The sequence below is a fragment of the Squalius cephalus genome, assembly GCF_949319135.1.
Source record: "Squalius cephalus genome assembly, chromosome: 2".
In the NCBI taxonomy this organism is placed as follows: domain Eukaryota; kingdom Metazoa; phylum Chordata; class Actinopteri; order Cypriniformes; family Leuciscidae; genus Squalius; species Squalius cephalus.
The window spans coordinates 53351164-53605224 of NC_137123.1; the positions used below are offsets into that span (position 1 = coordinate 53351164).

Below are 254061 nucleotides of genomic sequence, written 5' to 3' on the forward strand. Positions count from 1 at the left end.
CATGCTAGAACATTGTAAAACGTTTTCAAACTTTCTTTTTCAAGCCAACTTAGTTTTTTATGAACTTTAACATCTAGTTCAGAATTGTTGTTCATTCCGATTTCAGAACAACAAATATCAAGCCTGTTTTCAAAGTTACAGCTGTTTTATAAAACAAAGACAAGATGTCCTATTGAAATACTACAAATGTAAAACTGAACTTAAATGATAGAAAAATGATTTTTAAATAAAGGTCATTGAGAAAATGTTTTTTTTTCTTCTTTTAGACATGACTTTCATTATTTGTTTAATGAATGTTTATGTACGTTTAATAAATATACAATATTATTATATAGGCATTAATTTATGTATATATTTCATTTTTTGACAAACATGTACACAAATTATATTTATACACGTACAAATTCATAATTTCAAGTGTAGTTTAATGTTTGTTTTTTGTACTATGTCTATGATCTTCGTTACTTAATTTATATTTGATAAACCTTTTTAAACCAATTACAAAATAATTACAAATTTAAGTAATTTATTTAAATAAGTACTAAAATTATATATATACATTGATATAATAATTTATTTGCCTTGCAAAAAGTGGCATCCACCTCCGACTTCCGGTTATTAGCGGCAGCTGACGTCACTTGCCAGTGGCAGCTACTTCCTGCTGCCAGCTGCCGATTTTTCGCTGAACCCCTACTGTCAAATCGTTTTGTCATATTATGAGCTCCATATTTTGTTCGTTTATTTAAAGCTACACTGTGTGATTTTTACCCCCATCTAGCGGTGAAATTGTATATGACTACCCAGTGAAAATTAGTTTCTGTTCCTCTCAATTCCGAGAGCGTTTTAACTCCTACGGTGGCCGTATTATTCCAAGATTAACATGGCTTCCAGTTATCGACTTCGTCCATGACAATAATAAACAATATGTCTAAAATGAATAAAACTACAGGACAGATGTCAGGAGGTAAACGTCACCCTTGGAATCGGCTATCCCAGCATAATCAGATTAGGCTAATGTTACAATGTGTACAAAGTAAAAGCAATTAAAAATAACTAAAATTTACAGTGTCCTTTTTTTATATAGCTTAAAAAATTGCACCTTTAAAACTATTCATTACCTGTGATCTGTCGCAGCACAGATTTATGTTACAAGGTAAACAATACTTTTTCACCATTGACGCGAGGATGAAGTTATACTAGAGGTCGTTCTGGCGTTATGCACAACCATGCTATGGTTAGACAAGCAAATATAAAACTTCGAATTTACACAAATGAATTACAACAGGCTGAATTACCTGTCGAGAAGAAAGCAGGCAACCTCGGCGTCCGTTTTAAAATATTTTCTCCTCATGAGCTCTTTCCATCTGGGAAAAGTTACTCCAATATTGACTATGGTCTTGCTGATTTGTCTGTCGCGTTGACGTTTTAATTTTCTCTTTCAAATGTGAGTACGCACACACACACACACACACACACACCACACTATCTTTCAAATCTGCCGGCACTCGCGAGCTCGCGAGTAATCTCCCCCTCGCATTCGTCAGGTGTCACTGAGTGAAAAACGCAAAAGGCGAAGCTTGAATTTACAGGCATGTCCCTCTTTGGCTAATGTAGTTTCAAGATGGAGGGGCAACATGGCGGCCGGCATACGAACACCTCACCCGTATGTACTTTCAATGGCAGATTATAAACTTAAGAGAATACTTTATTACTTGAAAGAAGTAAATATACATTAATGAGCACATATATTTTTGAAAGAACTAAGTGTTTTTTGCTAAGAATCAACTAAAAAAGTTACACAGTGTAGCTTTAAAGTGTGGTTTATGTCAGCTGAATGTGCGGAACGCTTTTCAGAGAAGATAAGGCAACGTTATTTTAGTACAATTCACACCCAGCGGTAACTCAGAGAAAAAAATCTCTGAATGCTTCATGTGAAACTTCGGTCTTCCGACCTATTACCATCGTGTCAATTCTCTATTGATTTTGATGGTAATATCAAAGCCCGTCTACGGAAAGCCTGTTCACTCCAACGCCCTATTAAGTCCTATTGGTTGTAGTTCCAATCAGAGTTCCACTGGGGGCACTCGCCATGAGTGCAGAATGAATGGGAGTCAATGGGGCTAGACGGCTAAATTTGTCTCCCTCACCCGATTGCCGTTGATAAATCTCAGATTTGCTTGTAGGTTTTGCAAGTTCAACATGGGTTATAGATCGAAAGTTGAATGAACGAGTAGGCTACTTATTTCTTTTCGATTTCTTACAGGTTGAGTTGTTGTTGCCCATAACACGCTAGCATTCTGCTAATGACGTCAGCATTCTGACGTCATTGACATTTTGAAAGACTTTTTAAAGCAAATAAGTGACTCTAAAAAATCTAACACCCAGCAATGTGTAATTTATTTGCATCCCCTTTCGAAAACAACATTCAAATTACTAGACAAAAAATTATATCCTAAGAAAAGTGGATTTTGAGCGGTATAGCTCCATAGACCTCCATTCATCCTGCACTCGTCATGTGAGCGCCCTCATATGGAACAAGAGTGGAACTGCAACCGGAAGTTTATTGAGTGGCACTTCTCCCCTCATTAGACTTTCTCTGGTAATATCAATTTTGATTAACGTTAATATGCGCGAGGGAGGGAGGGAGAGAAAGACAGTTTGAAGACTGTGAGAATGCGCGCGCGCGGCCGGAGGAGGGTCTCTCTCTCTCTCTCTCTCTCTCTCTCTCTCTCTCTCTCTCTCTCTCTCTCTCTCTCTCTCTCTCTCTCTCTCTGCTCGTTCGCTCAGTAACATGCGCGGGCGCCTGTCACAATTGTAAACAATAAAAACGAAATTTGGAAAACTAAAACGGAATTCATAGGGTCCTACATAACTCCGACTGGTTTTGAGCAAAGTATCTGAACAAATAGTGTAGCTACTCAATCAGTGACTAGTCTCAGCCTCAGACGTCACGCCCACGGAACGTTGGCTAAACGTCTGATGCATATGGCACACTTTTCTGGAAACACTTCAGGAGTTTCGAAGTCGCGACCTGATTGGTTGAATTCTACAGGATGTCCGCGAGACGTGTGTGTCGCGTTCTTTAACGGTCCGTCTGGAAACAAATGCCGTGACGCCAAAACCCCTCGTGGAAGAAGAAAGCCGTTGTGTTTACAACTGAGACAAATGAGCGCTTACCAGGATCAACTAAACGCTGGATTTTCAAAATATGTGAAGTTTGCGGCTCCATTGTTGCAGTAAACTTGCACAACGTTCTTGAATGAATAATTTATTAAATGCTCGCCGGTCTGTTATTGTAGGGACATCGACATTATATTGGCACGCCCCTAAACATGACGCGGAACAAAACGAACTGTGATTGGTTGCGTTATATGTCAGTCAAACGTCCTCTTGGCCAAGAAAAGCTGCGATAGAGTCCAGACCTTCTGCCGTCAGTCTGAAGGTCTGGCTACGCAAGACTAATCAGTGACAGGCTACATCTACTAGCTAACTTTACCTCGGCACACGACTAACGTATACTATCAACACTGCTCAAATTTCAGAGTAAGGACTTCCTGGTGGGGCCAGGACATGGGGACATGGTGATGAAAACAAATATGAGATGTGAGGAAACAATATATTTCAACTCAAATGTTTTCCATTCACTTGAAAAACATTGCGTTCACTCACAAAGCTTTTGAGTTGTTTACCGTTTTTCTCAATTGCTAAAACAGTGATTAAAATACACTATCAAGCAGTCAGTAAACAATACACCAAAAAATAGAAAACACATTGTTCGAAACATATAGTTCTCAGGGAGAAGTACATTTTTAATCTCAAAACAAATTTCATATTTTTCCATCGTCTTTTGATGAACGGAAACATGTTCTATCATAATAGCGCAAAATTGATCGGAAATTACTACTATGCTTTACTTTTTGCAATTTTTTTTGTTCTTCCTCCTCCTTTTACCCCTATTTTTACAGTACTGTACCCTGCATCTCACAAACTTGTCCTTTGTCTCTGTGATACTGTAATTCTTGTTCTTTGTTGATATGAACCTGCAACCATTGAGCAGTCAGTACTGTTACAGTTTTTGCCCCTTGCTTGAACACGTTTTGCAAAACTTGGCTCATTGTGTCAAAAATCAGTTAGTTCAGGCAGGCCACGTCAGCCAAGCCCGCATCAGCTGTTAGCCAGCTGTTCATGACGTGGTCCAATCCAGTGTCGACATCTATCTCAGCGGCACACATAAATCTCACACTCCTTCAGCATTTCCCACATAGCTTGCTGCTCGCATCTAAACTCCCTCCTCCAACCCCAACTCCTCCTAACCAAACCTTCATATTTCTGATCACTTGTTTTCTTTACAGTGTAATCTTGGCAAATTTTCTATTATGTATTGTATTTCACATGTAATTGCTCATTTCAACTCATGTAATTGAGAATTGTAATCATGCATATACTGGTTCTGTTCTGTACCCCATGGGGGGTTTGCTTTGCTTCTCTCCCACTCTGTCCAGGCATAGCTGCATGGACAGGCGTGGGAGTTTTGCCAGAACAGATCCATACCACCAACACTAACTGTATGCTATATTATCGCAATAAATCTATTTATCCATACTTGGCGAAGTGGTCCTGACTGAACTCTACACACAAGCAAATAAGACACAACAATGAGAAATAATCCATTCACATCTATGTCAAATTGAAACTCTGCTATCAAAACCTAACAGAGTCCTTTGTCAAAATGTCACTCTGATGACAAAATGATACCCACTTGCATCATATGAATACACTTTCAGATCAGCAGCAACACACTAGTCTACTTTATATAAAAAACTGCAGTCTTTTGTTTTCAATGCTTTTATTCAGTTCCACAGAGGGCATGTTTTCACAACAACCAAAAAATTAAAAATACTGAATTCAAAATCATTACATTACAGTAGTATATTTTACAGTACAGTAAATTCAGTTAAATCAAAAATAAAACAGACAATACACTACTGTAAACACAGAAAAACACAATTGTGTGCAAGTGGGCTTATGGATCCTGCCGTCTGTTGGGGTCTGGCCACAGGATCTCATCAACATCACAAGCAATGTCTTCTCTCGCTAAGCATCGGGGAAAATATCCCCTTGTGTGCCGAATCCTTCCCTGGATTGACCTCACCTCAATGTCTCCGCAGGCCTGTTCCATTGACTGCAGAAGAGGCACACGGGCATGTGGTTGGCGGTCATATACACGCCATCTCCAAGCGGAAAAAAATTCCTCTATAGTATTAAGAAATGGCGAGTAAGGGGGCAAGTACATAATGATCAATGTGCTTCTTCTTGTTCTTCTTGGGCTGGGTCAGGCCAGGCCAGAGCACTTCGTCGACATCACAAGCAATATTGTCCCTCCTCCTCCTGTCCCAAACATTCAACACAACTGGTGTTCACACAACAAAACACCTGCAAAAGCAAATATACAAATAAAAGATTATCAATCAAATCAATACTATGTTGTAAAGAATGCAACATAACATTTCAAAAACAAACAAATGGACTTACACACAAATATGACGACTGTAACTCTTGCTCGCTCTATCTCAGTGACTGATAGGTTTGAGGGTATTCAGTGAGAATGGCCTGGTTCATTGTGGTGGGAGGTATTTCTGCTAAAGCACTTTAAATCGCAATTTTTTTAAAAAATTTTTTACTTTTTTAAGTTAATATTATTCCTGCTCCACTCATTTCTTGAATTACTACACATTTTTTGTCTGAATCATTGACAGTGTGTAAACTTTTCAATATGGTAAAGTGATCCTCTTTACAACATGCGTTCATGACCTCAAGGCTAGATTATTGTAATGCTCTTATTGGTGGTTGCCCTGCACGCTTAATAAACAAACTACAGCTGATCCAAAACGCAGCAGCTCACCAGGAAGTATGACCATATTAGCTCCGTTCTGTCAACACTGCATTGGCTCACTATTAAACATCCTATACATTTTTAAATATTGCTGATTACTTACAAAGCACTAAATGGTTTAGCTCCCCAGTACTTGAGCGAGCTCTTAATGCATTATAGTCATTCATGTCTATTGTGATCTCAAAATTCCGGCCAGTTGATAATACCTAGAATATCAAAATCGACTGCTGGCGGTAGATCATTTTCCTATTCAGCACCAAAACTCTGGAACAGTCTTCCTAACATTGTCCTGGAAGCCGACACACTCTGTCAGTTCAAATCTAGACTAAAAACACATCTCTTTGACCTACCATATACATAACACATTATAAACTTCTATAATTCAATGTTAGGCTGCATAGATTAGGTCAGCAGGAACCGGGAACACTTCCTATAAATCCTGATGTACTGGATGCATCAAGAAGAATGGCGTGTACGCTAATATTAGTCTCTCTGTTTATCCCGAGGTTTACCGCAGTCCGCCGGATCCAGGCCGTATCCAGATCTGATGAAGGACCTGCGCCTGGAAACGACGACAACGCAGTCCTGAAGTGTCAACTAGTTTCTCCCCTGTGAAGGCCTCCTTCCCTTCCCTTTACCTCTGTGCAGATAAAACGTTGTCGGGATAATTCCGGTTCATGTGGCTACGTGGGAGCAATAAAAATTCTGTATTATAAATTAAGGTCAGACAAGTAGTTTGTTGAGGGTTGGTTTGTAAAGAAAGACTACACGCCTGCGCACATATATCTTCAAACGCGCATATCTATAGACTAAACACGTAATACGCATGTGCACGCCATCAGCGTTCTCACAGGTTCGCGTTTTTAAAGTTTGCGCAGAGAGAACTTAAGAGTTTTCTGTTAGAACGGTGTCGTGTTAGCGGCCCCTAAGTTAATAACAAATGATCGTTGCGACGGAAGTGAATCGATCAAAACTAACTTTAGCTGGACAATAACTTTATTGTAGAGCTGCTGTAAAACCTAAACAATTTCTGTTACTTTAATTTCCTATTATCACTGTAAAGCTGCTTTGGAACAATCTATATTGTTAAAAGCCCTATATAAAAAATAAAATAAACACTGTAAATATGTAAGACCCTAAAAGAGGCTCAGAGGCCATCAATTAAAATATGTTATCACAATAATATTGGTATTATTATTATTATTATTTTTATTTTATACAATGTAGTGATGTTTATCATGACAAAGGAGATGACCAAAAGTGCTGAGCATCATTATGAGTTTCCTGTTTTGCATCTTTCAACTACATGGCTATTGTTTTTATTTTTGTTTGTTTCTGGCTGTAACCACAAATTGTTCCATTACATTTGTGCTCTCTATGCAAGCACTAGCTCCAACACTTACTAGTGCACTTAAGCTTGTGGTTTCCTGTTCTAGGATGTCTAAATTGGGTTTCAGAATTGGGAGGAGAACTTACTTTACTTCTTTGAAAACTTGTGAATTGAAGTGAATATTGAAACAATATTCAAAAGAGTTTCATCACCACATACAGTGAACAGCTCAGTAATAACCACATCTAAACATACTACTAATACTTTGTTTACCATATTTGAGAATAATTACTTGGTGATACAAGGACTTTAGGTGAACTGGACACACATTGGAAATAGATCATTTGATAAAAAGATCAACTTTAACTTACAAAAAAACTGCTAAATTAACAGGTTAAAAAGGGAGTAAGCATTCACAAAAAGAGAAGACCGTCACAAAGACCACTGGAAACATTTGTGGTTTTAACACATACCTCAGAAAAACAAACAGAAGGCCGGACTCTTTATTACCACGACAACTTAAATAGCACTGAATTCACACACGAAAACCACTTCTTACATCCTGTGGCATCAAAACACCTGCATTTTGCATTTTGTAATAGGCCTATAAGACTTGCATGCAACAAGTATAATCCTGTATCAATCTACTCAAGCAAATATGTCTCTACCCTGCCACTGAAGACCAATGACTATTCAACACTATTCAAGTAAGAATAAATGGCTTAATTCAGCATTGTTTTTATATCTTGAGCATTGCATAACATGAACAGTTACATTCAATTATGAGGTGAAAAACTAATTTGAGCACACATTTCATTTTATTACAGTCTATCTCTCATAAAAGCATTTCCTGACTTATGTGCCCTTATCAAGATTTGGTCCTGATCAAATGGTTTGTGGGTTTTGTGCTTTAGCTTTTGTGCTTTTGACGTCATTCTCTGCTATTATTAGGAGGACAAGACCAGTTTGAGCTATTAGCCACTAGATAGAGCCATTGAGTGTTCATCATTTCCTTTTTTTTAAACATTTATTCATATTCACAGACACTCTCATAACAAGCATATTAGACAATTCTGTCTAAACATTTGACAAACTTGTGCTTTTTATACTGACTGAACTTTATTTTACAATTTACCCCTGAAATGTATTTTTAGATAAATTTTATATGATATACATATAATCTACTGATAAAAACGGAGACACAAACTTTTTTTTTTTTGTTACGTTCTGTTTAATCTTAACACAGATCGAAAATAATTAATGTTAATATTATCAAGAAAATAAAATGTTAACCCATTAAAGTAGCATTGGATAAAATAGGGGTTTATAAGCATTTTCTATTTTTAAAAAACTGAAGGTATCTCTATCTGGAGGTTAGATGTAAAACATAACACAGGTTGCAAAAAAATGTGCCATGTGCTTATTGAAGGCATGCTTGAACTATACTTTTGTAACAGTTATGCTGCATATAAAGGCATGAAGATAAAGGTTCAAACAGTATTTAATAATATCCACAGGGTAATTTTCACTCGAAGAACAACAACCATACGTAAACGAGACTAGACAAGGATGAACTGAAAACACAGGACTAAACGCACAGACAGATGAGGTGATTAACAATGACACAGCTGACAGTGATGACAAATCACATTAGAAACCATCATGACAAACTAGTGGCGGGAAAAGGTGCAACTGAGTCCAGACAGGGTGATATTGTGACAACTTTATTGTGATTAATGCAAAAAAATTTAATTACAAAAATAATGTACATAAAAAGAATGCCATAAACAGCTACAGGCCCTATAGCAACAGCTGAGAGTGTTTGAATGAGAAGAATTTTATATAAAAATAAAAAAATGACTACAAGTCTGTTGCATGTGTGTGCATGTGTACTTAATGCGGTGAAAGCATGCTTGAGAAAAAGCAAGTTCAGAAATCATAGCTGACGTTGCGGAGTACAAAAAGAGCGAGCAATAGAAAGCAGCAAGATTTCAGTAAGTTGTTTAAACTGAGCAAAGAGAATCACATCTTGGCATAGGGATATGAAGATGTCAGCAGTCTATAAGAGACTTCAGTGTGGAGGCAGATCTTTCCAGTTTTACTCGTCTCACACTGATGTTTCTCTGGATCCCCCTGAAATGAATTGGAAATGCACATGAAACAATATAAACTATTGTCTTAAAGCTTAAATAACTGAAACAATATAGATACCTTAATAAAGTTCTCAGTGAGTATCTCTGCACTCTGCTCAGAACCTAAAGATCGTGTGAAAATATGCCAGCCCAGTAGTGAGAAAATAATGCAAGTCTGAACATAGTAACTTTAAGCACATATGTGCTCTTAAATACATAAAAATGTCAGTCACATGTAAACACATAAATGCTACTGTATAACTGTAACCGTTTTCTTTCTAATTTGTCATTTTAATTATAAACAACATTAAATATGTGAAATTCTTCTTTCATATCAGAATCAGCTTCATATGCTTTGTCAAAAAAACTCACATTATGATTACTACAAAAACAATCTTAACTAAATTTTTACACATTTAACATTTGTTTACAGCTTTTATCACTGATCAAAGACATTAGGTTTTATATTGGAAAAATCATAATAAATGTGTCAAGGAAATGAACAGTGATCGAGATACCTGCAGTTTGAGCCCGACAGAGGCAGTACACACAGATGGAGGACAGGAGTGAGGAGAGGAGAACACACACCGGACACACACTGAACAGCAGCGTCCAGCAGAGAACACAGTCTAGAGGAAGTGTGGAGGTGATGTTCGAGGGTCCAGAACACAAAGTTACTTTCTCTATATACAATAAACATAAATAAATCAATGAATGTTGACTTTATATACAGTCATGAAGTGAAAAGGGTTCAGAACAAGTAGCCACTTGCTAAATATGAAATAAACACAAATGTATCAATGAATGTTAGTAAAAATGTATTTTTGTCCTCTTCATCTTGCTTCTTCAGTGAGAAAGTTCTCCAGAATCACACAAGCAATGAAACTAGCAGAAAGGTTTTCTTACCAGCAAAAGAAAGACGAGTTGTTCGGTTTCCATAATGGTATACTTCAGATGAGGAGAGGATGCCTTTTTCATCTTTATTTACCTTATTCTCTATTTCTGCACAGTAATACAGTCCCAGATCAGAGGCACTGGTGTTAGTAATATGTAGATCATGAGAATTACTGGAGAGGTTGTTGATAAAGTTGAAATGCTGAAATATCTCTAGATTCCATTTCTCCCTAAAATCTATTATGAGAGAGGGTTGATCTTCATGAGAGCAGTTTCTTATCCATACAAAGCGGAAACCAATAGTTACAGAGCGATCACAGTAGAGAGTGATGTTGTCTCCTGGTGTGACTTTCATCTCCACTTCTGCTCCATAGATTCTGTTCTGACTGAACACCAAAAAACCTGTAAAAGTCCAAAATAACTTAATAAAGCATTTGAAATGTACTACCATACAAAAATATTCACAGTAATATAAGCATTTACATTCGAAAAACTCTACAAACACCTGAAAACTTTCTCAAAAACATTTTTTTCTTACACATAAACACGATGAAAGCATTTCTTGGCCTCTCCATCTCTGTGAGTGACTGTGAATAACTGACACTATGAGGGTCTTACAGATGGCAGCTCTCATCTGATTGGTTCACGTCAATGGAAAATCTTTTCTAAAATGTCTCACGTCACAGGGGGTTGTCATTAAATTAGGTTATCATGTGTATGTACAAAGAGTAAGAACGGTATTAACCAAACATCAACCAAACATCAGCCTAGTTACCCTATAGAGAGTTTTTTTGCTCTGATTGGTTCACAAAAATAGAAATAAGCAAACAGATATGAAGAGAGGGTAAAACTTTTGTTTGTCTGAGATAGAAATGTTTAGCATTAAATAATTTTGATTCAGACATGCAGATAATCATCTTCACCTGAGAAATGTTGTGCTTTACATTTCAATTGGTCAAGTTTTTTTTTTTTTATTAAAGTTCAGATATAAAATTTGATGTTCTCTGTCGTATTGTAGTGGATTCAAACCAGCAACATGTAAAAATGTCAAAACAGGAAACCACAGCTCTTATATTCAGACCACTTACAGCATACGCCTCACATTTGCTGCAGTGACATGTCATCAAACTCAAACTTCACACCTCTTACTTGATCACTGGTCACCACACTATAAAAAAATATTGTTGGTTTAACTTAAACAAATAAGTTACCTGGTTGCCTTAACATTTTGAGTTAATTGAGTGAGTTAATACACCAAAGGAGATTGATTTAATAAATAGAAACTTATATTATTATGCTATCTGAATCACATTCATTAACTAAGTTGATTTGACAGAAGATAAAAAGTTGTGATAACAAATCAAGAAAATGAGTTTTTACAGTGCAGGCACAAATGTTTCCGATAGCCTTTCTGTCGTTTTGTGTGTTTGTTAGAGTGCACACATTTGTAAAGAAGTTTGCTTAGCTTGTCTATACTGTGGTCAAGGCCGCATTAATGCACGGGATTACCTGGGCTGAAGCCCAGGGGCCTCCCAAGTTCAGGGGCCTCCCATGTTCAGGTTCATGATGAGCTGAAAAGGTCATATTGTTTTGTAACTTGTCAGGTTTTCTGTCAATCACTCTAATCGCACGTTACATGTCTGCTGATTGAGTGACCCACGTGGCCCCATAAGCCCCGTTCACACAGCCAGTGATGTTGCTGTCGCTGTATGTCGCTAGTCTCTATACTGTGAAGTCGCTTGTGGGCGTTGGTAGTGCTGTCGCTCTATTGTTATTGGTAGACTGCTCGTCTGGCCACATCTATACAAAACACATCACAAGTGATACAACTATATTATTTTAATATGACGAGGAATTAGGCTCAAAAGAAACAGTATGCTGTTGGGAGAGTGTTTTTATATTACCACACAGCAGTGTTAAGTGGATTAAATAATTTACTAGATTAACAATCGATCAATCTACAAATTAAACTCACTCACACTGTCATAAATTACTAAAACGTCATCCGAATTTGACAAATAATCAATTTTCTTGTCCCTAATAGTCAACATAATGCAGGGGAAACTGTAAAATGAACTGCAGCAGTGCTAAACTTGCATCATAAAACTACAACACTCGAACTATAAATGTATGAATTAAACTCACTGAGACTGTCGACAGTTTCTTTTCCATGCATCATTTTATTATATCCATGTTTGTAGTTAGTTACAGTCAAATCATATAAAACAGTGAAATCTCCCTCGAACTCTTCTGTCTTGCCTGCACTGCACTCGAGACGGTGACGGGAGCTGAGCTCCACTGAAAGGCTTCTTTCCTATTGGTTGTCACTCTTGAAAATTGCTTCTCATTTGCATAAAGTTGAAATTTATCAACTGTGATGTAGATTACCTAGATATTACACTTTTTTAAAATGAGACTCTATAAATCGAGGGGATGGGGGGCCTACCTCTCAGCCCCGGGGCCTAACATTAGGTTAAGGCGGCTCTGACAGCCTTACAAAAGCTACAGTAAACACTATATCAACTTTACTTAGACTTTACCTGCAAGGCGGGAACTTCCAGGTTGTAAAACCTAACAAATGTAGAGGGGGAGGCCCAGCCTGCTGCCATACAAATGTCATGAATAGAAATCCCACTGGACCAAGCCCACGAAGACGCCATGCCTCTAGTGGAATGAGCCCTGATGCCCAGAGGGCACTGCAGGTGTTTCGACACATAAGCTGCTGTGATAGCATCCACTATCCATCTGGACAGGCTATGTTTCGAGGCGGCAAGACCCTTGGTGCGCCCACCAAACGAAACAAAGAGCTGCTCCGAGCACCTGAAGCCGGCGGAGTGCGTAATGTAAACTCTCTGCTGGCAGAGCTGATAGAGAGATGACCTGCGCTCTGAAGGGAGTGCCAATCACCTTGGGGACATAACCATGTCTTGGTTTGAGGATGACTTTAGAGTCATTCGGTCCAAAATCGAGACACCCAGCGCTAACAGACAGCGCATGTAAATCCCCACACGTTTGACTGATGACAAGGCTATCAGAAAAACGGTTTTGAGCGAAAGGTATTTTAGATCCACAGAATCTAAGGGTTCAAAGGGATGTGTTTTCAGAACCTCTAGGACCAGAGAAAGATCCCAAATAGGAAACTGATGGGGGCCGTGGGGGATTCATCCTCCTGGCTCCTCAGAGGAAGCGGATGATGAGCTCGTTCCTTCCTATTGACTGGCCGTGCGTTGGCACTGCGAACGCTGCAATAGCCTCCACATACACTTTGAGCGTGGAGGGGGACCTGCCCTCGTCCAACAGCTCCTGAAGGAAGTAAAGTACCCACGAGACCCCACAAGTACGTGGGTCTAGATTTTTGTCTGCGCACCATGCGGAGAACACAGACCATTTAGACGCGTATAGCCTTCTCGTAGAAGGAGCTCTAGACTGCGCAATCGTGTTCACGACCCCTTCTGGCAGGACAGCGGGTATCCGTTGATTATCCATGCATGCAGAGACCAGCGCTCTGGATGGGGATGCCAAATCGAGCCGCCGGCTTGAGAGAGAAGATCTCTGCTGCCATACAAATGTCATGAATAGAAATCCCGCTGGACCAAGCCCACGAAGAGGCCATGCCTCTAGTGGAATGAGCCCTGATGCCCAGAGGGCACTGCAGGTGTTTCGACGCATAAGCTGCTGTGATAGCGTCCACTATCCATCTGGACAGGCTATGTTTCGAGGCGGCAAGACCCTTGGTGCGCCCACCAAACGAAACAAAGAGCTGCTCCGAGCACCTGAAGCCGGCGGAGTGCGTAATGTAAACTCTCTGCTGGCAGAGCTGATAGAGAGTTGACCTGCGCTCTGAAGGGAGTGCCAATCACCTTGGGGACATAACCATGTCTTGGTTTGAGGATGACTTTAGAGTCATTTGGTCCAAAATCGAGACACGCAGCGCTAACAGACAGCGCGTGTAAATCCCCCACACGTTTGACTGATGACAAGGCTATCAGAAAAACGGTTTTGAGCGAAAGGTATTTTAGATCCACAGAATCTAAGGGTTCAAAGGGATGTGTTTTCAGGACCTCTAGGACCAGAGAAAGATCCCAAATAGGAAACTGATGGGGGCCGTGGGGGATTCATCCTCCTGACTCCTCAGAGGAAGCGGATGATGAGCTCGTTCCCTCCTATTGACTGGCCGCGTGTTGGCACTGCGAACGCTGCAATAGCCTCCACATACACTTTGAGCGTGGAGGGGGACCTGCCCTCGTCCAACAGCTCCTGAAGGAAGCAAAGTACCCACGAGACCCCACAAGTACGTGGGTCTAGATTTTTGTTGGCGCACCATGTGGAGAACACAGACCATTTAGACGCGTATAGCCTTCTCGTAGAAGGAGCTCTAGACTGCGTGATCGTGTTCACGACCCCTTCTGGCAGGACAACGGGTATCCGTTGATTATCCATGCATGCAGAGACCAGCGCTCTGGATGGGGATGCCAAATCGAGCCGCCGGCTTGAGAGAGAAGATCTCTACTCACCGGAATCGGCCATGGGGCCACATGTGACAGCCGCATTAGCTCTGGGAACCAGGTCTGGTTTTCCCATCGCGGGGCTATAAGGAGCACCGAGTGGCATGCTTCGCTGATTCTCCTGATTACCTGTGGTAACAGGGAGATCGGAGGGAAAGCATACAGTGGGCGGCTGGGCCAGGTTTGGGTCAGCGCGTCCTCGTTCTTTGAAAAGAACCTTGGGCAATGAGCGTTGTCTTTTGACGCGAAAAGGTCGACTTCCGCTTTGCCGAAGAGGCGCCACAGTAGCTGGACTGTCTGAGGATGCAGGGACCAGTCTCCCGGGGGAATGTTGTCCCTGGACAGTCTGTCTGGGCCGTCGTTCAGGTGGCCCGGCACATGCACGGCTCTCAGGGAGCGTAGCGAGTGCTGAGCCCAAACGAGGAGGCATTCCGTTAGATCGCAGAGGTTCCTGGATCTGACACCGCCCTGGCGGTTCACGTAGGACACCACAGACATGTTGTCCGAACGGACTAGAACGTGGTGGCCCCGTATGTATGGGAGAAAGCGCTTCAGCGCGTTCTCGACTGCTATCATCTCTAGACAGTTTATATGAAGGCGTTTCTCTCGGTCTGACCACAGGCCAAAGACCGGTCTGCCCTCGAGGAGAGCGCCCCAACCTGAGTTGGTGGCATCCGTCGAGATGACCTTTCGGTACGAGACAGCTCCCATCGTCACTCCTCGCTGGTACCAGTCGGCCTCTAAGCAGGGCTGCAGGGCTGAAACGCAGCTCTGAGTCACTCTGATTCGTCTGCCGCCGGAAGCCCAAGCTCGGTGAGGCACTTGAGCGTTCAGCCAGCGCTGCAGCGGGCGCATACGCAATAAGCCCAGCTGAAGCACTGCTGCAGCTGACGCCATACAGCCCAGCATTCTCTGAAATGTTTTCAGAGGAGCGGTGGTGCCCTTCTGGAAAGACGCGGCCAGGTGTCGAACACGACGCTCACTGTGTCGACAAGCGGGCCGTCATAGCCACAGAGTCCAGTTCTATTCCCAGAAAAGAGACTGACTGACTGGGCAGTAATGAGCTCTTGGTCCAGTTGACCGTAAGACCCAGGCTTTCCAGATGGCTGAGAAGCATTGTCCTGTGAGATATGAGTTCTATCTCTGATTGTGCCAAAATCAGCCAATCGTCCAGATAGTTAAAAATTCGCATACCTCGATTTCTCAGGGGAGCGAGAGCCGCGTCCATGCACTTCGTGAATGTACGGTGTGCTAAAGACAGGCCGAACGGAAGGACGGTGTATTGATACACTTGACCCTCGAAGGTGAATCTCAAGAATGGCCTGTGATGGGGTATTATCTGAATCTGAAAGTACGTGTCTTTCAGATCGAGTGAAATAAACCAGTCCCTTGGGCGAACTTGCGCGAATATCTGTCTGGTTGTGAGCATTTTGAATGGTCTTCTCATGAGAGCTTTGTTCAAATATCTCAGATCTAAGATAGGTCTTAGAGCTCCGTTCTTCTTGGGTACGAGGAAGTAACGGCTGTAAAAGCCTGACTCGCTCAGAGAAGGAGGTACCAGTTCAATGGCCCCTTTGCACAGCAGTTTCGCTATTTCTGCGTGAAGTATGTGTGCTACTTCCGTATTCACTGTCGTCTCGGTCTGTGCTCGAAAGCGCGGGGGACGGAGAGCGAACTGCAGCGAATAGCCCTGTTTTACTGTGCTCAGCACCCATTCTGACACACCTGGAATAGCTTCCCATGCTTCTGCATGTACAGCTAAGGGCAGAATGGCCTCCGGGTTTTGATTGCCGCACTTCGCGGGATCGAGAACCTGAGTCAGAGGTATGAGCGCGGAGCGCGAGCTCTTGGTGCTTGAATACGGCGGCTCGCTGACAGCGATGGCTGGTCGTTTTACACACGATGTCCCGGTTGCTTTGGACGGGGAACATTTTGTGGGAAAACCGGGTCGCGCGAGCAGCGCCGGGGGTAAAATGTTTGTCAGTAAGTGTGAGCGCTCGTGAGCGGGCACAGGGCTTACATTCATAACATGACCAGTAAGAGATAACTCTGGCCGTGTGACAGAACGGGCAGTGAGCAGATGTGGGCACAGGTTCGTGGGCACATTTCCTACTTTTAACACTCGAGCGGCATTCGCCGGCTTTATGAGAGTGGGCTCTGTGAGAGACACGGGGGTTATCGTGCTTGTGTGTAGGGGTGAACACTGAGATGTGGGCACATTTTCTACACTTAAAACGCCAGCGGCTTGAGCCGGATAACCAGACATTACACTCTTTTTGAGATTTTTCTGGGTCGCCGTAAAAACGGCGGTGGCGTGCAGTCGAGCGGGTAGTTTTACCGGCTCGTTGGCTGCCAAATACACTTCTGCAGTAGCCTTTCTTAAGGGGACTGACAAAGCGGGGTATTTTGACGGTGGTCCGGCCGCAGCGGGACTTAACCATCTCTTCCTCCTTGCGGCCGCTAGGAGGACTTCGCCTGCTAGGGCTTCAGCGCGATCTTAGGCCGGGGTCCCCGCGGGGGGAGGCCTGTGACGGCTGGCTGAACGCGATCTAGGGCAGTCGCCCTGTCGTCGCTGCGAAGACGGAGGCTGGGCTGGACGCTGGTTAGAGCTTCGCGCAGGAGGCTGATCTCGAGAGCGGCCTGCAGCTGAGCTAGAGCGTCGAGGCAGGAAAAGGTTCATGGCCTGCGTGGTCTTTTGCACCTCCGAGAAGCGGTCGAAGATCCCGTTTACCGCTGGGCCGGTATAGGCACAGGCAGAGTGACAGCTTCAGCGTCGAACATTGACCCCGCAGGGTCGACATTGAAAGCTCTTCGCAGTGGATGCAGCCTCCCGAAGAGAGAACGAGGGCTGCATGTTCCCGACCCAGGCAGAGAGCACAGATCAGCCTATGAGCACGCTAGACAGCCCGCTCTAGGTCTGCTAGCTGCTGCACTGCATTGACAATAAATACAAAAATTAAGGATAAGGCTTCATATCTCGAGAAAAGATGACTTTACCCGTAGCGCAATACGAGAGAACCTCTTGTAAGAGAACAGCTTTGCCCTTTGTTTATATCGTACCAACAACATAATACTCATAATTGGAACTGTTAATAGAAAACGCAACTACAAATAATAAGACATGGATTTGCCCTCTGTAAAATTGGGGTTATAATGTTCAGGAACAGTTTTTAAAATAAAAACTAAGTTTGTCAGCCTTAGGAAGGTCAAACAAATTAGTTTTGGAAACGTGGTGGAAAAAACAGCATCTCTTCAACATAGCGACAACACTGTCTTCTTCTCTAATGAAGCTCGACCAGGCCTTGTCCCCTTTTTTGTGTATTCCATGGGCGGAGATTATTTAAATGAGGAACATTATGACTTCATAAAGCCTGGAAAAAACTTGTTGTAGTCCAAACGAGTCGTTCCTTGTAGTTCTTGGAAAGTTAAATAAAATATATCCATTTGGAGTGGACTTTGAGCTTTGTAACCTTGCAGATCTTTTTTTATGTTCAAACAGCAACATTACACACTAACTAAAGTTGAAAAAATCACCCCTTTAAATGTAAATGTATTAAGAGCTGTCCTTTAGGTTCAACAACAGATTATCTACCCAACGTCAAAGTTGTTCCTTTTTTAGTGCATTCAAGTGCATTTAATCCATTAATTGAGTAAGATATTAATGGATTATTAATTAATTAATATAATTAATTAAAATTAATACCCCCCCCCCCCAATTAAAGTGTCAAAATTGTTCTCTCAACTTATGATTGAAATGTGTGAAGTCCATCTCCTTAACCTCATAGGCTAAAACCTGCAGTCTGTGCTTCATTCTGAGAGATGCAGTAAATGTGAAACTTCCTCATCCATCAGAGAGTCTAAAGAAAGACTGCCGCTGTCAATCAAGCTTGATGCAGACATTGCATGCAAATAAACTAATTTCACCACAAACTCACCACATGAACATTTACACTCACAAACCAACCTCTGTCTTCTTACTTCTGTCTCATATGCACACAAGCACTGAACTGAATGGAAACATTTGTGGTTAAGATGATTGTCTTTTTAACTGAGAGTAAGGTAAGACCCTTCCTTGAGAAAAAGAGAACAGGGCATTAAAGCTCCTTTGAAGAACAACTCTGGCGGTTCAAAAGAAACACTTCAAATAACTTCTTTCAATTTCATTTTAAATGTAATAAAATAATTAAATGCACAAATAGTAAAAAGCCCCAGTCTGAAGGAAAACAAAAAAGATAAACAAAAATTCTACAGATGAGCAACTAAAGTGGGCATGGATGTAGGTATTCTATTTTACGTTGCAATTGTAAGACACACTAAAAGTTTTAGATTAACACTTGGATTACGTTTTACAACCCACTTCACATGTTGCCTGTTTGCTTGTCACCAGCTGTTTTCCAAACAAACTAGCTCAGCAGGCGTTTCAGGTGTTTTTCAGAGTGTGTTTCAGGGAAATTTGATGATGCTTATTGTAACAATGAGGGCCTGTTTACACCTGGTCACTTCATGCGTTTTTACTGATCAGATAGCTGATTTATCTGATTTATCAAAACGTTTGGTCACAAAAATGTGTCTCCGCCGAACGGATATAAATCCGATCCTCAATTCCCATGCTATATGCAGATTTAACAGAGTTCACATCAACGAAAGCAACAAATAGGCTATGAGCTGCATTTTAATTGAGTTGACTACAGTGTGTGCAGAATTATTAGGCACGTTGATTTTCTGATCATATTTTATTTCCAGGAACATTTTGCCAATTCCAAACCATATTAATCTTAATAACTACTATTAATTTTGTATTTAATCATGTATAAGTGATATATAATTGTTCATGAAGGCTGGAAATGAAAAATGTCTTATTTTCAGGTGTGCAGAATTATTAGGCAAGTTTTCTTTTACAGATAAAATAAGCCAAAAAAGAGATTTAACAAAGACTGAAAAGTCAAAAATATTAAATCCCCATGAGAAGAATGCAATACTAATGCAATACTAGAGATTGCAGTTAAAGCATGACCATTGGACAGTGAAATGCTCATTGGGTCAGCAGGGTCAGACAAAAACAGGTGGAGAAGAAAAAACACATGTTAACTGCAAAAGAATGAAGAATTAAGGTGAAGAATTAAGTGTGAAACCATCAGGAACCCTTTAGTCTCCAGCCCCACCATTTTCCAGAACTGCAACCTACCTGGAGTCTCCAGAAGAGCAAGGTGTCAGGATCTCAGAGACTTGGGTTAGGCAAAGAATCCTAAAAAATGACCCCCTCTTAATAAGAATCACAAGCTGAAGAGTAGTAAAATACATGAAGACTGTTTTTTTATAGGCTTTATAGACAGACAGATTGAGAGTGACTCTTGAAGGACCAGCACCACATCCTCTTCTACCACTGTTTGAAGAATTCATCTTCCAGAATACATTTTAATACGTTTTGGGAGTTAATTTTTAGTCCATCTCTGCAAAACGGACTTCAGGGTAGGAGATGGACTAAAAATAAACTCACAAAACGTATTAAAATGTATTCTGGAAGATGAATTCTTCAAACAGTGGTAGAAGAGGATGTGGTGCTGGTCCTTCAAGAGTCACTCTCAATCTGTCTGTCTATAAAGCCTATAAAAAAACAGTCTTCATGTATTTTACTACTCTTCAGCTTGTGATTCTTATTAAGAGGGGGTCATTTTTTAGGATTCTTTGCCTAACCCAAGTCTCTGAGATCCTGACACCTTGCTCTTCTGGAGACTCCAGGTAGGTTGCAGTTCTGGAAAATGGTGGGGCTGGAGACTAAAGGGTTCCTGATGGTTTCACACTTAATTCTTCACCTTAATTCTTCATTCTTTTGCAGTTAACATGTGTTTTTTCTTCTCCACCTGTTTTTGTCTGACCCTGCTGACCCAATGAGCATTTCACTGTCCAATGGTCATGCTTTAACTGCAATCTCTAGTATTGCATTAGTATTGCATTCTTCTCATGGGGATTTAATATTTTTGACTTTTCAGTCTTTGTTAAATCTCTTTTTTGGCTTATTTTATCTGTAAAAGAAAACTTGCCTAATAATTCTGCACACCTGAAAATAAGACATTTTTCATTTCCAGCCATCATGAACAATTATATATCACTTATACATGATTAAATACAAAATTAATAGTAGTTATTAAGATTAATATGGTTTGGAATTGGCAAAATGTTCCTGGAAATAAAATATGATCAGAAAATCAACGTGCCTAATAATTCTGCACACACTGTAGTTAACTGAGGTTCTGGAGCGGGGCCACGCCTCAGCCAGTCACCTGACTTCTCAAAACCTTCTTATATCGGGCCGCCCCTAACAGTACTGTTTGTCTCGTTCTCTCAAACCCTCCCTTCCCATCCCTCTCTCATACATTTAACCACCCATATCATCCTCGCTTCTCTTCCCTTCCAGGTCGTATCGGGGGTCCTAATCACTCAATCTACATTTAACTGAGATGATGCCCCCACTCTGAGTCTCCTGGCCGCCAACACCAGATGCCCAGATCAACCTGACTACCATCCCTTTTCCCCTTCCACTTCGTCTTTTCCCTATTCATCCAGTTTAGTCATTTTAAGCCAAAATGGGGGTCAACCTAAAAATTGCAACAGAAGCAAACTCAATTGAGTAAGGAAAAAAAAGACCTAAATAGCCTATGCATACGCCTGTTAATTTTTTTTCTCATGTGAATAGGCAATAAAATGTAACCTTTAGATATCACCATGAAAATTACTGAGTTGATTACTTACATTAAGACAAACAAACAAAAAATGTATTACAAGTTTTTTGACATTTTTTGGTAACATGAGCAAATGGTGCATAAATTTGCATAAATAACACAACATATCTAAACATTGGATATAGCCAGGTGAAAATGTCTTGTAGAATCTTGGTGACATCTTACAGTAAAAGACAATAGAGGCTAACAAATGACACCATAAGGGTTAGAGATTCAGTCATTCATTCAAGGTCCATCAACTGTCAATCAACTGTCACTAAGCTGTCACTCAGGTAAGAAAGATTTCCTTTTGTTTCTTGAACATGGTATGACGAAGTTAGGCTACAGATTACAAGTATGTCCACACCAATTTCAAAATCAAACCTACGCCCTTGCAAGTAATAATATAGAATATTTACCTTAAGAACATTAGCCTGATAACACAGATGTGCACATGCACATTCAAAAGTGGTCAGTGACAAAGTCCACTGGAAACATTTGTGGTTTAAACTTCTAGAAAAACAAAGAGCAGACGAGACTCTTTACCAGAAAATAAACTGTAAATAGCACTGAATTCACACATAAACAGCAAACCACTTACATCCTGTGGTACCTAATGTCTCACTGACATAATCAACAACAAACAGGACCTGACAAAGTCTGTAGCAACATGAAAGACACCAACTCACCAAAACATTTCTGCCCCCATGCGGTGACCCGCTACATGTAAAATAAAACGGCTATAATGTTTATTAGGCTATTGATATGACTGGCAATGGCATCTCATGTTTAAGCATATTTTGTACTTCTGAAAGTACTATTCGTTTTATGTGGGTTTCTTTATTTCTTAAACTTCAAGAGGAGAAAATATTGACTGCACCTCAAATGTTCCGAATATTAGCCACTAGATAAGTTTTGCTTTCCTTTTATATTTCTTATTCAAATGACTGTTTTTAAAATAATCCCTACGAAACAATGTATTTATTGTTTAAATCTGCACAGAAATCTAAACTGGATTTATATGAAATCTGTTCAAAATATGGAATATTATAAATAAAATAAGGAAATAATAAATTGTAATGTAAACACTGTCACAACAACAGCAACCATCTCTTCACTTATTTATTTATTTATTTATTTTTAATCTATTTATCATTGCAAAGCAACAAAACTTATTTGGTCCAAATACTGTCAGGGTTCTCTGACAGTTCTGTCAGTCTTTGTCTTTGTTTGTGTCGTGGCACATGGCACTGTTTTTCTTTGTGTTGGCCATGTGCTCCTCTGTTCCTGCCTCCTTGTTTTCAATTACCACTCCCTCTTGTTTAGTCATTGATTAGTCTTCGTTTGTCTGAGTGTGCTCACCTGTTCCTCTTTGTGTGAGTGTGTTCACCTGTTCCTTGTTTGAGTGTGCTCAAACTCCTCGTTTGTGTGAGTGTGTTCACCTGTTCTTTTTCTGAGTATTGTCACCTGTTCCTCGTGCCTAAGGAGGTCAAAGACAGCCCGCACTCTTGCCGCAATGGCTGAGGCTGACTCCATTGGGGTAGGACGGGCGCCTGAAATTGAACAGCGGGTTGCAGCTTTGGTGGTATCACCAGATGAGGCTCTAAGAGGCAATGTACGCTGCCCGAGTGCACAATGTGTTCATACTGACACTACCCCCCCCCCCCCCCCCCCCAGGTCCTAAAGGCAGATGCCAAAAACCCTGAAACTATGGGGCCAGTGGTTGGTCGTGTGCAGCATCTACATTACTGGAGAAATTCAGTGTCCAACCCCTGGGTTCTGGTGACTTGGAGCATGGGATACACTCTGCAATTCCGACGCCAGCCTCCCAAGTTTTCAGGCCCTTTCCTTAGAAATTAATTTACTGTTACTGAAAGGAGCCATAGAAAAAGTTCTTCCCCACATGTGAGGGACGGGTTTTACTCCACGTACTTCCTTGTTCCACAGAAAGATGGCAGTTTTCGCCCAGTTCTGGACCTGAGACGCCTAAACGTGTTCTTAAAGTCTCTTCCTTTCCGAATGTTATGCACAGTCGACGTTCTTCGATCTGTGACGAAAGGAGACTGGTTTGTGAGTGTGGACTTGAAGGACGCTTACTTCTATGTTCCCATTGCTCCCCACCACAGGAAGTTCTTAAGATTCAGGTTTCAGAATCACTGTTACACTATGTGAATTCACTCAGGCCCAGACAGAAGGAAATGAACAGTTGAATAAAGTCGTTATTTTTGTTTGTTTTTTGCACACAAAAAGTATTCTCATCGTTTGATAAACTTATGGTTGAGCCACTGTAGTCACTTGGACTATTTTAAGGATGTTGATGTCTTTAATAATGTTTCTGGGCCAGCAAGTTTTGATCCCATAGAAGCCTATGGAGGAGTGAAAGCACTCAGATTTCATCAAAAATATCTTAATTTGTGTTCGAAGATGAACGAAAGTCTTACGGGGTTCTGGAACAACATTAGGGTGAGTAATTACTGACAGAATTTTCATTTTTGGGTGAACTAACCCTTTAAGACCAAATGGCCAAGAAACCCTGTGGTGACCAAAATGCATAAATCCACAGCCTTGAAATGAAGGGTGCTAAGACATTCCCATGGCCCAGAATCACCACAGAACTTAAACCAGGGACACCTCTTTTCTGTAGCTGTAAATTTCAGAGACTTTTGTCTCCAAAACCAAGAGACTGAAATTAACCTATACTCGTTGTTTCTAACAAACAACGGTCTCAAAATTTCTTCCAATAAGCTGAATTTATCACCAGTATTTACCTCACATATATCTTAAGTATCATGTAGCCTATATGTTTAATATAACCTGTGGAGTTTTTTCTGTGTCTTTAACCGTTATTACAGTATATTCGTAGGGTTTTCTACCTCAGTTATAGGAATTAATCACCAGAAGTTGCCTCATATGTATATCCTCTGTATTATGTATGCTTTATATTACCCAAGTTAATTGTGTGTGTTAAACATTTATCACAGGTAAATCCTTAGTAACTTCCTTAGTAAACTTAGTACATTCTTTAGGGAAATGTTATTTTGGTACCTACTTGATGGGTAAATGATTTATAGAATTTTGATATAAAGATGTTTGTAGGATGCACCATATTTAAACTATAAAGTTTCAACTAAACTCTCATGAGTTTGGGCACAAGCGATCATGTGGACATTATGCTAATTACATGCAATAACTGGAGAACGGGGCGTAGGTCCCACCCAAGACAATATCCGATTGGCTGACACACTAGGAAGGACGGGTCGGATGGACACGCTTAAAACCCAATGACAAGCAGCTCTGCGTTGCTTTTTGCCTTGCTCTTGCAGTGACTTTTGCTCTTGCTTTGATTTGTGTGGACCTTTCCATCGTCCAGCGTGTACGCTTACATACTCTTCAAATCACCAAGAGCTCACTCAAAACTAATCAACTCTTCGTTGAACTTCGTCAAAGAAAACCCTCTCAGAGTCGCTTCAGCAGCTCCTCCAGACTCAGAGGAAACTCCGTTGCATAGCAACCCGCAAGAACGCATCATCGACCGACTGCCAGAGATTCCCTCCAGCTACTTCGTCACGGAAGGGAACGCACAAGTACACAATCTCCTAATTCTTGCTGAACTGGTGTAAATCTTATTAAGCAAACGTACTAAGATTAAAGTGTTAGTAGATTGATTATCTCAGGTTACGGTCAAGAAATAGTGTCTAACGCTAGACATTTGGGACTCCATTCACACTCCGTTAATAACATCACTTTTCTCTGTCACTGTTTGAATGATTGAATGTTTGTGTGTGTGTTTTCGTTAGATTAGTTTGTGTGTATTAGAGTAGTTCAATAAAGTATTGGTTGATTTTACATAAGTGTCTTGAGCTGTGAGCTTACAAGTTAGGCTAGTGCCTTAAACTGTAGATCTAGTTACCTTGCTCATAATCATTGATCATAATTGTATTATATTTTTACCGTAGGCCACGGGATAATATTCTGTCCAGAATTGATCAAATACCCTAATCTCAATTTACCGGTGGATGAATAGTTGATAAAGTGTTAAATATTAATTCTGAATCATTTGCATATTAATTAGGTTCTTATTCACTGTAATTCAATCACCCTTTGAGTTATATTGATCCTAGTTCCCTTACAGACAATAGGTTTATATTGGAAAAATCATAATAAATGTGTCAAGGAAACAGTGAACAAGATACCTGCAGTTTGAGCCCGACAGAGGTAGTACACACACATGGAGGACAGGAGTGAGGAGAGGAGAACACACACCGGACACACTGAACAGAAGCGTCCAGCAGAGAACACAGTCTGATAGAGGAAGTGTGGAGGTGATGTTCAAGAGTCCAGAACAGGAAGTCACTTGCTCTATATACAATAAACATAGTAATAATGCTGATAAAAATATTTCTGTTCTGATCATCTTGCTTCTTCACAGAGAAAGGTAAAGTTTTCCAGAATTAATCAAGCAATGACATAATAAGAACTAGCAGAAATGTGTCTTACCTGCAAAAGGGAGACGAGTTGTTCGGTTTCCAAAATAGTACACTTCAGATGAGAAGCGGGAGCCTTTTTTATCTTCATCTTACGCTCTATTTCTGCACAGTAATACAGTCCCAGATCAGAGGCACTGATGTTAGTAATATGTACAGTAGATCATGAGAATTACTGGAGCGGTTGTAGACAGCTGAAATGCTGAAATATCTCTAGATACCATTTCTGTAAATCTATTACGAAAGAGGGTTGATTTTCATGAGAGCAGTTTCTTATCCATATGATAAAACACCTGTACAAGTGCAAAATAACTTTATAAAACATTTAAAATTACATTATGTACTTCCATACAAAAAATACTGACATTGGCTTTTAAAAAAGGAAATCTAAAAAATAGCAGTCTAAATAAAATATTTAAATAGTATCATTTTTCTTACATATAAGCACGATGAAAGCAAGTCTTGACCTTTCCATCGGTGAGGTTATACAGACATCAGCTCTTATCTGATTGGTTAACGTCAATGGAAAGTTTTAATGCCTTGAGATGAAGGGGTTTGGAATTATATATTTTTTTTTTTAAAGAGCTGTGTCAACCAGTCACCAGTTTCCTTTAATTTGAGTTTATTAAGCAACTGCTCATATTTATTCCAAAAGATCATTTATTGAGGAAAACGTTAACTGACCTTGCAAATCAAAATGCTGGGCCAGAGTCAAATTCATGAGTTTCTTTGATTAGTTCTTTGATTAGTTTTCTAAAGAGAATCTGAGCATGACAAAACAGGAAACCCACAACCTTTTCATTCAGACCACTCTGAATGCACATGAGTGCCTGAATGTATTTTCTGTTTATCACTCACCAAGACAAATGTTTCCATAGCATATAGGCCTATGTGGTTTTGTATATTTTTCAAGAGAGGTTGCTAAGAGCAGAACATGCTCTATTGTGATCAAACAGTTTTATATTTTTTATTGTTATTTTGTTATTTTAACCTCCGCTATAACATCAGTTAATATACATATACAAGTACAATTTTACAATACATTTTTATTAATTTTTTTGCATTCTAACATTACAACAAGGGGTTGAGGATTAAAGTGCAGCTTATAACAAGGTGAAACTAAAATAAATGTGAAGTCTTGAACAACTAGACGTGACAAAGACTATGGCTGCATCAGAAATCACTTACTTCCCTACTATAATAGGCACACACAAAAAAAACAAAAAAAAAACCTTTGTGACAAAAGTAGTATGTCCGAATTCATAGTACTCATAAAAGAGATGACCTGTTTTTTCAGGTGAGATTCTGAAGTGTGCTGCTGCGTCTCAATTCAGAGGCTGCATCCTGCGTCCAAATAATAATAAAAACTTTAAAGCGGTTCAAATGTTGATTTATTTCTTACCAAGATGTGATTATATGTAGTTTATAATCTTTATTATATACAGAAATGGACCATGGTGAACATATTTAGAAAGTTTTTTAACCCTGTTTTGTTTTCAGACAGTTTAATATTTAACTTTTTAAAAAGTCTAACACAAACGTTACTGTGACTCATCAACGGCAGCTGGCAGTTTCTAGGCGACAAGAACAATCCTCAGTAACAGCTGGACCGACACAAAAACTATTCATTAAACTGAATGAACCTTCTCTCCCCAATTTCCATATATGACCTGAAACTTGTAGAATAAAAACTGCTTTTATTAGGCTATTGACATGACTGAAGTCATATTGAGTGTTTAAGCATATTTTGTCATTTTGAAAGCATTTTTTTATCATTATTTCTTTGTGGATTCTTTATTTATTAAAACATTTTAATGAGGAGAAATAAATGGGTGCACCTGAAAGACCAGATTATGTTAGATGGAGACACTAGATGGAGCCTGTGAGTCTTGGTATATCCTTTTATAATTATTTCATCTTCTATTGACTTATTTGTATCTATCGAAATATGTTGCATTTATTGTTTATTGTGTATACAACATGAAATAATTAATATAGAAACAAAAAATTATAAATGAAAATATGAAGGAATAAATTACAAAATAATCAGTCACAACAATATCAACCATCTCTTCGCTTACTTATTTAAAAAAAATATATTGTTGCAGTTCACTAAAATGATTTAGTTCAAATAATAATATATCACATTTTCAGCCTACAGAAAAAATATATGTGGTTATTATGCACTGAACAGAAACATATAACTGACAGACAACAACACTAAGGCATGGCTGCTTAAAGGGTCAAGTGGAAACATTTGTGGTTGGTACTACAATAAGAGAGAAAGAGTGAGATGCACACAGGAAACAAATGCACACACGATTTGAGCATCCTGTTGATCTACATTTTGTTGCACAAAAGATGGCCATTTTACCCAAGTTAATGTAGCCTATATATATTTTTTTTTTCATAGGTGTGAGGACAATGGATGTGGAGTTGAGTGCTACTTTTGAGGTCCCTTCTATGACAAACAAAGTACGCTAATTATGATTCTGATCTTAAAGGCAAATTGAGATCTGCATTAAGTTGCTGTTACTCACTTTAAAAGTTAGCATTTTTTTTAATGGCACAGAAGGACATTTTGACAAAAACATTTAAAAAAAAAATTGAAGCCTGTTTTATTATTATTATTATTTTGTACATTCCAATATAATAAATAAAATTAATGAAGTTTTTAATGGCAAATAAGTATTTTTTTTTCATTATTGTGAATGTGTTGTGTATCATGCATAATTGTGTTTGTATATAAAAATGTGCTGTACGTTTGTTGCATGTGTGTGCATGTAAATGCGGTGAAAGCATGCTTGAGAAAAAGCAAGTTCAGAAATCATAGCTGACGTTGCGGAGTACAAAAAGAGTGAGTAATAGAAAACAGCAAGATTTCAGTAAGTTGTTTAAACTGAGCAAAGAGAATCACATCTTGGCATAGGGATATGAAGATGTCAGCAGTCTATAAGAGACTTCAGTGTGGAGGCAGATCTTTCCAGTTTTACTCGTCTCACACTGATGTTTCTCTGGATCCCCCTGAAATGAATTGGAGATGCACATGAAACTAAACTATTGTCTTTGAAATGGCAAAGCTAAAACGAATTACTGAAACAATATAGATACCTTAATAAAATTTGCTGTGAGTATCTCTGCACTCTGCTCAGAACCTAAAGATCGTGTGAAAATATAGTAGTTAGAAAATATTATAAACATAAATAAATAAAAACGTGCTATACATAAAAATGTATGTAAAGCTGTATGCAGCTTTCTTTATAATTAGTCATTTCTGATTATATAAATATTATATTAACCTATATTATCATTACATATGTGACACAGAACTTTCATATCAGAATCAGCTTCATGTTCCTTCCCCAAAAAGCTCACATTAAGCCAGTAACAAACTTTAAATCTTAAAATTGAAGAAGCTCAACAACATAAAGTGAAAAAAAAAACTTTAGAACTTTGATAACTGGGAACATACATTATTTTCTGACAGAATGCAAAATCAAAATACTTTGATAGAATATTTACTGTTGTATACCACACAAGAGTCATAGCCTTTTTTTAAAATGACTTCCTTTAAATTTTGTTTTCAGCTTTGAATTCTGACCAAAGAAATTAGGTTTTATATTGGAAAAATCATAAAAAAAGTGTTAAATGATACCTGCAGTTTGAGCCCGACAGAGGCAGTACACAAACATGGAGGACAGGAGTGAGGAGAGGAGAACACACACCGGACACACACTGAACAGCAGCGTCCAGCAGAGAACACAGTCTAGAGGAAGTGTGGAGGTGATGTTGAACTGCTCAGCATGAGGAGACACTGACTCTTAAAGAAACATAAGCATATCATTTTTACAGGAAACTCTAAACTCATACTCATATACTCTTAAAGTGAAAGTTCTACAGACTTACATAATAATAATAATAATAAATTAAAAGTGAACAGATATGGGTTTTTTTTTTTACCTGCAAGAGAGAGACGAGTTGTTCGGTTTCCATAATAGTACACTTTAGATGAGGAGATGAAACCTTTTTCATAATTTACCTTATTCTCTACTTCTGCACAGTAATACAGTCCCAGATCAGAGACACTGATGTTAGTAATATGTAGATCATGAGAATTACTGGAGCGGTTGTGGACAGAGCTGAAATGCTGAAATATCTCCAGGCCCCATTTTGTAAAATCTATTACGAGAGAGGGTTGATTTTCATGAGAGCAGTTTCTTTTCCATACAATAATGTAACCACGAGTTAGAGAGCGATCACAGTAGAGAGTGATGTTGTCTCCTGGTGTGACTTTCATCTCCACTTCTGCTCCATAGATTCTGTTCTGAATGAACAGAACAACACCTGTAAAACAGCAAAATAACTCTTTAAAGCATTTAAAATTGCATTATGTGCTTCCAAACATAAGTACTGACATTGACTTGCTTTGGGAAAAAAAGCAATCTAAATAAAATATAATCTTTCTTACATAAAAGCACGATGAAAGCATTTCTTGACCTCTCCATCTCAGAGAGAGATTGCGAATAACTGACACTGCGAGGGTCTTACAGACATCAGCTCTTATCTGATTTATTCACGTCAATGGAAAGTTTTAATACCTTGAGACGAAGAGGTTTGGATTGAAATTAGAACAGTCACCAGTTTCCTAATTTGGCTGAATCAAGCAATAATTTTCATACATTTATTCCAGAAGAGCATTTGTTGTGAAAATGTAAACTGACCTTGCAAATCAAAATTCTCATTCACAATTCAGGCCATGTAGTTCCAGTTGTTGAATCAGGTATAGGACACAGAGAGATTGTGAACAGATTGAGAATCACTGTCTGGGCCAGAGTCAAATTCATGAGATTCTTTGATTAATAGTTGTGTGTCTAATAAAGAAAATAATGAAAAACTTAACAAAACAGGAAACACACAACCTTTTCGTTCAGAACGACCACTCTGCATGCATTATCTGAGATAAACAGTTCATTATCTTCTAGTTCATCTCTCACCAAGCATAAATGTTTCCATTGCAGGCCTATGTGGTTTTGTGTAGCTTGCAGTTTATGCTCTACTGCCGTAAAACAGTTTTTAAATGTTTTCATTGCTATAAAAATGCACTCTCTGCTATAAAAGAAATAATTAATGTCAGTTAATATACAGTATTTATTCCTCGAATTTGATTGGCATGAGCACAGTTCAAGGCTATTATCAAGTCCAAACGGGACTTCACTGTTTTCGTCACTCTGCTTGTCTTTGCGCGTTCTAGACTTCAGCCTGTGCATTAGTGGTGGGTCTTTTCAAAGACCCCAACCCACACATTTTCTTTGTCATAGCTGTGAATGCATAGTGAAGATTGTGTAATTTCATATTAACTGGCTTTGGTTTCCACAAATGTTTCATTTTAATAGATGCACAATAATAGTTCGATCACTGTGCATCTATGTGCAATATCTATTTTTCTTTCAGACTAATACAATTGGAGTTATTTTCAAAAAATGTCCTGGCTAATCCAAGCGGCAGTGAATGGGAGCCCAAAACTTGAAGCCTATAAGTGCATCCATCCATTATAAAAGTAACCCACGTGGCTCCGGGGGTTAATAAGGGCCTTCTGAAGCGGAGTGAAGCGTTTGTGTAAGAAAAAAATCCATATTTAAACAGTTATTAGCTATAATAACTAGCTTCCAGCAGATGACCGTACACATAGTGCGCAAGTCGACTTGCGCCAGAGTAACCCCTGACGTGATGTATGACACAGGATGTAGGAGTATCGTAAACGTAGACGCCTCTTGTGGTTTAAACAAATAGGGCTGTCCAACAAACTCAAACGCCGTAAATTGTTGCGTACGGCCGTCTGCCGGAAGCTAGTTATTATAGCTTATAAAAAATTAAAATATGGATATTTTTCTTACAAAAACCCATCGCTTCGCTTCAGAAAGCCTTTATTAACCCACTGAAATATGGATTATTTTTTATTATGCATGGATGCATTTTTTTGCTTGGAAGCTTTAAATATAACTCTCAGATTGTGTTAGTCTGAAAGAAGATAGTCATATACACCTTGAATGGCTTGAGGGAACTATCCCTTTAAGTTTTTATCTTAAACTGTAGAAGCTACTAATGTATTCAGCCAACACAGACTTATTTTTTTTATTCCTTCACATCTATGTTGCAGTTGCAGGTCTGTTAGTCTGCATTTACACTACAAATAAGATAGTCTCAGACTGAAATGCATGTTTGAGCTGTTTTAACTGAACATATCTTAAAATATGCCAGTGCCATTGTATTGTCTCAAGATGCACACCCGTAATGTTTTCTAATGCACATTTATAAAAGCCACTTAAATGCCCTAATTGAACTAAGGCCTAATCCTGAAACTGGGCCTTTATGCACATCAGTGCTTAATTTGACATCAGTTATCATATCACTGTCAATCATAGCAATTTCAGGAGTGACTCGCGGAACAATTTAGCGGCTTCACTCGCATAATTAAATGTGTTTGCACTATATGTGAACGTTGGTCCTCTTGAAAGAATGACAAACAAAACTTATCTTCAAATTGTGAATGGATTGTATACAGAAAGCGAGCAAAGAACGCTCAAACTCCTGTTATAATCAATGCATCTAACCAGGGGCGTAGTTTGTGGGGGGGTTGGGGGGGAGATAACCCCTCCAATATTTATATCTATGCATTACAACCCCCCCAATATTTATACCATGATCACATGAAAAATATGCAGACCCAAACTTCAACCCCCCCAATGTTTAAACCAAATCTACGCCCTTGCATCTAACTATACACTGCACAATGAATTTCTTATTTACATTGTGTATACGCTTTGGTGTTATAATGAAAGGATTTGCAAGCATGTAGAATGCAGTCAGTGAACTTGGGTAACTTAAACAAAAACTAGTTCAGAGTGGATTCTGATTTACCTACAGTAAACACCTCTGATTGGCCATTGCTTTCAACAGAGATGCCAGTGATTGGCAGTCCTCAACGCTGCAAAAACAAATTGGAAATAGAAACCCTTGCCTTTGTGCCACACACACAAATGCGAAGTGTTTGAAAGCAGTCGCACACACAGAATCCTCCCCCTACACTAATCACACAAATGACCTATTTTGGATTCAAAATGGCGAATTTCACAGAAAGATGACAAGTTTGCATCCCTGGTTCATAGAATGTGTCTAGGCTATATATCAGGGGCTTTTCCTCCCAAGTAAGCAAGGGAGGCAGTGCCTCCTCAAAAAATATGATGAGAAAATAATATTACAAAAATAAAACAACACAAATATTACAAAATGTGACATTAAAAACTATATGAATCACTCGTTTTTCCAAAGTAACACTGTCCAACAATGACACCAGCAGGTAAAATTACTGCCTTGTCTTGTGCCTCCCCTGAGCCCATTGACTTTTAACAGACCCCCTAAAACCTGCGGTGGGGGGGACAGTCACATGAGGGGAGGCAATGTGATTGGTTATGATTGCCTGTGATTGTTTTTGCTTTATTCTCTTTTATACTTTATTTTTTTGGATTGTTTTAATTGGTAACACTTTAGAATAACGTTTCATTAGTTAACATGAACTAATAATGAACTGCACATATACAGCCTTTATTAATTTTTGTTAATGTTATTTCAACATTTACTAATACTTCATTAAAATCTTGTTAACATAAGTTAATGCACTGTGAACTAACAATGAACAGCTGTATTTTTAACTAACATTAACAAAGGTTAACAAACACAGCAACAAATGTATTGGTCATGGTTAGTTAATACATTAATTAATGTTAAATAATGAACCTTTTTGTAAAATGTTACCAATATATTCAACATTCATTTCCATATGTTTTGTGCTGTATTGTCATCTCAAGGTTTTTAGTGTCACAGTTGTGAACTGTGTTGTGAAGCATTCATTTTACTTTTCCTAGTAAAATAGGCAAATCTGATTTTATGCTGATCAGACAAACGTATACTTATCATAGAGAGGCAATTAAGATTATGCAACTAAGATTACTCCGTAAACTCTATATACAAAATACCATCACTTTATCTCCCACGTCCTCTGTCTGCACCTCTTGTACTATAGGTGTTTACTGTTTTAAATATCAGACCAAAATCTGATATGTCCTAACAGAGAGGTCTAGATGATTGGATTGAACACAATTCATTTGTTAACTTTTCACTTGATGTATTGCACTTATATTTATATACTTTAAAAGCAAAGAAGACTGACTGGATCTCACAACTCTGGAAGAGACGTATATTTCTCTGTACTGAATGTTGTGCTTCATACTTAAGATTGTCAGTTCATGATCTTCATATATAACAAGAACATTAATCATGATCAAGTAATTTTATATAGGCTATATTTTATTCCCAAAGGATTCGGGAACATTCAAATGGATAAAACGTGTACATCAAATGTAACTATGTCTTTGAATCTTTTAATTCTGACAAGAACATTTAATAATGCATGCATAGCAGGGCTTTATTCCTAGAGCGTGTACATATAGTCCGCAGGAGACAAATTCATACAGTAACAATGCATCACTTTCAACCTCTTCTTGAAACAACTGTCAAAATGGATGGCTTGCAACATGACTGTTTTGAAAGAATTACAGTAGGAATTGTAAGATCACAGTACTGGTTGTCTGCAGCTTCATACATCATCTGTCTCGGAAATCTGAAATAATAAAACTACATAATATATGCAGCTTAAAAAAAACAGATGTCTCATATATGCACGTCATTACATTATCATCAGTTGAATGTGTGGTGGACAGGACATGAAAATCCATTAATACTAAAAATAAATGTTTATGTTCAACGGCTCTGGACTGCTCTGTGTAGGAGAGCCCTGCCAGGAAAGTCTCAAACACACACACACACACACACACACACACACAAGGCGATTCACACGTGAATGACATTCACATTCAAGGATAAACTCGTACATTTTAAACATTCAAAGTTTTTTGTCTACAGTTGTATATCTACGAATTGTGTTTTGCATTTGTGAAATGTATTTTATGAATACATAATTGTATTTTGCGCATGTGAATTGCTTTTTGTGAGTAGGCCTATATTTTTTTTTTCACGCACGTGATTTTGTTTTTTTTTGTGTGTGTGTGTGTACGTGAATTAGGTTTCATGCATGTAAAATTGTCTACGCATGTGTATATCATGTTTTTTTGCGTGAATTATAATTGAGACTAATCTGCCTCCATAGATCTCTGATCAGTTTTATACATTTGTATTTTGTCATTTTTTTAATTAGCCATTAGTATAATTAAAGGTCCCATGACATGAAAATTTCACTTTATGAGATTTTTTAACATTTCTATGAGTTCCCCTAGCCTGCTTATGGTCCCCCAGTGGCTAGAAATGGCGATAGGTATAAATCAAGCCCTGGGTATCCTGCTCCGCCTTTGAGAAAATGAAAGCTCAGATGGGCCAATCTGGAATCTTCCCTATATGTCGTCATGCGGGGAAAGGTTACCTCCCCTTTCTCTGCTTTGCCCGCCCATGAGAAAATATTGTTTTTTCCTCGAGAGAGGCATCATGGCTTGCAAACGAGCGAAGCACTGCAGTTGCTCAGTGTTTGGATGTAGGCCTACAAATGAACACAAAAGTCTTTTTTTAGCTCCTTCATCTGAGCCTCTGAAGAGCCAGTGGGTAAATTATATTTTCTCTGGAAATGCACCGACACAACTTCCCAAGATTTTGTATGTCTGCGCCAAACATTTCACCAATGACTGTTTCCTCAACTTGGGCCAATACAAAGCTGGCTTTGCTGAACGTCTGAAAATAAAGTCTGGATCAGTACCAACTCTCCTTGGCTCAGCTACAAACCTCGGACAAGTAAGTCAACTAACACTATATAATTTTGTTGCTTTACTGTATATGGTTACCTAGCTTGTTACCCTTAGAATGTGGCTGTAACATTAGCTCTGCAGCTAACAGCCCAGTTGCTGTTGCTAATGTAAAGGTAGATAGCATCAAGTGTGTGTGTGAATACACACACTGTAATGCGAGTGTTGTACACTTCTTTGTTATTTGGATAACCGTTCTGCTGTTGGTGATATGGCGCGCGCGATGTCCGCATTTCCCCTCATTGAAATGACTATGAGTGTGCCTCTGCAAACCAGGGTATAGATTTAGATATAGATGCTAATACAGCTTTAGAACGATAGCAAATCAGAGCAACATGAAAAGCCAACAATGTAGGCTAGCATTAGCTACATGATAATAACAACTGTAACATCATACATAAACAAACCAACTAAAGTACATATCCAGACACAATATTTTAAACTAACCATTCGAAGACGTCCTGCTGTAGCCGCTGAGTTGAAACTTCTTCAGGTGCTTCTGTATCCAGATCAGATTCTGGTTCAAACTGGAAAGCTTGAACGACTGCATATCTATGAGCCTTTGCAATACATCCAATGTAAACATTAGCGCATGGTACCGACGCCGCAAGCTGGTCAAGGCCACACCCCCACCCTCCACCTTGCCCCGCCTCTCTCCTCCTCATTAGCATTTAAAGCTACAGACACAGAAATGGCAGGTCCTAAGGAAAGCTCATTGTGGAACTGGCTCGTAGTGGCTGTAATTCTGCACCAAGGCTGAATTTCGGGAAAGAGACTTCAGATACAGTATTAGGGGACCATTAAGGCATATAAGCATCCAAAAAGCAGCATGTCATAGGACCTTTAAAATGAATAATACTAGTTGAGTATGAATACATTTTTGGCCTATTTAGCTGAGCCATCCATGGAACAAACAAAACAAAAAAAAATTGCTAAAAGACGCATGCAGATATTAAATCTTATTAAATGATTAGTTAATTGCATTGGTTGGATTTTACTTTCAATAAAACATTTGCAATGTTTTTTTTTTTTTTTTTTTTGCTTCAAGTCGCTTCAAGTCGAACAATCCTCTTTATTAGCTGATTCTCGTGTTTAATTAGGGGTTGGCGCTAAACTCTACAGGCAAATCATAAACACAACTCAAAATTGCTCTGCTGCGTCCGAATCCTTAATGTGAACGATAAGTATTTGAAGAATAAATGTCCATGAGGTTTACAAACATGCTGTTGCTGTCGAAAAACTGACTTGCTGCAAGTCTTTCGATTTCAGTCCGGCATCCTGTAAGTAATGTAATTCTGATATGCCATATCAAAGTCCCTTGGCCATATATGCATATGCGATATTTATTTGCAGTGATGGGAGAAACGAAGCTTTTCGGAGCTTTGAATCAATTTGAACCAATTGCTTCGCAAAATGATTCTCTGTTTCGAAGTGTTTGAACCACCACAAGCTGGTGACCCATGCTGATCAAAACGAGGTGAAAATTCAGCCAAACATGCATAAAACACCTTTGACAAACCAATCGTACGTTTTATTGAAGGTTTAATCTATTAAGTGAAATAAACAAATAATTTGATTATACCATTAAATATAATATTTTTTTACGATTAGCCTACTTAAGCAACACTTTTAAAAACAAGGTTTATTTTGTCAAAACATGGCACACATTTCAAACATCCACACACAAGCAGAACACAGATCTTTTGCAAAACACTTCATTCTAAACTTTACATTAATTTAACAAAACCATTTTGACACCGGCAAACACATGGTTCATACAATCTGATTGTTTTAACCATTTACACACTGCTGTGCTCGATCTTTAACACATGTAACATTTATACTTTTCTAATTATATAGTGAGGCTTTGATTTTGATTTTTTTAAAGACATAGAGTAAAATATATGAATATATTGACCAAACAACACACAAGAACAGTATTGAACAGTGATGCAAAAAAAATATATACTAAAAATTCACAGACAACATATGTTCACATTCATGGCAAAATTCAAACGGGACCAGAAAATAATTATTTTCTCACATTCACTTGCATTGACGATTTTTCAACCTAGAGGTCCAGTGGGGTTAGCGGAAGGGGCGGGACTTACCAGCTCTATACATGTATTTACTTCCTGTTCGAAGTCCACAGTAGTCGATTGTCGAGTTCACGCGCGTGAACATAGGTAAGGTAACTAAGCAACAGTGGAGACTCGGACTGTCAGCCGATGACGGTGCTGTGTGGTGTTCTGAGAATATCAGCTCTGATGGATGCATTTTGTAGTTAGATTAGGAGGAATATGAGAAAATGGTTCGAGTTTGTGCCTTTCCAAATTGCAGTAATCGAATGAAGAGATATTTGTGCTTGAGCTTTCACCGTCTACCCCTCCGCAACCGGGAGATTCTAAAGTTGTGGCTGGTTGCACTTCATCTTGATGTGCAAACTCCCTTGAAAACAATACGTGAAAGAGATTACCGTGTTTGCAGCGAACATTTTGATGAGGACGACTTCACCGAAAAGAGCGTCAAGTCCCGGTATCTGAAGGCAAATGCTATTCCAAAAGCTAAAAAACCAGCGGCAGACAAATTGGAGGTAAAGGCTTTATGATTTTTACTTTATACGGCTGAAATTTTACTCTCAGCTTTTTTTCATTTCCTGTGAAGAAATGTTTCGCGGTGTTGGTGACAAACAAAACACCTCAAAATGTTGTAACTCTATGATAGACAAGTGCATCCTCAATGTTTTTGTTTTGGCCATTGAGTCTGACAAAAATGTTATTTTTCCTTCTTACTTATTTAGGGGAAAACATCCAGTGATATAGAGAAAGAATTAGCTGCAGTGCCACAGTCAACTCCCAAAATAGTTCTTTCAAGTCCACAGACAACAATCCAACAACGACATACAAAGCCTTCATTATCTGGCATATATCTTGTACGAACTCCTTTATGGCAACAAACAGTAAGTTGTTTAATTTTTAATTTTTTTTACTTTGTAAAATGAGAATTTGCTTTTACAAACATTTTCCTATATTGTTAATATAATGTTATTTATATTATTTTATGTTGTGAATAAAAGGATCATCCTGCCACTGCATTTAGCACATCTGTCAATGTTTTTCTAAATAGAACGGTGCAATTGCTTTGTTTATGCCTAGTAATGACAATACGAAGTATTACTAGAAATCATAATATTAGACTCAGAAGATTTCCTCTGCCTCTTTGAATCCCGTGTAAATTCCAGTGGGGGAGTGGTACTCGCGCTCTCCTCTCAGAACCCGCTCTAGAATCTCCCGGTAGGGCCACGAGTCTGCATTGGCTGGAGGTGAGGAAGGGCGAAATTTGGTCAGTTTACTGACGAAGTGGCGCGTCTATTTATCAAAAAAAAAAAGCACATGTACCAAAGCTAGGACAGACTCAGGAAAGTTGTACTCACTCATTAGCCTGTTGTACTCACTCATTAGACAGCTGGCCATCATCAGGTCCGTCCGGTTTAGGTTGCTTCTTCCAATTTACTTTCGGGGCAAAAAAAAAAAAGATTCAAGAACATCCTTGTAGATCAGATGGGGAAACCTCTCTGTATGGGCGAAACAATGTCCGTTATCTGGGGACCCATCCAGACCAGGCTGTATGAGATCCCATTCCTTACAGCACAGGCTTTCTTCCTCGGTGGTCATTGCGATACAGTATCCACAGGAGCACCACCATGTCCCCGCACACCGTGCCCTTGAAGCAGCATCCTCTGCCTGCTACTCTGTTTGTGCCGTTCTCTCGACATCTTGTGCCAATATCTCTTCGTCCGTATATTCAGGTTCGAACACATAACCACGATCATCAAACTCAAAAAACTCCTCCGTGTGTTCAACATCTGATTCGGATGAACTATCCATCAGATCTGATATTCTCAGAACACCACACAGCACCGTCATTGGCTGACAGCTGACAGTCCGAGTCTCCACTGTTGCTTATTTACATATGATCACGCGCGTGAACTCGACAATCGACTACTGTAGACTTAGACCGAAAACAGGAAGAAAATACAGGTATGTGCGCTGGCTGAATTAACATCACTTTTATTCATATCTTTCACATCTACTGCAGTCAGATTCACCGTGTTCACTCTGCAGGAATCACTCACATGGCTGGGCACTTGCAATGACACATCAAGGATGTTAAGAGGCTAAAAGCAGGTTTAAAACTTGCCCCATTTAAGTCAACAGGGTGCAAATTTTAAAAGGAGGATAACACGGTGTAGGCAACACCGAATTTTGTTGTTGTTCTCTGTACAAAAAAATTAGCTCAATGTTAAAATTGACCGGAGTTCTCCTTTAAAGATCAGAAGTCAGACACAAGACAGGAGGACATGATAATAGAGATTATTCAGGGATTAAATTCATTACAACACAGTAATATAAAGGTACAGTTTGTGGTTGCAAATGACACACACACAAAATGTAATAAATGATTAAATCCAGACAGTCTCACTTCCGTGACCTGCATGAGTAATGTGGTAACACATTTGCATAATGCCCACCTATGATTTTTATTGGCTGCTCGGGAACAACGCACACTTTTGACTGGCCCTCAAACACTGCAGCTGCCTGTGTGTTTTACATAATGTCAAGAAGACGCTGTGTTGTGTGAAAAAGTGTTTTGTAAAAGTGCAATGTCTCCCAAAAGAAGGAGCCTATTGCGAACTGCTTGTAGTTGTAGCTGAGGTGTGGAAGAGTTGTTGGTTCGTGTTGTCCACATGTCGAGAAGACGCTGTTTTCTGCGCTGCGAAAGCAAATCCACTTTGCATGGACTTCCAAAGGATGAGGGTGTGAAGAATCAGTGGTTAGAATTCATTTTTAAAACTATACCACAGCAGTATAGTCCCAACCATGTGTTGTGTTCCCGACATTTTACTGACGACTGCTTCCTAAATCTCGGCGAGTTTAACGCGGGATTTATGAAACGCTTGTCCATTAAAGATGGGGCAGTACCTAGTTTATTTGGACCAACTTGCTTCTCTGAATCACAACCTGTAAGTATGATTAATAAGTGTTCAAAATACATTTTGTGTTTTAATATTTCAGAATGGATCTTATAACTGCTTCGAACGAATAATTTGAGAATCTTTGCGAAATTAGATATTAAATCTTGCACAAGGACTTGAGTGTTATGGTCCAGTCGAGCGATAGGTGGCGGCAATGTACTTGGTGTTGTTGCGAAGCGCCACAAATCAAGAAGAAAAAGCGCACTTCTTGTTATATATCTAAAGTTTTTGCCCCTACACATATGCCCCATGTTTATCTCCTCGCTAGAGCAGGTAATGCTAACACAAAAATGTCCCAGCAACGTGGTAGATGTTCAGTAGTTGACTGTAGGAATGAGCACAAGAGTGTTCATTTACTTCCGGCATCTGTGCCACTGAAGATGCGGTGGGTTAGTTTTATTTTTAAAGGGAATGCGCCCGAAAAAGTAGGTAAATACGTATATGTTTGTGCTAACCATTTTACATCAGACTGCTTTGTAAACGAGGGTCAGTACAAGGCAGGATTTGCTTTAAAGTTATTAATTAAGGATGGCTCAATACCAACCGTCCGTTATCCAACTGCACGTCCAGAATATGTAAGTATCGAGATTTTGTTTACCTGTCCACGTCGTCTTTCAGATTGCAATAATTAATAAATGAGCATGATGCAATATAACCTCCCCAAAAGTAATACTACATGATCATGTCTCGTTATAGCATGTCATGTGTTAGCTGGGATTGCAGTTTTTAGTGTGTGTTGCGAAACGGCTGTGGGAAAAACTGTACAATAACTACATAAATTCGTCAACTAAGCATGCAGAAACGTTTTTGTGTAGCATTAGTTTTCCTTCTCCAGTGTCCGACTCTTGTTCATAGAGCTGCTGCTGAACTCCAGTGTTAACAGTGAGTGAAAGGGGGTGGGGAGCAGCAGCAGCTCATTTGCATTTGACGTGCCTCTCTAAGGTCTGCTATGTTTAAAAGTGCACGGCAAATGTCTCCCAAAAGAAGGAAGCTATCGTGAACTGCTTGTAGTTGTGGCTGAAAGAGTTGTTGGTTCGTGTTGTCGACATGTCGAGAAGACGCTGTTTCCTGCGCTGCGAAAGCAAATCCACGTTGCATGGACTTCCAAAGGATGAGGATGTGAAGAATCAGTGGTTGAAATTCATTTTTACAATGATACCACAGCAGTTTAACTCCAACCTTTTGTTGTGTTCCCGACATTTTACTAACGACTGCTTTTCAAATCTTGCCGAGGTCAATGCGGGATTTGCAAAACGTTTATTCATTAAAGATGGGACAGTACCCACATTATTTGGGCCTTCTTGCGCCTCAACATGTAAAGGATCACAACCTGTAAGTATGATTCAGTAGCCTATATATTACGGAGTGCTTTAGGATGCGAGGTTTTGCGTTTTATACACCCAGTGCACAGTTGTAGGCCTCTGCTAACCTGCTATCTCACATATTGTCATGAAATAGTTCTTCTAAATCAGTGATTCGTACAGTAACGATGGGGACGCCTCCGGAACTGAAATTCAAAAGACTATATTGGCTATCTGACCAACCCGAGCAGAAAAGGAGGGGAAGACCGTGTAGGGGTGCATGGTTGCCAGGTTCGCAAAAACTAGCCATTTGCTATTCAAAACCCCTACTGAAAAACACTGTAGGGATGTGATGCCTTTTGTTTTCCTTTCGATCGTTTGACATATAAGAGGACATTGCACTATTAAAACATCCTGTAAATTGCAGAATTCAAACTTTCTTGTTAATCTGAAAGCATTATTATAATATTGAAACCAAGCTGCTAAAAGAAAGACCGCCTCGGCAGAAGATCAACGCCTACTTCTACATCGCTGCCTCTTTAGCCCCGCCCACCGATTCACGCATGTAGGAGGAGGAGAATGCGAATGCAAACACAGCAACAAAAACGATCGAGATGCCTCTGAGGATTACAAGACGTTGTGCAGTGCTGAGTTGTGGAAAAGCGCAATCTTTGCATGTCCTTCCGCGTGATCCTAACGTTAGTAAAGCGTGGATGAACTTTATTTTTAACGAGGTTCCAGATCGCGTCAATAAGACACTGTTTGTCTGTTCGCTTCATTTTACTGCGGATTCGTTTACAAACAAGACGCAGTTCGACGCAGGCTTTTCCGAGAGACTGAAAATAAAAGATGATGCAGTGCCGACTATACTGAAGCCGACCGTAATCTCGCAACACACACGTGTGAGTAACAATGTTTTTTTGTTACGTTTTTTACCAAGCGTCACTATTGCGTTCTGTCACAGATCGTTTGATATAAGTAGTTGTTTTTCACCAATGGCCTAGCATATTGATAGAAATTAGTCTTTCATTATATTTAAATGCGTAATAGACAAGGGTAATGTTATACGTTTTTTCACTTTACTAAAAACGATGAGCGATAAATATAAGAGCAACCGCGCGACAAACGATATTACATTCATTCATAATTCGTAAACACGAAACACCGGAATCGCTTTGTGAACTGTGGTAACTCAAAACGTGGTTCTCAATTAGCGTTCTTATGCATTAGTCTATGTTTTATAGTATATAGGGAATAGTGTTCACACTGATAACTCCAAACAGAAAAAGTACACTTTAAATACCCGGATTATGCATTTAATTAACCGGGGGAAAAAACGAATAAATGTGGAATGTTTGGAGTGCATTCATCTGTCGCAGCTTTAATTACGTAGAAGAGGGGGAGGAGCTAGTATCATACTCAATGCAGAATGTCAAAATCTTAAAGGGGTCATGAATTGAGAAATCAACTTTTCCTTGAGCTTTTGACATATAAAAGGTGATCGTAATATAAGAATATCCTGTAAGTTTCAGAGCTGAAAACTTCCTTGTTAGTCAAATAAAAGCTTTTACAGCTGCTCATCAAACGAGGGATCTGCGAATTGGCCTACCTGTGACGTCAGAGAGCAGCGAACAGAAGACCAACGCCTAATTCTGTAGCCCCGCCCACCGATTTGCTCATGACATGTAATGGGTACTAGTTAATAATAAAACTTACCGTAAATAACATAGGCTTATGTGGCGCTAAACCAGATCGATCGAGCTAGCTACCAAGCAATAAAAATGCCGCTGAAGATTACGAAATATTGTGCAGTGTCTGGTTGTGGAAGAACACAGTCGATGCATAAGCTTCCTTCGGATTCCAATTTTAGAAATGCATGGTTGAACTTTATTTTTAATGAAGTTCCAGCTCACGTGGGTAAGACATTGCGCATTTGTTCGCGTCATTTCACAGCGGATTCTTTTGTAAACAAGACACAGGTCGAGGCTGGATTTGCAGACAGAATGAGATTAAAAAATGATGCTGTGCCTTCTATATTGGATCCGACAAGAATGGCGCAACACTCTTATGTGAGTAAAAATGTTTGTTTTTTTTATATGTACTAGTATTGCATTGTAACAGATCGTTTGATATCTACTGATTATGTGTACGTGTCGAACATGTATAGGTGAATCATTCCGTTTGCCATTTTTCCACATTGGAAGTTTTCAAAACAATTCACACGTGAACTGACAGAAGAGTCGAAACTCATTATAATATGCAAAACTGTTATCCAATCATAGCAGTGGGTGTTTACTTCCAAGTCTTAAATGCGGCACGCCCATAAAACTGAGCGTTTCAGGAGCTAGGTGCAAAACCAGGGTAGAAAATTGTCTATTACTTATTCATTATTATGTTTTTGAATGTAAAAACCATGTGAACGTCATAAGTTCACCTCAGACAACAGTATAAAATTTTTTAAAAAGCCAGTTCATGACCCCTTTAAAATTCATCCATGGTTGGTTGATTGCATAATGTGTATGAAGGTAATGTGATGCCATAAAATAGCAAACGCCGGGTAAGATTTGTGAAAGTGCACGCAAGTTTGCAAGCGTAAATTAAATTTGCATGCATGTGCAAGAGAAGATTTGTAAAGGTGTAAATCGCCTTTCAAGTGTAAGAAAAAAATATTTGCAGCATTTTACTGTTATGCGTACGTGTAATTCATGTATTGTGAAGCTGCAGCTTCATGCTAACGCAAAAGAAATAGGATCTGTATTCCTCTGACTTCCATTTTTCTGCGCTTACACTTTTGGCTCGTTTTTTGCCCACAAATACGGCCAAAAGCATTGCCGGCCTGTGAACAGCAATTTGCAAGTGAAAACAACAGAGTCAGGAACTGCAAAACAGATTGATCACGTAAAACCTTTGTGTAAAAAAAATAAACTGTTGCAAACGTCTGAATGACTTGTGTTGTGCATGGGGTAAAAAAGTTCCCGAAATAACACGATTTGTACAGTTGCGTCTTTCTTTTAGCTGCGTTTACTGTTTTGGCATGATTTTCTCACAAGAGCGAAGAGGAGGAGGGCGGGTCCACCTTCATGTAGCCAATCAAATGAGCTTCTAGCTGACTCTCGATTTACTCTCGACACGCCAGTCGCCAGAACACATCTTTATCTTCATTTGGCCTAGAAATGTTCTCGTTGCCGAAATGGTACTTTCAATGCACACATACATGTTAAATAAATAAATAAATCATGATTGCTTAATAAGGTACTTTTTTTTTCTTACTTTTGATAGGCAATTTACACCTTTACAAATCTTCTCTTGTGCATGCATGCAAATTTAATTTATGCTTGCAAACTTATTTACACTTTCACAAATCTTACTCTGCGCATGTGATTCTTTATGGTATCATATTACCTTCATAAATGTGTGTATAGTGTCATTTGGAACACAACTATAGAACTACATCAACTTTATTTGCTCCAATAGACCTTATTCAGAGCAGAGCCATGACAGAACGGAAGTGAGGGGCGGAGGTTACATGCAATTTGCTTTAGATATAGGCTATATTCACATGGATTTTGATGTTTAGCAATCATTTTAAATAGTCACTATACAATGAGCAATATTTTAAATCATGTTTAAAGTTAATGGATACAAACATATTTCATTGTTAGGTTAACAATATACAACTATATTTTAATTTTAAAAAATATAGTAATAAATGTGTAACCAACCATATTGTGAAAGTGTTTTCAATTTGACTATTTTGTGGTGATATGTTCATGTCATTACAAATAATACTTAAAGGGGACCTATTATGCAAAATTCACTTTTATAAGGTGTTTGCAGACCAAATGTGTGTTCATTGTGTTAGAACAACCAGCCTATAATGGTAAAAATCCACTCACTCTTTTTTTTCCCATAAATCAAAAGCAGTCTCTTCAAATGAGCTGATTCAGATTCCCCCCCTACAGTGACGTCATCGTAGAGAGAAGACCCACCCACAGCCGGTGACGATCTGCCCTATTAGCATAGACACAGCGCTGAGTGAGAAGCACAGAGGCAACTGGAGTTGTACAATGTCTGCGCCAAAGAGGCATTACAAGTGTTGTGTTTTGGGATGTACCAATGAACATAAGAGTCTCCATAGACTACCGCAATCTGAGTCACTGAGGCTATTGTGGTTAAATTTCATTTTCAAAGGAAAAATCCCGAAGAACATTGCTAAAATCTTATACATTTGCGCCAATCATTTTGCACCCGACTGCTTCGCAAACAAGGGTTTTGTCAACGCTGGATTTTCAAAAAGGTTGATTCTGAAAGATGGGTCAATACCAACGCTTCGTGCGCAAACTTCAGATCCAGACAAAGTAAGTATCACACGTCATATGTTGTGAGTTGTCCAAATTGCCTTTCTGAAAGAGCTTGTTGGCACTCTGTACAACTAACTTTGCAAAAAATTTACAAATTGTCTCTGCCTGTTTTCACTGATGCTGCCCCTGTTGCCGGTATGCCGGAGCATGAGCTCTTGAAGCGCCGCCCTCTTCTTGAAAGGGGGCTGGGAGTACCAGCTCACTTGCATTTAAAGGGACGTTTTTGCTTTCACGTAAAAAGTTGCAGTTTTAACATGCTGTAAATGATCTGTGGGGTATTTTGTGCTAAAACTTCACATAAACCCTCTTGGGTTATTCGAGACACATTTTACATCTTGTAAAAAGAGGCATAATAGGTCCCACATTATGGATACACATCGGGTTCAAACACCTTATAAAAGTGAATTTTGCATAATAGGTCTTCTTGGAAAATGTGTAACCATGTTGTAAATTTTTTCATTTGACTATTTTGTGATATTTATGTTCATGTCATTACAAATGATACTTAGACACAGAGTGTGACATATTTCATGTCATTACAAATGATACTTAGACACAGAGTGTGACATTTCATGTCAAATATATTGTATTTAAATTTAAAATAAACATTTATTGTAAAGCTCCTTGAACAAGTGAAACTGGCATTTTTCTATATGAAAACCAATACTATATTTTAAATATAGCCTAAATAATAATAAATAAATAAACATATGAAAGGCTCATATTAAAAAAAAGTTAATACAAATAAACTTAAAATACAAATATCCAGTTTCACATACAAGGCTTAAGTCTAGTCTCAGACTAAAATGCATGTTTGAGCTGTTTTAACTGAACGCAACTTGCACTAACATATATTAAAATATGTCAGTGCCATTGTTTTGTCTCAAGGTTCGCTTATAAAAGCTATTTCAATGCCCTAATTGAACTAAGGCCTAATTCTGACTTAATCTAAGCCTTTTCTGTGCAACTGGGCCAAAAACTGTTGACATTAGCCCATTGTATCATGGCATTTATCCAGTAAGACCTCGGTCATCCCTGAAAGCAAAATTAATGATTAATTTTAATTAGGGCTGTCAAACGATTAATCGCATCCAAAATAAAAGTTTGTTTTTACATAATACATGTGTGTGTACGGTGTATAATTATTTTCTATATATAAATACACACACATGCATGTATATATTTAAGAAATATTTGCATGTATATACTGTGTATATATATTTATATTATATATAAATATTTTATATATAAATAACACATTTTCTTAAATATATATATGCATGTGTGTGTATTTATATATAGAAAATAATTATACTCCGTACACAGAAATTATGTAAACACAAACTGGTTCGATGCAACAGAATCAGATATAACATTTAATTTTTTGACCAATTATCAATATAATGTATCTACAAAGCTATTAATATCAGAGCATGTGAGCTGATAGCAGGGAGCGGATCAGTGAATGAGAGGGTAGTGTCATTTTACCAGCGTTGTACAACGCAGCTATCCCACACAATGTTACAGCACAGTAGGGCTATTAGAAACAATTATGCTACTACATAGAAATTTAATGTCAGTGCATCATTTGAGCTGACTTTTTCAATGAGCATGAGCGGTACATGAGTGGAGCATTCACATGGGCTGTGAGCAACTGAGTGCATGTGTATAGAGCGGAATATTGAGCGCAAGCGTCAAGAGTGAAACCTGAGCGCTGAACACTGAGGTGCGGGGCAAGGTGGAATCCGTTTTTCTTTTTCGGCCAAAAACCAAAAATGCCATTTTCAACCAATCATTTTATGTATTTTGGTTTGTTGTTTATTTTATAATTGGTTATAGATGCATGTGATAATCTTGCAACAGACATTCCACTAACTCTTTGTTTTCCCTGTTAAAATCCAACAGCAAACATCTGCAGCGCCTTCTCTTTCGATCCTCACTTATGCTGTGGATGCCAAGAAAATCACTACGAATGATGTGGTGGACATTACAGCCAGTAGTGATGAAGATCTTGATATTTTTGACCAGGACAGTGTGGCCAGCAGTGTGGATAGCACAGCAGAGGAAATGTTTATTGATGGTCTTGACCCTGTTCTAGATCGGTGAGTTTTTTTGTATAACATATTTGTATTTGGTACTTAAGAACTAGGGCTTGGCATTGACACACATTTCATGTTTCAATTTTGCGATTCACAAGCTTGTAATTTCACTATTCATTCATTTGGGTAGTACAGTAGGCGCATGTCAATTTTTCTTAAAGGGTAACTCTCGCCAAAATTAAACCTAGACTCTTTTTTTTTTTTTTATCTACTCGAGTCAAACTTTTTTGTAAAAGCATAATTAGAATGGAAATGCCACTCTAAGATTGACCTATTTACTGTAACTACAACAGTGAATTCCACTCGCTTAGCTGAAGGGCTTCTAAAGTCACACAAATACATAAACTACATAGTTTTGCCTGACTTGAGGTGGGACAGACCAAAATGACAATTTTACTCACCAAGTAGTACATTGCTAATCCTATTGTTTTCTTCTTGTGTCATGCAATAGACCTTCATCTGACCTTTACCCCCCAGAGGAGGACTGTGACTCAGAGGACAACCCACAACAGAGAAAGAGACCCCGTCTGTCTTCCAATGCTGATGGAGGTGGCAGGGAGAGTGAAAATAATTTATCTGGTGTATCAACAGAAAGGTGGCACAGCTCAGATGAAGCAGATGTTAAGCCGCCACATATAGACTTCAAACCGGCCCAAGAACCTGGACCTCAGATTTTGCAGAATAGGTGCAGCAGTCCTATGCAGTTTTTTCATCTGTTGTTCCCAAAAACAACATTGCAGACCATTGTAGGGCACACAAATGACTATGGAGCCAAGCGCCAAAAGAGAAAGGGCAAGGTGTGGGAAAATATTTATCTAAACGACTTGAAGTCGTACATGGCACTGGTCATTTACATGGGTATGTTCAAGTGCTCTTCGCTGGCTGACTATTGGAGTGTTTCCCAGCACTTCAGTCTGTCCTTTCCTGCAAAAGTCATGTCTTACCAGAAATTTCTGTCAATCTCTAAAGCTCTTCATCTAAGCGACAGCAGGGAGGATGAGAAGAACCGCATTAGGAGGGGAACAGCAGCCTTTGAACGGCTGGGTAAAATTCAACCCCTGTATCAGGTCATTAGGGAGGCTTGCAAGACGTTTTTTCATCCTTTTCAGAGCATCACAATTGTTGAAAGAATGGTGACACCGCAGGCTAGCACTGGACTCAGGCAATGCATGAAAAACGAATCTCCAAACATGGGGTACAAACTCTTTGCACTGACAGACTGCACCTCTGGCTATACGTGGGACTTCTTTATTTACGAGGGGAAGTCATGTTCTTCACAGAGCGAGGGCTTGAGTTATGAGTCCGTTATGGCATTGGTGGATGAAAATATGTTGGGCTCTGGGTACAAACTGTTCGTAGACAAATTTTACACCAGCCCCACACTCTTCAGTGACCTCTTGTGTAAAAAGGTCTGGGCTTGTGGCCCTGTATGGCCAAACAGGGCAGGTTTCCCAAAAACAACTGTGAACAGACTGTCAAGGAACGCTCCGCGCGGCACCATGCGTTGGATTAGGGAGGACGAGCTGCTGTTTGTCGAGTGGAAAGACTCAAAGGAAGTGCAGATGTGCTCCACCTTCCATAAAGCCTATGAAGGTGATACTGTGCAGAGGAAGGTGAAGGGTGACGCTCAACCGACCCATGTGCAGGTCCCCATTCCAGCTGCAGTGTTGGACTACAAGAAGTAAGTAAAATTTATTCAGAGTTGTTCCTTGTCCATTTTATTTTGCCTATGCATTTAGTCTTCAATGCGTTTGCTATGGAAGCTTGTTTTTGCCTCAGAGAAAAAAAAGTTAATTGCGACTCTATCACAATCCTGAATTCTTATTTTTTTGCAATTCCAAGTTCTCTCAATTTGGCCTTTTCTGCAATTCTGAGAAAAAAGTCTGAATTGTGAGATATAAACTCGAATTTACTTTTTTTTGTATTCTGTGGTGGAAACAAACACAAAAAAAGAATTGCGAAATGTAAACTCGCACTTACGATTTTGTAACTTGGAATTGCGAGAGATAAATTGTGTGGCAAAAAAGTCTTAATTGTGAGATAAAACAAGCAGAAACAAGCTTCCATAATTTACTCTATCTGTATAGAGTTTGAAATATGCATTTTATATTTCCACTTAGAAACATGGAGGCAGTGGATCCATCTAATTGCATTACTGGACATTACAGAGCTCTACATAAACCGAAGAAGTGGTATCAATGTGTTTTTAATCACTTTTTGGACATCACTGTAGAGAATGCATTCATCATGCAGGAACTAATGGCCAAGGGAAAGAACAAGAGGCCTATGACCCGAAAGGCATTCTTGGAGGTGCTTATTTTAGAGCTTGCAGAGATCAGTCCTCAGGATTCAGCACCAGTTTTCTCAGCTCGCTCTTCCTCAGCTGTTCCTGCTTTCCACAAGCCGAAGCACATCACACCGGACAACATTGGTGGAAGGAAGTGCAGGCTCTGCAACCAGACAACTCCAGTCATGTGTGTGACTTGTGATATGTTGTTGTGCTTTCAGCCTGAGAGGGACTGTTTCAATGATTGGCATGAAAAACAAGGCTTTTGATTTATGGCTTCAGTGAATGTTACCATGTTAAGGGTCGTGGTGCTTTGCTTGATTTCAATTATCAGAATATTTAAATTGGCCTAAATGTTTTTTTTTTGTTGGGTTTTTTTTTTTGTTTTTTTTTTGTTACATTTGTAAAGGAGTTGGAAGGTTTGACTTTTCACACATGACCAAATCATCATCCACAGAAATTGATGGCTGCTGATGCTGAAATATTACAAATAAAACATACTGGAAATGGATTTACGACTTTGTTTCATGAGTTTTATCAACATGCATATTAAACGGGCTATAACCATACTTGTGAACTAGTGTTTTAACACCATATGAGAACTATTGTTGAAGATTTTGAAAGAACACATATTGTAACAATGAGCAATGCAATCAGAATGTAGATAAAGATGATATTAGTGGGTGTTTGTGTACTTGCTGGTTTTGATAAATTACGATTGTGTGGATCTAATAGTAAGGCGTGTGTGCTGCTTTATATTCACTCATTTCACATTCACTGTTTTTCCACACGCACAAAAAAACTGAATGTTTATGGTCACAACATTGAATACAAAATCATTAATCATAAACAACGTCTATAAAATATTAACATTAGAATTTGTAACTGTTATAGTTTTGAAATTCAATCTAAGATACAAACTTCGATTGTGTCGGTTGATACGATCTAAGTTGCTCCTCTGAAGTGTATGAATGAATGAAATCTTAATTTCGAACAATTAAAAAATGAATTAAACAAAAGACAGCTACACATGAAATATCCATCAATAAAATAAAATAATTTTCATAATATTTCCATAATATATGAGAAAATTATCTAAAGTATTCTAATGCCGATGATTAAATAATGAACATCTGAAATATTCAATGATAATACCTAAAATACATCATGTGAAAGAATTTTTACGAATAAGATTTAATGTTGGGGTTTCAAATTTATGTGAAAAATGCAAGTTAGAGATAGAAATGGTTGAACACTTGTTTTTTTTTTGTTTTTTTTTCGGTGTAAATTGGTGCACGCGTTCTGGAATGATGCGTTCAGCTGGATGCAACAAAGAATAGATAGTTTTTTGTTAAGGATAAGAAGGTATGGTATAATTTGTTACTTTTGTTGAAATTTTACGTACACAAATCCTCGGAGATTAATGGTTTTTAAATATATATATATATATATATATATATACAGTATAGGGATGAAAAGTCACAAAGCAAAGTATTATAATTTTTTTGGATGATTTTGGTTTTATAATATACAACCTTCTACTCCCCTCCTTCTCTCTCTCTCTCTCTCTCTCTCTCTCTCTCTCTCTCTCTCTCTCTCTCTCTCGTGTAATCTCGGTCCTTACATGTATATCTTTTCGTTATGACTGCCTTTCTGTTGATGTTCAACAACTATATGAATAAAAAAAAAGAAAAGATATGACTTCCGCAAACGTATACGTTACAGCTTGAAAGGACCCAAATGCATGCGCAGAAAGGAGGCTTGGCACTGGCTCATTGGCAGACTTCAGTCAGTCCCCATCATGTCTTGGGGACGCTGTGAGTTCCGATGCGAAAACAAAACCCATTTGTTTGGCCTTCCGAAGACGGATGGAATTAGGAATCAATGGTTACAATTTATTTACAACACTGTTCCTGAGCGCTACAGCCCCAAGGTTCGCTTGTGTGCTGCGCATTTTACAAAGGACAGCTTCCTAAACCTGGGAGAATACAACGCTGGCTATACACAAAGGCTACTCCTGAAAAATGGAGCGGTTCCCACTTTGGTCAGACAGTCTGGCGCCTCTTCATCAAAACTTGTAAGTATATGTTTGATTATTTGTTGAAGTGTTTGCTATTGACTGTTCAAAACGTAAAATACCTTGTGTGCCCATTTGTTCGTGGCACTTGTATGACAGGCTACGTTGGGGCTGTATTACAGAAACGTCCCATCTTAACATTTGACTTAAGATTTTAAAAAGTTCTGTTTTAAGTGAATTAGCCATGGTTACGAAACAGGATAGGATGTTTGATTTTTAACGTTTCTGTCCTACAGCCTGTGCTCTTTTAAAGGTCCCATATTGTAAAAAACTGAAATTTCCTGGCTTTTTTCATGATAGCAGAGGTCTAGGGGCTATGAAACTACCATATAAGTTTCAAAACACTCAATCCACAAACAAATGCACACAGCCTGCATAAAGTGCCTTTTCAGGAGCCGTTGTGACTTCCGTATTTTGTGATGTCAGCACCCCGAGCACTGCCCACCGTCAGGACAACATAATATAAGAGAACAGTCAGTGGCTAATGTTTATTTATTCAGAAATACCACAGCAGTTAGTTCGACCTCTACCGTCTGTTCAAGTGACTGCTTCGTCAATCAGGAACAGCTCAATGCCGGTTTTTCGAAGAAGCTCCTATTTGCACATTTACCACAAGTACACCTTTTTATAGTTTATCTATATGGGTTATTAAATGTTTGTTTTAAGTTATCATTTTCAAAAGTATATAACTTACACAGCATATATTTATAACTGAAAACACACACACAACTTTATTCACCTTCACATAATAATGTTTTTGTAATTTGGTGTTCAACCCAAAACCTTTTATTATCATACTGTTTTTGTCAGAGCTGTTGTGTAAACAAATTAAAATAAAAGTCAAAAGTTAGCAGGTTAAACTATGTCCTCAGAACAAGAGTAAAGTGTTTGTTTTATCGGTAAAAGCCAATAGCCAACTGGATAGAAACAAACTTCTTAAAATTAATTTTCACTTTGTGAATCACAAGTGGTGATAAATGTTTAAAAACTTTAAAAAAAAATAATAAACTGTTGATAAAGTCTAAAAACTAACTATTTTAAACACAAATGGAGACAGGATTTCTGCTATGACCCTATAGTTTGTTTGCTGTTCTGTCTCTGTGTTGTTTACAGTAAACATCGTCTTGGATGCTGCAGTGCTAAAGTGAAATTAGTATAGTACAGTGCGTGCAGAATTATTAGGCACGTTGATTTTCTGAACATTTTTTTTTCCAGGCACATTTTACCAATTCCAAACCACATTAATCGTAATAACTACAATTGATTTTGTATTTAATCATATATAAGCGATAATTGTTCATGAAGCCTGGAAATGAAAAACGCCTTATATTCAGGTGCGCATAATTATTAGGCACTTTTTCTTTTACAGATAAAATAAGCCAAAAAAGAGATTTAACTCAGACTGAAAAGTCAAAAATTAGGAAATGCCCATGAGAAGAATGCAATACTAGAAATTGCAGTTAAGGCATGACTATTGGACAGTGAAATACTCATTAGGTCTGCAGGGTCAGACAAAAACAGCTGGAGAAGAAAAGACACATGTTAACTTTAAAAGAATGAAGAATTAAGTGTGAAAACATCAGGAACCCTTTAAGGTGATGATACACAGGGCAACTTTTTGAGCAATTTTGATGGGCAATCTTGCCGAGCGATTGTTGCTTCGGCACTTTCACATTGAAAAGAGGTGTAGTAAAATACATGAAGAATTCATCTTCCAGAATACGTTTTAATAAGTTTTGGGAGTTTATTTTTAGTCCATCTCCTACCCTGAAGTCCGTTTTGCAGAGATGGACTAAAAATGAACTCCCAAAACTTACTGTCAGATTCTGGAAGATGAGTTCTTCAAATAGTGGTAGAAGAGGATGTGGTGCTGGTCCTTCAAGAGTCACTCTCCATCTGTCTGTCTATAAAGCCTATAAAAAAAAATAAAAAAAAGTCTTCATGTATGATTTTACTACACTGTCAAATTTCACGCGTTTCGTTTAAAGAGAATTGTCCCCGTTCGCTTTCCATAGTAGAGTACTTTGATGACTCATCGGTGTCTGTTTTCTTATCCAATGAGAAGACACTGTCTCTTCTTAATTATTCATGACACCACTTGGATCTTTCCAATGACTGATATGTAATATCCTTACTGTCTATGGTAATATCGCGTTGTAAATGAGAGAGGCAATCATGGGACGCAAGTGTTTGTTTTCGTGGTGCAAAGGTTCCAGTGCGTTGCATATCTTTCCCCGCGATGCTACCAGGGCTAGACTCTGGCTGCGGGCGGTCGGTTGGCCATCAACCGCGGACACATCTAAACTATGTGTGTGTAGCAAGCATTTTTGTCGAGAGAGCTTCGAGAACTGGAGAATGGTGGACTTCGGCCTTGTTCACAAATGCAGGTTGCGACTTGCGAGTGATGCGGTACCAAGTCCCGTGGACTTTTCTATCCCTTCAGAGGTGTGTGTGTGTGTGTGTGTGTGTGTGTGTGTGTACTTGTACAACTATCTTTGTGAGGACCAGTTTGAGTTTTAGACCATTGGAGTGAGGACAAAGAGAATAAAGTGAGGACATTTTGGCCGGTCCTCACTTTCTGAGACCCCTTTAAAGGCCTGTTTGAGGGTCAAGACTTGGTTTTAGGGATAAGGTTATAATTAGGTTAAGGGTAGGTTTAGGGTAAGGGTTCGGGTCAGGCACTTAGTTGTGATGAGTAAGGTTAGGGTAAGCGGCTAGAGATTGCATTGTGTCAATGAATGTCCTCATAAAGATAGATGTACAAGAATGTGTGTGTGTCTAAAATGTAACCCTGACCGTTTTACTTGCCTTTTGTTAAATAAGCACTCGTTGTTAAAATTTAGATACTTCGATAATACCTCAATTGTAGGCTACGGAACGTATGCTTAATTCGTGCAAATTTCTCTGTTACTGACTGTCCATCTTTATTATGGGGGTTCAGGGGGCGCGTAGATCTAGGCTATGTATGGAACGGTGTTTTGTTTTTTTAAGCGGAAAATTAATTATTTTTAAATATGCATTTAAAGTGTGTATATAAACAAATATTTTATAGTGACATTATTATTATACATGTACATGAATATGTTTAAATGCAATTGCGATTACTGTAGGCTAATATATATATATATATATATATATATATATATATATATATATATATATATATATATATATATATATATATATATATATAGCAGGGCATTCAGTTACTTTTGAAAGGACAAAAATAAGGTGTCAGTGCATTTCATTAAACTTTTAACTTTGCCAGCTTCTCACAGCCATCCACACCCAATTAAGTTGCATTTTTCAAAAATATTGTGAGCTAGAATTGAGCTGAAAGAGGGGGGTTTCATGACTCTTTAATGTGTCTTGTCTTTATTAATATTAATGAAACATGAAATCATTCAAAACTTGAAAATCATAATATTTAGCCAGTAACAATAAAACTGTAAAAAAGGTCTTTACAGACTATAAATGTTTTTCTTTTATTTATTTATTTATTTTTTATATAGTTTTATTCATGTATACATTGAATAGACATTACAGAAAACTGAAATACAACCAAAAATCATTTTATTTATCATTTACTAAATGAAAAATAACTTTTTTTCTTTTTTTTTTTAATTGTCACTAATGTTTAAAGCAGATTTTCATTAAATGTCATGAAATCACATTGAAGTGAACAAAGTGTGCGTCATTAACCATAATGTAGCGTCATTGTGTTTCGGGAGACCCAAGTTTGAGTCCCGGGTCGTGGACCTGACTGCAAATATACTTAGCATATTATTTTTTCACCAGGGACAACAGAACGGAAGTGAGGGGTGCAGCTTATACAGTTAATAGTGTTGCACTACCTTAAAAAATATAGCTCATTGTACATATCTTATGCATGTATTAACATAAAAAGTGACTTTATTTTAAAGTATTTTTGTTAAATATTGCAGATATCGATCTGGTTAAAATCCATGTGAAAATAGCTCATATTTTGTAAAAGAAAATGACATGTATGGGTAATGCTACTCTATGGAGTATATAAGCCCTGCCCCTCATTTCCATTGTGTGGCTGCTGGTCTGAAACTGCTGGCTCTGCAGCTGGATACTATTTCTAGCCACTGAATCAGTTTACTTCCCTAATATTCAGCAGCAAAAATCCGCACGGATTGATCTTCAGTACTCTCCGCTGGCTCCAAAGAAAAGTACTAAGAAGGGTGTGAAGGACAGTTCAGGAAGTAGTGATGAAGATAGTTGTGACCTGGACAGTGTGGCCAGCAGTGTGGACAGCACAGCAGAGGAAATGTTTATGGATGGCCTTGACTCTGTTTTAGATCGGTGAGTTTTTCTACACATTTTCTTGATAGGTTTTAATATATTTTATCACTTATGATGTGTGGTTTTTTTTTTATTATTATTTATTTATTTATTTTTTTACTTATTTCAAATGTGCTTTGCTATCATAACAGTAATTGTAGTAAGTGTGGGGGTTTGATGGAAAATTGTATATTCATAGTAAATAATCCTGTAGCAAAGTTCCTAGTTCTGGTAAGGAGGCGGCGGGATGTGTTGATGGAGACGGAAGGATGAGACAGAATCCTTCCTCCCCGATTTCTGCACCAATGTAGCAAAGTTCAGGGAAGGAGGAGGCAGGAACTGGCGAATGTTCAACATACCTGGAACACCTGCAGCATAGCCATGGATTGAAGAGCAGATGCTGCTTCGCCTGCAGATGCGTAGGCCTTGTCAGCCAGGTGGACCGTGAATCTGCACGGCTTGGACGGCAGGCTGAGGTCCATGCCCAGTGAAGAAGAGGAAGAGGGGCGAAAGCTCGCATCCATATAAAGGACAGGCGAGCGTGGTGACGACGGCCCCGGGTCTTGTCGTTGCCATCATCGCTTTCAGGCGGGGGGAGGGCCCACCAGCGGCTCGCTGGCGGCAGTGGGCCTTGTCCCCGTTGTCGCTCGAGCCAGTTCCCTTCATTTCTGCTTGCATGTTCATTCATCCTTTCTTCCAGTTTTTGCACATTGGTCTGAAAAGTCAAATTGAATACAAAAATCAAACCAAATATTTGTGTTGGTGTGAACTGGCCTTTAGTCAACAGAGTTGAGAAGTACATTGCTAATTCCTTTTTTTTTCTTCTTGTATCATGCAATAGGCCTTCATGTGACATTTACCCCCCAGAGGAGGACTGTGATTCAGAGGACAGCCTACAGCAGAGAAAGAGACCCCGTCTGTCTTCCAATGCTGATGGAGGTGGCAGGGAGAGTAAAAATGATGGTTTCTCTGCTGTATCAACAGAACGGTGGCACAACTCAGATGAAGCAGATGTTGAACCACTTCAGCTGAATTTCTTTCCTCTCCAAGAACCTGGGCCAAAGTTTTTACCAAGTTGGTGCAGCAGTCCTATGCAGTTTTTTCAACTGTTGTTTTCAAAAACAATGTTGCAGACCATTGTAGGGCACACAAATGACTATGGAGCCAAGCGCCAAGAGAGAAAGGGCAAGGTGTGGGAAAATATTTTTCAAAAGGACTTGAAGTCGTACATGGCACTGGTCATTTACATGGGTATGTTCAAGTGTTCTTCGCTGGCTGACTATTGGAGTGTTTCCCAGCACTTCAGTCTGTCCTTTCCTGCAAAAGTCATGTCTTACCAGAAATTTCGGTCAATCTCTAAAGCTCTTCATCTAAGCGACAGCAGGGAGGATGAGAAGAACCGCATTAGGAGGGGAACAGCAGCCTTTGAACGGCTGGGTAAAATTCAACCCCTGTATCAGGTCATTAGGGAGGCTTGCAAGACGTTTTTTCATCCTTTTCAGAGCATCACAATTGTTGAAAGAATGGTGACACTGCAGGCTAGCACTGGACTCAAGCGATGCATGAAAATCGAATCTCCAAACATGGGGTACAAACTCTTTGCACTGACAGACTGCACCTCTGGCTATACGTGGGACTTCTTTATTTACGAGGGGAAGTCATGTTCTTCACAGAGCGAGGGCTTGAGTTATGAGTCCGTTATGGCATTGGTGGATGAAAATATGTTGGGCTCTGGGTACAAACTGTTCGTAGACAAATTTTACACCAGCCCCACACTCTTCAGTGACCTCTTGTGTAAAAAGGTCTGGGCTTGTGGCCCTGTATGGGCAAACAGGGCAGGTTTCCCAAAAACAACTGTGAACAGACTGTCAAGGAACGCTCCGCGCGGCACCATGCGTTGGATTAGGAATGATAAGCTGCTGTTTGTCGAGTGGAAAGACTCAAAGGAAGTGCAGATGTGCTCCACCTTCCATAAAGCCTATGAAGGTGATACTGTGCAGAGGAAGGTGAAGGGTGACGCTCAACCGACCTATGTGCAGGTCCCCATTCCAGCTGCAGTGTTGGACTACAAGAAGTAAGTAAAATTTATTCTTCTTATTCTTATTAAAATGTATAAACGTGCAATTGTGAGAAATAAGCTTCCATAATTTACTCTATGTAACTGTTTAAAGTTTGAAATATGCATTTTATATTTCCACATAGGAACATGGAGGCAGTGGATCTATCTAATTGCATTACTGGACATTACAGAGCTCTACATAAACCAAAGAAGTGGTATCAATGTGTTTTTTATCACTTTTTGGACATCACTGTAGAGAATGCATTCATCATGCAGGAACTAATGACTAAGAGAAAGAACATGAGGCCTTTGACTCGAAAGGCATTCTTGGAGACGCTTATTTTAGAGCTTACAGAAATTGGTCCTTAGGATTCAGCACCAGTTTCCTCAGCTTCCTCTTTAGCAGTTCCTCCTCAGTGGTTCCCTCTTCTTTCCACAAGCCAAGGAACATCATATCAGACAACACGGGTAGAAGGAAGTGTAAGCTCTGCAACCAGACAACTCTTGTGATGATGTGCTTTCAGCCTGAGAGGGACTGTTTCAATGATAGGCTTTTGATTTATGGCTTCAGTGAATGTTACCATATTAAGGGTCGTTATTGTACAAAAATTGTAAACTGGAATAAATATGTTTTGAATCGTATTAAATTATCTACATTTTATGTATGTTTTATGTATAATATTATTAACTGGCTGAAAAACAACAGCAGAACCGCATGGCCAGCAGTTGCGATAAATATGATGGTTCCCTATTTCCACATGGATTTGGATCGGATCGGATCAATATCTACAATATTTAACAACAATACTTTTAATAGTCACTTTTCTGGTTATACATGCATAAGATATCATGATGTAAAATAAGCAATCTAGCCTATTAATCATTGTTAATGTTAAAGGATACAAAAACAATAGTTTTTTTGTTAATTCAATGATATATGCTACAAGACAACTATTTTTATTTTAAAACTATATTAATAAATGTGTAACAGGTTGTAAAGTGTTTCCCATTTGATTGTATGTGATCGTATTATTTCCTTCATGCTCATGTTGTTACAAATAATACTACTTAAAGACACAGCATGTGACATAGGCCTATTTAATGTAAAATATTCTGTAATATGAAATTCAATATGAAAGCCAAATACAAAGCCTTGAGTAAAACGTGCATTTCTCAGTATGAAACCAATAGGGCATTTATGAAAAATATATAGCTAAATTAATAAGAAGAATGTATTTACTTTGACATGCAAAAAAAAAAAGCCTTTAGTTATTATTCTGGAAATAAATGTAAGAATGCTTAAATTAACTTGAGATTTATACTTGGTTTTAATTCATATAAATTTAATTACGTTACGTAAAATACAATATAGAATTGTATTTGGTTTCTCTATTTTATGTAATGTTTATTTAACCAGGAAGATGTTACAACATTCCTGGTTAGTGTAAATGTGACATGAATTTATATTGTGTATATATATATATATATATATATATACACACATACATATATGTCTTATTAGCTTATTAACAAAGTATATTTGAGATTGAATGCCTAAACTCTGTGTCTTTAAGTAGCTAGTATTTGTTACAACATGAACATGAAGTAAATAATTGTATCACATAATAGGCATAAATGTAGTCAAATGGGAAACATTTTATTATACGTTTTCAAAATTAAAAAACTAAAAGTATTTGTAAAATTATTAAGTGAAATGATTGACCAATGTTTGAGAGGCTGCTCGCTGCAGAGCAAATGGGCGGAGCTTACGTCTTGGAATGTACCTGTCAGTCATACACCACCTGAACCGATTCGCGGGAAATACTTCCTTTCACTCATCACGCCACTTCCTGGGACTCTCGCGCGGAGAACAAATGAACACCGTTGTTGCTGATATCCCTCTAACCCTAGCACGTGAGTTATGTCAGTTTTATGGCTGATATTCGAAACGTTTGTGTATTGTTTTTTTATTTCATTTATTTATTTATTTATTTTTGTGGTGCTTTTAGATTACATACAGGCTTTAAGATAAAGCTTTACTGTAAGCGTTCGTTAAAGACACTGACAGACTGGGGCGTGAGTTTGTCTGTAGTCAACAATGTCAACTATGCCTTGTGGTTTGTTTGTTTACCTAACACATAACGTTACACTGGCCACTGATTATTCAGCAGCAAACATCCGTAAGGATTGATCTTCAGTACTCTCAGATGGATCCAAAGAAAAGTACTGAGAATAGTATGGAGGACCGTTCAGAAAGTAGTGATGAAGACACTGATATTTGTGACCGGGACAGTGTGGCCAGCAGTGTGGACAGCACAGCAGAGGAAATGTTTATGGATGGCCTTGACTCTGTTTTAGATCGGTGAGTTTTTCTACACATTTTCTTGATATATTTTTGAAATGTATTTTATCGATTTTATGATGTGGGGTAAATATTATGATTGATGCAAATAAATCTAATTGTATGGACATCCTTTACAAAAAAATTATATTGCTTTGCTATAGTAACAGCAACTGTAATGTATGAAACATTGTAGATCCATAGTAAATAATCCAATTTCTATAGTCATAATAGTTATAGACTAGAGCATGTTTTCAACAAGAACAAAAACTACAGAAACAACATGCCACACTGGGCCTTCTGCCATAATTCTTAATGGGATTAGTTTTTGATATGTCATCAGAATTTAGGCTACTCACCCTCATGTCATTCCAAACCCATAAAGCTTTATATTCAGAACACTATTTCATATATTCTTTTTACCTGAGAGGTTTCAGGCCCTCCATTTAAAGTCCAGGTAACCAAAAATAAATAAAAAAATATCCAAAAATGTCATGAAGGCATTATTAAACAAAGCCATATGTTCAATCCTAGTCTTGTGAAGAGGTACAATCCCTTTACTCTACAGAGTAAGACAGTTATACATTTGACTAAATAGTAAATAAATAAAAATGTTGGGTTATTACATAAAAAACAAGTCTTAACAGATTAACAGATTACTATTTGGTGTGATTAAAATGTTATTTTGACTGAACAGCTGTTAATGCATCTTTTCAGACTGACATGAACATTTGCATCATGCCATCAATGCAACAGATTTTTTACGGAGAAGTGTTCTTATCACTTTTCCATTAGCCTAGAAATCTAGACGCACCCTAGCGGCAGCAAATTTTATTTTGCAGCCAGGGTAGTCTAGCAACTCTCCGTTGGCTTTCGAGCTGGAAAAAGCTTTTCTTTGAGAAAAGAACAAAGAACGGCACTTAAGTCATTCTTAAAAAAGGAAGATGTGTTCGTAGTTTTGCCGACCGGCTACGGCAAAAGTTTAGTCTATCAACTAGCTCCGCTATTGGGAAAACACTCTGGTTGGTTGTAGCGCTATCCTATTGCGTGCAGAGGGAATTTGAAAGACAGCCGTTTATCCCGCCCTGCCAATGGTGTGTTCCCAGACCCAACATCTTGATGTGGGGTCTGGCTTGCCAGGCTACTTTTCCATTGCACTGTAAAGAAAATTATGAATATCATCAATGAACAATGAATAGCAAAGAAAGAATCCAGAACAAACTCTTGTCCTTGTTTGAAGCCAATAAAAAAACCTGAAGGGCTGTTTGAAGTGAACGGGGTGGGGTAACCGCTGTGTATCTGCTTTTCTATAAGCGGTACCGGCTGTCAGAGAGTGAATTTTTTTATGCATTGGTCTAAGCAGATAAATCAAATGCAAAAATCAATTTACGTAAATCAATCAACAGCTAATCCTGTTTTGTATTTCTTCTTGTATCATATAATAGGCCTTCATGTGACATTTACACAGCAGAGGAGGACTGTGATTTAGAGGAAAACCTACAGCAGAGAAAGAGATCCCGTCTGTCCTTCACATCATCTACTGTTGATAGGGATGGCATGGAGAGTGATGGTTTCTCTGCTGTATCAACAGAACGGTGGCACAGCTCAGATGAAGCAGATGTTGAACCGCTTCAGCTGAAATTCACTCCTCTCCAAGAACCTGGGCCACAGACTTTACCAAATAGGTTTAAAAGTCCTCTGCAGTTTTTTCAACTGTTGTTTCCAAGGACAATGATGCAATCTATTGTAGGGCACACAAACGACTATGGGACCAAGTGCAAAGATGTGCGTGATCGTTGGCTCGACATTTCTCTGAAAGACTTGAAGTCGTACATGGCACTGGTCATTTATACATATCTCGTGAAGTGCTCTTCGCTGACAGAGTATTGGAATGAATCACAGTACTTCAGTCCATCCTTTCCTGCACAAGTCATGTCTTATCAAAAATTTGTGACAATCGCCAATGCTCTTCATTTCAGTAATACCAAGGAGGATGAGAAAAATGACTCGAAGAAGGGAACAGCGGCCTATGAACGGTTGGGTAAAATTATCCATCTATATCAAGTCATTAGGGAGGCTTGCAAGACGTTTTTTCATCCCTTTCAGAACATCACCATTGATGAAAGAATAGTAGCAGCACAGCCTAAAACTGGACTCAAACGACGCATCGAAAACCAATCTGCAGATAGAGGATACAAACTCTTTGCACTGACAGACTGCACCTCTGGCTATACGTGGGACTTCTTTATTTACGAGGGGAAGTCATGCTCTTCACAGAGCGAGGGCTTGAGTTATGAGTCCGTTATGGCATTGGTGGATGAAAATATGTTGGGCTCTGGGTACAAACTGTTTCTAGACAAATTTTACACCAGCCCCACACTCTTCAGGAACCTTCTAGGTAAAAAGGTCTGGGCTTGTGGCCCTGTTTTGCCGACCAGGAAAGGTTTCCCTAAAAATTCTGTGAACAGACTGAGACGGAACGCTCCGCGCGGCACCATGCGTTGGATTAGGGAGGACGAGCTGCTGTTTGTCGAGTGGAAAGACTCAAAGGAAGTGCAGATGTGCTCCACCTTCCATAAAGCCTATGAAGGTGATACTGTGCAGAGGAAGGTGAAGGGTGACGTATATCAGACCCTTGTGCAGGTCCCCATTCCAGCTGCGGTGTTGGACTACAACAGGTTAGTAGAATTTCAGTGATGTTCCTTTGCCTATTTCTTGAAGTCGGTATCAGAGGCTACCCAGGTAAGTTTAGTTTAAGCAAACTCTACATCAGCTGAACTGCTCTAGAGCAGGTTTTATTCTGGGTTGGAGATTGCAAACTTAACCTGGGCAAATCAGCTGTGAGCGAAGTGACACATCTGCAAATGAAAGCAGTTCAAAATGAAGTAAATTTCCTTATTATTTAATATATTTATTTTATATATTATATCTTTAATGCATAACCAAAGATTGGCAATTATATTTTGACAATTAATATCCAACTTTTAATTTCAATTAATATAAATACATACATATAATTAGAATCTTAAAGCTTAAATCACTGAATGTATTTTTTTTTTCCTTTTTAAGCTCTTTGTAATTCTAAATAAATTAAATATACTCAGTTGATTCACTTCCAATAGTAGAGTATTATTAATTAATATATTCTCTCAGCTACCTTCTCAAGCTTTGTAAATGCGTTTAAATTCACGATTTTTTTCATACTGATCTCTTAATCTTCTGTAGAAAAGTGAATGTAGATTGTTTCAAAGCAGCTTTACAGAGATAAACGTATAATTTAAGGTAACAGAGATTGTTTTGGCTTTATAGCGGTTCTTTAATAAAGTTATTTTACAGCTAAAGTTAGTTTTGATTGATTCGCTTCCGTCGCAACGATCATTTGTTATTAAATTAGGGGCCGCCAAGAAGACACCATTCTCTCTACACAAACTTTAAACGCGATCCTGTAAGAAACGCTGATGGCGTTCAGATGCGCATTAAGAATGGGTTCAATAGTTATGTGCGTTTGAATATATGTGTGCAGGTTTGTTATTCCCTACAAACCAAGCCTAAACAAATTACTGGTGTTTCCTTATAGTTTTGATTCAGAATTTTATTTTATTTTATCAATTCGGGGTAGATACGCAAATTGAGTTTTCCCGACGACGCTTTATCTGCAGAGTGGGAAAGGGATCCTCCATAGGGAGAGACTAGTTGGCACTTCAGCACTGCGTTGTCATCGGGTCCAGACGAAGGGCCTTCGTCAGATCTGGATACGGCCTGGATCCGGCAGGCTGCGGGAAAACCTCGGGATAAACACAGACACTAAAATTAGCGTAGATGCCATTCTTCTCATGATGTAACAAGTACATCAGGATTTATGGGAAGTGTTCCCGGTTCCAGCTGACCTAATCTATGCAGCCTAACATTGAATTATAGAAGTCTATAATGTATTATGTGAATGCTATGTCAAAGAGATGTGTTTTTAGTCTAGATATGAACTGACAGAGTGTGTCTGCTTCCTGGACAATGTTAGGAAGACTGTTCCAAAGTTTTGGTGCTGAATAGGAAAAGGATCTACCGCCAGCAGTCGATTTTGATATTCTAGGTATTATTAACTGGCCGGAATTTTGAGATCGCAATAGACGTGAAGGACTATAATGCATTAAGAGCTCGCTCAAGTACTGCGGAGCTAAACCATTTAGTGCTTTGTAAGTGATCAGCAATATTTTAAAATTGATGCGATGGTGATAGTGAAAGTTGTGAACCTAAACTGGCTTGAATTTGTTTGGTTTTGTCTACTTTAACCTACTCTGAAACTCAGAGTTTGCTCAACTAGGTTTGTGTTAACGGCCATTTGTGTTGTTTTATTGTGCATATGCATTTATTCACAGAAATTGTTATCTTTTGAGTTTAAAACAGTAGCTTTTTTTCTTTCCACCCAGGAACGTGGGGACAATGGATCCAGCCAGTTTAGTTACTGGGCATTATTACAGAGTGCTACATAAACCAAAAAAGTGGTATCAATGTATTTTTTATCACCTTTTGGACATTGCCGTAGAGAATGCATTCATTTTGTATGAACTGGTTGGGAAGATAAAAAAACAAAAAGCACTGACGCGAAAGGCATTCCTAGAGAAGCTTGTTTTAGAGCTAACTGAAATGGATGATGATGAGGACAGGTCTGGCTCTGCACCAGCTCCTTCCTCGTCTTCTTCTCCTGCGACTTCCTCAGCTTCTCCTGAATCATCAGTTACTGAAGGATCCCACAATCCCAAGTACTTCATGTCGGACAGTACTACTGGTAGACGTAAGTGCAGGCTCTGCAGCCAGAAAACTCCCATCATGTGTGCGACTTGCGAAGTGCCATTGTGCTTTCAGCCCAAGCGTGACTGCTTTAATTGCTGGCATGAACAAGGTGTTTGATTCATGACTGTGTTCATTTTAAAGGTATGTAAATGATAGTTTATCCTACTTTTTCATGATGCTCACTTGAATATTTAAATAAAACTCCTTTGTTCTAAAATTGAAGTAAATATGGGTAGTAGTTTTTTTTTATCTATTTTTACAGTCAGTACTGCAAACTCGTCTACTTCTGCTACATACTAAGTGGAACCGTCCATGGAGGACATAAATGTGTCGTGGTATGTCAGGAGGCACTACCATTCAAAAGTTTGGGGTCAGTAAGATTTTTGATGCATATGAAAGGTGTTTCAAAAACGGTAATATTGTGCAATATTTTTACATATTTTTTAAAATATATTTAAAAATGTAATTTTACAGTTTTAAAGCGAAATGTTCAGCATCATTACTCCTGATGCTTCAGAAATCACTCTAATATGCTAATTTGGTGCTCAAGAAACATTATTAGTGTTGATAATGGTTGTGCTGCTTTATTCTTTCTTCGTTCTTTTGAAAAATGAAAAAGAGCAGCATTTACTTGTATCTTTTGTAACATTTTAATGCGTCCTTGCTGAATAAAAGTATTTATTTATTTCAAATGTTTCTCTTTATGCTAAATATAATATTGTAGCCTATGCATTAATACTGTGTGACTCTCATATCATTTTTCTTTTTTTTATTATTATTTAGGGCAGTGTGAATCTCAATAATAGATTGAGATTCACACTGAGATAGATTGAGAATAGAGAACAATCAACAAAATTAAACGAGTACAGATTATTTGTCCCACCAGTTTTCACATTTGTTAAATTACATTCATCAACTAACCATTCAGAAACGTCCTGTTGTATTCTACATTGTCACTTCTTCTTGAGTCTCTCCATCATTGTCCAACAGTTTAAACATAAAAGGCAGAATAGTTTCTGACATTTTAGTGCTTGTCTGCGTGAGTGCTTTTTTTTTTAATGACCACAGACAATCAGGTCCTAGTGGAGATCCTCCACTATACGTTTTACAGTATAGTGTCCCCGTCACTTTACTGGGGCATTAGGAACCACACAGACATGAGTTTTCCCAGGAAGTTTCCCATCCAGATACTGACCAGGCTCAACCCTGCTTAGCTTCAGTGGGCCTGGGCAACCAGTCTTGGGCAGGGGTGCCCAATCCTGCTCCTGTCGATCGACTGTCCTGCACAGTTCATCTCCAACCCTAATCAACCCTAATTTGATTTAGGGTTAGAGATGAACTGTGCAGGACAGTCGATCGGCAGGAGCAGGATTGGGCACCCCTGGGCTACAGGGTAATATGACTGAGCATGAAAAAATATTTTAATAAAATCATTGTCATCAAAATTAAAAAAGACAACATGCAGGTCTATGCGTTTCTGTGTGAGAGAGGAGACAGCATGTGCATGATCTTTTTCCTTAGCATATATTTTCCTTTTCACTAACCGGCGTGACTTTTATTTAGTTTGAAGACCAAATGGTTTGTAATGGCACTCTTTTCATCCATTGTAAAAACAAGCAAGCTCAAACAGTAGACAGCGCATCAAAACAATATGAATATTAATTTTAACAATAATCATGATTACAGAATTGTTTCATGTCAAAAAAAAAATCCCGAGTACATTCTGATCATTACTTTACCCTCCCTAAAGTAAAATAACACTAGATCTACCAGTCTAACAAGACAGTGATTCTTAACCCTAATGTGCGCACAAGATGGCTACATTTACACAAGTCAGGATTGGCTCTCAGACTGAACTGTACATACAACAGCAGACAGAAGCGCGTCAAATAATAATAATAATAATAACAACAGGTAACCAAAACCCTTTCAATTTGCAATAGCCCTGAGTAATGCCTGTTATATGATAGTAAATAGCAAGACTTTATATTGCATCTTTGAGGATTACAACAGAATCCTCTTTGGCAGTTTATGTTCTGACTTCGGTGTAAGTACTAAAGTCTGAACTCTGCGATCTCTTTTTCTTCAGCAGGGACAGCGTGTTCAATGATGCGTAACAAACTTCATCTTCTCGCTGGAAAATATCAACATCATTATTATACAAAATACAAATTGTAGATGAAGAGTATTTCATTTGTTCAAAATGAGAAATGTTTGATATGGGTTGTCAAGGATGTGCACGAGTAATGCAGTACCTCAAAAAAGCTATTCTCAGTCTGTGTTGCTGCAGAAACTACAAAATATTAAAATAAGAGAACTTGATTTAGAAAATATAATCAGCATGACATTTAAAATACATTTCATTGTTCACAAAGCTCAAAACTCAGCTGGAGAGCCAAAGGCATAACTGATTGTAATATTATACATGGTCCATTTTGTAACACAGATGATTTAAAGCAAATCTTGTGATATCAAAAAAATCAAACATAGCTCTGGTGAAGGAAATGGGTTCAGGAGTGAATGATCACCTGTAGTTTTCCTCTGACAGAGGCAGTACACACTGATGGAGAAGAGAAGAACACACACAGGACACAGACTGAACAGCAGCGTCCAGCAGGGGTCTGATACAGGAAATGTGGAGGTGATGTTGAACGTCTTAGTGGGTGAAGACTTTGACTCTAAATGAAATTAAAGCAAAAGTAACTGCCAAAGTCATCACCTGCACATTTTTTAATACACATATACTTGGAAAATATCTAATAATATTATTTAAGGGTGTTGACACCTTGTTCTGGGTTGCTGTTGCTACCAAAAAATGTACATTCATTGATCTTGTGTATATATAACTAGTTCAGTCACCCTGATGGGGTCAGCCCTGTGTTCCCACAGCCCTATGTTCCCACATTTCTAAAAAAAAAAATTTTTTTACGATTTGTCTAAACCCCAGTTACGGGTAGGTTTAGGGGTGGGGTCAGGGGTAGGCCATTTGTGGGAACATTGGGCTGTGGGAACATAGGCATGCTCCCATGCTGATTGCATCTGCAAGCAATCACACCATTACCACATGGCACAAGCTGACTGGCCTCTGCTGATCCTGCAGCCAATGAGATTGCTCGCTCAACATTTAAATAGTCTGGTTCATTGTTTGCTGTAAGCTAGTCCTGCAGCGCGTTATCAGAGTTCCTATGAAACCCTCCACCTCCCCCAGCTCCACCTGCCTAGATCTGTTTATTCATGCAGAAGCATATCTTACACGCTCACGGCAATGTTTTTGTATCTATTGGCAGTGGTGACGTTCGGTTCAAAGAATCAAACTAAATCAAATTTTAGTTCAGGGTTGATGATGCAAGACGCCATCCGAAGTAGCACGCACACTCCTTGCGCAGCACCAAATGAGCCAATAAGCATGTCCAGATGGGTTATTGTACCAAAGAACCGGTTCAAAATTAATGTATAATAAAAGAACCGACTCAAAAAGAACCAAATGAGCTGATTATAACTGTCAGAGTTATTTTTAAGTCTGAAAACATGACCGAAAAGCTGACTTCGTAACTCAGCCTGTAGGTTTGATTTGAACCAGTTCATTGGTTCAATAAATGGACTGGACATGCTTATTGGCTGTGAACCGACTTGTCCGGTTACCCGCTAAAAAGAATGATTCGTCCAAGAATCGAACATCATTAATTACCAGTTGATATAGTCAATTAAATTATTTTTTTATTTGGATGAAACCAGTTAATTTAGATGTTGCCACATAAAGCACACACACAAAAAAACATATTTCCTGTGATTGTTCCTAAGTACATTTGTACTGCCTCACATTAATATACTAATTAATTATACCACCGTGCATTAAATGGATAGCTCACCCAAAAATTAAAATTCTGTTATCATTTACTCACCCTCAAGTTGTTCCAAACCTGTATGAATTTCTTTCTTCTGCTGAACACAAAAGAAGATATTTTGAAGAATATGGTTAAACCAAACAGTTTATGGCAGGGTTCACCAATCTCGGTCCTGGAGGGCCGCTGTCCTGCAGAGTTTAGCTCCAACCCCAATTAAACACACCTGAACCAGCTAATCAGGGTCTCACTAGGCATACTAGAAACTTTCAAACAGGTGTGTTGGAGCTGGTTGGAGATAAACTCTGCAGGACAGCGGCCCTCCAGGACCGAGATTGGTGAACCCTGGTTTATGGTCTCTATTGACTTCCATAGTATGGGGTGGAAATACTATGGAAGTCAACTGTTTAGTTACTGACATTCTTCAAAATATCTTCTTTTGTGTTCAGCAGAATAAAGAAATTCATAGAGGTTTGGAACAACTTGAGGGTGAGTAAATGATAACAGAATTTAAATTTTTGGGTGAACTATCCCTTTAACTGTTCTGTGAAATGTGTCTTTTGATTTGAAACCATATCCAGATAATCCATTCCTCTGTGTGGTGAAAAGCGAATCTTATTTTTTAATTAAATTTATTCGCTGTGTATGGTCAAAATCATTCAGGAGCAAATGGGAAACTATCATTCTTAATTCATTTAAAAAATAAAGTATATTATGTGGAACATAGCATACACTTCGTAAAACATCAGATTACAGTTATAGAAAGTTAACCCATTTGAGAAGGAAATTCTAAATAACCAAATGTTCGTTGCTATTGAATTTTGATGTAAAATATTTAATCCACATTTTTGGTTTTCTGTGATATATTCTACATTGTTGTTGTTTCAACTTCTGCTGATATAATTTTTTTTATAATTTTTTTTTTATTGCATTGACATATAGAGATTTTCATAAGTGATTTAAGTGATTTTTCTTCTATTTTGCATGTTTCCAATTCCATGCAAAAATGTCCATTACAAATGATATTATCAGCATAACAATTTGACGAGTATAGAAAAATATGGCCTACAGTTTCGGCAAAGTTTACCAAAATTGACATTACCATAAAAGTATAAATATTTTCTTACCCAAGACAGATAGATGAGTTCTTCTGTTTCCATACTGGTACTGTAAGCCTACACCATGTACATGGTTTACTTTTCTTTCATCTATTGCACAGTAATACATTCCCTCATCAGAGACACTGACATTCTCTATATGTAGATCATAGGAGTTTCTGGAGCTGTTTTGCACAAAACTGAAACGTGGAAACGTCCTCTCGAAAAAATTTAAAGAGTCTATTATCAGAGATGGTTGATGCTCATGTGAGCAGTTTCTCAACCAAACAATGTGAGATCCAAGAGGAATGACACAGTCAGAGTAGAGAGTGATGCTGTCTCCTGCTTTAACTCTCATGTCCACTTCTGTCCCAAACACTCTCTGGTGTTCACACAACAACACACCTGCAAAAGCACATATATACGAATAAAAGATTATCGATCAAATCAATACGACGTTATAAAAAGTGCAAAATAACATTTCAAAAACACTCAAATGGACTCACACACAAATATGACTGTAACTCTTGCTCGCTCCATCTCAGTGACTGATAAGATGAGAACGAGGGTCTTCAATGCGGATGTAGCCTGGCTGACAGTGATGGGAGGGATTTCTTTAAAAAGCTTTCATACACGTGTAGGTTGGGGACTTTTTCTTTTGGATTGAGGGTTTTATTAAATTCATTAATATTTAAATTATAGCATGCATTATGTTTCTAATCTGGTTGTAAACTCAAAGAAAGTTTGATATTGTAAAATTGTCAAAGTGCACCATCATTCTGATATAAAGTGATCATGTTTACCAAGTATGTGGTGTTATTTTCAGCACATCACAGATCAATTGTGCCATACAGTTCATGTCTAACCGGTGAATTGATATGATTAACTGGCGACAAAATGTTGCGTTTTAACTGTCATTATAAAAGCCTTTAGAAGAAAATCAGAGGTATCACATTCAAGCAGGCCATAACAGGAAACCTATTGTCACATCCTGTCACATCAGTCACATCTAACACCCTTTGTACTTTATTCATACCTCTTTCTTCAAAAAAGGTCATGTTTGTTTTTGGCCAGTAAATGCCTCTAAATATTTTGTGTTGTGTATTTTATAGGAATATATTTGCTTGTGATGTGTACTGCTGTGACAAAGCCTAATAAGATGTAATTTTTCCCCTGACAGCATCTAACCACATATATTTCCTTTCTGGTTTGTCATCTAAACAAATAAACACAGTCACTGGTACAATTTGATCATCTAAAGGTTATGGTTTTCCTGTTTCCACCTGTGAACAGTACTAAATCATCAAAACATACTGGAAACCCCCTTTTTGATAGCATCAAACATTTCTAAAATTAGAGAAAATTAGTGCTATTTCAGAGAAGTAACCATTATAAAACTGATTGTTATTCCTTGTGAGGTGCAAATTGTTGTAATTTCCTTCTGACTTTAGAATGTAATGGTTACTTTACTGAAATGAGGCAGCCTTTATGCATATGCGACCGACAAACGCAACCTTCGATATGAGACGCGGCTTACGAGTTTAAATCACACTGAAGATCAATGTGACCTAGAGAACTAGATTAGTCAGAATCATCTGACCAATATATAAACAACAAACCATAGTTTGTTTTTGTATACATGACATTTAGGTAAAGGTTCATGGCACTGAAAAAACCTACTGAAATATGGTTTCATAACACTTAAAAAAAACCACAAAAAAACAATGCTACTTAAGTGGTTTCTCATTCAAAACAATACAGCAGTCATTAGACAACTAAGAAATGCATTTAAAATGTAGATGTAGTAGATGTTGTCAAAAATTTCACACCCAAATTAGACCATAATTAACATATTTGGAAACAAAAATAGGTCTTTGTGAATATCTTGTTTATTTTCTATTGTTTCGGATCTAATTGTTCAGTAATATTCATTGTCTAATCTATTCACATGCATTTGCTGTAATGAATCATGCAAATTTGGGCAAATCCAGACACCAATTTAGCTTCTGAAGCGTTTATTGTAGCAATCGGGTAATTTATGACTGTTTATAAATATCTGTACACTCCTGACTGCTGAAATGTACATTTCCAGCAAGGTTAAACATTTTGATTTACATTCATTTTAAATGTGGTTTATACTTTATATTTGCACAACAACATATAGAATGAAAAAGGACAGGATCCCACATATATTTGAAAGTCAAATCTATGAAAGCTTGGTTCCGCCACAGAATAAACATTTTAAAAGATAATTGCGACTTTTTATCTCACAATTGCGAGTTTAATTAGCAATTCTGAGAATTGTGAGAAAACTCGAAATTGCGTGTTATAAAGTCCGAATTGCGAGATATAAACTCAAAATTGTGAGAAATAGGCTAAACTCGCAATTCAGACTTTTTTTCTCGCAATTGCGACTTTATATCTCTCAATTCGGACTTTATAACTCGCAATTGCGACTTTATATCACGCAATTCTCACAATTATGCAAGATGTAAACTCAAAATTGTGAGGGAAAAAAAGGCAGAATTGTGATATGAAAAGTCGCAATTACCGTTTTTATTTTTTATTCTGTGGCGGAAACAAGCTTCCATTAAAATGAGACGAAACTTAAGAAAAATTTAAATACATAGATCATAAAATCTGTGTACGGCCAAGGTCAAAAGTGTCAGTAAATTCTGGAAAAGAACTGTCAGCGTTTGACAACAAATATAAATACAAATATCATCCTCCTTCAACAAAATGCAACTTTTTATCTTGAGTGATGAGAACTAGGAAAAATATTTTAAAATCGAATACAATTCTATTTGATACCTAACTCCAAATTAAGTTGGATTAAGTATGTCTGTATTAAATAGTTAAAGCTTCATTGGTATTAAATACAACACATTGGCACACACGTCAATTAATAATAGGCTCATCCTGTAGTAAATACAGTATATTAACCTTTAGTAATTACTTGGGTTTGTTTTGTCTTCTGTTGTCTACCTTAATTTTTTCCCTGAATTTCTGTGCAAACAAGTAAATCAAATAAATAAGAATTAAGTTAACCGTATTGCGAATGTCTTTTCAATGCTACAATGATCTGTCGATATGCAAAAGTCTCATCAGTTCATCAGAGCAAGAATTATGCACCTCCATGTCAATGCAAGTTATTTCAAATGATGAACACAACCGCATGAAGAAAGAAAGAAAGAATTAAAGCTGCAAGCAGCGATGAAAAGGGCCCTCGCACCCCTGCCACCGCCAACCGGCGTCTTTAGTAAAGGCCTTAAGATTACACTCACCAAATTTGAAGAGGATCAGATCAAAACTGTAGGAGGAGTTTGTTAAAGTACAACATCAGGAAATGGCAAAAACTGCCCAAAATCTGAGAGGAAGTTCAAAATAGCTGACTTCCTGTTGTGTTTAGGGCTATGCTCCAAGAGACTTTTTTGTAGGTATTGGGTCATTACATGTATGTACCAAATTTCATACCTGTAAGTGAAACCAGGAGCCGGGGCAAAATGTGGGGGCAATAATTTACCGAATTTGCCCCACCTAATTTTGAAAACCATATCACACATAAATTTTCACCACTTCTGAAGCGTGTGCAAAGTTTCATGAGTTTTCGAGCATGTTTAGGCCCTCTAAAAAGCGATTCACTTTGGAGAATAATAATAATAATAAACGGAGCAAAAACAATAGGGTCCTCTCACCATCGGTGCTCGGGCCCTAAAAATGTTCAATTATTATCTCATTCACACAGCTTCTGTAATATAGTATCACTGAATCCAAGCTGGAAAAGTGCAATTCTGCTCCTTTGTTTCACAAGATTGTATCCATTTAGCTGAGGGTCCATTAAAAATGCTAGGATTCAGTTTCATCCTGCATGCCAAATCTAAGAAAAATCCAAGGCCACTCCATTCAGCATGTTTAGCTTTGCTTATGTTATAGTCTCTAAGGCAGATTTAGAAGAACCTCGGGCCTTTTAAAAGTGTCTAAACTGTCGACATTTACGAGTCTTTATCTTTATCCTTTTTCTTCTTGAACAAATTCTTGAGCTTAGAAGACTTCTTGCCCTTGTCTTTACGCCCAGATTCCAAAGAAGACGAATTTGCCGATTGACCTTCATTTCCCAGAAGGCTTTGATAAGAGCTAGACATCGAAGTTGCGTGACTGAGATCGCAAGAACTAGCCTCGAGAGGATTTTCGTAGGACATTTCTAGAATGCCGTCGTACACTAGCGTGTTAAGCGAATCCGAGCCTGGTTTCCAGAGCATCAAGGAGCTCGCGGTGAGGTCAGGTGGACCAAACTGTCCTGGGTTTGTAACCACAAATTCCTCCTGTGATATCTTGCGCCTTGGAGACTCCACAGATAGACCCGCAGTCTCTCTCTGTATTTTACCAATGGGAGTTTCCACAGGGCCGTCTAACTTGCGCTGTATCCGTTGTGTATCCATCACAAACTCTTGCTCATCTCGAGAGAGTTTTTTTGAGGGAATTCCCATGCGGATATCCCTGTTCTCTTTAAAGGACCTGCTTCTCTCAAACTCTTCTCTTATCATGTTCCTTGAAGCAGTGTCCATGGCAATGTCTCTTATATGTAGTCTTTCGAAATCCGTGGTCACATCATATTCATCTTGCGGCATTATTCGTGAAAGGATGTCTTTGGATAAATCGGTTTTGCCAAACATCTTAGATTTTTTTGAGCTTTCCACTGAACTATCAAAAGTGGCATCAAAGGAATTTTCCCTAATTATTCTTCCTTGTTGGATGTTGGGTGGAAAGTCCAGGTTTTCTTTGTGTTTAATGGAAGTGTTGGTTAAGGCATCTGAATATCTAGTTCCACTTGTGGTATCTAAATCAAGCTCTGATTTTGGTATACCTCTAGAAATGCTGTCCATATGATCTTTTCTGTCTCTGAGTGATCGCTGTCTTTGACTGTCCATGCCGATCGCTGCTGGGGACATCTTTTCTGTAGAATAGTACCTCATTGTGGAATCTAAAGGCAGATCCCGGGGTAATTTCCTTGAATCAAAACCAGCTTCAGTTTCTCCTCTAGTCATTTGTCTAGGAGTGTCCATGGAGGCCTCTAATTCATCTATAGATGTCTTTCTTGACAGAGTATTGATGTCCAATTCCTCTCGCGATACTTTCCTTGAGGTGTTCACCATCAAAGACTCATCCATCTCGTCCTGTGAGAACTTGCGTGAGGGACTGTCCTCTTGTTCATCCAAAGAGATCTTTCGGGGCATTTTATCAGAGAAAATGTATTTTCTCCGAGAAGGGACATCAAGGCTGCTGTACATTCTGCTAATGGATGACCCCATTGGCTCTGTAGACTCTGAGGATGTTTCCATGGACTCCCTGTCAGAGAGAGGGACACTTAGCAAATGTCCTCCAAAAAAATATCTATTTTGTCATCATTTATAAAGTGACAGTAAATACTTTTAAATGCTTTTAAAAACTTCCTCATGAAATAAAGAATCCTGATTTTTTATTTTTTTTTTACACAGTTTCCACAAAAATATTAAGCAGCACAACTGTTGTCAACATTGTCCATAAGAAATGCTTCTTGAGCACCAAATCATCAAATTAAAATGATTTCTGATGGATCATGTGACACTGAAGACTGGAGTAATGCTGAATATTCAGCTTTGCCATCACAGGAATAAATGACATTTTATCAAAACTGTTATTTTAAATTGTAATAATATTTTTACAATATTACAGTTTACTGTATTTTATTCAAATGCAGCCTTGGTGAGAATAAGAGCCTTCTTTCAAAAACATAAAAAATCTTACAAACCCCAAACTTTTAAATACTAAATGATTTTTTAACATTGTATAAATTAACACGAATGCATTATGGTTAATTAACATTAAACTAGAGCAATAAACTCTTTAACATTTGTTTTGCATTGTTAGTTCACGATACCTTAATGCATTAGCTAATGTTAATGAATTGAAGCTTATTGCAATGTGTTACTAATATTTTTAAGTATCTTTGAGCTGCTTATATCTATACAATGCAAAACCAAAAGACAAAATGCCAGGCTGACATACTGTTTTACTAGTGTGGAGAATTTGATGTGCTCTTCTTCCTCATCTACATATCGGTGTAGTGGAGTTCGAATGGGAATCAGGAGGTCTGGGTCAGGTGATACGATGACCGGTGATGGCCCAATATGCCCAGATCGGCGAGAGCGAACCAGAGACCGTGGAGAACATTTCAGAGGTGAAACTGTGACTGAAAAGTATAACATGTGAATAATTAATGCCGGTTTAAAAAAAAATCGAACACTTACTGAAATTACTTAAATGTGTTTGTTTTTTCAATACCATGCATAAAATGTCCCTACTCCACATTTTGTTAATCAAGATAATCTTCATAAATTAACACAACTTTTATGAATTTTGAAGTCTATATACAATCAGCAGAAGTAAAAAGCTATAGTTAGGTTATAAACAAATGATATCACAGCCGCAAGACTTCAACATCACCACTACTAAGTTTATGACAACTCTTTTAATCTATTTAAAATCTACAAGTTGGAAAGTTTGAGTTAAAGTAGTTTGCAAGTATTAACACAATGAGACTATAAAAGTCGTTATTAGAATGTTATTTAAAGGTTACAATGTAATTAGTACAACATTCTCCTAACCTTATTTGTGCTCAAAACATTTATTTGTAATATTCTAAAAAGGTTCAAAAGTTTTCTTGTTGTTATTACAACAATGTCATTAAAAGGTTACAATATTGTCAGCACTATATTCTCCTAACCTTATATTTACTCAAAAAATATCATTCTCTGAGTCTGAACGTTTATTTGTAATATTCTAAAAACGTTCAAATGGCCAGTTTTCTTATCACTATTAGAACGTTATTTAAAGGTTACAATAATATTATTAAAAAATTCCTTCCTCACAAAATAATGTTCTTTAATGTTTATTTGTAACATTTTATAACATGAACAGAACTTTTGAAGCATAACAAACAAGAGTTAACATACAATTTCTGTCAGCTCAATTTTATCGGTAAATAAACTAAGGGGAATTAATACAATTGTACAGTTAATTAATAACACTTACATTTATGCATTAATCCAAAGCCAGTTACAATAGAGGTACAAAAGCAATTCGTCACAGCCAACAATATTCATAGTGTACAAATACAATGGCAGGTTTATTAGAAAGCTAGACTAGAAAAAAATCTAGACCAGAGGTGAAATGCAAAGAAAAATTCTGTGTGTGTGTACCTACTTAACTATATTTTGGGGACAAATTTGTACCCAGAAGTGACCAAAACCTGACAAAATCTCCAAAAACCACCCTTTAGGGACATCCTTATTTGTAAACCTTGTATCAAAATAAAGTAAGTAAAGGTTTTTTGCAGAAAGTTTTGTCTGATGGGTAGGTTAAGGTTTGGGGTCGGGTTAGGGTTAGTGTAAGAGGATTCAATATACAATTTGCACTGTATAACAGATAGCTAAGTAAACGTGTGTGTGTGTGTGTGTGTGTGTGTGTGTGTGTGTGTGTGATGTGGGATAGTTCACACAAACATTTAAATTCTATCATCATTTACTCATTCTCATGTCAATGCAAACTCAGAAGACTTTTGTCTCATCTTTTTTCATCTTTGAAACATAAATGAAAATATTTTTAATGAAATGAGAGATTTCTGTACCTCCATTGCCAGTCCAGGCCCATTCAAAAAATATGGTAAACAGAAACTCAATAGAAATGTGCCTGCATGATGAGCGAGAACCTATGAGATTTGCTCTGCCGTGTCAAGCAAGCGTGTTTCAGCTTCCGTTTACCATATTTGAAGCACTCTATGTGTGTGTGTCAATTACCTCTTCACAAGACTTGGATTAAACCACTTGATTCATTTTGGATACGTTTTACAGTGGCTTTATCACTCTTTTGAACCTAAAGATAAAATTGAATTAAGAAATGTACTGAAATTAACTTAATTTTTGTTTCGACATGAGGGTGAGTGATTTTTGAGTGAATTATCCCTTTTACTGCTTGTAAAAGAGATGTATCTTCAGTTGCTTCTTGAAGGATGTGATGGTCTCAAAAGATGTTGGCAGCTCATTCCACCAGAGAGGGGCAAAGAAGGTGAATGCTCCGCCTGTAAAGTTAAAAGACCAGTTCACTGTTATTATAAGATGAGCATGAGAGATTTTTAGTTTGGCTACTTCAGACAACTGGACTTGAATCATATAAGGCACAAGAACACAAGAAAATATCAGGCTCAATGGAGTAATCAAAGTTCTTATAAAGGCTTACACAGAATATTTACTGGTGATGGTGATGCATGAAAATGTTACACAGCAGACCATGTTGTATAAACTGTATCACTTTCCTCTCAGGTAAGGTTAATGTATTCAACCATGAAGGAAGCCATCTTCTCTAAGTTATTTGGATTAATTGAAACATTAATAAAATGTTCTAACAGAGCTACTAGTCATGGGCAGTTTTACATATTTTTTTAATTTCCTTTTGAAAAAAATAACACTGCAAGTTATCAATAATTCATCATCATCAATGTAATTATTTCAAATAGCCCCACTCATAGTAAATAATGTCTGGTGTTGCGTTTAAGCTGAAGCTAAAAAATAAACATTAAACCGAGGCAATGTACAGAATATCGAATGCACATAATAAACACACATGATGGACAAAGACAGATTACGCATAAACATAATTTAAATCATTAAAATATACATTAAGACAACAAAATACTAGGTATGCACGATATATCGGGCACCATATCGGTATCGGCCGATATATGTTCATTTTTAATGTTATTGTTATCGGCCCGATAAGAAAATTTGGCCGATATATTAAGGTAGATAAACAATGGATTATTTCCTTCAGTTGATACACTTCAGATTCACCATGATGGTTTTAAATTGCTTGAAATATGACTGAAATCACTATACGGTTAAGTGCAACATGTAAATGCAGAGCAAATCTGTCATATAGGCTCCATAAAATTATAATGAGAACAGAACTTTATAATTGAGTGCTTGGGACATGGCTTTTAATGGTCATGTTCTTGTAATCAGGCTCTCAAAAAAAATATAATTTTTTTATCAGCCAATATAACGGTTATCGGCCTTCAAATATAAAGAATTATCGGTATCGGCCAAAATTTTCACATCGGTGCATCCCTACAAAACACATAAACCTAATTTGATAATAATCCAGAAAATAGTTAACTAAATAAATAATTTACTAAATAAAAATTTAACCAATTAATTTACACACTTACCTCAAGTGATTTCTGAGGCGAGGTTCAACCGTTCTTCCCGACTGATCTTCACACGCATGCGCGCAAAAGTGGCTTGGCTTTTAAAGGGGTAGTTCTGAATAAACCACATTTGAAATACTCCATACTCATATTCCATCATGAGTGAATACGCCCCTTACGGCTGATTGGCTACAAGTGTTTTTTGGTGCTCGGTCCGATCTACTATCAACAGTGTTTACTGTTTACTGCACCTTTAAGAAACCCAACCCTATGCCCTTTAATATATTAGTTATCTTTCTAATGTATTTTGAGAATGATTTACATCATTCATACATTAACACAAATTACATTATGTATGCAAGTTATTATGGGAGTGTATTATGGGAGCGCACAGAACCTTAGTGATTTCATCATCATTCTAATGGGTAAAGGATGCTCCAAGAATGTTTGTTGTTCTAAGAACATTTTCTCTTAATGTTACAAGAACATTCATCAAGTTCAAATAAAATCATAAAGAAGTTCCATGAACTTTATTCTAACAATGTTTTATGTTAACATTCTGAAAACATCCAGCAAATATTAATAACATCATAGAGATGTTCCAAGAACGTTTTCTATAAAGATTATGAGAACGTTCATCAAGTACAAATAAAATTGTTAGGATGTTTTAAGAACTTTGTTCTTTTTATGCTAACATTCTGAAAACATTGAGCAAAAAGACGTTCCGAGAATGCTTTCTCAACATTATGAGAACGTTCATCAAATAACATTGAAAGGACATTGCATGAACTTTGTAATAAAAACGTTTTATGATAACATTATGAAAACATTCAGCAAATATGAATAACATTACAATTTTGTTCCAAAAATTTTGTTATTCTCTCAATATTATATGAACGTTCATCAAGTACAAATATTGTAAGGATGTTCCATAAACTATGTTCTCACAATGTTTTAATATAACATTATGAAAACATTCATCAAGTAAAAATAACATCATTAGGACGTTCCATGAACGTTGTTCTAGTAACGTTTTCTCTCAGCATTACAAAAATGTATATAATGTTATAAAAATATTGTTAAAGAACTTTTGTTCTAACATTAACACAACCTTAACAAAACGTTAAGGGAACGTGTGGGAATGTTCCCTGTTACTGATGTATTTTATGTTGTAGAATAAAATGTGAAAATATCTAGCTTATGGTACCCACAGACATTCAACCAAAATCTCATTTGATGACGGGACGATGGAACAGTGTGCCTTTTTTACCCAGTCAGAAAAGTCAATACTTTTTATTAGTGCTGCAAATCGCTAAAATTCACATTTAAAATTCAGAAATACACATTTTTCTGTAATTAACTGCGATTAATCGCACCTAACTTTAACGGTTTTTTTATATATTTTTATACTGTAATAATTTCACATTTAATCTCCAAATTAAAGGTATAGCGGAGGATTTTTTACTTCCGGGTGGATCACCTATACTATTGGTCCTCCTAATTGTCAATCATTCTGGTGAATCAATCAAACTTTTCAAAAAGTGGAGAGGGCAGGTCTTATCTAAAATTCGGAAAGATCCTCCACTATACCTTTAATGTAGAAACAACAAAGACAGTAGCCTATATTTTAAATATTTGTTTAATGGCATCTTTATGAAAGAAGGCCAGTATCAACAATACCAATACAGCTACTGATGTCTCTATGAAATCGATTGTTTTTTTTTCTCTCAATTTTAGCCATTAATTATAAAAAATATAACAACTTTTAATTTGTGAGCTTAAAACAATCTTTACATAAACCCATTACAATAAATGTCACTTTTACCTGTGCCCTTCAATATACAGCATCAGGGCTCAATTATTTCCATTGGCCAAGTCAAACCAGTTCAGATTTTACTTGCCCTGTCAAAATCCTTGTTAAAGCTACAAAAGATATTCAGTCAAGAGCAGTGAGTGCTTTTCTCTGTTTCTTTTTTTCTTTGATATCCTTAATGACAAACAGCGGCAGGTTTATTAGGCTGGTGTCACTTTAAGATCTGGCACACATGACGTAGATCTGACATGCATCCCAACTCTTAACATTCATTTAAGACTACATTTAACTTATTTAAGACTGTGCTTGCGAGGATACTTGACAAAACTTTCATTTTGCCATAATTTTTTGTGTTTCTGTCCGTTCAAGCACTGTCTGTGCTCATGAGTCGTGTGTGTGTCACAGACAGGAGATTACTGGAGCCAGTACTGCACTGTACTGCGTTCTCTTTTGTGTATTATTGCGTTTGAATGGATTAAAAGAATTTACGTGAATAAGAGGATGATCATATAATGTAACGCTAACCAAATGATAAAGGAAAAAACGTGCATTAACGAGTTAATTTTGACAGCCCTACTTTTTATATGTTTGATTGGCTCTGCTTAATGGATAAAAAAACAGAAGAACGAAAACACATTTAACTAAGAAAGAAGAACAGAAAAGTACCAACCAGGAATCTGTGGTATAATCTGTGGCATTTCTTCCTCCATGTCCTCCACTGAAACAGGCACTTGATAGGACTGTATTGCAGCCCGGGGCATTAGCATCCAGTTGGGGTCTGGGTAGAGTGTAGCGGTGAGATTGGATAGGCCCGGATTTTTCATCAAAGGAAAACCACACAAGCTCTCAATCTGCTGCCACCGGTGCAGACGCTCCCGAAGACAAGCGGTGACGTCTGCTAGTGCGTTCCTTTAACAAAATACAAATGCAGGTCAATGTAAGTACTCATGATTTAAACATTAGCCCCAAAACTGTTTGGATCCACATTGAAAACAGTATGAATTTCATTGTATTATTTATTCAGTTTTACAACTGAGAATAAACAAATTACTTGGCCTCAAGAATTCTCTGATCCACTTGATCCAGAGAGGAGCTGTGTGCAACATGTAGTGTACCCAACAACGAACTCCTTTTTTTCTTGATCTTCTCAGCCTGTGCCAAAATACAGAGTGATTAAATAAGTTCATGCAAGACACTCCACAGCCCTCTCATTAGTTATACAGATTCTATACATTAACTCAAAAGGCAAAACAATTGAAACCTGAAAACATGATTCACACTGTATTTGATTCCAAGCATGGGAATGGGTTTGAAACGGGTGACTCATTCATCTCTAAAATACCTCATCTTTAGCCGTGACTAGTTGTTGTTCTGCACTTTGCTTCTTGATGTTGTAGTACTGGACCTCCACCTCATAGGTGAGCTGAAGCCACAGCTGCAAATTTTCAGGAACTGCCCAGAGGGACTGCATGTCTTTCTCTGCCCTCTTCAATGCATCACGTACCTGTACCAAGAGCACAGAGAACCATGGTGTAGTGGAGTCTTGTTGGGAGATGTTTTACAGGGAGAACCGCAGATGTTTACCTGTTCAAGCTCTTCCTCTGCATACCGAAGACGGCTGAGTTCACTCACTGCTCCATCTCGGAGTCTGTGCAGGCGGTTGGCCTCATCCTGAGCACCTTGAATCTCGTCCCTCATCTTTTCTTCTAAATTCTTTTTCTCCACCGCCACAGTGCGCTTCTCTTCCTGGGCCTTTTCCAACCTTTCAAAAACATTAAAAAAAAGCAGTTTTTGTTCTATAAGATGCTGAAAAAAATGCTCTCCAATGTCTCTCCCCTCTTGTATGTTTTGATGGGAAGTCTAATTTTAGTGACTTGGTTACTTCTGATGTAAATAGCCTGGTTTAAAAAGTAATTATATAAAAATTAATGATTATATTTTTATTTAGGATATTTATGTATATGTTAAAGTTTAATGAGGTCATACAATTGAGACCCTCATTGGTTTAGTGCCACTTAAGTTTTACTATTCCTATAATGTTGTCAAATCGATTAAAAAAATTTAACAAATCAATCACACATTTTTCTGTAATTAATTGCGACTAATCGCACCTAACTTTAAAGTTTTTTATATATTTTTATACTGTAATAATTTCACATTTAATCTCCAAATTTATGTAGAAACAACATAAAGACAGTAGCCTATATTTTAAATATTTGTTTAGTGGCATCTTTTTATGAAAGAAGGCCAACATCACCGATACCAATTGATTTTTTTTCTTCTCAATTTTAGCCATTAATTATAAAAAATATAACAACTTTTAATCTGTGAACTTAAAACAATCTTTACATAAACCCATTACAATAAATGGGTTTTATTGTCCAATCATTGTCACCTCTTGTATGTTTTGATGGGAAGTCTAATTTTAGTGACTTGGTTACTTCTGATGTAAATAGCCTGGTTTAAAAAGTAATTATATAAAAACTAATGATTTTATTATTATTTAGGATATTTATGTATATGTTAAAGCTTAATGAGGTCACACAATTGAGACCCTCATTGTTTTAGTGCCAGTTAAGTTTTACTATTCCTATAATGTTGTCAGCTGTCTAAAGTTTGTTGATCACATATACATTCATTTTTATGCCTTGCAAACTTTTGGCTTGTTGTGATGTATTGAACATTGTTGTTGCAAATTTTGCTGATTTAAATATTGTGAAAATGTTATATTTAAATTAATTATTTTTAGGTAATTATTAATATATAATTGTATTTATAGCTTATCATTATTATTATTTTTTTAGAACACAATGTTTATTGAACAGTATAAATATATTTCCGACATTTAAATTGATAGTTCACTCAAAAATGAAGATTCTGTCATCATTTACTCACCCTCAAGTTGTTACAAACCTGTATGAATTTATTTCTTCTGCTGAACATAAAAGAAGATATTTTGAAGAATATGGGTAACAAAACAGTTGATGGACCCCAATGACTTCAATAGTATTTTTTTTCTATACAATGGAAGTCAATAGGGCCCATCAACTACTTGGTTACCAATATTCTTCAAAATATGTTCTTTTGTGTTCAGCAGAAGACAGAAATTCATACAGGTTTGTAACATCTTGAGGGTGAGTAAATTATGACAGACTTTTCATTTTTGGGTGAACTATCCCTTTAAATATTGCTTATATTATATAGATTGTTGGATCAGATGCGAATCAAACAAGTTAATTTATTTTGGTGAATAAACCTGATTGAAATTGATGTTGAATATGGAGGTTGTGAAGGTGGTGTACTCACTGCCCCTGTAAGTCTCTGAGGCTTTGCTCAGCTCTCTGCAAGCTATCCAGGTCCTTCATCATCTTTGAAATATGAACCTTAGATATCTTATTCTGTACTCGTGCAAACCAGCATCCACCAATCCCCATCACTATTGACACTATCAGAAGCAGGTCTTTCAACCAGTTGTGTGGAGGTCCTGGAGCAAATGTACACAGGGATATTAGTCAGAGCACCAATGAAACATTATGTGACGTGACATCTGAGTGTTTATTTTGCATGCAGACTTGATATCTGCTGAATATATTTTATAGTGTGAGAGAGTAATTTGTTGTGTTCTTAACAGGCGTGCATGGATATTTGATTTCGCATTAGAATTCATTATAGTTATTTAATGATCTTATTTGCAATTAAATCACTGCCACTTGACTGCAACTGTTTCGTACAATAGCTTAAGTTTTTCAGAGACTGAAAGTTTGATACAAAAATCATTACATTAATATATATGAAGTGTATACATACGTGTAGGTGGGCCAAACAGCACTACATCCAGGGCTTTGAGCTTGAGTTTTTGTTTGTGTTGCTGGTCCTGGATCTTCAGAAAAACGCTCATAAAGGATGGCTCATTGGAAGCAATCCTGTTAATCAATAAGATTAACTAAATACACAACCGGTCAAAAGTCTGGGGTCAGTAAGATTTTTAGAAATAAATGAATACTTTAATTCAGCAAGGATGCAACACTAGTGACAGTAAAGACATCTATAATGTTACAAAAGGTTTTTATTTCAAATAAATGAGAAGGTTCTTTTGAATTTTATAATCTTGGGGAAATATGAAGCAGCACAAATGTTTTCAGCATCGATAATAATATGAAATGCTTCTTGAGCACCAGATCAGCATATTAGAATGATTTCTGAAGGATCATGTGATTTTTGATCAAATAATTGCAGCCTAAGGAGCATAAGAGACTTCTTTCAAAAGCATTAACAAATATTACCAGCCCAAACTTTTGAACGATAGTGTATTTTCAATGCAATCACATTTATTTAACACATTTACAAAATTTTACTTTACAAGTTTCATTCTGTCCTGTGTGACTTTTGGTGCTGTTAAAAATATCTATATTTTAGTTTTTTGTAACTAAAATCATCATCACTGTCAATTTATAATGCCTTTTACGTTTTTAATGTTGAGTGCTTTGGTTTAGGGTAAAGGTGGGATTAGAGCCTCTAAATGATCTATATATGTAATTTATTTGTATTCTATTGATAATATAAATAGAATAAAAAAGGATTAGTAAAGATTTTTACATTTCTAAAGCTGTGCATTTACATTTTAGATGCAATCAGAACATCATCAGTCATATAGTTTCAATATATATCCAAACTTTTTTTTGAAAACATTACAGGTGAAACTCGAAAAATTAGAATATCGTACAAAAGTTTGTGTATTTCAGTAACTCCAATTAAAAGGTGAAACTAATATATTTAGTATATATAACTATAAACATATGCATGATAATACTTTTCAGAGGGCCGACATTTCTGTATTTAAAATCCTTTTTTTTTTTATTGATTTCATGTAATATTCTAATTTTCTGAGATTTTGAATTTGGGTTTTTCATAAGCTGTAAGCTATAATCATCAAAATTATAACTTTTGCATGATATTCTAATTTGTCGAGTTTCACCTGTATGTCCAAATACCTATGATAACTTCTGAAATCAGGCTGATATGAGAGGGCACTTGCCAAAATAGACGAACAAATAGACGAAATTATTCTAAAGTGTTTTTTTTTTTTTTTTTTTTTGTCTCACCTGGGCAAGGTGTTTCCACTGACACGCAGCTCTCTGAAACCCTTTTCATACTGAGGCAACTCAACAAACTCTCTTAGCCACCTCAAGACATCCTCCTGAGTCCAGTTATGAACTGATAGAAAGAAAGAAAGCAGTAAAAAAAGAGCCAAAAGAGGAACACACAATCATGGATGGAGACCATCTTACCCTCAGAAGATTTCCAGCCCTTCCAAAGCTCCTCCAACGTTATATGCTGGTCCTCTTGATGGAGTTTACTGTGCTTGTTTGCCTGTTGTTGCTGCTGCATATCTTCTATGATAAACTACAATAAGAAGAGATGCAGATGCAAAAGAGTAGCCGATTTAAACACCAGAAAACCACTCTACACAAATACTACAAATGCAGTCTCACCACACATAAAACAACAGCTGAGTAAACATTCAAGATCAAAAGAGCTCAAGTGTCTGTGAATGTGTCTTGGAATCTGTCTCAGATGCACCACGTGATCCCAGGCTTCTTCGCTGCTTCGATCCACCTAAACCTTTTCTATAGCAACAAGGAAAAGAAACCCAATGCCAGAGACATGGACACACTTCAGGACATTACTTAGTAACTCATCCTCCTCTGCTATGTTCTCCCAATGCCAAGCCTGAACAGTTTGTCTTAGGTGTTGGATGGAAACATGTGTTTCTAAATTGACCAACAGGCTTGGGGGAGGAACTCAAGGCCGGGTGCTTTGGAATAACACTCTAGCACTTACGCAAACATCACACAAACATACCAAAATTTAAAGCTGATCTTGTTAGTCTGAGTGTGAGTTTAGAATGTTCACATCCTCAGACTTGACAACTACTACATTTGCGCCACTCGACCATCTGTTCGAATGAGCAGCAAAACATTTGATGAAAGAGAAAAAAAATTAAGTGCTCAGTTGTGGAATATCTAAAATATATATTTAAGGGAAATTTTAAAAGTGTGGCTTCGACAAGGGCTGCATGATTTGGGGAAAAAATTTAATCGCGATTTTGCTGATAAAAATTGAGATTATGACGGAAAAAAATTACAGGTTTTGCTGTGCTTGTTTGTAAGGCTGATCAAAACTTTTGATTATTAAATCAAATATTTTATTATTTTATCATTAAATATATATAAATTCCTAAATTAAAGCAAAATAAGAAACAGTACTCTTGCAATATTTCACTGTAAAATAAAAAAATTGAGTAGTTAAGAAACATAATGTGATAATTATGATAATTTTATTTTGTATAACACACTCTAAAAATGCTGGGTTGTTTCAACCCATGTTTATGTCAAATATGGACAAACCCAATCATTGAGTTTAAAAAATTAATAAAAAACAATGTAAACCAACGGTTGGTTTTGTTCATATGTGACCCAAACACGGGTTGAAACAACCCAGAATTCTTTAGAGTGCACCTGTAAAATTAAAATACTAATGTTCATGACTGTCTTAGTTTTTCAAATCACACTTCAATTAAACATGCAGCAGATATATTTATTTAATTTAGTAGCTCATTTGATAAACGCACTAAACCATATTGTGATTTCAGTTTTATTTCAATTTAATCTTGTTTAAAGGCTTGAAAAAGTCTTGGAACTTCTATAGATTTTTACAATTATTTTAAATTCTTCTTATGATCGGCTATAGAACATTTCATCTGCTAGAAACTGCTCTTTCGTTATCCACTTGACTGCAAATTTCAGGGAAATTGATTGGCCAGAAGTTGTGGAAACCCTGCAGGATTTACATTAGGGTGTGAGGAAACTTGTGATTGTGACATCTGTGACTGTTGATTACCTCGACGCTCTCCTCCACCTCAATGCCTCCATCCTGATCGTCATCCATCTCTCTGTGGATGTGTTGAAGAGCCTCCAGACTGAAGCGGTCAGCCTCCGTCACACATGGAGGGCTCACTTGCAGACATGGATCTGTGGTCAAAGGAGGACAGAGGAGTTAAGCAATCCAATAAACACTTGCAATGTCAACATGTTATTAAGAGGCATCATTATCTTTTCCCACAGGAAAGAAACATCAACAATGACAACAACATCTCTTTCATATCTCTGTTGTTTCCCCAAAACAGTAATGAGATTAAACAGAGAGCAAATTTTTTAGAAATCTTTACCATGTCCCAAATGGGTTCAAATTTGCCAAATCAGATTTCAGTATGACTTCTGTCAACAACGTCTTCCATTACAAAATTATCTGACCACACCTTAATTTTTTAGTTCAATACTTTGACTGTGTAAATTGTCTAATGTGCCCTATCCCCCTATGAATTAAGAATACTCAAATGATTGTCATTATGGTAACATTTGAAAAAACAAAAACATTTTTTTTTTTTACCATAGCAATAATACCAAGTGAAGCATCATAAAATAGTTACATTATTTAATGTTAATATTCTATTACTCAGTGAAATCTCCCAAAAGAGACTTAGAACATAAAGGCCCGGTTTCACAGACAGGGCTTAGATTAAACCAGGATTAGGCATTTTTAGTAGCTTTCATATACATGCCCTAGAAAAAAAACATTACTGGTGTGCATCTTGAGACAAAACTATGGCACTGGCATATTTTAAGATATGTCAGTGCAAGTAGCTTTCATTTAAAACAGGTCAAACATGCATTTTAGTCTAAGACTAGCTTAAGCCTTGTCTGTGAAACCAGATATGCGATTATTTTGTATACCTGAACTTTTGATATTATTTCTGCTGTAAATAATCACATAATGCAGGGAGCATTCTGAGGCTTAGCAAAAAATGAACTTTATGAATATTAACATCATCTGGTCGTGCACACGTGCCTGTTGAGGTCACAGTTGTGTCCCTGTACAGTCCAGTGTGCTGCTGCTGCTGCTCATCGCTGGAACAGACGCAGATGATCAGCCCGCGCAGCACGAGCAGGACGGTGAGGCAGAACTTCTGCATCGCAGGCTTCAAGTGCCACTTACTGTCTGTGATTTAAAAAACACATGTGCGTCCAAATGTAACGTTACGTGATAGTGATGCTATAAACAGCTCCAGCTCCAGCTCCAAGAGAAGGTATCGTCCGCCGGTTAGAAAAGCGACAGTGCGGGCATTCAAAAAATAAAAAAAAATAACCACACACAAAAAAACGAAAAACTGTTCGAAATGTTTGTTTACAACTCCAAAGAATAAGTCACAACGTTTAAAAAGGTAGATACATCCCAACATCTGTTTTTGCCAATGGCGTTTTGTTGTTACATTCCAAAGAAATGGCGGAACAAAGTAAACAGATTAATATAGCATGCCTTTGAAAAACGGATTCTAAAGAAAGAACGTTCCACTTTTAAAATACGGCGTTGGAATGAAAATACGGTGACCAAGAATAGAAGTCCTTCTGAAAGTCAGGTTCCTGAATATGAATAAAGTTCCGAAAGTACTTGTCTATGGAAACGTTTGGAGATAATGCGTGTCCATAAAAGTGTTCCAGTTACTAAATGTCACAAACTTTGTAAGCTCGTATTTAGCATGCGTCTGCTCTTCCAAAGCCAAACGCGAATTTACTGATCCTTAAACGGCGTCTGACTCATGAATATTAATTAGATTGCGTGGCGCGTGCCAAGTAAACTGGTTTGCTGAGGTAGACGTTGACTTGGAATATGAATATGAATTGGTTTACGTAACCGGGCGCTCCAAGAACATTACCAAGAAACTTGAGCATTACTCTAACTATTGGTGTTATTCTATAACTATAACTATTGTGATGTTAACTGAAACTGAATGTTCAAATAAAGCATAAAAAGAAAGAAACTTGTGCATTAACATTAAATAAAAATGAAATTCACAACAACAAAAAATGTGCTTGAATACACTGAACATATAATGGACCGTGTAATTTGTGAATAATTTCATAATAAATCATTTGTTGGAATTAAAATAAAAAAGACGTTGTGACTACTTTGCTATATTTAATTGTAATTTATATACCATTTATTTATTTATGGTCCAATGTTGTTTTGGACCCTACTGACTCCCATTTGAATTAACAAAAACAGATGAAATATTTCAACTTTTTGACCAATTAACCATCTCTTTAAAGAAATCACTTGGAAAAAAATGTCATTACTGCAATAGCAACTCTACACCCAACTCTAGAATTATGAAATTACAGTTAGACAATATTAACCAATCTTTATTAATAACCACTCATCAAGAGCATTACATTTTGAGGGATTGAATAAAACAAACCCTACACATTTACTCTCTCATATAGGTCCAGTACACACTTAATATTGGTCTCTGAATTAAAATTAGAGCCCTATCAGATGGTTGAAGACTCATACACTCAGAAACAGCAACAGAGAGAAAGCTTCAGGTTACATCTCAACAACCCCATATGGTCTAAAAATAAAACTGGGGCATGAGCGGGTGGATGCCAAGCAGTGGGGGAAACATTTGGCACTTAAAGCATGCACAAGTGACAGGTGTCTCTCATTGTAATTCAGTGCAAACTCACTTCAAAGTGAATGAGAGAGACATCATCTCATTTCTGCCCCTGGTGGCCAGCATAGATGTCATCAATCTATTATGTAAAGAAAAAAAAACATATTGTAGGCTCTGATTCTCATATGCTGTACCATTTGGCACACAATTGTCCTGTTACTTTTAAAATATGGGTTTGATTGTATGCGTGTAATAAGCTAACAATTTTTGTTGAGGAGAACAGTTTGAGTAGCGTCCAGTTTCTTGAAACCTCTGAGCTGCTGTGCGTCCTTTATGGTGCTGATGTTTCTGTCCCAACGGTTAGTGTCTGGAGATGAATAAATGGGATTGAGATTCCATTACTGCAGAATCCCTGATAACCAGTTAAGAGAGTTCAGAGGTACTTTAATTATCATTTTAAGAGTCTTAGCAGTAATGAGGGCCAATTTGTTGTTGGCACACCACAATGAAAGTCAATCCACTTCCCTACTGTAAAGACTTGCATCTCAATTTATATTGCGACCAATGAGAATGGTAAACAGTGGGTATGTTCGGAATGGTATACCACCATACTACTATTACAGTGTTTCCAGCGCTGCTGCTAAGCAGCACTGCATGACTAAACCAAGGTTTCTCCCCACAGCAAAAAGCAATTCTGTAGGACAGTGGTACCTATCCCTGGTCCCGCAGTACCCCACATTTCGGATATCTCTCTTATCTGACACACGAATCTAAGGTCTTAAGTCCACTTTTTTATGCCCTTCCCTTGCTACCTTCCCTCCATCTTGATCACTCGGATGTACGTCATTGCTTATGTTGTGTCCACTACTGGCAGAACCCTTGCAATGGGATACCCAAAGCCCTTGATCAGTTGAATCTGCTATGTTGCTATGCTGTAGTGATTTATCTCAGTATAACTCTTCTAAACTGCTGAATTGGCCTAACTTAACTTACAGCTGTAAACAACTTTTCCCTCCATTGTTTGAATTATGTAAAGTGTGTGGGTAAATTAAGTGTAGTTTTGCATTGTTGTCTATGGATCTGCTTGAAGTGTAAACCCGCTCCCTCGATCAAAATAAACTTCCCTTGTCCACTTGAAGTTGAACGCACTTCAAAATGGAAGTGCTTAGGGAAGTTCGTGAGCGGAGTGGAGTTAAATGCAGCCTTGGAATCTTTACTAACAAGCTGATGAGCTGCATCAGTTATGTTTGATTAGGGCGATGTTTAAACTGTGCAGTGCGTGTAATGGCATGAGTGTGAGGAAACTGTCCGATTTTTGACAGTGGAAACACAGTGGTCAGTCACATGACAGTATTGCAATCTTCGTACCACACTTCCTTGATGGTTTTGTATTATACACTCAATTTAGCGCAGTAAACACAAAAATAAATGAACAACTTGACACTTTTTGAATCTATTACAGTGTTTAGTGATCCATTCCAAAAGCAATAGATACACTGGCCCTTTAGGAGTTAGACAGCACCAATACAGTTCAAATCTGCTAGAGAGCATGCACTCAAAACCAGAATGGCTGGTAGCCATTTGGCAAAGGCTGGTAACTTTCAAAATGTAAAACAATCCATTGAAATGGTTGAGAAGAAAAATTCTCAACCTTTTTTTTTTTTTTACAGACAAAACCGACAAAGATAACAGTGATCTAATACACTAGTTTCTGCTCAATGTAAGCACAGTGGCACATGTGACAGGCAACTAACTTATGTGATAGTGATAATGAAAGTCAACATGGTTAGTCTTGAAATTAACCATTCAGATCCTCTGATTCGAACACTCTGGAAGACAGCGGGATACAAGACAAAAAAATAACACTGAAGACATACATGGAAAGGTTGTGGTACTTTCACAATTTGACCTTTAGATTTGGCAGTTTCCGTTTCGGCACTTCCACGTGATGATATGGTTTAACATTCTTCCCTGATTGAGGAATTGAATGAAATAGCTCACAATAGATACAAGTTAATGGCTTTGCAAGAACTACTGGGTTTTGGCTTTTATTTCTCAAGGCCTGACAGTTTAAAAACCAGGCCTGAAAAAAAGAGATGTTAAAAAAAAAAAAAAGTGACACACAAAAGACTTTTCATAGTAATTTTCCCTCAATCATGGAAGAAATTTTGAAATTTTAACATAACCATTATTATAATTTCATACCATTATACAATAAAAAATTATATAAAATGATCAATATAATTTTTAGACAAACTCATATATTAATATTAGCCATGGAAGAAACTGATAAATTAAAAACCAAAACCATTGAGGAACTACTTCTGTTCCTATATAAATCCCAAACAGTAACAAAATGCAGTCCATACCGACTGAAAGCAAATTCCAGACCACACTTTTTCTTGGGTGTCTCTTCCTCTCTGTTGAAACGATGCACATAGACTTGGGGTGGGTATTTAAACAGGACAACAAAACAAGAAACAAAAGATGCACAGAAAGCAGACTTGAGATGACTTTTTTCTGTGACATTGAAAAAGGTGTAAAAAAAAAAAACAATCATGCCCTTTTTACAAAAGAGCATAATTTGTAGTGTAATATCTTACCACCAGATCCAGTAATTAAGCAGTAGTGGTTTAAGGCCTCATTTTTAGACAACTACTACAGAAGAGAACATTTGGTACTAAACATTTAAAAAAAAAAAAAAAAATTTAAAATGATGTGGCATTGTCAATTTAATAGGAGTCATTTTTTATGTACATTAAGGCCGTGTCACTTCTGCGGTTTCATAAATCGAAACATATGAAAGGTAGGATGAGATTCTGCTGTCTGTACCCTACAAACCAAACATCTTCACGCAGCAATGCGATAAGTGCTTTTTACGGTTATTTCCATTCAGCTTCACACCGATACGCTAGTTGACTACAAGCAAAGACAAACTAGTCAATTAGTGAGGATGACTAGTTTATCTAGATTTTTAGTACAACCACCATACACATTTAAAAAATCCATTTGAGCATCCCAGAAGGAGTGTTGTTTTTAACTAAATGTCACATTTAATTAAAAAGTGTTTAACTACATAAATTAAAAACTGTTCCGATTGTGCTCCATCTAGCCGTTTTCAAACACAAGAGTGCACCTTATGTATACTCCCAAGAAAAACGTTGTTTCAGGGTAAGGTGAACGAGAAACCACAATTACAAGGCTTCTACAAGACCAATTAGTCAACTAGTCAGTCAGGTAAACCACTAATTGGCTGGTTCTGAAAAGAAGTCATTTTGCACATGCCTTTCTAGAAGCACCGAGAGAGTCCAAATTTTCATTCATTCCTAGACAAAAACAGACAGGGCTACTTGTAACTGTACTTAAAGAATCCCCACAATCCCTTCTCTATATGGTTTAACCACATGACAACAAAGCAGCAATTTTCCTACACACTGATTTTAGTATGATACTAACAATAATCATGACACTGAAAGCATGAATCATATGCAAACGAGACCGGTACAGTCCTTCCCTACCACAGGATTTGAATAAACCAATTAATTCGAATTGCTGACCCCCAAACAAAGCAACAAAAGGATTTTGTGCGCTTATGTTCAACTAAAGATAATCCATTTGGTGTGGGATATTTTTATGTTGGCAGTTTGAACATCTATAGCCAATGAAAAAGGGCCAGATCAATGGCTGTGTGTATTTGTTGAGTATGATATGGCACATAAGGCCTACCAGCAAAATCGGTTAAAGCTTTTGTGTTAAAGACGTCATATGAGAAAAGTTTAACAAAGCAGAAGAGTCACCTTCTCCCAAATACGCAAAAAATGGCATCAATATTACACCTCAGTTTAGTGGAGAAGAAAAAAAAAAACACTAATTTACATGACAAAATATTACAAAAGAGACAAGGGTCTGGTGAAACTCCAGAAGACTTAAGGCATTTGCCAAGACGAGTAAAGGCAGCTATAAGTTCAGGCTTTCAAAACACATGAACCTCTTCCTTCTGAGCCCAAATGCTCATAAGAAATATACAAAACTATTTGGTAACAAAAGTTTACTATATGTTATAAAACTTAAAAAGGTGAAAAATGTACCTTAGCTAAAGCTTATAAAATTATATATCAATAAAAATAATAATAATAATAATAATAATATTCCTTGGTCCGTAAAAACTATATTACTATGATAACTTTTCTTCCAAGCCTGGCGAAACAGTGCATTAAGCCCTTTAGTAGAAAACAACATCTCGCAAAGCCATTTCCGTCCTGCACTTACTTAGAAAAGGCTTTGTTTTGAAGAGGTGTTTTTTTTGTTTGTTTGTGTTGTTTTTTTTTTGACTGATTGTTTTTTTGTTTTCATGTAAGGCTATGCATTGATCCTGTGGCATCTTGATCCACGGCACACATCACTTCTGTTGCCACTTCCTCTGACATGAGGAAACAGATTTAACAAGAACCACAACAAAGAGAGAGAAAAGAAAAGAGATGCCTTCATTTGTTTTGTCCAGTCTTTGAGTGAAGTCTTGTCTCTCCTTTGCTTCTCTCTCTGTGGCACCATTATCCGTTTTTGTGATCAGTATCCCATGAATCTACGCAGGAAGTCTACAAACTGATGAATCAACATCTCTCACAAAGGTTCACTTACTCGCACACGCAAACGCGCACCAAGATTCCCAGGTTAGGAGACGGACATAGCCGAGGAAGAGGAAGATGAAGACACACTCCCTGCAGCGTATCCGGCCTGGCTGTCGACAGCTGACTGCAGCAGTAGGCTGGAGGATGAAGAGGATGAAGATGGTGAGGTGGAGGAGATGCTGTTGGCCCGCAGTATGGCTCCCGCGGCGCTGCAGTGAGGACGCGGTCCCGGCTCCGGCGTGTAGGTAAATGTCAAAGCCGTGGAGTAGATGATGCCGTCATTACGGACCAAAGTCACAGGAACCTGCACCGGCTGCCGAACCCAACGCCACCCCTCACGGAAAGCAGAGATGTCAGGAACCACGCAGAGCACACTTTCGCCACACCTGCAGGAAACGGGACATGTACGTATGAATTACTGACAATTATGTACAGTATTCTTAATATATTTGCCAATATGCACCACGCAGTCTCACAGGAAAACAAAAGGAGATGTATATTACAGGGTATCTGTAAAGTTTTTAAAATCAAATTTAAGACCTAAATATTGACCTAAATTAATACCTTATGCATCAGATTATTTTACGTAATTAAACTGGCTGAGGCTCACATTCAATGAGGACAGTATTATACTGCTTATCAGTGAAACAGACTAACTGCAAGTTTATGTATATGTTAAGTATATGTTTTATTCAATATGTACAGACGTATTGAAATTTGTTTATGTATGTGGATCAATACTTATGAATTAAAGGTCAAACGATATTTGCTGATACAATAATAATGGGTTTAAAGAAATAAACAGATTATTGTGCTGATACTAGTAAAACCTACACATTGAATATGTTCTTAAGGCCCTGATATACTCGGAGCAAAGCTCATTTTCATTCTTTGCTTAGAGGTGAACAGAAGTGCTATTATAATGCTAATCCTCCTATTACACCTCAAGGACAGCATGAATCCAACTCAATTATGGCAGTCCTGATTTAACGGTAAATAGTTTGTTATTTGCTGAACTGTACAGCACTGTGATTGGTGTGTTGGTTTCACCTGTACATAGTGTCTGCCTCCACATCTCCGAACCAGACTCTGAGGTTAGGTGTGAAGTTCTGTCCTGTCAGTTCCAGCATGGCAACATCTCCTCCTCCATTCAGCTAGAACATTCAGGGTTCAAGGTTACTAGATAACATGACAGATTTGCCATGCTCTTTTAATATAAAACAACTAATGTAATGAAGCCATTAAGGTTACCGGTACGTGTTGATATTATAAAAACATCTGGAATTGCTCATAGCACCTTTAAAGCACTGATTGTGACTGTGTATTACCTGTAAACTCTCAACAACAGGCACTGGTGTGACAGGTGAGGGTACAGGGCCCATGCCCTCATAGAAAGTGTACTCTGCTTTGTCTGTGCTGATGATTGTCCATGACGCCCCATCGTTGATCATTTCTTTGTTTGTTTCTTTGGGACAGGGTGTGGCCTGTGATTAGTTCAGTGAAAAGAAAAATATTTTAATTGTTTACCATAAAAAAAAGGATCATAGAGCCTCAAAACGTTTAGACGGATCATAGAGCCTCAAAACGTTTAGACTAATGTTGAGAAGAGGAAGTTTTATTTAGATTGCAATTCTAAAACAGATGTAATGTTTTCGATTATAGTGCATTATTTCACATCCAAGCAACAAAAACATTATTAAAAAAAAAAAAAAAAAATCATCAAGCAAGTCTAAAAAGATTGAGTTAAAGATTTTGAAACTATATGAATCTAATAAAGTTTCTGTAACAATGGACTGACCTGGAACTGAATTATCCTCTCCTGTGACAGGCAGAGGTACATCCTCTCTGTATCTTTAAGGTAGAAGGCACATTTATGTAGTTGGGACACAGGATCGTCGGCATCCATTAGTGCTGTCTGCTTGTCCACTTTACGAATAACCTACACACAAACACGCAACATTTCACCTTCTAAAAAATACTTGCAATGTACACAGCATTACACAAACATATTTGCACAAAGAAATTATATGACATCAATTCAGTGACACAACTATACATAATTCCATGATTGAATAGGACACACTTTCTTGGCCCAGCCCTTTTAATCATTAATGATCATGAACAATAAAGTGGATAACAGCTCACCAATCGTGGTAGAGCCATGCCTGTCACAGAGCACACCAGCTTCACCGTCTGACCGTAATGGATGTAACCGTCTCTGACTGTAAACTCTTCTCCCTCTGACTCATCATCATCCACTGAAATTAAAAATTACACATTACCAATTCATAATTAACAAACAAGAAAAACTGCAGGTCTTAAAATTAAAAGACAGATAACTTTCACACATTCTTTCACTAGACATAATGAACTTTGCAACTAGGGCTCAATATCAAGCCTTGTTGCCATTTTTAATATAGTATATTGTGTTTAATAGACACTTGTGGTGAATGACTCACATAGGTGAATGTAGAAGGCTCCCCACTGTTGTGAACTAGCATGAAAGTTTCCCCCTTCCACGTGAAGGTACCGCGTACTGACAGTCTGAGACCGCAAGCGGTTGAAGAGAGCCACCTTCGTCCCAGAAGCTATGCATACTAGGAGCAATTAAAAAAAATGAGCTGAGTAAAAATTATGATCAAATCTCATTTAGTGACATAAATGAGAAATTCTGTTGACTCACGGTCTGCATTCTTCAATGACTGCTTCTTTTTGGAAGGTTTGGAGATGACCTTGATTCGTTTGCTGAGGAAGACACCGATATCTGCGCTATTCCCGTAAAACATTTTCACTGACAGCATGAAGTGCTTCCGTTTGTCCGAGTCAGAAATGTACAAAGTTTTTGCTGTGCAAAAATTCTGCAGAAGAAAAGCACAAGGATAATGACGACAGGATGAAATTATTTTAAAGAGCAGTTACAATATATGCATTGCAATAATAAAATCCATAAAGCACCTTGCCCTCCAAGTTGAGCTGCTGCATTTCTTGTTCACTGTTTCCAATGCCGATGAAAGCACAAGGCTGAGACTCTTGCTCCGAGCAGCCCTCTCTCTCCATCTGTTCCTTCTTTTTCTTCCAGCCACAACCCATAAGGTACACGCATGGTGGAGGACAGAAGAATCTAACAGAATCCAAGAGAGTTTGAACTGATTAAAGAACAATTCACTTCTCATAAGAAATCTGATTTTACATAACTCTCCCTACCTTACTTTACATTTAATGTGCAGACGTTATGCATTAAAGGTGCCGTAAGTGACTGTTGAAAAGTGGATCGGACCGAGCACCAAAACACGCTTGTAGCCAATCAGCAATAAGTGGCGTATGCACTCGTGATGGGGGAGGAGAGAGAGCTCAGTGCACAAGACAGACATTAGCAGAACCTTCGCTTGTTTGTTCATTTGCATTATTATTATTAAAAGCCTGTATCGTCTAAACCTCCTCCACCGCCCGTTTCAAGCATCGGTCTCCCAAAGTGTGCCTGAAAAGTGAGAAAACATATTCCGAATATATGTTTTTTCTTTTGGTTTCCCTTTTAGTGATAGCTATAACCCTTAAGGCCCGTTCACACCAAGGACGATAACTATAAAGATAACGATAAAGATATAATTCTAAAAATCGTTCTCCATATTAAAGAATAACAGAGTTCACACCACAACTATAACGATAAAGATATGAGGAATGATATCATTGGGATCACTTTCAGAAAGATTTTTTTCCAGCTGTCGAACGATAAAACACTGACAGCCAATCAGAATCCACTCTAATTTAAAGGTCTCGCGCATTTAAAATGGATCTGGATCATCCGCGCCCGCGCGTGCTTAGAATAAAAAGACCGTTATCGGTCATTGGTGTAGACGCATATATAGTTATCTTTATCGTTATCTTTATAGTTATCGTGCTTGGTGTGAACGGGCCTTTAGTCTTGTCACATTTGTAATATTTAAGTTACTTGGACTATCGTGTTATGTGGAGAGCTGTTCATGACAAGTGGATTTGTTTTTTGGGATGGAAGGTATGACTTAGAGTAGAGGAGATAAATAACAATTAGACACTCAACCTGCATTATACTAGTAACACAAATTGCTTTTACTTATTGATGACATCATATTCCTCGGGCATAGTGTGTACGTGAATGTGGGGACAGAGGCATTGAGATAGGGGTGTGATATACCCAAAGGGATCACACCCCTATATCGATGGGTGTGTTTGTTTTGGTCATTTCAAATATCAACAGGGTTTACCAGAAATTGCTTACTGCACCTTTAACTGGACCTGACCAAAACTTAATTTAGTCAACATGAATAATGGGCACTGATTTATCACTCACAATAAGACCAGAAATGTGTATTAAACTTAATGTTTACTTACTTTACAGTCTAAGACGCAACAGCTAATCATATATATGTTTACAGCTGCAACTTATCACTCACCTTTTTTCATTGCCATAGGATTTCTGTGCGACTTTTGCATGCAATATGAGCACTGTCTGATCTCCTCTCTCCTTCAAGTAGTTACGCATCGCCTCTCTGAAAAACCACACAATACAATAGAAAAGTGTATTTAAGTTGTAGTTTCCTAATGCATTTGATAAACTTAACACATGGACTTCACGGTGCATTTACCTTGTTAAACGCTTTGGCTGAGGGAGCTCCCCAAACTTCCTACAAAACAAAATACAACACAGTTAAGACACAATTCAAACATCACTTATTATTTAACGTGACTCTACCAAACAATGTTGGCAAACAAAGCTGCCATAGCCTAGTGATCTGCCTACCAAGACAGCATCTTTGGCAAGATAAACAAGTTTAAACGTGTAAAAGATGCCCACTAGGTTTTGAGAGACAGACAAAATAAAACTAAAAATTAAAAGAAACACTAGCATTTTAAATATCAGTGACGGGATACTACAAATACACACTTTTTAAGCTAAAAGTAGTTTAACTGAAAAGTCTGACATGAATCAAAGACAAAAATTGTGAATCCCCCTGAAAGCTCCAAATCTCTGTTATGGACTTACTAGACTGGCTAACATCTGCTAACCTCTCTCTCTCTGTGTCTCTCTCTCTCTCTCTCTCTCTTGTAGACCAACTCACAAGTTGGCTCAATTTGTATACATGTATTTTTTAAGCTTAAACTATGTTAAAGTTCCAAAAGACGCAGTCAATACAACCTTACTGTGTTTACAGTTACATATTAGCTCTCCGTAACATTCAGTGTTTACGGAAAACTGCCGCAAATCTATCAGCTAACTAAAAGCTAAGCGGCTAACTGAATAAAAGAGACCATCGTTGAAAACCTCAAAAATCAGACAAAAGTACGCTGAACCGGGGAACCAGCGCAGAAACACACGACCAGGGGTGTAGATAAATAAACCAAAGCAAGTTATCTTGACTAGACGGGCAAAACTTATTTTAGCTGTTACTTTTCCATGCCCCGTCCGTTAATAATTTCGCTGCTTACCCTGTCACAACAGGCGCCATCTTCACCAACTCTCTCTAATAACGCCAACAATCGCGAGATTTCCCCCGCTCCGCACCACATTGCAACAGACTGCTTTTAGACGAGGGGGGAGGGGCACTGTGAGAAATAAAGCAGGAAGGTGGGGGGGGGGGGTCTCACAGGCGTGGGAAAGTTCTGAAGTCACGCGAGATTTCCAGGTCGCTTATTATGGGAGCGGATGAGAGAGCGATCCTTGTCATCGCGAGAGTAAGTTGCGGACGGCTGCCAGCCAAACGCGTGTGAAAGTTCTCACGATGGGAAGACAGACCGCACCTTTTAAGCGCGGGCCGTGAGAAAAAGATTTCTGGAAGGAAGGAAGCCCGGGGACTGGTGCACCGACACCAGGAAATAATGAGTTGACGTGGATCAGTTAAAAAGGATGTTGTTAGTAAAAAAATAAGAGAATAATAGTTTAAGAATAGTTCAATTGCATACGTTCCAGGAATTATTATGAAAACACACTTATACATTACAAACCAACACATTATATGTGGTGAAATGAATACAATGGATCTGCAAAACCCACTTAACTGTTTTCATATCACCAGATGGCAGTATTGCTTCAATGTGGGAATGCTGCTGCTATGCTATACACGTGTTAAAATGAGCATAAGTCGATGGCTGAGAAAAGATCAAACAATGTTTAAACAACAGGACAACATATTCCAAATACTAGAGCACACAACAATAAAAGTGCCAGAAGTAGGTAGGTTCATATTTAAGTGGCTTTAATTTGTAATACTATACACACTCGCAAAAATGAACGAAATAATAAAGTGTTTTATTAATTTCCCTTTCACATAACCCCCTTTCATTACTTAACAAACTGAGATTTTTTTAAATATCTTTATATGTAATTTTTTTTTTTTTTTTTTTTTTTTTTTTTTGTATCAATAACATGGTTTGAAATCAGAAGGTATTTGATCTACACATGGAGCAAGCCATGATCATCTTTGGCCCTTGTACAAGGCACTTAACCTCATCTTGATTTAGGACACTATTGCTAATGTTCTTCATTAAATGAACAACAATAAATTTTAGAGTTCATGAAGTCTTGGGGTACATTTTAATCAAGCGTGTGGGTATTAAATTTTATAGAAAAATTTGATCAAGATAATAACAATGGCACTACCTGGTACCAGTGTGCCGGAATACAATTCAGAGAACTGCCCCTTAATAGCATTATATAGGTATTTAACCCTTAAGTTGTGAAATTGCTATTACACTAAAAGATCAAAGGTTTAAGGACAGATAGTCCTAGTTTAGTAACACGATCTCTTGGATCATTTGACATTAAGATTACTCGCTTGCCTTGCCTTTTTATCGTTTCATTCTCTCAAATACTGATGGTTCAGATATATATATATATATATATATATATATATATCTATATATATATATATATATATATATATATATATATATATATATATATATATATATAAACATTTTAATAATATATTTGAGGTTCCTGGATTAAAAAAAAGTATCAGGACACTTAACTCACATTTAAAATGATAAAAATGATATATGTATATATATATATATATATATATTGCTTTATAAACTGGTTACGATAAGTATCCATAGTTTGAGACGTATTAAGAGATTCTGGTTTACGCTGATACTGTAATTGTACAATGCAGATTCGGATTTGAATGTTTTAAGAAATAACAAGCTCTCTGTTTATCTTAATTTTTTCATGATGTCAATCGAGGTTCCCAAGGAGTACAAGTGAACAGGCAGCAACAAAAATGGCTGAGATCGAAATCTCGTACATTACTAATTGTCCTTAAAGGCTTTACTCTCAGGGAAGGCCCTGCAATTGTTTTATTGTCTAAATCTCTTTAGGTATTAGTCAACAAATTGGCAATTTATCAAATTTTGAGGTCAAAAGGTATGTTTACTGTTAGCTAAACATGCAGTAGGTTGAATATTGTTTTATGTAGATTAAAAGTAAATTGATTTAAATAAAATGTGATTGTTAAAATAAATTAAAGATTACTATATGAATACTATATAAGAATACTATATGAATAAAAGAATAATAAAGATTTTAAAATTGTTAAACAACAGTCAATTAAAATTCCAAGAAGTTATCATATTTAATCATTAGTGAACTTTTATTATTGAGGAAAGCACAAATGACACAGCAGGGTAGTACTTGGTAATCTCTATAAATATTGCTGATAGACACCAATGCTGGATAACATGTCCAACCATAAAGATAATACGGCCAAAAAGGGCAAAGCAGCTCCCCCTCACCTAGCATCTTCCTTCTTCTCTGACTTTACTTTACTCCAGTTATTATCAATTTATTCCCAACTTTAACAACCTCCTTCACCTTCTACAATTTCATTTCATTCTATAGAAGGTCCTTAAATAGCAGTGTGCCATAAACGCCTTGATAAAGGATGAAACGGGCAACAGACAAAGCTTGAGTTGATGACCTCAAATCCATCCCCTGGTCATAAAAATACTGGTACATCATGAGTTTTTCCGATAGAAGCAGCTGAGAAGCGACTGATAATGAGACTCCGAGAAGAAGAATCATTAACTATGATAGAGGAAGCGATAATATTGAGGGGAATGTAATCAGGAACACAAATCAGCAAACGAGGGATGACGAGGACAATAGGATTTGCTGAGGTTAAAAAAAGGATGATATTTATTTTATAGACCAAAAAAATCACATCTGATCAGTTTTTATTAATCAACTTTAATTTGAAAAGTAGTTCATTATTATTAATTATTAGTATGTAATTTAGTTCAAAAAGCAGAATTCTGTTTTCTAGCTTCCAGCACATAAATCTTGCTTTCAAGAGGTGATGATAATGCTAACTTTCATTATATCAGAGATGTCGGTTCAGTAATCGCTATGACGGAGTTCATTCAGTGAAGTTAAGTCTTTTTGAATGATTCCAGCTTGGGCTGGGAAAAGATTAATCGTGATTAATCACATCCAAAATAAAAGTTTGTGTTTACATAATATATGTGTGTATGTGTAATTATATAGCCTAAATACATACACATGCATGTATATATTTAATATATTTAAAAATGTGTTATTTATATAAAATATATTCATAAAGTCTTTGGGTACATTTTAATCAAGCGTGTGGGTATTACATTTTATAGAAAAATTTGATTATATGGAAATATACTTGATCAAAATTTGATCAAGATAATAACAATGGCACTACCTGGTACCAGTATGTGCCGGAATACAATTCAGAGAACTGCCCCTTAATAGCATTATATAGGCATTTAACCCTTAAGTTGTGAAATTGCTATTACACTAAAAGATCAAAGGTTTAAGGACAGATAGTCCTAGTTTAGTAACACGATCTCTTGGATCATTTGACATTAAGATTACTCGCTTACCTGCCTTTTAATCGTTTCATTCTCTCAAATACTGATGGTTCATATATATATATATATATATATATATATATATATATATATATATATATATATATATATATATATATATATATATATTTGAGGTTCCTGGATCAAAAAAATTTATCAGGACACTTAACTCACATTTAAAATAATAAAAATTATTAGGGCTGTCAAACGATTAATCGCGATTAATCGCATCCAAAATAAAAGTTTGTTTTGACATAATATATGTGTGTGTACGGTATATAATTATTTTCTATATATACTGTAAATACACACACATGCATGTATATATTTAAGAAATATTTGCATGTATATACTGTGTATATATATTTATATTATATATAATTTATATTATATATAAATATTTTATATATAAATAACACATTTTTCTTAAATATATATGCATGTGTGTGTATTTATATATAGAAAATAATTATACTCCATACACACACATATATTATGTAAACACAAACTTTTATTTTGGATGCGATTAATCGCGATTAATCGTTTGACAGCCCTAAAAATTATATATATATATATTGCTTTATATACTGGTTACGATAAGTATCCATAGTTTGAGACGTATTAAGAGATTCTGGTTTACGCTGATACTGTAATTGTACAATGCAGATTCGGATTTTAATGTTTTAAGAAATAACAAGCTCTCTGTTTATCTTAATTTTTTCATGATGTCAATCGAGGTTCCCAAGGAGTACAAGTGAACAAGCAGCAACAAAAATGGCTGAGATCGAAATCTCGTACATTACTAATTGTCCTTAAAGGCTTTACTCTCAGGGAAGGCCCTGCAATTGTTTTATTGTCTAAATCTCTTTAGGTATTAGTCAACAAATTGGCAATTTATCAAATTTTGAGGTCAAAAGGTATGTTTACTGTTTTTCTAAACATACATTAGGTTGAATATTGTTTTATGTACAGTGGGGAGAACAAGTATTTGATACACTGCCGATTTTGCAGGTTTTCCTACTTACAAAGGATGTAGAGGTCTGTAATTTTTATCATAGGTACTCTTCAACTGTGAGAGACAGAATCTAAAACAAAAATCCAGAAAATCACATTGTATGATTTTTAAATAATTAATAGAATAAGAATTAAGAATACTATATGAAAAGAATATCTATAAAAGAATAATAAAGATTTTTAAATTGTTAAACAACAATACATATATATATATATACAGTATATACATGCAAATATTTCTTAATTATGTACACTGCATGTGTGTGTATTTATATATACAAAATAACTATACACAGAACACACACATATAATGTAAACACAAACTTTCATTTTGGATGCGATTAATCGCGATTAATCTTTTCACTGTTTGTAAAACAGACCACACATGGTTTAATAGTATATGTTTGTGACTCACTACCATCATGCAGTCTAAAAAATACAAGTTTATTGGCATTTATAGTACCATGAAGAACCTTTAACATCCATGGAACCTTTACATTGCACAAAAGGTTCTTTACAGTTTAAAAATGTTCTTTAGATTTTTAAGCTGTGTTTCACACTAAGACAAACACGGTTCTTTTAAGGATGGTTCACTGAAAGGTTCTTTGGGGAACTAAAAATTGCATCGCTTTGAAAATTCCCTTTTGGAACTGGCTGTGGTGTATTTATGTTTGTTTTTGTGAACAAGAGAGCAAGAGAACAAGTATGCATTGTGACTTTGTGTAGTGTTCAGAAAAAGACTCAATTCATAGATAAAGTTTCTTCCTGTGACGTTGGTTGAATGATAGGAGGAAGCAGGATCCACATGCAGCAAACTTTATTTAATAAACCTAAAACTAGACAAACTCAGACTCGGGAAACAGGACACAGGAACCAAACAGCCAACATACAATAACAAGAACTCACAAAGACTGAGACTAGACACAGGGCTTAAATACATAGGCAAACAAGCTAACAAGGGGGCGTGGTTAATCAGAAACACCTGGGGAGACTAATCAACATAACGGGGAACTGCTAAACACAGGACAAGACAGAGGAACACAGACATGAATCATTACACTTCCACATATACATAATTTTTTGATCAATGAGAGAAGTAATCACAGTTGTATAAATCAACTGTAATCTGAACATGGGTGCTTGAAACCATTTGGAGGGATGAACTCAGTTAATTTTTAGATTCTGAATACTTAATGTTATTACACTGTAAAAAAAAAAAAAAAAATATATATATATATATATATATATATATATATATATGATTTGTTATCACGTTTTTTCTTTTGTCAAATTAACTTAGATCATTTATGTGGTTCAGATAACATAATATTTTGTTAATTCATTTCTGTATTAACAAAAATTTTTAATTCCATTAACTTAAAATTGTAAGGCAACCAGGTCACTTCCTTTTTTTTTAAGTTAAACCAACAATATTTTTTTTACAGTGTACATGGCAGGTCCAGACAAGACTAATGTTTGAGCCCTGATTATTTGACCCTGAAACCCCCAAGAAACTAAACTATAAAATCCAAATATACAGGTCACATATTTCAGAAATATACATATTTTTTAAATTGTGTTGTGTACATTGTAAAAGTTTAGTGTGAATTTACAGTATTTTTCTAGCTATTAGATACTTTCAAAGAAAAAAATATTTGATGTTGTGTACACTTTTAAAATGTTAGTGTGGTTTGCAGTATATTCATTTCTTCTAGTATACTTTCACAGTAAGTTTTTACAATAGTAGTTCTACAATTCATCACAGTTAAATTACAGTAGTTAAACCGGCTTCAAAGCGAAGGAGCAGAAAATGATAAAGACATTGTCCTGTAGAATCATAATGAATGAGCTGTCAACAATAACAACATTAATTCCTCCTTGTTTATAAAATATTATATTATTCATGTACTGTACAGTTAAAATTTGCACTTTGCAGTACTGTTCAGTAACTTATAGACTACATTATGATCAGACTTAAAAGTCAATCTTTTCCTATGTAACACAGTGAAAAGTTATGTTTTGTTACACTAATACAATTATGAATACAGTAATTTACTGCAAAATATTGTAAATATTGTTTACTGTTTAATATTGTAAAATCATGGCAATATTTTACAGTATACAAAGGCCCATGTTAAATAAAGTTTACATAAATAAAAGGAAAAGGAAATGGAGAATAATGCAGAGTTGAACTCTGATTTAAAACAGATTTTACAGTAGACTTTGTTTGTGTGAAAGCTGGCATTTATTTCCAACTAGAGGTATTAAAAATAAATGTATGCATTTTATGCTGACACAAGTAAAATAACAATCACAAAATCTCACAGTGTAACATAAGATTATTTAACAATAGCATTTACAATTTCCTGTACAAAATAGCATCTTTGTATAAAAATGTCAATATAAGAAGTAAAATAAATGGTGAAATTAAATATACTGGTTTTCTCTTTATCCTTGCTGTTCATCAAGTCCACTGATTTAACCTACTGTCAACTGTCCAGTTTGAGTTGGATATGTTTAGTAATGATAACCCATAATGCTCTGTTAAACTCTATAAAGAGGTTGCCTTGAGGATTTCACAATTGTCTGATGTTTTCTTGGCCTCCTTGATCGCATCAGTCATTGTCGGATTATCATACAATTCTATTCCATGATCCATATTGTCATGATTTGCCTTCTCTTCATCTTCCTCCGTAACATTGCAGCACTTGCAGCAACAGCAGCAGCGAGCGGCAATTACGGAAACCACTCTATCCCATGGTTCAAGAGAGTGGGCCCATAGAGGGAGGAAGTTCCACGACCGGAGAGCGGAAGGAAGCCACTGAGGTTTGTGGTTCTGTAGAATATTAACAATGATAGCGAAGATCAGAACGGCCACTATGGGAACGAGAACCCCCACAAGGACCTGCCAACCAGCCAAAGAAAGGCCGAAGACAGATAGAGGTAAAGCGAAGAAGCAGAAGATGATGTAAAAGCCCGAAAACCAACGGTACTCGGCTGATATTTCACCGAGAGCCTTTGCCATTCGAATGGGGAAACGTGTGAAAGGGATTGGATACCACAGCAAAATCCCGGAGATGTTGAAGAAGAGATGAACCAAGGCGATCTAATGGAGAGAAGAATTACACCATGAAGTTATGGACTGGGTGTATGAGTGATTGTGATTATGCTTGAATATATTTGCATGTCATGCTAACCTGTAATGCATTTTCAAGTGTTTCCCCTGGACTAGCCATGGCGGCTAATATTGCAGTAGTAGTGGTTCCAATATTGGATCCCAGGGAAAGAGGATATACCCTTTCAATTTTTATAACACCAATACCTGAAATAAATAAAAAACTTTTAAGTGTCACTTTACACACACGTCAACTTCCAACAGCTAGGCTTTACTAGTTCTGGTTGTTAAATAGTAAAATATGCTCAAATGTTCTTTGAAAAAAGCAAGCAAATTGATTTCGCATTAATTTACAGCAAGATAAGTAAACAAAAAGAGGGAATACAGAACAGAACATATACTGTCTTAAAGCTAAAAATTAGGGCATTGTGTATTCACCCTCATGTCATTCCAAATCGTTATGACTTACTTTTCATGCAATTGTAATAAACTTTTAGGACATTTGCAGCTTAAAAGCTTCAAAACATTTATGCAAAACTAAAAGCAGCCCTTATGACTTATATATTTATAGTCTTCTGAAGGGGAGGAACAGACTAATATTTAAGTTATGTTCTCTTTGGCACATTCATGAGAGTTGCAACGCCCAGTTCATGAACATGAATGAATAACTCTTATAAATCATTCTCTCAAATCTTTTCATTGAATCAGTTGATCTGGTTTACAAAACAAATTTGAGTGATTCGTTCACCAATTAGACTGATTCAGTCAGGTATGGGTGAGTGAGTAAATAATGCCAGACTTTGAACAACATTGCATCACTGACTAAATAGATCATAATACCTTAATAAAAGATTAAGAATAGATAGATGGCTGTACTGACCGACAAGAGGAGTTATAGCCGAGGTAAAGACAGAACTGCTCTGGACAATAAAGGTCATTCCTGCTCCAACCAGAATTGCAATATATCCAGTCAGCCATGCAAATGGAAATGGAAAATCTGTGCATAGAAACAATAAATAAAATATATCAGTTGATTCTTTTTTTCTTTTTGTCTTATTTTAACAGGAGTTAACTTCTAAATCTGCTCTCTGGTTCTTATGTATCTCAAGGACACTGACCAGTGTTCATTATCTTCTTGATGACAACAGCAACCTGGCCCTTGAGCATCGAGTTGAGCAGTTTCACAATCAAAATGAGACAAGTGCACAGGATGAGCAGAGAACAAGCCAGTAGAATCAGACCCGCCGCCAGGTCAGAGAGGTTTGTGTTCACAAAGATGTGATTGCCTGTTTGAATAGAGAGAGAGACCACAGATGAGCGAGTGTCTGCTTGTTTCTGTATAGCGCTGTAGTCTGTATTTGTCTTGTGACAATGGGTGTCAATTTCAAACTCACATTTTTTTATGTTTATAATTTCTGTAACATTTTTTAATTCCCAACAAGGATAGTCACTGCAATTTGATGCTGTCACATTCTGGAGAGTCTAGAAACAAACAACATCAGACAAATCAGAAAACCCCAGTCTTATGTCAAAATAATTTGGCTTTTTTTTTTTTATCTGGCACATTGCATCGGATAGAAAAATTACCATGTTTGAGGCTGTCTGGCACCAGACCTTGATGAGAGATTTGTTTTTGGCTTCAGGGTCTCCAGTGGCAATGCCGCTTATCACAGACTCATCCAGCTGAAAATGAAAATCATTAATTATTATTGATTATGCTTCTAATCTCCTGTATATTTAAGATGACTGTCTCTCTCTCTCTCTTAGTGAACAACAACCCTTGTAACTTTGTACTGTACATAAGGGCAATATAAGGTGTGCGTGGGGTAATTCACTCTCTTCTTGTCCTCATTAATGTTAGCTTCTTTCAACATACCGACAGAACTCATCCCACACACACTCTTACATACCTCAATGATAGACTGGGTGAGAGGGTCAGTGATAACATTCAGAAGGGCTGGTGCATTTTCTCCACTCTGGATATTAAATGAGCTCACAATAAGGCTTGTGAGTCTCACCAGGTAACCTGAGGCAATTTCCAATGGCAACAGCACCAGGACAGAAAGCCAGTTAAAGAAGTCGTGCACGGTGGCTCCCGCAAATGCCCTGGACACAGAAAAGGGTCACATATCATTAATACCTTTCTGTCAATGACAGAAGTTTCATTTTTGGGTGAACTGTTCCTTTAAGTGAATTTCTCTCTGAAAAATGAAATCAGTTCCTGCTTCATGTAATGTTCTATCCAGTCATGATACAATAAGTCAAGTCAAGTCACCTTTAGCGCTTTATACAATAGATTGTTTCAAAGCAGCGTCACAATAAAAATAACAGAATCAATCATGCAAACGTCATCAAATATGAGACTAATTCTGCTTGTAAAGCAGCTCTGAAAAGACAACAGTGTCGTCACTGATTTCAAGTCAGTTCACTGTTGATTTAGTTCAGTTCATTAACTGTGTAAAGATCATCAGAAATGTGTTAAATTCAACTATAGGCAGTCAGTTTAATTCATTTTAATAACAGTGCCAATGTTATAAAATGAATCAATTATGAAACCAAGTCAATTCAGCTATAAACCAGCTCTGCAGAAGACAATAGTGTCATCATCCAGCTCAATTCAGTTCAAGTTTTTATTCCCCATCCAATAGTGTAACTGGAGTCAAATCGATAATGCAATATTACTAAATATTAAGTGTCTTTTAAACCCCAACTAAGCAAGCCAAAGCAACAGACAGTGGCAAAGAACCCCAACTCTAAAAAGACTCAGCTCAGGTCAGTTCAGGGTTGATTCAGTTCAGTTCAATAACTGTGTGAAGGCCATCAATTATTAAACAATTATGAACTTTACATTAATGCCTTATTCTTACCTGCGGAACATGTTCCTGTCGCCAACTTGTGTCATGGCTACAACAGTGTTTGTGACTGATGTGCCAATGTTGGTCCCCATAATAATAGGAACAGCAGTTGAGACCTCCAGCACTGTTGAAAAGTAGTTTATATGTATTTATTTAAAGTGGGATTTACTTACATCAAGATTTGAAAATCTGAAATCCTGATTCAGGTCAATTCGATTCAATTCTGTTCAAAGATTTTGCATTTATGGACTAAAAGAAAGGACCATTTAAAATTTGAATGGTTTCTACTGACAATATACAGTAAGTAACTGTGAAAATCTCTATACGCAATGAAATCAATTATGAAGTTGCAATGAACTTTCATTTTTTAGACTGATGCATTCATTTTTTACATTCCTTATCAGTGATGTCAAGTCATCAGTATTAGTATGATGTGATACTCACATCCAGAAGAGACCATGCTGACCACAATAGATGAGGAGGTGCTGGAGCTCTGGACTAGGAGAGTTACTAGCATCCCAATTACCAGGCCTGCCAAAGGGTTTGAGAGCACTTTATTCTCCTGGAAGATGTCCCCTGCTGCTTTTCCTGAGAAAACACACATCCTTGTTATGCATAACAAGTTTGGTAACTTTGTAGTCTTAAAAAATTGTCCACTTAAAACCAGTAAGGTTGACTTAGCCTGATGCCATGGTTTAAGAAACCTTTTTTTTTTTTTTTTTAGAAAGCCACCTGTGTGCTCATTTAAAGGGTTAGTCCACCCAAAAATGCAGACTGTCATCATTTCAACCTCATGTCGTTCCAAACCTTTATGAATCTTTCTTCTGTGGAACATAAAAGAAGATATTTTGAAGAATGTTGCTAGTGTAACGGACGTAGGCCAGTAAGATCTGTGCGTGTAAACCTCACTTCCCTGGCCTCAAGCGACTGATGCTAGCATCTGAGGCGTCCTTCTCAGGGTGTCCGCCTCCCATGCCGACAACCCCGGTTCAAATCCTGCTCTGAGCGGGACTGGTTACACTAACCCAACAGTTTTGGTTCCCATTGACCCCTGATGTATTTTTGTCCACACAATGTCAATGAGATTAAAATTGTTTGGTTACCAACACATCAAGTCCCACAGAAGAAAGAAAAATTTGGAACAACAGGAGGTGAGATAATGATGCCAGAATTCTCATTTTTGGATGGACTTTGTCCTTTAGAGAACCACGAAACCAGTGCACTGTTATGAATAAAATGCATCATCAATATGAAACCTATAGACAGCAATAAAGAGCATTCTTCACTTAATCTAAGAACCATTGAAAACTGTATTGTGTATTTCTGTTGAGTTTACCTCCAACAAGCTGGAAAGCTGAGCTGAGGACGTCCAGCGAGCAAACAAACATGTAGAGCAAACCAAGCAACACAATAAATTTTGCTACTGTGGTTAGAACTCTCAGGATCTTCCTTTTAGTGTCCAGATCTAGACAATTTACAGACAGAAAACATTATGTAAAGCCTGATATATCAAATAATAGTCGGTAAAATCAAATTTTTTTTAACAAAATGTTTTTTAAAAATCTAAAAATAAAAAGGTTATGGCTCATAGTGATAATATATTCGAGAGAAAAAAACGTGAAATGTCCAGTGGGTGGCGCTAAAAGCGTATAGTAGATGAACGTGAATATGGCAACGTTTTATTACGCCTCTAGTGTTCATTTCTGTTAGAAACTGCAGTGATACGTATTGGTACGTATTTTTGCGTTTTGCAAAAAATGAATTTGGTGCAGTTGCTGATATATTATATGGCCACAAATTAATATGGAATTCTGATGTAAATGAATGGATTTTTGTATAACAGACTGCTTAAATACACATTGTTCCTCAAAGGCCTGATGTATCATATTTGACACTCATATTTTAACATGCTTTTTAATGACGTATGGATAATAAAGACAACCTAAGTCGCTTCAGTCCAGTCAGTGTGTATCTTGAAATATTAATAACAATATAAAAGTTTACATAAAAATCAGTAACGATTTCACAGGAAAAAGACGTGTAGCCTACCACTACTGAAGGTTGACATTTTTATAATTATGCTAAAATGCCTTTTTTGCTAGCATGCAGAAGATTTTACAACAGGTTTTGACCATGTTGATAGTTTAAAGGCCTTAAAAATGATATACGATGCAGTATAGGCTTCATAAAAAAAAAATAAAAAAAATGTGTATAGTAGCTTTTGGTAAGGTCAGTGAAAATCAACCTAACATTCAGCATACCTGCCCATTTAACCCCTGTGTCCTGCAACTCTGCCATGTCCCAGGGATCATCCTCAATCAGAGCTGCTGTGGAGAGAGCAGGGGCCATGGAGAGAGACTTCTTTCGGGGAACTAAGGGAACATGTGAAGGAAAGAGAGAGAAACTTTTTAAAATGAGGTTTGTTTAGATTTACGATTTATATTCAGATGTTCACTGTTCATACCGTCAAGTGTTTCTGTTGGCTTCCCCTCAGATTCATCCTCTTGCTTTGGTAGCGGTGCCATTGTCTGTGAAATATAAATATCAATTCCGTCGCTGTTTTATTGATGCCTTTTCAGTTTTATGAACTAAATATAGTTTGCAATCGCTTGCGGCATCTTCTCTGTAAAAGTTAATGTTATCTAAGAATGCCATTTTCACAATGCTCACAGTGATACTCCAGTCAGGATCTATAAAGATAAAAGGGTGTTTTACTGTGTTTATGAAATTGTTTTATTGGTGTGGAAAAAATAAGATATGATATGAAAGATAAAAATGTACTATTTATTAAGATTTCTGTCATTGATTTCTATCGTATTTCTATAAATTATTCATTATAAGAATCAAGGACAAAAAATGATCTGACTGTCAAAATTCAAGCTTCACATTTCAGGTTGGACACTTTTTGCCAGTGAGATGACTGGGAAAAGGTGTCCCAATCATCCTGAATTCACCCTATTTGGTTTTTGTAAGTAAATGGACACAACAACACACAGGGCTTCTCAATAATCAGAGCTTCCTCGATTGATCAAACTCACATGGTTTTATATTGATTTCTGTACTGTGCCAAACAATTTCCGCACTGGCTTCAGCACTGACAATGAACAGAATGTGAATGACTATGTGCATGGCTCATCTTATGTTATTGGCTATATGCAAAAATTAAAAGAATGTTAAAATATTAGTGTAAATGGTACAACATCTTTTGGATGTTGTTGTTTTAAAGCTTTTAAAGAATGGTACAACTATTTGGCTGGAATAATAGAAAGTGTTAGATTAAATAATGCAGTGTCACAAAAGGTAAGTGTGTTAACATAGAATCAATAATAAGAGCTATGATATAATTCAATGACAATAGATGATTTGAATTAATAGATCATTTATGTATTATAAAGCATTTATTAATCTTAGTTAATTTCAACATTTACTAAAACATTATTAAAATCAAAAGTTGTATCTATTAATTTTTGTAATGGAGTTAACTTGAACTAACAATGAAAGTCATATTTTTATGAACTATTAACTATCACATTAAAACATATTGTTAGTTAATATCATTAAGTTAATGCATTAACCAACGTTAACTAATGCGACCTTATTGTAAAGTGTCACCACATATATATTACTTGAAATGTTTTTAAAAATATCATTTAATATCGGCATTTTCACAAAGCACTCACCTGATGGTGTAGTTTCTCAAAGCTAAAGCTGTCCAAACACTTCCGAATCTTTCAGCCGCGTGCGTGGTTATGTTCAGCCCACTTCACCTGCCTGAGTTCAATACGTGACTTATCTATGGTCTGAACCGTGTTCCTTCTCTACCTGTCTCACCTGAAGCCAGTGCACAGGTAGTTACTTGTAGACCATAACTGACAAAACTATAGCCATGAACACAAGCACTTGAAGGAGACCACTCGATGAGACACACGTGTCCAGGTGATCTGTTTCAGTTCTGCTGTTGTTCAGAGTGGCTCTGTCCAACAACCTCTCATTTATAAATGCCCAGCAGAGCCTTTAGGATTCCCCTGTACAAGGTTTACCACGTCAGTGATAACACTCTGGGTAGGGGGGTCTGTGTGTGTGTGTGTGTGTGTGTGTGTGTGTGTGTGTGTGTGTGTGTGTGTGTGTGTGTGTGTGTGTGTGTGTGTGTGTCCATTTATGCACATGGTTCAAAGTGTCCACATGTGGCATCAGCTAATGACTGCGAAGGAGTCATTATGCGAAATGTTTGGGATATGAAACAGAAAACATTCTGCATTTTCAAAAAACATCACACACACACACACACGCACACACACACATAGCTATCCCTTTAAAACTAAAATCATTCAAAAAACATTTTTGTTACTGAAATAAAATAAAATATAAAGAAAATACATTTCATTTAAAAATATATTTCTCATTTTCATTTATGTTACTGAAATAAAATTAAATATAAAAAAACTACATTTCATACAACAAAAAACAACACTTCTCATTTGTATTTAGTTTGACATGCACTAAACTAAAATTAAAACTGAAAAATAAAATGAATAAATAAAATGACAAAAACACAACACAATGACTAAAACTTTAACTTAAATTAAAATGAAAATAGAAAACATAAAAATATATGAATGATACTAAAATAACACTTAAAACTTTGTCGTAACATGTTTCTTTCTCTATTTCAATTTAAAATATATTACATTTATATAATACAAAAAAGTTACAAAAGAATTTAAAAGTTGCCAAAATAACTTACCTAATTGTATTCTTCCATAAAATGAGCTGATCTGTGAATGGTCAGACATTTTTAAAGAACTATGAGAGGCTGTATCCCCAAAAATGGGAATCACTGAACAGCCCATTCCCTCTTTGACATATACCAGATTTACAACTGTGACATGTATGGTTTCCGAGAAATAAAAAAGCAAAATGTCCTCTACTGAGGACAAAAAACGAATGTGTGTGTGTGTGTGTGTGTGTGTGTGTGTGTGTGCGTGAACCCTGAATCTAGGGCACTGATCAATACATGAACATTCCTGTTGACCCTGCATCCGCACTGGATCACATGACAATCAGTTTCTGAATGAATGAGATCTTTATTATGACAATGGGGGAAACATCCATTCATCCATCCATCCATCCATTTTCCAAACATGTGGATGCAAGGATGCTGGAGCCTATTCCAGAATGTCGGCCTGTACGCAAGGAAACTGCCTGGACAAATGGCCAGTCCTCACAGGGCTCTGGGGGAAACAATCGTCCCTAATATAGATGTCATATTAGGACTTATATTAGTCTAGCAATGCACTTACACCAAATCTCTCTTTGAAGAGGAAGTTGTGACTTCAGAGTGAAATTGCAGTGCTCTCTGCTGGTTTAAAAGCACTCATTAAGTGTCAACTACTGTAACTGAAAATCATAGCTATCAATTATATTAGATCATATGAAACCAGTTTTCACACTTTGTGCATCAAAATGATACTTTAAAAAGACTGAATGTGAATATTATGACAGCATCCCCCAATAGAGCATATGGAGCAATTTGTCACAATGGAAACCATGGTTTCACCTATTATAAATGTCAAATCTAGAGAGACAAAATACTGACGTTTTGATATATTTTGCAAAGTTTATTTAAAGTACAATTAGTGTATCCACAGATATGAAGAATATAATTTAGAATTGTAAATGAACACAGATTAATCTAAAGGTTTGTATTAAATGTTTGATATCAAAATAAATATTTCCTTATCATGAAGTAATATTGTTTATTATTCTTATCATGCATTAGATAAACTGATAAACAGTCTACACTAAAAATGAAAGTAAAAATAGAATGTAGGCTAAAAATAGTATAACAAACAGACAGACCCTGTGACCTGAAAAGGAGAGGAGCAATACAATTCTGTTTGGAGCTGATCGATAACTGATTTCCCAGTTTAGACTAATGGAGCCACCAGCTGTTTTCACTTCTAAAACCACCAGAGCACTGATAAAGAATGTCAGAATAGCATACAATATATATATATATCTTAATACATAGTGACATTCAGTAGCCTACCATTTAAATGTTTGGGGTCAGTGAGATTTTCTAATGTGTTTTGAAAGAAGACTCTTCTGCTCATCAAGCCTGCACTGTAAAAAATAAAAACAAATCCTGCCAGCTAAGGTTGCCAGATTAACTCTATAAAAATACAGTACTAATTCATATTTACAGAACAATGTTTAAATTTTACAGCAAATTTTAAAAACAAGAAAATTGCAATTTAACCCGGTAAATCTAACAACGCACACTGCTACAACAATCCATATGGTAGCCTACTTACTGCTAACCTATTAACAGTTTTTCTCCCATAGTGTCCAAGAACTTGGTGAGATACTTTATTACACCCCTCATTAAAAGTAAACAGTTAAAAAAAAAAAAAAAACAGTGTTGGAGACTCTGCGGGGATGTCAATGTCAATCATTCTCATGTATTTTGGTCATGTATAAAAATTCGCCCCTACTGGGAATCTATTGTAACAGAAATGGAAAAAAAAATTGGGTTACAAAATACCGAATGACCCACTGACTCTGTATTTAGGCCTGTTAACTAAAGATGTTGTTAAAGGGGAAGACATTTATCTAATCAAAGTGATGCTGATATCAAGTAAGAAAGTTATAACGAGGAATTGGTTGAAAAGTGAACCTTTGAGTCTGGACCAATGGAGGAATATCATGGAGGAAATATTTGCAATGGAAAAAATGACCCATGACCAGAGACTGGAAGCACATAAATGTAAAATAGGATGGTGGAAATGGACTTGTTATGTAACTCACTCAAATGTATGAAACAAATGGAAGACCTGTATTTGTAGCATCCTTCTAGTTGTTATTTTGTTCATTGTGAAAATTAAAAAATGCAAAAAAACAAAAACAAAAAAAACCCATACATTTAGACAAGAAACATTTACTACTCGACCCCATATCAGCATTCCCGTCAGGCATCATTGAGGCATTCACACTACAAGGTTGTACGTTACCTGACGACCTGAAGTTCGTCGATGATGACCCAATATGTTATTTTACTTGAAAAACGCGTTCGTATAGTTTGGTGTAAAATTGTGTATTAATGTTTTACGACCATTTTGAGATTAGGCAAAAATTACAACAAAGTTGTAGACGCTATTCCATGTCAAACCGCATGATGGCACTGACAGCTGGTCACCATGAACTCCTACCGCACAGTCGAGGAAGAAGGTTCCCGTAGATTTGACATTAACAACTGGAGAGAGAGCAACAGCCAAAGACATAGGATGCACAATGTCCCAGCAGTCTCCAGCGGACCCTGAACGCCCAAGGAATGCAGCCTTGGTGTGTTTGGTAACAGAATATCACTTAAAAATACAGAAAAGGATAGATTATTTGCCAGGTTATGCATTGTAATGCTGAATGCTGTTGGTCTCCACTGTTGCGTCACATAATCAGTAGACCTCATCATAATGCATGCTAGATATCATCTGTCTTACCATTATACAATTTTCTGGATATTATTATTACTGTAATATTATTATTATAGTACTATTATACTATGTTATTATTGATATTATTTAATAAATAAATAAATGTTACATATGCTGTAAAAAATTTTAAAATATTAATCACATTTAGATAGCTGTAGAAAACTTGATATTCATATGTGTGTGTGTGTGTATATATATATATATATATATATATATATTGTATATATAATACAGTAAATAAAATATAATAAAATAAATAAATGAACCGCACAGTCATAAATAAAATAAAATATATATATAGTAAATAAAATATATAAATGAACATGATATGTTTCAATATGTGTATATAGGGTCCCATTGGAATTGACTACAACCCCACTGAGGAAGAGAGGAAGGTGTTCAGGGAATGCAATCAGGAAAGCTTCTGGTACAGATGTGAGTAGATGTTCAGTGTTTTTATCCATTATTATGCTTGTGGCTTTATTGATATCATAACTGATAAATGTTTCTGCCTTTACATACAGCTCTCCCTATATCTGCCACCAGCATGGCCTTCACTCAGTTCCTTATTTCTAGAGGTGGGTTTGTTAAAAATCTTACCCGAAAGTAAACCTTTAAACAATAATGTAAATGTTTTGATTTCATTTTTATAGGAGCTCTTACGTCCTCTGGCAGATTTGGATCATTGCCTAAAGTAGCTTGTGAGTAAAATTTACTGTCGCTGTAACTGTGAGATGGTTTATTGTTAGACTGAATGTTAAAAATATGTATGTACATCATGTATGTGTTAGTTGCTGGTGTTTGTGGGTACCTCGGAGGGAAGATATCATACATGAAGACATGCCAGGAGAAGTTTATGAGCTTGGAGAATTCACCACTAGGGGAGGCACTGAGACAGAAACAGCACCACCGACCACCAAAGTAAGCACATAATGTTTAATCTAAATGTCATAACTGGACCTTCTGGTGAAAATGACTGTTGACGTATGCCGGACTTTTTATATACCTTTTGTACACCTCCATTTTTGAGTGTAATGCCTACATCTCAGGCCCTGGTAATAAGATGCGTTTTGGTCGATCGGATCACAAGTGGACGACGCTATGCAGGTGCAAATGAGGTCTAAAACATTTGGAGCTTGTCCACTTTCGACCACTTCCAGAGGTAGTCGAAAACGCATTCAACTGGATTGCTTTCATAGTGTAAACGCTCATGTGGTCGAATGTGTTTGAATAGCCACACAAGACTGCCTACTCTCCTCCTACTGACCTAACGCTTAAACATTATGGGAAGCGCACTAGCCAGACGGGATTTAAACTTTGTCAGCTGGAGACCCAAGTTTGGTTTGAAGACGAAAAACATACCAAGCACAATGTTCTCTCACCATTCCTGATTTCTAACACGCATTTACAGCGTTTGACATGGTCTTGCGGCTATCAGAGCAGAAACAAAAAGCTATTGCTCTCCGTGTGTTTTCAGTCCTCTCTGGGCGCATTCATATGTAAATCACGTGAGCTTATTTTGTCCATTAGATCGAAAGATCTGAAAAAAACTATACATTTACCCACCCGTAGAGCCTTCATTTAAATAAATTAGGACAGAAGTGGTTGAAAGTGGACAAAAGAGACGGATTAAAACACCAGGTGTAAACGGGAATGGGTCTCCCTCGACTACTTGTGATCCGATCGAACAAAACGCATCTTAATACCAGGTGTAAACAGGGCCTAACAATGCAGAACAAAAGATCAGTTGCTCCTTCCATTTTATCGTAATTTTAAATAAAAGGAGTGATGTTTTGGAAACCTTTTTTTTTTCCAGGTTTACTAGTGAGCAGCCAGGGTTGAGTGATCCAAACAAAGCCGATTTTGAGCCAGTGTTTCAGCTTGATGATCAGAGGGATCAGTCGGCCTCCTATGCTAGTGATTTCACTCACACTAACCCCATGCATTCAGCAAACCACTCTGGCACCCAAATTACAGGCAAGTTAAAGTGCCATCATTTATTTGAATTAAAAACTGCTCTAGGTCTTATTACCCTTAACATTTGCTGCAGATCTTAGTTATTACTTAGGCTGTTTTTCCTCAAACTATTCTGGAGGGTCACTGTACCGCAAAGTTCAGCTCCAACCCTAATCAAACACACCTGAACCAATCAAAGTCTTCAGGATTACTAGAAAGCTACAGACAGGTGAGTTTTTAACAGGGTTGGAGCTAAACTCTACAGGACAGTTGCGGCGTTCACACCATGTCGTAATTACCGTAAATTATGTTTTATTAAAGGAGAACTGCGGTCAATTTTAACATTGAGCTCATTTTTTTGTACATTTGGAGTGCTGTCAATACAGAGAACAACGATAAAAATCGGTGTTGCCTACACCGTGTTATCCTCTTTTTAAAATTTGCACCCTGTTGACTTCAATTGGGCAAGTTTTAAACCTGCTTTTAGCCTCTTAACATCCTTGATGTGTCATTACAAGTGCACAGGTCATGTGAGTGATTCCTTCGGAGTGAACGCGGGTCAATCTGACTGCAGTAGATGTGAAAGATATGAATAAAAATGTTGTTTATTCAGCCAGCGCAAATACCTGTATTTACATCCTGTTTTCGGTCGAAGTCCATAGTAATCGATTGTCGAGTTCACGCGCATGATCATAGGTACTAAACCAATGCGCATGAACTCGACAATCGATTACTATGGACTTTGACCGAAAACAGGATGTAAATACAGGTATGAGCGCTGGCTAAATAAATATCATTTTTATTCATATCTTTCACATCTACTGCAGTCAGATTGACCCGCGTTCACTCCGAAGGAATCACTCACATGACCTGTGCACTTGTAATGACACATCAAGGATGTTAAGAGGCTAAAAGCAGGTTTAAAACTTGCCCCATTGAAGTCAACAGGGTGCAAATTTTAAAAAGAGGATAACACGGTGTAGGCAACACCGATTTTTGTCGTTGTTCTCTGTACTGACAGCACTCCAAATGTACAAAAAAATGAGCTCAATGTTAAAATTGACCGGAGTTCTCCTTAAACAAAGTTCGGGAGGAGCACGTTCAGATAATCTACCCAATCAGCACGAGGGGAGGCTTATATATAGAGCCGACTTACTTCTGTTGTACAAAAATTCCCAGCTTCCTAGTTGAAATTATGAGCTTTACGAGGATGTGAATGCATTTTACAAGTTGAAATCTGGTAATTACATGTTGTGAATGCACCTAGTGTTTGCCCATCCCTGCCATAAAGTGTGTGGTATTTAAAACCTTCCCTCGAATCCAGCAGAATCATCTTACATTGAGGAGGATGCACAGAAGAAACATGTTCTATATAAGGACTTACAGAGTAAGAACAGGGAAAACTATGAAGTCACAATGACTCAGAAACCAGACGCACTGCCGAAGTCTTCGGCGGATTCCACCCCAGCCAAGAGAGGTGAGACCTGCCAATATACTATCCAACGTCCTAACTATAGCTGTGTTCGAAATCGCCACCAGTAGTTCACTAATAATAGTTTACTTGAAGGAGTGAATGAAAACGAGTGAATTCGGACACTGAGTTCACCGGACGGGCTGCCGCTTTTGCATAGTTTGTGTTTGCTGTTTAATAATCATTTGAAACTTAGCAAACCGCTCCAGTAGAAATGAAAAGATTTATCTTGAACTCTGTCATGAAAACTATGTATAAACCTTAATTAAACATTTAATAACAAATTAAAGAGGAATTTTTACCTGTGTGATATTACACTGTACCCACATTTGACAAGTGGAAAATTAATGCATTTTTGGAAAATTAATGGATGGATGATTCATTCAGTACTACCCTCACAGTGCATTATGGGTATTCTCTAGCAGTTGAGGGTACATCAGTTGTACTCTCGTTATTGCGGTGCATTCTGGGATTGAATGAATGCACTCAATAACGTCCACTATGATTTCGGACACCACTACAAATGTCTGTCCCCTCAAATAGTGCCCTATTTAAGGGTATAGGGGGCGATTTCAGACACAGCCCATGTGTGTTTTGTCCACTAAACTAAAAACTCAAATTTACATGGAGAATATAGAATTTAATACTTCTGACTTTTGACATCAGAGTGGTTAGAGAGAACACCGGTTACACAGCACACATGCTCACCAAAACCACATTTAATTGATCAAAAATACAGTAAAAACAGTAACATTGTGAAATATTATTACAATTTAAAGTAACTGTTTTTAACTGAATTTATTCCTGGCAAAGCTGAAATTTTTGCAGCCATTACTCCATGATCCTTCAGAAATCATTCTAATATTCTGATTTGGTTCTCAGAAAACATTTCTTATTATCAATGTTGAAAAAAGTTGTGCTGCTTAATATTTTTGTGGAAACTGAATACTTTTTCAGGGTTCTTTGATGAATAGAAAGTACAAAAGAACAGAATTTATTAAAAAAAAAAAAAAATTGTGTTACAATTTAATGCATCCTTGCTGAATAAAAATATTAATTCTGTACTGACCCTAAAATTATTGTTAAAAATTATATATATATATATATATATATATATATATATATATATATATATGTATATGTATGTATGTATGCATGTATATATATATATATATATATATATATATATATATATATATATATATATATATATATATATATATATATATATATATATATATATATGTATGTATGTATATATATATATATATATATATATATATATATATATATATATAAGAATAGTGTTTTGTACTTGTATTAGTAAAAAAAAAAAAATCAATCCTTTTTTGCTTACATGATGTGTATATATATATATATTTCTTTTTTTGTAAACAGGGAAGAAGAATATATATGGAGACACATGGGAGGAGTGAGAGCTGCTTCAATGCACTGTCTTCACTGTCTAAATTCGCTGTCTGTATCTGATGTCTTTTACAATATAGATGTTTAACTGTGTCTGAGAGATGACTGTCATTGACTTTGTACCTATTTAAAGTTAAAGACGCAACTATTGGTTTTTAAATTGTGCACAGCTCACTGCATTATCTAATAATAGCAGCATAATTTTGAAATTGTGAGGATACAGTTAGGTGTTTTCATTCTCAGAAGACATTTTAATGATGCTTTCCCACTAAAAAACTAAACCTATGGTATTTATTTACTCAATTTAAAGCTATGGTATTTACATTTATGTTTATACTATATAGACGTAAAAATATAGGCATGAATTCAGAAGTAAATGGAAAAAACAAAAATCAAGTTGGGCATGTTTTATTTCTGTACACACATTGTACATAAATACACTGAAATATTTTTTGAAAAATAAAGACGGATGTCCCTGGGATTTAGGATGACATCAGACGAGATAGGGCCATTGTAATTTCAGTAATAATATCAGTATTCACACACACACACAGACATTTCATAAATTTCAGGTTTTGAGACCTAATAGGACCAATTGTCTTATTGAGTATTGGGACATAACGGTTTTATTAACCTACAATTGGATACATTTACACAAGTATAGTTCACTAAGAGAAAATGCCTGCATAGGACTTGCTTAGTCTTCACACCTGACCCAGGATTGAAACAAAGATGAAAAAAATAAAGTGAAAATAGAAAGAATGTCTTTCTGCCCTGGAGAAAATCCTACGTTTGTGGGTTCATATTTTATTATTATTTAGTATTTTATTTTATTATTTAGTTTGACTCTCAATAATTCGTTCAAATAAATTGTTTAATTTTTCCAATGACCCAACAAACCTATAAATGTTTTGATTTGTCTCACTTGTGAACAAAATGAAAAACAAAATATCTCAGGGACAGACGGAAACAATCACCATCAAGAGACGAACATTCGCTGCTCGTCTTTTTAAACTGAGCAAGTAAACAAAGATAAAAAAATGCTCCAAAAAAAAACCCAGCAAAAGAAATCTAATCTATGCTGCGTCACTACCCATCGGTGCACTTGGACCGCATCAGATCCATGACTTCCACTAGACTCAAAAGTCCCGTCAAGAGTCTAGATGGTGCGTGGCACAGTCAGTGTTTGATTGTCTTTGTATATAGATGATGATTTGTGATAAGGAGAGATGGAGAACTATGTATTGTGCATTGACCATATCCATTTGGCTTTCCGCTAACTGAAAATCCGCATTAATCGTTCCTACCATCCATCTTTTTTTTTTTTTTAATTAACAGGAAAGGTTTAATTCTACAGCCGCCACTCCCTCAAGCCATTCTTCACTGATTCGCTCCACAGTGATGTTGTCGGCAAACAGGAAGTCGCTTAGCTAGTGTGCAGACTGTGATGTGATTAAGGTATAGTAGACGTTTCCAGCTTCAGACGTTACTTTCCGTGGCCTCCTCGCAGGCTCCGTGTAGTCATGTGACAGTAAAGGTCCCTCTGTGTGTATTCATGCACTCGCGAAACCAAAACGGCACAGACGTGTGCCTCAGTATGTGTGTTTGTGGGTTGTAAACAGTGCTTTCTCGGTGAGGAGTGCTGTGAGTGGCGCTCAGACGTGAGGCGAGTCTCTTGCTCAAGAGTGTGGAGGGAAAAGAGACGAGGCCACATGATAGAACCATGACAGTACCGGAGAAAGGCACCTCAGGAAGACCACGCCGGAGGGATGAGCTCTGGCCCGCCACTGCTAATCCGGCCGGAAGATGGGAATCTTGGGAAGGAACTCTATTTGGATGACCTATAAATAGGATGGAGAGAAACGGTGGAGGTGAATTTACACTTTTCAGTTTGGAAGAGCTCAAATAGTTTGGGGTGCGTGTTTGTAGTTGGCTTACATATTCCATCATGTTGTTGGTTTCACACTTCCTTTTGCTGAGCCTCCAATGCAAACACAGCTAAATGAACAGAGGGCATGTCGTAAAATTAGCACCTGACGGTAATATACAAACTGCAAACAAACGCACGACCTTCTACGTACCTTATGATACAATCTGCTGTTTTCCCACTCCAATAGCTTCTCTAAGGATCTGCGTGTCTATTGGTGAAAAAAACACTATTCAGCACAACTCAAGACAGGAGAAGTTATGTTCTATAATGTATCCTTACCTTTTAAAAGTTTGGGGTTGGTAAGATTTTTTAAAATGTTTTTGAAAGTCATCTCACCTAGGCTACATTTATTTGATCAAAAATACAAGTAAAAACAGTAATATTGTTATAATATTTAATATGTTAACAATTTTTATTATATTTTAAATTTTAATTTATTCCTGTGACGTCAAAGCTGAATTTTCAGCAGTCTTCAGTGTCACATGATCCTTTAGAAATCATTCTAATATGCTGATTTGGTGCTCAATTAAAATTTAGTTTTATTATCAATGCATTAGTTTATTCAATTTATTAAATCACAGTTGTGCTACTTAATATTTCTGGTGGAAACTGTGATAATATAGAAATCTTTTTTTTTTTTTTTTTTTTTTAAATCTTACTGACCCCATCTACTGCAGTCAATTATCAAAGAAAATATTGTCCCTCACTTTGTAGAAAAAAATAAAATGTAAAGCTTATTTACAAAATGGTCCCATTAGATAATTAGTTATATTTGTTAACGTTAGTTAATAAAAATACAAATGTTCATTGTTAGTTCATGTTAGCTCAGTCTGGTCCAGTAAATAATATTAACAGATATAACTTTTAATTTTATCAATGTATTGGCAAATGTTGAAATGAACATTAACTATGATTTACAAATGTTTTAAAAGTATTTTTAATTGTTAATGTTAACTAATGTTAACAAACTTAACATTGTTGTAAAGTGTAACTATTAATTCTATTGAATTAAAACTTGTCTGACCTGCAAAACTGTCAATATCGAATGCAAAAAATTACACCACATTCCTAACCTATAGATTTCCATTGTAAATTCATTTCTGTAAATCCAATATTTGCGCTTTTCCAAACTGAAGAATGGGTTTAACTCATTTTCCCAGGAAATTGACAGCATACCACAAATGCTTTTGATAAAGCTAAGCTTCTTTTAAACCTGGAACATCCCTCGAGGTGACTCTGAACAAACTCACCCTCTTGCTAAGGCAGATGACCGGCCACAGACTAAAGCCCAGAGTACAGCAACAGCAGAGACAGCCGCACAGCAGCCAGCGCACATTCACCGGGAGAGCCTTCCTCAGACAGCCGTTCACCCGGTTTATGCTGGCTTTGAACTCTTCCGGTGCAACCTGTAAATCAACAAACGAAGCAGTCAAGTAGAACTCACGTCAGACCTCAGAATTGTGTGTGTCACCACATTGTAAAATACACACTTTCGAGCTTAACAACTAGTTACGTGGAAAAGCGCAGCTTGAACATTCTACTAAACATCTTGTTTTTGCTCGACAAAAATGTTGGGGTAGTTATTTCAAACATTCTATAACGTAACAGTCATGAATGCCAGTAATGACAGACTTCTCTGGGGCTTTTCACTTCTCACTGGGATTAGAAGTGAATAATTCTACATTTAATTGTAGTTCCTTGAGATGAAAAAGCCACTGAAATCACACTTACCTTTCCCGTAAGGGCTGAGGGAAACTCAGACTCAAATTTATTGCTCAGTCCAAACCTACAGGAAAGAAAAAAAATATTTAAAATATTGTGATTTTAATTTCTCAAACTTGAGTTTCGACAAAGGCACAAGTAGACTTACTGTAATATGCTATATTTTTGTAATAGACTATATAATATAAAGTTTATTTTACTAGACCAGGTAGCAAAAAAAAGAGAAAGGTTTAGAGAAAAACGGTGTACAACATGTAAAAATAATAATAATAAAAGGATTAAAATAAATAAAAATATATGTAATAATATATAAATTAATAAGTGAATATTTAATAATGATATGTAAATAATGAATAAACAAATAATCAATCCAACAGTACAGTACTATAATGTGTAGAAACGTAATAATGTAGCTTAACAGAAAACATTCGCCCAAAAATATTTTAGATTCACAGTGTAAATTAGGACTTTATCCAAGGTCCCTCGCACGAGAACTGTCATATTTGGGTGTCTGTGGCATCTAAAAGATAGAAAATCCTTGTAATAGACGTAGTTCACTAAAAATGAAAGTTTAATCGTTTACTTACTCTTGCGTAATGCCAAACCCGTATAACTTAACGTTACTTTTGCTAATGAACACAAAATAATAGTCAGTTGTCAATTTCTTAGGGGAATTGTATGCACATCCGAACATTCAAAATATTTTTTTAGGTTGTTAAACCGTTTTGGGACTTGTCATTAAAACTACTACCATTTGTCTTAAGCGGTTGTATTGATACTTAGCATGTCTTATGAGTCTCTAAATGAGCACTGAGTTCCTAATAGCTCAGGTGTGATCAGTGTAGATTAATCATCTATATATGAATAGATCCAGGGCTGACGGGAGTCTTACACAGTGACGTGCCCGGATCCGCGCACTACCACCGGGTCCGGAGCGTATTTGAGCAGCTGCTCCTCCGCGGCCCTGTCCTCGTCCTCTTCTTCCTCTTCCTCCTCCTCGTATATCTCATCAAAGTCCTCCATCATCGCCCTCCGCCTCGGCCTCTTTGCTTCCCGAAAGAAGCGCCGAGAAAGACCGCGTTTCGCACACGTTACTCAAATATATGCAATAACGCAGATCGTACGGCCTCGGTGAGAAACGACTGTACAGAAATCCGGATCAAAATATCAACATCCGCCGAAAATCTCGTGTGGATTGATCTCAGGATACATCGCGAGAGTATGTAAATCACATGCTCACTGCTTGAGGCTTCCTTATGTCAAAATAAATGGGTGTACTGTATAATAATAATCGGGGTGCAGAGATGGGCATACATACATGGAAATGTATTTAAAATACAAATACAAAATACTGCGTGAAAAATGTATTTAAATACAAATACAAAATGCTGTGTGAAAAAAAATTATTTAAATACAAATACAGTATTTTGTATTTTGAAAATACGCAAAATACATGTGACATTGGCCATCCAGTGCAGGGATAGGCCACAGTGAATGAAGAAACTACATAGGCCTACTGACTTTTCATTCTTAACCACATCTCTGCCCTTTCTTTCTTTCTTTCTTTCTTTCTTTCTTTCTGGCAATTACAAATAAATTTATGCAAAATAGCAGCCATTTATATACTTATTTCTGGTTACAATGTAGTCTATTACTTGTGGTGAACACTATTAAAAAATTCATACTGTATGTAAAACTGTGGGAACCTTTTCTACTAGCAAAGAATAAGGATGGGCGATATGACCAAAATCTCATGGTTATCATGGTGTCACAATTCTCAATATTAGGTTTGATTCCACAGCATAAACTGGATTTCAAACACTTTTGAGGTTTTTTTTTTTTTTTTTTTTTTTTTTTGCAGGTAGTCCAATGCTTTTTAAGTAATTTTATGTTTATTTTATGTAAAGTTGATTTGTTTCCATAAGTTTATTAAAATTAGAAAGTGTATCTAAAATTTAAAATTAGAATTAATTTAGATACATTTGACACTATTTACCCCTTTTTGATTATTATTTTTTATGTACAATAAAACTAAAAGCTGAAGATTTTTGTGGAGTATCATTCATCAGTGCTTCTTTTTCCACGCCAACGTTCCAGTAATTCCTGCCCACTAAAAGCTGCACGAATAAATTTGCTTACCACAAATAGGCCCATCTATGTAAACTATTTAGAAAAAGTTCCATCAATTCAAACTTTATATCATCTCTATGATACGTAGTGTCATATCACCCAGCCCTAACATGCAGTAATGCTTTAAACACCTTTGACAAAAATTAACTAGTCTTTCTTTTATTCTTTCATGTTAACTGAAGTAAATAATGCACTATTTTAACTTTAATCAACAAGTAGAATTGATCATGACATTCTCAAAAGAAAAGAAAAAAATTGCTGATCCAATGTTGAGCAAGTGAATGTCTGAACTAGTTGATGCACAAAATCAGTACCCTGATAGAGGTTGACTGGCAAAAAGTATTTTATGTATTTTGAAAATACAAAAATACTCATCTTAAATGTATTTAAATACAAATTACATTTGATTTTTTCCAAAGGCTTTAAAATACAAAATAGTATTTTGTATTTCAAATACGTATTTTAAATACATGTATCTGAAATACTGCCCATCCCTGTGTATATACATGTATGTGTGTATATATATATATATTACTCATCTTTGTGTGTATGTAGTTGTGTTTGTTAAGGCCAGCATCACTGTTGGGTTCATGAATGAATCTGTGTGTTGAAATTCATCTTTAAAGTGAACATACCATTCTTGCATTGACTCATTTCTTTTGTTCACTAAAGTGTCTTATTTTGTTCAGTGCTCAACTGCTCTGGTGGCTTCTCCTGCCTCCACAGACTAGAACACAAGCCGCTTTTATTGGAGTACGGCCTGTGAAGAAGCATTTGGTTGGTTGTGGATATTTCCCGTCCCTGGCTTTTCTCCTATTTCACCCTATAGCTGCTTGGCTTGGCTGAGGAGGACACACTCAAAGATGTGCTGGGATTCTTTTGGGTTCATGCAGTAACCCTCACCACACCAGCGCTTACAGCTAGTATTTCAAGTTATGTGCAGTTTTCTCTAATAGGTGAACAATCTGCCACATGTGGAAATCTGCTGGATTGCTCTCATCATTTCAGATGTCATATGACTTATATCAGCACTTTTGAAAGGCAACAGCAACCACTTGTTACAACCAAGGTCTGCAGTAGTGCATCTCTGAATGCATGTAATGGTGTGAGGGTATTTTCTTTGCACACTTTGGGTCCCTTAGTACCAAGTGTGCATTGTTTAAATGCCACAGCCTACCTGAGTATTGTTGCTGACCATGTCCATCCCTTACAGTGCACCCATCTTCCGTTGGATACTTCCAGCAGGATAATGCACAATGTCATAAAGCTCAAATCATCTCAGATCATCAGTTCACTACACTCAAATGTCCTCTAATAAAGTGGCTGGTGAGTGTGTGTGTATGTGTAGTAGTTAACATCTAATAATGAAGAAATGAAATAGAACTAATAAAATAAACAAAAAATGAAAAGAACAATGAAGGAAATTGGCTGCTGTCCGGTTCTGCCATTTCTTTCTGTTCTGTTAAATAGGAATCTTTGTGGAGAAAAGACAGCAGTCAATCATCACATCCACAAAAGATGATGGCACCCATAGTTTATCTGCACTATTGTGTTTGTTGCTTTTTATTACCATTTTTCTTTATTATAAACTACATGCTTTTTTTTTTTTTTTTTTTTGGAACAGCCGATTTGTTTTAAATGTTGAAAAACACTTATTTGAACACAGATTTTACAAGTCTTGCGCAAATATGGAGCTAAATGGAGCTGGAAAATATGTACTGGATTAGTAAAAAGCATTCATATGCATATGGAATGGGTTGACAAACAAACTACCCAATTAAACTCCTGTTCTGGCTCAATTTATCCCTTGCTTGAACAACAAGAAAACTGCTTCAGGCCATGCCCCATTCCTGGAGTTTAAGTGTATCTTAAATTATTGACAGTTTTATTGAAATGTTTTCCCATTTCTTTCAGTTCTCCTGATGTATTTGAACCCCCAGTGAAGCCATTACCACCAGGGGCACCAAACTGGGCTCTAAGACTGCGTGGGTGTGAGGTTTGTCCAGTAGAAAATGGATAAAAATTATTATTTTATTTTTTTTGGACAAAACTTTCACTTATAAAAATTTAAAAAACAGACCAAATCATTATGGAATAAAACAATTTAAGAGATGATTGCGACTTTTTATCTCACAGTTATAAACTTGCAATTATGAGAAATAAAGTCAGAATTGCAAGATATAAACTTGCAATTCTGAGAAAAGTCTGACTTTTATTTATTTTTTAACTTTTTTTACATTTCTGACATTATATTTTGCAAATGCGAGTTTATATCACACAGTTCTGAGAAAAAAAGTCAGAATTGCGAGATGTCAACTCGCAATTGCATGAAAAAAAGTCTGAATTGTGAGATAATTACCCTAGTCACAATTACCCTTTTTTATTTTTTATTCTATGGCGTAAACAAGCTTCCATACTAATTTGTCCAGATTTTTGTTCAATCAAATTGTTTCTAGAATGAGAATGCTTGCAATAGCAAGTTGCATGTCAAGGCGGAACATGCCTTGTTCTTAAGCCTTGATTGAATGCTGTTGTTGCAGAAAAAGTAATGGTTTTACAATATGCACACAAAGTCATTTTATCTTGATCTTTAATATGGTTTTAAGGGAGCAGAGCCATTGTGATGGAATGCCAGTTTGGTCCACGGAGGAAGGGCGTTCAACCTAAAAAAGGGTCAGAGCAAGAAACGAATCAAAACATACTCTACAAAGCCAAGACTGGTATTACACCCAGCTCCCTACAGAGAAAGCCCACCTGTACCATGACGTGGACACTGCAAACCCGCCTCCACTTCCAGAGCAGATCTGCTTTGCAGAGGAAGAACAAAATGAAGATGAAGAGACAGAGGAGCTGGACAGTGAAGCCATGCAGGATGTCACGATGGAGGATGGGGCGTCCCTACCCTCTCTACTACACCCGCTCGTGCAAGAGAAGATCTGTGAGTTGGTAGCACAAGGTCATAACCAAGTTTACACTGTCTGCAAGCAGCTCAGGTATGACTCAGATGGTTTCAAATCTCCTTGGTTTTCTTTGCTGGAAGAATATTTACCATTGCTTTGTGAACGCCCTGGCAGGAGGTTTGTGGAACATGAGATGTTCAAGTCAGAGGAAGTGCCTGTGTTACTTTCCCACTGTCAATGACATCAAGAACCATATCCATGAGGCTCAGAAAGCTCTTCAGCTGACGGCGGGACCACTGGCTGCCTCAGATACAGAGGTGTGAACAGAAAACATGTTTGTAAAGCATTAGATTGGCCAACCATTTTCTGTAGTAAGCATTTATTTTTATGTTTTTGTTGTTGCTGCAGTGGAAAGCAGAGGCTAATAACCTGCTTCCAGAGACTTTGACCCTGACTCCTGCTACTGTGGATGGTAAAATACTGTTGAAATATTGTTTGAAAACCGACATTATTAAAACTATAATCTTGGAATCATTCAACACAATTTAGAGTAGAGGAAAGGTCCTGCCTCAAAAAGAAAGCACATACCTGTAGTCCAAGTATAAGCATAGTTTACCCTGCCACAGAATCTAGTGTACTGCTGTTATATTGACAGTATCCAAGGACTCTTGGAAGAGAGTGACACTCTTTCTCCAGAGGCTGTGCAGCTCTTCAGCTCTCTCACCTCACTGCAGCCCAAGATCTTTGCACATCTCCAGGTGACCCTGTCCTGAAATGATAATTTTTTATATGGATCATTAAATTAAATTCATTAAATTAATGCATTCTTTTTTTAAGTTTTTAATTTCTGTATAAATGTAAAAAGTTTCAGGGTGATCAACTGTTCTGATAGTATAATTGAAGAAATAAATAAACCATTAAAATTAAATGCTTGAAAACCTGATTATGTAATAATTTTTTATACATTTTTGTTTTGAACTTTTTGTTAATGTTCCCATTAACTAATGAAAACGTTATTTCATGGCTTTCAAAACATAATTTTAAAAAACTTTTGTTGGTTAATGCAAACGTTAAGGGAACATTTAATTTTATAATTTTGCAAACATTATGTGAAGGTTACTTTTGAATGTTCTCTGAACATTCTGAAACAAGTTGTAACATTTAAAAAAATGTTAGATAAACATCCAACTAAAATATTTCAGAAAAAAATCATCGTTTTTTTGTGCTAAAGTTTTGAGAACATTATTTAAAAACATTAAAGGACAAGTTCGGTATTTTACACTTAAAGCCCTGTTTACAGATCGTTTCTGATGAAATATAACGGTTAAGATTAAATTTTGGACAAATGCTGCTGTCCCGAGAATTTTAGGTTTCTTTCGCTTTCCCCCCCACCAGTAGACTGGGTGTATAGGTGCACTGGAACACTCCTTCCTAAAACGCATTAAACTTTCGTTTACAAAGACGTGAAACTCACCGAGTGGTCAGGGGTGTTCACTGATATGCTCACACAAAAATCGCTGCAAAAGATGCTTTCCAACAGGTTTTATCGTAGTTTTTGTCCAACTCCATTGACTTGCATTGGATGTGCTGTGAGGTACGGTATTACTCCGCGCCGGAAACTGAAATGGGGTTCAGGGGTTGTTTTCTTCTTCTTCCTCTTGTTGTTTTTTTTTTTTTTTTACGGCGGATCGCAAACAATGAAATGCCAGTGGTTTGCTTGCAAAGGTGCATTATCGCCACCAACTGGGCTGGAGTGTCTATTATTCAAGCTCTCAACGGAAGAAGTACGGGTGTGAGACGTTTGGAAAAATAGGTCCACAGTTTTACAACGAATGGTAAAACACCTGTTGGAAAGCATCTTTTGCAGCGATTTTTGTGTGAGCATATCAGTGAACACCCCTGACCACTCGGTGAGTTTCACGGAAGGAGTGTTCCAGTGCACCTATACACCCAGTCTACTGGTGGGGGGGAAAGCGAAAGAAACCTAAAATTCTCGGGACAGCAGCATTTGTCCAACATTTAATCTTAACCGTTCTATTTCATCAGAAACGATCTGTAAACAGGGCTTTAAGTGTAAAATACCGAATTTGTCCTTTAACTTTGAACAAATGTTCTATTAACGTTAATGGAAGAATGTTTGTTCATAAAAACTTGCCTGGCTTCATTTGTAAAAATGTTCCCTGTTGCCTGGGACAAAGCTGGTTGGCAAACTTATCCTTTAAGAGTGCTCTCCTCTTGTCTGATAGGCCATCCAGATACAGCCTACCTCAGGGTTCACCAATCTCGGTCCTGGAGGGCCGCTGTCCTGCAGAGTTTATCTCCAACCAGCTCCAACACACCTGTTTGAAAGTTTCTAGTATGCCTAGTGAGACCCTGATTAGCTGGTTCAGGTGTGTTTAATTGGGGTTGGAGCTAAACTCTGCAGGACAGCGGCCCTCCAGGACCGAGATTGGTGAACCCTGGCCTACCTTGTGTCCAGTTGAAGACACTGCCCAACCTACACCCCCACCACCACCAGAAGCCCCAGAGCTGTCCAGCCCTGCACCTCCACAGCCTGTTCTGCTGAGTCCGTCCCAGTTCCTCCAGTCAAGTGGCAGTGCTGGTGAAAGCATATCTCTGTGTGACCCCCCGACCCTGCTCAGCATGAGCCAGCTGGTGAGTGTGACCTCAGTGACTGAAGGTGGCATCACACAGATCTTGTTAGAGGACGGACAGGCCATTCCAGTCCAGATTGTGGACCCTGCAAGCATAGGTAAGTACATGGCACCACATTAAAAAAAAAATCTAAATTTAACCAATTAGAATCATGAAAATAACATATAAACCTTTTGTTTGTTCTTATTGTTCAGCTTTGACTCCCTCAGCAGACGACACTTCAGTTAAATAGGAGAGTGGGAAATCTATGGATGTGTCGGCAGTCAGAAATACAACAACGAGAAAAGAAAACAAATGTCCATTTCTGTGACAACAGCGATTGACGATTGAGCTCTTTGACCAATGGAGGACTGATTCATTGTTTCAGGTACAGTATTATGATAACATGAACTCATGCAATATTGATTTGTATTATTATTTGTTTCCATTTCCCATTATTGCTATTTTAATTTATTACAGTGGTGACTGGAGAAAAAAAAAACAATTTCTCAAAAGTATGAATGAGATCAAAATTAAATATTTAAAGCTAAATGTTTTCTGTTGCATTCTATTCACACATAAGAAAATATCTTATGAGTATTTCTGCAGGTATTTCTACCCTTTGATAGAATCCTAATGGATCCTTGCGGTGGACTTTTTAAAGTCCCCCTGTGGTGAAATTCAAGATTTTAATGTTGTTTATGTCTATGTGGTGATTTTAATATGCTTTAAGACAAACCATGTGCAAATTCATAAGTCAGCAACACTGCTGAGTATTTTCTCCTTAAAACTGCAGTGAAACAAAGACACGGTTTGAAATCGCTGGTGTTTATGATGTCACAAACTACCTTGTAACCAATCAGATCAACATGTGATTGTCAATGAGTGGATCTCTGAGCTGGTTAGTTTGCATATTCATAGAACTAGTATACTAAATGAGGCAAGGGTGTAGAGTTACATTCAAGCTATGTTAAGGCATGATGATTTTTTTCAAGGACAAAACAGAAGAACAGTAGAAGAAGAACAGTGTCTGTTTATGAAGTTCAGATTACTGTGATAGTGTTTACCTGTGAATAGTAGCCTAATTGTTGTATTTTAATAATTTTCTCTGCTTGCCTGTATTTACATGATCGTGTGCCTGAATTTAGAAGAGAATTATTTCATATTTATCATTCATATACAAGAATGTAAGAAATTATATTATTATGATTCCTCTGATTTAAATGGCCGAATGCTTTTACAAAAATGCTGAAGAAAGAATGCAACCTTTGCTAATATTAAACTGTTTTACCTTGTTCTGTTCGATCGGTTGCTTCAATTGATCCATTGATGACTTCCACAAATAATCTGTTTTACCTTGTTCTGTTCGATCGGTTGCTTCCATTGATGTCTTCCACAAATAATGAGTTTTACCTTGTTCTGTTCGATCGGTTGCTTCCATTGATCCATTTATGACTTCCACAAATAATCAGTTTTTCTTGAATCATGAATTTTCCATTGATCCATTGATGACTTCCACAAATAATCAGTTTTTCTTGAATCATGAATTTTCTTCCATCCAGGTGCCGCTGATGTTGTTGTCGTTGTAACAAGACAGTGATCTTCTGCCAGGAACATCAGGTCAATCTTCTGCTGTCCAGGTTTGTCTTCGTCTGGCATCTCAGCTGAGACCTGTCCACTATGGGTGACCCTAGCAGTAGTTGTGAAGTACCAGTGGCGTAGCTCTCAGCATCACTGATGCACACAAGCCCTCACAGCACGTCAAGCTGCAAACCGTGTGAGGGACCCTAACCTTCCCTAACCTGCAGTAACTGCTTAAAAGCAACCGCATATCAACCAACTAACGTTAGGCTACTCTAAACATCCTGACAACCACATAGCAACGCATGAAAAAACACTCAGAAGAGTCCAGCAACCACAAAGCAACACGCTAACAACCGCGCAAAAACACACATAACATAGCCAATGCATGAAAAACCACTCAGAAGAGTCCAGCAACACGCTAACAACCGCGCAAAAACCCTTGGCAAACGCATGTCAACACACAGGAAACCATCCAAAACATCCCAACAACCGTGTAGCAAAACGCTAAAAACCACTTAGAACAACCTATGAACAGCATATCAATGCTTTGACAATCACCAAAAACATCCTGACAACCTCACAACAATGTGCAAAACACCTCTAGAAAATAAAACTTAACGTTACTCATAACTCATAAAATAAAACTTACTCATAAAACTACAAACTTACTCTGTAAGTTAACTATATACAGTATTTACATACAGGTCCCGCTGTGTGATACTCCGGGCTCCATGTGACACAGTGATGACTCAATGTCTGGGCTTCTTTCTTCGGGGTTCCTCAGGCAGGGGCTCTTCACTGATGTCCACGTCGATTCGAGGAGCTAAGCTTCTGCTGGTTGTGGAGAAGCTCTCAGTGATCCGGACACGTCCATCAGGATGCTCCGTCTCCTCCAGTGAAGGGCGGTTGAGTGCCTCCCACAGTCGCTGCTTGATCTTCCGTCCAAGTTTAAGGCTGTAGGGACGCTGCCGACCACTGGGCGTCTTCATCATGGGCTCCACCACAGAGCGGTAGATGTCCTGGTAGGCCTCTACGCTGTAGCCGTGGATGGAGATAGGCTCATCCTGCTGACGCACGTCCACTGAAGGGACTGAGACTGCTGGACGGATGTCAGGAAGGACAGCAGCGTTCTTCAAGTAGCGTTCTTCCAAACCCGTGGGTCTTCGAGCTTTGGCAGAGATGCAGCTGTAAGTGTGATCTGACCTGACCAACGTTACACCTGCCAGCTGTGGAAGCTCACAAGGTTCCGGACTGGAAGAGACGCCCTCCTCCACCAATCCCCTCAGGCGTGTGGGAAGAGCCCTGGTTCTTCGTGACCGACGCTGCTCCATGAGAATGAATCAAGAAGAACTTCAAAGACTGTGGAAAAATCACTAAGACTTACCAAATTGTAGAGTTGTGAAGAGCTTGCAGCAAGTGCGTTCAGGCTTCAAGGCTTCAGAAACAGTTGTGTTGATTTTTAATCTACTGGACTGACATATAATGTTTAGGATCATTTAAATGTAAACACTTGAAATCAGCAGTAAGTCTATTAGAGCAGCGTGAGCTCTTACATGTATTATATGCTTCTCCAATTACCATTATCATCTTCATTTATTCCTCTATGTACAGAGATGGGCATAAATGCATGGAAATGTAGGCCTATTTAAAATACAAATACAAAATACTGTGTGAAAAAAAATTATTTAAATATAAATACAAAATACTGCGTGAAAAAAATGTTTTTAAATACAAATACAGTATTTTGTATTTTGAAAATACACAAAATACATGTGACATTGGCCATCCAGTGCAGGGATAGGCCACAGAGAAACTACACACTTTTCATTCCTAACCACATCTCTGCCCTTTCTTTCTTTCTTTCTTTCTTTCTTTCTTTCTTTCTTTCTTTCTTTCTTTCTTTCTTTCTTTCTTTCTTTCTTTCTTTCTTTCTTTCTTTCTTTCTTTCTTTCGCAAAATAGCAGCCATTTATATACTTATTTCTGGTTACAATGTAGTCTATTACTTGTGGTGAACACTATTAAAAAATTAATTCTGTATGTAAAACTGTGGGAACCTTTTCTGCTATCTAGCAAAGAATATGGATGGGCGATATGACCAAAATCTCAATTTTACTTCACAGTAACAATATCATGGTTTCACAATTCTCATTCTCAATATCAGGTTTGATTCCACAGCATAAACTGAATTTCAAACACTTTTGAGTTTTATTTATTTATTTATTTTTGCAGGTAGTCCAATGCTTTTTAAGTAATTTTATAAAGTTTATTTGTTTCCATAAGTTTATTAAAATTAGAAAGTGCATCTAAAATTTAAAATTAGAATTAATTTAGATTCATTATTTTGACACTATTTACCCCTTTTTGATTATTATTTTTTTATGTACAATAAAACTAAAAGCTGAAGATGTTTGTGGAGTATCATTCATCAGTGCTTCTTTTTCCACTCCAACGTTCCAATAATTCCTGCCCACTAAAAGCTGCATATTTGCTTACCCCACAAATAGGCCCATCTATGTAAACGATTTAGAAAAAGTGCATCAATTCAAACTTAATATCATCGCTATGATATGTAGTGTTGTAGTGTAGCGATCGTGACATTGTAGTGATCATGACATTCTCACCTTATAAAAAAAAGAAGAAAAAAGAAAATAACAAATCGCTGATCCAATGCTGAGCAAGTGAATGTCTGAACCAGTTGATGCACAAAATCATTACCCTGATAGAGGTTGACTGGCAAAAAGTATTTTATGTATTTTGAAAATACAAAAATACTCATCTTAAATGCATTTAAATACAAATTACATTAGATTTTTTCCAAAGGCTTTAAAATACAAAATAGTATTTTGAATTTCAAATACGTATTTTAAATACATGTATCTGAAATACTGCCCATCCCTGTCGGGGTGTGACCTGCATTCTTTATAACTAGTAAAATTAATAGCTTTATTATCTTTCATTTTCATAAGACACCTATAACTTCACATATTTCTTAATTTTCATATTCTAACTAGCACGATGAAAGGATCAAATTTAGTAACGTAATTAAAAACGTGTGCCTTAGTTTGCATTTGCTGTTTTCAAAAGCACAACAGAAAATACACATATACATAGATCATAAGAAATATAAAATAATTTGCTATGTTGTTTAATTAAAGAATAGATATTGCCCACTGTATCTTGCTTGCAAATTTATTATTCAATAATATTTATAATTGTTTAGGTAGAGAAATTACAGTATACTCTACTGTTCAAAAGTTTGGGGTTAGTACGTTTTTTAAAAGAAATAAAACACTTTTGTTCAGCAATAATGCATTGATCAAAAGTGACAGTAAAGACAAAAATGCTGTTTTTTTCGCACGTTGTATTAATCAAATCATTAAAAAAAAAAAAAAAAAAAGAGATGAGTTTCCACAAAAATATGAAGCAGCACTGTTTTCAACATAGATAAGAAATGTTTCTTGAGCACCAAATCATCATATTAGAGTGATTTTTTTAAGCATCATGTGACACTAAAGACTGGAGTAATGATGCTAGAAATTTAGCTTTGCCATCACAGGAATAAAATACAAAATAGTCATTTTAATTTGTAATATATTTCACAATTTTACTGTATTTTTTGATCAAATAAATGCAGCCTTGGTGAGATAATCAACAATAGTGTCCAGTAACCATAAATTAAAAATCCCAGAAATAATAATTGTTAATCTTTGATAAATCAAGCTGGATACCATGATCAACTGTGAACGTTGATTGCCATTTGCTCTAGTCACAATATATGAAAGACACAACAAATATTAACAAATGCTCTTTTTTTAATCCAACAAATCAACATCTACATGGTACAACTGCACTGGAAAAAAACAACTAAACGGGAAAAAAAAAGAAGGAAAACATGAAAACAAAAGGAAGGTAAACTGGATTCTTGTTTCATTTAGCATGATCTGGTTGACAACCAGCGCTCTAATAAGAAGGAAGGAGAGCGGAGAAGACAGACAGGAGTTACTCCATGGCCTCCTGGTTCTCCTGGTCAACAGAATGCTCCTCGCTGGGCTCCTTGCCCTCTTTGCTCCTCTTGGACTTCTTGTGCTTGTGGCGCCGGTGACTGTCACCCTCCTCGCTGTCATGTCTTCGTCTGCTACTACTGTGATGGAAGAGAGAAAAGAATAAGGATCTTGAAGGGAATGCAGAGCACTGTATGAGACTGTTACAATAATGGAAATTACCTTTCCTATTACAAGGCATTATTTGCCCTCTTAAAACCCTTTTTTACAGTATAAGGGCAATTTTATTAAATATATGAGTCATCTTTTATGTCAAATTCTTAAATTAATACATCTCTTTTATTTAATTTTTTAAACAATAAATTAACTTAGAATAATAAGACACTATACGGCTGTTACCAAACAAAATCCATCTTTGCACTGCACTTGAAGTGGCATTTAGTGACAGTTTAATGCTGCTCAGAAGTGACATGAATGCATTTACAATTACAACTGCATAAATAATGTTATGAGATAAATGTTTTAAATATAAAATGAAATTATGGAAAAAATGCTTTTAAATATGAAACTAAAGTCATCGTCACTCACTTAACGAGTGAGTCACTGGGTCATTTAAAATGGCTGATTCATTCAGGAACTAATCAAGCAACTGTCTATGAATGGGTCATTGAATCAATCACTCACCTAATTCGTTCAAAAATGTGGATTCATTCAGTAATGAAACACCACTGTGTTGATGCGCAACGGTGCTGCTGTGGCTTTGTTTTGAACTATTTTTGTTGGTGCAATACAGCAAAAAATGTATATTTTTTTTACTTAATTTTAATTTCTTTTTTATTGAACTGTTGTATAAAATCGATATAATATTTGCAATCAATGCTGATATTCGAGAAAAAAGCGTCTTTCTACTGCTTAACTGCATCATATGTTACAAATATTAAAAAAAAGAACTTTTACATGGGCATTTTTGCCCCATATCTCGATTTTTGGGGGAATTTTTATAAATTTGTGGCTGCATTTTTACCCCAAGCCTCCATTAATTTTCGACCCTGATATGATACCTCCGTGATGACTTGTGCCTCCCCTCCTCTTTCTCTCTGTGTCTCCTCTCTCTGTGACGCTCCTCCTTTTCTCGGCTCGCTCGCTCCCGATGCCTCTCGTACCCTCTTTCTCCATACTCACGGTAAGAACGATACCGTTCTTCATCACTGCAAAAGACCAAGTTTAAATCAATAAAAATGTAAAAAAATTAATTAAAAAAAGCCACTAGGCCAAATTTATTTCATTCTTGACAAGGTTAAAGTCAAAGATTACAAAGAGTTTTTAGTAAAATTTAAAGTAAAATCTAAATTTGTCAGTTTAATGACAATTCTACACGTTCAAACTGAAAAACAGAGTATATCTGTATAGTAAATAAGTGGGTTGACATCATCTTAGACCTGTTATAAGCCACAGGGGTGGGACTGTGGTCTCTCTCGTGGCCCCGTTCCCTCTGCCTGTCCCTTTCTCGCTCTTTTTCCCTCTCCTTGTCTCGCCGAGGGTAGTATTCCCACTGCTTTGGGTTGTCCATCAAACCGGGCCAGGGGCTAACAGCTCCTTGCATGGGTGGAGGAAACCCACCTGAAAACGGAACCATAGGAGCAAACCCCAATGCGCATGATTCTTAATTGAGGTTAATAAAGCCTGGAATATATTTAAGTACTTGTGACCTGTACTGAGATCTAAATTAAATGAGTTTTCCAGGTGAATATAATAGACTGGGGAGATGGTACCACACTACTTACCTGTAGGAAAAGGATATGGAGCAACAGGACGTCCATCATATCCTCCTGGGTGCCCACTGCTAAAACAGAACGCATAGGCAATTAAGGAACTGTTAAAGTGCAAGTCAAGTATAACATTTCTAAATGGTTACAGAAAATTATGTAATACTTTTACATGTAAAAGTATGTAAATCTAAATACATGCTTACAAGAATTACCCAAGGACAAAAGGTACACAAAAATAAACATCACACATACAGAAATTTTGTCAAAACAGTTTAATCAAAATAATCTACACTACCATTCAAAGGTGTGAAATAAAGAAGTTTAAATAAGTGCAGCAAGGCTGAAGAATAGTAAAAACAGTAGTAAATACAGTAAATATTGTGAAATATTACAATTTTAAATATCCATTTTCTATTTTAATACATTTTAAAACGTAATTTATTACTGTGATGTAAAGCTGAATTTTCAGCATCATTACTTCAGTCTTCAGTGTCACATGATCCTTCAGAAATCATTCTAATATGCTGATTTGGTGCTTAATTCAATGTTAAAAACATTTGTGTAAAACATGATATAGAACAGCATCATTTAATTTATATATAAATGAGATGCACAATACTAAATTTCTCCGCAGATACCAATTGCCGATTATTCAGAATAACCGAAAGTTTGATTTTTCTTAAGGAAAAAACAAAAAGATCTTAAAAGATGTAATTTGCATTAAAGTCTAAGAAAAGGCTTGCGCTCTGCTCCTTGAACTGGCGCTACAGCGATCCGTCACGTCACATTTAAGAGTGTCAAAACGTCATTTATTGTTTGAATTTCGTGATAAAATGTACAGAATTTGAAAGCTGAGCCTTAGTTTCTTCTCAGAAGTAACAGAGCACAAAACTCTTTGCGATTATTGGACGCAGGCGTTACAAATAATGTTTGATGTAGGGAAAAACAACTTGTAGATCTGGCAACCAGGGCTTGATTGACGGGTGATTCATTGGGTCAAATAAATCCAGCATTAACCACTATTTTTAACTGTTAAAGCCTTATTGTCACATTAACATGCCCTAGATTCAACAAGAGAGATTTTCTTCACACACAGTATGAGTTGCAGTCTATGACACGGTTTTCCGCACCCTTTTGATTGACAGGATATAATCAGCAATGATCATCGGCTGTTTTTAAACAATTGGCCGATGACTGATAGCGAAAATAATAGCTTTAATCGGCCGATACCGATTAAATTGCACTGATTGTATTGGCCGATACAATCAGTGCATCTCTAATATATATATATATATATTAGGGGTGTAACGGTACGTGTATTCGTGGGCTTTCAGGGCTTTCGGTTCGGTGCACGTGTGTACCGAATGACTGAATGCAATATTTTGTGTGCGGAACATAGGTACATTTTCGTGTTTCCACACGAACATATTAAGTGGCGGAAGTCTCCGCGTTCAACGCAAATCCCGCCCTGCAGCTGATTCTAATGTTTTTTCCTATTAGACATTCTCTGGTTTTACCCGTGTTTTACCCGTCGTCACTGTAACAATGAAATAGACTGCATGGCGAAAAAAAGCTTTTCCGCTTCGTGTGCGCCGCCGCACTCTCCGTTCCGTGGCGTGCGCGCGCGCGTGTGTGTGTGTGTGTGTGTGTGTGTCGACGACCCGCTGCGCTCTCTGCCAGAGACAGTCTCTGCTCAAGGTTCGAGTCCGTGTTTGCGCTGCGCGTTCTGCTCTGTCGTTAACGGCCCAAACACTCCAATCATGTACCGATCACGCACTGGAAAAGCAAAGTCCGCTCAAATAAGGTGAAATTTCTCAGTAGTAACTTAGATTTCTGTTTGCTGAGCTGGTATAGTTATGCTGGCAACAATGGTAAAATGACCTGCTCTGATCACATGCTCTGGTAATAATAGCTTTGTACTATAGCTTTGGACTATATTTTATTTTGATAATTATTAAAAAAGTGGAAAAAAAATTCTTAAATTGATTATGTTGATTGATTATTGAAAAATAATAATACATTAATATATTTGTTTAATATTATTTTAATATAGGGCTATTTTCTGTTCCTGCACTGTAATCATAGTTATTTATTTATATTTTTCATTATATTTTATTATGTGATATTGGTTTGAGACTGAGAGTATTTTATTTAGTGGAGAACTTTGCAGCAGTATTTTATTTCTTATTCTTTTTTTATTTTATATCTATTTTATTATATTTTATTAAAAAGTGTTTAAAAAAGTGTAAACAAATTGTTAAAAAAAGTTTATAGTAGGGCTGAACGATTAATTGCATTTGCGATAATATCGCGATATGATGAAACGCGATTTTCTAACCGCAAAAGCTGCGATTAAACTTTGGTCACGTGACACGCGTCAGCAGTAAAGCAGTCTGCACTACGGAGGAAGCATCAACTTGGCACGCTACGCATATAGACCTGGCATAGGCTACAGGAAAGAACAGTTTGTGTTTAATTTATGTGATATTGTGTTATAGATTCTCTCCAACGATTTTGTATCTATTCAGATAATTTCAGAATAGAGTCTGAGCTTAGTTTTAAACACAGATACGTGATGACGCTGCGTGTGCTTTATAAACAACCATATTCTGCTTGCTTCTAATTCCTCTGTCTCACACACACACACGCAACCACTCGAACCTTTCATAAAGTTCGGAGAAGTTGAAGCAAATTACAAGGACATTCGCGGGCTGCATGCACAAGATGCGCTAAGATACGCGTCACGCGTGCTTTGCTTGATGTTACTCTTGTAGTCTCGCCCGCCGGTATTTTCCTTACAAATGCTCTACGAAGGCATCATATGTCTTTTGGGATGCAGTTGGCTTATATATTAAAAATATGAAAATCACCGACAGAAGCTGCTTTCAGTTTCAAATACTCACGCGCGCTTTGCGAAGAGCGCTTGAGCATGCGGCTGTGAGCGACTCCGTCTACGTGGTTAAATGTACTTGCATCTCAAAATGCTTTTATGACGCGAAATTAATGTAAACGCAGTAAGTTATTTAACAGACAGGACAAACCACATCTTATATTTCAAAAGAGATGAAAACGTTCAGACAGCCTACCCTTAAATACTGAAAGCACTCTTTGTTTATTGCTTGTAATGTTTTTAATGTTTTTATTTTATTTACTTTTATGTTTTGAAGCTATATTAGTTAAAATTCTTAACATATAGTTGTATTATTTAGTTTTTTTAATGTGTATTTCTTTTTAAAAGTACCTAATTATAAATATTTTAAGTTTTATTAATAAGATTAATTAATAAGAAAAAAATTTGATTGGCTCATGAGGTGCCTAAAGATTCCCATCCTATTTTACAATGATGTATTGCTTGTTTTTGTTGAAATAATAGAAAAGATAAAGAGCTTAAAAATAATCGCATATTAAATCGCAATCGCAATATTGGCAAAAATAATCGCAATTAGATTATTTTCCAAAATCGTTCAGCCCTAGTTTATAGTAATAAACAACCTGCAGTTTAATGTTTGCATTTCTTTCCCTTACTGTACCGAAAATAAACCGAACCGTGACTTTAAAACCGAGGTACGTACCGAACCGTGATTTTTGTGTACCGTTACACCCCTAATATATATATATATATATATATATATATTATACACGAGATTGTAACAGAAGTATTAGAGTTGTACAGAAGCTACACCTACTTGTCCATAGTAGGGATCAGTGAAGGAGGAGGTCCTCCTGTGGGAGGAGGGAAATCTATAACAGAAACAGAAACAAGATTTAAACAGCAACCAACACAATCATAGTGAAAACACAGGAATAATTAAGATTTTTAAACACAATCAGTCATAAAGAGCTCACATTTAAGAGCTTTATATTGAGTTACTTTTGCTATGTCTGTCATGTTATTGCACACTCGAACATTCAAAGAAGGATAAACTTACTGGGAGGTGGAACAGTGATTGGCATCCCTGTTAAAAAAAAAAGAAAAGATGATAAAGATGGAAAAAAAATAAAAATCCTTCCATAACTGCATAGACCATGACAAATACATTACAAATGCTATTAGAAACCGCAATATCAATGCTGTTGAAAGTGATACATTCATACATTTTTCATATAGATTTCAAGTAAAAACAAATAAAAAATGAATACAAAAAATAAAGGTCTTACGTGGAGGCGGGATTAGAGGTGGAGCCTGACTGACAGGAGGAGGGAGGAATGGAGGAGGGGGGATGTTTGGAGGCAGTGGCCCCGGAGGAAAGAAAGGTGGCGGCATCTTAGCCACGGCGGGTTCAGTGTCAGAGGTGGAATGTTCCGAGATCACCTGCGAGTGTTAAAGTCACATGATTCAGTTCCCAGATATGTAGATTTACAGTATGGAGACTGAGGAGAGCGTGAGGGCATGTCATGTGTGTAACCTGGATGTTATTCCCCTCCAGATTGTGGCGACGTCGTCCTTCCACCCTGCTAATGGTGGCAGTCCCTCCTCCAATCACATCTATGGTCCCGGGCGTCTTCCTGCAACAAAAACATACGTACACAAACAGCTTTAGGGTGTACATGCATTTCTGTGTTTTTACAGATGCATACATTGCACACGTCAGAGGAGGGCAGGGCGATATGACTGTATGTGCCACGGATGATATATGTGTGCATTAAGACTGTTTTCTCATTTCAGAAGTGCAGTGCAGGTGTACCACACAAGTACAAATGAAGAAGAACATGTTATTAAAGGGTGTAACATGAGTTTAGTTGGTTACATCTGCCAGACAACCAGTGTTATTTTTTGTATTTTCTTATATACTATTATATTATTTATCAATATTTTGAATTGGCTTTTATTTTTTAGATTTTCAGGGTTCATTTTAATTTAAGTTATTATCATTTTCTTAAGTGCTCTTTTTTAAATAAAAATGATCATTCTATTTAGTTAATTCATTTTAATTTATGTTCTAGTTTTGTAATTTTAGTACTTCAACTCTTCAAACAAAGTTTTTTATCTAATATTAATATTATACTTTATTTCAGCTTTATTTCTAACAGTTTTAGTTAATAATAACACCAATGCAGGCAACGTTGTAACTTGCAACATTAATTTAGAATTCAAGTGATGTATGGTTACTTTTGCAATGACTTTGAAAGTGGCTCATCCAATCAGAACTTAGTTTTACCATTTTTCATTTAAAGGACAAGTGTGTTTCATTCCATATGATTTGTTGTGCATAAATAATGTTCCAAATTCGAAAGAGAAAATAAATCAAATTCATTTCCTGTTTTAGCTTCATTTGGAACCATTGTCGTAGACGGAGCAAAAATAGACTGTCAATACGGTCTCTAAAATGTAAGTTACTCAAATATTAGCTTTTTGCGCATTGGACTTTTGTATAAAAGCACACTCACAAATCGTGCCTTCATTCCAAATATCCGCCCATTCATCCAGTATTGTTTAATTACAACATGGCGGTTTAAAATATAATCCAGCAAAAATAATTATATTGTGATTCAAAGTGAATACACCATAAAATACAATTTTGGTCATACCGCCCACCCCTACCAGAATGTCATGCCTAACTAGTAAACACACACACACACACACATTAAAAAAATCTATATTAAATACAGCACTAAAAGCTACACAGTTCTGCAGAAATAAATTGTCAATAAAACATAGAAAGACAACAAATAAAGCCCATTAAATTTAATATTTTAAATGTCTAATCAGGCCTTGTAAGACAAACCACTCCCATGTCACCTCCCACTTACGTATAATAGGGCATTTCTTGAGTGGCAGGCCCTGCCCAGTGTGGAGGGGATATCCTATGAGGGCATGGGTAAGGGGAGACAGGAAAAAATGAGTTACTAGTCCCCTCTCCCACATGACAGATGCGGGACAAACACTGTACATGCATTCCCAAACATGACTCTGAAACTGGAGTGTGGAAACTCTGAAACAAATGACGACTTCTAATAGTCGATGTGTGAGTGAACGCGTTTATGTTCCATACCTTGCTGGGTTGATTCCTGTTTTATACAGGTTGGATGGAGTGGAAAAGTCTGCTTTAGATGCATGAGTAGGTATTGTGATCTCCTTCTCACTGTTACCTGTACGACCCTGCTGAACCTGAAAGAAAGAAAGAGGTGGAAATGGTTAAAATGTTAATTAGGACAACTGCATCTGTCAAAATGCACACTTTACTAGTAGTTCTATTAATTAGTCATTAAATGACTACTACCATGAGATTATTAGACTGAAATGTAACAGCTAGGGTTTGAAATGGAAAACTAGTTCTTATTCAAAACCCAATTTTTCCAGAACTTCAGGACACTTTCGATTGTATGCAGACTATTTTTAACGTTTCTAAATAGTCTGCATACAATCGAAAGTGTCCAGAATTTCTGCAAAAATAAAAGTTTCAAATTTTTGGGGTCAGTAAGTTTTTTTTATTTGTATTTAAGATAAGACTTATTTTAGCAAATATTAATTAAATTGATCAAGAGTGACAGTATAGAAATTCATAATGTTCCAAAAGATTTCTAGGTCAAATCAATGCTGTTATTTTTGAAATTTCTATTAATAAAAGAAAATACGTAGTAGCATAACAGTTTTCAACATTGATGATAATAATAATAATAATAATAAGAAATGTTTCTCAAGCAGCAAATCAGCATATTAGAATGATTTCTGAATGATCATGTAACTAGTGTTGGGCTCCAGTCATATCGTCAGCCTGTGAGATTTATAATGTCCATAAATCAAAAAAAGCAATTTTAAGAGAAGTGAAGATGCCAGATATGAAATAGATTTTTTTTTTCATTTAGTCCAAGATTTGTATAATACAGTTTCTTTCTGATTTCACTTCTGTTGAAATTTGAAATGATCTAGGAGTAATTAAAAATACATATATATTTTCCAAACATTACAAATCACTAAGGAACCATTAAAGGACCTAAAATAGTAGAATCAAAACCAGAATTGTTAAACTCTTTACAATTTCCATCCCTGTTAACAGCTGATTATGCTTACTGAGATCTTGCTAGTGGTGGATCCAATGTTGAGAATGTCGAGGCCCATGCGTAACCTCTTCTGCTTTTCACAGTACGCTTTCCACGTGTCCTCATTAAAACCATAGTTAAAATAGTCAGACAAGTCCGCACCTGTAAACACACATACATACACACACTATGCAGACACCATATGCAAAAACAAAAGGGACTTCAAACTGGTTCATAATACACACCTGGCTTCCTCCATGGTTTCTCCTCAAAGGACTCCACATCAACTTCCAGGACTGGAACTCCATTGATGCTGCCTGGAGCTTCGAGGTCCACGCCCTTCACTTTAGAACCTACCGAGTACACACTCAAACTATGTCAGGAGCCCACAAATGTTGCGTTGCATAAAAAGGCCTCTGTAAGTAAACTGATGTATTTAAAGTTCCAAGCTTTGCAAATCACATTGATTCACTCACCTCCATACGCTCTGCTGCCAGCTGATTTTATGTTCAGATTCACTGGAGTTCCCCCATATGCCCTGCACAATAAAACATCATAATTACATCAGTTCTGCAGTCATATATCAAAATAACTAACTTTTCCTCTTCAAAACACCAATGACTTTAAGTCCCCTATAATGACAGTATTGCCAATGACATTTAGAAAGCCAAAGCATTAAAGAGATAATTCATCCAAAAATGAAAATGCTGTCATTAATTACTCACCCTTATTCCAAACCCGTAAGACTTTCGTTCATCTTCGGAACACAAATGAAGATCTTTTGATGAAATCTGAGCGATTTCTGTCCCTCCATTGACAGCCTGCGCAACTACTACTTTGATGCTTCAAAACGTTCATAAAGAGATCGTAAAACTAATCCATATGAATTGAGAGGTTAAGTCCAAATTTTCTGAAGAGACTCGATCGCTTTATATGATGAACAGATTGAATTTAGACTTTTATTCACATGTAAACATTGATCAGCGAACATAAACAGAAGCTCAACGCGCAAAAACAAACCTAATTGGTTCTTGAAATTGAAATGAAATTTTATAAGTGAATTAAAGGCTAAATTCAATCTGTTCACCAAATAAAGCGATTGTGTCTCTTCAGAAAATTTGGATTAACCACTCAATTCATATGGATTAGTTTTAAAATCTCTTTATGAACTTTTTGAAGCTAGCTGTCAACGGAGGGACAGAAAGCTCTCAGATTTCATCCAAAACTATCTTCATTTGTGTTCCAAAGATGAACGAAAGTCAAGCTTACATGTTTACCGTATGTTATCCTCTCTATGAATGTGCTTATGTGTGAATAAAAACCTATAATAAATCAACGTGAACCTCACAATCTTCAGGATGCGAGAACAATCACTGAACGCTTACGTGTATTGTGGCGCCCCTGTTTTGATATCGCCAATGGTGACACGGACATCATCATCGTCATCATCGCTATCGCTCTCACTGTCTTCATCTTCTCCAGGTGCTTCCTCCTAAAAAAGAAACAAAGTGTCCTATTTTATTCTATTCTTTTGTAATGACTGAACATAACTAATCAATATAAAGGTTACAGATGTGTAACTCAATCTAAAATTTGCCAATTATTAATTAATTACACAGGGGAAAAACTAAAATAAAGAAAAAACATCCCAATGATCTATTCACACCAAGGACGACGACTATAATGATAATGAAGATAAAATAAAAATCATCCACACCAGAACTATAACTATGATGGCACAGAGAAATTATCTCTATGGAATCACTTTCAGATTGATTTTTTCCAGCTGATGATCGATCAAAACTTTTGACAGCCTGCTTTAAAGAGCACAAGCATTTAAAGCTGCAGATGACAAACTTATAGAACATGCTTATAATAAACATAACAACTTGTGTGCTGGTGTGGATGCTAAAATTGTTATAGATATCTTCATAGTTATTGTTCTTGGTGTGAGTGGGCCATAAGTCATTGAAAACTCAAATCCACATATTTGCAGCTTTCGCCACACAAAACTGGCACACATAGCAGTGTAATGTACAGGAGCAATATTGATCTTTAAATATATTTAAGCTTAACAGTGATCAGCGATAATCTGACCTTAAATCAACTCCATCAAAACTGAATGAGGTTGCTTACAGTGGTCTTGATTGTTACCTGACTGGCCACACCATTTCCAGTAGTGGTGGTGGTAGTGGAGCTAGTGGTGGTGGTGGTGGTGATGGTGTTGGTGGTCTCGGTGACCTCCTCAGTATCAGGAGGAGCAGAGGTCACACTGCAAACACAGACAGATCAGCGCGAGAATGAAGAAAACAATGGAGATGAACCCCTTAGTTAACTTGAAGAGGCGAACCATAGTACTGACACACGTTTTCAACCCTGCTCCTGGTGACCTCCTGTCCTGCAAAGTTTATTTCCTACCTGATATAATAAATATTACATTTTCACAGTTTAATTTGGGTCTTTATATATAAAAAAAAATATATATACAATTTAAGGATTCGGGTCCCTCGCACAAGGATCATTTTACTTGGATGTCCGTGGCATCTCAAAAAAACAAAGACAAACCAAAACCCCAGGTCTACAACACTTACAGGAAGCACGTCATATCTCACCTGATGGCTGCTGTCAGTTTGGCCTCTTCTTCTTCAGTTTCTTTACTTTCACCTTCATCTGTAAGAAAGACATAATGCAGGAGTGACAAACTGACTATGGACTCAAGATACCCCATATTTCTATAGGTTAGAAATTAGTTAAACTGCTCCGAATATAAATATTTCATATTTACCTTACAGAATTTTGAGCATATTTGAAAGGTATTGTTGAACAGATTCTCGAATTCATTCTACACCAGAATCTATTCGAGATTTCATTAAATTCTTTCTCAATCACCTCAGAATGAGAAGTAGGGTATTTCTTAAAGTGAAATACAAATAGAAGAAAAAAAAAAAAAATCAAGAATGTGTTTACAGATTCGAAAGGTATTTTTGAGCAGATTCTCAAATTCATTCTACAACAGAATTTATTCGAGATTTTATTGAATTCTCTCTTAATCCCATCAGAAAGAGGAGCAGTAGCGAATTTCTTAAAGTAGCAAATAAATAGAACAAAATATAATCAAGAATGCGTTAACAGATTCTCAAAGAAAAGAAGACCGCAACATCGTATAGATTCAAACAGAATTCTCAGAGAAATATTAGATAAAGTCTATTTACATAATAATATTTACTAAGCAGCGAAGAAAAAGATTTCAACGTGAATAAAAAAGCGAATCTATCTCAGCTCTCTCAGGGAAGATTAGTTTCAAGAAACATAGAATCTAATTAATTCTAATCTATATCTATTCCCTCGTAAAGAAAAATATTTCTTAAAGCGCGGACGTGAATTAAAATTATTGAGGGAAGTGACAGGTATCTCACAACACTGTATAAAGGCCCCTACATAAACCGACATGGCATTTTGTGCTGCACATTAAAGCACACTTCTCAAGAGCCGTTAGTGTTCAACAGCAGAGTACAGTGGACGAGAGTAGATGTGTGGCTCACTGACCCCCGTACAGCCATTCCTCCTCCTCGTCTCCTGCACTGGCATCAGTGGTGGTGGTTTTATCCGGCTCCTCTGCAGACATCTTCTCCTCTGGCCTCTACAAAGCGCTCCAGAAGCCAAAGACAAGGTCAGACTAAAACCCACCAATCCCGAACGGGCGCACAAATATTTCGGAGGGGAAAACACAAACGCACATACGAATTTAGCAAACAAACGTATCAAATGATGTTTAGGGAGAAATCCACACTTCCTACAGCTTCTGTAGGATGTTCTTGCAGACTTGAAGACATCAGTTCCGGTTCATGAGTGTACAAACTAAAAGTCTCTCAGTTGAGTTCACCACGTTGAGTGCGTTCACTGTCTAACGTTACCAGTAAAAGGTTTGGACACGGTTGACAAAAGTTTTGTTTCTTATGATCACGTTTTTGCTCACGCTTAAATGCTGAGACTTAGTTTATTTCCAGTACAAATGTATATTTCTTCAATAGGCTACTATTTTAAAACCGAATGCCCAGAGTGTGCAGAGTATCTAAACAAAGGGTGTTTAACTAAAAAAAAAAACATATATGTGTGTATATCAGTTATGACAACATGGCCTGTTTTTACTTTGTTTTAACTCAATTTTCTACTTTTTAAGTCAGTTTAATGTACAGACTTTCAGCTGTTTCCAATGAACAAATTAAACAAAAGTAATTGAAATAGTTCAACACAACCAATGTTTCAAGTGGTTTCCTCAAATTCAACTAAAAAAATCTACTTATTTTGGGAGAATATTTTTTTTATTGATTTTTCACATACAATCGACCCAAAGGTTTCTTAAAAATAAACAGAACAAAAAGTTGAATGCTTTATGGTATAACTCAAAATTGGGAATGCATTAGTACGTTGCAATGTAGGTAATTTTAACTTTGCTTGTTTGCCATTCCAAAGAAAAGTGTGACTTATAGAGTTATGTCTTTTACCAAAGGAATCATGGCACTAAGAACCCTTATCTTCACAGTCGAGAGTGAGACTCTGGATTGCAATGAACCAGGACCTCCATCGATCAATAGCTCTTTTAAGCTTTTGAAAGAATTTATATGTACAATTTCTTTTAGTGAAGACCATATAAGAATCCCTAGGTTATCCGATTCGTAATTGGAATAGCTGATGGTATCTGAATTTTCAGAGCTTTTTTTGGTTTAATGGTAAAAGAGTTGATTTGGACCAATTCCAGAAGTTTCCCAAAACTGTTAAATGTTTCTAGTATGTTGGAATTGCACAGAAATCTGTAAAATACTGTAAAATGTCATATGCGTAGAGGGATATTACATGTTGGGTACCCTTAATTGAAATGGAACAGATTTGGGGCAGGTTTCACAAAGCTATTTTAGTCCGGTCTATAGTGTTAGACAAGTCTAAAATGTGCTCATAGACTAGTCCAATGCAAGTTAGACTGTTTCACAAAAATAAAGACTGACTTAATTTAGACCAAAGAAATTAGACACCTTATCAGGCTAACTTAGGTCTAAGACTCTGTTACCATAGCAACCAGCAGTAACAGTCAGTTACATTACAAACAGCCAAAAGAAAAGGGAAAATGGTTCATAATTTAAACATTTCTTCTTGTTACTGCATTCTCCACTAAATTTCCCAAGTAAAATGTCCTTGTAACTGTTACACTCCTCCAACAAACACATATTTTCCACTGGGGTAAACTGCACTGAGCGGTTGAATGCGCTTACTCGATCTGCCATGTTTTTTGTTTTGAAAAGTGTCTTATTTTACCCAGAATGCATTGCAGTGTAGTCCTACTTAAGATAGTCAGAGTCTTAAGTGCTTTGTGCAACGGTCTGATTTAGATGTCTATCTGAAGTCTGACTATCTACTATATCTAAGCCATAGTCAAAGTCTATCTTTGTGAAACCGGCCCTTGGTCTTAAGGGGCAATGCAAATAACATTGGTCAGAGGGGGCATCCTTGCCTTGTTCCTCTCAAGATATCAAAAGGTTGGGAGTGTTAGCCGTTTGTTGCTATAATTGCTGATGGATTATCATAAATTATTCGGACCCTATTAATAAATTTCTCATCAAAACCAAATTTATTTAGCACTCTCCATAAATAATCCCAATTTAATCTGTCAAAAGCTTTGTCTGCGTCTAAAGATAAAACTGCACAAGGGGAATTTTTATCTTTACTTTCATTAATTACAGCTACGAATGATGTGGAATAAAGCCAGATTTATCACTATGAACTACTTTGCAGATATATTTTCCAAGACGTAAAGCTAAGACCCTAGCATATATTTTTAGGTCTGAGTTTATTAAGGAAATTGGTCTAAAATTTGAGCATTTAGTACAATCCTTATCTCTTTTTTTGGGATTAAAGAGATTAGAGCCTGTATGTCCCAAATATCTAAGATTAATTCTGACGGGATCCCATCCGGCCCAGGTGATTTCCCCTTCTGTGCTGTTTTTAATGCTGCATATGCTCCTCAAGTGTTATAGGCTGACTCATTTGTTCAGATTCACTTTGTGTTAATTGTGGTCGATCAATGTCATGTATGACACTCAACTATATCTATACTAAACTTCGGTTGATATAGATCTTTAAAATGTTCTGTAAAAGTGTGGTTTATTGGTTACTAGGCCTTTTGTTGGGTCATTTCAAGTTGCATTTTCAGTTGAATTTGGAGAAACCACTTGAAACATTTGTTTGTGTTGAGCTATTGGCACGTGATGGCACATACAAGGTTTCATAATGCCCTACCATTAACAGGATCTCAGATCAAATAAATGTTTTCAGAAATAAGTTTTATTGCAACAAATTCCTTATAAAATTTAGGTCATGTGTAGGTGTGTTTTTCAATAATTCAAAATTCTCACACACACATGCATTTTAAGGGGCAAATTAGAAAATATTTAACTTGTTCTTCCACTCTCTCTTCCCTTGAAATTAGCATTTTAGTACAAATATAAAAACAGAAATAACAAACTAGAAAATGTTACATCGATGACACATACTTATAATTAATGCAAATGGACAAATGGCATTGTGATATTCTATTTTTTACTAGGAAAACTATATGTGAGGAGCTACAAAACAATTTATTTGTCTTCAGCATACTATTATTTACTATCACTCCTACTTCATTTCCATTTTAATGTTTAAAAAACACTTTAAGTTAATTAAGCGCACTTCATTGATTCCTGTGTTGTTTGTTTTCTCCTCCCTCAGTGAATGATCTCCTGACACCAGTGCGCATTAACCTCACTGACCAGTCACAGGAAACTCAGGCTAAGTGTGCAGGCTAACATTACTGTGAGTGTTTGATGACCAAGCACACAGACAGAAAGATACTCTTTCTTCTTCATTAAGTAAGCATATATGCAATGGCCCCAAAGTATTTGAAAACTAAAGCCACACTTGCTTATAAAATCAAGTGGCATCTGCAAACAAATGATGCCTGTGCTTCTTTTGAAACAAACCACTTTTCTTAGCCATTTTTGCAATTACTTTAACCAGTTGGTCTCAGAAGAGTGATTTATAGTGATATATGAAGTCAGTTCTCCTCAAGTTCACACAGGTCTCCCATCTGAGTAACCACAGGTGTAGGCTAGCTCATCACATTAACTATGTACATGATCCTCTAACGTTTGATATCCAGAAAGTGTCAAAATACATTGAGTCTTAATTTTGATCAGTATATCTGTTGTTTTATTATATAAAACATATTAAAATGCTTTAACCTCACAAATTGTAGTTGTGCTTTCTTTCAAATAAACTAGTTGGTTAGATTTTTTTTGTTATCAATTGCAATGACATATTTAAGTGTGACTTAAAGGAGACCTATAGATTCTATAGGTTTGTTTTTACAATGTGTTTTGGGGTCTATTAGAATAGGTTTACATGCTTGAATGTTCAAAAAATACATTATTTTCACATATTTTACATTATTGCACCACCTCGCTTCCCTGTCTGTCAGTAATGCTCTGTTTAGTTAAGCCCCTCCTTTCAAAAATCACAATGTCCTCTGATTGGTCGGCTGGATCAGTGTGTTTTGAATGGTCAACCCCTTACCATTTCAACACAAATATACTGATGCAACTCAACCAGTCCTCTTTCATATGCAATTATTCAAATAAGGGATATTGTGGCGTGTAAGTTCCGGGAAGAAAACTCAAGACTACAATCAAGGTGTTTCAGCGAGTTCAGAAACATTGCTTACGGATATTGAGTATATTCAGTCCCTTTGGAGTGGGTTTTGAAACTTTGCAGACCTTTTTCATGCTCAAACAGCCACATTACACACTAAAGAAAGTTGAACGTAAAAAGTGCATAATAGGACCCCTTTAATTTTCCAAACATTTTGTGACCTATAAGGATTTTAATTGTTACATTTTTACTCCCCAGCCACTGAAAAAATGAAGACCAAGATCTGAGTTTAAGTAAAAAGCAGCATGCGCTTGTTCTTAGCAGCTCTGTCATGGCTCTTTTTAACAATTTCAATAGACAAGCATCCCTGTGGATTCCAAAATTAAAGCAACCCTCAGGGGCCGGATGTGCTTCAAGAATGAAGACATCAAGGACAGTCATAAGATGTATTTTTAACTGCAGGGGCCATCAATTTTAAACATTCGTGCATTCAGCAACAAATCTGAGCAGTGATTTTACCCACAAATGCATTTACACAGAGTTTGCATCATAATCTAAACATAACAGTCATGTTATAGTAGTTTAACATTTTAAAATCAATTCTCGTTTTTCAGTTTGTGGTTATTAAGGGATTAGGGATTGCCTTTCCATGTTTTATTCATTGCTGTGAGCCAACTGAAACCTCTCATTGTGAATTAATTACATACGTAACATGCCTGCCTGTCGCAAATGGACTCATGCCCAATGTGTCCTTAAAAGGGTCAGGAAATGTTGCTTTGTGCAACCTATACAGGAAACCCCATATTAAATGACTTTTGGTGCTTCCAATTAATTTAATTGAACACAAATCAAGAAGAATCATGAAAAGTATGTTCCTTAGAAGGAAAAATATGTCCAACCTAATTCCAAAGTCAAGACAATCAACCTAATTAACAGAATAAACCTGATTATTATAATTATGCACAGTTTTGACCCTATAAAATGCCATGTTCTTGCAGATCCTGCAAGCATCAACATGCTCAATGCACTTTCAAAGCATATCTATAGTCCGAAAGCCCTTTTGCACAGTGAAATGTAACATTCCTTGAGTGGAGATTGCAGGCAACTAATTATTTATGAGAGGAAGTAACTGTGTGCACTCGTGCCTAATGGAAAACGATACTTGGGACTCGTCAAGCTCTTTGGCATTCGGTCTATTAAAACCTCAGACCTCTTTCTGTGGCCACAGATGCGATAACCTGACCCGTGTGGTCATTTTTAAATATGTGCAAATCAGTAAAACAAAAAAGTAGACTATGGGGAGACACAGGAAGTTGTTACAAGGGGAACTTGAAGGGTTTGATGTAGAAATCCAAATGGTTTCAGACACCTACAGTAGTTAAAAACTGTCAATATAGAATCACACTTGGATTATGCTAAGGGTCAATTGAAGGCAGATTTGAACTAAATTGAACTTAATCTGCATTTTAAAGACATATATAATATATATATATATAGTTTGGGGACATTTAGTTTCAAGAGGAAATTCTAAACCATTCTTTTGATTTTCTTTTAACCATGCTGAGGAAAAAAAAAATAGTTATACAACTTAAAGGGACAGTTAACCAAAAAATTCAGTCATCATATACTCCCCCCATGTCATATGTATACTTAAATTTTTCTTCAGAATACAAAATAATAAAGAATGTTCCATTGACTTCCATTGTGTAGGCATTAATCAAAATATTTTCTTTGATGTTTCACAGAAGTAAGTAAATTGTCAAAATTTAGGTCACAGTTGATAGGTGATCTGTCCCTTTAAGTTCTTCATTTATTGTTGCTGAAATTTCAAAAGTTGTTTGGGGCAAGTTGTCCCATACAAACAATTAATCTGAATACCTGTTATCCAAAAAAAATGTTTTATTGTTCTGTATGTTTACATGCATGTTGGATGAATTATTTTTACTAAATTACTAAAAAGGTAGTCCTTTTAGTTTAAATATAATATGATGAAAATGGCATTTTTTCTTTAAGATTAAAATAGCATTCCCTTCAAATCATTCAATATATAGCAGGTTTCAGTGTGACAACATATCCTGTTAGAAACAATGTGTTGATGGAACTATATCTTGTTTACTGGACATAAAAAAAAACAGAAAAATACAACCTGATATATTCAGGGTTAAAACTTCCCCCGGTCTCCCCTACACCTAAAAGTCATTTATTCTGACATGCATCTTCTGAGTTGATATGCTTAACGTCGCTCTCATCTCCAAGCATATGTAGCTCCACCAAAGGACGTTGCATTTCGTTGCCCACCCTGTGCAAACTAACATAACCGACCTCCATAGTGTTAACAGAGCTGCCCTGATTATAAGTGGACACTGGATCCTTGCTCTGAATAGCAAGAGGTGTTCTGGTGCACAGGCCATGGCAGCACAGAAGTCGAGCAAAAGCATCTCTGAAATCAGAGTTGAAAGCATAGATGATCGGGTTTAGCGACGAGTTGCACCAGCCGAACCACACGAACACGTTAAAAGTTGCTTCACTGACACAATTTGGCTTGTGGCAGAAAGGAACCGCACAGTTCAGGACGAAGAACGGGAACCAGCAGCACACAAACACCCCCATAATCACGGACAGAGTTTTAAAGAGTTTGGTTTCTCTTATGGCGCGGTGTTGGAGAGGACAGGTGCGCGCACCAGCCCTGCAGCTCTGCGCGCGCTCTGCTGCGCGCTCCAGCGAAGAGATGCTCTTGATTTGAACCTGAGCAATGCGGTAGATGCGCGTGTATGTGACCAACATCACCGCTACGGGAATGTAAAAACTTATTAGGGAAGATGATATGGCATAAGTTCTACTCAGACTCGAATCACACATTTCCTTAGTGGTCCAGTTGCTTGTGTTGACCGTGCCCAGATCTGCGCGGTGCCAGTTCAGCTGCACGGGCACGAATGATATGGCCACTGATACGATCCACGTTACGCTGACCATAACGAGGGCGACTTTACGGTTCATCTTCCTCTCGTACTGAAACGGGTCTGAAATAGCCCAGTATCGATCCAAGCTGATCACGCACAGGTTGAGGATCGAGGCTGTGGAGCACATAATGTCAAAAGCCACCCAGCACTCACAGAAAGAGCCAAACGCCCAGTGTCCCGTCACCTCCGTGGCCGCTTTCCACGGCATCACGAGAACAGCCACCAGCAGGTCGGACATTGCCAGAGACACGATAAAGACGTTGGTAACTTTTCCTCTCAAGTGACGGAAGCGCAGAACCGCAGCACAAACCGTGAAATTCCCCAAAAGCGTCCACAGCACGAGGAGAGAAAGAGCGAACCCCAGGAAAATGCGACCCGCTGGCTCTCCATGAGCGCTCCATGAAGGCTTTAGGGATGAGGTAAAGTTGTACATGTCTTTAAGTGTCATAAACAAAACAAAAACATAAATATGTTCCGCGTGGTGGATACCGCATGTTCCCCGCAAAACAATCCCATTTACTCGAGCATTTTGACCTGATTTTATAGTTGACCTTATTAAGACCCTCGCTGAAACGTTGACGACTGAGCGACAATCTAAAGTGTCTCGTGTCAGGTTCCTTCTAGAGCAAGTCACACTGGCGTGACGCCCTCTTTTGCCCATTTTACAATTTTTTTCAAATAATGGTGTACAACTATAGACATTGCACTCACTGGTAGAAACACGGTTGTACTGTATAGCATGTATATAGTATAACACTTATATTTGTGTATCACTTGTACTATTTAAATAGAGCACCCCATCCCTTAGACATAAAAATTAGTAGCCTATATGATGAACATGGGATTGATATACCCTGAGCCATAAATTACATGCCTGATATTTATGCTATAGCCTACCATCAGTTACATGTGTATTGTTGCTGTCAATGAGTGAAGGGAAGCCCAGAGTGTAGTCATGCAACTATTGTTTACAAATCCAACACACTTAAAAAAAAAAAAAAAAAAAAAAAAAAGAAAAAAGCCATATATATATAATATATATATGGCTATCTCAGTAACAGTCATTAAAGTATATTACACGTGTCATTCACACTTATTCTATTTTTTCGATATTTAGTGCAGGGCTGATGATGATTGCTGGATGTGCTTTTGACATTGAATACATGTATGTCTCTCTTTATGTAAACCCCTAAGGCTTCAAGTTATTATAAGAGGCAGATAGAGGGGTAAAAACCATATGGTCTTTTCAGAGAATGTGGGCCATCATGTACTTGATGCAGTAAAATGATCCTGCATCCTAATTAGAAAAACGCCTTTATTAACACATTATGATACATTTATTTTATATGTTACAAACCCAAAGACACACACATATACACACATAGATATATGTATGTATGTGTGTGTGTGTGTGTATGAATATATGTATTAGTATTACACTTATGCAACTTTTACATATATTCATACACACACATACTGTATATACACACATAGATATATGTATGTGTGTGTGTGTGTGTATGAATATATGTAAAAGTTGCATAAGTGTAATACTAATAAGAATGAACTCAAATTAAATATGTGTAATAAATAAAATAAATTGGACAGTCATTGCTGTTTTCTTTTAAAAAAGTAAATTATACATAAATTTATTCTCCAGCTTGTCCTCTATGATACATTTTAATCTATGTTACCTGCAGTAACATAATAAAATAGGGACTGTCACAATAATATTCATTTACATTTAGTGAACAAACTTATAGAAATAAAAATCATTAAGTCAAAGGGCTACCTTTCACAATTATGGTGTCACATTCACCAGTGTCAAATTGCATCAGCCAAAATTATTTTATCATTAAATGGAACAGTATTTACCTTAAATTCAAGACCATTTATATGCTCCAACAATGCAGACGCAGTGAGTATATACAATCAAGCTTAAATTCACCCTCTGCTAGAACATTTTTCAGGGAAACTATAATAATTACCTTTTGGTTATATTGCAAACGTCTCAGAAAAGTTAAGTTTCATCATTTGTTTGACATCATTTCTGCAATGAAATTTGTCCATATTTAACTGTGATTTATAAAGGCTCTTTGTCAAATGTCATTGCTTTAACTCAATTAACTGAACTAAAATTCCAAATAAACTCCAAATGAGAATTGAAGATAATTTTCCTTTAGTCCCCACTGTAAATCCATAATCCAAACAATTACCTTATCACATAATCTGTTATCGTATAATATGTATATAAAAAAACGTACAGCATTATTCATACACATTATAGGTAAATGAGCTTCCTGAGGGTGGACTCCACCAGGGCAACCACTACAAAAGCATCTCGGTTATTCCTTTGGAAATCCTTCTTGACCTGTGGGAATTCATAAGTATTTATTTAATTAATATGAACTGTTTTAATAAATAGTGATACAGATATATTCAGTTTCTTCAAGATATGGTAACTTTTAAAATTACAGAACTTTAATTTACATTTAGCCATGCAGTTTTTATAAATATAGGTTTTTATATACAAATTGATGTTTGTAGAGCACATTTATAAAAGGGTTTTGTTTAAGTAAGAGATAAGGAATGTCATATGACATTATTGCACCTCCAAAAACAAGTCATCAAGATGATTCCCTCTGTTGCGTGGCCACTCGTCCAGAAAAACCGTACCAATGGACTTGTGTAAAAACCCCCCATTTTTTGAGCAGAATGTTACATAGCCTGTAAACAAATTTTGCCCAAGAAATATGTGTCATCTGTCCACAAATACATATAATTCAGTTAATCGCAAGATGGGTAAAGTTGAGGATTAAGTGGTAAAGCTACCTAACATTGCAGGATAGACAGTAAACATATCATTAATGACAGGAGGAGCATAATTAGTCCTGGTCTGCATTATTTTCATATTAATGTCTGTTCGCTGTGGAGAGTAACGGTGCACTCCTTCGTCACGAACATCTGAGAGGGATACATGGACAGCAAATGTTTTAAGCAAGTGATATAATATTAGTATACATTATTTGTATTATCATGATGGTTTTTTTTTTACTTTTGACTTTGAAGTGAAGCACATGAAAACAACACTAGCCTATAAATGAAAATTGTATTTTCTAAATTATGTTGTTCTAAATGATGTTACCTCCTCGGCAAGCATCCAGAATGAAGATCTTTGGTATTCCCTTGAGTCTGGGGCAGTTGTCGTCACTAAAAGGCTCAATGATTTCCCTCACTTTAATCCGATTGGTATCTGCACCCATTAATTCATCCACACTCCCATGACAGGAGACGGACACCAGGATGCAGCTAATGTGTTGCTGATCTCTCATTATGTTATTTTGGAAGCGTTGAATATTTTCTCTCATTTGCTATTGAAACATAAAATATTCACAAAATCATCAGCCAATCAAAGGTTTTGATGATGATATGATTAGCCTCACAGGCTTTATATTGCAATTCCATTCATGGTATCTTAAAGGAAAAATGAGCAGACCATTGCCGAGGGATTTGGTATGATGTTGGTACCATATCCTCCGAATCCAAATTGGCAGAAAAAGCGTCTCATGATTTGCATGTCACTTTCCCCTCCTTCATCAGCTGTCACGGCACACAGCATCAGTGCCTTCTTCGCACCACTCATGTCATACTTTGTAGACCTCTACACCAATGCAATCCAAAATAATAAATTAGCCATGGATTATAAATATTAACAATCTTAGACAGATGTGCAGCATGAATAAAGATCGAAGATTGGTCTATTGTTGATTTCTTCATAACCTGTTTCATAGCTTTCTTAACAGCTCTCTTAAGTTACATATGTGTGTGAGGCAAAAGGTTTCTTCTTATCACCATTGGAATCTCAATGATAAGGCTATAGTTCGGAACTTTGGGTGTGTGGTGAAATGAAATTATTTAATTAATAAATCTCTCCATTTTAGGCAGTGCTTGAAGTGGGGGAAAAAAGGTGCCGGTACTCTCTTGCATTGGCAAGTGATCATGACATTTGAGATTACTAGTGATAAACAAAACTTGGAGATAGCCTATTGCTGGTACAACAACAATTTATTGTTATTTATTAACAACATAAATGTATTTAAACAAGTCGTGTGTGTGTGCGTGCCTGAGTGTGAAAACGGAACTACTCCAAGTCTGCAAGTCTGCAAGTCCAAAAATACCTTTATGGTGAGATTACTACATTTTATTTAATTAAATACATTTATAGTGAGATTATTATATTTTCATGTCATATTCTTTGTTAATTTTGACCACGAACCATTCGCAGTGACTTTAATTAAGCGCGTGCAGCACAACGAAAATAGACTCGGTGTCACGGTGTGGAAGAGATCGTTGCACTGCTGTATATGCACCGCTCCTGGAACGCATTGCCGGACCGCATCCGCGTGCAGTGTGAAAGCTCTATGGGTGTGTGGGAAAAAAGGCACCGCATACGCACTGCAAACGGAGAGTAGGCTATAGGGGAGAGTGGGGTGATTTGTGCCAGGGGGGGAAGTAGTTCCACCCCTTGTTCTGGAAAACCATAGAATAATTTGGTCATGTGACCACATAATTTTGAAAAGCAATCAATTTTACTCATCCTCCAAAGAAGAGAGATACATGGCATGAGAGTTAAGCAAATTTTAGTGCAAAAAACTGTTTTTTCCCTTTCAAAGTAAATTTTCTATGATTAAGGTTTTTTGATTGTAGTGTCTGGACAATTATAGACAAGTTTGAAAACATTTCACACATGTTTTAGTGCTTTAGTAGGCTACACAATGAGTCTATACAGTTAGCATGATGTTAGCTCTTAACTGCTGGATCATGCTAATTATTCAAACTTTTGGGTCTGGGGTGATTTGTGCCAAAGGGCATGGGGTAAGTTGTGCCAGATCCAGACCACCTAGAGACCTACATACTCACAGGGGATAATCTTGAGAAGTGAGGAGATGGGCTGGCCTCATCAGTGTTTGACTTAGGCCTACCTGTTATTTGTTTAATTTAGGTAACACTGATTTCAGTTTTGAGTTTGTTAATAAAGAGAAGTTTTATTCAGTTTTTAAGAGGCTAAGTCACAATAGGATGTTTAGAAATTAGCCTAGTAACTTTATTCTTATGTTACATAATTGACAGACAGTGCTATGTCAACAGGCATCTATTGCCAAAGCCTTTTTTGCCTGAAATGATTCACAAATATCATATATTGTGTTGCTATGGTGCTCTAAATGGTTGCTAGGGCGTAGCTTGATAGCTTCACAATGATCCTGAGAGACTGATTGGTCGTCTGAGTAAAATGAGCCCGCCCCCTTGTCTCTGTGACACTGTGATCCAGAGTTGTGTTCAATACAAAATCCCTATGCAATTGACCATAGTAGGAAAAACGCATGCTATGGTATTCCAGGGTGACAATATCTAAATAAACCTTAAATTAGTAATTTTGTATTGAATTTGTCTTGCTTTCATATAGCATACGGTTCATAACATTAAAATGTTCTGTTTTACTTCAGAAAGCACTGGCACAATTTACCCCAACATATTTCCCCAAAAGGCACAACTTACCCCGCACCAGGGGCAAGTTGTGCCATGAGACCACTTTTTTCCCAAAAGCTATATTTCTGAAACTATTTATTTCAGATCCAAAGTTATTATTCTCAGGGATGCACAACATCCTGAAATACATGTACATCCTTAAGTTGAAGGCATTACTGTCATGGCCTCACTTTAAAGTCACTTTGAGTAAAAACTGGCACAACTCACCCCACTCTCCCCTACTGTATGTGAAATGGGCGTGACACTGACGCTTTTTCTGTTAGTGGTAGAGTACCGGCTACATGCGAGAAGTAGCGGTACGCAAGAAAAAGTGCAGGTACGCTTTGGAGTAAAATGCAGAAGTGCTGGTACTGCGTACCGGTGAGTAGGCTACCGCCCCACTTCGAGCACTGATTTTAGGCGAAGAAGCATAAATGTAAGATTTCCTTTTTTTTTTTTTTTTTTTTTTTAAGTTTATGCAGTAAAGATGCAGGGTTAATTTTTTACAAAGAAAGCATTATAAGATATTTAATCTCAACCATTGTTACCATGGTTCTGTCGTGTAGCTAGCTACTGTATACCTTATAAAATTTGGGATCACATCATGTAATTTATTTCATGTCGCTACTCCGAAAAAGTATAACAAAATACTTATAGCCTAACGTTACCTGTGCACTTAAAGTGAAATAGAAAGAAAAAAAGGTCATATCAGACCTGGTCCTGGAGATGGTTCCTGGCCATCTTTCTATATGGCGAATTTTTCCAAGGGTTCGAGCTCAGCATTACCCCCTTTTTTTAACGCTTGCCAGATAATTATTTTCCTTAGTGCTGTTACGTTTGGCAGCGAGTCTCCAATGCATGTAATGGGAGCGCAGCGCAATTTCCTATAAAGCCGTTGGCTATTATTGTTTTCAGAAAAATCACGTGATTGATGACAAACAAAGACAAATTACTTTGTTTAGCTTTGCGTGTTTGAACCTCGTAGCCTATATGTTACTGTAGGTTACGATGTTTGGATAATAGCCTATTTATGAAAAAAATGTTAATAATTTTTTTGTTTGAAATGCCCATAGTTTGCCATATGTTGTCAAAAAGGAAGAAATGCTTATGTTGTCCTTGAGGTGGGTTTTGACCTTGCTTTGACTTGTCTCCTGTTCGTTCCCATGGGAACGGACTCATTCCAGAGGACAGCGCTTCTATATTATTTTATTTAAACTTTATTTTAACAGGGAACCAGACTGAGGTATAACTTTTCAAAACGTACTAGGTGTATTTTAGACATTTTCTTCCCTCTTTTTTTGCATTTTTTATTTCTTCATCTATTGTTTATAATAGTTACATCTTGTATTGTTACATCTATTGTTATGATATATATATATATATATATATATATATGTATATATATAACTTTTTTTTTTTTCAAGGGTGTATTTATATTTTGTAGGTTGTAAAAAGGGCGTGGTCTTAGATGGAGCCACCCACACAAGGTCAGTTTACTATATAATTATTTCCCAGATGCTTTGTCATACTTTGCTCACAGTAATCACTGAGGGGACAGCGAAACATGAGCTTGGCAAGTGTGAGAATTATTCTTTAATGTGCATTGTCTGTATTCCTTTTTAGATATGTTTTTAAGAACTGTTAATAGAATAATAACTGTTTATCAACTGTTTATATTTTTTATATAAGTTAGTAACGTTAATGTGCCTTCATGTTATTAATGACTGGCTGTCTTGCAGTATGACAGGTATGATGTTCAGTGGCGACGTACCGCACTGATCATCTGTGATCTGCAAAGACCAGGAGCCTGGCGTGACATGATGACAATGTTTGAGTTTTTTGAGCGCAATGGCTTTGAGTGCAAATCTGAGGGCAGGCCCACATCTCAGGTAACTGACACTGCAATCAGTTTAAAATAATATTACCAAGTTTATATCATTTTTTTCTGGATGTGGTTAAATATAAACATACATAAGGGGTGTCTAGTCCTGTTCCTGGAGAACTAGGGTGAACTCCAGACCACTTTTTTGGACCCTTGAAGGGCAATTCAGAACGACCAACGAAACCTTTCTTTCCATTCACGTGAATGCTTCACTTAAATGTCTTGTCGGGATGTTTGATCACAGACTACTCTAAACTGTTTATGGATGTTCAGGTCCATTTACTAATTTTTTTTTTTTTAATTTCTTTCTGAATTTTTGTTTTTAGAGGCTGAAGGCTACTTTGAGAGAGTTCAGAGCCAGTCTTTAATGGTTATGTGAGCTGCTTCATTCTGGTGATCATGGCTCACGGTGTCCAGGGCCGCATTGTCCTTCCTGTCTACAAAGAAGATTACTATGACTATGCTGACTATGCCAGAGAGTGCAAAAACCCACCAAAGATGGAACTGGCTGAAATCTTTCAAATGTTTGACAATCGTCAATGCCCAGCAATGAGAGAGAAGCCTAAGCTTTTCATTGTGCAAGCCTGTCGAGGAGGTACAATCCGTGTGTAATTGCATTTTTGTGTCCATTTAGCCTATATATATATGTACACCGATGAGCCATTAAGTTATGATTAATACCCTGTAGCTCACAAAACAGCGGCTATGTGGCGGGGCATTGATTTGACAAAGTGGCGATCGGTCTCCAGGGGTATCTGGTACCATAATGTCAACAGGTCCTCCAGTTCCTGTATAATACGGGGTGGTGGTGATGTAGTCAACCTGCTTTTCAAACCACAAATGTAAAATTAGGTTTATGTCAGGTGAATTTGGAGGCCAAGGCATTAACAGTGGTTCCTCAAACCACTCCTTGACAATTCTGGCAGTGTGGCATGCCGCATTATCCTGTTGGAAATGGCCATCTCCGGCAGGGAACACAGTTGCCATGAATGGGTGCACTTGGTCTGCAACGATGTTCAGATACCTGACAGCTGTCAGGGATTGTGTTATTTGGAAGAAAACAATGCCCATGGCACAACACCTCCGCCGCCAGCCTGTGTCAGCCCAACAGTGCATCCAGGTGCCATAGCCTCGGTGTATCCGCACTTGACCGTCGACGATCTTGATAATCTTGGGCCCATTTCATGTGTTGGTGTAGACTCCCATCCCCTCTGGCATCAATGAGCTGCGTACTACACGACTGGACGACGGTTTGTCGTTTGGCCATCCGTGCACCACTTTTGATACATAATCACTACAGTGGCACGTGAACAACCCACAAGGCGTGCCGTTTCTGTGATCGAAGTTCTGGCGCCGTTCGTTTGCCAAGCGTGCTGATTGCTCTAGGCTGAGGGTTGTCATAATACTCATTGGTGTGTGTATATATATATATAGCCTATTATGTAATTCAATAATTAATCTTTGTCTTGTATCTCTATATTGCATTCTTTTGTTTATCTGCTTCAGATCAATGTCATTCAATGGGATATCCATCACTTCTGTGTGATTCTAGTGGATATCCTTCTCCAGTCCACGCACACGCACTACTACCCACGATGTCTGATTATATGATAGTATATGCAGCCCAGCCAGGTACTCTTTGCCTTTATGAAGAATATTTAATCTGGTTACATCTTAAAGTGGAGACTATCATAACAAATATTTTCAAAATCACTTCACACTCTCTGTTCTCCACAGGGAAGGTTGCTTTCAGACACCCAGATCATGGCTCTCCACTGTTCACAGTACTGCTGGATGTTGTAGAGGATTTAGGGAAAACTAAACATATGCGTGAGATTTTCATAAAGGTAAAAAATTCATACCGACATGTTTTGATAAAAGTTTTATTCTACTTAATACAAATAAAATGATTTTGGTCAGTGATGAATGGTGAGATTCAGTTTTACTTAAAGGGATTCTCCACCCGAAATGAAAATTCTCTCATCATTTGCTCACCCTCACCTTCAACATAAATTTTTAGAAAAATAATCCATCTCTGTAAGTCCATATAACGTAAGTATGTGTGATCCCCAAAGTTTTGCTTCAGAAGACACTGATTCATAAACTGGGGTCATATGGATTACCATCATGTTCACTTTATGTGGTTTAAAGGAGTAGTTTTAAAATGAAAATTCTGTCATCATTTACTCACCCTCATGTTGTTTCAAACCTGTATGAATTTCTTTCTTCTGCTGAACAGAAAATAAGATATTTAGAAGATTATCAGTAACCAAACAGTTTTTGGGTCCCATTGACTTCCATAGTAGGAAAAAAATATACTATGGAAGTCAATGGGACCCAAAAACTGTCTGGTTACTGATAATCTTCTAAATATCTTCCTTTCTGTTCAGCAGAAGAAAGAAATTCATACAGGTTTGAAACAACATGAGGGTGAGTATATGACAGAATTTTCATTTTAAAAGTGAACTTCTCCTTTAAGTGATGATCAATTTCAGATTTGTATTTTTAGTAGTTATAATAATTACACTTATGAACTGATTGTTACTCTGGGGATAGAATTGTTGCATTATTCCAAATAAATAGATTGAGATTCAAATATAAATGTAAAGAGATTCAGAAAAATTAATCAAATTCACAAGTGAAAAGATGAAAAAAAATGAGCTGTTCCGCTGGGTCCTAAAGTAATTTCTTTTCAGTATGCATTCAGAAACACATGTAGGCATTATACAATCATTTTTGGTAATGTTTTAGCATTTTGAATTTTTTAGCAGTTTGAATTTTGAGCATGTTTAGGTTTTTACTTTTACATGTGTACTGAAGCATTCCTCGCATTTTATTCATTCCTAAGGGGGTCAAATTGACCCACGAGGGAAGGATGTGTTACTTATTTAAATTTCAACCACAAAACTGCTCGGATCCATTACATTTTTAGTGTGTATTTGTGGTTCAAGTGCAACAAAAGTCCTAGGGTCTTGGACCCCTCTGATGAACACTCAATTTTTAAAATTTTAATTTGTTTTGGGTCAAAATGACCCAAGGGAAGGATAAGGGTATCATCCTGTCTACATGGATGCGACATGATGATTCACAGACAGTAAACGGATGCCCATTCTACTTCTGAAGTAGCATACTACACAAATGATTTGCACATTCGCTTTGACGTTTTAAAATCTCATTTTATTTATTTGTGAATTTGATTAAAAAAAATGTATCTCTTTAAATTTATTTGTGAATCTCAATCTATTTATTTGGAATAATGCAACAATCCCCATAGTAACTCCATAATGAACAGCTAAAGTGAAAGGAACCCTTTGCTCGTGTTTTCTTTCAGGTAACTTACATACTGAAAGAGAGGTCTAGGAGAGACTGGGCTCTAGTGGGAGAACTGAATCCTCCAGACAACTCACTCCATGTAGAAGATGGCCTCTCTAAAAAGTGGTACCTGTTCCACATCTAATGATATTGTGAAACCGAAGGGTCAAGACATGAATGTGTTTTTCTTCCTCAATTTGTCTTTTTAGTGAGTAGTGTATTTAAAAGTTGATCATTTATGCATTTATGATAAATTACTTATCCATATTATCTTTTAATTCCTTTATCCATGTATTCTTACTCTATTTACATAATAATCAGTCTTTTAGATTTGGTTAATTTGCAAGAAACAAATCTCGCACAAGTGAAACACACTGCAATCTATTCACAGACTTTATTTAACCATAGCAAAGTGAATCTCATTATCAACAGTCAGTGAGTGCATTAGTGGATATCAGCCAACTAAAATGGCATTGGTCATAAGCACTATAAATGCCATAGGCAATACGAAATCACAACAGGGAAAGCAATACAGCAGGCTTGGAATTGACCTTGTATTGGTCCAAAACAAGAGGAATCACCCTTTATCTAGTGGAAGTTTAGTATTAAGACTTTTAGTGTACACAGTGAGGCTAGTGCCATTTGGATGTGGAGCAATACGGTTAAAATCTCACAATTGAAGAAAAAAAAGAAACGAAAGCCTTCTCAGCTCTCTCTGAATGCATGTGTGACTTACTGTTGCTGCATATATAGTTTTATATATATATTTTGCATTTGTAATACTGAGGTCATTTGAATATCTTCTCTAGTCAACATCTAATATTGCAATAAGCATAATCTACAGAGCTAAGAAGAGCTGCATGCAGCCTTGTTTTACTTAAGGTAAAATGAAAATAAAAAGTGAAGTAACAAAACTTTTCTTGTAAAATTATTCAAACTTGATATGATGAAAAATAAAAATGTCTCCTTCAAAGTATAAAGAGAGAGTAAGAATCAAAGTTCAGATGTCAATATTACCAACATCTAAAAGTGAAATCATGCAATCCATCACTATTCTTTACCACAAAAGACTGATAACACAGAATTAAAAACATTTCAGTGCACAGAGAACATGAGAGTTAAAAGTGCTTGCAGGGGCAGATCTTCGCTCAGCTTCAGGATGTACTTGTGCCAAAACCGATCTCAGAACTGCAATCTACAGCACTTTTCCCTCAACATCACTAAGTAATCTTTAGTTCAGTAAGTTATCCAGTAGGAAGAGCACCATTTTGTGGGATGACCAGCGACTGGCTTCACAGCAGAACATTTTTAACACTATGTCACAAACACTGGGGTCACATCAGCAGAATGAGGGGCTCAACTCAAAAACATAAACGGTTATATTAGAATTGTTTAAATGCTGTGTTTTCCATTATTGATATAGAATATTTTCTAGTGATTGTCTAGCTATCTATAGGTATTTTTCTAGGTTTGTTTTAGCAGTGATTGTACAATGTACACAGTAAAATTCTCTGTGGACGGGAAATTTTCTACACAGGTAAGGTATTATTTTGACATGCATGCAATGCACAAAAATCTGTTTATAGTATGGCCCTGTGAGAGGGGAATACTGATGATTTGTCTTACACGCACACACACACACACACACACACACACACACACACACACACACACAGCAGAAGGCTCAACCAAGGTTGGTGATGTTGGAACGACCACCAGGGGGAGCTACAATGCGGTGGCCGGAGCGCCTAGGAATGTTGTCATCGGTTTGAGCCCCTAAAAATGTAGAAATATTAAAGAAAATATACACTTACTTTAATGTTATATATAAATTAATTAATATATTTCTCATAGCATTTTGTGAATATTCTTTTCTATATTAGAAAAGGTAATTTCCTCTATAATCTGACTTCATTTTACCTGATAGGCTGAAGTTTGACTGATGCAAGTTTCTGATTGGTGGAGGCTGGTGTGTAGTGGGTGAGGTCTTGGCAGAGGGTGATGGGGTTATGTATTTGGGTGTTGCTGGGACATCATATACTGGACCATCATACATCCCACGAGAAACTCCCTGCTTGGTCATCATCTGCCAAACACCAGTTAAAAGACATGTTTGGTACTGTATATATAAACACTGTGAGACGTGAACCTAAAATTTGATAATACACTATTGTTTTCCACTTTTTGTCCCTGGATTGTTTGCTCTATACCACAACTAGCTAACTTGATTATGTTATCATTTACCAAATAGGTACAAAGGAACTTTTGAACCTTTATGCTACTACACTATTGTTCAAAAGTTTGGGATCAGTAACATTTTTCTGAAAGAAATTAGTAGTTTTATTTAGCAAGGATGCAGTAAATTTATCAGAAGTGACAGTAAAATATGTATAACACCAAAAAACATTTATATTTCAAATAAATGCTGTTCTTTTGAACTTCCTATTCAATGAATTATGAAAAAAATTGTATCATGGTTACAAAAAATATTAAGCAACTGTTTTCAAAAATAAGAAATGTTTCTTGAGCAGCAAATCAGCATATTAGAATGATTTCTGTAGGATCATGTGACACTGCAGACTAGAGTAATAATTCATAAAAACATGCATAAAAAAATCTTATTGAACCACTGATCTATATAATGACAGTGTCTACTATATAATCAGTGCATTGAACCCAAATATATATATAACATTACTTGAAAATAGTGAAAATAGTTTAATATATACAACATATCTAACTAAGACTGAGGGAAGCTCAGTGAATAAATCAGGTCAAATATTCACAATTTAAACTAGCTTGAAATGCCTAATCTAGAGTCATACCTTGTTGCGGAACTGAATGCGCTGGTAGGCAATATCAGGGAAAGGCTTGCGGGAGATGAAACGTCCAGTCCCCTGCTGAACCTGAAGCTTCCCTTCCTCAAACACAATCCTGCCCTGACTGACCACATACGCCGGACCACCACGACACTCCATCCCCTCAAAAATATTATAATCAAGAGCCTAGAGAGAAAAGAACAGCGATGTGCTAGAAGAAAATCCATTCTATATTCCACACATTTTCCAGTGTTTATCAAGCATGAACAAAATCATCAATATTTTGAAATCATTTGAGATTTAGTAAAAATACAGAAATTTCCCTGTGATTTCTTGCACCAATCACACATAAAGAAGAGAGAAACATCTCTGATACACGTTAAAATATGTCATTAACAAATGTTCAGTTCGGTTCCGTACACACTGTGTAGAATTTTTGTGAATGTTAGAGTTCATTCGGTTGTAGAATGTGGTTGTCAATCCTGTAAATTACCGAACTGTATGTGTGTACACAACAGAATTAAGTACTAAAAAGCGAATTGACAACCAAATTTAGTTGCAGTGTGTACGTGGCCTTCATGTAGGCCTACTACTTTTATAAAAAGAGTAATAATTCTGTCCATTACAAATGTATAAAATACAGTATTACATGTAGGCATAACTAAATATCATCAATCCAGAGATTCATTGAATATTACGGTATCTTGCAGAGCTTTCCGATCCTCACCGACTGCTGCGCTTTAGCTGTGATGGTCTTGATCTTGGCGGGGTCCCAGATAACAATGTCAGCATCTGAACCCACTGCTATCCGACCCTTCCGGGGGTACAGGTTGAAGATTTTGGCTGCATTAGTGCTTGTAACTGCAACAAACTGGTTTTCATCCATCTTCCCCATTGCCTGTAGGGAACAAATTTAGTGTGGTGACTGATGAATTCATCCCGTACCGATAAATGGTTCACAGATTTCACAGATGCGCTTACCACAGATTTGTCCCAAACAAAACCCATTCTCTCCTCCACTCCATTTGTCCCTTCGGGTATAAGGGTAAAGTTGTCCTTCCCTATGGCCTTTTGAGAGGTGCTGTAAGCACAATGTCCACTGCCCACAACCTGCAGATCCCCACTGAAGAAAGAAGATTAATATAACAACAGGGGATGCAACTACAAACAGAACACAAGCTGTCCTCTAGAGATAGCTGTGATGTTCTTTGTTACCTTATTTTTATTTAGAGGTTGCATAATGTGTCATGGAAAGTACACCTGTACACTAAGTTTGGGGTCAGTAAAGGCCCTTGCACACTGAGTCCGAAATTCGCGTCCGAAATGCCTCCGAAACTTAAAAAAAATTTGGATCAGGTTCGATTTTCTGCGTTTTTCGCATCCGTAGCAAGCATTTTGACAATTCAGAGCCACCGAATGACAAATATGAAAAAACGCATGCGAAAATTTCGGACTCAGTGTGCAAGGACCTTAAGTCCCAATTTACAATGCAGGTTTTGATGACCAATTGACCTATCGGTAAGCCCCGCCCCCCTTAGATACTGTTGCGAACTCGAACAAACAAATGGAGTTGCTAACTGTCATTCAATGACAGCTGTCAGTGTGAAAACCTTGACCCAAGATGTTTTTGATCAATTTTGGACACAGAAGGACCACCTCTCGTCGAGGAGCATTCATGTAGGACTTAAATATGCCATGGAGGGATATATAAAAGATTTTCAAATAAATATAGTGGGTAACAAGATTGATTTGGAAGCAAGGGTTTACAGATCACAATGCAAGCGGGAGAAGCCTCATGTTACGGTCCTGGTTCCCTAAGGATTCAACCCCAATCCCAATGAAGATGAAATCCTTAAAAAAAGTGATCATGTGCTTGATCCATGTGCTTTTTTCCAGCTTACACGTTTGAGGGTCATATCTAATCTGTGATTAATGGGAGGAAAGAAATCGGTATTGGGTCATTTGAACCATGTAATGTAAATGTGGCCTAAGATGTTTTATGCTCACCAAGGTTGCAACGGAGCAAAAATACATAATATTGAGAAATATTATTACAAAAATAAATGTTTTATATCTTAATACATTTTAAAATGTAATTTATTCCTGTAACAGCAAAGCTGAATTTTGTCAGCATCATTACGCCAATAATAATAAATAATATTTATTACGCCTGTAATAAAAATGGATGTTGCTGCAATCTGGGAAGCCACTGTGTGGCTCTTTGCGTACATCATAAATGACTTGCCATAAACGAAACGCAATAAACGCAAGACACTTCTGGGAGGTCATTATACCAAATCATTCTGTTGACAGACTCGGGCATTTCAGAATGTAGTAGTACAGCTTTTTATTGCCATGTCCATTTCAGAATGATCCAAACGACATTTGAGATGCCAATGAAATTGGTCCGCTGGTTAGTCCAGTTATCCAATCACATCCACTGTAAGGGCAAAGTCACGTGAGGTTTTTGTTGCACATCGAGGGATTTATTCAGTAAATATTTGTTTCCATCATAGTTTATAGACGTCTTCTTATCGAATAAAAAGGATTCAATTGAGCCCATACGTTTTTTAGACACATTTTTATGTGCTGTTTCCATCAGTGTTTTTTTTTAATGCGATATCCCAAAATGCACATAAAAATAGACTGACAGATACATAGCTAGTGTCACATGATCCTTCAGAAATCATTTTAATATGATTTGGTGCTCTAGAAACATTTCTCATTATTATCAATGTTTAAAACAGTTATATTTTTGTGCAAACTGTGACACATTTCTTTGATGAATACAAAAATAGAAATCTTTTGTAACATTATAAAGGTATTTCACTTTTGAACAATTGAATGCATCCTTTATGAATAATCATTTCTTTTAACAATGAAAAGAAGTCAGTAGACCAAATTCATTGACAGCTTCATAGATATTACACTTCAAAGACCTGAGGGATCAAATATCAACTCTTTGCTATTTTAATAGGTCAAGTCCTCAAATATCTTATATCCTTTGACTTACCAGCTTAGCTACTATCATGAAGACTGAGCATTAAGTTAAAAATACATTTACACAAAAAACGGACACTAGATTTTTTAATTGAGCAATCAGCATCAGGTGAATTACATTTCTGTAAAAGAGTTTCTAAAAGGGTTGCTCCATGTGGACTAACCATAAAACTAGGCCCAACTGAATTTGTTAAATATTTGCAATCCAACTACTAGTACAAGTAACTAGTAGAATATAAGATAGAATATGCAATAGAATTAGGCTTCTACTTGTAATTTATACATCCATCCACATACCACACACCTTCACAGCATACATATAATGTTGAATGCTTTAAAACAATCTTTGATCTTTTTCTAGAATATTCACTCATCCTTTGGACTCTAGTCTATCAATGCTAAAAATAAATGTCCTCTCTCCAGCTGTGTTGTCTGCCTCTTTGTGGCAGTGTGTGTGTGTGTGTGTGCATCTCTGTGCCTATGAGGGTGTGTGCGCATGTCAAAGTATGTGTGGCTGTCAACATAATGACATCTCTCCCATAGTCTAGCAGCCTGCAAAGTCTACAAGTTGTGTGTGTGAGTGAGAGTGTGATTGGGAGGGAGGAGGAGGGTGCTCTGTAACCATGGAAACAAGAGATGAAACCCTGATCTATTTTTAGAAATGGGGCCAGGAAAAGGTGTGCCTGCGGTTTGGGCGTAGCACAGAGCCAAAAGTAACCGAGAGTAGATAAAATATTTATAGATGGTACCAGGTATAGCACTTGCCCAAAGAATCCAGTGCATCTACACTAATGATGCAAATGTCACAGATGTCTAAAAACTTACAAATAACTCATCATGTAGAAATAGCTCAACATTTCTTACCAGGCAAGCAGAGAGTTAAGGTGGTCAGGTGTCGTCTGGTCAGGGCTGAGGGGAGGAGAGGTCACATAAGCTGCTGCTTTCGCCCAGTTTTTGCTCCAATAGTGTGATCCATCAGTTGCCAAGCTGGCTGTGATTGGCTCACCAAAAACAACAGAGCCTAAAGCAAGTGCAATGAAGAGAATATGTCTAAACAATTTAGGCTTGACATATTCAAATAAGTTTAAAACAGCCAGTTGTGCTAGACATCAGAATAAGTAACTTTCTAAAATGAGTAATTCTAAAAAATTTCTAATATTTATGTATATAATGTTTTCAACATTGATAATAATAAGACATTTTTCTTGAGCAGCAAGTCAGCATATTAGAAACATTTCTGAAGGATCATGTGACACTGAAGAGTGGAGTAATGATGCTGAAAATGCAGTTTTGCCATCACAGGAATAAATTACATTTTAAAATATATTCAAATAGAAGACTAGTTATTTTTAATTGTAATACATCAAATTAAATTAAATCAACTTTGGGTGAGCAATAAGAGGCTTCATTCAAAAATATAAAAAATGAACTCAGCATGCAACAATATTTCACAACATGCTGTCACCTTTCTTCCGTGCATTGGCCACAGTCTCAGCTGCACTCTTACTCATCACTTTGGTGATGTAGACAGGGCAGTTCACTCGGTTGCCAAGGGTGATGGCGCGGAAAACAGCCTCCGCCTCCAGCTGTGGAACAGAGAACCAATTAAATCAGGACACTTCACTCCGCTGAAACTGACAGGATAAACAGTTAGCAAGCTAAACTTCTAATTAGCTCATCAATACGTTTATTGATCCCACCTCCTCTGGACGGCTCAGTGGGTGGCCCTCTGGACCAGTGATGCCCATTCCTAAGATTTTGCTTTGTTCCTTGAATACAAATGTTGTAAACATGAAAAAACAGTAAATGGCACCAAATTGTGTCGGAATACTGCATGACAGTTCTTTCATTAGTTAATACCTGTGCTATCAAGTCTCCATTCTCTGCGTGCACCAGCACCACTGCCCCCAACTCCTTAAGGAATGAGAACGATTCATACAACTAGAGGAGAGAGAGAGAGATGCTATTCATTATTTTACTGTACAAGACTACATAATGTTCTATGGTTGGAAGCATAGATGCCAACATAAACTAACCTGAGAGTCAGACATTTGGAAAAACCCTTTGTAAGCCATGTACACTTGGAAAGAGTTGATTCCTGCCAGAAGGAAACATTAACATTTATATTTCCAAAGACATACACTTCTGTTCAAAAGTTTAGGGTCGGTGAGATTTTTTTAAATGTTTTTTGATAGAAGTCTCTCATGCTCACCAAGGCTGCATTTATTTAATCAAAAATACAGTAAAACAGTAATATTATGAAATATAACAATTTAAAATAACAGTTTCTTATTTTAATGATTTTTTTTAAATGTAATTTATTCCTGCGATGACAAAGCTGAATTTTCAGCATCATTACTCCAGTCTTCAGTGTCACATGATCCTTCAGAAATCATTCTAATGTGCTGATTCGCTGCTCAAGAAACATTTCATATTATTTGAAAACAGTTGTGCGGTTTAATATTTTTGTGCACATCATGATTCATTTTTTTTCAGGATTCTCTGATGAGAAGTTTAAAAAGCTGAATTTATCTCAAATAGAATCCTTTGTAACATTATAAATGTATTTATTACTGTCACTTTTTTAATTTGATGTATTTTCTAAACAAAGGCATTAATTTCTTTTAAAAAAAAAATCTTACTGACCCCAAACTTTTGAACGATAGTGAATTAACAATCATTAACATTTGGCAAATTTCAACAAGTGCCTCTGAAACATCAGTATGATCAAGTTATGGAACTTAAAAAACACAAAATACTTTCAGCTTTGCAAATGTGATACGCTTAGATATTAGATACCTTTGTCCTGTACCAGCTGTTCCAGCTCCTCCTTCACACCTTCATGCCAATGTGGGATATCCACATGAAGTGAATAATCACAGCAGGACTTCTTATCAGCCGCGTCCTGCCACTTCTCAAAGGCCTCCAGTAGACTGTCGCCGGGCTGTGGAGTCACATGGTCAACTGAAACAGAAGAAGATGGCTTCAGCTCAAAATGTTTTTCTCTATCCTATTATTATTATTAAGGATTTGAGTGACTTTTGAAAATTCTATTGAATATTTCTAAAGATTCCTTTCTATTGAAGATGCTATTAAATTGCAGCTTTAGCCTTTAATTACTCTATTAAACTCCATATGTTCCTCTAAGACACAAAGGATCTTTTCACTCATTGTGAATCACAACAGCTAATAGTTCTAATTCATTGTTTAAAGAAAATTAGCTGTTGTAACCGCAACAAACTCTTGGCTCAGACTCCTGGATGAAACAAAATCCGATTGGCTGTAGCTGACGTGCAGGAAAGACATATTTGGGACACTGCTCTCGCAGGGAGATACAACTGAGTCCTAGTCCAGCCAATTTGTAGTCATTGCTAGGGAACTTGCTCCAAATTAGAACATTTGAAACTGCATCCTAAGTATTCAACATACTTGTTTCTTTTGCCAAATTATACAGTTTTCATTGTTTAACAATACATCCAGACTTACTGATCATGGTGGTGCCACCTGCCAAAGCTGCTTTGGTGCCCTGATAGAAGTCATCCACAGGTGGAGAGCCCAGGTAAGGCTTATGCAGACAGGTGTTCACATCAATACCTCCAGGGATCACCATACACCCATTAGCCTCGATCACTTTCACACCCCCCGGCACAATCAGGTTCTCCCCAACCTGTCTGAAGGAGAGTTTGAGGGTTTGATAAAGAGCAGAAGGCCAGAGAGTCATGGGACCAAGAACACTGCATATTATAAAGTAATATCATTCAAAATGATTACACAGCTCTTTGAAAAGCTTCAGTTATTCCACGACAATGACTGTCATCAGTAGACACTAGTGCAAAGTGCCCGTGCAAAATCAGTTTTTGTGTGTGTTTTTAGTAATTGTTGGTTCGGTGTGTTTGAGTGCTCATTGTTACAATTACACAGCAAAAGTTAATTGACATTTTTATTTGTGCATGGAAGAAAGCATATACTGATACTGACATAATGGCATACAATAAATATGGAAAATTTAACTGCACGATTGAGGGAGCAGGCTACACAGTGAACTCCGAGAAAACGCTACGCTTGAGCAAACAGTTTGTGAATAGGATACCACAAATGATGGCCGTGAAAGAGACTGTGAACACATTGAATAGGATATGTTTAGTTGGTGAATAGAATAGGCTACTATTACAGTAGCGATAACGCTAAGCGCAGCAGAATAAAATATAATATTCAGAAGTAAACAGTGTAGCCGACTTACAGATTCAGTTAACATCCACAAATGAATAAGCGTGACGATTCAGGGAGCAGGCTACACAGTGAACTCTGAGAAAACACTACTTAAGCTCCGCTGCTTTCTTCGACCCTCTTTGTCTCTGCTCAGTGCAGTGTGAGAGGGGGAGTGGCCAGCGGCTAAAGCGGCAAAAGCCAATGTGTGCTTCTTTTACGGATATATATTTAACAATATATTTTGCATTTCTAATCCAAACAACGTCAAACTTGCCACTGCACTTACTCGTGCCTGTAGCAAGACACCTGTCAAGTTTGAAATCCATCGGACTAATGGTTCGAGAGATATGCGAATAACAGACACACAGACCTTCCTGTAATTTATAGATAGATTAGTTTGTCATGTGAAACGCACGTGAAAGTGCCGCTAGCATCGTGGCTTATCTTGCTAATATTGGCCATACCTCGTTTAACTATGTTTTTGCATCTGTATAAGATATTCTATATTTATTATATTTTAATACCATAATGAGGACGCTGTATAATGTACCTTAAGTTGTTTATATGCTCTGTTATATTCTGTTTGCTTGTTTCTTATTCTGCTAAACACACTTCGAGAGAGCTGTTGAAATTGTTTAATTGGTAATGTACTGTTTATCACAACAGTATGTGGGCATGTATGTTTAACATTTAGTTATTTACTTTTGTTTATTTGTTTATTGCAGAAACTACCTCCAATGCATAATTAATATGTTTATATGGTGAAACCCTGCACATAAATAAAAGGTGGAAAAGATATGATGACTCCTACTCCCTGATCAGAGTACTGAAGTGGTTAAGAACCTTAAAGAACCGGAATTCAGTGGGGCAATCCCCAACAGAGCTAATAAAATATTTCATCTCAAATAAATATTTTGTGTCTAATTAGTTACTTATGAGGCAAGCAGCCATGTAATAAACATATTCAGGGTGATACAAAAGTGTCTGATCACCCTGCCAGGTTTATTTTGTGATAACAAAATAGATCATGTACATTATCCCTTACATGAAGGTTCTAAAGAGTGTGGCATTCATATGTGCCATAGGACAGGGCTATCAAATTTAATGTTAACTTATTAAATATGTTAATATCTAGTTCAGTAATGAAACTCTAGATGGCAGAGGCTGATTCCTTTACATGAAATCACATCATTACCATATGGCACAACCTGATTGCTCTGCTGATCCTGCAGCCAATGAGATTGCTTGCTCAACATTTAAATAGTAGGTTGATTGTTTACTGTAAGCTAGTCCTGCAGTATTCCTCTGAAATCCTCCACCTCCCCAGCTCCACCTGCCCAGATCTGCCACGGGATTTATGTATGTCCATTTATGCAGCAACAGCAGTGTGTCTGTGTATCTATTAGCTGCACAATATATCGACCACCATATCTGTATTGTCCGATATATGTTCATTTTTATTGTTATCAGCCCGATAATAAAATTTGGCCGATATATTAAAGCAGATAAATAATGGATTATTTCCTTCAGCTGAGACACTTGAGATTTAATTTGCTTAAAATACGATTAGAATCACTTAAAAAAAGGAAAATAAAGATAAGTGCAACATGTGCAGTGCAAGTCTGTCATATAGTCTACATTAAATTATACTGAGAACATTATAATTGTGTGCTTGGGACATGGCTTTTAATGGTGAGACATTTGTTTCAATCTATCTATCTATCTATCTATCTATCTATCTATCTATCTATCTATCTATCTATGCTAAGATGCTCTAAGGCATGACTGATTTAATTCATAATTCATATAATGGTATGCAACTGCCAGTGAAAATTTGCATTATACTTTGGAAAAATGAGTGTGCATGGTGTCTTACTTAATAAGTCCATCTTCAACATAAACGTCAGCATATAGGGACTGATCGTCATTAACCACTCTTCCACCTTTAATCAGCAGCCGCTCACTCTGAAGAGAGGAAGAGAGAGAAAGAGAGATAGCAAGAGAGTGAGTGATTCCAACACCATGTTTAAACCTTATGTTTACCTGCTATATTTGCAATTCAGTGAAGTGCTCTTACAACCACTGATAAAAGAGCCTTCTGCACAGTTTCAGCCTCACACTCTGTGAATGGGTGGGGTTCTACGAACAGAGAAGAGCAAATGTGGTAATGTGGAAAGATGTTAGGTTGCCATGGTAACCTCACATCATCCAGTTGTCAGGAAGGCACAGCTTTCCTGAGCTGATTTAGGCTTCATGTTCAGAGAAAAATGGTATTAATCTACCCTAAATATATGCACTATTCCTAGATGTAAACCAGGCACAGATCGCAAAGATTGCGTTAGTCAAGGATTAGGACCGCTGTAATCCATTACTCATAACTACAGACAAAAATACAGCACATAGGGCACAGATCCCTCTTGTTCTTTGTCTTGATGTGTGCATTGGCATTTAAAAAAAGTGTCCCCTCTATTCCAGATTTCTGCTCTTGGCGACAGACCCTGTTGCGTCTCGTCCGCTGCTATTGCATTCGCCATGATTTATCCAATGAAATGCGCTCAACACTGTAGATTCATGCACCGATTCATTATTTATCCCTGCATCTATTGTAAACGCAATCGGAGCATTCCTCGCTTCATGCACGGCAGGGATGTGGACACATTGTAGCAGTAATGGTCACCTTCCCGTCGGCTGATTTCAGTGCTCTATAAGCGGCCTCCGCTTTGTTGGCTCGCTAAGAATTTAATCCCTTCTCGTTTCCCCCATGCGCAGGATTCGCCGGGTGGCAGCAGGGTCGCCTCGCAGCCGGTGTCTTACCGTCAAATGCGGGATGTTCTTCTTTCCCTGGTAGCCCGTTCCAGACATCTCTCCTTTATTATTTGAGGAGATCAACAATAAGCAGTCACCCGCTTCTTTGTGCCACCAACCCACTTGACAACCCAGCGCTCCGTTAGTGCTGCACAAGCGAGCGCCTTTCCCGAGGGGTGTGTGTGTGTGTGTGTGTCTCTGTTCGCCTGTTCGAAGACGTGTTTTGTATTGGAGTGTATGTTGGAGCGCCCCCCTCACATGAAACAATGAGAGAGAACAGGGCGAGAATCGGTAAATAGAATACCGGGCGGTGTTATGGGTCAGGTCGACGGTCCACCAGTAATTTTATCAAATTTGTTTTTGATGTAGGCTATATATTGTAGTAGCCTATAGGCTATAAAGGATTAAAAGGTTAATGCATAAATAAGTAGCCTACATTTCAAATGTCTAAATTCGAATTAATTATTTTTTTAAATAACGTTCTTAACATTTACAAACCAACGTTCCGAATGTTATATAGGGATAATAAAGTTAAAGAACGTTGCAGAAACATTATGCTAACCTTAAAATAATGTTCCACTAACATTAAGAAAACTAGGCTATAGCATAGATTATTACGTTTTTAGAACATTTCAAATAACCGTTCCTAAATAAATAAATGAGTAAAATGAACCAGTAATTATAAACTAATGGACGGTCTCTGACAACTTAAAATTAATACAATTTCCACACACACACACACACACACACACACACACACACACACACACACACACAAAAATCAAAATAGCCTACACGTGACAGTTAGGCTAAATAATACAATAAACATCAAAATGAGACTTATCATCAAGCAGCCCGATTAGGCTAAAAAACAAATAGCCTAAAAGTTTTTATTTTTTAATATAAATGTGACAATATAACAATAAATGTATAATTTATTTTCTCCATACTTTATAAACTAATTCAAATGTGTTATTGCTCTAAAACTTTAGGTAGGCCTATAGGCCTAGTTAAAATTACAGTAGGCCTAAAATGTTATAGACCCATGTTTTTTAAACATAGGCTATGTAACTTAATGGTAACCAACTATAAGGTTTTTACTATAGCATTTTATTTTAAAATAACATTTGCAGCGTGTTCATATGCTTAAGATATGCTGTTAATCTTTTACGAGCAAATTTGAATAGGCTATGTATATTTAATATTTTTTTGAATATTGCAGTATTAAGTTGCAGCATGGTTTATTGTTCAAATACTATGCAAAAATGATTGTAGCATATAGTCATTGTCACGCATACAATTTCAGCCCACCTCCCCGTTGTTTTGCTCATCATAACGACATTCCTTTCCAGCCTGATCCGTGACTTCGGCACCCGGACGCCCGTCATCCCTCTCGCCCCGAGAGCCGAGGATAGACCCCCCGCTGATCTTATAGGCTTCAAAATCCCCATCCACGATGCGTTCCCTGCTACTGCTCCGCGAGCTCCTGTTCCCCTTCCTCCCGACGACGTACTGGTCGAAATCGATAGTCTTGCTATCATAGGCGCCCTCGACGGAGCTGAACATCCCGTGAGACTTGCGATGCTGTTTGGGTCCAGTCGAGGGTTTAGCCAGGTACACAGGGAGCTCATCCTCCCGGTTCCACTGTCGCCTACAGTCCGACATCACTCGCGGAAGGGAGATGATGCTCTGATACGATGATGAAGCGAGACGCCAGAGCAGAAAACCAGGTCAGCCTTAGTTTGCCGGAGGATGCGGAGCGGAGGTCGCAGCTTGCAGACTGATAATGCGAATGATGCTGTGATGCACTTTCCAGACAGACATGCAGTGCTATAATGACACGCTTTATTATGAGCTAATCCGGACAATATTGCATCCTCGAAACAAGTCCCCTCTGAACCCAATACGGTCAAAGCAATTTTAGTTTAGCCTAGCCTACTTTGAGATGTTTTTTTCTTTTTCTTTGTCGGGTTGAATTTGGACAGTGCAGTGACCATCCGAAAGAGCGTGTAAGATGCGCAAAAAGACTGCAGTGTTTGAACAAAACTTTTGAAGGAAGGAATCGGCTACAGTTTTAACTCATTAACTGTCTCTCTCGTTTGAGCACGTGACTGCTTTGGAATAAAAGTTTATTATAATTGGTTGGACCCATTGGACGAATAGCCTATATGTCTTTATCTGTAGGCCTATGTAAAAGAACAGAAGTAGGCTAATGAATCATCTCGTTCGAAGTGAATGGACCGTACCAGATAGCCTAGACATAACGACGTTATTAAGTCGTAAGCTATATTATAGGTCTGTTATTGTCTTTTTCTAGCCTACCAAATAGGCCTAGATATTGTCTTACAGTTTCTTAATAAATAAATGTCTTCTTTGTTGTAATGTGCGGGATGGTTGTTAAACACTCTTTCAAAGACTTGCTTCGATCATGAACAAATCGGTAGTGTGAATGAATCAATGACTCGTCAAGTGTCGCCACCTACTGGTGAAAAGGCCAGGTCACACTATAAGGTTTTACAGGTTTTACATTTTTTTTTTTTTTTTTTTTTTTTACAATTGCTAGGACACATTCCTCAATACTTTGGTCACTTTTTCAAAACTCTTCTCCTAACTTTCAGCTTGACAGCAGTTAATTTCACATTCAAAATGCACTAAATCTATAGGCTATACCTAAACCCTTCATATACATGTCTTAAATCATCTCGTTCTTCCATAACAATGGCAACCAACAAACACACTTTGTCAATCATAAAACACAGACCTAAAAACACTAAAATCAGGTAGTATTTGATAAAAAACTTCTTTACAAAACAAGAATGACACTCTGCTAATGTGTATGGTCATACTGGCATTACAGTAGGCTACAAGTTTCCTAAATAGGTAATAAAATTGAAAGACTAACATGTGTAGGTACATCTTGCTTTATATTATTTTAATAGCCTATTTGGTTTTTTTTTAGATTCAGAATATATTCGTGTAGCTATTAGTGTAGAAATGGTGCAAATTTCTGTCTTATTCATTTTTGTGTTGTGCTGGTTTTAAACTTAAAGGAGAAGTTCACTTTTAAAATGAAAATTCTGTCATCATATACTCACCCTCATGTTGTTTCAAACCTGTATGAATTTCTTTCTTCTGCTGAACAGAAAGGAAGATATTTAGAAGATTATCAGTAACCAGACAGTTTTTGGGTCCCATTGACTTCCATAGTAGGAAAAAATATACTATGGAAGTCAATGGGACCCAAAAACTGTCTGGTTACTGACATTCTTCTAAATATCTTCCTTTCTGTTCAGCAGAAGAAAGAAATTCATACAGGTTTGAAACAACATGAGGGTGAGTATATGATGACAGAATTTTCATTTTAAAAGTGAACTTCTCCTTTAAGTCTATCAGTTTTGAAAATAATATGAAAACATGCAAATTGGCCCGTATTGAATTTTTGGTGGTGTTTGTGTCTATGTGACAAAAGAATGAATGTAAATTGAAAGATGTCATTATTGAACACATTTTGTGCCAAAGCAATGATATATGATCCACAGTTTAGCCACATAAACTGATCTTGTGATCAGTGTGTGAAGAGTTTTGAAAAAGTGACCTATTGAGAAATGCGTGATAAAAATTTAAATAGAACGTTATTGTCCGTTGGTATAATAGCCAACACTAATATAGTTATCGTTTTTGGTGTCAGACTCAAAGGGCCTCAACTGCAGACACTGCCAAGCAGTGAACGAATATTTTGTAAACAGAACAGATTCAAAAGATTCGAGTCACTTGAGATTAATCAAAATCCCTGTTCAGTCTAGCTTTGGTGCCTGTGGTGTCTCCTCCTTTCAGTTTTGTTTCTCAAACAGCATGGAGTTTAATGAACATTTCAGGACTGCAGAAGTGTCCCGCGAACAACACTGCAAACTGCATCTTCTGTGAACAGCAGACATACACCACTATGCGAGCAAAAGCTATTATTTTATATCACTTCGTTGACATCTAGTGGCTGGCTGCCCATCATGTCTTACCAAGTTTACTTCACTGGGCCGCTTTCATTGATTAAGAAAGTACCGAAATAATTATTTGACTGTATTCTAATCTTCCTCGATAGTCTTTCTCCACAGCAAGACCGATGTGTTGTCATGCGAATCCAAATAAAACTAATTTAATCCTTCAGGCAATGCAATGCGCTGCTCGATTTGCATCCAATCAGAGAACAGAACCTTTTGATTGGCACTTGAATTATCCAATTGAAGCTTCGCTCTCTTGAGGTATGATGGATCTTAACAACTGTGATTCCTTAGTGGAGCTCTAGTGGTTTCACAGAGTTGTAATGTGTGGACAGGAACGAAAACTTTAAAGAATAATTTATTTTTGACTGTGCTATGCCATACAATGTTTGTTTGAAGATCATCTGTTCAACCAGCTTAAATGAGTAAGTTGTTTTAATTCTACTTTCTTTTATTTTGAGTTATAAAACTACTTTTAATTTCAGCCCAGTTATCAGGTTTATCAAAACATATTGAATTATATATATATGTATGTAATATGTATAACTCTGGATATATATATATATATATATATATATAGAGAGAGAGAGAGAGAGAGAGAGAGAGAGAGAGAGAGAGAGAGAGAGAGAGAAAGAGAGAGAATGGGATTAAACAGTTTACATACAGTACACACATTTGTTTGGTAGAAATGACTGAGTGTAAGTAAGGAAAACCCGGTATTCTCTGTAAACGGTACATCTATTCACATTATGTTTGTTGTCCTTTAGGTGAGATGGACATTAATGCCCGTCCACCACCATCTCCTGAGACTCTCATGGAGGATAGAACTACCCACAAACGTCTCAACCCTCCTGTTCCATCCACCAAATCCATTCCTGCCACTGAGACGGCTGGCCCCCCGTTCTCCAATTCTGGCAGCCCAGACCGACCCTCTGAATCCCCTTCTTTAACTCAAGATACTACATTAAAACACCCTAATGTTAAAACCTTTCCAGCCAAACTAACACCTGAGAAACCAACACCAGTTAAACTAACCCCTGCATCAACACATATCTCTAAAACTACTCCAACAATGCCAGCTCCATCACCATCATCATCATCGAAATCAACACCATTAATATTATCTTCTCCCAATGACCCATCTACATCCAGCATGACCATTTCTGCTGATCCTACTCCTCCTGAGGGTTCATCGTCCACCACCAAAACACCTGCAGCGGGCTTAGGTAAAATCCCCCGTCAACGGAGCTTTTTGGCTGCAGCCCAAAAGGTGATTATGCAGGAGAAATTAAGAAAGGATGAGGAGCAATCCAAAGATGAAGAATTTGGTAAGTGAAGCTTTGCATTATAACTAATACATTTAAAAAAAAATGCTAAAAGACAATGTGATGACTTGTTTATTTCTTACAATTTCAGTATGATTTCCAGTTTTCTTTGTCGCATTTGACTTTATGAATCTATTTCTTAACATGTTGAAACTCACTTATTTTGTTTGATATTTTTAATGTACCATTTTAATTGCCGTTTCTTGATATACATTCAGTATGCATTACACTAAAGGAATGCATCTGACCTAGGGTCACCAGTGGGTCATGCTTGTGTGTGTGTGCTAACTTTATCTTCACCAAGAACATAAATCCTATTTTTAGCACAAACCAATGTGCTTCTGATGAGACTAAAATCAGAGGAATATACATTTATTTACTCATAGTCTGGTTTTGCTTTTCTGGTTTGGTTTTGGCCAGTAATGTCAGAAAGTAATGGATATGTCAACCCTGAAGCATGATGAGTTATGTAACTTGCGATTTTCATTCAGATGCAATTAATATCTTTGGGATTATACTGGGGCCATACATTAAATCAGTGACAAAGAATCAAGTAATACAATTGGCAGGAAACTATTGATAAACTATATGTTCAATAAAATGTCTTTATCTTTTCAGAAATACTTAAGTCCTTGTTTCCACTCATTCCATTTGGATTGTTCGGTAACTTTAATCAACATTAAAGCATGATCAGACTATTACAATAGGACCACATTATTCACCATGAATCTGTAGCACAGATGAGCATAGTTCATTTATTTAGAGAGAAATAGGTGGATTGGTGTTGATTCATTAAGACTTCAATCAGTTTAAAATCGTGTAAAATTGATGATAACCTAATTTTAAGTCTCTCTTATCTCTCCTAGATGATATGGATGAAGAGCTAACTTTTGAGGAGCTCCTGGAGAAAGCTGAAGCTGGAGACCCTAGAGCACAGAGTAGAGTGAGTACTTGAAAACACACGTCATAATTGAAATAATATAAAAATAGTCATATGAAATATCATGACAATGTGAAATTGATTACTAAATATGACAATTTATTAGAACTTCTAAAATGTAAAAGTGGACTGAATCCTGTTCGGCAACTGGATTTCTTTCTTTGAAGAGCTCGAAATTGGGTTAGGCACAAACACTCCTATCACAGTTAATACTTATAAATTGACTGTGATCAGTGATTCAGTGAACATTGTGTCATGGTTTTGGAACTGATTGTGAAGGTATTGTTGGCTTTGTGCGAAGCTGTTCTTCACTGGCCTATACAGTGCAATGCGTTTTTGTAATATTATAGCTATACGACTTTAAACAATCTACTGTGTGTATTTTGAAGTACGGATTCAATTCTGTAGTGATTTTGACAGCATGTCCTTTCTGGCGTTGTCATTAGTGTGTCTATTTTCAGCTTTCTGGAAGATGAGCCCAGCCTCAATATAACTCAAATGCTCCTGCATGCATGTAGGCTACACGTTCTCACACAGTCAGAGCAAATGTGTCTGCAAATACAGACTGCTGACACATACTGTAAACACGTACATTGAAAGATGAGCCGACTTTTCTTTGAGTAGCCTACTCTACTTCCCCTTTCCTCTAAAATGAATTCCAGACATATACCTTTTCTCATTCATATTTGATTCATTAGGATCAAGATATCAGGGCATAGAGCATGATAGGAGATGAAGATAAGTCTAGTAGATAGGCCAAACATTTGACAGCATAGTTCAGTTTCTGTTAATGATTTTGCACTAATCTGTCATGGTGTTGGTAAAGGCACACTTTAAAGCTCTTACTATGGTTTAATAATACAGTGGTTTAACATTTAGGCTAAGATTAGATATGGTTATATGATACTCTGTCTAGCTTTGAGTCTCTGGGAAATTAGGCCACTTATTATTGTTCATCAAAACATGGTACAGGGACTGATGGGTAATGTAGTCAGTTGTGCATAATGTTGTAATCTAAGCAAACTGCACTCAAAAGATATTTGTATTATTATGCTCAAAAGTTCTTGAGGTGTTTCTAGAGGTAAGCAGTGACATTTAACTCTCACAAAAAAGATTTTTGTATTGCGTTGTATTTATTTATAATGTGTATTATTTAATGTGTTTGCTGTAGCTTGGTAAACACTACCTTAAACTGGCAGAAGAAAAAGACACAGATACAAATAACCATAAAGCTGTTGAATGGTTGGTGAAGGCAACAAAACAAGGTCGGAGAGATTCTGCCAAACTACTTCAGAAATGCTGGATCCAAAATAAAGGTGAGAGGAAGCAGAAAGAACAAGGACCTCTGAGAACTTGCCTTCAATTGCTTCAATTATGTCAATGTAATCTGAAGATTTGTTGAAATGTTCATTGATACATACATCACATATGGATTCTTTTTAAAATTTCTACTGGCAGGTATCACACCAGAGAACACACAAGAGGTGAGAAAGCTGTCCTCAGAGAGTAAGCTTGAACAGGCAGTTAGGAGAGCAGCCATGACCATGTATTGGAAACTCAATCCTGACAGAAAGAAGAAAGTAGCCATGTCTGAGATGCTGGAGAATGTCAGCCAGGTCAATACTGTACAAGGTAATTTATTTATTTATTTTGGTGCAACGGCAGTATTTTTCATTCTTGTGTACCTTAAAAACTGAAACAAGTGGCATTTTGACCAAATGTTGATTTCTAGGAATGTCATATTTTTAGATAAACATGAACGGTAACACTTTACAAAAAGTTAGTTCGTTATTTTAATAATGTAGTAAATGTTGAAGTTAACATTAACCAAGATTGTATAAGTATAGTTCACCCAAAAATGAAAACAGATTTAATTTAGGCTTTTATTCACATATAAATATTGATCAGCGAACATAAACAGAAGCTCAACCGAACCTCCTTGACGAGCAAGAACAAACCTCATTGGTTCTAGAGGAAGCTCAAACGTGCTGCGTAACACAGGAGAACGAACCTCATTGGTTCTCGCACGTGAAGCGAACATGCTTGAGCAAACACACAACTGATGTGCGAGTTGATGAATGTTTATGTGAATAAAAGCCTGAATTCAATCTGTTCATCATATAAAGCGATGGTGTTTCTTCAGAAAATTCTGGTCTAAACCGCTCAATTCATATGGATTAGTTTTACGATCTCTTTATGAACTTTTCGAAGCGTCAAAGTTTCAGTTGCGTAGCTGTCAATGGAGAAACAGAAAGCTCTCAGATTTCATAAAAAATATCTTCATTTGTGTTCCGAAGACAAATGAAAGTCTTACGAATTTGGAATGACATGAGGGTGAGTAATTAATGGCAGAATTGTAATTTTTGTGTGAACTATCCCTTTAAGTAATGTTAACAACTGAAACCTTATTGTGTTACTGAAATAAATGTAACGTGTCTACTTGTAGTAACTCTTAATGATTTCTATGTTACAGGTGAAGCTTCTGTACGTGGTGTAACACCCAGCATTTTTTCTCAGAGGAAAATTCTTGAGACAATGGTGTCTAATGAATGTAAGTGTACATACTGTATATGTGTATGTGTAAATACAATACATTGGATCTTGTTCTGAAGGATGGTGAAAACAAAAAAAGTATTCTTTCTTCTACAGCTGGCTCTAAGTATGTGGATGCGGAAGATTTTGTGGAGATGACAAAAAAGTTCACAGAAGGCATTGCGTGCACTCCCACACAGAGCACCTCAAGCGTAGATGCAAAGGGAGAGGAGACTTTAAGGAAAAGTGATGCAGCCTCATTTGATACAGTGAGGTTTTTTTTCTTTTCTTCAAAGTTGTAAATTAAACAAAGATTATTGGAGATTGTTTTACAACAGTGGTACCCTTAATACTGCACATATTTGATGTCTCTCTTACACACATCTAACACACATATTTGAGACCTTGGGCTGCATCCGCAATTGAATGCTTTCTTAAGTAGGTACTTATATTGAATACTTTGCGAGCACTCAAAAAGTATGTTCTAGAAAGTTTGAATCTGTGTAGTATGAATGTAACCCGGACGTACTACATTCGCCATGTTGCCACTGTCATGTGACCTACCAGCTTCAGTTGTGTCGCTTCACTGCCATTCACAAATCCTCTCCCGTGGCCTCATGGGATAGTAAAGTGTCCATTGTATGCACACTTCAGTATCTCGCCGGAAGTATCTCGTCATCTGGGTACTTTTTGCCTACTCTCTTATGAGTACTGTGAATTCAGACATACTTCTTTTGTCACACACTGTTTTTTGCCAACTAAATAGTAGGGAAGTATGCGATTTCGGATGCAGCCTTGGGGTCTTTACTAATGAGCCAATGAGTTGAATCAGGTGTTTGATTTGGGAGACATCTAAAATGTGCACTGCAGACGGTACTCCAGGACCAGGATTGACATTTTTTATCACAAATTTAATGTTTAATTCAGTGTTACTTTGCATTGTGTTTATATACTTGCAAAATCTGAAAATTTGCTAAATTCCTTCACCAAATTTTTTCAATGTATGGAATCAGACTTTTCATATAACAACAATTTTTCAAAGCATTGATTAAAATATGTGTTTTATAAATATATAAGCTAGAACCATTTAAATGTCCTTGAGAAAGGCATTTAAAAGATATAATTTCCTCACCTTGATGTTGTTCCAAACCTGTATGACTTTCTGTCTTCTGTGGAAAACAGTTTTTGACCATATAATGAAACTCAATGGGGTTCAAAACGACACTGGATCCCATTGCTTTGTATGGACGAAACAGATATTTTTTTCGAAACATATCTTCTTTTGAGTTTTGTTTGGAATGACATGAGGGTGAGTAAATTATGACATCGTTTTTAATTTTGTGTGAGCTTAAAGTTCCACCAACGGGAGTTTAATGCAAGTTGCTAAACTCAGCTGCTAAATGACAGCTTGCTACTCGTTTATACATCAAAATAAAATCTTTGCAATGGTTCCAAAAGATCTTGAAGAGTAAAAAAGTGCTACTGTTTTCATGCAGAAAAAAAATGAATTGGCCTCCGTTGCTCATAAGCGTCATCGAAAGTCTAGTTGGGGAATGACGAGCAGTGGGATGATGCTGGCTTCCAGACGCAGTGGTGCAATGAAGAGAGCCCTGGACATAAAAGCCCACTTCTTGGTGAAAAACAAATAAACCAAATTTATATACAAATGTTTGCTTGACAGCCACCATTGATGTAGCTATTTATCAAACTTCAGTTTGACACAAATAAAATATCACTCTTGTATTGTCCTTCCTTTCCCTGCAGGGTCTGCAGTACCCCCTCCATGCCATTATTGAGATGAAGGAACATTTAATTGACTGGGCATCTCGTGCTGGCGTCCAATGGCTGAGCACCATCATCCCAACACAACACGTCAATGCTCTTATCTTCTTCTTCATCATCTCCAATCTCACCATTGATCTGTTTGCCTTCATCATCCCGCTCCTCATCTTCTACCTCTCCTTTATCTCCATGGCCATCTGCACACTGAGAGTCTTCCAGAGCAGCAAAGGCTGGGAGAACTTCCGTGCCTTCACCGCCCTCCTCACACGCTTCGAGCCCACCTTAGACGTGGAGCAAGCGGAGACCAACTTTGGCTGGAACAACCTGGAGCAGTACCTCTACTTCATGATATCTGTGTTCTTTGTGATCTTCACTTTCCCGGTTGCAGATAAAGGCTGGATCCCATGTTCAGAGCTCTCCACGGTAGCCATCTTCTTCACAGTACTGAGCTACATGAGCCTGGGCCCGTCTACAGCAGCGTACGCTCGAAGGGCGTTCATCATCGAGGTGGCTTCATCTTTGTGTGCCTTGACCAACAAGTTGCCAAAGGAAATGGTGATGGCCAGGATGCTGGGACATATTTTCACAACCATCCCTCTAGGAGAATCAGTGGTGGTGGAGCTCAGTGTACCCTGTGTGCTCTACATCTACCTTTTCTACTTGTTCTTCAGGTGAGGGGAATGGTTTCACATAAACCTAATAAAGGGAATGTATATGCTATACATTCTATTGGATTGGACAGGGGTTATTATCATTAACTACATCCAAAACCAAAATTACCATAAACCTTTTTGTTAATTAAAAATCTGAAACTAAATCTCATTAATCTGAAATAAAATTAAATATAAATTCTGGGCCCTATTTTAACGATCTGAAACGCGAGTATCAACGCGAAACGCAAGTAACTTTGTGGGCGGGTCTTGGACGCTGTTGCTATTATACCGGCGGGATAAATGACTCTTGCGCCCGACTCAAATCTAAAATGGGTTGGTCTGAAGTAGCTTCATTATTCATAGGTGTGGTTTGGGCGTAACGTGAAATAAACCAATCAGAGCAACATCTCACATTCCCTTTAAGAGCAGGCGCGCTTGTTCCATGGCGGATTGCTATTATAACGGCGGATTTGCCAGACGCACGCCAGGAGTGGTTCACAGCCGAGGAGACAGACGTTCTCGTCAGGGCCGTAAAACACAGAGAAGTGACATTGGGGATGAGAGAAACCCACCCAAATTAGCTTCGGTTAAACAGGCGTATAATAATTTGGGTAAATGTGTAAGCTAGATTTATGCCTATTTTTTCACATCTTCATGGACACAACAATGATTTCCCTCATGTGTTAATATTTTTCCTTGTAATAATGTATGGTTTTATAAAAATGGCAACTGCTGCGTCTGTGAGTAGATGAGATAAGCAAAGTGTATGCGCGTTGTGCACACGCTACATTGATTATGGCCAAGCATGCGCCCTTAAAATTGCATATGAATAACATGCGCAACGCGCCACTGACTTTAGACTAGGTTTTTCCGGGTCAGTGGCGGAATTGTTTTCTAAACCTGCAAAATAGCACCAGGGAACGTTTGCGCCGGAACACGCCTCCTCTTTTCGCTGCACCGCCCCCGGGAGCACAAGTTCATTCCCAAGTTTACCGGTGTGCGTATGTGGAGGGAAAAGTCCACTGTGCGTGGGTGCAAAATAGGAATGATACATGCGTCGGTGTACAAAGTCAATTGCGCTGGGTGCAAGATAGGGCCCATTGGATGAAAAACTTAAACTAAACAGAAAATTTTATATGTTGCTTTGGCAACTAAGTTTAAGTTAAAGCTTGTAAATTACTAACTGGAAATAAATAAAAAAACAAAAACTGAAATAAAAAATAAATTATAACGTAATAGTAATAAAGTATTAAAAACAAAAGCACATTGCAAAATTACTAAACAACAAACAAAAATTGAAATGAACATTGAAAATAAAATTTAAAAATAAAATACTAATTGAAAATATGAATAAACACTATAATAGTAGATCAATAATAATAAATAACACTGGGTTGGATGTGGGGGAGCCATTTGCACTGTCTATAACAAAGAAATAGTTATTTAGACATTTACTTTTTTAGCAATTTAAATGTATAGATTTATACTTAACATTTTTAATGTCTAATTATTAAATATTTATTTAAAAATCACACATGCATTTATTTTTCATCAAATGTTACTGTTTTAAAAGAAAACTATTATCTATGATTAAACTTTTTTTTTCATCAAATGTTTTCTGTACAAAGAAAGAAATTGTAATAATTACTATAATTATACAAGAAATTAATAGAAAGTTTTGCTGGAAAAGCAAGGCAACAAAATGTATGTACATTATTTAAAAAATTAAGAATAGCGCCCGCTGACCCAAACATGATTTTAATATGATATATTATGATATTGGTACTTGAATATGATGACTATACCTAACTGTATCTCTTTTTTTGGCCTTTATAGTATGGCACGCATGAGGGGATTCAGAGGGACGTACTGCTTCCTGGTGCCGTATCTAGTCTGCTTCGTGTGGTGCGAGTTCTCTGTGGTTCTGCTGCGGAATTCCACCATCATCGGCCTTATCCGCACATGTGTCGCCTACTTCCTCTTCCTGTTCGCATTACCTGTCTTGGCTATGGGTCTGATGGCGATGCTGCTGATTCAGGTGGTCAAGTGGTTCCTGGAGCTGGAGTTGACTAAAATGCTGGTGACGCTGGCAGTGTGCGCCGTCCCAGTGATGCTGCGGCTTTGGACTCGATTCAGCCTCTCCATTCTAAACGTCTTCCGTTCCATCACCGACAGAGGCCCAGTGAAACTGATCCTCCTGTGCATCACTACTGTGATTTTTCTCTGCGGCGTCTATGTCTATAACGCTGAAGGTCTGAAGGTTTATAACTCCACACTCACCTGGCAGCAATATGGGACACTGTGTGGCCCACATGCCTGGCAGGAGCACGGGATGGCTCAAACACAGCTCCTCTGCAGCCATCTGGAAGGCCATCGTGTCACATGGACAGGAGTGTTCCGTCGTGTTCGCGTAGCTGAGAAGGAGAACGGAGCACAGTCTGTTATAAACATTCTACCGGTGTTCATGGGCGACTGGTTGCAGTGTCTCTACGGTGAGGTTTATCCGAAGTGTGAACCAAAGAATAATACGTCTCCTGTTGTGAATGTCACGGACGTCGTCCCAGAGCCTGTCAACACCACAATGCTGTTCCTCCAGCAGGAAGAGGACGAGCTCTGTCGAATAAAGGAATTTGCTAAACACCAATGCCACGTTAAGCGCTTCGACAGTTACCGCTTTGAGGTGACGGTCGGCATGCCGGTGGATGGGGTCACAAAACTCGACGATCCGGCAGCTGACATTCTCCTAATGGCAAGCCACGAGTTTAGACAGGTGCTTCTTAACCTCGACCCAGGCAGCATGGTGGAGTTCAGCACAAAGCTGGAAGGGAAGTTGGGTAACAAACTACCTGCATTTGAACTGAAAGCCATTCACTGTCTGGACTGCAGCTCCTCATTGGTGCCTGAGGGACGACAGGTCAAGATTGAGCGCAACTGGAGGAAAACCATGCTGAAAGCCATTAAATTTGCATTTGACTTTTTCTTTGCTCCGATTCTTTGTGCTAGAATCAATGTGTAAAAAAAGAAGTGGAAGGAAAGATGAGAGATGTGTAAATCTGAATCGCAGTCAAAGTGTTTGGAGATTTTTCCTATTCGAAGTAGGATGAATTTGACGATTAGAACTCCAAAAAGAGTTTGCACATTTTATTGGTAATTTTTTTTTTTTATATATTTAAATGATACATTCTTATATTGAATCAGAGATCTTGTATTATTGTTGTGACATTGAGAAAATGATTTTTTTTTAAATATTAGGCCGATACCCCTTTTCTGTTGCTGTTATAAAATTGTGCATGCTTTGATATTCAATCGGTTAACACCTTAACTTTCATTAGTCACAAACATTTTATGATGCATCCATAATCCATGTAAAAAACACTGAAATATGAGTATTAAGATTCATGACAGTTCTATTTTTAAGTACATTATAAAATGCTTTGCATAATCAGTAGTTATAGCAAACGTTCATGCAAAATTTTAATTCTGTCATTTACAAATGTTACAAAATAATGTTTTATCCAATGAGTTTAAAGTTTTTCATTCCATATTTTATTCACCATTTTTTTTAGTAAGCTTTGCTCAAATTAAAATCCAACATGTGCAAGATGCTGAAAAACTGAGATGTTTATATAGAAAAACAATTAGAAATCAGTGCAGCAGAAAAACAAGCCTGTGTGAAGGGCGTTGTTTGATATTTCTAGGTATTTCCTTGCTTTTTTTTATTTTAAACCACCAGATCTATGTAACCACCAAATTTAATCTAAGAACCACCATTTTATTAAAATTTTTCCCCCCAAAGCTTCAGAAATTCAGTCTGACCTTTGCAAAGCACATATCAAATGATTACGATCCATGATCTTTATTCACATTTTTTGATGTTTTTGTTTCAAATTTATATTTGTCATGAATAAGAATGCATGGAAAAACTTTTGTTTAGGATTTAGAATATTTATCAAATGAAGTGTGTTTCTGTCAACATGAGCCTTTTAAATGTTTTTTTTTTTTTTAATTGTCTACATTATTCATAAAAATCTACATACACCCACACAGCATGTTCAAACTTCTTTGTTGTTACTTTGTTGAATGGAAAAGCAATCTTCACTGAGATATTTTCCTTAAAGGTCCTATGACAAGTAGATGTAAAACCTGTTTACAGTATCTCTGGGATTATGCTTTTATTTTTGTGAAAATGAATAAAATAATATAAAAAAATCACTATAAGCATGTCAGATTTGTGTGTACATGTTTTTCTATCCCGGTAGGGACTTCAACCTGAATGCACACAAACTCATGGGGACTTGTGTCACAGTGGGGACCTAAATAGAGGTCCCCATGGGTACACAAGCTTATAAATCATACAGAATGAGTTTTTTTGGAAATGTAAAAATGCAGAAAGTTTTCTGTGATGGGTAGGTTTAGGGGGTCGGTTAGTGTAAGGAGATAGAATATACAGTTTGTACAGTAAAAACCATTAAAGGGATAGTTCACTTTGAAATTAAATTTTGGTATGTTTTAGCTTACCTCAAGGGCATCCAAGATGTAGGTGTCTTGTTTCCGCAGTAGTTTCAATTTTGATATTTTTAGGTCAAACCGTTCTTGTCTGTCAGTCATTTAATGCAGGTCTGTGGTCACTGTCTCAAAGAGCATGCACAGAGTCCAAATTAAAACAATTCCCCATCGTCCAAATTAAACAATTCCCCATCGTAAGTACACATTGATGGCCTAAGACACGAAACGAGCGGTTTGTGTGAGAAAACGAACAGTATTTATATCGGTTTTACCTCTTATACACAGCCACGTCCAAGTGATCTGAGGGCGTGGGCGCTTCCTGCTGTGTGACGTGTGCGCAGACTGGTGCATAGATATATACACACTAGATTTCGCATTAAAGACATTCGTTCCAATGAACTGCCGTAGCCAAGGCGACATCTAGTGTATATATATCCATGCACCAGTCTGCGCACACGTCACACACCAGGATGCGCGCGCGCCCTCAGATCACTTGGACGTAGCTGTGTTACAAGAGGTAAAAACGATATAAATACTGTTCGTTTTCTCACACAAACCGCTCGTTTCGTGTCTTAGACCATCAATGTGTACTTACGATGGGGAATTGTTTAATTTGGACGATGGGGAATTGTTTTAATTTGGACTCTGTGCATGCTCTTTGAGGGGGTGACCATAGACCTGCATGATATGACTGACAGACAAGAACGGTTTGACCTAAAAATATCAAAATTGAAACTACTGCGGAAAAAAAGACACCTACATCTTGGATGCCCTTGAGGTAAGCTAAAACATACCAAAATTTAATTTCAAAGTGAACTATCCCTTTAAGTCTATGGAGAGTCCCCACAAAGATAGTGAACCAGACGTGTGTGTGTGTGTGTGTGTGTGTGTGTGTGTGTTAAATACACAGAAGCAGACAAGAGAGACTGAGAAACAGCACTATGACAAAAACAGTATAATCTAAGTGGGTATACTGAGATCATTAATTTAATCACATTCTTCCATTTGCCTCTTTTATTTTTCCATTAAGTGTAAATAGAATATGTTTAGGCATCATAGATATACACATTAGTAACACTGGATAATGATAAACATGCGTTTTTGTGTATGCTTGCATGTATAGGCCTATTTCTGTATGTGTCTGTGTGTGTGTGAGAGAGAGAGTGTGTGTGTGTGCCCTGAAAAACTCAAGCCATTATTCCCTGGTTGCATTGTGAATGTGAGTGTGTGTTTCACTGCATGTCTGAGAGGAAAGCATGAAAGAATTCATAATGGCGGAAGGCCTATCGCCATAGTAACAGGATGTAAGAGAACGAAAGAGTGAGAGAGAGAGAGGAACAGAGTGAAAAAGCAGAGAAGCATTGTCTCAGGGTACAAAAATGATGTGAATGAACTACAAATGTAAAAATAAGAGTAAAGAGACTGATTGTAAGAGGCACAGCCTCTTGACACGTAGAGCAAAGAGTACTAGAAAAATGGAACAAGGAAACGCGTGAACACAGAAAAGGGGTGAAGTTAAGGAAAATGAGAAAGCAAGCAAGCAAGCTCGCTCGTCAGTTTGAGAGCACCCCGTTAACTTCGTAACACTTTAAAAATGGATTCATTAAAAGCACATGTTTGACAGTTACATTCATTCAGCCTTTTTCATATAGCAAAAACAATCACTGACCTCCGTGTCATAGTCTACAAAGACAACCCCAACAATTCATTACCACATCTACACCAAACAAACAGTCACCCTTAAGCTGAATGGCACCTTAAATGAAAGAGAACCCGCTGTGTTCTTTCTACAGTGGATAGAGACTTACATGTACACCTGTGTGGTCACTGAAAACACAGTGTGTTGAGAGATTCATATTTAGAAATGGTTTACTAGCTGGTACATATTGGAATGTTCCAGATTCAATAAAAGTTAAGCTATGTTGTTAATGACCAAAAAAACATAATTTTGACACATCCTCAACTATTTTGATGCACGTACAATGGAAGTCTAGGGAGTGTGAACTTGTGAAGGCATTGAAATTTGACATTCAAAGTTTTGAAAGTATAGCCATAAAATAGCATTATACATGTTAAAATAAAACTAATAAATCTGATCTAATTAATTATTAACTTTGCCTGTGCTATCATAAATCATATTTTTCAACTCCTGACCTGTCATAACCACATACATTTGGTAAACCTGGTAACCTGCGCAAGGACAACAAAAAGGGACAAGAATTACATTGGCAGTGTTGGGTAAGTTACTCTAAAAAAGTGATTAATTACTAGCTAATTACAGTGTATTAGATTACTGTACTAATTGCTCTCTAAAAAGTATTGCATTACTTATTACTTTCTAAATCCCATATCATCCTCAACCAGTTGAACAATACAAGGATAGACACGAAACTGAACTATTAATTCTATCAAGTAAATAATACACAATTGCATAAATTATCAAAGTGTGTAAGAGGAGGTTACATTAAAAACATATATTTTAACATTAGACGTTGAATTTTGATGTTAAATCCATTTTTGTTTTATATAGAATTGTTCTAGTCTATACAGTATGTAATGCAATTACATCTGAAGTAACTGTAATTAAATTACAGAATAATTAAGAGTAATCCAATACTTTACTTTTTCAAGGGAAAAGTAATTAAATTACAGTTATTACACCCAACACTGTACATTGGTAATGCATAACCAAAAGTTAATTCTTAAAAATAAAGGTTTCATAAGGGGGTTTTCACAGCAATGCCATTCAAGATTTAGGTTCCCCAAAGAAAATTTCAGTGAACAGTTCTTAAAAGAACCACTTTTTTTTTTCTCTCTAAATGTGAAAAACATTTTAATAAAGAACTTTTTTCCACAAGTGTGGGCATACCTGTAGGTCAGAGTCTTTACAATTGGTCGCCCATTACGACCTGCAGCTATACCTTTCTCTTTTTCCATTATAAAGAACCTTTTGTGCAATGTAAAGGCTCCATGAATGTTCTTCATGGAACCATCAATGCAAATAAAGAACCTTTATTTTTAAGAGTGTTTATTCGTTTAGAAGAGTGTCCCACATCTAAAAGGAGGATTTAGACTTTATAGCTGAAATAAGCACACTTTGTTGTACAGAAGAATTAATGTAAGCCAGTGGTTCTCAACCAGGGGGCCTCATTATGACTAATAATAAAATCAAAATATTTCTTATTTTTACTAAATAGTTTTTTATATTTTAGTTTTTTTCTTTATAGAACCGGTATTATCACAATCTTGGGAAACCTGGATATATGAGGACATCTAATTTTAAAAGTGTGACTTCTAGACCTGAAAAAGTCATGTAAATGTAAAAAATCTTAAAATTCATTATAATGCACATACACACTCAAATATTTTATTTGTATTATAAGTAAAAAATATATTTTTTAATTCGTATCCCATAAATTAACTGGAAAAATTCTTCGAATATTGTGGACAATCAGTTGTCTTGCAGTCACAAAGGTTGAGAACCACCCATATAAGCACTTTAACAAATAGATTTAGATTTAACTGCAGACTTCCATTGCAAGTACATTACTTTAGTTTTTATTAAAGAAACTGAGGAATTTCAGAATTATTGTTTGTTGTAAAGCTTTAGTTTACATTTTGATGCCGGAATAACCAACTGATTTTCCATGCACAGTCACTACTGTTCAGAAGTTTTTCAGATCGGTAAGATTCCTTCAATGTTTTTAAAAGAAGTCTCTTCTGCTCACCAAGGCTACATTTATTTGCTCCAAAATACAGCAAAAGCAGAAATATTGTGAAATATGTTTACAATTTAAAATAATGGTTTTCTATTTGAATACATTTTAAAATGCAATTTATTCCTGTGATGGCAAAGCTGAATTTTTTAGAATCATTATAGAATATAAAGTTCAAAAGAACAGCATTTATCTGAAATGGAAAGCTTTTGTAATATTATCGTTCAAAGGTTTGGGGTCAGAGAGATTTTTTTTTTTGAAAGACATTAAATTAATACTTTTGTTCAGCAAGGGTGCATTAAATTGATCAAAAGTGACAATAAAGACATTTAAAGCTTTCTATTTCATTAAATGCTGTTCTTTTGAACTTCCTATTCATCAAAGAATCCTGAAAAAAAGGATGCTTTTCAAAACATTAAAAAATCTCACCGACCGGAAAAACGTTTGATTGGTAGTGTATGTCTGCATTGTTTTATGGCCTGCGGTGCTAAATTTGTCATTTATTTTTCCTACATGATTGTTTAATATCCTTTTTGAGGGATCCATAGCTACAATCATAAATAAAAAGGCAGTGCTTTACTGTGAGAGACCAAAGCTGACTAGATCAGAGTTAACTGACCCTAACACATGTCAGTTACCATGCACAGCGCTGCAGGAGGCCTTTTTGAAAGCGTGCAAACAGTGTGATGAGATTGACCAATACCTTTCACTTTCTTGCCATACAGGTGTAAATGTAACTCATCATGAGGTGTAAACCGGTTAAAGACAGTGTTCTGATAAAGTAGTGGAGCAATCCTTCTGTTCGGGTACATTTGAGACAAGTATTAGAATTCAAACCTCCTCCAGGTGTGAGATATAGTGATTCGGTCATAGGCATCCATGTTTCCACAAATGGTCAATTCGATGCAAAGTAAAATGAGGGCTCTTAAAGCAGATGCATTGTGGGATAGGTTTTTTTTGGGAAGCACGTGATAGGAAGACTGCTCAGAGCACTCTTGTTACCATGACAACTGGTGTCCATGGCAACCTGGCACAGAGGAGTGGAGCGGTCTCATTCCTAGTCTTCAGCCCAAAGGCACAACCCCTTATCCAAAATCAGCCGTCAATCACAGATCAGAGAAGTCCGGGATTGGCCATCAACAACATCCATCACATATCAAAGGAGTTCGGGATTAGCTGAACATGATGTCAAGCGTGAAAATCCACGTACCGTGGCTCATTGGCAACATTCCTGGCGGTGTAATTAACCAAATAGTTATCAGATAAAGTCATTGGCTATACATAACTGCTCTCCTGGAAAGGCTTAGCTGCAAAGTCCATCTGTGTAATTTCAGGGTCTGGCAACTATGTCCACCTCCACAGGACCAATGATGTGTGTGTTTTAAAGGATAAATTTGATATGTGTGCATGGTTTAAATGTGTGTGTCCCTGTGAAAAGCATTACTGCAACCCCTCTACACATCTCTTGTCACTGGTTTTCTGCGTTGACCCTGTCCTGAAAGATATAGAGGTTGTTAGTGGCAGCAATGGCGATGATGTTTTCGGCCGGGTGCCAAGCCATGTGCAGAATCTTTTTAGAGAAGTCCAGACTGTCCACGCCCACATCACCCCTTCGACGGCGGCCCCCGGTGTAAACGCGGCGAGTCCGTAGCACAGCACGCGGTTTACTGCTCTCACGCCACGCCTCGAGGGTTACACCGCGACCGGTCTCGCGATCAAACATCCGGAAAAAACTGTTATACGCTCCTGTCATGATTACACTTGGAGGGGGTACGGTGAGAGACAGCAAAGCATGATGGGTTAAAAACAGAATGGGTATGTGGAGTAAAGAAGAAAAAAGAGAAACAAATGAGAAAATCAATAAGATAAAGAAAGTAATGGAAATGCGAGAGAGAAAGTGGAAGGAAGAGAAAGAGGATATGAGTACAAAACAGGAAATATACCTATATTGCATAGAATATGATCATTCAAAGCCTCAGAAATACCTGTCGTTGCTGTTCCAGACGCACTCAAACTTGTCAAAGATGCAGTCATTTTCATACAACGAGCAGAGTTTACTTCTTAGGTACTCATGAACCTGACACAGAAGGAAAGGTTTAAATATATATTTATAATTATTCTAAAATTCTAAAATGTATTCTAAACTTTGAACACATACATTTATGCTAAATGCAACTATAACAGAGTTAAAAATGTAATTTAATTTGACTATATATTTTACTATAAATAAAGTAAAAAGAAAGAATAAAACAGGGACTCAAATCTGTGGATTGCTTATTGAATCTGTTAATTTACATGAACTGTCTGAGGGAATATATTTGATCAGTGTTATTAAAACTAAAAATTTTAAACATTTATTTCCGTAAAGCGTAAATAAAATAAAATAAAAATATTACATTAAAAACCTAAAAAAAATTACTAAAACTTAAAGGGGTCATTGGATGCAAAATTCACTTTTATATGGTGTTTGCATATAAATGTGTCTTTGCAGTGTGTGGACACAACTACCATACAATGAAAAAAAAATCCATTCACTCCTTTTTTTTAATCCTCAAAAAGTCTGAGCACTCAATAATCAGTTTGGATTTTCTGAGCACTATGATGTCATAATGCTCCCTCAGCCATTCGACACCCCCCATGAAAAAAAAAAAAACATGGAAGAGAGGGGTGGGGTGAGCAGTTGCTCATTATCATTTAAAGAGACATGAACCAAAACAGGTCACTGTGAAAAAAGCAGTTTTTGAGGAGGTAAAAAGGATGTTGTTTTACACAACCATTGAGGAATTTTAACCAAGTATATTACAAAATTTACATGAACACCCTAAAGAATCATACCAACTTGTGGAAAATGGGCATCCGATGACCCCTTTAAACTGAAATAAAAATATAGCTAATAGCAAAAAAAAATTACAATCAAACAAATTATACTAATAAATACTAAAATAGTATATAAATAAAACTAAAATAACACTGGACTTTTCAACACCTCATAGGAACGGACTCGAATATAAGGATTTACTTGAACGAATATAAGTATCCAAGTGTAAAAAGTTCTTATTTTCACATGAAAAAAATCCTCATCAACTAGAAATAGTTTAGCCTAGCATATGTGTTGGAAATATCACGTGTTCATGCTGTTGTGTAAAGACCTGTATGATACCCACTTGGTAGGTCTCCACTGGGCCCTTCTCCATGTTAAGGTCCCATACTTTGACAGTCAAGTAGTCTCTGGTGAGCAGATAACGTCCACTATGGCTGAACTTAACATCAGAAACTGAAGAGATGATCTCAGAGAAGAAAGATCGATTGCCTGGATCTTCTGGCTCCTCAAAGACTGAGGTAGAGAAAAGATACAGATTCAAACTGAGTTCAGATTCATTTGATATAATTAGGGTGGTGCAGCTTTTATCAGCATGATGAGCCTCCATAATGTTTAGCTTCACTTTTTACACTCAAGCCGTCAATCATCAGGTATTTTCAGTTAATCAAAGTCTGCTGGGGAACGGTTTCAATGGTTTCACAGTTAATGATGGGAATGAAACATTTTCAACATTGTGTTCTGCTTGTGTTTTAATGCAGCTATAAGTGTTATTCTCACTACATCTGCTACAGTGCTAATTCCCCCACCAGCAAGCACAGCTTTTCTTCTTAATTGTTTTCACTGTGTCCCGCTGTCTCTCCCACTGCAGCGTTACTTCTAGCTAAGTAAAGAATTCCTCAAATTGAAGATTTAATATAGGCATAAAGAATATCAATAGATTAAATGCAAGATTTGGGGATAGTTACAAGACATTTATCTTTCACAATAAGAGGCATTGTATATATCATTATAATTTCAAATAACTGTTTTCTATTTTAATATATATATATATATTTATGGCAAAACCTTTCTTATTATTATCAAATTTGAAAACGGCTTAATATTTTTGTGGAAAACATGATACATTTTTTTATTCTAGATTCTAGAATAAAAAGTAAAAATAAGAGCATTTATTTTTGTATCTTATATATGTCTTTATTGTAACCGTTTTATGATATTTCTATGGTGCTTTATTTCCTCTTTGGCTCTAAAGCTCCTGTCTCCATTCATTGCATTCATTTTGTGGCAAACATGATACATTTTTTATTCAAGATTCTAGAATAAAAGGTTAAAAAGAACAGCATTTATCTTTTGTATCTTATGTATGTCTTTATTGTAACTTTTGATAAAATTACCGTGTCCTTGCTGAATAAAATCATTTCTTTAAAATAAGTTTTCTTTTACTATCCCCTAAACTTTTGAACGGTACTGTAAGTAATGCGGTCCTTGTGCTTATGAAGTGTATACTTACTTTTGGAGTGCTTGTCACAGAGGGCCGACTCTCTCATGTCACAGAGGCGCAGTGTGCCTTTACTGCTGCTGTATACAAACAGGTGGCAGTGATGTGGGTGGAACTCTGCAGCTGTTATCACCTCCGTCAGGTCCTCCATATTGGCAGGCTTAATGTCCACAATGTCTGAGAAGGGGGAAGAGGTCAAGGAGAGTATCTGGTATACAATTTGAAAGCTATGTTTGAGACTCCTGATTCTCTCATGAACGCAGATGTAAGAATGTCCAGTGAATAATGACTTAAAGATGACATATTATGCCCTTTTAAAGTCTTGATTTTGTTTTTGGGTTCTACTAAAATATTTTTCTGTCAGTAACGCTGGTTTAGTTCCAGTCTCTATGAAGCCCCTCCTTCTGATAAGCGCAATGTGCTCTGATTGGTCGGCTGGACCAGTGTGTTGTGATTGGTCATCTGCTTTGAGCATGTTTCAGAAGTGCCATGCTCCTTGAAATAACCATAAAATTCAACACACTATTAACGTATTAAGTCAACCAGGCCTCACCTATTTTTTTTTGCATATGCCTTGGGTGGGAATTATTCAAATGAGGGATATAGTGTCATATACATTCACAGAAGAAAATTCAAAACTACAATCGAGGCATTTCAGGGAGTTCAGAAACAGTGCTTCCGGACACTGAGAATACCTCCCTTTGGAGTGGATTTTGTACTTTATAGCTTTGCAGACCTTTTTTCAAGCTGAAACAGTCACATTATACACTAAAGAAAGCATAATAGGTCCTCTAAAAATATTTTGCTTTGTTTCTCGCACAAAGCTGTTGCATGACTTCAGAAGATTTGGAATATAGTGCGTGAGTCAAATTCACAATTTTTATGGTGCTTTAACTCCTCTTTTGCACAAAAGCTCCAGTCTCCATTCATTGTAACTACACAAACAAACAAATACATACATACATACATACAAAATAACTCCTTTTGGGTTTGGAATAAATGTTGATTGAATATTCACTTTTAGGGATCACACCTTGCAAGGTTTGAACCAACAACTTATTTCACTAGGCTGCACAAGGCAAAATTAACTGTCAATGTATTGTCAATTTATTCCAGTTTTACGCTCAATGAGTGGTTCACAAAGCTTCATGCGGAAATAGAGATCACATAAGGTCTAACACTGAAAGCACACTGACAGTGGTAGCTTATAAACTATGCATCATCAGCTCCCTTGATGGTGTAAAGCTCTACGGTTGTATGATTATTATTCTGAGCACTCACACGCACACATACATGTTCATCCGCACATCTACTCAGTAAGCACTATGCATCACATGCAAGCACAAGCACACAACCTACAATTTTCCTGAAGGCAGCTATTATGTGTTTTAGAAGAGAGCGTTTCCTTGGTGAATTATTTAAATGTTTCCATAGATATTTTATTTCTAGGTCAGAGCCCTGCTCAAAAGAAGAGCAGCTACGCAATCTGGAGCACAAAACCCCTGGATTCAGTCCAGTCACAAGAACACAAAGAAATAAAAGCAATCCAGTTCAGAAATAATTTTTGCACCATATTCACCCAACTGATGCAACCTTTATGCCTCTGTCCCAATTATTTGGTTTAGTATATAAAGCCAGTGTAAAGTGTAACAAAGACTGCATTTGATATTTTTTCTGTGAATATAGATAGGAGGATAGACATGAAGGATACTGAAGCTTCGGTCGGTGATGTCCAGGTGCCACATGTTGATCCTGAGATCATCAGCCGACAGATATGTCTCGCCATCGCTATTGACTGAGATGGAGTTAACGTGGTAGGTGTGGCCGTTAGCAAAGATTCTCCGTGGCCGCACTTCAACCATCAGGTCAGTGGGCTTCAGGACCGGCACCTGGAAGGAAATTGATTTTAGCATCAGAGGGCATCACTATGTTACTTATATAACAACTAATACTCATAAGTCATTAACAAACATTATTTAGGTTCAAAATTTCATGTACTTTCAAATATGATTATCATTTTACATATTCATTTGTTTTTAAAATGAATTCAAATGAATATGCAAAATTTTATCTATCTGTTTGAATGTATTATATTAACTAGTGATCTTCTAACAAATGAATGTTAAATATTGTTATTTGGCTAATAAACAGTATACAGTCATTATCGCAGGGTGATCGGGACCCTGATCACATCTTGTATCACCCTAAAGGGATTATATTTTGCGATAATAGCCGCTGGCTGAAACTTATCCGGCTTATTACACCACTACTTACCAAATAAATAAAAAACTGGACACTATTGATTTGAGTTATCATTATCATCATGCCAGAAGAAAAAGACAACAGAGTAATATGAGAGACTAGCACAGTTACTGTATGGAGGAAATTGTTGATAATGACAACGGTCATTTATACAATTTAGCAGTCAATAAACAAAAGAATTACATCACAGAATAGCTCTATTGACCAATAATGTGTATGTGTATAATAAGTTGTTATAGAGCATGACAAAAATCAGTGACTAAAACAAATACTAAATCAAACCAGTTATATTCTCTGCAGTGGATTGATCTAATATGCCAGCTGTGAAAATACCCGTAATGAGGTCACTGTGGAGACATCTTTTATTCGCCCTTCTTCGTCCTTCAGATTGTAGCCCTCTGGCCGCTTGTCTCTCTCACTCACCTTCCATAACTTTATCGTTTTATCTGTTGGAACATACAGTACCTGAGAAATGACCAACCATTCATTTTTATAACTGAGACTTTCTATACCAAAACATCAATATATATTCCAGTGGTTTTGCAAGGCATTTTCATGCTTCATTGCCCATGCTTATGATACTACTGTATAAATAATGGCTTTGTCTTATTTTCATAGACTTGTGTAATGCAACCCAGCTATTTAAATCTAATATCTGGTATTGATTTCTTGCACAGAATAATCACAATGCCTTTTAATATTAGGCCTAAAATTATTTCCCTCTTATAATGAATGGTTCATTTTCTACTTAGGTGGATTAGACAAGTTTAAACCATGATAGACAAGAAGAGGTGTGATTACCGTTGGTAGAGAGGAGAAAGTGGGCAGCGTTTTGATGTGGCAGCCAGCGGATCTTATTGATCTTCTCCTCAATTTCCAAACTCTTCAGATAGTCAAAGTCCGGTTCGTGACTCTGGAACGTACTGTAGACATTATACTCACCCGATTCTCCCAGCTCCTCACATTCACCTTTAGACTGCATTAAGAAAAAAGACCCAAATACATATATATGCTAATAACAGTCAAAATGTTTGAATTCTCAAATGTATAATTCACGAATGCACATTACTTTAACAGTTTATGCAATATATATGATATATAAGCATGAAATCTCCCAGTATAAAGAAATTCTTCTTACAGTTTTGCTTGTTGTAAATGTCCTCCAAAAGATCAAATAAACAGATGTCTGATCTTTAAATGGGTGAAACTCTGTTTCCATGTGAGATGTCTGCAGTTTCATTATAACTGTGTTTTGTTGAGTATCTAGTTTAAAATCAGGGTAATGCATGAAAAATGCACTGATTCAATGTTTCAAACTGTGATCTGTGAACCAGACGGCTCAATATCACAGTCGATATCTGATACGTTGTCTTTATGAAGTATTTAAACCTGATCTATTTTAATTGTGTCATAAGGCTCTTTGGGAAATGGAAATTCAAATCACAACATGCATATTTAGTGTCCCATGCTATAGCGCTACAAAACGTGCATAAAAACGAACATATCTAGTATTTTTGGGAGAACAGAATTTTTTGGTCATTACGACCTTTGATCTTCCCCTCCCCCATCTAATTCACTCTGCTGCTTAAAAAACACTACTTTAATCCCCAATTATCAATCACCCACTGTAGTGTTTAGCTCAGTTTGACCTACCTCTGTCTCTCTCTGGAAGATGACCACTCTCCCCCCCTTATCCCCTGTGGCCAGCAGATCCCCCGTCTGGTTAAACTCCACAGTAGAAATGACATCAGCTACAAAGAAAGAAAGTGGATTGTGTTCATTTATCAGCGAAAATAGTAATAAAAAAAAAAATGTGTATATACAGTATATATATATATATATTTGTATTATAAAATAATGTTATCATTATATTATTGTCATATATATATATATATATATATAAATATTTTTTTATTTGTTTTTTAATTATTGTTATTATTATTAAATACTTGTAATAAAAAATGCATTTATAACTATTCTAGTCATTTTCTGAAAATAAAATCAAAATATATTTAAAAAAAAACATTTTACTTTCTGTAAAAGAATATTTGTAGATTTAGGGATGTGAACAACTGCAGGTGGCAGCACAGTATTTCTATCTTCATAGAAAATATACAAATTCACACAGAATTGGAATAGATGGGTAGAGAATAACTGCACACCTGGAGCTAAATGCTAATACATTTACATAACAGTCTTGCATAAAAATCCCAGCTAAAAATATTTTACGGTACAAATTACCTGAAGTAATATAAGTTCATGAGTATGTGCTAGCACAGCACAACTGTGGTTTTGTCGACGCAAACACTTTTAGTCAAGAGCCTCATCTGGGCATATGGCTTCACATTGTACACCCTAATAGTTGATAAACGGCATGCTCTTGCTCCTGCCAGTACAATGATGATGACACTTAATAAAAACAGCTTGGCTTGCTCCTGATGAAGCATTCAGTAACATGATTATGGCAAGGCCTGCAAAAGACACAAATGTTTCCTAAACAATTTAATAACTAATGTGCAAGTGCTTGAATGGGGAAGTTAAAATACTTGCTGATTCTCTTCAAAATCAAAAGAATATGATTTAAAATGAAATGCAAGACTATCTTGGTTCTGTTTGCACAAGCATGATTCTGGATGGCTTACAACACCCAATAAAAATAATTGAATGAAAACAGTCTCACTAATGCATGCTGTAACCAAATAACAAATGTGATGTGGGACCAGGTGACCAAAGTCTGATGAGTCAGCTGAATATTTAGAAGACCGCACAGCTGCTGAGATCAAGGTTATATTCAGGACTTCAGAAAGGTGAACATTATCAAATAACAGTTGAGTGTGTGTGTGTGTGTGTGTGTGTGTGTGTGTGTGTGTGAGTGTGTGAAGATGGAGTGTTCATGCAGGTGTGTGCACATACCTTCTGTGACATAGTCTCGGAGGAAGCTGTGATTGATTTTGGGGCTCTCACTGTCCTCACCCATCGGAAGCAGCGGAGTGCGTAAGCGCGCCCGTCCGGAGCAGAGCCGTCCAATCCGTGCTGTCCCACCCCCCCGGTGCTTTGCCCATGCTGCTGCGGCCTAGCAGAGTAGCCTGCCGCACAGCATCCTGGGATACAGTCTGCCTTTGTGAGGAGGAAGATGAGCGGCAAACGATGAAGGTGTGAAGGATGCCACGTCCAGACAGGGAAAAGGGTGGAAAAACGGGATGAAAAAAACGTTCAGTCAGCTGGAGAAAAGCACCTTGTCATATGCACACGTGCTTGAGCGCACGTCCTGACGCTCAGTCAACACTGCCTGGCAACAAGAAATGCAGAGGGAAAAAAAGAGGATGTAGGTGTGTGAGTGATCTGTAGATCCGTCGTGCTGCGGTAAGTCCTTTTCCAGGCGCTCCCTGGGTGCGGTAGTCCTTGAAGGAGAGCAGAGGATAGAGGAGGAGAGAGAGACAGGTTGTCTTTCACAGGAAGGATGAGGAAGAAGATGAGAGGCCTGGTCCTACCTCACAGCTTCACGGTGTGTCCTCTCCCTTCTGCTGCAGTGTGACGGAGAGCGCGCGTGTGTATGCGTGCTTGTGCGTGAAGGGAAAAGAAAGATGAAAAAGAGGGGGGAGGGAGAGAAAGAGGGAGAGAGAGAGAGAGAGAGGATACCGCTAGCCTGTCTTTCTCGACTACCACTGCTGCTGAGCATCTGCACAGCATCACGATGTCACAGAAGCCTCCTACCTGCTTGACCAATCAGAGCTCAGCTATCCTCAGTTGCCCCTCCCACTGCAGGTGACAAGAGGAATGAGCTCAGAGAGGAGAGTAGATGAGGTATCAGGGAGAAGCAAGAGAAGAGAGGCAAGAGAATCTGGGATGCGGTGGAGCCAGAGATATTCATTGGAGTGAGATGTGTGCCACAATGAGACTGATGGGAAATGTGGAAAGATGACATCCAAAATGGGAAAGATGAAATGCAGATAAAAGAAAGCAAATAATGGAAGGACAAATATACACATTTGAGGTAAGAGAAAAGGGTACATGAATATGAAAAGAGGTTTGACAGATTGCAAGGAAATACTGTAATATGATTAAATTGGGAAGACATGAAGATCTTGAAGACATGAAGAAAACTTGTTGAGTTGCTCCCCCTAGTGTGTGTGTGTAGATATTAATAAACAGTAGGATGGGAAGGTTAGGATTGAACAAATGTCAAAACTAAGGAAGCAATCATTTGAGTAATAATTAATTGTAAGGTTATCTGCATAAACATTTCTGGTGACGTTAATCTAAACTACTTGTTTAATTTTGCCATTTCTGTAGGGAGACAATGAAATAAATACTGAGGTAAACAAAGCAATGCCAAATAAGCATAGGCTATGTTTACTGCGTAAAAGGTCTGTAGTTAAAAATTACTAGATGAGACTTTCTTTTTGTACTACAACATAAATTAACTACAGCCATAATTTAAACATTAAATTTGTTGCCAGCACTGTTATTTTATTATACTTACACTTTTTTTTAACGGAAGTTGCCAACAATAAGGCTACAACCACAAAGATGTAACGTTACAGTTTGGTCACATTATAGCATGCAAAAACAGGGTTAACGTTACCTGACAACTACAGCGATTTGTCACGCCACTTGAGCGCCAAAACGGTTGTTTGAATGGCAACGTTAATGTGACCGGTTATAAAAATTACAGCGTCTTCAAAATTCGCGTTTGAGAGGGTTAACTGTATGTAGTCTATATCGTAGAACATGTAGTAATAATAATACCTAAAACCTGTTTGGAAACAGTCTTCATTTTTGCAATTTAATTTGGTGCCGCTAGTGGCGCAGAAATCGCCTAAAAGCATTTTAAAGGGATAGTTCAGCCCAAAACTTTCATTTTCATTATATTTACTCACCCTCAAACGAAAGTCGTATGGATTTGGAACTACTTGCAGTTATTTAAGTTAATTAGGGTGACTAATTAATGACAGAATTTTCATTTTTGGGTTAACTAACCCTTTAACCCTGCTATAAAACTGTATTAACGCTTAATACAATGAAAAATGTACTCTTTTACCACTTGTAGTAGGGCCTATCGATACAAAATTCATCCGCTGGAAGTCAGGCAGTTGACAGAAAGTTCGTCACGTCGCTCAGTTAAACAAGGCAAGCCTCTGGTTTCTATTTTTTCTTCTTTTTGTAAGTACCAGTAGAGGACGCTAATATCAAATACATTTTCAAAGAGATGTAGGCTATTGGCATGGCGGTGTCACTTGAAATTCAATGCAATGAAATGAAATAGTAAAGACATTATTATACTTGGAAGTATTATACTTTACATAATTATATTATACTTTTATATATTATACTTTAGAAATATTGTACTTGGTGTAGCCTATTTTTGTGGACTTTATAAATATTACATCACAATATCACTTTAACATAAGGAGCTTTGGCATTCTCATTAAAAACGAGTCATAACTCGTTGCACTGTACTTCTTTTTTTTCTGCAGTGAAACTTTCGTAGGGGAAGATGAAGTGCTTTCAAGAAAAGGAATGTAGTTAAAGATTTTCTGCTCATGACTGAACCACAAACTTGGAAAGTCCTGATGATGACATTCTTCTGACATAAATTATTTTGGAATATCATAATCTGTTATCATAAAAATTCATTTAAATGTGTTAATTAAATGTGTGTTATTAATGAAACTCCATGTTCAGTATGTTCACTGTCCTCGTGCTTTGTTCTAGTCTTTAATCAGTTTGCTTTATCTGGGTTTGGATCATGTGGGATTTGTCTATGTATGTCCACTTGACATTTTCTAATAGCTCTTTGGCAGGTAGAGTGAGTTAAAGACAAGAGTGCAAAGTCATTAATAGTTCTCTGGGACACTAATCCAGTTCCCTGGATGGGCAAAACAGAACCTATCTGTGTTATTTCAGGGATTTGTTTTATGTAACAGATTAGTCTCCAGATCCACTGTGACGAGTTGAGTTGTTAATGTAGCTGGTGACAGCAAAGCTTAATCCTCTGACCTGCCCTGGACAGCGAGGTCCCGTGCATCTGTGCTTTTCATCTCTCTTTTATCACTCCTTCAGGAAGGTCCAGCAACTTGCCTATCAGCATCTGCATTTGGAGAGAAGAAAAAAGAGAGAAAGCATGCCATGTCTGCACACAGAGTCCCTGTCCTCTTTGCCTGCTGAAGGCAGGTATGGAGTCACCTCAACCCGCAGGGGGTCTCAAGGGTCCAGGTCCAAATCTGGTAAAAAAGGGAAGAATGGAGAGAAGGGTGCTCGTGTGGAGAGGAATGACAGCGAGAAAGAACAGAGTGTCATAACCAGTGCTGGATGGTTCTTCTCACCGCTCTGGACCCCAGGTGCCAAAACCCAGAGACTGGGATTCAGGATGGGACAGGAAAGCGAGAGAGTGAAGGCATGGCTGGATGATCATTCAGATTCTGCCAGGTCTTACTTTAGCAGATCTTCAAGGTGAGCAGTGTAGTGGTATCTGTGAATCTGCGAGTGTGTGAACAAAAATCTTGTAATTAAATGATGTGATGTGAATCATGCATATTTATTCTTCAAGTCTTAAAGTTTGAAAATTGCATAGTCAGAAAAATCTAAATAGCACCAGATTAGGTTTCTACGAGGTAATTCTACCAGACTAAAATGCATGTTTGAGCTGTTTTAACTGAAAGCAACTTGCACTGACATATCTTAAAATATGTCAGTGCCACTGTTTTGTCTCAAGATGCACACCAGTAATGTTTTTTCTAAGACACATTTATTAAAGCTAATTATATGTCCCAATTAATTAAACTAATGCATAGTCCTAGTTTAATCTAATCTAAGTACTGTCTGTAGAACCAGGCCATAATGTTTTTGCCAAACTTTTAAATGGTACTGTATACATTTTATTTACCTGTTATTTATTTAATATGGCACACTCAAACGTTTACTTTTATAGTTCCATTAAGAACAGGAGCTTTAAACACCAACACAAAGTAACTAAGTAGCAAAGTAACTATTTCAGCATATCAGAGTTTGTTCCTTGTAAATGATTTTAAATTGAAAAATAATACATTAACCAGTAAAGGAAATCTTTTTGAGAGACATCATAAATGATCTCACAGACAGTGTTTGATGAAAAGACCACCACGTCTGACAAACAGACCTGTGTTCTAAGCGGGGAAACATCATCCAAAAAAACAGATACACCGGTGACCACCCACGATTGTCTTTGTTAACAGGGATGGCTTTGCCCAAATTGCTATCAGTGCCATTTAATCTGCTGTGTCCCTTCTCTTCTTAGACATTTGGTGAATGGCTGTGTAGAAAGAGCCCAAGCTGCCCAAACCGTCATAACTGAGCCAAGGTCTAGGATGACTATTCTTGGCAGACGCAGGGTGTCCCACCCTATGTGTGGGCCCTCTCGAGGGATTCTGCACTCTGACACAATGAAAAGACCACACTCCTTCTTTTCCGTCCATCAGATTGATAATCCTGAGAGTTTGCACCCCGGCGGGGAGCGTTCTCTTCAATCACTGCAGTCTACATACTTTCCATTTTCACCTTGTGTGTCAAGGTCAACGTGTTTGCCACATTCTCTGAGATCCTCAAGACCAGCGGGACAGTGTAGAAGAGGCGAGACCTGTAACTTCATGATGCAGCTCGTTGGTGGTCCGAATAAACCTCTACAGAACAAAAATATCTGTCTTCAGGTCCTACAACATCTTTGTGAAATCACTCAGGCTCAGAGCTGCTGTTTCTCAATGACGACCGTGGACAAAACAGGTGTAAAGTGTTTGGGTCCTGTCTTCCAATCAAATGAGGAGTCTGTCTACGACTGCACACAGGCAGAGTGGGACAAGTGCTTTATGGGATATGTGGTCAGCACTGGGAGGCCTCTTAACATCAGGGATGCCCGTGAGGTAATAAATTAGGGTTGTTCCATGTCAAGTCTAATCTGGAGTCTAACTTGTGGAAAATGGGGATCCGATTACCCCTTTAATCCAAGGCGCTTTAGGTTGTCAGACTGTGACAAGTTATTCAGAGCTTGTCTAGGGCTTTTAACAGTTTTAAAGACTTCTGGGATGACTTCAAAGGTCTTAGAGCAGTATTCGAGAATGACATGAACAAATAAATAATCATAAGAATGAAATTCCAATTATGAAAATGAAAAAGCAGTGTTAGATGAACATGTTTGAAAACATGAAGATGAGGATGATTTTCTTGTTTAGATAATTTTTTTAATTGTCTTTTGTGACTTAGGTTTCATTATTTAGGTATTCATTATTAATATGATATTAATAAACAGCCAATACCGATGAGCAAATAGCCAATACATTTCTATACTATTTTGTAAATTAATTCAAATAAAACATTAAAATTTGAAAACAAATCATTTTAAATCTACAAGTTGCTTTAGGCATATCACAACATAATTCTGTGCAGTATGAAATAAGCTATTAGCAGATGAACCGATATACAATAAATCTATACTTTTTTTGTCTGAATAAATTAAAATGAAGACTAGAAACTAAAAGCAAAAAGAAAATTAAATGCTACAATTGATTTTAGGCCTCAAAACCTATTATAGTACAATATGAATAATGGTTATTCATTTTGAGGTTTGATAAAAATTTAATTATAAGTGTTTTTAAAGATTACATTTAAGTGAGGATTATATGATGGCGAAGGTAATCTCAAAGTAAAAATAGGGGAAATGAGCTTGCACAATTAAATATTTAATGTTGACAGATGGATCCATTAAAAAATAATAACTTATATATACTTATGTTTTACAAATATATCATCCTCACCTTTAGCTTTATTGGAACTGAATATGTGTGGGAACGAGAGACGAGATTGCATGTACTTGTTAGTCTTTATACGCTCTGAGGCATATTCATGGGAAGGAAAATCTTCTCTGCTCCAAGTTTAAACCCGGTTTTGTTTCTGTGACAGCTGACAGAATGTGAGCTTAGAAGAGAGAGAGAGAGAGAATGAATAGCACTGAAACCGGTATCTCTCTCAGAAACATGCCACAACTCTCATCTTTGGCCCTCTTTCAGGGTTCTACCCCGTTATGCCTCTGAAATTTCTCACGTTTGACTGCAGTCAGTTATAAAACAACTTACACTGTCATCACAGAGATAACATGATGCAAGGTTTTAAACTAATGTGTTGTAATGAATAATGCGAATAACCGATTTGAACTGTCCTTTTATAGGATCCAAGATTTCAGATTGAACTGTATGAGACAGGAGAAGACAGGCCCAAGAGTATTCTCAGTGTGCCCATCCTCAACCACAAAAAGGAGGTTGGATTATTGTCACTATGCTATATGTCCAGTATTGCATTAGTACCACTAACAAGATTGGTTGTACTAGATTTTTTATATTTAATTATTTGTATCTGTAGTCAGTCTTTTTAGTAATGAACATTCATTTGTTTTTGTCTATGGACTGATTTTGGCAGGTCATAGGTGTCATCATGGCTGTGAACAAAAGCAGGCAAGGCACATGCGTAGACAGCTGTTTCTCCGAGCAAGATGAGAAAGCAAGTATTGATCAATATTAAACGTGGCATACATTTTGCCTTTCAAAAAACGAAATTCAATAATACAGAGTACATTTTTTGTTAATTACACATTCAATTTTAATATGAATTTTGTGACGTAGACTAGGTATCTCTAATAAATAGTTAAAGCTAACTACTGTCATGTGACTTGAATGGATGAGTCAAATAATGAGACTGTGTTTTGTCACTAGGTTCTGTCGTCACATATGGTGTTGTTCGGACTGATCCTGGAAAACAGCCAGCTGTGTGAAAGTTCTGAGCAAGAGAGCAAACGCAACCAGGTAAATTACACAGACTTTACATTTATTCATTTAGACACCTTGATCTAAAGTGACTTACAAATGAGGAATGCGTCAACATAAGTGATTCAAGTCAAGTCAAGTCAAGTTAAGTATATTTGTATAGCGCTTTTCACAATACAGATTGTATCAAAGCAGCTTCACAGTATTAAATTAAAATAATACAACAAGGTTTGGTTCAAGTGGAATTTATTGATTGATAAAATTAAATTAAATATCCCCAAAATATCCCCAACTGAGCAAGCCAAAGGCAACAGTGGCATGCTTCAGATTCCTCTGAAGGAGACATAACTGACAGAACTAACTAAAAATCTGATATTTTTACAATATACAGTACAATTAGCAATTGGGATTCATCTTAAATTCACTGTTTTTAGAATTCATTGAGGTTATAATTGTGGTGGATTTGATTGACAGGTCCTGATGGAGTTGGCCCAGCTGGTGTCACATGACTACCCCTCTGTGGATGACATGCTCAGGAAACTGGCTGCTGTCATCCTGCCAGTGACAAAGGCACAATTCTGTACTGTTTTCATCTCAGATGACAGCTCCACGGTAGTACAAAAATGAATAAGTTTATGGAGAATGTTTCATTTGTATATTATCATCTGTAAAGTGTTGGTTTTGCTCTTGCTTAAGTCGTTCACTTTCATTTATTTTCTTGTAAAGGTCAAAAAACAACACAAAGCTCATGAAATGCTTATGATACTGAACTACTAAAAACAGCTTGATAAGTTGACTGATAGTCCTGGGTTTTTTTTATGTTTGAAGGGGCCTTTCTCAAGGATGGTCCATATAGAAGAAACCAGTCACTCTGTCCAATGTTCCACAAGGTAAATAAATGTACATTTATAATTTGATCACGATACACGATAACATTTACTTTGGTTTGTTTGAGCACATAATATTGAAAGTCATATAATAATAGTCTTAGAATAGAATATATTCAATAGAATTTCTCCCTAAAACTTTAGCAAACAAAAAAGAAATAAAACATTTGTATTCATATGCATACAATGAGCAAGTTTATGTCAGTTAAATATAAAATGGCAGATGTGAATGTAATCTTCAGGGATTGTGACACCAGTGACATCAGCTACATGTATGCTGTTCATGTGCAAAACTCTATGGAGACGCTGAACTTTGTCAACAGGCCTGTAAGTTGATCTGATTGATTTAATAATTGTCACTCTGCTATTTATATAATCTTACCAATAACATCTATTTATACCTGCTGGTATAAATAACTTTGTTAATGTAGTGAATGAGATCCTATTTCTACTTGGAAACCAGCAATAACATATTTTCATAGTCTTTCTTCCTTTTTTAAATAGGGAAAAACATATCATCATGTGACCAAAAAGTACAAAATATTTTTTTCCTGACACACACTGTTTTTGTGTGTTCTCCAAGGCCCAGATTTCCAAGGTCCCTCATGTCAGAAGTTTGATCGGCACACCTCTGAGAGGCAAACAGAGAGGTAATGTCATTCAGTAGGTAAATGTTTACACAGTCTTGTATTGTTCCAATGAACGAAAACTCTGTCATCATGTTTTCCCTGAGGGTTTTTTGGTTGTTCAGATTTTTTCATTTATAGCTCAAGAGATCATGTTATATTATATTACATACAATAAGAGTATACAGCTCTAAATTTAACATGGAATACATAATTCAGATAATTTGGTTTGGGAAGGATTTGGGAAGAAATGTTTCATATGGAAATCCCAGACTTAGAAAATCTGAGCACAGTTTGTGATGTTGTTAAGATCGGTTTTTAATCATGTTTGAAGAGGAGACACATGATCTAACCGGGGTCTTTTAACTCTAGGTTCAAAAAGTCTCCATTTGCTCCCTTTTTAATGTCATTGATGCAACTTATTTGTGATCTCAGTTCAAATATATTACATCCCATTCTGTTCATCTCCAAAAGAAATTAAGGGGGTAAACAATGATACTGGTATGAAAATAGTCCGTTTAGACAGCATACATATTGCTTTCTTCGTATAGGTGTGTGCCAGCTAGTCAATAAAAGAAACGTGGCCCTTGCTGAGACAGAAGTTTTTAGCCGAGCTGATGAGTTCCTCCTGGAAGACTTTGCGGTGTACTGTGCTCTAGGATTGCAGAACTTCAACACGAAGCAGAAGGCAGATAAAACCAGAGCCAGGCTGGCTGTTACTAAAGAGGTAGGATATGCCATCACATTCCTTTTGAGTCACTGGAAATCACTTCTTATTGTAAGAATAATGAGTAAGTGATTTGAATGCTGACTCAGCAATTACACAAAACACTTGATTTACACAGGAATTCATTCATACACATGGCTTCATAATTTAAAAGTACTACAGAATTTAACAATGAACAGACTGTACATTGTTTTTCTTTTCTTTTCATGATGTGTATGTATATGGGTGTGTATGTGTTTGCACCTATAGGTCTTATCTTATCAAATCTCTGTTTCACAAGAGGAGATTCATGACTTGGAGGTAACAATATTTTTTAATACTTCCTTTTATTTTTCTTGAAAAGTACCTCCAATCCTTCTACAACCGCACTAATGACTAAATTAACTTATTTATAACTTAAGCGTTAAAGCCTGTAATTGTTGATGTAATAAAGGAACTTGCAACTTCCTGTGATTAGGGTCGTTTATTATTGTGTGTGTTTGTGGTTTTGTCAGTTGCACCACTCAACCCAGGACATTTTTTCAGTGTGTCATTTGAAAGATTTAATCAACAATCTTCCCATTTCCCCTCGCTTTACTTTCCTCCAGGAGTCAGTCATCCCGTCAGCAGATGCACTCTGTCTACTGGATTTTGGCTTCAGTGATTTTAATATGTCCCAGACTGCCATGACTCAGGCCGTTGTGCGCATGTTCCTGGATCTTAATTTGCCCCAGGATTTCAGCATTGACTACAAGGTTTCTGGTTTAATCCTGCTTGGCTCTTCTAACTAAAATCACAATCAAGTTTTGATTACATGTAAGCTATGGATTTAGAGTTGGTATTTCCCTTTCTTTCTCAGATCTTGTGTCAGTGGGTTTTGAGCATAAGGAAGTGCTACAGGAACAATGTGGTCTATCATAACTGGAGTCATGCATTATGTACTGCCCAGTGCATGTTTGCCATGCTGCAGACAAAGGAGCTAAAGGTCAGAATCATAGTCTGTCGATAAACAATAAACAATTTGTCCTAATCTTTTTTTCTTTTTTTTTTAAATGTAATAATGGATTCAAGGAGTTTTGTGTTTGAAATTTAAAAAAAGTAACAAATCCTTTCCTCACGGGGCAATTTGACCCCCATAGGAATGAATGGAATGTGAGGAATGCTTCAGTACACATAGAAAAAACAAAAAAGGCTCAGAATCCTAACTAAAACTGCTAAAACTTTACCAAAAAAATATTTTATAATATCTACATGTGTATCTGAATGCATACTGAAGAGAAATGACTTTAGGACCCAGTGGAACAGCTCATTTGCTCCAAACAGAGCTATAAGTAATGCTATAAGTAATCTAGTGGCAAGAGTCATGAAATATCATGTCAATATTTTTTTTCCACCAGAGGTCATCAAAGACACCCAATGTAAGATATTTTGAGCTGAATCAAAAGGGTTATGCATGAAATTGTGAGTTATTTTGAATTTAAGTTGAAAGAATGTGAGGAATGTGCTTAAATTAATATTTATTATTTATTGATCCGATCTAGCAATTTAAAGGTAAAAAATAATAAAATAAAATAACAAAAAATAGACAAAATATTATAAAAATTAAATAAAAGAAGCTTTCTGGAAAAAAAAAAAAAAAATTTATATATATATATAATTTTAGGGCTTCGGGTCATTTTGCCCCGTGAGGGAAAGATGTGTTACAAAGTGCAGGGAAGGATGAGGGTTAAGCAAATTATTAGTTAATTAATCCATGTCCTCCCGAATCTCTGATATTTCATTGCCCTCACATTTGGTGTTATTCCAAGCTTACTTAATCTCTCATGTTCTTTAATCCAGAGTAATTTTAGCAGTCTCGAGGTTCTTGCTCTCATGATTGCCAGTCTGAGCCATGATCTGGACCATAGAGGCGTGAATAACTCTTACATAGAGAGGTAAACTAATACACACTACTCCAACCCCCACTTTGATAAAGAACATCTCTGACTATGGTGGTATTATAAACAATATTCTTAACTTCAGTGATGCTATGCAGCTACATTGGCCTAATAAGTATTTGGACACACATTTAAACACTGTAAATTGCCTTAATATTTTGTCCTGGCAAATAATATTCTTACAGTCTGTAGTGCATCTTAGTATTCTCTTTTTCTCTTTCTCCTATCTTTCTGTGTGTTTTAGGAGTAACCAGCCACTGGCACAGCTGTATGGTCACTCATCCCTAGAGCACCATCATAATGACATGTGCCTTCTCATTCTCAACAACCCCGTAAGATCCCATAACATCTATCCATTCTTTCATCCATCCATCCATCCATCCATCAATTCATACCATTGTTTATCCATCCATCCATTCATCCATAACATTATTTATCCATCCATCCATAACATAATTTATCCATCCGTCCATCCATTCCTAACATCTTCCATCCCATCCATACATTAATCCATCCATCCATTTATAAAATAATTTATCCATCCATCCATCCATTCATAAAATAATCTATCCATCCATCCATCCATTCATTCATAACATAATTATCCATCCATCTATTCATAACATCATCCATCCATTCATCCATCCATAACATAATTTATCCATCCATCTATCTATCTATCTATCTATCTATCTATCTATCTATCTATCTATCTATCTATCTATCTATCTATCTATCTATCTATCTATCTATCTATCTATCTATCTATCTATCTATCTATCTATCTATCCATCCATTCATAAAATAATTTATCCATCCATCTATTTATAAAATTATTTGTTGATTCATCCATCCAAATAACACAATTATCCAGTTGTTAATTTGTCTATCCATCCAGTTGTTCAATTGTCCATCCATCCATCTAGTAGTTAATTTGTCCATCCATCCATCCATCTATCTATCCAGTTGTTCATCCGTCCATCCATCCATCCAGTTGTTCATTTGTCTGTCCATCTATCCACCCATCCAGTTGTTCATTTGTCCATCGATCCATCTATTCATAAATTAACGAATTCATGTCCATGCACAACTGTTTCATACTTCCCACCCCTCTTCTTTCTCAGGGCAGTCAGATTCTGAGCTCGCTGTCATTGAAGGAATACAGGGCCTGTGTGCAGATGATTGAGAAGAACATTCTGGCAACAGACCTTGCTATTTATATAGAGTAAGCTATAATCCTTTTCCAATTCAAGCTATAAACATAGATGTTCACACAAAATATGTTAAAACACAACAAGCTAAATGTGGCTGTATGGGTTTATTTAACTATAGGAAGAGAACAAAGTTCTTTAAACTTGCTCAGAATAACAGCTGTCTTTGGAAGGATGAAGGACGTAGAGAACTGCTGAGGTAAAAAAATAAACAAACTATACTTATATAGAATATGCACTTTAATGCACAACATTCACTCATTTATGACTAAAAATAATAATAATAAAAAAATACATTTCATCTGATGCACATTCTCACATACAGTGAGAAAAACATACACGTTTCTTGTACTGAAAACAACACATACACATATGAATTATTCTGTTTCTCTTTTTTCTGCTGTCATTTTATCTGACTGCAGAACAGCACGAGAACAGGAAACACTCACCACTTTGTGTTTTTCTTGTAACCACTTCCTGTCTCTATATTAACTGATGTTCCTGATCTAAATAGGTCAATGCTAATGACAGCAAGTGACATATGTGCAATAACCAAACCATGGCCAGTTCAGAAGCGGGTGAGCATCTCCCACACACACATTTGTATGCATGCATGCATGCAGATACACCACATCCACACATGCATTCAAGTGTAGAAACACGCACTTGTATCCGCACATACACACATTTCTCTTTCTTTCTCGTCATCTCAACAGATTGCTGAACTTGTAGCAACAGAATTTTATGCACAAGGAGACAGAGAAAAGTGTGAATTCAACATTCAGCCAATTGTAAGTTTAAAGTTATGTGTTAACTTTCTCTACTTCATTACTTTTGTACAGGAAGATACTATATTTAAAAAGAAGAGGGGGCATATTATATTATAGTTTCCAAAATAATTCTCTTTTTTACAGATAGTTATGTTGTTAAATTAGAAGCTGAATCTCTTTCTCACAGGATGTGATGGACCGTGGAAACTCCTCTCGGTTACCTCACATGCAGGTTGACTATATCAACGGGATTTGCTCTCCACTCTATGAGGTGAGGGCCTGCCTGCACACATCCTGTTAGAAATGTGTGAGAACACAAAAGTATGTGTGTTTAGTGAGTAAGAGGCATTTCTGCTGCAATGCTGTGCCTCCGTCTTGCAAAAGAAGAATATAGTCCTACTATATACCTATACCTATACCTACTCTTTCTCTCTCTTTGCCCTTCTTTTCCAGGCCCTGGCCAACATTTGTGAGTCCTGTTCTCCTCTGAAAGAAGGTTGTAGAAGGAACAAAAAACACTGGCAACAGCTGGTAGACAGCAGAAAGGAAGAAGAAAGCTTAAAAATTAAAAGACAAAATGGAGAAAGGGAAGAAGAAAGTTGAACTCTTTCGGGGGGCCATTCATAGAGTAGACGAGCAAGAGAGAGAAAAAGATTCAAGGTCGTATCTGATATTCAGATTATTACTATATATGATGACATTAAAAACATGAACCATTTCTTATGTACTAAGATTATTAACACTCTCCTTCTGGTTTATAGTAAACACTAAAACAAAGAAAAAAGGAAAAAACATAACTAACTAGTGTAATAAAGTGAAAAAGATGGACTGAAAGAGATTGACGCAGGTATAATTTGTCACAACCAGTTACGCCATCTATACCTGCCATTCTTGATGGCTTCAAATAAACCGCAGACTTATTGTGAAATAACGTACACAAGACTAGTTCCTGGTTGGCTTTCTCATACTAATAATTACAAAAAAAAATTTTTTATGTACTCATGTGTTGAATATGTGTTGTTGAGTCGTTTTAGATAATAAAGCACAACTTGATTCTTGATTCTACTTAATAATGTTTCTGTTCATTCCTAAAAAAAAAGGGATTAATTTTAATTAAATTCATATGCTTGTAAATTCATATGCTTGTATGCATTACTCCCACATTGATTATTACAGGTTGACCTGATAATCTAACATCACAGTCATGCATATTTCCTGTCATAAAAATGAAAAAAGTGCAATGAAATTAGCAGCAGATAATGGGGGAGTGCCTGATGGTGCAACAGAATGGTGTTTTCTCTTGATGTGGTCTCAAGTCTTCACGTGACCTGTGGCAACATGTGCAGTCTTGTATAGAAACAAGTTTGCCAGATGTGCCTTTCTAACCTACTCAGTATGCAGGGCAATGCTCTGAGAGACTGACAGTAGAGCTAGTTGCTCAAACACAGATAAAAACTACTACTTTCAGATTTTATTCAACCTTTAAATCCACTTCATTAGGGGAGTCTAACTAATTTGTAAACATCATATGCATTTGTAATAATTTTCATAATTATATTTTATTGAATTGTAAAGTGATTATTTTCTTTCTATAAGGACCCAAGAACATCCAAGAGTCAAGAGTAAATCCTCTGTTTACAATGATTTTAAAAAATTGGCGGTAAAATGTAGTGACGCGATCTTCAAGCCTCATGTTTCATTTTCTTTTTTTATAAATAAGTTTTTTTTTTTTTTTCTCAAAACAATTGGACCTTGTATAAGCAATGACCACAAAACGCTAAAAATGAACCATTATTTTTTTGATCATGAAAAGAGAGCTGTTTAATTTTTCTTTAAGAGTCAGGAGAAAGTGCATTGCAGCCATCTAATCATTAAAAATATATTAATGACGTTTGTTGTCACTGTTTTAAACTGGTTGTCATTGAGTTTAGTGCACCTTTTTTTTAGCATAAATAAATTAAACAGACTAAATAAGCAAATATGTAAATTAAAATATGTAAAATACGGAAAAAACAAACAAATGTCATGAATTGTAGTACAAAATCATTTTATTAAATATATACAGTATATATAATAAATAAATACATAAATATAAATACAGCACAATGTTAACAAAACTCAACATTGAACAAGCTGTTTTAAACATAAGCATAATGGTCCATGTGGACAGTTTATATCGTCAAGCTCAACATCACAGATGATCCAGATATTCATGGTGTTTTGCTGCAAAACAAAAATACATTTATTTAGAGGCGTTATTATTTCCTTGAGAAGACCTGATCATTTGTAGGCTATTTTTTCATTGGTTGCACTTTTTTTTCAGCATTTGTCACTATCCCAAACAAATGATGAAAATATATTGACACTTACTTGGCAAGGATCTTCTCAATGACCTTCTTAACCCAGGGAGCAGTAGGGTCCAGACAGATCTCTTTCCTGGATCCCTTTAGGGTAGCACTAAAAATTAAGAAAAAACCCCAATAAGAACCATATTTTTGATTGTATTCATCTGGATCTATATGTAATCTGTAAGTGTTATGCCATTGTTAAGGTGTAAACTCACATGATCTCTGTGTCTTTACAGTGTGGGCTGGGAGGGACGAGCTCCACACTCTCTATGTGTTTACCAATGCGTCGACTCTCTGTTTCAATGCAGCGACAGCGTAGATCTACACCCACACCTCTAAGACTCATTCCTGAAAGCAAAATCAAAAGAATAAGTTAATATTGTTATCACATACATGCATGACTTACTAAAGTGGATATTATGTACAAACTATGGTTACTGATTAACCTGAAAAACGTTTTATAGCAGAATTTTGCAATTGACTTACCTTCACCAATGGCCAGGAATGCCAGGGCAACAATAACAAAGACTGAAAAGATTTTGCAGTTCATTCTGCCAAAGCAAAGCTTAGATTTACTAATGAAAACAACAAAAGGAAAAGTATTCTTGATGCTAGTTGCTTTAGGTGTTCAGTTCTGCTGGTGACTTCTGTTCACATTGTGGAGACTGCAGCTCTTTTAAAGCTCCGTCCTGGAAGTGAGTCAGAGGAATTGCGCAACATTAACAGTTTGGGAAAGTTTTTGGTGATGTCACGAGGATGTGCACCTCATGTCACCCTTAGTTAGACACATGATAAGAAAGTGACAATATAATGAATGAGTTTCAGGAATTTTTGAAGGGATCAGGAATCAACATTGACATGTGCGTACGACTCAGCATTTGGTGTTTTTCAGCAATAGAAAAAATAAAACAATCATTCAAATCACATTTATCAAATCTGATTAAAACATATTATTGAATTTTGCAAGACATTAATGCAATACATAAACGAATGCTGATTATGCTAATAAAAATTACTGCACCAAATAAATAAACAAACTAAGCCTACTGGAAAGATCAGTATCAATATCAAAATCAATATTGCCGCTACTTTCAGGTACTCCACCATAAAACTGTCATGAACGGCAAACAAGACTCCAAGGTAACTTCCTCACAAGTGACAACAATCAATTTACAGCCTATAGCCTAATGCTTTTTACGGATTTCTATCACGCTTCCACCAATATTCTTTCTCTTTTCTCTCACCTTCTTTTAGCATATCCTCGAATTTAAGCGAATAATTAACTCACCAGAAGCCTGTTTTTTATACAGGACATCCCAAAGTTGTGACCGGTTGTCATCAGTTTTGCTTATTTGTGAACAGTCACAGTGTGGCTGAGAACATTGATGATTATGACTGCTTTTGTGAACACACTGCACAAATGCTGTTGAAAATGAACATATTTGAAAATGGATGAGACAGTAAAATATAAACTAAAATGTTGCATTTAGATTAGTGTGAGTGTTAGGCAATGTTTAAGGTATCCACCTTATTTTTCACGCAAGAGCGGGCGCCGCCATTTTTTAAATGTGTTAAATTTCCGGTAAACCACTTCCGCTAATTGTAGTTGTGTAGTTTTGACTGGCTAGCTAACTTTTAATATGGATTACAGACAGACTGGCGTCATTTGCACAGTTATGGTGTGCCATAATAGCTGGTTCAAGCGTAAAAAATACCTGAAAGATATTTGTTTTGACCATAATCCACGCACCAGAACTGAATGTGTATGTGGAGCACGCTAGCTCGTCGGCTTTGGTTAAAATCATTATTGTAATGTGTGAACACGCTGCATGGCAATGCAGAGACGGCATTTGTTAAAGGGGTGGTTAATTATGATTTCACTTTTTTAACTTTAGGGACTGATAGTTTTTTATTTAAGGGGCCACCGGTGGAGTTTTGAGATCTGTAGACAAAAAATACATGACCCTCCCTTAGCCAGCAATAATTTTTTCTATGACCCTCCAAAATGATTGTGAAAAAACTAAGGCATGACCCTCCCCGATAATTTATTGATTAGCCTACTTCTGTAGGCTACTGGTGTGCGCTTGGCAAAGATGTTCAGATAGCCATTGTTTTTTTTTTACAACCATAAACTCTTGCTTTCTCATCTTACTAGGGCTGTAACTAGGGGTGTAACGATACACAAAACTGACGGTTCGGTACGCCCCACGGTTTTGACATCTCGGTTCGGTTCGGTTCGGTTCAGTGGGGTGGGGGGTTTAGAAATCTAAAATTGCTGCTGCTTTTTTTTTACAGTGGTTTAATGAACAAATTCTGTATTTGTCTTTAAAATAATTCAATTACAGTTAAACTTTTCGCAAGGATAAAAAAAAAAAAAGATCTGCTAAATAATGCTGTAAACTATAGGGAGCCCACTCATTACTATAACCTTAAAGGTTAACAACAGAGCCTAGACTTTTAGCCTAATTTCAGATACTATTTATTTTTAGATATAATAATCACTCAACACATTGTATGAAAACATGTAAACTGCACATAAGGCAGTTTTCTCATTAACATGTTTTCTACTCTAATTTGTTATTGAAATATAAATATTTACACAGTTGCTGTCATTTTCATGACAGATATTTAAAACATAGGCTACATTAAATAATCAAGATATCAATCATTAACATGTTAAGTAAAATATATTATATAGGCTAATATATTGCATTTATTTAGTGCAAGAGTTCATTTAGGAACCAACAAGCTGTGGGCACTGAATGACTTGCCTGAGGTAAATATAAGGCTATGTGACAAACTAAGACGTTTTATTGGCGTCTTTCCGCTGCTGAAACTCTGATTGATTGATTGATTACACAAGTTATGATGCCTTTCAGTAAGTATACTGTATCTTTTAACATACCTTCAGGTGTCCATTCATGTTTATTCTGTAAGTGAGGAAGAGAATCGCGTTTACTCGCGCTCCGCGCTGCCGCTTTAAATGAGGAGCTAGTACAGTGATCTGTCACGCCACATCAAAGAGCGCCAAAACGGCATTTATTGTTTGAATTTCGTGAACAAATAGACAGAATTTGAAAGATTACACCTTGCTTACTATCGAAAGTAACAAAATACGGAGCTTGCTATTATGGGGTGTTAATGGTGGTTAGGCTATAACGCTGTATTCGTTGTGTACACATAAGACATGAGGTCCGCTGGGCCGGGACAGCAGGGGGCGGGGCGACCTCGATACGCCATGAGAGTATCGCGATACGTATCGTGGGTGGTGTATCGCGGTTTTTCGGTTCGGTTTGAATATCGTTACACCCCTAGCTGTAACGATAGACCAAACCTACGATTCGGTTAGTATCACGATTTTTGATTTTAGATTAGAAAAAAATCATGTTTTCGGTGCTGATGCGGTGTGACGCGTTCAACATGTGGGTGGCGCTGCCAATAAAGCATCTAAAAGCTGTCACAAAGAACCAGCAAAAGTAATGATTATGAATATATCAAATATAGCAAGGAGACATTTTAATTGTTTATTAATAAAGAGTTTTCTGTGTCGACTGCAAAGATGAAGTTGACGATGCGTTGTGATCTTCGCAGAACGCGCCAGAGAGAAATGCACATTTCATACGGATTACATAAGAGAGCAGTCTGTTTTCTTTCGTTTTGAATTGTTCTGTTTAAAAGTAGACATTTCAAGCTTTCTATATATTTCTCAGGTCTGTGAGGCAAGTAGCCTACCTTACGCTGAGTTTCGGTTCATTTATGAGACGAGAGTCCAGTTCACTCGCCGGCGCCTCCGTGTCATGATTATCTATTTTCTAATATATTTATTAAATCCAGGCAATTGGTTGATGAAACATTGATTAAAATTAAGATACAATTAATAAAAAACGAAATTCACTTTAAAGACAGGCTTTGTGCTTTCTGTTTGAGGTCTCTGTGATTTTTTTTAACCCTCTGATGGTCCGCGGGGTCTTTTTGACCCGCAAATGACTTTTGCTCAAATTTAAAAAAATGTTCCCTTTGTCCAAATGGTATGAAACCTTCTACGGCTCTTAACACTTTCTAGATCTACAAAAAAAATAAAATAAAGTGGAATGATATCTGTTTTTATGTTAGCGTGACAAAATTTGTGACACTCGAGGTCCTCGGGGCCTCTGGAGACCCCGCAATCAAAATAGACAAAATTCATCATCAAAATCAGAAACAACGCAGAACACATCGACAGAAATGACAGAAATAAAGTGGCACACTTCCACCAATTCAAAAAGCATCCACAATGCTGAATTATTTTGCTCACAACAAGCGCACACACACACACACACACAGAGGAATACATTTTTGAGACTATAAAAACTGTTCTCTTATCATTTGTAAAATAAAATCATCCAAAATGCAGTACCACCACAAAAATAAATTGGTGACACTGACACATTGAAAAATGTACACACACACACACACACACACACACACACACACACACACACACACACACACACACACACACACACACACACACACACACACACACACACACACACACAGGAACATTTGTAAGGCTATAATTTGTCAAATAAAATCATCCAAAATGCAGTACCACCACAAAACTAAATTGGTGACACTGACACATTGAAAAATGTGCACACACACACACACACACACACACACACACACACACACACACACACACACACACACACACACACACACACACACACACACACACACACACAGACACACACACGCACACACACACACACACACACACAGGAACATTTGTAAGGCTATAATTTGTCAAATAAAATCATCCAAAATGCAGTACCACCACAAAAATAAATTGGTGATACTGACACATTGAAAATGTAAACACACACACACACACACACACACACACACACACACACATACACACACACACACACACAGGAACATTTGTAAGGCTATAATGTGTCAAATAAAATCATCCAAAATGCAGTACCCCCACAAAAATAAATTGGTGACACTGACACATTGAAAAATGTGCACAAACACACACACACACACACACACACACACACACACACACACACACACACACACGAACATTTGTAAGGCTATAATTTGTCAAATAAAATCATCCAAAATGCAGTACCACCACAAAAATAAATTGGTGATACTGACACATTGAAAATGTAAACACACACACACACACACACACACACGCATACACACACAGGAACATTTGTAAGGCTATAATGTGTCAAATAAAATCATCCAAAATGCGGAACCACTACAAATATAAAGTGGTGTGGTGACACTGGCTCATCGACAATGTGTACTCACACACTCTCTCTCTCTTTATCTCTCAGACACACACACACACACACACACACACACACACACACACACACACACACACACACACACACACACACACACACACACACACACACACACACACAATTGAGTGTGTCTAGAATCTAGAATTAGATTAAAAATAAATGATTGAAATAAATGATAAAATCTTAAGACTCCAACATTTCTCTTTATAACATTTTGTTCAGGTTTGATTCTAATCATAATGTAACATTATTGAAAAACTGGGGGGGGGGTTTTGGTACAAAAAATGCTAAACTTTGACAAAAATATTTTATTTTTGTTATAATTGTGATTTTATAATATTTAGATATGAATCCAACTGAATCCAACTTGTGAAAAGATATCTTTCAGGTAGTCTAATAGCAAATAGCATATACTGGAGCTCTATAGCCATCTAGTGGTTAAAATTATTATTTTTTATTTTAAAACTGCATTTTCCAAAAAATGGGCATAAATGTTACATTAAACCATTTAAAATCATCCATGTTATCCCCATGAATGAAAGTTAGAAATCTGGGTCTTTTATAAAGTGAATTTTACATCAAATGCTGTTTTTTTGTAAAAAGGCTATTTAAATATTTATTTATTTATTTATTTATAGAAATTTAAAAAATATCATAAATTCTCAAAAAACTGCACAAATGTTGAGCAAAAACATTAACAAACAGAATAAAATTACATTTGTAAAAAAAACAACTATTATCTTGTTACAAAATTAAATGTTATTGTCTGGGGTCTCTAGAGACCCCAAAGAACTCAAGTGTAGACATAAAAAAAGACCATCAGAGTCGCTTTCAGAGCAGTCATGTCCGTAATGGAGAACTGTCACGCCCTTGACATTGTTTTTTTTTTTGTTTTTGTTTTTTTCACATAAATGCGAACACGAAAAATAAAATAAAACGAATATTTTATGTTCTGTGGAGGCCGACCCTTCTTCATCCGGTGGGTTTATATCTTTTGGTTTGCGCAGTGTAATTCATAGAATTACTAAAAAATATTTTGCCACCTAAAAGTTAAGGATTTTTTGTGTCACGTCACATGTGTATTTCCCTCATATTAAATATAAAACGCATGTGTAGACTGATATTTTTCTAATGTCTTGACTCCTTTATTAAGGGAGTATGGATATATTAACAGACGTTTCAATATATTGATATTAAATGCATTTTCTGAGAATTTATATTTCAAGTTTTGACTGCAAATGTCACGTCCATAACGCTGGAATTGCCCAATTTTAACGAATTTATCCTCAACTAGTTTTTTGGTGTAGGTCTACGTATTTTATTATGTTAACTTAAATAATACTAATAGTAATTTAAAGATGTGGTAGCCCTACATCTTACACATCACACTCCACTGTTAAGGTGGCAATTTCAGTATATTTACTCTCTAACATTATTGTGGAAACTAAAATATGGTAGTATCGCGCTACAGCGCACATTCTATCAGCTGCAGTTCTGGCGCCTCATTCCCAATACTGTAAAACTCGACGTACATTCACATCACACATGTTAATGCAGCGGTAGAGTTACACTCACAGGACACTGTGCACTTATTCGCAATAACAAAAGTTCATTATTTGCTCGTGCTTTAAAGCTTCGCCGGGTAAACATTTCATTGGCGTTCTGTTCTGACATGATGCACTTTTTCTGAGCGCGTACTAAAGTACGCGCGCACTGGCAAACAGCGCCAAACTGGATTTTTGTTGGGTCAGACCCATCTGACATAGATGGGGGGCTGATACCGCGAGAGTAACATGGAGCTACATGTAAAAGATATGCAGCAAACAAGCCACTTTGAAATGTTGCTGTTTTCATGAATATAAAAGTTGGGTGACCCTCCCCCTAGACTAAAAAAAGTTGGATGACCCTCCCCTCAACAAAGAATAAAAAGACATGACCCTCCCCTATTTTCCTCCGGTGGTCCTTTCCATAAATACCGAACGGTCCCTTAGTTAGTGTGTAATGTTGCTGTTTGAGCATAAACAACATCTGCAAAGTTACAACGCTCAAAGTTCAAAGCAAAGGGAGATAATTGCTTTTAAAGAATTCACTTTTTAAGGACTACAACAGCTGGTAGGGACTACACAACATTCCTTCCCGGGTTAGTGACATCAGCCACCCTAAAATTTGCATAAACCCCGCCCCCTGAACACGATTCATAGATTATCAAGACAGAATATGCTAATTAATGACTAGAAGATAACTACACATAAGCTACATAAATTCATCAACTAACCATTCAGAAACATCCTGTTGCATTCTACATGTTGTCACTTCTTCTTGAGTCTCTCCATCATTGTCTGAATCCGGTTTGAACATAAATGTTCAGTGCATGTCTGTTTAAGTGCAAGCTGTTGAAGCTCCGCCCTCTGTGCTGGGAGCTGCAGCTCATTTGCATTTAAAAGAACAGACACAAAACGGTGCATTTTTGCTCACCCTCAAAAATTTTAAATTTTAACATGCTATATAAAAATATCTGTGGGGTATTTTGAGCTAAAACTTCACATACACACTCAAAGACTTATTTTACATCTTGTGAAAAGGGCATTATACCACCCCTTTAAACAAGTTGCTGAGATGCGCATGGAAGACCCGTCTACTTCTAGTCACAATACAAAATAATTGTGCTCATAAGGTGTCAAGCCACTAATTCATTTCAGCAATAGAAAAAAGTAAAACGATCACATTCAAATCACATTTATCCAATCTGATTAAAACATACTGAATTTTGCAAGACATTAATGCAATACATAAATGAATGCTGATTATGCAGATAAAAATTACACTCACTCTTAAGTACTGCACACCAAATAAATAAACAAACTGAGCCACAAGCTAGTTATAACTCAAAGTTAAACTGGTCCTTTTAGAAAATTTAATAAGCCAAATTAGGGGTTTTCAAACTGGGGACCAAAAAACTACAAGCAAGTGAGATTCCCCAAAACGTCTTTTACCAGGAGGCTCAATATATACATGTACAGATACATATTTATTTATTTACATTATTTATCTGGCAAAAACACAAGATCTCTTTTAGCCACCAATATAAATAGTAAATATGAATATAATAATAGCCTAATTATTTATATAACTGCATAAAAATAGCAGTCAACGGCATATAGCCTATATTATTTTGTAAAATTATTGTAATAAACATACAAATGATGCATACGGACACAAATAAATCGCTGAATCATTTTATTCAAATAGAGCATTTAAATGAGTAATCTGAGCGAATCGGATCACAAAGATTATTTGGACTTTCCAGAGGAAGTGATAGGCCAGTCTTTTTTTTACAGTCTATCTATGGCCAATGCAGAGATGTGGCATTTTGTCACGTTACACCGCTTCTTCTCTTGGAAAAGTTGCATATTTACTGGAAAGAGACTGTTATCTGAAATTGAAATCGATATTGGCTCTACTTTCAATGATTCCACCACAAAACTGTGTGAGTGGTGCTCTACACTACACTATTGATAATTAACTTTTTTTTTTACAATGTCTTTGACAGTGTGAATGAATACCATAATTCAGTCAAAAATGGGCACTAAATACATGCTGTGTGATCTTTATCTTCCCAGCTTGCACAGTTCAGTGAGCTGTGCAGGATAAGAAATGCAGGGAAAAAAATACAGACTGGTGCCAAACCACAAATATCTCTCCCTTGAGAAAGAGTTTATCCAGTATTGCAAAATGTTTGCTAAAAAATTCTTCTTTAGAACTATTCTTTAAAAAAAATAAAAATAAATACAATGGAAAAATTACAATGTATCAAATGATTCCAGCACAGTCACCAAAAACTAAATTACAGCTTGGCTTTTATGAAGCCTTTGCTGTGCAGGCTTTTTACTGTTTTTACTGGAAACAGACAATCTCAAATAATCTGCACATCTATTGAAATATGGTGTTCTAATTATGAAATGCCAAGTCTCAATGGCACATTGAACAAAAAAGCAATTATACTGTGAAACTCATGCATGGTTATATTTGGAAGTCAGTTTCTGTAGACACTTATTAATATGAGACCATATATGGTATGATATTCCATATAATCATTAATAAGAGACCATATATGGTATGATATTCCCAACTAAAAAAAGAAGTTTCCACCTTATTCAGATAGATGCCATAATAAATTTTACGCGGAAGAAAACAAAGCTGTGAGGGATAGACTCATGTAATTTTCATGGCACCTTTCAAAATTGTTTTATGGGGTTATTTTCTACTGAAAGTCTTTTGGAAATCTGAACAAGTTGTTTAACAACAAGTAACAGCATCATTGTCATTCCTGTCAAAAAATTAAAAATGGCTCTACTATGACTAATGTCTACTGCACAGTAAAAATTTGCAGTTAATTTTACAAACCTTTTTGGGTCCATTGGACAAAGAATTATGAAAGCATATATTCAAAGAAGGCATAAGAACATGCCTATGTAAGAATGCATGACATTTCCATAGCAAGGCTATTTAAAGAGGGCTTGGTTATTGCAAAAATACAGAAATCAGAAAATTGCTAACACTAATGATTAATAATAAATGACATAATCAGTAATAATTCAAAACATCCTCAAGTTTAGGTTAAAATCTTGCTTAATATAGTGTGATATTTTTGCCGTTTTTTTTTTTTTTTTTTTTTGCCTATACCCAATATCTTTTGCAAAAATAATTGTATTACTTTTTTTTTTTTCACTGGGCGATTGAATTCACTAAAATATGCTTTATTTAAAGGCATTTTAAAAAGTGTAGAAAACAAGCATTTATACTGGACGTTAGACAATGTTATAGCAAGCTACTACATTAATATTCCAGTGCTGGTACATTTGATAATGATTTTTTTTTTTTTTTTGCTATTTACAGACTGTAACATTTCCACACATTTGAATTGCTCCCAACAAAGGAGTTTTGTTTAAAATGTTTACCTTCTCACACAGAAAACTGTGGATTGTTTCCGCCAAGGGCTTCAAGATATCTTTCAGGAACAGTTCCTGCTTGATTGACCGTTACGCCTAAATCCTGTAATGTGTTTTTTTAGCTCTCTCTTTCAAACAGACAAGTTTGCCATGACTGCCAGACAGGAAATAATAGGATTAACTACCGATGTGGAAAAATCTTAGTGGGAATCTGTCATAAATTATGTTATCTGATAAAGATTAAGATGTATGGGATTTCCCACTTACATTTTTCTACCCAGACAATAATATATTGATTACACGCTGGATCACATTTATGAGATGCCTAAAGTTAAAGAAAAGTTCCTATAGTTGTAACAGAGACGGGTGTGCCAACTGCCACAAAGAGGCCCCAAAGAGGTTTCAAATAGCAGCAGATGGATGAAGTCAAAAGCTCAGTGTTTATTCCAATAAGTGAGTGCAAATTGTATTTACAGTGAAAATCCAAAAGAGACAAAACAAGCAAAAATAAAATAAACTGTTCAAAGTTATTCACAAACAAACTTTTGGCTGTGCCAATAAATTGACCCAAAACAGAGCAACAAACCAACTCACTCTATGAGCTTCCTAACAACACTGGGAGGCCCTCTTAAAAAGGCTAAGCCCCTCCTACTTGGACTAAACCATTTAGTAATTAAAGGTAATGAAGAAATTTACGAAATATAAAAGAGAAAAAAAATAAAATAAATAGAATTAACAGCAACAAAGAGATAAACTGTTAGAATAATACAAAAATACATAAACATTGGAAACAAACTCAATTAATTATTAATGTTTAACAATGTTTAACGAAGAATCAAACAGAACACCAATCTCCCCCTCTCACATGAGAACAATTAACTGTGCCTTCTATTGGCGGGAAAGAGATATTTAAAAATGGTGGCAGTACTGTGCCGTTTTGTCTGTTTGGTATGGGAAAATGTTCCAGTATGCAAGTATGACAATTTACATTATGCAAGTGGTTACCTGAAAACAATAAACATTTAACATGGTTACCGGTCTTTAACACAATACATAAATCAACATAGTGAAATTAATGACTCAGTAAAGGTTACACTAAAGAAAAAGAACATGGTGAGGACAGGAACAACACTTAATACACAATCAGTGACACACACTGTGTTAACTGGTGTTAAAATTTGCGCAAAACAGATAATGTGTTATGATGTTAGTATGAAAAGTGTATGTGTGCATTATGTTCTCAGTCCAGTGTCATAATAAGAGCCCTTTTACAAAATAAGAGTCTCTAGTCACAGAGCCTCACTGTGACATTAGTCATGTGAGTAATAAAGTGAGACCATTCAGTTACTTTCAATCGTGTTATGTCTTATAGAAGGCAGAAGTAAATGGCCAAGACAATCACTTCAGATAGTGACGAATCTGCACATTAAAACGTGAGTAGGCCTATGTCCAGTTATTTCTACCAAAGCCAACTCTTAAAAATGTATTTCATATGTTTAAATTAGCATAATCCATTTGATTCAGTATTTACAATAAGATGTCTGTCCTGAGTGAAGCCATGAAACACTTTTTTTTTTAGATTAATGAATAGAACATTACAGTTGGGTAATTGCTTTAGGTGTGGAACATGGGCATAGCCACGGGTGTGCCAGGGTGTGCCTAAAAATGGATGCAGAATTATTTTTCATAGTCTCAATAAAAAATGTTTTACTAAACTTGGGCTATTGTTGTTTACTTAGAATATATATATTTTTTTTTTTAAATCAACCCTTTCACGCGTAAGTTAAAAATAATTACACATATGATGTTTGACAATTTAAAAGGTAATTATGAAAGTCAAGAAAGTCGCGGTTTGTCATAAAACAGAAGAGTAACATTTAGTTTTATGTGAAAATCGCTCAATGAACTACATCTCTTGTCTCGCACTATGTACGTCACCGTTGCTCGTATGTGTGCAGTCTGGTACAAAACACTCAGGCATGACGGCGTAACGTTACGATTATAACGTAAGACTATAGAAAAAATTCGACATTCGGACTGCCAACCACTCCAATAGTATCTGTCTGCACCCTGCAAGACTTCAAGTTACGCCCCTTCAAGTTACGCCCAATTCAAGTTACGCCCACTTCAAGTTACGCCCCTTCAAGTTACGCCCACTTTAAAGTGACCGCGAGAGCGATTAGAGAACGCTCTCGCGATCGCTCATAAATCGCTCTCGCACGAGTTTAACATAAACTGAACATACTCGAGTTAATTTAATGGACTCTTAGCTGTTTAAGAACAGAATCCTCTGAGATTACATTTTCAAAATGCTTGTTTTGTCTGTACAGTAGCCTAAAGCAAGTTGCAATCTGCATTAGTGGCAAGGTATTGATAATGTATTGCTAGAAACCATTTTGCAATGTATTGTTTTTTCCATTATTTGTCCCACCTCAACTACTTTGGAGCAAGCATTAATATAGATATCCTTTTGGAATTTGAGTTTGTAAAACATTTTTTTTTTTTTTTAATAAATATTTTTAAACATCTTTTCATGTCATATTGTATGTTTGATGTGCTGACAATTAATTTTTGACAACACTAATGAACAGCTAAATGCACTGCTGTCAAACACATCTTATGATACTGAAAATAAGCCAAAAATTATCTTTTATAGTTGTATATAGAATCAATTGTCACTTAAAATACTAGCTACTAAGATCCATATTACTATCACACAAGCCAATGGCCTATGGACTATGCATAAATGAACGGATGCATAGTCAGATTAATGAAAGAAATACAACTATTCACGAACAGAATATTTGTGGGGGGGTTGGGGGGGGAGATAACCCCCCCAATATTTAAATCTATGCATTACAACCCCCCTAATATTTATACCATGATCACATGAAAAGGAGGCATACCCAAACTTCAACCCCCCCAATGTTCAAACCAAATCTACGCCCACATACGCAATGACAATTATGCCTACTGTAAATATAGAGTTACATCTACGATTAGAGTTGTTTGCATAAAATGCACCGTGAACATTCACATTGTTTGCCCTGTGATAGGCTACAATTTATCTCCATAAATACTATTTTCTCAATTCTGCGCATATATTTTTACTTACTTAGCCTACATCAATTGCTCAATGCTCGATCAATATTATCATCACATATTTTACATTTGCATTTTTTACTGTAACGTTACCACAAACAATTTAATATAGATAAGTTTGTGTATATTTTACACGTAGTACAATATTGTATGTGTTGCTTATAAACACCAGACAGACAATGATTTATGAAACAGATGGTTTTTACTCATCTCACTTGCACAAAATAAATGCAGTAATAGAAAGCATATAAACGCACAGGTGAAATACACTGAAAATTATATGCATTTAAACATTTGGTGAGGTTGAAGTCATCCCTCCGGATCTTCTGTATCCACTCTCAGCCCGTACCACAGCGTCAACGGGGAATGCATGAAAGCTGACTGGGTCATTCCACGAAATCGGTGCCTTTTCAACTTTAAAAATTTAAAAAATATAATTGTTTCAAACTGATTTTTTTCAATACCCATTAATTCAAGACATCTTAACATGACAGGAAATTGTGTTGGGCCATCTCAGGCTATGCCATTTATTATTTTATGACTGTTTATTTATTTCATGTTTTGATATTTTCCTCAGTCCTGTTACTGACTAAAGTGATACTATATATAATACTTCCAATTACAAATATGCAACAGTTTGCACATATATAAGTAGTATTTTGGTCCCTCTTTTCATTCAGATTATGTTGTATTTAAAAAAATTCTGTTTTATATCATAATTGCCATTCAGATTATTAAAAATTCCCTATTTCGTGGATGATATCACATTACAATTAAGAAATATGTATACTTTGACAAGACATTTATTTTAAAAAGTGTCTTGTCCAAAATGCAGTATAGTACATGTTACTATGGTGAGATCTGTTTGACTGTCAAATGTAATTTTTCTTTTAAAATATCAAATTAATGACAGTAACAGGACTGAGCTTTCAATAACCGAGAGGGCCTTTAGTCATCTATTGTTTGTCATTGCAGTTAATTGCATGCATTATGGACAAGAGTTATGAACTTATTTGCGTACAAGTTATCTATGGAACATTAGACCATGACAATCTGCTTCCATATGGGAGGTAATCTAGAATTATATAGAAAAATACAATGATAGAAGAAAACATATCTTTATTAAAACATATCAACTTTGGACGTATGAAAAACCACTTGAAATACTACAAAAAAATTCATCCACAGGACATAACAAGGGTAAGTACTTTTAAAAACTGATTGTTTCTTGTATGACATTTTTTGTAGTATATAAATCCTGAGAACAGCCATACAAACATTACATTACATGTTGAAGTTAAAAATCTCAACAAAGGAAAGGAATTTCATCAAAGGAAATTAGATGTAAAAACTTTAAACTTAATCATGCACTTAGTAGTATTTACCATGTGAAAACTCACAATTGTATATTTTATGACGATTAAAGAAACAGCTGCCATTCAAAAAAGAGCAAACAGTACTGTACCACAGAAAAACAACTTGGAATAGAAAATAGAAGTGGTGACAGAAGTAAGAACATTTGGCGGAAGGTAAATAATTTGATGTAAGGCAATTTCATTCAACAGAGAAACCTCTCTGATCTAAGATAATGACAGAGCTACTTCTCAGTTTACTTTGTAAGCTGTAACCATACATCTCTCTGTATCTCCACATGGCGGGCAGTGACTGGCAAAGGAGCAGGGATGAGACGAAGTACATCATCAAATAGATACCAAAGTACGTCATCTCGAATAGGCCAAGAGAATCTGTTCGGACCTCTGCTGTGCATGCATTTCACCTGGACGTAAGAATCATCTGTTGCCATCACAGTCCCGGGATAAAGGTCATCTCCATATTTAACCACACACCACTTTCCAATGACCTCGGGATTGGTCCAGTCAACTGTGTTGTCTTGTATTGGAGTTTGGTTGTCATGCAGGAAACTGAAGGCCTGAGATCCAGGGCACTGGCACTGTAGCCTCTTCATAGCTACGCATGTACAACTTACGTCACGGCAGATAAGGACACCTCTTTCTAAGGTCACAACTTGATGAAGGCGCATAGTTGAGGGAACTGTTGGGATGTTCTGAGGCATAGCCTGCACTGCCTGTTCTATATCGTCCTCATCCACATAGAACAGCTTGATGGTGGTGTGTGCTCTGATCAGCGCTGAGTACAGAGACCTAGCATCAGTGATGTCATGGCCTTTGCTGACAAGGCCATCAGCTTGTCGCTTCAGTGCACCTCCTACTCCATCAGGAGCCCCCTTCCCATGACTGGCCTCGAAATAGTTCCATGTGCCTTGTGTGAAGCCCCATTTGTGTAATTCTGTGCAGAATAGGAAAAAGTTGCCACGTTGCCGGTACTGTGAGCAGGGTCCATCACTCAGAAAATGTAGCACCTTCACATTAGGATGCTCCTGCTTGACGTACGTCAGCACTGGCCTAAGATGCTCCCATATTGCAGCCGGGCCTTTTTGCCTTGAGGAAGTCACTGTACAGAAACAGGTGGGTGTGGCATTTGGGGCTGTGTATAGCACACCTGTATGCAAAATGGCCTGTTGGTGTGACCCCCCAAATTGCGCGGCCTGGATTTCAGAGGACCACTTACACGCATAGTTCTCTGAAAAATCGATATGAATAATACATTCATTATCGGAGAGCCCTGCCTTCAGGGCTCTGACGAAGGCAAATTGCTTGTTGATGTTGAAGTTATGCCGTTTGAACTTTACAAGCTGGTCATTAAATTTTTCAACAAGGTCACCCAGTGTGCTCTCCATTACTTTTTTTACTGTGATTTTGAATGCTACACTTTCATCTCCTTCAGACCTCTGTCGCTCCTCCATTCCCCACTGAACGTAGGAGACCATGGTTTCTGGTGTGTAAGGGGCCTTCATTGGAAAGTTGGTGAGTTTGCATGTCTCACACTCACCATACATGCACTCTTTTCTTTGTGAGTCACACACGATTTCTTTCACTAGCTCTTCAAGGTTGCAGTGTGAGACAAGCTTGTGTTGGTGGAGTTTAATCACAATGAAGGTAAGATTCTCGTGTGTCTTACACAGACACGTCTCCCTATCTGCCAGACTTGGACTGACCACCCAAAAAGGTCGCAGGTGACAAAACAAAGAATACGAAATCATTCTCTCGGGGTATTCGGCCAAGAATTTCCTATGAGCATTACGCATCGTGTCAAGGAGGAATCGTTTTTGCTTTTTCAATTTACTTTTTGTTTTAGTCTGCTTTTTCCCAGTTGTCAATCGGCTCACATCATCACGTTCGAAATATTGTCTCACGCAGGTCTTAATTGTCTCTCCAATTCGTGCGTTTCCTTTGCGTTGAAATGCCAGGAGTTCTTTGTTAGACATTCTCCACCTTTTTTTGGAGAAACCCAATGCTGCCTCTGCATACTTCCTCAGCCTGTACTTCCTGATAATTTTACCCCCGGCACATATTTTGGCAATCATCTGCCTTTCCTTTTCACCAGTGGCATTTTGGTAGCGTGCTCTGAGGTCGTTGGTAAGGGCCGCATGGAAAAGGAGACGTTTCCTTACCACTGTAGGTGAACTTCGCAGCTCGTGGCTAATCTTTGACCTTGGGGACATTTGTCGTTTCTTCAGCCGTTGGCATCTTTTCTTAAATTTCTCCTTCTGTTTGCGTTCCTTTTTCAGCTCTTTTTCCAGCCGTAACAGCAGGGAAGTTATCTTTTTTTTGTTTTGTTTTGACCGTTTCCTTCCGTCTCGACATTGTCTGAAATGTAAACATTACACAAAATTACTCCAATATTGCTTGTCAGTCTCTTTAGGAATAAATCAGTTAGATTCCACTAGTATACATGTTTGTGTGCTGTACTTGTTCCATGTCTATTCTTGAATGCACTTCCCTACACCTCATTCCACTGCCTATATTTGCTTGTATGGTGCAACTCAATATCACCTTCTGCTTTTAATGTAAATATTGTGCAGATTGTACATATCTTTTTGCTATTCTAACCTTGAAGGGCCTGGTTCTTGGCAATCTACTTGGTGATCAGACTCGGGACTCTTTGGAGGTGTGGACAGGCTGTTGACTGCAGCTGCAGTAGCCTTTTTTGCTGCACTGGTCTTTGCCTGGTCTGCTCTCCATCTCCTTCGCCTCAACACCTTTTCTACCTCATTGCATTCTTCTATGCTTTTTTTCTTTCCTTGTTCTCTGTCTCTATTATACTTCTTTTTTTCCCATAGAAGATACCGTTCCCTCCTCTCTGGATCCTGGTCTCTACGAGCGCGATAGCGCCGTTGCTTCTCAGCTGCAGTTAATGGCATGTTACTAACAACTGTAAAAGTGTAAAAAAATTAAGTGATGTTAATTCTATGCAAATAAGACAAAGTACAACGTAAGGTGCATAAGTTTACAAATAAAAAAACAACGCAGAAACAAACAATGGTAACTAAGCCTGTGCTTGATGCTCATATGCGGCTGACTCATATGTCGCTGGTTTGAGCTCAAAAACACACAAAATAATCTTTATAAATGTCTATGTCCCTGAGTTGTTGTCCTAATCCTTAAATTGCATTTGGATGTTTTCCCCTGCAAATAACAAATACACCATCTATGACCTAGTTATGCAGCTGGGCTAGAATCTATGCCCCCTATTGCTCTGGTATGGTAACAGGACTGATGGTAACAGGACTGATGATTTGATGCTAATATGCTAATTTCTAGCTAACAGGTCAATGTCAGAAAGGCACATGGTATGTAATCTGAAAGGTTATTACTTCTAGATTTGGGTAATATCAGGATTAATAAATAATTGTTTATATGTACACTTTAAAAAATGGTAACAGGACTGATTTTGTATGCTGACCCCTCTCTAACAACCCTGCTAAAACATGAAAAATAGAATATTTAAGAAGAGAGAAACTTACCCTTGCTTACACTGTGGAATCCACTTGCTCTAAATGATGTCACCTCCTTGAAATGATGTCACTTCTGGTTTGTACCATTATTTTATAGGGGTTTTTTTCTCTTAGTAACAGGACTGATATGAAATTAGGGGACAATGATAAAATTACTTATATTTCTAAGGAAATATATCTATTTATGTCAAAACCATTGCTTAACAATGAGATTACACTTGAGACAATATAAAATTGTGAAAATTGTTTAATTTTACCAACATTTTATAAATGAGAAGTCCTGTTGAAAAAGAACAACCATGGCGAGGGACAGGCCAAAATCCTTACCCATAGCATATAATATGTGATTTTAATTATTTAAAATTATATTTTATTGGCTTTTACCTGGTCTTATATTGATGCACATAATCTATAGTAACATTAAGTTTTTTAAATTACATATTTATTTGTTGTTAAAGCAACTTTAAAACTAATTATTTGTTAGGGACGCAAAAGGCACCGATTTCGTGGAATGACCCGACTACTCTGTTGTAACGTGACGAAACGGTACAACGGCACACAACGATGAAGTGCTGAGGCTGTCACCCTCTGAAAGGCAAGTCACCACTCTTGAATCCTAAATCACTCATTGTGAAAAAATATCTCTGTGGTAATTTACCACAGATGGAACTCGGTCGCTGTTGTCTCTATCTCTCGCTGTCAGATCATGTACTGGCCCACACACTCAAGTTCGAACGTCAACGGTCGCCGTGCACAGAGCGAATTCCGAGAGCATTATTATACCGCCAGAATGTAAAATATTGCCTAACAACGCTAAACGAGGACGGTTTTAATAGATTATCAACCCCAGAAACAATACCAAAATGTGTTACTACTGTATGAAAGTGACTTATACACTTCAATTTAATCGGTTATCTCTGGAAAATTATCTTACTGTTGTCTCTAAACAAGCTGCCATCTTGCCAACAAAATCTCGTTCTGACATCTCGTGTGGTTCGGTGTGATTTGGACAACTTCAAGTTACGCCCCCTTCAAGTTACGCCTCTCTCTTGCAGACCACAGACAGACCCAACTCAACCAATCAGCAAACAGCAGCTGACTGTGACCCCAGCAGCTCACTATGGAATGCCAAAGCTGACTTTATTATAAATAAATAAATACATAAATAAATATACGAAGAAATGTAAAAAAGCAAAAATACATAAATAAATACATAAATAAATATACAAAGAAATGTAAAAAAGTACAAATAAATGAGTATTTATACTTTTATTTCCTTATTTATGTATAATCATATTTTTTCACACATTTATTTTTTTATTTATACATTTATTTATTTCCACATTTATTTATGTATATATGATTTTATGTCTACATTTCTTTATTTCCACATTTATTTATTTCTACATTTCTTTGTCCGTATGCTAATGAGGGGGGCGTGTTTTACCCATAGACTGTAAAAAAATAACAAAGTTATTATTAAGTTAACGAAGCTGGAGTCAGCTTTGGCATTCCATAGCTCCCCAGAGATGTTTGCCGCGCATATAAATAAACAACAGAGATTTTTTTAATACACAATCACATTGCTAGCTAGCAATATGAGCTCCCTGCTTAATTTTTTTAGCAAAAAACCTCGGCCTGTTACAAGCTGTTCTGTGGAGCGCTTGTTTTCAGCAGTGAACCAAATCAAATCCAGCAACAGAGCAACCATGCTGCACAGAAAGACTAAATAGCCTCTCGTTGCTGACATTTGAACGAGAACTCGCAGAGACACTGGACCTGGATGATATAATTGAGGCTTTCAAGGCCAGGCCACGCCGTCTCGCCCTTTAAACAGCTGACAGGCACTATGTTATGACTATGTTATTGGCGATCCTGAGTGTTGTGTATAGTTGTATTTTATATAGTTTTATGGTTATATGGGGCATGGTTATATGGTTATGGTTAATCATTTTGCACAGTAATCTGACAATAAATGTGGCACTCCCAGATTTTCAGATGCACACCTAGAGTCTCTAATCTGGCTACACTACTGGTGTGGAAGCTTTTTTGTAAGTGGCGAAATGCAGGAAGTGTGCTTCAGATGTTTACCTATTTCACAGAAGCATTCTCAAATTCGCTGTGTATTACAATAGTCCCACATTTGAACACATTTTACCAGAGTTTTTCCAAATGTAGTTGTGGAATCCTGGGTTATTTGTTTGGGTGATGCCTCTGTATGCAGTCATTTTTAAAATGGAGAAGTGTTACTTAGGCCTACTCTTATTTGACTTTATTTTCCCTTGATTACACAAAGATATGAAGTTCTGAAGAAATGGCTTATAATTTTTAAAAAGACGCATCATTTGTAAACTACATTATTCAGGATATGTCAGTGCCTGTGTTTGTGTTTGTTATGACATGGTGTCTGTAAACATTTGGTTCATAGGCATTTAGCCACTTAAACCACTTAAACAATGAACTTTTCCCAGAACTAGCTTTTCTGAGACATTTTTGAATTTACTTTTCTAGACCCAAGATGATTCCAGTGAAAGTTGATCAGTTTCCTTCAAGTTGACATTATGAATATGTTCCACTGACAACCAGAAAGTGTCAAATACTTTTTTTGTCTTCATTTTGAACTGTATAGCTCAGTATATCTTATTTAAAACCTCACAAACTTCTTTTTTGTGAAATATTTTTGCTTAAAGAATGCTTGTTGCTATATTTTGTTGAATGAATGTGTGAGTTGTGTCACTTCCCTTCCTCTCACAACTCCTCTCCCATGGCCTCATGGGATAGTAGAGTGTCCGTCAGATGCACATTTCAGAATTTTGTTATAATAGATCATCCGGGTACTGTTTTATAAATACTGTGAATTCAGACATAATAGTACTATATAGTAGGGAAGTATATCTGGACGCAGAGCAAGTCTATCTCTCACATCCTCATTTTTATCCTTCAAAAGTTTTATCCCTCTTAAAAACGTGACATCTATGGTTCCACAAAAAGCTTTAACATCCAGAGCATCTTTTCATTACACACAAAAAAAAAAAAGAAAAAAAAAGTTCTTTATAGTTAAAAAAGGTAAATAAAATATTATTTACACTTAGGAAAAAAATGGTGCATTGAAAGATTCTTTGGGGAACCAAAAATTGTTTTTCTAAATAGCATTGCAGTGAAAACCTAGCCTGGCAACTCACCATAGACACGGCTCAATCCGAGGGGCGGGATAAACGGCTGTCTTTCAAATTCCCTCTGCACGCAATAGGACAGCGCTTCAACCAACCAGGGGTGCGTTTCCCGAAAGCATCGTTGGCCAACTATGGTCACAAGTTCATCGCAATGTCCATTGAACTCTATTGGTAACGACGTAACTTGCGACCATAGTTGGCCAACGATGCTTTCGGGAAACCCACCCCAGAGCGTTTTCCCAAAAGCGGAGGTAGCTGATAGATTCAACTTTTGCCATATCTGGCCGGCAAAACTACGAACACATCTTCCTTTTTTTAAGAATGACTTAAGTGCCGTTCTATGCTCTTTTCTCAAAGAACCTAACTCCAAGTCCTCCAGAGTCGCGGACAAAGCCGATTCGAAAGACTGTTCTCCAGCAGCTCCGCCATTCTTTGTTTTCAAGTAGCAGTAACCGTCGCAACTCTGTCGTCATTATGTTAAGTCCGCCCCGCCTACTCTATACACGATGTGATTGGCCTGACCCAATTTAGGTTTTTGCAGCTCGAAAGTCAATGGAGAGTTGCTAGACTGCCCCAGAGCCATAGAGAGAAAGAGTTGCGACACTCCCATAGACCTCCGTTGTAAAAAATGGCGGAGCTTTTAACCGCCTACTTCCGCGATTTGAAGATCGGAATAGTTCCAAACACTGTCATTTGGGCGTTGGACACCATTCACTTACATTGCTGCGCGTCGAGTTGTTCCAGAGTTAAGTTGCTGAAATATCGACCTCTTTTGAATTGTCAACTGTCATATTGTATCAGAGGCCCTTTGCGATGCTTATACTGGTCTTCATTTGTATGCACAGCGTAATTATTTATATTTTATGTTGGTTGTTTCAACCAATTTTCAAGCACTGCCTGCTAGCTAGTGCGACTTCGTCAGCTGTGACAGTAGCCTAAGAGTTCGGTAATGAATCGCTACCACCTTTATAGCAACTTTTATTTAATTAATTTTTTTGGGATATACTAACTTTTCATTATGTTTTATTGTCTTGAGTGAAGCGGCTTGTGAGAACAATGCTGGACCTCTATGATTGTTATGGGATCACCAGTCCTGTCTGTTTCATGGATCACCTGCCCCTGGTTTTTGTTTTTCTTGTTCTCACACACTCACACGAGCACACATTTTTGTTGTCTGTCATTGTTTAATAAAAAATATTTAAGTGAACTCTGAACGGACCGCCACGGCAGACCTCTTTGCCTGATCACGAAGGTAGGCTAATGGCTGAATCAAAATTTATAAGCAAAATCACAGGAATCAATAGCCTAATACAGCCCAGTTGTGCTAAAATAAATATCACGAGACGTCCATCATCAGATGAATGATATGGAAAAGTTAAGTTAGAGCCGCTAAAGCCAGTGCTACTACCCATGCGAACATGAACAATATAGGCTAAGCTTTTCCCTCCAAAAATATAGCCTAAAACTTATCTCCAAATGCAAAACTGACATTAACAAAATGCAATAATGCAATAACAGCTGAAAAAGTACTTCGGTGTGTGTTTTATTTATATTTACCGTTCAATAATGCAATCGCTGCTGTCTGTCCCATAGAAGAACATGACAGCCAGCGTATGTTTTGGAACTATTGGGGCTTACATGAACCACGTGACAGCCATAGCGGCGACATCAAAGAGTGTCGCACTCGCAACTCTTTCTCTCTATGGCTCTGGACTGCCCTGGCTGCAAAATACATTTTGTGCGTCTAGATGCGTCTAGATTTCTAGGCTAGTGAAAACCCCCTTTTGGAACCTTTACTTTTAAGAGCGTTGTAAAGTTCAAAATTGTATCTACTCTGACAAAGAGCAGATATCTTTACCCATGATGGAATACTCATGTTCAGTCAGACTTATCAATAGAACAATATTTAGCTTGTTATTCCAGCTGGAAGAAAGCTGGAAGTTTACCAAACAAAGACTATTCCAGTAAACGCTTATCCCAGTGTTTATTTTATAAAGTAGCCTACAAGAAATGCTTGTGGCCTTGTTTTATTCCAGTTTACTAAAAGAAAAATCTAAAAAGCTCATTAAAGCAAGCAAATTTATTGTTATGTATACATTCTAGCTGTATGCCAATATTTCCTCTTTAAAAAAAAGAAAGAAAAAAAAAGAAAAAAAGAACTTCCATCCATTCATTCGTTCAGTTCTCAAGCTTGCCTATCATACATTTATATCACTAAAACAAACTGTTGAGTTTATAGAGTTTGGGATAGAGATGGTAAACACAAGTATTTGACTCACCGTGGTGAAAGCTGCCTAAATTGATATTTTATCTTTGATTTAATGTTATTGAGATGTTAAATAATCTAGGAAACAAGGCCAGTTCTATTTAGGCTCGTGCAGCCACCGACGAGGGTAAAGCAGTTTACTTAAAGTCGGCACGAAACTGAAGTTGAAATAGTCTTTTCTTCCCTATTATGACATATATGAGTGAAAGGGCTTCTCGAACAAGAAAAATATTGGGCGGGACTTGGTTTTGTCCACCGAGAATCAATTTGATAGATGTTGTTTGTGATCTCATGTGAGTGACGGGTTCTTTGTTTTACCCTTGCGCCAGTAAACACCTCATCGGAGAAGAGATGTCGCTGCAAGTGGAAGTGGAAGTTATTTTGATTAAAGATAACAAGGGCACATGAATTGGATAACAAATAGTGATGTGCATGGACAAATCATTTATAATGAATAGCCTACTGTGATTATTAAAAAAATAAATAAGATTTTAAAATCCAATTTTGATTTCATGAAGACTTTAATTCTCTACTGATGTCTCATCCTCGCCTAAGCTTCCCAGCGATTTAATGTAATCTCTTGTTTACACATTGCTCAACGGATGGCATTAATGTCCAAATTTCACAAGACTAGATGAAATTGACCTGCATTGTTACAGAGTAGATAGTAGATCCTATTGTGAATCATAACCTATTTGAGCATCATGGTAGTCCGATTTACCATATCTAACATAGGCTACATTTTAATAAGATTCAGCCTTCCTGCACTTACATTCAACTTGAAGTGAATGGCAAGACAGAAGATCCCAGCAGATTAAAAAGAAAATGATGCTGACATGTTTGTTACCATCAGAATTCAGAATGTCCCTCAATTGAACTTAAATTATAAATGTATAATATATGTAAATTCTTCCATATATTCGTTTCTTACTGATTAAATGTGATGCAATGTTTGAATCCACAGTAATAGTTTGTGAAACTTTAGTACAACAGCGCACCCGTGTGCTCAAATGATAGAAGTGCACAAGAGATTACACTGCACGTGGGCATGCGTTGAAATACCAGCTGTGAATGTGCGTCACAAACAGTTCTGAGCTCTGCCAGCATATCTGGGCTTTAATGTTATGGATTATTGTGTTTCTATGCTTCACTGACATATCTGTATACGCTAGAGTAGGCTACAAATTATTATTTAGATGATTTAGATGTGAATTAATTAGGCCTATTTCACAGGCTAACAGTCGATCCTTTTACTATTTTAAGTGTAGTCTAAATTGTTGGATTTCTTTACCTGTACTTTTTTTTTTTTTTTTTTTTTTTTTTACAGTGCTACCTCCTTATTTTCCTGTTTTATTGTTTTTGTCTTTGCCATCTAAAAACATTTTTATGACTGTAGCCTACTGTACTGTATTATGTTTTTTTA

The 254061-nt window shown here is 37.0% G+C and overlaps 20 protein-coding genes and 1 pseudogene across 50 annotated transcripts; 8 read left to right on the plus strand and 13 right to left on the minus strand.

Moving 5' to 3' along the window:
- Nucleotides 1–8752: 8752 nt before the first annotated feature.
- On the minus strand, nt 8753–10829 carry LOC307151257 (uncharacterized protein). Its single transcript, XM_079859214.1, has 5 exons — nt 10788–10829; nt 10262–10651; nt 9874–10038; nt 9435–9478; nt 8753–9356 (listed from the first exon to the last, which is right to left on the minus strand). The coding sequence occupies exons 1-5, from the start codon at nt 10822–10824 to the stop codon at nt 9246–9248; spliced, it is 747 nt and encodes a 248-aa protein (XP_079715340.1). The 5' UTR covers nt 10825–10829; the 3' UTR covers nt 8753–9245.
- A 16163-nt stretch (nt 10830–26992) lies between these two features.
- On the minus strand, nt 26993–30828 carry LOC307151286 (uncharacterized protein). Its single transcript, XM_079859238.1, has 6 exons — nt 30679–30828; nt 30426–30555; nt 29918–30301; nt 29613–29777; nt 29069–29112; nt 26993–28981 (listed from the first exon to the last, which is right to left on the minus strand). The coding sequence occupies exons 2-6, from the start codon at nt 30460–30462 to the stop codon at nt 28871–28873; spliced, it is 741 nt and encodes a 246-aa protein (XP_079715364.1). The 5' UTR covers nt 30463–30555; nt 30679–30828; the 3' UTR covers nt 26993–28870.
- Nucleotides 30829–35508: 4680 nt separating this feature from the next.
- Nucleotides 35509–51642, plus strand: LOC307150888 (piggyBac transposable element-derived protein 4-like). Of its 18 annotated transcripts, none has more exons than XM_079858491.1 (6): nt 37972–38416; nt 38624–38782; nt 44113–44228; nt 48426–48622; nt 49071–50300; nt 50740–51642. In XM_079858491.1, exons 2-6 carry the CDS (start codon nt 38770–38772, stop codon nt 51173–51175), a joined length of 1992 nt encoding a protein of 663 aa, XP_079714617.1. In that variant the 5' UTR covers nt 37972–38416; nt 38624–38769; the 3' UTR covers nt 51176–51642. The 18 variants fall into 18 exon arrangements, with proteins under 18 accessions (XP_079714621.1, XP_079714620.1, XP_079714617.1 ...); XM_079858497.1 differs by lacking the exon at nt 44113–44228 and adding an exon at nt 46122–46517; XM_079858499.1 differs by lacking the exons at nt 37972–38416; nt 38624–38782 and adding exons at nt 42499–43061; nt 46122–46517.
- A 1018-nt stretch (nt 51643–52660) lies between these two features.
- Nucleotides 52661–60010, plus strand: LOC307150992 (piggyBac transposable element-derived protein 4-like). Of its 3 annotated transcripts, none has more exons than XM_079858706.1 (4): nt 52661–52983; nt 57125–57312; nt 58133–59365; nt 59494–60010. In XM_079858706.1, exons 1-4 carry the CDS (start codon nt 52708–52710, stop codon nt 59717–59719), a joined length of 1923 nt encoding a protein of 640 aa, XP_079714832.1. In that variant the 5' UTR covers nt 52661–52707; the 3' UTR covers nt 59720–60010. The 3 variants fall into 3 exon arrangements, with proteins under 3 accessions (XP_079714832.1, XP_079714833.1, XP_079714831.1); XM_079858707.1 differs by lacking the exon at nt 52661–52983 and adding an exon at nt 55079–55428; XM_079858705.1 differs by lacking the exon at nt 52661–52983 and adding an exon at nt 55112–55428 and having other exon boundaries at nt 57128–57312; nt 59494–59996.
- A 982-nt stretch (nt 60011–60992) lies between these two features.
- On the plus strand, nt 60993–69091 carry LOC307151013 (piggyBac transposable element-derived protein 4-like). 3 transcript variants are annotated; one of them, XM_079858748.1, is made up of 5 exons: nt 60993–61264; nt 61519–61712; nt 63137–64369; nt 66116–66620; nt 69028–69091. In XM_079858748.1, exons 2-4 carry the CDS (start codon nt 61558–61560, stop codon nt 66594–66596), a joined length of 1869 nt encoding a protein of 622 aa, XP_079714874.1. In that variant the 5' UTR covers nt 60993–61264; nt 61519–61557; the 3' UTR covers nt 66597–66620; nt 69028–69091. The 3 variants fall into 3 exon arrangements, with proteins under 3 accessions (XP_079714874.1, XP_079714873.1, XP_079714875.1); XM_079858747.1 differs by lacking the exon at nt 69028–69091 and having other exon boundaries at nt 66116–66694; XM_079858749.1 differs by lacking the exon at nt 69028–69091 and having other exon boundaries at nt 61522–61712; nt 66116–66694.
- Nucleotides 67261–72098, minus strand: LOC307151296 (uncharacterized protein). Its single transcript, XM_079859248.1, has 5 exons — nt 71925–72098; nt 71449–71823; nt 69008–69157; nt 68735–68772; nt 67261–68613 (listed from the first exon to the last, which is right to left on the minus strand). Exons 1-5 carry the CDS (start codon nt 71956–71958, stop codon nt 68509–68511), a joined length of 702 nt encoding a protein of 233 aa, XP_079715374.1. The 5' UTR covers nt 71959–72098; the 3' UTR covers nt 67261–68508.
- Nucleotides 72099–73292: 1194 nt separating this feature from the next.
- stim2a (tromal interaction molecule 2a) lies at nt 73293–91128 on the minus strand. Its single transcript, XM_079858414.1, has 12 exons — nt 90381–91128; nt 89373–89503; nt 87761–87875; nt 87575–87686; nt 86280–86395; nt 85779–85956; nt 84057–84234; nt 83815–83976; nt 83524–83624; nt 83143–83381; nt 77464–77647; nt 73293–76764 (listed from the first exon to the last, which is right to left on the minus strand). The coding sequence occupies exons 1-12, from the start codon at nt 90502–90504 to the stop codon at nt 75411–75413; spliced, it is 2994 nt and encodes a 997-aa protein (XP_079714540.1). The 5' UTR covers nt 90505–91128; the 3' UTR covers nt 73293–75410.
- Nucleotides 91129–93365: 2237 nt separating this feature from the next.
- rbpja (recombination signal binding protein for immunoglobulin kappa J region a) lies at nt 93366–102155 on the minus strand. Of its 3 annotated transcripts, none has more exons than XM_079858932.1 (11): nt 102075–102155; nt 101234–101272; nt 101042–101137; nt 99567–99732; nt 99295–99469; nt 99071–99208; nt 98757–98869; nt 98410–98550; nt 97940–98095; nt 97662–97765; nt 93366–96997 (listed from the first exon to the last, which is right to left on the minus strand). In XM_079858932.1, the coding sequence occupies exons 1-11, from the start codon at nt 102092–102094 to the stop codon at nt 96655–96657; spliced, it is 1491 nt and encodes a 496-aa protein (XP_079715058.1). In that variant the 5' UTR covers nt 102095–102155; the 3' UTR covers nt 93366–96654. The 3 variants fall into 3 exon arrangements, with proteins under 3 accessions (XP_079715058.1, XP_079715059.1, XP_079715060.1); XM_079858933.1 differs by having other exon boundaries at nt 101911–102075; XM_079858934.1 differs by lacking the exons at nt 101234–101272; nt 102075–102155 and adding an exon at nt 99816–100089 and having other exon boundaries at nt 101042–101117.
- Nucleotides 102156–108553: 6398 nt separating this feature from the next.
- slc34a2a (solute carrier family 34 member 2a) lies at nt 108554–115154 on the minus strand. The gene is made up of 12 exons (XM_079856175.1): nt 114934–115154; nt 114731–114841; nt 113806–113934; nt 112914–113057; nt 112482–112593; nt 111525–111720; nt 111202–111297; nt 111009–111096; nt 110733–110900; nt 110495–110611; nt 109697–109821; nt 108554–109605 (listed from the first exon to the last, which is right to left on the minus strand). The coding sequence occupies exons 1-12, from the start codon at nt 114992–114994 to the stop codon at nt 109051–109053; spliced, it is 1902 nt and encodes a 633-aa protein (XP_079712301.1). The 5' UTR covers nt 114995–115154; the 3' UTR covers nt 108554–109050.
- A 4518-nt stretch (nt 115155–119672) lies between these two features.
- Nucleotides 119673–125713, plus strand: LOC307150092 (OCIA domain-containing protein 1). Of its 2 annotated transcripts, none has more exons than XM_079856885.1 (8): nt 119673–119810; nt 120310–120394; nt 120484–120537; nt 120613–120660; nt 120751–120880; nt 121776–121936; nt 123243–123392; nt 124785–125713. In XM_079856885.1, the coding sequence occupies exons 1-8, from the start codon at nt 119760–119762 to the stop codon at nt 124820–124822; spliced, it is 717 nt and encodes a 238-aa protein (XP_079713011.1). In that variant the 5' UTR covers nt 119673–119759; the 3' UTR covers nt 124823–125713. The 2 variants fall into 2 exon arrangements, with proteins under 2 accessions (XP_079713011.1, XP_079713010.1); XM_079856884.1 differs by having other exon boundaries at nt 123240–123392; nt 124785–125546.
- An 824-nt stretch (nt 125714–126537) lies between these two features.
- chic2 (cysteine-rich hydrophobic domain 2) lies at nt 126538–129666 on the minus strand. Its single transcript, XM_079856910.1, has 6 exons — nt 129356–129666; nt 128473–128527; nt 127992–128147; nt 126893–126949; nt 126750–126809; nt 126538–126652 (listed from the first exon to the last, which is right to left on the minus strand). The coding sequence occupies exons 1-6, from the start codon at nt 129487–129489 to the stop codon at nt 126602–126604; spliced, it is 513 nt and encodes a 170-aa protein (XP_079713036.1). The 5' UTR covers nt 129490–129666; the 3' UTR covers nt 126538–126601.
- Nucleotides 129667–131897: 2231 nt separating this feature from the next.
- Nucleotides 131898–136603, plus strand: LOC307149439 (calcium-responsive transcription factor-like; annotated as a pseudogene). The gene is made up of 9 exons (XR_013824045.1): nt 131898–131919; nt 133200–133313; nt 133391–133586; nt 133668–133810; nt 133902–133965; nt 134157–134251; nt 135740–135765; nt 135935–136245; nt 136343–136603. The product of XR_013824045.1 is annotated as a calcium-responsive transcription factor-like (transcript).
- Nucleotides 136604–140887: 4284 nt separating this feature from the next.
- Nucleotides 140888–154317, minus strand: fip1l1b (FIP1 like 1b). 2 transcript variants are annotated; one of them, XM_079853936.1, is made up of 17 exons: nt 154011–154317; nt 153077–153134; nt 152619–152736; nt 151850–151956; nt 150941–151002; nt 150710–150817; nt 150496–150626; nt 149477–149592; nt 149235–149288; nt 147890–147989; nt 147642–147795; nt 147413–147439; nt 147170–147224; nt 143499–143554; nt 143154–143334; nt 142776–142922; nt 140888–141854 (listed from the first exon to the last, which is right to left on the minus strand). In XM_079853936.1, the coding sequence occupies exons 1-17, from the start codon at nt 154087–154089 to the stop codon at nt 141713–141715; spliced, it is 1695 nt and encodes a 564-aa protein (XP_079710062.1). In that variant the 5' UTR covers nt 154090–154317; the 3' UTR covers nt 140888–141712. The 2 variants fall into 2 exon arrangements, with proteins under 2 accessions (XP_079710062.1, XP_079710061.1); XM_079853935.1 differs by having other exon boundaries at nt 143499–143557.
- A 2943-nt stretch (nt 154318–157260) lies between these two features.
- LOC307149444 (caspase-2-like) lies at nt 157261–171966 on the plus strand (the record flags this gene model as incomplete). The annotated part of the gene is made up of 5 exons (XM_079855790.1): nt 157261–157307; nt 168836–169104; nt 170016–170141; nt 170247–170356; nt 171841–171966. Exons 2-5 carry the CDS (start codon nt 168909–168911, stop codon nt 171964–171966), a joined length of 558 nt encoding a protein of 185 aa, XP_079711916.1. The 5' UTR covers nt 157261–157307; nt 168836–168908.
- On the minus strand, nt 160319–161534 carry LOC307151126 (D(1) dopamine receptor; the record flags this gene model as incomplete). Its single annotated transcript, XM_079858973.1, has 1 exon — nt 160319–161534. The coding sequence occupies one exon, from the start codon at nt 161532–161534 to the stop codon at nt 160338–160340; it is 1197 nt and encodes a 398-aa protein (XP_079715099.1). The 3' UTR covers nt 160319–160337.
- Nucleotides 171967–172190: 224 nt separating the features above from the next.
- On the minus strand, nt 172191–186747 carry crmp1 (collapsin response mediator protein 1). 2 transcript variants are annotated; one of them, XM_079858669.1, is made up of 14 exons: nt 185966–186747; nt 183726–183814; nt 181127–181311; nt 180440–180604; nt 179677–179738; nt 179501–179581; nt 179341–179409; nt 179106–179226; nt 178505–178661; nt 175622–175763; nt 175368–175538; nt 174647–174826; nt 173742–173907; nt 172191–173597 (listed from the first exon to the last, which is right to left on the minus strand). In XM_079858669.1, exons 1-14 carry the CDS (start codon nt 186317–186319, stop codon nt 173506–173508), a joined length of 2034 nt encoding a protein of 677 aa, XP_079714795.1. In that variant the 5' UTR covers nt 186320–186747; the 3' UTR covers nt 172191–173505. The 2 variants fall into 2 exon arrangements, with proteins under 2 accessions (XP_079714795.1, XP_079714796.1); XM_079858670.1 differs by lacking the exon at nt 185966–186747 and adding an exon at nt 184664–184897.
- Nucleotides 186748–188941: 2194 nt separating this feature from the next.
- On the plus strand, nt 188942–201356 carry wfs1a (Wolfram syndrome 1a (wolframin)). The gene is made up of 11 exons (XM_079858363.1): nt 188942–189074; nt 189417–189977; nt 190841–190917; nt 192086–192230; nt 192373–192546; nt 193388–193465; nt 193564–193715; nt 194943–195080; nt 195211–195899; nt 197718–200339; nt 201200–201356. Exons 1-10 carry the CDS (start codon nt 189071–189073, stop codon nt 198895–198897), a joined length of 3198 nt encoding a protein of 1065 aa, XP_079714489.1. The 5' UTR covers nt 188942–189070; the 3' UTR covers nt 198898–200339; nt 201200–201356.
- A 1851-nt stretch (nt 201357–203207) lies between these two features.
- Nucleotides 203208–213665, minus strand: ppp2r2ca (protein phosphatase 2, regulatory subunit B, gamma a). Its single transcript, XM_079858961.1, has 9 exons — nt 213598–213665; nt 212338–212435; nt 211486–211660; nt 211018–211130; nt 210134–210311; nt 208435–208599; nt 207268–207437; nt 206089–206180; nt 203208–205863 (listed from the first exon to the last, which is right to left on the minus strand). The coding sequence occupies exons 1-9, from the start codon at nt 213659–213661 to the stop codon at nt 205572–205574; spliced, it is 1347 nt and encodes a 448-aa protein (XP_079715087.1). The 5' UTR covers nt 213662–213665; the 3' UTR covers nt 203208–205571.
- Nucleotides 213666–213795: 130 nt separating this feature from the next.
- Nucleotides 213796–227743, plus strand: pde5aa (phosphodiesterase 5A, cGMP-specific, a). 4 transcript variants are annotated; one of them, XM_079858421.1, is made up of 23 exons: nt 213796–214678; nt 215735–215814; nt 216162–217137; nt 217961–218579; nt 219881–219970; nt 220129–220209; nt 220422–220511; nt 220947–221084; nt 221301–221362; nt 221602–221686; nt 221943–222009; nt 222537–222712; nt 222962–223012; nt 223300–223446; nt 223551–223676; nt 224531–224625; nt 224873–224960; nt 225753–225853; nt 225961–226038; nt 226354–226417; nt 226556–226630; nt 226797–226880; nt 227063–227743. In XM_079858421.1, exons 3-23 carry the CDS (start codon nt 216809–216811, stop codon nt 227210–227212), a joined length of 2796 nt encoding a protein of 931 aa, XP_079714547.1. In that variant the 5' UTR covers nt 213796–214678; nt 215735–215814; nt 216162–216808; the 3' UTR covers nt 227213–227743. The 4 variants fall into 4 exon arrangements, with proteins under 4 accessions (XP_079714547.1, XP_079714546.1, XP_079714548.1 ...); XM_079858420.1 differs by having other exon boundaries at nt 215735–215804; XM_079858422.1 differs by lacking the exon at nt 215735–215814.
- Nucleotides 227744–228740: 997 nt separating this feature from the next.
- cxcl8a (chemokine (C-X-C motif) ligand 8a) lies at nt 228741–229624 on the minus strand. Its single transcript, XM_079859293.1, has 4 exons — nt 229444–229624; nt 229173–229305; nt 228980–229066; nt 228741–228832 (listed from the first exon to the last, which is right to left on the minus strand). The coding sequence occupies exons 1-4, from the start codon at nt 229505–229507 to the stop codon at nt 228820–228822; spliced, it is 297 nt and encodes a 98-aa protein (XP_079715419.1). The 5' UTR covers nt 229508–229624; the 3' UTR covers nt 228741–228819.
- Nucleotides 229625–243426: 13802 nt separating this feature from the next.
- Nucleotides 243427–248179, minus strand: LOC307150985 (uncharacterized protein). Its single transcript, XM_079858695.1, has 2 exons — nt 247209–248179; nt 243427–246051 (listed from the first exon to the last, which is right to left on the minus strand). The coding sequence occupies exon 2, from the start codon at nt 245904–245906 to the stop codon at nt 243933–243935; it is 1974 nt and encodes a 657-aa protein (XP_079714821.1). The 5' UTR covers nt 245907–246051; nt 247209–248179; the 3' UTR covers nt 243427–243932.
- Nucleotides 248180–254061: the final 5882 nt, after the last annotated feature.

What these genes read in the sequence shown, in the direction of transcription:
- LOC307151257 (XM_079859214.1), bottom strand. Translation starts at nt 10,824, where the DNA reads ATGGAGAGGCCAAGAAATGCTTTCATCGTGTTTATGT. An exon ending in TGCTTTCATCGTGTTTATGT is followed by an intron (nt 10,652 to 10,787) that starts GTAAGAAAAAAA and finishes GGACTTTTACAG; the next exon opens with GTTTTTTGGTGTTCAGTCAG. An exon ending in TCACTGAGAACTTTATTAAG is followed by an intron (nt 9,357 to 9,434) that starts GTATCTATATTG and finishes AATTCATTTCAG; the next exon opens with GGGGATCCAGAGAAACATCA.
- cxcl8a (XM_079859293.1), bottom strand. Translation starts at nt 229,507, where the DNA reads ATGAACTGCAAAATCTTTTCAGTCTTTGTTATTGTTGCCCTGGCATTC. An exon ending in ATTCCTGGCCATTGGTGAAG is followed by an intron (nt 229,306 to 229,443) that starts GTAAGTCAATTG and finishes TTTTGCTTTCAG; the next exon opens with GAATGAGTCTTAGAGGTGTG. An exon ending in TGTAAAGACACAGAGATCAT is followed by an intron (nt 229,067 to 229,172) that starts GTGAGTTTACAC and finishes CTTAATTTTTAG; the next exon opens with TGCTACCCTAAAGGGATCCA.
- crmp1 (XM_079858669.1), bottom strand. Translation starts at nt 186,319, where the DNA reads ATGTCGGACTGTAGGCGACAGTGGAACCGGGAGGATGAGCTCCCTGTG. An exon ending in GTTGAAGATGGACTTATTAA is followed by an intron (nt 181,312 to 183,725) that starts GTAAGACACCAT and finishes ACTCTCCTTCAG; the next exon opens with ACAGGTTGGGGAGAACCTGA. An exon ending in ATGGAGACTTGATAGCACAG is followed by an intron (nt 179,410 to 179,500) that starts GTATTAACTAAT and finishes TTTGTATTCAAG; the next exon opens with GAACAAAGCAAAATCTTAGG.
- stim2a (XM_079858414.1), bottom strand. Translation starts at nt 90,504, where the DNA reads ATGCAGAAGTTCTGCCTCACCGTCCTGCTCGTGCTGCGCGGGCTGATC. An exon ending in CACAACTGTGACCTCAACAG is followed by an intron (nt 89,504 to 90,380) that starts GCACGTGTGCAC and finishes CTTTGACCACAG; the next exon opens with ATCCATGTCTGCAAGTGAGC. An exon ending in CAGAGAATTCTTGAGGCCAA is followed by an intron (nt 83,382 to 83,523) that starts GTAATTTGTTTA and finishes ATTTTGTTAAAG; the next exon opens with GAACGCACTAGCAGACGTCA.
- LOC307150092 (XM_079856884.1), top strand. Translation starts at nt 119,760, where the DNA reads ATGTCCCAGCAGTCTCCAGCGGACCCTGAACGCCCAAGGAATGCAGCC. An exon ending in CAGCACCACCGACCACCAAA is followed by an intron (nt 120,881 to 121,775) that starts GTAAGCACATAA and finishes TTTTTTTTCCAG; the next exon opens with GTTTACTAGTGAGCAGCCAG. An exon ending in CTCTGGCACCCAAATTACAG is followed by an intron (nt 121,937 to 123,239) that starts GCAAGTTAAAGT and finishes CCTCGAATCCAG; the next exon opens with CAGAATCATCTTACATTGAG.
- wfs1a (XM_079858363.1), top strand. An exon ending in ACCCTAGAGCACAGAGTAGA is followed by an intron (nt 190,918 to 192,085) that starts GTGAGTACTTGA and finishes TGTTTGCTGTAG; the next exon opens with CTTGGTAAACACTACCTTAA. An exon ending in CCAGGTCAATACTGTACAAG is followed by an intron (nt 192,547 to 193,387) that starts GTAATTTATTTA and finishes TCTATGTTACAG; the next exon opens with GTGAAGCTTCTGTACGTGGT.
- chic2 (XM_079856910.1), bottom strand. Translation starts at nt 129,489, where the DNA reads ATGATGGAGGACTTTGATGAGATATACGAGGAGGAGGAAGAGGAAGAA. An exon ending in TCATCTGCCTTAGCAAGAGG is followed by an intron (nt 126,950 to 127,991) that starts GTGAGTTTGTTC and finishes TTTCACCAATAG; the next exon opens with ACACGCAGATCCTTAGAGAA. An exon ending in CCAACAACATGATGGAATAT is followed by an intron (nt 126,653 to 126,749) that starts GTAAGCCAACTA and finishes TCCTATTTATAG; the next exon opens with GTCATCCAAATAGAGTTCCT.
- fip1l1b (XM_079853935.1), bottom strand. Translation starts at nt 154,089, where the DNA reads ATGTCTGCAGAGGAGCCGGATAAAACCACCACCACTGATGCCAGTGCA. An exon ending in TCCATATCCTTTTCCTACAG is followed by an intron (nt 143,335 to 143,498) that starts GTAAGTAGTGTG and finishes TTCCGTTTTCAG; the next exon opens with GTGGGTTTCCTCCACCCATG. An exon ending in AGGCACAAGTCATCACGGAG is followed by an intron (nt 141,855 to 142,775) that starts GTATCATATCAG and finishes CTTCCATCACAG; the next exon opens with TAGTAGCAGACGAAGACATG.
- LOC307150888 (XM_079858494.1), top strand. Translation starts at nt 38,132, where the DNA reads ATGGTTCGAGTTTGTGCCTTTCCAAATTGCAGTAATCGAATGAAGAGA. An exon ending in CAGCGGCAGACAAATTGGAG is followed by an intron (nt 38,417 to 38,623) that starts GTAAAGGCTTTA and finishes TTACTTATTTAG; the next exon opens with GGGAAAACATCCAGTGATAT. An exon ending in CTCCTTTATGGCAACAAACA is followed by an intron (nt 38,783 to 48,425) that starts GTAAGTTGTTTA and finishes AAAATCCAACAG; the next exon opens with CAAACATCTGCAGCGCCTTC.
- pde5aa (XM_079858421.1), top strand. Translation starts at nt 216,809, where the DNA reads ATGCCATGTCTGCACACAGAGTCCCTGTCCTCTTTGCCTGCTGAAGGC. An exon ending in ACATCAGGGATGCCCGTGAG is followed by an intron (nt 218,580 to 219,880) that starts GTAATAAATTAG and finishes GTCCTTTTATAG; the next exon opens with GATCCAAGATTTCAGATTGA. An exon ending in TCCTCAACCACAAAAAGGAG is followed by an intron (nt 219,971 to 220,128) that starts GTTGGATTATTG and finishes TGATTTTGGCAG; the next exon opens with GTCATAGGTGTCATCATGGC.
- LOC307151296 (XM_079859248.1), bottom strand. Translation starts at nt 71,958, where the DNA reads ATGGAGCGAGCAAGAGTTACAGTCATATTTGTGT. An exon ending in AGTTACAGTCATATTTGTGT is followed by an intron (nt 71,824 to 71,924) that starts GTGAGTCCATTT and finishes GTGCTTTTGCAG; the next exon opens with GTGTGTTGTTGTGTGAACAC. An exon ending in AACTCATCTATCTGTCTTGG is followed by an intron (nt 69,158 to 71,448) that starts GTAAGAAAATAT and finishes AATTTCATTTAG; the next exon opens with AGTCAAAGTCTTCACCCACT.
- ppp2r2ca (XM_079858961.1), bottom strand. Translation starts at nt 213,661, where the DNA reads ATGGGTGAGGACAGTGAGAGCCCCAAAATCAATCACAGCTTCCTCCGA. An exon ending in CCGAGACTATGTCACAGAAG is followed by an intron (nt 212,436 to 213,597) that starts GTATGTGCACAC and finishes CTTTCTTTGTAG; the next exon opens with CTGATGTCATTTCTACTGTG. An exon ending in TCTTCCAGAGAGAGACAGAG is followed by an intron (nt 211,661 to 212,337) that starts GTAGGTCAAACT and finishes TTCTTAATGCAG; the next exon opens with TCTAAAGGTGAATGTGAGGA.
- rbpja (XM_079858932.1), bottom strand. Translation starts at nt 102,094, where the DNA reads ATGGCGCCTGTTGTGACAGG. An exon ending in GTCATTGAAGAATGCAGACC is followed by an intron (nt 99,209 to 99,294) that starts GTGAGTCAACAG and finishes AATTGCTCCTAG; the next exon opens with TATGCATAGCTTCTGGGACG. An exon ending in GCATGGCTCTACCACGATTG is followed by an intron (nt 98,551 to 98,756) that starts GTGAGCTGTTAT and finishes GTTTGTGTGTAG; the next exon opens with GTTATTCGTAAAGTGGACAA.
- LOC307150992 (XM_079858707.1), top strand. Translation starts at nt 55,144, where the DNA reads ATGAGAGAGGCAATCATGGGACGCAAGTGTTTGTTTTCGTGGTGCAAA. An exon ending in CTTGACTCTGTTTTAGATCG is followed by an intron (nt 57,313 to 58,132) that starts GTGAGTTTTTCT and finishes ATCATGCAATAG; the next exon opens with GCCTTCATGTGACATTTACC. An exon ending in GCAGTGTTGGACTACAAGAA is followed by an intron (nt 59,366 to 59,493) that starts GTAAGTAAAATT and finishes ATTTCCACATAG; the next exon opens with GAACATGGAGGCAGTGGATC.
- LOC307150985 (XM_079858695.1), bottom strand. Translation starts at nt 245,906, where the DNA reads ATGTCCCCAAGGTCAAAGATTAGCCACGAGCTGCGAAGTTCACCTACA.
- slc34a2a (XM_079856175.1), bottom strand. Translation starts at nt 114,994, where the DNA reads ATGGCACCGCTACCAAAGCAAGAGGATGAATCTGAGGGGAAGCCAACA. An exon ending in TCACCCAGTCTATCATTGAG is followed by an intron (nt 111,298 to 111,524) that starts GTATGTAAGAGT and finishes TTTCATTTTCAG; the next exon opens with CTGGATGAGTCTGTGATAAG. An exon ending in CAAGAAGATAATGAACACTG is followed by an intron (nt 110,612 to 110,732) that starts GTCAGTGTCCTT and finishes TTCTATGCACAG; the next exon opens with ATTTTCCATTTCCATTTGCA.
- LOC307151286 (XM_079859238.1), bottom strand. Translation starts at nt 30,462, where the DNA reads ATGGAGAGGTCAAGAAATGCTTTCATCGTGCTTTTAT. An exon ending in AACTCGTCTCTCTCTTGCAG is followed by an intron (nt 29,778 to 29,917) that starts GTAAAAAAAAAA and finishes TGTTTCTTTAAG; the next exon opens with AGTCAGTGTCTCCTCATGCT. An exon ending in TCACAGCAAATTTTATTAAG is followed by an intron (nt 28,982 to 29,068) that starts GTATCTATATTG and finishes AATTCATTTCAG; the next exon opens with GGGGATCCAGAGAAACATCA.
- LOC307151013 (XM_079858748.1), top strand. Translation starts at nt 61,558, where the DNA reads ATGGATCCAAAGAAAAGTACTGAGAATAGTATGGAGGACCGTTCAGAA. An exon ending in CTTGACTCTGTTTTAGATCG is followed by an intron (nt 61,713 to 63,136) that starts GTGAGTTTTTCT and finishes ATCATATAATAG; the next exon opens with GCCTTCATGTGACATTTACA. An exon ending in GCGGTGTTGGACTACAACAG is followed by an intron (nt 64,370 to 66,115) that starts GTTAGTAGAATT and finishes CTTTCCACCCAG; the next exon opens with GAACGTGGGGACAATGGATC.